This window comes from Macaca mulatta, chromosome 2, assembly GCF_049350105.2.
Source record: "Macaca mulatta isolate MMU2019108-1 chromosome 2, T2T-MMU8v2.0, whole genome shotgun sequence".
NCBI classification, from domain to species: domain Eukaryota; kingdom Metazoa; phylum Chordata; class Mammalia; order Primates; family Cercopithecidae; genus Macaca; species Macaca mulatta.
The window spans coordinates 77,978,762-78,267,119 of NC_133407.1; the positions used below are offsets into that span (position 1 = coordinate 77,978,762).

General features: G+C 35.4%; 1 pseudogene; it reads left to right on the forward strand.

Annotated features, from left to right (window-relative positions):
- The first annotated feature begins 85,561 nt into the window (after positions 1-85,561).
- Positions 85,562-237,186, forward strand: LOC699539 (phosphoserine aminotransferase pseudogene; annotated as a pseudogene).
- The last annotated feature ends 51,172 nt before the right edge of the window (positions 237,187-288,358 follow it).

The window sequence follows — 288,358 nt, forward strand, 5'->3', positions numbered from 1 at the left end:
AAAGGTGACTCTGTCTAGTCCCTTAAGTACCAGCTTAGCCACAGTGAGGTAAAGCACCAAGCAGGCTCTTAGGGGTCCCAATTCCAGCATTTTATGACCTGCCCTAGCACAAAGGTGAGCTCACTTTCCTGAAGGATGAGTCCCAACCCAGGCAGTATTCACTAAAAGCTTGATCCTTAAGGAAACATCTACAGTAGTCTGGCAATCCTTTCTGTGGGCCTGTGGTAGTGTTGGCTCACAGGTTGAGGATAGTCTCCTTTGGTAAAAGGAGAGAAGACTGGGAAAAACTGCATCTTGTGGTTTCAGTGTCACCTAAGCCACACTACAACAGAACATGAGGTATAGGTCTAAGGTTTTTACTCTAGTTCCTGACTCCGAGATAAAACCTCTGGACCCTCTGAGAGCCTGGTGAAACTCACCACCCTAAAGGAGGGACAGATATCTGACTAGCTTTAAAACACCTGCTGATTTTAGAGGCCCTGGGACTTGAGTGAACATAGGTAGTAGCTAGGGAGTGGTTAAAACAAGACTTGGGCAAGTGCTGTGCTGGCTTCAGGTATAACCTAGCATAGCCATAGTGGTGGTGACCATGACAGTGCTTGTGTCACTCCACCCCAAGCTTTAGGTGACTCAAATCAGAGAGAGGCTCCGTTTGTTTCAGAGAAAGTAAGGGAAGAGAATAAGAATCTCTGCCCGGTAATTCAGCAAATTCTTCCAGATCTTGTTCAAGAGCATCAAAGCAGCTTCACTAGTTTGCAAGAACCACAGTGTTACTGGGTTCATGGTACTGCCTAATGCATATACAGTTGAGATCATAACATCCAAGTCTTTCGAATATCTGTAAAGCTTTCCCAAGAAGGACAAGCACAAACAAGCTCAGACTGTGAAGACTACAATTAATATCTGACTCTTCAATGCAAAGACATAGAAAAATGTCCTTAATATCAAGACCATCCAGAAAAATATGGCCTTAACAAATGAAATAAATAAGGCCAGAGGGATGAATCCTACAGAAACAGAGATATGTAACCTTTCTGACAAAGAATTTCCAAGAGCTGTATTGAGGAAACTCAAATAAATACAAGATAATCAAGAAAAAGAATTCAGAATTCCACCTGATAAAATTAATAAAGAGATTAGAATAATTAAAAAGGATCAAGCAGCAATTCTGGAGTTGGAAAATTCAATTGACATCCTGAAGAATGCAGCAGAGTCCTTAAATAGCAGAATTAATATAGCGGAAGAATTAGTGAGTTTGAAGACAGACTGTTTCAAAATATACAGTTAGAGAACACAAAAGAAAAAGAATAAAAATCAATGAAGCATGCCTACAGGATCTAGAAAATAGCTTCAGAAGGACAAATCTAAGAGTTATTGGCTTATAGATGACAAATAGAAAGAGATAGGTGTAGAAAGCTTATTCAAAGGGATAATAACAGAGAACTTTTCAAATCTGGAGAAAGATGTTAATATTAAAGTACAAGAAGGCTATAGAACAATAAGTAGATTTTGCCTAAATAAGACTACCTGAAGACATTTAATAATCAAACTCCCAAAGGTCAAAGATAAAGAAGGGATCCTAACAGCAGCAAAAGAAAAAGCACAAAAACATATTATGGAGCTCCAATATGTCTGGCGGCAGAGTTTTTCAGTGAAACATTACAGGCTGGAAGAGAGTGGCATGACATGTTTAAAGTGCTAAAGGAAAAAAAAAAAAAAAGACAACAACAACAACAAAAAACTTTTACCCTAGAATTAGAATACCTTTTCTGGCAAAACTATCCTTTTTACATGAAGGATACATAAAGACTTTCCCAGACAAAAACAAAACAAAACAAACAAAGAACAAAAACAAACAAAACACAACAACTAAACAACAACAACAACAACAACCTGAGTGTACAATAAATGCTAAAGGTATGACTTCAATCAGAAATTCTAGAGGTGAAAATGGACTAAAAAGAAAGACAAGACTAAAAAAAGACAAGAAGAAAAGAAAGAAGGAACACAAGAAAATTAATAATGAAATAGTGCAAGTAAGTGCATACTTATCAATAATAATATTGACTATAAATGATTTAACTCTCCAACCAAAAGACATAGAGTAACTGAGTGGATTAAAATGAAACTAAACAGCAACAACAACAAAAAGGATCCAATGATCTGTTGCCAACAAGAATCACAGTTCACCTATAAAGACATACATGGACTAAAAATAAAGGGATAGAAAAAAATGTTCTATGCCAATGGAAACGATAAAGGATCTTATGTAGCTATACTTATACAAAACAAAAGAAATTTCAAGGCAACAGCTTTAAGAAGAGCCAAGCATGGTCACTATATAATGATAAAGCAGTCAATTTAGCAAGAGGACATAACAATTGTAAGTATATATGCACCCAACAGTGGAGCACTCAGATATAACAAGCAAATATTATTAGAGCTAATTAGAAAGACAGACACTAATACAATAAAAGCTGAAGACTTCAACACTCCACTTTCAGGATTGAACAGGTCTTTCAGAAAGGAATAACAAAAAAATAGACTTTATCTGTACCACAGATAAAATGAACCTAATAGATATTTACACAACACTTCAACCAATGGCCACAGAATGGCTACAAAATACACATTTTTCTCATCAGCACATGGATCATTCTCAAGGACAGACCATATGTTACTTAACAAAACAAATCTTAAAAACATTCAAAAAATTAAAGTAATATTAAAAATCATCTCTGACCACAATGGAATACAACTAGAAATACATTATAGGAGGAATTTTGGAGCCTATACAAACACATAGAAATTAAACAACATGTTTTTGAAGGACAAAAGAGTAAATGAAGAAATTAAGAAAAACATTGAAAAAATTCTTGAAACAAGTAATAATTGAAACACAAAATATTAAAAACTATGAGACCCAGCAAAAACAATACTCAGAGGAATGTTTACAGCCATAAGCGACTACATCAACAAAGAAAAGAAACTTCAGTAAACAAATTAATGATTCAAGAGCAGACCAAAGACCAAGTAATAAAATCAGAGATGAAAAAGAAGACATTGCAACTGATACCACAGAAATTCAAGGGATCATGAGTGGCTGCTATGAGCAATGCTGTGTCAATAAATTGGAAAATTTAGAAGAAATGGACAAATTCTTAGACACATACAACCATTCAGATTGACCACTGAGAAAATCCAAAATGTGAACATATCAGTAACAAGTAACAAGATCTGAGCCAAAATAAAACATCTTCCAGCCAAAAAAAAAAAAAAAAAAAAAAACCAAACAGAATGTGATGGCTTCACTGCTAGATTCTACCAAACATTTAAAGAAGGATTAACACCAGTTCTACCCAATCTATTGTGAAAAATAGTGGAGGGGGGACTGTTTCCAAGTTCACTATATGAGGCCAGTATTATCCTGATACCCAAATTAGACAGACACTTCAAGAAAAGAAAAACTGCAGACCAAAATCTTTTATAAATATTGATGCAAAACTCCTCAAGAAAATATGAGCAAACCAAATTCAACAACATATTAGAAAGATCTTGTAATATATTGAGTGGTATTTATTCCAGGGATGCAATGTAGTTGCACAGTTAAATATAGTTGAACATGCACAAATCACTTATTGTGATACATCATATCAACAGAATGAAGGACAGCAACCATATGATAATTTGAACTGTTGCTTAAAAAGTCTTTAATAAAATTCAACATCTTTGTAGAATACCCTCAAAAAGCTGGATGTAGAAGGAACATACCTCAACACAATAGAAGTTGTATGTGACAGACACACAATTAATATCATGCTGAATGGGAAAAACTGAAAGCTGTTGCTCTAAAATCAGGAACATGACAAGAAAGTCCACTGTTATTCATCACAGTACTGGAAATACTAGCTAGAGCAATCAGATAAGTGACACTAATAAAGGGCATCCAAATTGGAATAGAATAAGTCAAATTATCTTTGTTTGCAGATGAGGTATCTTATATTAGGAAAGTCCTTAAAAATACAGCAAAAAGGTAATAGAACTGATCATCAAATTAACTAAATTAGCAGGATACAAAATTCACATACAAAAAAGCAGTAACATTTGTATATAACAACAGCAAACAATCTGAAATATAATTTGATAGTAATCCTATGTACAGTAGCTAAAACTAAAATAAAATACAAAGGATTTTAATAGATTTAATAAATAAAATAGATTAATCTAACCCAAGAAATGAAATATTTTGATGATGAAAACTATAAAAATGTTGCAAGAAATTGAAGAGGACACCAAAAAAATGGAAAATATTTCATGTGCATGGATTAGAATAATCAGTATCCTTAAAATGTTCCTACTAGGTGATATGGTTTGGCTTTATCTCTTCTTGAATTGTAGTTCCCATAATCCCCAAGTGTTGTGAGAAGGACCACGTAGGGTGGCAATTGAATCGTGGAAGTGGTTAACTCCATGCTGTTCTCTTGATAGTGAGTTATCGTGAGATTTGATGACTTTAAGGCGCTTTTCCCTTTTTGCTTGGCACTTCTCTCTCCTGCCTCTCTGTGAAGAAGCTTGGCACTTCTCTCTCCTGCCTCCCTGTGAAGAAGGATGTGTTAGCTTCCCCTTCTACCATGATTGTAAGTTTCCTGAGGCCTCCCCAGCCTTTTGGAACTATGAATCAATTAAACCTCTTTCCTTTATAAATTACCCAGTATTGGGTATTTCTTCGTAGCAGTGTGAAAACAGACTAATACACCACCCAAAGTAATTTGCAGACTTTGTGCACTCCCTATGAAAAATTCCAATAACACTCATCACAGAAATTTTTTAAAATCCTAAAATTTATGTTGCTCTACAAAGGAGCCAGAATTGCCAAAGTTCTCCTGAGCAACAAGAACAAAACTGGAGGAACCATGCAACATGACTTCAAATTATACTACATTGCTATAGTAACCAAAATGCATGTACTGCCATAAAAATAAGATACATAGATCACTCAAACAGAATAAAGAACCCAAAAATAAATTCATATATCTACAATTAACTCTTTGTCAACAAAGCTTTCAAGAACGTTAATTGGTGAAAGGATGGCCCCTTCAATAAGTGGTTCTAGGAAATCTAGATATCTACATACAGAAAAATGAAATGAGACCCCCATCTCTTCCTATATAAAAAAATCAAGACCAGGTACGGTGGCTCATGCCTGTAATCTCAGCACTTTGGGAGGCTGAGGCAGGTAGATCACCTGAGATCAGGAGTTTGAGCCCAGCCTGACCAACATATTGAAACCCTGTCTCTACTAAAAATACAAAATTAGCTGGACCTGGTGGCATGAGCCTGTAATCCCAGCTACTTAGGAGACTGAAGCAGGAGAATCACTTCAACCCAGAAGGCAGAGGTTATGGTGAGCCCAGATCGGACCATCGCACTCCAGCCTGGGCAACAAGAGCAAAACTCCGTGGAGGAAAAAAAAAAAAAAAAAAAAAAAAAAAATCAAAGGGATTAAAGACCTAAGTCACATGCCTCAAACTATAAAACTACTACAAGAAAATGTTTTGGAAACCCTCCAGGACATTATACTTCTTGAGAAATACCCCACAGGTAGAGGCAACAAAAGCTAAAATGAACAAATGAGATCACATCAAGTTAAAAAACCTCTGCACAGCAAAGGACACAATCAAAAAAGTGAACTGACAGCCCACAGGATTGGAGAAAATATTTGCAAACTACCCATTTGACAAGGGATTATTAACCCAAATATACATGAAACTCGAAAAACTCTATAGGAGAAAATTTAATAATCTGATATTTTTTTTTCAAATGTGCAAAAGATCTGAATAGATGTTTCTTGAAAGAGGATATACAATTGGTAAAGAGGCATATGAAAAGTTGCTTGATATCATTGATTATCAGATAAATGCAAATCAAAACTACAATGAGATATCATCTCACCCCAGTTAAAATGATTTTTATCTGAAAGTCGAGTAATAGCAAATGTTGGGAAGAATGTGAAGAAAAGGAAATCCTTGTACAACATTGGTGGAATGCAAATTCATAAAACCGCTATAAAGAACAGCGTGGAGGTTCTTCAAAATACAGAAAGTAGGGCTACCATATGACCCAGCAATGTCACTGCTGGATATATACCCCCCAAAAAGCAAATCAATATATCAGAGAGATATCTGCACTTTCATGTTTGTTGCAGCTCTGTTCACAATAGCTAAGATTCGGAAGCAACCTAAGTGTCCATCAGCAGATGAATGGATTTTAAAAATCTGGCACATATATAGAATGGAGCTCTATTCATCCATAAAAAAAAGAGTGAGTTTCAGTAATTTTCAACAATGTTCATTGAACTAGAAACCATTGTATTAAGTGAAATAAGCCAGGCAGAGAAGGACAAACATTGAATGTTCTCAATTATTTATGAGCTCTAAAAATAAATCAATTAAACTCAGGGAGATACAGAGTAGATGGGTGGTTATCAAAGGAGGATAAGTATAGTGGGGAGGGTGGAGGAAGTTGGGGAAGGTTAATGGGTACAAAACAATAGTTGGAAAGAATGAATAAGACTAGTATTTAATTGCAAAACAGGGTGAATGTAGTAAAAAACAATTGAATTGTACATTTAAAAACAACTAAAAGAGTATAGTTTGATTGTTCATAACACAAAGGATTCATGCCTGAAGGGATGGATACTCTATTATTTACACTGATGTGATCATTATGCGTTCCATACCTGTATCAAAACATATTATGTAATCCATAAATATATGCACCTACTATATACAGAAAAAAATAAAAAATTTTAAAAATGCACAATTTTTAGACGTTGCAACATTAATGAATTTCAAAGGCATTCTGCTGGGTGACAGAAGTCAGCCTCAAATGATTACATACTGTATAATTACATTTATATAATGTTCTGGAAAGCAAACATACAGTAATAAATTTTCAGCATTGCTGAAAGTGAGAGGTAGGGAGGGGATGGGATTTCAAAGGAACATCATAAGGAGGAGTTTTTGATTGATGCAATTAATCAGTGTCATGATTTTCAGGGTGGTTACGCAAATCTACATATGTTAAAACTGTGACAGAAAGCTATTAAAAATTTTGCATTTGTTAATTTTAAAAAATTAATAAAATAATTGGTTGGTCTTTTAAGTTGGACAAATACACAAGCCAGAGTTTATTCATAATTGAAATTAGAACACTGATATTATTATTACAAGCCTGTTTCTTTTAAAATATAAAATGTATTTTTCCCTTATCCTCTATCTTCTTTGTTTATTTTTATTTATTCAATAAGTAAAGAGCTATATATTATTTATGTTTCTCAGGAGAAATTCCCATTATCTATTAATTTCTGTTAACACAGTCTATGCATCTACTTTGATGTTGTCAGGAAACTAATTTTGTTGGCATCCTCATGATTTTTACATAGTAGGGTGGATGCCTTGTGAATAATTTATACAAATTAGAAGTTAACATATGTGCTATTTCTAATAAAAATATAATGGCATACTAAAATATCCTAGTTGAATTTTTCAATGTAAAGATAATAATGCTTGAATAAGCAATTACAAAGTAAGTCAAGAAGCCTCCTAAAATTTAGAGGCTATATTGAATCGTATTTTCCTCATTCGAGTTAATAAAATGTACTGATTTTTAAAATATTGACAGTGTGGATATAAAAACCTCTTTCCAAACAATGATCCATAGTTGTCTCATATCTGAATTTAGATAGCTATCTGACATTTTTATTCAGCCTTCCTGTAATTACAAGGAATCATGTGCCTTTTACCTATTTAATTTGAAGGCTGTAGAATATCACTGCAGTGAAGGGTGATTATTATATTTCTTTCATGAGTAAGAAATTCTCATAACTCACAGACATCACAAAGTGCCTATGGAGTTTGTGAGTTATTAAGGTCAGTCATAGGAAAAAAGAAGATAATCACTTTTTACCGGTGAAATATTCAACTTATTTTAGGAGAAAACTTTTTTATTGATTACCAGTTCAAGAATAAAAGAGAACTAATAAAGCACCTGGTAGACTTTTCTTTCCATCTGTCTATCACTCCAGGATCTATTGACCTGTACCCTTGGTTGTTTAGTGATAGTAATACATTCAAACTATAGTAGATATAAATAAAGATTTTTTTTTCATTTAAATGTGTGTAAGCTTTTTAACATTTAAAAAACAAGTGCTCTCTGCTTTACTCATTAATTTATCTTAAGGAAGGAAAAAAATATATTGGTTATTATCACCCTAGTCAGTGTGAAACAGGGATGTAATTTCTGGGCTTTCTGAAATAAACTTTCTTTGAAAACAAAGGCAATATAACAACAACGACAACAACAAAACTACAAAAATCAAGCACTGCAGAGGAATTCTAGACTCAAATATACAAATGGCATATATAACATAATTGCATTATTTTTATATTTGGTATGTATAAAAATTTATGAGGAGAATTGAAGAGTTTCTCTACAAATGAAAAACCATAAAATATAAAGTGTGAAATAGTGATAACTTTAGTTTTTAAAAAATCAGTCTTGGTTAAGAAAGCTGTTTTAATTAAAGTTTCAGTTGTTTCAACACTTAGAATTCCCTGCTTCTTTTTCAAATAGCCAGAGAAATTCAGAGCACATTTTAATGTTTTAATGTAAAATTCATTTTGATAAGATTATGTTTATATATTCACCAAACAATATTTCAAGGCTCTGAATTCAGTCATAAAGTTGAGCAGGAAAAACCAATCTTGTTTCCGGAACAGTGAAAGATGTAGCATACGTGAGAAAGTGAGAGAGAGTGTGTGTGTGTGTGTGTGCATGTATCCTCTACCCAGTTATAGTGTAGAATATAAAAAATACTATACGTCATACAGGAAAGTATGATACAGGAAAATGTTTAGGTAATTCAGAAATCAATGCCTTTCATATTTCTCTAATCAGTAAGCACTTATTGCTTATGATAACTATTTTGTTATTTGATTTACTCATTTATTTTTGATATATTCAACATTTGTTTTTCGTTTCTGAGAAAGATGTTCATTTCACTAAGAAAAAAACCTTCCAGAAATGTTTGCTTTCTGAAAATAGTTTTACACCTTATCAATATTTTAGTAACTCATTGTTATTTCCTCAAATATTTAGAGATAAATATCATTTGCCCAAATTTATCTTTTTTATAGTAAAAAGACACAAGATCGTGCTTGCCTTATTTTACTTAGTTTGAAGTACCCTCACCATCATGCTTATTTTTCTTCTCATTCATTTCAGTTTTTCTTCCAATTGTATTTTAAAATTTAAGTTTATGCATGGCATGGTCATACGATAAATATAAAGTTCAAAAGCAAAATATCAAATTGTAATAATCAGATTGTAAAAGGAAATTGAATAGAGTTTCTTCCAGGACTCTTGAAGTCTCTTAAATTCCTTCACTTTCAGAATAATAAAAACTCAGAAGAGTGGAGTAGGGGAAGTTTGTGAAGACATTACGTTATTGAGAGTATATGAGATTATTTTAGATTTTATATACTTAAGCCTACTAGAGCAAAAATGGGAGGTTAGCAGAATGAGGCTTGGTATGAACCAAGGGAAGTCCTAGAACTGAGGAAATAAATGTACACAACTGTGTGAAGAAAGGAACCAAACTCTCAGGTAGAGGAACTGTTGGAGAGAGAGATTCAGTGTAAGCAATTTCTTCAGAAGTTCTGAAAACACCTTGAAGTAAAAGCTAGCATTAGGCATCTTAATGTGGAACACCCTATCAGATTTTCAGTGTACTAGTGCAAACAAAACTTTTTCTGCCCTTTTCATTTTACCCTTCCTATATTTCTGCTCCAAAGTGGTAAGGACACATACTGAGATGTGACAACGTGCTAGCAGCCCTGGCTCGCTCTGGGCACCTCCTCGAGCTGGGCGTCCACTCTGACCATGCTGGAGGAGCCCTTCAGCTCTGGCTGCACTGTGGGGGCCCTTCTCTGGGGCTGGCCGAGGCTGGAGCCTGCTCCCTCTGCTCACCATGAGGTGTGGAGGGAGAGGAGGGGCTGCACCCTGCCTTCTGGGGTTCTAGGTGGGCACTGGCTCAGCGGCCTCACACTGGGTGAGGCTGGCCAGCGCCTGCTGCACTTGATCAGGGAAGGTGCGGCAAAGTCCCGCAGGGACTGCCAATGAGAGGTGAATCTGGCTGGGCTTCTTGTCTGGTGGAGACCTGGAGAACTTTTCTGTCTAGCTAAAGGATTGTAAATGCACCAATCAGCGCTCTGTGTCTAACTAAAGCTTTGTACATGAACCAATCAGTGCCCTGTCAAAACGGACCAATCAGCTCTCTGTAAAACGGACCAATCAGCTCTCTGTAAAATGGACCAATCAGCTCTCTGTGGGTGGGGCCAGATAAGGGAATAAAAGCAGGCCAACCAAGCCAGCAGCGCAACCGAGTCTGTCAGATCTGCACTGTGGAAGTTTTGTTCTTTCACTCTTCACGATAAATATTGCTGATGCCCACTTTTTGGGTCTGTGCTGCTTTTGTGAGCTGTGACACTCACTGTGAAGGTCTGCAGCTTCACTCCTGAAGTTAGCAAGACCACGGATACACCAGAAGTAAGAAATTCTGGACACATCTGAAGAAACAAACTCCACACACACCGTCTTTAAGAACTGTAACACTCACCGCAAGTGTTCACGGCTTCATTCTTGAAGTTAGGGGGACCAAAAATCCACCAATTCCGGACACATTTTTGCAACCACGAAGAGATTCTCACCTATTGCCAAGTGGTGAGAGTATCACCTACCACCAGGTGGTGAGACTATCGCCTATGGCCAAGCAGTGAGTACCATTGGACCCCTTTCACTTGCTATACTGTCCTATTTTCCCTTATAATTCGGGGGCAAAGTAATGGGCACCTGTTGGCCAGTTAAAAGTGACTAGCGTGGCCACCGGACTAAAGAGACAGGTGTCAGGCTTTCAGGGAAAGGGCTCTCTAACACCCCCTGACTCTTTGGAGTTGGGAACATTGGTTTGCCTGGAACCAGCTTCTGCCTTTTCTGTACTTCTGAGCTGAGGGTCAACAGAGAGGAAAGCCATTCAGCTCCAGGGTCCCAATGACAAGTTGGTTGACCCTACAGCCATAAGCGGAACTCTCAAAGGCATGTCACTCAAGCCAGACTCACCTATCCTATCTATCCTGACTTTTGCCCCCTGGGTCCTAATGCCTGCCAGACAAACTTCCTCTCGCCTCTCTTCTCCAAGGTTAGTCCCACTTCTAAAAACCACTCCCTGTCTCTGGTGCTTTTCTAGTTTTGCCTATAAGAATGATTTCTAGTATAAACTACAGGACTCTGTTACCTTCTTTAGGCACCTGGGCTCACCAATCAGAAAGACATAATTTTTGCCCAAAGCCCCATTATAGGGGGACTATCTGCAACCTTGGGATCCCTCCTATGACTAGCAGGCCTAACAAAAGCTATTCTTGAAGCTAGGATATGGGGAGCCTCAGAAGTTGTATCCTTCCTATTCATGTAAGTGAGGAAAAAAGGGGTCCCTCTTCCAACCCTGGAGATCCCTTCCCTTCCTCAGGGTATGGCCCTCCACTTCATTTTTGGGGCATAACATCTTTATAGGAGATGGGTAAAGTCCCAATATTAACAGGAGAATGCTTAGGACTCTAACAGGTTTTCAAGACTGTGTCAGTAAGGGCCACTAAATCCGATTTTTCTCGGTCCTCATTGTGGTCTAAGAGGACAGGCAATAGTGCAGGTTTTCGAGAATGCATCAGTAAGGGACACTAAATCCAACCTTCCTTGGTCCTCCATGTGATCTGAGAGGAAAACTACTGTTTCTGCTGCTGCATCAGTGATGCAACTGTTCTGATCAGCAGGGTCCAGGGACTGTTGCGTATTCTTGGGCAGGGAGAGAAACAAACCAAAACTGTGGGCAATTTTGTCTTTCAGATGGGACACACTCAGGCATCAATAGGCTCACCCTTGAAATGCATCCTAAGCCACTGGGAATAATTTGACCCACAAACCCTGAAAAAGAGGTGGCTCGTTTTTTTTTTCTGCACTATGGCCTGGCCCCAATATTCTCTCTCTGATGGGGAAAAATGACCACCTGAGGGAAGTACAAATTACAATACTATCCTGCAGCTTGACCTTTTCTGTAAGAAGGAAGGCAAATGGAGTGAAATACCTTATGTTTAAACTTTCTTTTCATTGAAGGAGAATACACAACTATGCAAACTTGCAATTTACATACCACAGGAGGACCTCTCAGCTTACCCCCATATCCTAGACTCCCTATAGCTCCCCTTCTTTTAAATGATAATCCTCCTGTAGTCTCCCCTGGCCAGAAGAAAATAAGCAAAGAAATCTCCAAAGGACCACAAAAACCCCCAGGCTATCGGTTATGACCCCTTCAAGCTGTAGGTGGAGGGGAATTTGGTCCAACCAGGATGCACGTCCCCTTCTCCCTCTCTGATTTAAAGCAGATCAGGGCAGACCTGGGGAAGTTTTCAGATGATCCTGATAGGTACATAGATGTCCTACAGGCTCTAGGGCAAACCTTTGACCTCGCTTGGAGAGATGTCATGCTACTGTTAGATCAAACCCTGGCCTTTAACGAAAAGAATGCGGCTTTAACTGCAGCCTGAGAGTTTGTAGATACCTGGTATCATAGTCAAGTAAATAATAGAATGACAGACAAAGAAAATGACAAATTTCCTACTGGTTAGCAAGCTGTCCCCAGTATGGAACCCCACTGGGACCTTGACTTAGATCATGGGGACTGGAGTCGTAAACATCTGTTGACCTGTGTTCTAGAAGGACTGAAGAGAATTAGGTAAAAGCCCATGAATTATTCAGTGATGTCCACCATAACTCAGGGAAAGGAAGAACATCCTTCTGCCTTCTTTAAGTGGCTATGGGAGGCCTTAAGAAAATATGCTCCCCTGCCACCCAAATCACTTGAGGGTCAATTGATTCTAAAAGATATGTTTATTACCCAATGAGCTGCAGATATCAGGAGAAAGCTCCAAAAGCAAGCCCTGGGCCCTGAATGAAGTTTGGAGGCATTATTAAACCTGGAAACCTTGGTGTTCTATAATAGGGGCCAAGAGGAACAGTCCCAAAAGGAAAAGCAAGATCAGAGAAAGGCCGCAGCCTTAGTCATGGTCCTCAGACAAACAAACTTTGGTGGTTCAGAGAGGACAGAAAATGGAGCAGGCCAATCACCCGATAGGACTTGTTATCAATGTGGTTTACAAGGAACTTTAGAAAGGATTGTCCAATGAGAAACATGCTACCCCCTTGTCAATGTCCGCTATGCCAGGGCAATCACTGGAAGGTGCACTGCCCCAGAGGACGAAGCTTCTCTGGGTCAGAAGCCCCCAACCAGATGATCCAACAACATGACTGGGGGTGCCCGGGCAAGTGTCAGCTCATGTCATCACCCTCATTGAGCCCCGGGTATGTTTAACCATTGAGGACCAGGAAATTGCCTTCCTCCTAGACACTGGCACAGCCTTCTCAGTATTAATCTCCTGTCCTGGATGACTGTCCTCAAGGTCCATTACCATCTGAGGAATACTGGATCAGCCTGTAACCAGGTATTTCTCCAACTGCTTCAGTTGTAATTGGGAGACTTCGCTCTTTTCACATGCCTTTCTTGTTATGCCTGAAAGTCCCACACCCTTATTAGGGAGGGATACATTAGCCAAAGCTGGAGTTATTATCTACATGAACATGGGGAACAAGTTACCCATTTGTTGTCCCTTACTTGAAGAGGGAATCAACCCTGAAGTCTGGGCATTGGAAGGACAATTTGGAAGGGCAAAAATGCCCACCCAGTCCAAATCTGACTAAAAGACCCCACCACTTTTCCTTATCAAAGGCAATATCCCTTAAGTCCTGAAGCTCATAAAGGATTACAGGATATTGTTAAACATTTAAAAACTCAAGTCTTAGTAAGGAAATGCAACAGTCCCTGCAACACCCCAATTCTAGGAGTACAAAAACCGAATGGTCAGTGGAGACTAGTGCAAGATGTTAGACTCATTAATAAGGCAGTAATTCCTCTATATCCAGTTGTATGCAACCCTTACCAGAGGAAGCAGAATGGTTCACTGTTCTGGACCTCAAGAATGTCTTCTTCTGTATTCCTCTGCACTCTGACTCCCAGTTTCTCTTTGCCTTTGAGGATCTCACAGACCACATGTCCCAACTTACATGGACGGTCTTGTCCCAAGGGTTTAGGGATCACCCTCATCTGTTTGTTCAGGTACTGGCCCAAGACCTAGGCTTCTTCTCAAATTCAGTCACTCTGGTCCTTCAGTATGTGGATGATTTACTTTTGGCTATCAGTTTGGAAGCCCTGTGCCAGCAGGCTACTCTAGATCTCTTGAACTTTCTAGCCAATCAAGGGTGCAAGGTGTCTAGCTCGAAGGCCCGGCTTTGCCTACAGTAGGTCAAATATCTAGAGCTAATCTTAGCCAGAGGAACCAGGGCCCTCAGCAAGGAATGAATACAACCTATACTGGCTTATCCTCACCCTATGATATTAAAATAGTTGTGGGTGTTCGTTGGAATCACCGGATTTTGCCGACTATGGATCTCCAGATATAGCAAGATAGCCAGGCCCCTCTATATTCTAATCAAGGAGACCCAGAGAGCAAATACTCATCTAATAGAATGGGAACCAGAGGCAGAAATGGCCTTCAAAACCTTAAAACAGGTGCTCATACAAGCTCCGGCTTTAAGCCTTCCCACAGGACGAAATTTCTCTTTATACGTCACAGAGAGAGCAGGGATAGCTCTTAGAGTACTTACTCAGATTTGTGGGACAACCCCACAACCAGTGGCATACCTAAGTAGGGAAATTGATGTAGTAGGGAAAGGCTGGCCTCACCATTTACAGGTAGTTGCAGTGGTGGCCAACTTAGTGTCAGAGGCTACCAAAATAATACAAGGAAAAGATATCACTGTCTGGACTACTTATGATGTAAATGGCATACTAAGTGCCAAAGGAAGTTTATGGTTATCAGACAACCACCTGCTTAGTTACCAGGTGCTACTCCTTGAGGGACTGGTGCTTCAAATATGTACATGCATGGCCCTAAACCCTGCCACTTTTCTCCCAGAGGATGGGGAACCAATTGAGCATGACTGTCAACAAATTATAGTCCAGACTTAGGCCACCCGAGATGATCTTTTAGAAGTCCCCTTAGCTAATCCTGACCTTAACCTCTATACTGAAGGAAGTTCATTTGTGGAGAATGGGATACGAAGGGCAGATTATGCCATAGTTAGTGATGTAACTGCACTTGAAAGTAAGCCTCTTCTCCCAGGGACCAGCACCCACTTAGCAGAATTAATGGCACTTACCTGAGCCTTAGAACTGGGAAAAGGAAAAAGAATAAATGTGTATACAGATAATGAGTATGCTTATCTAATCCCACATGCCCATACTGCAATATGGAAAGAAAGGGAGTTCCTAACCTGTGGGGGAACCCCCATTAAATACCACAAGGAAACTATGGAGTTACTGCATGCAGTGCAAAAACCCAAGGAAGTGGCAGTCTTACACTGCCAAAGCCATCAAAAGTAGAAGGAGAGAGGAGAACAGCAGCATAAGCAACTAGCAGAGGCAGGGAAAGACCAGCAGAAAGGAAAGAGAAAGATACAGAAAGTCATAGAGAGAGAGAGAGAGAGAGAGAGAGAGAGGAAGAGACAGAGACAAAGAGAAAGTCAAAGAGAAAGAGGAAGAGAGACAAAGAGGGAGTCAGAAAGAGAGAGACAAAAATACCAGAGAGAAGGGAAAGAGAAATGGAAGTAGTAAAGAAAAAACAGTGTACCCTATTACTCTAAAAGCCAGGGTAAATTTCTAAATGTCTACCCAGCCAAGACATATTCTTCTGATGTGGAACATGAACCTATATCTGCCTCCACACTAACTGGACAGGCACCTGCACCTTAGTCTTTCTAAGTCCCAACACTAACATTGCCCCAGGAAATCAGGTCCTATCAGTGCCCCTCAAAGCTCAAGTCTGTCAGCACAGAGCCATACAACTAGTACCCCTACTTATAGGGATAGGAATGGCAACTGCTACAGCAACTGGAATAACCAGTTTATCTACCTCATTATCCTACTACCACACACTCTCAAAGGATTTATCAGACAGTTTGCAAGAGATAACGAAATCTACCCTTACTGTACAATACCAAATAGACTCTTTGACAGCAGTGACTCTCCAAAACCGCCAAGGCCTAGACCTCCTCACTGCTGAGAAAAGAGGACTCGGCACATTCCTAGGAGAAGAGTGTTGTTTTTACACTAACCAATCAGGGATAGTATGAGGTGCCATCTGATGTTTACAGGAAAAGACTTCTGAAATCAGACAACACCTTTCAAACTCTTATAACAACCTCTGGAGTTAGGCAACATGGCTTCTCCCCTTTCTAGGTCTCGTGGCAGCCATCTTGCTGTTACTTGCCTTTGGACCCTGTATTTTTAACCTTCTCGTCAAATTTGTTTCCTCTAGAATCGAGGCCTTGAAGCTATAGATGCTCTTAAAAATGGAACCCCAAATGAGCTCAGATAACAACTTCTACTGAGGACAACTAGACCAACCCACTGGCCCTTCCACTGGTGTAAAGAGTTCCCCTCTGGAGGACACTACAACTACAGGGCCCCTTCTTCACCCCTATCCAGCAGGAAGTAGCTAGAGCAGTCATCGGCCAAATTCCCAACAGCAGTTGGTGTGTCCTGTTTAGAGGGGGGATTGAGAGGTGACAACATGCTAGCAGCTGTCGCTCACTCTTGGCACCTCCTTGGCTTCGGCATCCACTCTGGCCATGCTTATGGAATCCTTCAGCCCACCGCTGCACTGTGGGGGCAGCTCTCTGGGGCTGGCCAAGGCTGGAGCCAGCTCTCTCTGCTAGCGAGGAGGTGTGGAGGCAGAGGCATGGGTGGAAGCCAGGGCTGTGTGAAGCACTTGTGGGCCAGTGTGGGTTCTGGGTGAGTGCAGGTTTGGCAGGCTCCACACTCGGCATGGCTGGCCAGTGCCTGCTGAGATTGATTGGGAGACCAGCTCCCTCTGGGCTGCAGGAGTGCCTGGGCTATGTGCCTCAAAGTCCCACAGTGACTGCCATTGAGAAGTGAAGCTGGCTGGGCTTCTGGGTTGGGTGGGGACCTGGAGAACTTTTCTGTCTAGCTAAAGGTTTGTAAACACACCAATCAGCACTCTGTGTATAACTAAAGGTATGTAAATGCACCAATCAGCACTCTGTGTCTAGCTAAAGGTTTGTAAATGCACCAATCAGCACTCTGTCAAAATGGACCAGTCAGTTCTCTGTAAAACAGACCAATCAGCTCTCTGTAAAATGGACCAATCTGCTCTCTGTGGGTGGGGCCAGATAAGAGAATAAAAGCAGGCCATCCCAGCCAGCAGTGGCAACCCTCTCAGGGCCCCTTCCAGGCTCTGGAAGGTTTGTTCTTTCTCTCTTCCCAATTAATCTTGCTGCTGCTCATTCTTTGAGTCTGCACTGCCTTTATGAGCTGTAACACTCACGACAAAGGTCTGCAACTTCACTCTTGAAGTCAGCAAGGCCACAAACCCACCAGAAGTTAGAAACTCCAGGCATATCTGGACATCTGAAGGAAGAAACTCCGGATACACGATCTTTAAGAACTGTGACACTCACCGCGAGTGTCTGCAGCTTCATTCTTGAAGTCAGCAAGGCCAAGAACCCACCAATTCCAGACACAATACTTCATATGTTCTCCACTTGTGACACATTTTGGAAACATTTCTTAGATAGCTAAGTTATAATTTTAAGTTACTTTTTTCATTTATTAAGGGATAAGATACTTTCAGAATCCTTGAATATCTATAAATTTGTTTTATTGTTTATTTTATTGATTTGCCGTTATAACTATTTCTTAAAATTTCTGAGTCCTGACGACTTTTTTTTTTTTTTTTTTTTTTTTTGAGATGGAGTCTGCTCTGTTGCCGAGGCTGGAGTGCAGTGTTTCAGCTCACTGCAAGCTCCACTTCCTGGGTTCACGCCATTCTCCTGCCTCAGCCTCCTGAGTAGCTGGGACTACAGGTGCCTGCCACCATGCCCGGCTAATTTTTTCTGCTTTTAGTAGAGATGGGGTTTCACCATGTTAGCCAGGATGGTCTCGATCTCCTGACCTTGTGATCCACCCACCTCAGCTTCCCAAAGTGCTGGGACTACAGGCGTGAGCCACCACCACTGGCCGATATCCTGGATTTTTATAGTGCTATTTCTGTTCTTTCAGTGTTTATAATTGATAGTTAAATTATATGAAATCACTTTTTATTTTTTCCTTGTCTATCTTAGGCATTATCTGATATATTTTTATTTCTGTTTTAATATCGCATCTTTCATCTTTTAAATTATGAATTCCTCTTATAATGTGATGCAATATATAGTTTTTCTAACGTTGTATGTGTCTTTCTTATATTTTGTCCATTTTTTATCTGTTCTCATCTACATATATTTTTTAAAATTCTAGTTTTCTAAATTTTTTGTTTTGCTTCATTGCTTCTGCATTAATATCATTAAATGATAGCAATATTACCCTGTATTCTTATTAGTATGGGTGAATGCAGGTGGTTTCTTTCAAAGATTTGATTACACTAACTTGAAGAAAAATAAATAAAAAACTATATCAACTATATTTACTTGTTAACTGTACAATTCTGAGAAAAAAGCATTTTTAAATTATCAGAATTTTTGACTCTAATACTATGCTATTATCTAGTGTAGTTATTAATTTAAAATATGGAAGAAAAAGAATAAAAACTAAAGCGCTTATTTTAAATCTAAATACTCTGGGAAATGTTTTTATTTTTGAAAAATCTCTGTTTTTGAAAAAATAGTAAGATCTTACTCTGGAAGGCAGTAGTCAAAGTGTACTATTGCTTCTGGAAGTGTCTTAATAATTAGATAAACCCATGATTTTTCCAGAACAATCAGTTAAAGTGAAGATTCCATATTAGTAAATGCACATTTCAAGGGGAATTCAATCTACAATATTCAACACTAGCCACACTTATTTCTACTGGATATGGCTATATATGAATGTTGAGGATACAGAAAATAAAGAATATAGCTTTTAAGAAGTGTTTTTCTTTGATACCATGGCCCCAATATAAAGGTTTCTGCTTTAAATACTTATGTATTTGGGCTTACATTGGTTGCCCTCCAAAGTTTCAAATTTGACATACAATATTTGATTAAATGGAAGAGTTTGATCATGTGTTCTGTACTAGACCCAATGATGGAAGAGGTGGTCCATCTGGAGTGGCACTGCCATCACCCTGCCTTCAATGGAGAGGCACAGCTGGGGCTGCGTTCTTCACAGAGCCTATGGGAGCTTCCAGGGTGCAGCCCCAGCTGCCCAAGTTGTCACTGTGGACCCAGGCCTCCCACTGCATGGAGCAGGAAGGAGTCCTGTACCCCCAGGCACAGCTGTAGTCACCCAAACCATGGCTGAGATCCCAGGCATCCCTGCATTCTTGGGGGTCCAGGAAGGACTTCTTGCCCTTGTAGTTTGGGAAGTGTCTCCTCCTGCTGCCTGGTTTCTCCCTGCTGTCAGTGTCTGCTCCAATCTTGGGGCAAAATTGGCCAAGCCTGAGTGCTGTCACAGCTCTGCCAGGTGTGCATACACTGGGATCAGTGCTGAGACATCAGGCCCCTGCCACCTCAGCCCACTCCAGGCTTTGGATACCAAAGAGCATAGGAGGAAAGACTATGGGGGGCTTAGGGAAGCTCAGCCACTGGTCTTCAGGAGCTCCTTGGCACCTACAGCCAGGGCACCATGAATGGTAGAAGGAGGCATACAGGTTCCTGAGTGAAAGGGAATGGGTCCCCGGTGAGGCCCACCATAAGGCCAGGGAGGGCCTGAAAGCTGTAGGCCTGAATGCCAGTCCCACGCACCAGAGTGAAAATTTGTAGTGCCTTTTTTGGGCCTGCCCATGGCCAAATATGGACCAAATATGGATCAATCAAAATGTGCTTTCTCCCCTTGAGGCTCATAAAATCCCTGGACTCAGCCAGAGCCTGGCATACATAGGGACAACCAGCTGCAGAGAGGAGCTACCCACTCGAGGGCCTCCTTTTTGCTGAGAGCTGCCCATGTCGGAACAACCAGTGGCATAGAGGAACTACCCACTTGAAGTCCTCCTCTGAGGTATACTGTCACTCAATAAAGCTTTTCTTTTCCTTGCTCACCCTCTGCTTGTCCATGTGCCTCATTTTTCCAGGGCACATGACAAGACCTCAGGATCTGATGAATAGTACGGATGAATGAGCTGTCACACAAACAGGGCTGAAACAAGCCCCTTGCTTGCCATGTTACGGGTGAAGAGAAGAAGAGAAGAGCAGCAGCCCTTTGGGGAGCCAGATCTGGGAGCTCCTTGAGTCAGGGTTGTGACTCTCTTTTTGATCCTTCAATTCCTGGAGTCTCCAAAATTCTGGGCACCACTGCATCCCTGATGGCAGCTGTGGAATCTGCTTGCAGTGCACCTGGTCTAGTCACAGCCTTGTAGAGAGCCAGTGCCCATGCTGGCATTTGGAGCTGCCTCCCCAGCTACGGCAGTTGATGTGCCTGACTGTGCTCAGTGGCCAGATCCCACATCTGCTAGCTCACACCTCCCTTACCACTCCAGGCCTTGGCAGGCATGGGATTCATGCCAGTAGCATGAGCTGTGTGCAGCCTGCTAGGCTGAGTGGGTGGAATGAGCCCAGCAGGTCCAAGCAAAATATTACTTGATTTTACACGTCTTAATATTTTTAATTATATTCCAATTATAGTATTACTGCATTGTTTCCAATTCAACCTTAATATAAACAGTGGAAATGAACAGTATTTTAAAAAAATTTTTTCTTAGGATTAAGAAAATGATATAAATATTTAAATTATCATCATACATTTCCCAAATTGTTGTCCAGAATTTATGAACAGTATTAAAGCAAAAATATTTATATAACATTATAATTATAATCCTATTTTATTTTAAATATGTATCATCTCACAGAGATTATTGTATCTCTGAAAAATAGCTTATGAAGAGTAAGAATAACATATGAGCTACCAGTATTAGTATTATTATTACTATTTCATGTATTTATTTTTTGAGATGGAGTTTCACTCTTGTAGCCTAGGCTGGAGTGTAATGGTGCGATCTCAGCTCACTGCAACCTCTGCCTCCCAGGATCAAGTGATTCTCCTGCCTCAGCCTCCTGAGTAGCTGGGATTACAGGCATGGGCCACCAGGCCCACCTAATTTTTGTATTTTTAGTAGAGGCAGCGTTTCACCATATTGGTCAAACTGGTCTCAAATTCCTGACCTCAGGTGATCCACTTCCCTCAGCCTCCCAAAGTGTGGGAGCCACCGCACCCGGCCGTGAGCTACCAGTATTATATCATAATTTTAGTAATTTTAAGGGAAAATAACAGCAACCTGGTCAAAATGAGTGGAAATTGTAAGACAGAAGAGTTGAGGAAAAGGTCAATGGCCTTCCACTTAATCATTTATTTTTATTAGAAAGCCAAAAACACTTTAGTCACAGAGGCTTTTTTCCAATATTGTGAAAGTCGTGGTATATTTCTGTTTAAAAACAGTCCTATTTAGATGAAATGCTAAATATCCTGTTTTGCTTTGTTTTTTGACAGAGTCTTACTCTGTCTCCCAGGCTGCATGCAGTGGCACAATCTGGGCTGCTGCAACCTCTACCTCTTGAGTTCAAGTAATTCTCCCACCTCAGCCTCTTGAGTAGCTGGGACTAGAGGCATGCATCTCCACCGTGACTGGCTAATTTTTGTGTATTTTCTTTTTTGTAGCGATGAGGTTTCACCATGTTTCCCAGGCCATTCTCAAATCCCTGGCCTCAAGTGATCTGCCCAGCTCAGCTTCCCAAAGTGCTAGGATTATAGAGGTGAGTCGCCACTACTGGCCTTTTTTTGTTTGTTTGTTTGTTTGTTTGTTTTTTAGTTAATTTTTTTTTTTAAGAAAATATGTCTGTAAGAGTAGCATTCTTTCTAACTGCTCTATTAATGAGATAAGAGGCAAGATGCCCAAAACACAGGGTTCGCACAATGAATACCATTGCTTGCCAGTGGCTCAAGCAGTGAAGAGAAATAAAGAATGAGAAAATTGCTGATGAATCCTTTCACTAGAGAAGAAAATCCAGGCAGAGGATAAAAGGGATCTTATAATCTTTGTTTCTTCTGGCCACAAGGGCCACAGAATTATTTTCCTTGTATAAAAGCTACTTAACCAATAGAAAAGATGTAGTTTGAGCAGAAAATTCCCAAAGAGAAAATAATGTCCCAACAAGGCACTTAAATTCTTCCAGATATCTACACAGAAAATTAAAGACTTCTCCTAATAGGGAACAGGGGATGGTGTAAGTACTTGTAAAAGTCTTTTATTGCCCAATTCTAAAACAATTGGAAACTCAAGCTCAGAGAAGGCACAATATAGTTCCTTTAAAGCTACAATTGCAGAGAAATACTTCAAAGTAAATTCTGCTTTAGACTTACTTTAGACCAGAGTTACATTTAACAATGATTCATAAGACAAAATTAATATTAGAAAGCTAATCAGGCATTTGATTTTATCAAATTATAATTTCTAATGCATCAGTTCTTGAAAAATGCATGCAAAACCAATATTCGGTAATTATAAATTCTACTAATTTTATAATAATATGTTTCTTGGAAAAAAAGAATGTTTTGTGTTAAACATTCTTCTTTTATTATTTCCCACTAGCAGAAAATCAAATGTTTGACCCATGCAACCAAAATATTAGTTACTTTATTTTACTTTGTATTAAATATCCAAAAATAATCAGAGTGTCTAGAATATAATTAGAAATAAACAAGTTATGAATAAATAATCTTGAAGAAAAAATGTGAAATGATGGCAAATTTTATGAAGTGAAGATGAGAATGGGAAAAGAAAAACTAATAGAATCATAGAATAGCCAACATTTTAGGTTTTCTAATGATTTCAGGTCAGTAATACCCAAAAATATCCTCTTACATATTTAAATCTCAGTCTTGAGAAAGCATCTGGATTTTCATACAGGTATGGCCAAGGTAGATTACTTAATCTACCTTGACTAATTTTTCTCATCTTTAAACATTGGTAGAATGATCATACGTACCTCATAAGACTGTCTTATGCAAAAGGTAAGTTAGTGCATATAAAAAACTTACAATAGTATTTTCCACAAAGTAAATAATCAAATAATTTGAAATGTTAAGGAAAATATAAGATACTGACTGCCATATTTGATGCTGAATGTTTTTATTTCTGCAAAAGTGCATATACAGTAGTGGAATACATTTTAATAAATTGTATATTTCCTGGAAACTAATAAAATTAATGAAACTAGTAATACTAATATTAATAAAACTAATAAGTAAAGCAAAAGCATGGTTAAGCAAAGGAACCCAGAAAGAGGCAAACAAAAACAAGAATTAGCAAAAATCTATATGTGAAGAAAATCTGCATATGAAAGAGCAGAAATTTTTAATGTACAGACATTTTACATATACGTAGTGGTAATGATTGCTCACATTTCAGAAACCCAAAATAAAAGCTATCTCTATGTTATGAGTTTTCTGATGTGATATATGGTTTCAAAATACTCAAATTAATTATGACAAGATCAGGCAATATGTTAGAGTTGACCAGATAAGGTTCTTTTTGCCAACCATGATATTGAATATTCAATCTCACCATCACAAGCCATTCACATTTAATTTACATGTATTATGTGGTATGCAGGGCTTGAGTTAGAAGAGTAAGGCATGTCTGCTAATTAAAATGTCAACATCTACTTTTGATAAAATGACCTTCCTTCCTTTTTTCCTTCTATCCTTCCTTCTTTTCTTCCTTCCCTTTTTTCTTCTGTTCTTTCTTTCATTTTATTTCTTATGCAATTTTTGTTTTTCAATGTTAAAAGAATGTGTTTGCCTAAAAAAAAGTGACACTTCAAAGGTACTTCACATTAACATTTCATTAGCTCTTATGTAGACAACATTTCATAGGTAATTTAGCTTCATGTTTCCCTGATCCATGTTGACTTCTCTTGAATCCTAACAGTGGTTATTCTCCACATCTTAGCTCTTGGAATGTTGTCTTATCCCTTCATGGGTTACCTATTCTTACAATGTAAGCTTTTATTTTTACAGATTCCTTCATAGTCTAAATCTCTACCATTCCAGTTAATTTATCATTTGCATCATTTAGCTTTCTACTTCGTGAGAAACTCACCATCACTTATAACTCAGTGTGCCACAAACAAAAAGTATTGCTTTCCTCAAAAAACACTTCTCCTCTTTTTCTATTTCAGTTGGTTATGTCCTCATTCTTCCAATAATTTCAGTGTGAAAAAATAAAGTTGTATTTACTCATTACTTTTGTTTGGGCATCATATCTATTTGACTTCTGAAATATATATCTTACAGTCTTTCTTTTATCTCCATTTTAGTTCTCAAATTCTACCCTGGAATTTTATCTATGCACAATCAAATTTTGGAAAAAAAAAAAACCTCTTCGCTGATACTTTAACCTACTTGCACTTTTTAATTCTTGACTCCGTGTCCACAATCATATTGTCTGCCACATTCTGGAATTAGTTCAATTTTGTTCCATCCAAATCCTACTAATTCCTCAACATCTTCCTCCTAACAACTTGCCTTAAAATCTGACGCTTGCTGATGCTTGTATTGAATAGCTTGTCTCTAACCTATATTCTTGAGTTGTTTGTTATTGTATGGCATGTAGTATATAGAATATTAAGTTAGAAAGACATTTTGACAAAAAAAAGTCCAGATCTTTTATTTTACACTTATGAATTCTGGACCCGCTACATTTAAGACTTGAAAGCTTCTTGAATGAAGAACAAATATATCATTTCTCTGTATTGTGCTTTCCCCATAACCTGTACATTTAATCCAGTGCAGGAAATCCACTAGGTACTAACCATTTCTGACATGCAAACTGATTAAGTGGCTTGCTGAATTCTATACTAACAACAAAATCCTAAGCTTCTTGATGGTAGAACTGGTCATGCCCTAAAATTCCTCTATAATCTTGAATAGACCTAGTTGAGTAAAAACAATACAGGAGGTAGTAGCTTGTTTTATTTCATGTAATTCTTCTTTTATATATGTAAATAAATGTGTATATATATAATATGTATTATATCTGTGATAACATGAAGATTATTCTATGTTACTGACATGGAAACAAGTCATTTACATGGCTGGTGAGTGATGAAGCCACATTTTAACATAAGTCATATTCCAGAGGCCCCCAACTAATTTTCATATTATACTTATTCTTCCCCATTTAGTAACAATGACTAAATAATTAAATGTAATTCAACTAGGTTGATGTGGGGCATGCATTTAAGTTATTTGTGATACCAAACTAATATCATTGAATAGGTTATAAGATAAAATATTTTCTTGTGTAAATAGTTCCTTATATGAGTCAGACACTAAGCCTTTACTAAGAAATAACATGATAGTGGGTGTATAGGCATGTGGTGTTTTCCTTCTTCTGACACAAAGCACAGGGGAGGTATTTGGCAGCTTGGTGTTGGTTCTTTGAAAACAGGTAAGATTCTGAGACAAAAGTGTCCCACATATGTACAACTATATCAGCATTTTGTTGCTACTAGGTAAGTTCCCGAGCTGCAAAAACTTCAGGATACTTCTTTATTAAAAAAAAAAAAAAAAAAAAAAAAAGGGCGGAGCAAGATGGCCAAATAGGAACAGCTCCAGTCTCCAACTCCCAGGGCGAGCGACACAGAAGACCGGTGATTTCTGCATTTTCAACTGAGGTACTGGGTTCATCTCACTAGGGAGTGCCAGAAAATCAGTGCTGGTCAGCTGTTGCAGCCCGACCAGCCAGAGCTGAAGCAGAGCGAGGCATCGCCTCACCTGGGAAGCGCAAGGGGGAAGGGAATCCCTTTTCCTAGCCAGGGGAACTGAGACACACAACACCCGGAATATCAGGTAACTCCCACCCCAATACTGTGCTTTAAGCAAACGGGCACACCAGGAGATTAAATCCCACACCTGGCCGGGAGGGTCCCACACCCACAGAGCCTCCCTCATTGCTAGCACAGCAGTCTGCCATCTAACCCCAAGGCAGCAGCGAGGATGGGGGAGGGGCGCAGGCCATTGCTGAGGCTTAAGTAGGTAAAAAAGCCGCTGGGAAGCTCGAACTGGGTGGAGCTCACAGCAGCCCAAGGAAACCTGCCTGTCTCTGTAGACTCCACCTCTGGGGACAGGGCACAGCTAAACAACAACAACAACAACAACAAAAGCAGCAGAAACCTCTGCAGAGGCAAATGACTCTGTCTGACAGCTTTGAAGAGAGCAATGGATCTCCCAACAATGAGGTTGAGATCTGAGAAGGGACAGACTGCCTGCTCAAGTGGGTCCCTGACCCCTGAGTAGCCTAACTGGGAGACATCCCCTACTAGGGGCAGTCTGACACTCCACACCTCACAGGGTGGGGTACAACCCTGATAGGAAGCTTCCAAAGTAAGAATCAGACAGGGACACTTGCTGTTCAGCAATATTCTATCTTCTGCAGTCTCTGCTGCTGACACCCAGGCAAACAGGGTCTGGAGTGGACCTCAAGCAATCTCCAACAGACCTACAGCTGAGGGTCCTGACTGTTAGAAGGAAAACTATCAAACAGGAAGGACACCTACACCAAAACCCCATCAGTACGTCACCATCATCAAAGACCAGAGGCAGATAAAACCACAAAGATGGGGAAAAAGCAGGGCAGAAAAGCTGGAAATTCAAAAAATAAGAGCACAATTCCCCCGGCAAAGGAGCGCAGCTAATCGCCAGCAGCAGATCAAAGCTGGACGGAGAATGACTTTGACGAGATGAGAGAAGAAGGCTTCAGTCCATCAAACATCTCAGAGCTAAAGGAGGAATTATGTACCCAGTGCAAAGAAACTAAAAGTCTTGAAGAAAGAGTGGAAGAATTGATAGCTAGAGTAATTAATGCAGAGAAGGTCATAAATGAAATGACAGAGATGAAAACCATGACACGAGAAATACATGACAAATGCACAAGCTTCAGTAACCGACTCGATCAACTGGAAGAAAGAGTATCAGTTACTGAGGATCAAATGAATGAAATGAAGCAAGAAGAGAAAGCAAAAGAAGAAAAATAAATGAACAAAGCCTGCAAGAAGTATGGGATTATGTAAAAAGACCAAATCTATGTCTGATTGGGGTACCTGAAAGTGAGGGGGAAAATGGAACCAAGTTGGAAAACACTCTGCAGGATATCATCCAGGAGAACTTCCCCAACCTAGTAGGTCAGGCCAACATTCAAATCCAGGAAATACAGAGAACGCCACAAAGATACTCCTTGAGAAGAGCAACTCCAAGACACATAATTGCCAGATTCACCAAAGTTGAAATGAAGGAAAAAATCTTAAGGGCAGCCAGAGAGAAAGGTCGGGTTACCCACAAAGGGAAGCCCATCAGACTAACAGCAGATCTCTCGGCAGAAACTCTACAAGCCAGAAGAGAGTGGGGGCCACTATTCAACATTCTTAAAGAAAAGAATTTTCAACCCAGAATTTCATATCCAGCCAAACTAAGTTTCATAAGTGAAGGAGAAATAAAATCCTTTACAGATAAACAAATGCTTAGAGATTTTGTTGCTACCAGGCCTGCCTTACAAGAGACCCTGAAGGAAGCACTAAACATGGAAAGGAACAACCGGCACCAGCCATTGCAAAAACATGCCAAAATGTAAAGACCATCGAGGCTACGAAGAAACTGCATCAACTAACGAGCAAAATAACCAGTTAATATCATAATGGCAGGATCAAATTCACACATAACAATATTAACCTTAAATGTAAATGGACTAAATGCTCCAATTAAAAGACACAGACTGGCAAACTGGATAAAGAGTCAAGACCCATCAGTTTGCTGTATTCAGGAGACCCATCTCATATGCAGAGACATACATAGGCTCAAAATAAAGGGATGGAGGAAGATCTACCAAGCAAATGGAGAACAAAAAAAAGCAGGGATTGCAATCCTAGTGTCTGATAAAACAGACTTTAAACCATCAAAGATCAAAAGAGACAAAGAAGGCCATTACATAATGGTAAAGGGATCAATTCAACAGGAAGAGCTAACTATCCTAAATATATATGCACCCAATACAGGAGCACCCAGATTCATCAAGCAAGTCCTTAGAGACTTACAAAGAGACTTAGACTCCCATACACTAATAATGGGAGACTTCAACACTCCACTGTCAACATTAGACAGATCAACGAGACAGAAAGTTAACAAGGATAACCAGGAATTGAACTCATCTCTGCAGCAAGCAGATCTAATAGACATCTATAGAACTCTCCACCCCAAATCAACATAATATACATTCTTCTCAGCACCACATCAAACTTATTCCAAAATTGACCACATAATTGGAAGTAAAGCACTCCTCAGCAAATGTGCAAGAACAGAACTTGTAACCAACTGTCTCTCAGACCACAATGCAATCAAAGTAGAACGCAGGACTAAGAAACTCAATCAAAACCACTCAACTACATGAAAATTGAACAACCTGCTCCTGAATGACTACTGGGTACATAACGAAATGAAGACAGAAATAAAGATGTTCTTTGAAACCAATGAGAACAAAGATACAACATACCAGAATCTCTGGGACACATTTAAAGCAGTGTGTAGAGGGAAATTTATAGCACTAAATGCCCACAAGAGAAAGCAGGAAAGATCTAAAATTGACACTCTAACATCACAATTAAAAGAACTAGAGAAGCAAGAGCAAACACATTCAAAAGCTAGCAGAAGGCAAGAAATAACTAAGATCAGAGCAGAACTGAAGGAGATAGAGACACAAAAAACCCTCCAAAAAATCAATGAACCCAGAAGTTGCTTTTTTGAAAAGATCAACAAAATTGACAGAGTGCTAGCAGACTAATAAAGAAGAAAAGAGAGAAGAATCAAATAGACACAATAAAAAATGATAAAGGGGATATCACCACCAACCCCACAGAAATACAAACTACCATCAGAGAATACTATAAACACCTCTACGCAAATAAACTAGAAAATCTAGACGAAATGGTAATTTCCTGGACACTTACACTCTTCCAAGACTAAACCAGGAAGAAGTTGAATCCCTGAACAGACCAATAGCAGGCTCTGAAATTGAGGCAATAATTAATAGCCTACCAACCAAAAAAAGTCCAGGACCAGATGGATTCACAGTCGAATTCTACCAGAGGTACAAGGAGGAGCTGGTACCATTCCTTCTGAAACTATTCCAATCAATAGAAAAAGAGGGAATCCTCCCTAACTCATTTTATGAGACCAACATCATCCTGATACCAAAGCCTAGCAGAGATACAACAAAAAAAGAGAATTTTAGACCAATATCCCTGATGAACATCGATGCAAAAATCCTCAATAAAATACTGGCAAACCAGATTCAGCAGCACATCAAAAAGCTTATCCACCATGATCAAGTGGGCTTCATCCCTGGGATGCAAGGCTGGTTCAACATTCGTAAATCAATAAATGTAATCCAGCATATAAACAGAACCAAAGACAAGAACCACATGATTCTCTCAATAGATGCAGAAAAGGCTTTTGACAAAATTCAACAGCCCTTCATGCTAAACACGCTCAATAAATTTGGTATTGATGGAACGTACCTCAAAATAATAAGAGCTATTTATGACAAACCCACAGCCAATATCATACTGAATGGGCAAAAACTGGAAAAATTCCCTTTGAAAACTGGCACAAGACAGGGATGCCCTCTCTCACCACTCCTATTCAACAGAGTGTTGGAAGTTCTGGCTAGGGCAATCAGGCAAGAGAAAGAAATAAAGGGTCTTCAGTTAGGAAAAGAAGAAGTCAAATTGTCCCTCTTTGCAGATGACATGATTGTATATTTAGAAAACCCCATTGTCTCAGCCCAAAATCTCCTTAAGCTGATAAGCAACTTCAGCAAGTCTCAGGATACAAAATTAATGTGCAAAAATCACAAGCATTCTTATACACCAGTAAACAGACAAACAGAGAGCCAAATCATGAATGAACTTCCATTCACAATGGCTTCAAAGAGAATAAAATACCTAGGAATCCAACTTACAAGGGATGTAAAGGACCTCTTCAAGGAGAACTACAAACCACTGCTCAGTGAAATAAAAGAGGACACAAACAAATGGAAGAACATACCATGCTCATGGATAGGAAGAATCAATATCGTGAAAATGGCCATACTGCCCAAAGTTATTTATAGATTGAATGCCATCCCCATCAAGCTTCCAATGTGTTTCTTCACAGAATTGGAAAAAACTGCTTTAAAGTTCATATGGAACCAAAAAAGAGCCTGCATTGCCAAGACAATCCTAAGTCAAATGAACAAAGCTGGAGGCATCACGCTACCTGACTTCAAACTATACTACAAGGCTACAGTAACCAAAACAGCATAGTACTGGTAACAAAACAGAGATATAGACCAATGGAACAGAACAGAGTCCTCAGAAATAATACCACACATCTACAGCCATCTGATCTTTGACAAACCTGAGAGAAACAAGAAATGGGGAAAGGATTCCCTATTTAATAAATGGTGCTGGGAAAATTGGCTAGCCATAAGTAGAAAGCTGAAACTGGATCCTTTCCTTACTCCTTATACAAAAATTAATTCAAGATGGATTAGAGACTTAAATGTTAGTCCTAATACCATAAAAACCCTAGAAGAAAACCTAGCTAGTACCATTCAGGACATAGGCATGAGGAAGGACTTCATGTCTAAAACACTAAAAGCAACGGCAGCAAAAGCCAAAATTGACAAATGGGATCTAATTAAACTAAAGAGCTTCTGCACAGCAAAAGAAACTACCATCAGAGTCAACAGGCAACCTACAGAATAGGAGAAAATTTTTGCAATCTCCTCATCTGACAAAAGGCTACAATCCAGAACCTACAAAGAACTCAAACACATTTACAAGAAAAAAACAAACAACCCCATCACAAAGTGGGCAAAGGATATGAACAGACATTTCTCAAAAGAAGACATTCATACAGCCAACAGACACATGAAAAAATGCTCATCATCATTGGCCATCAGAGAAATGCAAATCAAAACCACAATGAGATATCATCTCACACCAGTTAGAATGGCGATCATTAAAAAGTCAGGAAACAACAGGTGCTGGAGAGGATGTGGAGAAATAGGAACACTTTTACACTGTTGGTGGGATTGTAGACTAGTTCAACCATTATGGAAAACAGTATGGCGATTCCTCAAGGATCTAGAACTAGATGTACCATATGACCCAGCCATCCCATTACTGGGTATATACCCAAAGGATTATAAATCATGCTGCTATAGACACATGCACACATATGTTTATTGCGGCACTATTCACAATAGCAAAGACTTGGAATCAACCCAAATGTCCATCAGTGACAGATTGGATTAAGAAAATGTGGCACATATACACCATGGAATACTATGCAGCCATCAAAAAGGATGAGTTTGTGTCCTTTGTAGGGACATGGATGCAGCTGGAAACCATCATTCTTAGCAAACTATCACAAGAACAGAAAACCAAACACCGCATGTTCTCACTCATAGGTGGGAACTGAAAAATGAGATCACTTGGACTCGGGAAGGGGAACATCACACACTGGGGCCTATCATAGGGAGGGGGGAGGGATTGCATTGGGAGTTATACCTGATGTAAATGACGAGTTGATGGGTGCTGATGAGTTGATTGGTGCAGCACACCAACATGGCACAAGTATACATATGTAACAAACCTGCATGTTATGTACATGTACCCTAGAACTTAAAGTATAATAATAATTTAAAAAAAGAAAAAAAAAAGAGGAAAATAAATTTGTCTGCATCCCTGATACCCTAAATCCTAGTGAGAGACTCATTCATTGTTTTTATGGCTTAGCTCTTAATGTTGAAAACTCCTGATATAATTTGTACATTAATTTGTATGAGTCCTCACTTCTGCTGACAGTTTATTTCTGAAATTTTCATGAATGCCAATCCAGTGTTTTATTTGATATATATTGGATAGTTGACTAGATTAGACTGAGTAAGATATTAGAATATCTTACTTTTGAGTCAGCTTTGTACTTTTGCTCTTTCACACAAATCTTGTAACAAATGGCAAGGTGCAAAAATAATTTATTATAATAACAGTCACTTATGTGATGTTTACTTTGTGCTAGTCACTGTTTTACAAAATTGACATCTATAACTTTTAAATACCATCAAACTCAATGTTATATGTGCTAGTATTATTTCTCTTTTACAGATGATATTAAGTAGCTGATTTAAGATCATACTGTTTGGAAACAGCAGTACCAATATTTGAACAGATTCAGTCTAGCTTTGGCATCTGTTTTTATAATCACCATATAATACTTCATCTCAAGAGTTTGCAAAAGTGAAACTACATGTTTTTGACTATTCATGTTATTCTCAACTGCATGACATTTGAACTTGATGCTAAGTAAACACTGAGGACTACAGCTCACTGTTTTTGTTTTCAAGGTGGAAAAAAACAAATGATGTAAATGCTTTGTGATGGGCTAGCACACATAAGGGGCTAAAAATTTAGCAATAAATGTCATAATTCACATGTAATATTAGTACATTTCTGAAAAATATGTTTTATAATTTGTTTTTTCTCATGAGACTAGACAGGGAGAATGAAAGAAATCTGAGTGTATGTAAGGCAGATTTATCCTCTTTACATTTTTTCTTTTTTTTTTTTTTTTGAGACGGAGTCTCACGCTGTTGCCCAGGCTGGAGTGCAGTGGCGCAATCTCGGCTCACTGCAAGCTCCGCCTCCCGGGTTCCCGCCATTCTCCTGCCTCAGCCTCCCGAGTAGCTGGGACTACAGGCGCCCGCCACTGCGCCCGGCTAATTTTTTGTATTTTTAGTAGAGACGGGGTTTCACTGTGGTCTCGATCTCCTGACCTTGTGATCCGCCCGCCTCGGCCTCCCAAAGTGCTGGGATTACAGGCTTGAGCCACCGCGCCCGGCCCTCTTTACATTTTTTCTATGGTCGGTTTAGTTTCTCAATGAAATCCATTGTTAAATTTCTTATTCATTTCTGTACATTTCCTTATGTAAGGATTCTTTTTTTTTTTTTTTTTTTTTTTTTTTTTTTTTTTTTTTTTTTTTTTTTGAGATGGAGTCTTGCTCTGTCACCCAGGTTGGAGTGCAGTGGCATGATCGTGGCTCACTGCAAGCTCTGCCTCCTGGGTTCACGCCATTCTCCCGCCTCAGCCTCCCCGAGTAGCTGGGAATACAGGTGCCCGCCACCACATACAGTAATTTTTTGTATTTTTAGTAGAGACAGGGTTTCACCATGTTAGCCAGGATGGTCTTGATCTCCTGACCTCATGATCCACCCGCCTCGGCCTCCCAAAGTGCTGGGATTACAGGCGTGAGCCACTGCGCCTGGCTCTAATGACTGTTTTATGTTTTCTCTCTGTTAACTCTAGAAGATATATTATTTATTTGATTATTTTTAACCACCATACAAAAACAAGAATAAACATTATGCTCAGTGTCAGAATTCAGGTATTTGGTGAGCAAATGTTTAAGCTAAAGCATGAAATATAATAGAATTTCCTACGTAAAATATGATGAATAAGTAGCAAGTATTTAACCTTCAGAAAAAAATGTATAAATATTCCCTAGATTGGATATAAGCCATTATATTTGGAGGGTGAAGTCAGAAGAGGAAGTGAAAATAGATGAGGCTGAAGACATGCGCCTGAATATAGGATCCTGAAAGTGTCTTTAATGGGGTGATACTTAACCCTTAATTCAATGTGAACCTCTTCAAGGGACTTGAGAATTATGTGATCCAGTACACATATGATGATTACTTTAGATTCATCACAGAAAATTATTTCAAATGAGATAAATGTGAATTTAGTAAGATTGATAAAGGGGGGTCTTATAGAAAGCTAGGTTAAGTTATGACAATCTGGACAATGCCTTGACATTTAGAATGAAAAGCAAAAAGATAATTTAGAGAATGGCAGGCTGGGGAAGACAAGAAGATTTGTTGACAAATTGGAAGTATGAATAAGAGAGAGGAAGGTATCATGTGTGGCACTCTGAGTTGGTAGCTGGGAATGGTGGCATCCTTCATTAGAACAGAGATTGCAGAATGGAAAGTAGATTTAGGAATTTTTAATTTGAGACACTTGTGAAGATGTTTGGCATATGATGTGGTGAGCAGAGATGAAAACTGGTTATCATATCTGTGTCAGATACATAGATTGCTGAATACTAAATGTACGGTGATGCTAGGAAATACGGTACCAAAGAAGGATGTTTGAGTAAATGACAAGGTAATGATACTGAGTAAATCAGTTTTATGAGAAGAGAAGGCAATGAACAGGTGGCTAAAAAGGAACAGCCATAGATGAAGAATTAAAACCAGCAGTCTGGGAAAACAAAAAACAAGAAAAATGTTTCAGAGATCAAATGTATTTACCCTAGAGAAAAAAAAAAAAAAAAATTAAAACTCTGGTTGATCGATCTGGTGATGTTAAGAAGTTGCCTTCGGCCGGGCGCGGTGGCTCAAGCCTGTAATCCCAGCACTTTGGGAGGCTGAGACGGGCGGATCACGAGGTCAGGAGATCGAGACCATCCTGGCTAACATGGTGAAACCCGGTCTCTACTAAAAAAAAAAAAAAAAAAAAAAAAAATAGCTGGGCGAGGTGGCGGGCGCCTGTAGTCCCAGCTACTCGGGAGGCTGAGGCAGGAGAATGGCGTAAACCCGGGAGGCGGAGCTTGCAGTGAGCTGAGATCCGGCCACTACGCTCCAGCCTGGGCGACAGAGCGAGACTCTGTCTCAAAAAAAAAAAAAAAAAAAAAAAGAAGTTGCCTTCAGCAGTTCGTATTATATAGGAGAAATCCAAATATATTTTGGTGCTACAAAAAATGTATTTTTGGTTTTTATTTTTGTTTCAGTTTGGTTATTGTTTTTGTTTTTTTGCTGTATTTTGAAACAAAGCAAACTCCTGCCACTTATTTTCAAAGCTAATGTCTTTACAGCTTGAACTTTGAAACATCCGGCAACATTCTAGCAAATTAAATGAAGAAATACTTAATAAAAACTATAATTTTTCCCTTTTCCCTTACGGGTTCAATATACATATTTTTTCCATGTATGGGCTCAAATAATGCACTTTGTTAGCTGAACATTACCACCTAAAGGACATTTTTCCTGGAACTCTCAAGATAGGATATGCTTGCATACTCACGTCTCCCATAGCAACCTTTGCTTCAATCTCTTAAAATTATCTTTGTTTTTTTCTTTCTACTAAATATTCAGTTATTAAGTATGGAGCTTCGATAAACATAGAAATAAATTTTTATTTATATGCATTCTAAAACTGAGATTGACTCTTCTGAACTATAAGAAAAAAATGATTTTTGCTGAACAAGAATTCTACTATGAACAAACAAGTTGAGGGATATAAAATGAGAACTTTCTTCATCCTTCGCATGGAGGATAATAGGGCAAGGAAGCCAGGCTATAGGCACTATCTAGTGATTCTCTTTTGTTCTTTGGGGTAATATTAGGCTTCTATGGGGGATTGCTTCTCTTGGTGCTTATAAAATTATTTCCTTAACGCAACTCTTGATTTTTCTCTGTTTGATTTAAGAGTACAGAATTCTTGTGAATGTCTCCTTAGAGGTTTCTGACAGCTGTAAGACTTATTTATTATCTCTTCCTCTCCTGTGTAAGAAATTTTCTCAGCAGTTGAAAGTTGTGAAATCTCCAAAATAAAGAAGGCGTCCCCCTTTCTAAATTCCTGTCATCACTCTTTCTTCCCTATAAACTGTTTATTCATTTATTTTTTTTCTAAAATTGGTCTGTGAGTCTTCAGTTTTAATAAGAAGAAAATAGAATTATGTCAAAATTTAGATGATTACTAAGAGCTTTTATTAATGGAAACTAATATAATAGAGCAATGTATATTGCAAATTCTGCAAATTGTTTATTTGAGTTAAATTTAAAGACCATTTCTAGTCTGGACCAGGTATACTGTGTTCATTATATTTTTAACTATTTTAGCATAGTGGGGGAAAATTACTTAGACCCTCACTTGAAAAGTTTGTAATTATAAAATTGTATGCTATTATACTTATTTTATTATATTGGCTTCAAAATAATGAATATACACCAATTCACTGTTATGAAAGATAACATTTGTTTTTTATTACAACTTTACTAATATTTACCCATGGAGACTTGAAATCAGGGACCCTATTGATAGGACTTAGAAAAATAGACTTCAAACCCCTTTATATGTTTTATAAGACAATTAGGGGCCCATTTTTTTTAAACTTCTCTGCCTTGAGATACTTATAGTTTCACATGCAGTAAAAAATAGTACACAGAGACCCCAAATCTGGTATACTCTTCTCCTAGTTCCCCAGAATGACAACATCTTAGGTAACTAGAGTATAGTACCACAATCAGGAAATTGACCTTAAGTGAGTCCTAATAGACTTATTGAGATTTCACATTTTACATGCACGTCTGAGTGTGTTTATGGAATTTCTCTGTAATTTTATTTCATGTATAGATTTATGAGATCAGTACCACAGTTAAGACAGAGAATTCTTCCATCAAAAGGATTTTGCTGTTCTTTTGTAGCCACAGCCAATTATCGTCCCTCTCCAGTTTCCTAGGCCCAGGGTGAACCAGTTTCAACACTGATTTGATTCTAAATGCCCCTGCTTACTGGCTTTGTCTCACCTTTGTTCCTTTATTTCTTTCTTCCTTCTTTCCTTACTTCCTGTCTTTTCCTTTCTTTGTTTAATTTAAAGCGTCCTGCTCATTTTGGTTCTAAAGGGGGGAAATCTATATTGTTTCCCTTGTTTGTACAGTTTTGGTCCTTCGTTCTAATCCACAACTGTCTTGATGAGTGCTTGGCATTTGCAATTTATACTTCATTTAATTAGTTTGAAGTTATAGAGACATAGTTATTAATAAGTGCATATTTTATATTGGGAAGGAATGGGGGAAGTAGTGAAAATACATAATGAAATAATGAATTATACTTTAAAACTTGCGTGGAGAAATCTGCATTTTTTATATCAAACCTTAAAATGAGAGAAGGGAGAAAGAGAATTGCTGACTTCCAGTTTACAAACAATCCTAGGAATGTCAAGCAACAAATTAGGCCACAATAAAATAAGTACTCATACACATTACACTAACCACTTTGAAGAATACTTTTGTAGTACGCACAATCAAGCATTAAAATTTGATTTATTCATTTTTAACTTTTATTTTTGGTTCAGGGAAACATGTACAGGTAAACTGTGTGTTGTAGGGGTTTAGCGTACAGATTATTTCATCACCTAGGTAATAAGCATAGTACCTCATAGGCAGTTTTTCGACTTTCACCTTCCTCCCTTCTTGCACCCTCAATTAGCCCCAGTGTGTGCTGTTCCCTTTGTGTCCATCTGTAACCTGTGTTTAGATACCACTTATAAGAAAGAATCTGTGGTATTTGTTTTTCTGTTCCTGTGTTCATTCACTTAGAATAATTGGTCTCCACCTCCATCCACATTGCTGTAAAGAACACAATATACTTCTTTTATGAAAGCATAGCATTCCATAGTGTATATGCATCACATTTTCTTTATCCAGTCTACCATACATGGGTATTTAGGTTGACTCATGTCTTTGCTATTGTGGATAATGCTGTGATCAACATACAGGTCCATGTGTCTTTATGGTAGGATGATTTATATTCATTTGGGTATATACGGGCACTGCTAGGTTGAATGGTAATTCTGCTTTGAGTTATCTGAGAAATTGCCAAACTGCTTTCCACAGTGACTGAACTAATTTACATTCACCAGCAGTGTATGAGTGTTCCCTTGTCCCTGCAACTTTACCAGCGACTGTTATTTTATGACTTTTTAATAAAAGCCATTCTGACTCATATGAGATGGTATTTCATTGTGGTTTTGATTTGATTTCTCTAATGATTAGTGATTTTGAGCATTTTTAATTTGTTTGTAGGCCATGTGTATGTCTTCTTTGGAAAAAAGAGAATTTTCATATCCTTTGCCCACTTTTTAATGGGATTGTTTCTTTTCTGCTTATAAATTTGTTTAAGTTCCTCATTGTTCTCCTTACAATATTGTTTGCAGAAGAACTTGGTATTTTTGTTTTCAGTCAACCTTCATTGTGGAAATCAGAGAACATTGTGTTTAATCATGCTTATCAACCAATGTACAATAGATTTATTTAATAAAAAGGAACATATAAAACAAAGTTATTTCTAGTAAAATTCTTTTAGACTTTTTTCTATTTTTTGGCAGACAAACCATACGGCTCATGTTGTGGAATAATTTGGTGAGTTGATTCCCATGTTCAAGCTCATGTTTCTTAAGAATTATGGTGATGTTTTTGCTAACTTCTAAATATACATTGAAAGTATTTGAAAATTTTGGAAAATTATAATATTGAAATAAACAAGTTTTCCAAAATTTTTTTAATCTCTTTTCTTCTGTTACCTTTCTCCTTCTACTTATTTCTGTTCTTCTGATAAATTAATAGTATTAACTTTTAGATGAGTAACCTTTTTGTAGTAACAGATTTTTTAAAATAATGCAACTGTAATTTTCTTACAACATTAGTGATGTAATTTTAGCCAGGTCCTGCTGGTTAAATTTTACATATAGAATTCTTCAAATTTGTAGAGAAGGAGTAAAAGTCACTGTCTATGCAAAATGAGCATCAAGATAAGAGTCATTTGATTCATGACAAGTTGTCACTCAATAATAATAATATGGAAAATTAATGTTTATAAATCTATATTGATGTTTAATCCATATTCATATATATATCCCTTGTATCTATCTACTTACTCTAGAAGTAGACTATCTGCATTTACATATCAAATTAGTAACTGTGTAGCTTTTCAAAACTTCAATTTCTACACACTAATAATATTCTTTGCAATAATAATATGACAATGTCTATATATGTATATTGCTATCTAATCTATATTCATATACATACCTCTTTTATCTATTTACTTACTCTGGAGGTAGACTATCTGTGTTTATATATCAAATTAGTAACTGTGTAGCTTTCCAAAACTTTGGTTTCTTTATTTGCAAAAATGAAAAAAAAAAAAAAAAAAGATGAATAAAACGAAGAGGAAGAAGAGAAAAAAGAGAAAAAGGGGAAATTATAGGGTATATCTTTAAGTAGTAGTCATCAAACGGGATTAATCTTGTTCCCCAGAAAATATTTGGCCATGACTGGAGATATTTTGGTTATCATAATGATTGGGGGTTTGAGATGGGGGATGCTACTGCCAAATAATGGGTAGAGGTTAGAGATTCTGCTGATAAACATTCTACCACTTATACAAGAGCCCCACAAATAATTATCTGATTCAAAGCGTAAATGATGTCTCATTCAAGCATAAAAAAAGCCCACTTAGCTTCTGAGATTAGAGGAGATTGAGCACATTGAACAATAACAAAACAATGATATGAGCTGATGGATATGTTAATTAGCTTAGGTGTGGTAATCGTTATCTTATCTATACATATATCAAAACACAAAGTTGTACACCTTAAATATATACAATTTTTGTCAATCATCCACTAATAAGCTGCCAAAAAGGCCTAGCATCAAGGTTAAGAAACCCTAGCTTAGAAAGTTACATTTTTGATGATATGAAAGTAACACTTCTAAAAAGGCTTCTAGTGGTATACTAGAGCCACCTCATACCAGCTTGTGAAATAACGTTGTTCACATCGCTGCTCAACTTTCATTGAGTGGAAATTCATTAGTAGGTTTAAATTGACCACACTGAGTGTATTTCCACTACAAAATTTGACAAACTATAAATCAGGTATTCTACTCCACATACACTGTGTGTCCCCGGAGAGCTGGTTGTTAAACATGTACTATCCTCCATTGCTTAGCACATTGATTGGTATATTGAAACTACTGTATAAATATTAGTTATTATTATTTCTATGAAGCCCTCTCAAGTAATCTGGAAAAATCACTCTGCATTTTATTTTTTTCTTTCCTTATTGCGTATTTATTATTAAGCTTCCATTTCTCCTGATGATTTTATGATAGACTTCTAACTATCCCTAGTCTTAACCAAGTCCTCCTCTATTTTTCATGCTTCAGTAATATTCATTATTATAAAATGCAAATTTAAACCTGCTGCTACCATATTTAATATTTTCCAATGACTCGTCATTTTTAATGATATTAATCTGACCTCTTAGTGTGGAGTTGCGGGTCCTTTAACCTCACTCCAGAGGGCCCTGCAATTCACAAGCCCTTTATTCAGATATATGTACAATTGTGAGTTCTCTATTGATCTTGTTATATTATATTTTCCTTTCTCTCAGTCAAACTAATTTGAGCAATTATTCAAAGGTAAGGAAAACGAACTCTGTCACAACTTATTGATTCAATATTTTTTTCTTATATATGCCTAGACCTTAGCTTACAAACTGTTAAGGCCAACCATCTTACTCTTTTTCTTTTGGGGAGTGATGCTATATGGGAGAGAAGTGAGCATAGGATATTACAAATATTTCCTAAGTAAAAACAGGTCACAATACTTAATATATCAAACTTTGGCTGCCTCATATATCACAACTTGAGTATCTTTACATTTTAAATTCCACAGTCTGAATATCTCTACCACACGTTATATATAATTACATTATTTCAATTCGCCAGTACATTCCGGAAGCCCAGTAAATGTTATGTATAATAGTTGTCATAGAAGATGTCTGACTAGAAGCAGCGGCACTCGGAGGCTTCCTTCCACAAAAACCATAATAAGCATGTGAATCTTTCACCAGCAAGCAAGGTATCCAGGTTCTCTCATCAAAACTGACGTGAAAGCTGGCATGACCCACAGAGAGAAGGAAGAGCAGTGGGGTGTGACCCACCTGAGAACCACATGGGGAAGGAGAACCCCTACCCTTCAGCCAAGGGAGGTGGTAAGTGAGTGTGCTACCCAACTGGGGAAACTGTGCAACCCACGGATGGGAAGATCCCACTCATGAAACCATGCCGCCAGGGCCTAGAGTCCCAACCCCAGAACATGCAGATTCTTACAGCCTTTCAGCTGGAATCTGCTAAGCCTACCAAACTCCTGGGGGGAGGAGCAACCAGCAACTGCTGCAGCTGCCTGCTGTCTAAGCCATTTGAGCTCCTTATAGGAGGGACTGTAGCCAACACTGGGACTCCCAACAGCCTAACATGCTAAGGGGTAGGGGGAAGGGCAGTACCCATTTTGTATAGCTCCAGGCTGTGCTTTTCCCCTGCTGGAGTCAGGGAGGCTTGATGGCTTGGTCCCAAGACTTGTTCCCACAGCCCAACACACCCGCTGTGGCAGTCTGCAGCCAGAGTGCCTCTTCAGGTCTAACCTTGACTCAACCTTCCTCAGTAGGTAGGGCTTCCCCCTGCAGGATCTCCAATAGCTCCAGAGGTTCAGGGACAGATTTCAGATCTCCCTGGGTCTGAGTCCCTAGGGGGAGGGGTGACCATAGTCTCTGTGGACCAGCAGACTTAGCCTCTCCTCCTGGTAGTTCTGAGGAATCTGGGCAGCCCAGATGAGTGGGTTTCCTCGCAGTGAATCACACCTTCTCCACCAAGGGACAAAGTGCTTCATTAAATGAGTTGTTCTCTCTGTGCCACCCAACTGGGCGAGACCCTCCAGTAGGGATTGTCAGATGCCCTATACAGGAGTGATCCTACTGGCATCAGGTTGGTGACCCTTGAGGTCAGAGGTCTCATAAGAAGGAGGAGGCACTCATTTTTGTTGCTCTCCAGCATCCTTGAGTGACACCTTCAGGCACAAGAGCAAATCAGAGAATAGGACTTGAAGTGAACCCCCAGAAAACTGTAGCAGCCCTACAGAAGAGGAATCTGATTATTGAAAGAAAAACAAACAAGCAGAAAGTAACAACAACAGCATCAACAACACAACAACAACAATAAAGGCCTCCACAAAAGCCCCATCCAAGGGTCAGCAGCCTCAAAGACCAAAACCAGACAAACCCACGAAGATGACAAAGAATCAACAAAAATATTGCTGAAAACCCAAAAGGCCAGAGTACCTCTTCTCCTCCAAATGATTACAATGTCTGTCCAGCAAGGATGCAGAACTGGACAGAGGATCAGATGTACAACTTGACAGAAATAGGCTTCAGAAGATGGTCAATAGAAAACTCTGCTGAGCTAAAGGAGCACACATTAACCCATTGCAAAGAAGCTAGGAGCCTTGATAAAATGTTAGAGTAATTCCTAACTAGAGTAACCAATGAAGAGAGAAACCTAAATGACTGGATGGAGCAGAAAAACACAGCACGAGAACTTCATGAAGCATATGCAAGCATCAATAGCCAAATCAACCAAGTGGAAGAAAGAACATCAGAGTTTGAAGACCACCTTACTGAAATAAGACTTGCAGACAAGAATAGAGAAAAAAGAATAAAAAGGAATGAACAAAGCTTCCAGGAAACATGAGACTTCATAAAAAGGACCAAACCTATAATTGATTGGAATACCAAAAGGAGACAGGGACAACAGAAACAAGTTGGAAAACACAGGTCAGAATATTATCCAGGAAAACTTCCACAACCTAGCAAGACAGGTCAACATGCAAATTCAGGAAATACAGAGAACACCATTAAGATACTCCATGAGAAGATCAACCCCAAGACACATAATCATCAGATTCTCCAAGGTTGAAATGAAGGAAAGACTGTTAAGGGCAGACAGAGGAAAAGGCCAGGTGACCTATAAAGGGAAGCCCATAAGACTAACAGTGGACCTCCCAGCAGAAACTCTATAAGTCAGAAGAGATTGGGAACAATATTCAATATTTTTAAAGAAAAGAATTTTTGACTCAGAATTTCATTTCCAGGCAAACTAAACTTCACAAGTGAAGGAGAAATAAAATCCTTTCCAGATAAGTAAATGCTGAAGAATTTTGTGACCACCAGGCCTGCCCTGCAAGAGCTCCTGAAAGAATAACTAAATAGGGAAAGGAAAACTGGTACTAGCCACTTCAATAACACACCAAAATATAAAGACCAATGACACTACAAAAAACTGCATCAGCTAGGGTGCAAAATGACCAAATAACATCATGATGACAGAATCAAATACACATAATAATATTAACCTTAAATATAAATGGGCTAAATGCCCCAATTAAAAGACACAGACTGGCAAATTGGATAAAGAGTCAAGATCCATTGGTGTGCTGCATTCAGGAGACTCATCTTACATGCAAATACACACACAGGCTAAAATAAAAAAAATGGAGGAAAAGCAAATGGAAAGCAAAAAAAGAGGAGGGGTTGCAATTGTAGTCTCTAACAAAACAGACTTTAAACCAACAATGATCAAAAAAGACAAAGAAGGGCATAATATAATTGTAATGGTAACAATTCAACAAGAGGAGCTAACTATTCTGAACATATATGAACCCAATAGAGGAGCACCCAGATTCACAAAACAAGTTCACACAATAGTTGTGGGAGAATTTAACACCCCATTATCAGTATTAGACAGATCAGCGAGATAGAAAATTAACAAGGATATTCAGTACTTGAACTCAGCTCTGGATCAAGTGGACTTGGTAGGCTTCTACTGAGCTCTCTATGCTAAATAAACAGAGGATACATTCTTCTCAGGACCACATGGCACTTGCTCTAAAATTGACCACATAATTGGAAGTAAAACACTCCTCAGCAAATGCAAAGGAACTGAAATAATAACAAACAACTTCCCAGAATACAGTGCAATCAAATTAGAACTCAGGGTTACAAAACTCACTCAAAACCACACAATTTCATGGAAATTGAACAACCTGATCCTGAATGACTCCTGGGTAAATAATGAAACTAAGGCAGACATCAAGAAGTTATTTGAAACCAATGGGAACAAGGAGACAACATACCAGAATCTCTGAGACACAGATAAAGCAGTGTTAAGAGGGAAATTTATAGCACTAAATGCCCACATCAGAAAGCTGGAAAAAATCTTAAATTGACATACTAACATGACAATAAAAAGAGCTAGAGTGGAAAGTGCAAACCAATCCAAAAGTTAGTAGATAAGAAATAAGTAAGATCAGAAAAGAATAGAAAGAGGTAGAGACATGAAAAACACTCCAAAAAATTAACATATCCAGAAGTTGTTTTTTTAAAAATTTAACAAAATACATAGATTACTAGCTAGACTAATAGAGAGGAAGAAAGAGAAAAATCAAATAACACAATAAAAAATGGAAAAGGAGATATCACCACAGATCCCACAGAAATACAAACTACCATCAGAGAATATTATAAATACCTCTATGCAAATAAACTAGAAAATCTAGAAGAAATGGATAAATTCTTGGATGCATGCACCCTATCAAGACTAAACCAGGAAGAAGTCGAACCCTTGAATAAATCAATAACAAGCTGTGAAATTGATGCAGTGATGAATAGCTTACCAATCCAAAAAAGCCCAGGACCAGATGGATTTACAGGTGAATTCTACCAGAAATGCAAAGATGAGCTGGTAGCATTCCTTCTGAAACTATTTAAAACAATTAAAAAGGAGGGACTCGGCCGGGCGCGGTGGCTCAAGCCTGTAATCTCAGCACTTTGGGAGGCCGAGATGGGCGGATCACGAGGTCAGGAGATCGAGACCATCCTGGCTAACACGGTGAAACCCCGTTTCTACTAAGAAATACAAAAAATAGCCGGGCGAGGTGGCAGCGCCTGTAGTCCCAGCTACTCGGGAGGCTGAGGCAGGAGAATGGCGTGAACCCGGGAGGCGGAGCTTGCAGTGAGCTGAGATCCGGCCACTGCACTCCAGCCTGGGCTACAGAGCGAGACTCCGTCTCAAAAAATAAATAAATAAATAAATAAATAAATAAATAAATAAATAAAAAGGAGGGACTCTTCCCTAACCCATTTTATGAAGCCAACATCACACTGATACCAAAACCAGGAAGAGACACAACATAAAAAGAAAACTTTAGACCAATATCTGTGATGAACATTGATGCACACATTCTCAGTAACATACTGGCAAACCAAATCCATCACGACATCAAAAAACTTATCCACCATGATCAAGTCAACTTCATCCCAGGGATGCAAGGTTCAACACTTGCAAATCAATAAACATAATCCATCACATAAAAAAAAATCAAAGACAAAAACCACATTATTATCTCAAGAAATGGATAAAACATATCTGATAAAATTTAATATCCCTTTATGTTAAAAACTCTCAATAAACTAGGTATTGATGGAACATATCTCAAAATAATAAGAGCTATTTATGACAAACACACAGCCAATATCATATTGAATGGGCAAAATCTGGCAGCATTCACTCTGAAAACTGGTACAAGACAAGGATGACCTCTCTCACCACTCTTACTCAACATGATTTTGGAAGTTCTCGCAAGAACAATCAGTCAAAAGAAAGAAAGAAATAATATTCAAATAGGAAGATAAGAAGGCAAGTTGTCTCTGTTTGGAAGATATGATTTTATATTGAGAAAACTCCATCATCTCAGCCCAAGAACTTTTGAACCAATAAGCAATTTCAGCAGTCTCAGGATAAAAAATCAATACACAAAAATCACATGCATTCCTTTACACCAACAATAGACAAGCAGAGAGCCAAATCATGAATGAACTCCCATTCATGATCTCTACAATGAGAATAAAATACGTAGGAATACAGCTAACAAGGGATGTGAAGTACCTCTTCAAGGAGAACTACAAACCACTGCTCAAGGAAATAAGAGAGAACACAAACAAATGGTAAAACATTACATCCTCATGGATAGGAAGAATCAATATCGTGAAAATAGCCACACTGTCCCAAGTAATTTATAGATTCAATGCTATTTCCATCAAATTCCATTGACATTTTTCAAAGAATTAGAAAATCTATTTTAAATTTCATGGAATCTAGGAAGACTCTGAATAGCCAAGACAAACCTAAGCAAAAAGAACAAAGCTGGAGGCATCAAGCTACCTTAATTCAAACTACGCTACAAAGTTACAGTAACCAAAATAACATGGTACTGGTACTAAAACAGATATATGGTCCAATAGAGCAGAACAGAGACCTCAGAAATAACACCACACATCTACAACCATCTGATCATTAACAAACCTGACAAAAAGAAGCAAAAGGGAAAGGATCTCCTATTCAGTAAATTGTGCTGGGAAAACTGGCTAGCCATATGCAGAAAACTGAAACTGGACCCCTTCCTTACATCTCACACAAAAATTAACTCAAGATAGATTAAAGACTTAATTGTAAAACCTGAAACCATAAACACCTAGGAAAAAACCTAGGCAATACCATTCAGGACATAGGCAGGGGTAAAGACTTCATGACAAAAATGCCAAAAGCAATTCCAAAAAAAGTCAAAATTGAAAAATAAGATCTAATTTAACTAAAGACCTTTTTCACAGCAAGTGAAACTATCATCAGTGTGAACAGGCAACCTACAGAATGAGAGAAAATTTTTGCAATTTACCCATCTGACAAAGGTCTAATATCCGAAATTTACAAGTAACTTAAACATACAACAAGAAAAAACAACCCTATCAAAAAGTGGGCAAAGGATATGAACAGAGACTTCTCAAAAGAAGACATTTTTGTGGCCAACAAAAGTGAAAAGAAGTTAAACATCACTGATCATCAAAGAAATGCCAATCAAAACCACAGTGAGATACCATCTCATGCCAGTCAGAATGGCTATTATTAAAAAGTCAGAAAAAATAGATGTCAATAAGGCTGGGGAAAATACGAATGCTTTTCCACTGTTGGTGAGAGTATAATTTAGTTCAACCATTGTGGAAGACAGTATGGTGATTCCTCAAGGATCTAGAAGCAGAAATACTATTTGATCCAGCAATTCTATTACTGTACTGGGTATATACCCAAAAGACTATGAATCATTCTTTTATAAAGACACACGCACACGTATGTTTATTGCAGCACTATTTACAATAGCAAAGACATGGAACCAGCCAAAATGCCCACCAATGGTAGACTGCATAAAGGAAATGTGGTATATATACACCATGGAATACTATGTGGCCTTGAAAATGAATGAGATCATGTCCTTTGCAGGGACATGGATGAAGCTGGAAGCCACTATCCTTAGCAAACTAACACAGGAACAGAAAACCAAACACCGCATGTGGGAGCTGAACATTGAGAACACATGCACACAGAGAGGGAAACAACACACACCAGGGCCTGTTGTGGGGTGAGGAGTTAGGGGAGGGAACTTAGAGAATAGATCAATAGGTTCAGCAAATCACCATGGCACACGTATACCTACGTAATAAACCTGCACGTTCTGCATCCCTTTCTTGTTTTTTTTTTTTTAGAAGAAATAAAGGGAAAAACAAACAAACAAAAAAAAAACAGTTGTCATAGAAAAATACTGGAAAACTTGTTCACATAAATCTTAAGATTATTTGGAACAAATTTTATTTACACTACAGCATTATTATAAAATCTTTATATAAGTATCAGCTAATATACAAATTATTTTGAGCAACATTGACCACAAAACAAGGTAAACATATCCACCTACACTTTTTAAAATAGTATACCTTATGAATTTCCAGCCATAAACACAAAAATACAAAAATAATCATATATTTAATGGAAAATGTTTCTTCCACAGCAGGAGTCCACTACTTAGAATTGTTAAAAATGGCTACATGGAGAAGAAAGCCATAAAAACGGTGGAAAATAACATAAAAGTAAAGATGCAATATATGAAATTAAATGTCATGATTGAGGGCATTAAAATGTATTTAAGAATACCAGGAATATCTCCTAATTCAGCTCAGCACATGTAGATGGGTATGCACGATTCCTAGTAAATATTCTATGATTCTCCTCTGCAGAATATCTTTCAATTTAACTTTTTAATACAAGTATACCAAAAATCAGAGACACATAGTAATCTGTCTTTGTTGGTAACCTAATCATAAGAATGTTGTGCACTGGTTATCACATAAGAAACAAACTAAAAGCCTGCACTACCATCTCCAAGAAGTTTATGACTCTCAGTCTTCAGCAATTTATTGAGCATCATAAAATGTCAGCATAGATAGGTGGAGAAAGATGGCTGAATAGAAACCTCCTCTGATCATTGTCCCCTCAAGAACACCAAACTGAACAACTCTCCACATTCAAAAGCACCTTCCTGAGGTTGGGCGCGGTGACTCACTCCTGTAATCCCAGCACTTTGGGAGGTTGAAGAGGGCGGATCACGAGGTCAGGAGATCAAAACCATCCTGGCTAACGCGGTGAAACACCGTCTCTACTAAAAAAAAGAAAAAAAAAAAAAATTAGCCAGGCGTGGTGGCAGACACATGCAGTCCCAGCTACTCGGGAGACTGAGGCAGGAGAGTGGCAAGAACCCAGGAGGCGGAGCTTTGCAGTGAGACAAGACCGCGCCACTGCACTCCAGCCTGGGCGACTGAGCGAGACTCTCTCTCAAAAAAAAAAAGCACCTTCATAAGAACTGAAAGCCAGGTAAACAATCAATGTACCTGGTATTCACTTCATATTACTGAAAAAGGCACTGAAGAGAATAGGAAATAAAGCTTTGAATTGTTGAATTGGGGCCACCCCTCCCCTAGCCCCAAACAGCGACCTCCTGAAATGGAAAGATAATATGCATTCTTGGGGGAGGGAAAGTACAGTTACTGTGGGACATTGTATTGGAACTCAGTACTGTTCAGTCCCAGTGGAAAGCCACATGTGCCCATGGAGGGAGTATTTAGACCCACCCTAGCCACTGGGAATTGCTCATCCCAGTTGTCAGAACCTGAGTTATGGTAAGCCTCTCCACCATGGACTAAATTGGTCTGGGGACTCAAACAAACATGAAAGGCACTCTAGGCCACAAGGACTGCAATTCCTGGGCAAGTTATGTTGTTTGGCTGGGCACAGAGCCAGTGGATTTGGGAAGCACACGATCCAGTGGGAGACCAGCAGGGGCAGAGAAGGGTGTTTTTGCACCACTTCTCTGCCAAACCAAGGCAATGTAGATTGCAGCTCTGGGACAGAATCTTGTGCTTTGCTTGAGGAGAGAAAAGAGAAAAGTAAAGAGGATTTTGTCTTGCAACTTGGATACCAGCTCAGCCACAGTTGAACAGTGCACCAAGCAGAGTCCTGAGGCCCCATTCCAGGACCTAGATCCCAGATGGCATTTCTAGACACACCCTGGACAAGAAGGGAACCTGTTGCCTTAAAGAGAAAGGCCAAGTTCTGGCAGAATTCATCGCCAGATGACTAAAGTGCCCTTGAGACCAAAAAAATCAGGAGTAAAACTCAGGTAGCACTTGTCTTGGGCTTTGGGTGAGAATCCAAGGTACATTGGCTTCAAATATAACTTCGCAAATTCTCAACTGTCATGGCTATGGGGAGAGACTCCTTCTGCTGGAGAAAAGCAGATGGTAGAGTAAGGAGACATTGCCTTGCAGCTTAGGTATCAGCTTGGCCACAGTGGATAGAGCACCAAGTGGACCCTAGACCTTGATACCAGGCCTTACCTTTTAGACAGCATATTTGGGACTGCCCTTGACTAAAAAGGGGACCACCTCCCTGAAGGAATAGTACCAAGCCTAGCAATATTCATTGCAAGCTGACTTAAGAGTCCTTGAACTTTGAACCAACGTAGGTGGTAACCAGGCAATACTCTCCATAGGCCTGGGAAAGTGGTGATCACAGAGAGACACTCCTTTGCTTATGGAAAGGAAAGGGAAGATTGGGAAGGACTGTCTTGTGTCTTAGGTAGCAGCTAGCTATAGTAGAATAGAGCACCAGGTAGATTACTAAGGTTCCTGACTCTAGGTGCTGTATCCCAGATGGCATCTCTGGACTTACCCAGAATCTGGAGAAAATTGCCACCCTGAAGTGAAAGATACAAGCCTGGATGGCTTTGCCACCTGCTAATTGTGGAACCATAGGGCCTTGAGAAAAAATAGGCGATAGCCAAGCAGTGGTTATTTCAGGCCTTGGGCAATACCCAGTGTTATGCTGACTTCAGGTCTAATGCAGCACAATCACAGTGATGATAGCCACAGGGGTGCTTCTGTCACCCCTCCTCCAGCTCCAGGCAGCTCAGCATATATAAATAGATGTCTTTTGTAATGGAAAAAGTAAGGGGAGAATATAAGAGTCTATGCCTTATAATTCAGATAATTCTTCTGGATCTTATCTAAGACCACCAAGGCAGCACTTCTACTATTTCTACAAGTCTGTCTGCAATAGCCACAACATTCCTAATCTTGGGGTGTCCCCTAGTATAGACATGGCTGCAGTAGACAAAACTTAGATCACTACACCCAAGTTACTTTGAATATCTGGAAAGTTTTCTCAGGAAGGATGAGTACAAAAAAGCCTAGTCTGCAAAGCCTACAATAAACACCTAATTCTTTAATGCCTAGACGTTGACAAACATCCACAAGCATCAAGACCAACCAGGAATACATGCACTGGCCAAGTGAACTAAATAAGGGACCAATGATCAATCATTAAGAGATAAGGACATGTGAAGAACTTTTAGCCAGACTATCTAAAAAAAAAAAAAAAAAAAAAAAAAAGGTGGTAAGACTAACATAAATACAATCAAAGTTTAAAAATGAGGCATTAAAAATGATACTATAGAAATACAAATGATCACTAGTGGTTGCTATGAGCATCTATATGCCAATAGATTGGAAAACTGAGAAGAAATGGATAAATTCCCAGACACATACAACTTACCAAGATTGAGACATGAATACATGAAAAACCTGAGTAAACCAATAATAAGTAAAGAGATTAAGGCCATAAAACTTCCCCCATAAAAGAAAACCAAGATAATGATAGCCTCACTGCTGTATTTTCCCAAACATAAAAAAAAAAAAAAAATATTACCAATACTACTCAAACTATTCCAGAAAATAGAAGACCAGTGAATACTTCCAGACTACTACTACAAGGCAAGTGGTACCTTAGTACAAACACCAGATGAAGACACATTAAGAAAGGAAAATTACAGGTCAATCTCCATGATTACCACAGATGCAAAATTATTATCAAAATACTAGTAAAGTGAACCCAAGAAAACATTTAAAAGATCATTCATTATTATCAAGTGGGATTAATCCCAGGGGTGCAAGGATAATTCATCCTATGCAAATCAATCATTGTGATACATCATATCAATTGTATGAAAGACCAAAAAAAAAAAAAATTCCGATCATTTAAATTGATGCTGAAAAGCGTTTGATACAAGTCAACATCCCTCCACACAAAAACTGTAAAAAATACTGGGTATAGAAAGAACATATGTCGACACAATTAAAGCCATATGTGACAGACACGCAACTAGTATCATACTGAATAGGAAAAAATGCAAGCCTTTTCTCTAAGACCTGAAACAAGTAAGAATGTGCACCTTCACCACTTTCATGCAACATAGAACTGGAAGTCCTAGCTAGAGCAATCAGACAAGAGAAAGAAACAAAGGGCATCCAAATGGGAAAGGAATATGTAAAATTATCCTTGTTTGAAGATTATTTTATATTTTTTAAAAAACCTAAAGACTCAACCAAAAAAAGCTATTAGAACTGATAGACAAATTCAATGAAGTTGTAGGATAGGAAATCAATGTACAAAAATCAGTAGCATTTTTATATGACATCAGTGAAAAATCAAAAAAACAAATCAAGAACATAATCCAATGTACTGTAGGTACAAATAAAATAAAATGCATAAGAATAAAGTTAATTAAATAAGTGAAAGACTCCACAATGAAAACTATAAAACATTAATGAAAGAAGTGGAAAGAACACAAAAATTAGAAACATTGTCCATGTTCATGAATTGGAAGAATCAATATTTTTAAAATTTCCATAAAATTAAATGTAATCTACAGGTTCACTGTAACCCCTGTCAAAGTTTCAATGCCATTCTTAAAAGAAATAGAAAAAAAAAAAAGTCCTAAAATATATGTGGAACCACAAAACATGCAGAAGCCAAATGTGTTCTGAACAAAAAAACAACACTAGAGGACTCAAAGGACCTGATTTCAAGTTATAGAACAGAGCTATAGTACCTCAAACAGCATGGTATGGACATAAAATCAGACAAATAGATCAATGGAACAGAATAGAAAACCTAGAAATAAATCCAAACATATACATTGAACTAATTTTTGACAAACGAGATAAGAACACACATTGGTGGAAAGGCCAGTTTCTTCAATAAATGGTGCTGGGAAAACTGGATATCCTTAAGCAGAAGAATACAAGAAGACCCATATGTCTTGCCATAGAAAAATTAAATAAAATGGATTAAGGCCCTAAATATTAAGACCCGAAACTATGAAATTACTAAAATAAAACGTTGAGGAAACTCTCCAGAACATCAGACTGGGTCAAGAATTTTTTAGTAATATCACCAAAATACAGATAATCAAAGCAAAAATAGACAAAAGGGATCATATCAAGTTAAAAGTCTTCTGCATAGCAAAGAAAACAATCAATAAAGTGAAGAGAAAACCCACAGAATGGGAGAAAATATTTGCAAAGTATCCACCGGACAATGGATAAATAACTCTAATATAAAAGGAAATCAAAAAATTTTAGTAATCCAATTTTTAAAAATGGCAAAGGACTGAGTAGACATTTCTTGAAAGAACACATGAAAATGCTGAACAGTTATATGAAAATGTGTTCAACATTATTGATCATCAGAAAAATGAAAATAAAATCTACAATAAGATATCATCTCCCATTTATGAATGAAAACAAATGGTGTTTGATTTTCTGTTCCTGTGTTAATTTGCTCTGAATCATGGTTTCCAGCTTAATCCGTGCTCCTACAAAGGACATGAACTCATCCTTTTTTATGGGTGCATAGTATTCCATGGAGTATGTGTGTCACATTTTCTTTATCCAATCTATCATTGATGGGCATTTGGGTTGGTTCCAAGTTATGCTATTGTGAACAGTGCCACAATAAACATACATGTGCATGTGTCTTTATAGTAGAATGATTTATTATCCTTTGGATATATACCCAGTAATGGGATTGCTGGGTCAAATGGTATTTCTGGTTCTAGATCCTTGAAGAATTGCCATACTGTCTTCCACAATGGTCAAACTAATTTACACTCCCACCAACAGTGTAAAGTGTTCCTATTTCTCCACATCCTCCCCAGCATCTGTTGTTTTCTGACTTTTTAATAATCGTCATTCTAACTGGTGTGAGATGGTATGTCACTGTGGTTTTGATTTGCATTTCTCTAGTGACCAGTGATGATGAGCTTTTTTTCATATTTGTTGGCGGCAAAAATATCTTCTTTTGAAAAATATCTGTTCATATCCTTTGCCCACTTTTTGATTTTTTTTTTTTCTTATAAATATGACTTTGTTAAGTTCTTTGTAGATTCTGGATATTAGCCCTTTGTTAGATGGATAGACTGCCAAAATTTTCTCCAATTCTGTAAGTTTCCTGTTCACTTTGATGATAGTTTCTTTTGCTGTGCAGAAGCTGTTTAGTATAATTAGATCTCATTTGTCAATTTTGGCTTTTGTTGCCATTGCCTTTGATGTTTTAGTCATGAAATCTTTGCCCATGCCTATGTCCTGAATGGTATTGCCTGGGTTTTCTTCTGGCGGTTTTATGGTTTTAGGTATTACCTTTAAGTCTTTAATCCATCTTGAGTTAATTTTTGTATATGGTATAAGGTAGGGGTCCCGTTTCAGTTTTCTGCATGTAGCCAGTTTTCCCAACACCATTTATTAAATAGAGAATCATTTCCCCATTGCTTGTTTTTGTGAGGTTTGTCAAAGATAACATGACTGTAGATGTGTGGCATTATTTCTGAGGCCTCTGTTCTGTTCCATTGTTCTATATATCTGTTGGGTACCAGTACCATGCTGTTTTGGTGACTGTAGTCTTTACTGTAGTTTGAAGTCAGGTAATGTAATGCCTCCATCTTTTTTCCTTTTGCCTAGTATTGTCTTGGCTATACAGGCTCTTTTTTGGTTCTATATACAATTTAAATTAGTTTTTTTTTTTTTTTTTTTTTTCTAACTCTGTGAAGAAAGTCAGTGGTAGCTTGGTGGAGATAGCATTGAATCTAAAAATTACTTTGGGTAGTATGGCCGTTTTCACAACATTGATTCTTCCTATCCAAGACCATAGAATGTTTTTTCATTCTTTTGTGTTTTCTCTTATTTCCTTGAGCACTGGTTTGTAGTCTTCCTTAAAGGGGCCCCTCACATCCCTTGTAAGTTGTATTCCTAGGTATTTTATTCTCTTCTTGGCAATCGTGAATTCACTCACAATTTGGCTTTCTATTATTGGTGTGTGGGAATGCTTGCTATTTTTGCACATTGATTTTGTGTCCTGAGACTTTGCTGAAGTTGCCTATCAGCTTAAGGAGATTTTGGGCTAGGACGATGGGGTTTTCTAAATATACAATCATGTCATCTGAAAACAGAGACAATTTAACTTCCTCTCTTCCTATTTGAATACCCTTTATTTCTTTCTCTTACCTGATTTCCTTGGCCAGAACTTTCATTACTATGTTGAATAGGAGTGGTGAGAGAGGGCATCCTTGTCTTGTGCCGGTTTTCAAAGGACTATTTGCAGCTATTGCCTATTCAGTATGATATTGGCTGTGGGTTTGTCATAAATAGCTCTTATTATTTTGAGATACATTTCATTAATACCTAGTTTATTGAGAGTTTTTAGTATAAAGGGGTGTTGAATTTTATTGAAGGTCTTTTATTGAAATAATCATGTAGTTTTTGTCATTGGTTCTGCTTATGTGATGGATTACATTTATTGATTTGCATATGTTGAACCAGCCTTGCATCCCAGGGATGAAGCCAATTTGATCGTGGTGGATAGTCTTTTTGATGTGCTGCTGGATTCAGTTTGCCAGTATTTTACTGAGAATTTTTGCATCTATGTTCATCAGAGATACTGGGCTGAAATTTTCTTTTTTTGTTGTGTCTCTGCCAGGTTTTGGTGTCAGGATGATGCTGGCTTCATAAAATGGGTTAGGGAGGAGTCCCTGTTGTTGAACAGTGAGAGTACATGGACACAGGGAGGGGAACATCACACACCGGGGCCTATCAGAGTACTATTCAGTCATAAAAAATAATGAGATCCTGTCATTTGCAACAACATGGATTGTCTGAACTGAAGGTCATTATATTTAGAGTAATATGCCAGGCACAGAAAGATGAACTTTGCATGCCATCACTTATTTGAGGGAGCTAAAATTTAAATCAACTGAAGTCATGAAAATAGAGCATAAATGAATGGCTACCAGATTTTGGGAAGGGTATTACCGTGAAGAAAGGGTGGATGATTAATGAGTATAAAAACATAATTAAATAGAATAAGATCTATTATTTGATAGCAGAGCAGGTGACCAGTGAAAAATAATTTAGTGTACATTTAAAAATAAGTAAAATACTATAATTGGATTGTTTTAGCACAAAGAAGGGATACATTTTTGAGGTAATAGGTCACCTATTTACTCTGATGTGACTATTATGCCTATATTAAAATACCTCATGTAACCCATCAATATATATACTTGCTATGTATGCATAAACATTAAAAGTATAAACATAAATCATCCTAAGGTAAAATAAATGAATAATACATGGCCTTTGCCCTTGAGGATCTCACAGGCTACAGAAAATATGGTAATATAAACTAATCACAGCAACCAAAATAACATATTTTGCACCTTAGGACTTTAAAAACATATCTTAAATACAAAAGCCTTAAATGTAAGATAGGTGACTGATGACAGATTGATAAAGTTGATATTACTTTGAAACCATATGTATATTAACAGGAAAACTTTAACAAAAAATGATAGCCAATAACTTGGAGAAAATACTTGCAAAGCATGGAAAATATTAACATTGAAACATATTTAAAAATATTTCATAAACACTGACATAGAAAAATATCACAGTAAAATAATAAAAACTAAACAGGCAATTTACAGAAGAAAAGAACAGAGAATGGCTACGAACATATAAAAACGTGTTTAGTCATACACTGATGAGATGAAAATAAAAGCACAATAAAATATCATGTTACCTTCATTGCACTTGATAAATAAAACTTTTAGTAATAGAAAGTGATTATGAACATGAGAAGCCATGAAACTTTTATGCATCACTAGTTGGGTAAAATTGGTACAACACTTTGAAAAACCGTTCGGTAATATCTATCAACTAATGTAAAGATATACATGTTCTAAATCCTAGCAATTTCATTCCATGGCATATAACCTACAGAAAAATCTCAAAATAATAGGCAAGCAGAATTTCATGTAAAAGCAAAAAAAAAGTACAAATATACAAAATGTCTATTATCAGGATAATAAACTGTCTACTATATTAGATAATTAAAATGATTAAAGGAGTTAATGCACATAAAATGCTTAATTTTTCTACTACAAATATTACAATAAAGACAGGCACTCAAATAAAATTAGCTGTAAAGTAGGTGCCTGTCTTTACTGTAATATCTGTAGTAGACCCAGTTCCATTGGTACTCTGTTAAGACTTCAGAAAAATTATTATTTTATTGTTTTCAGCTGGGGAGATGAAGAGCAACTGTTCTTGACTGCAGGACCTGTAGAATGAGCTTTCCCTAAACTTAAATAGAGAACCTTTACAGGCTAGTTATTATGTAACGAGTCCCTCGGTATGATTGTTTCTGCATTTATTAAACATTTTTTTCAAGTTTGGGTCCAACATTTAATTTATCTTTTCCCATGTGTTATTATCAAACTTTTTATTTTAGAATACTTTTATTGTTTAGAATGTGTTTAATAACACTTTAAACATATAAAATTGGAGTTTTACAAAAATAATATAAAGACGGTACAGAGTTTCCATATACCTCTTACCCAGTTTCTTCTAATGTTGACATCGTACATTACCATAACACAACTGTTAAAACTAAGAAATTATTAACTCTACTTTATTGGGATTTCATTAGTTTTTCTATTAATGGCTTATTTCTCTTCAGCATTTCATCCAAGATACCATACTACATTATGTTTCTATGTCTCCTCTGGTCTGTGACAATTTCTCAGCTTTTCCTTATTTTTCACGAGCTTGGCAGTTTTGAAGAAGCATGCAATAGCTGTCCTGTTATGTCTCACTGTTTCACTTAGCATAATATTTTCAAGGTTCATCAACGGTGTAGATATATCAAAACTTCATTCCTTTTTATAGCAGAATCATAGTCTACTGTATTTGCCAAATTAAAGAAAAGATTAGATTAAATTAAAATTCCTGCCAATTTTAATAAACCCATATTTATATGTATATAAATATAATTAGATAAATTGAAGTAATTATTACCAAAGTAGGAAATGTTACTTTAATGTATTAACTAATATGTTTCATGCTTGTGGTAATTTCCTTCTGCTCTATAGCCCTTCCCTCATCTAATTTATCGTTGTCTCAAGGATGGAATGTCAGCCAAGGAAAGCAGAAAAAATGATTCTGAGTTTATAATTCATATGCTGCCTTAATGTTGTATGTTCTGCAGTTTTGAATTACACTCTGTATAGGAGTCAGCATAAATTATATTCCGTAATAAAAAGTACAACGGATTTTTAAGAATGTGTGATAGGGAAAGCCCACATTTTTTACCTTTTCCTAAAGCTATAGTGGATATTCCCCTTTACCTGTCCAGGCATTCTTCACTTTCTCTGCTCAAAAGACAGAACAGTATGTAGACTTTATCAGTGATCTCATCTGTCCTCTGATAGAATATCAAAGTGAGAGAGGCTAGTAGGTCAGTGTATTAGTCAGTTCTCATACTGCTAATAAAGATATACCTAAAACTGTGTAATTTATAAAGGAAAGAGGTTTAATTGACTCATGGTTCGGCATGCTTGCTTTCCTCACATTCTCAACTCATTGGTAGGTTCTTAACAATCTAGTCTTATTCTGGAAAACCTATTTTCTCTTACCAATAAGTGACTTACAGAAAGGCAGGCTTAAGAAAATTTAATTAATTAAACCTGAGGACAAATTTGACAGAGCCTCCGTGGAAAGGGGGCTTCTTGCTATGAAAATATTTCTTACTATGAATACACAGCCTGAGGATGACAGCCTTTCTTGTTCACATGTACCAGTGGGGAAACATAGTCCAAACTGTTGTTGCAGCTCTAAGGGAATCCAGTCTCAAGATGTAGCAACATGTGGTGCAGAGCAAAACAAGGGAGACCACTGGGTTATTTTGGCAAAATTCTGTCCTTGGATCTATTATCTATCTGCTTTTTCTTTAAGACTCTGATTCTGTATACTGGTGTGTGTGTGTGTGTGTGTGTGTGTGTGTGTGTGTGTGTATTTTAAGTTAATTTAAAACTTAATTTGCTTCACTTTTTAGTTCATTAATGATAAAATCAACCTCAAATAAAGAAGTAGTGTTTGTAGGTGAGTTCTCCAAACAAACGGAAAAGGATGAAGGATTTGGGGAAGAGAAAAACAGTGGAAAGGAAAGAAAAATATGACAACTGATATGGGACGAAAGGAATGTATGACTGAAGCTGAAGTTAAAGTTAGGGGCAGTAGTTTAAAATGTCAGGAAAAAATAATGTTCTACTCCAATTGTTTGCTCAGTTAGGAAAGCCTGAGAAATAATATTACATTTATAAATGTAAATATACATAAGTTTTATTAACCACATAGGTTTTTCTGACATAGAGTTCAGTGAGAAAAGTGAGAAACAGAATATCTAAAGAGTAATAACAGTTATGAAAATTTTAAGTAAAATGCATAAACATGTATAGACAAAAACATCTATAAAATGTTATAAGGCAGCAAAATTCACATTAGGGTATGTGCATTTAGCAAGAGAAAAAATGGGACTGGAGATGAATAATTTGGGACAGATGAAAATGAGATGTGCTTATATTAATTGATATTGATGATATACTTAATTAAGGAACATGATTATCTAAATTCTATGTACCTAGTCTAAAAAATGTATGTGTGTTTCTGTGTGTGCTACCTGTATGTATAACTATTATACATACCAAGACATATTAAACATAATAGTAAGAAAAAATCACAACCTATATTGTCAGATAAAGTGAGCCACCAGCCCGGCCTCTTAGTGATACTTTTAAACTTACTAGGTTCCTTGACATTTTCCATTGTGTTAATCTTACTATACTTCTTTTAACAGTGGTCAATGATATATGTCTTTTTCTTCAAAACAGAATGCTCTCATATATTTCTGTAGACATTTATGCAAAGGAGGTGTGCATATTTATTTACAATAATATACCCCTATAAAACATAATTTTGAAATATTTTTTGTATATTTAAAAGCTGCAAATAAAATATTTCATAAAACAGATGTATTTGGTTCAGAGTCATATATGTGTGGATTATATTTCTGTAGGAAATATGGCAATACTTCTGCTTTCAGAGAAAATATTATTCTTTCTTAGTGTAAGAAGACATTGTCAAACATCCATCAATCTTATGTCTTTTAAAGAGATAAAACTATGATGGACGTTACATTTGGACCTAGTAATCTAAAGAAAGCAAACATGTGGAATGGTGGTTAGAAAGGTGACTATATTTTGGGGGAGCAACAAAAATGTGAATTAAGTAATTACAATTGGAGTTGCATACATTATATATTAAGGGCAGGTACAAAATGCTAAGAGAACATACAGCAGGTAGCAGTTAATAGTTAATAAATAATCTATGTGTTTATACATTCTTTCATAAGTTTAATTTCTTGCCAAGTTTAATTCTTTCTTAAAGTTTCTAATAATCAAATAAAATTATTTTCAGAGTTCAGGCAGTTTCAATCATAACAACAGTCCATTAAAGTAATTTTTATATATTAAGGTATTATGCAGTTGTAAACATAACCTAAAGAATGTATGAAAGCAGGTTTTTTATTACAGAATATATAATTGTAGTAATATATGTAGTCATCACCTTTAGTATTTTCAGAAGAAAGGGGAAAGAAGAAAAGATGGGTTTAGAGTTTTATCACGGTATTACTATTACAACTTACAATAAAAACCTCTGCAAAACAAAACTGTGTTTCAACAAGTTTTGCCATTTTCAGTGTGTTTCTGAACTTTAGTGTCCTTGCTTAAAATCTTTACTTTTTCCTCTCTTGTAACCACAGCATGTGTTGATGTTTCACTCATTTGTAAACTAGCCCTTATAAGACTTGTCAGAATACGTAAGTCAAAATTAATTTCTCCTTCATAGCATTTATGAATCTATTTCTATATATAAATATACATCACTATTATTCATTATAATTTTCAATGTGTTTATTTGTGCATGGATCTTTTCACATTCACCTTTGTAATACTCATTGGCTAACATGGGTCACAAATGCTCACTATATATGGTTGTGGCTAGTTTTGAACATGTATTTTGTCCATGGTAAGAGATAATGATGACTGATTATGATCAGGTTTCAGATGGATTATAAAATTATTTGAAAGTAAAAGTCAAATTAAATCAATCTTTGGTAGCAGGATAATTTTTAAAATAGCTTGGTTTTAGGGCCATAAAGACTTGCATTACAATCCTGGCTTATCAACTTGGTAGTTCTGTGAATATAGATCAAGATTATTGCTCTTGAACTACATTGTCCTCCACATTTGTATAACAAGGATACAATCACATACATTTTACAGTTGGTCTGACAATGAGAAATTATTTTGCGAACAGTTATATTAGCATCTCTCACATAGCAGACGTTAAAAAACGGTAGCTAGTCACAGGAAAAGTGGCACTAATCAACATCATCTATCAATCATCTAAGGAATGGCTAGAATAAAGTACCAATAAGTCTATCATATTGGAATTAAGAAAATCGTTAATTCTGTTAGAGTATATATAGGTACATAGCCTTTGCATTTTTATACTTATGAATTTCAATTAGGTGTCTCAATGATCTTATGTTGATATTATCAAATCCTAAATGTTCCAAGCCCAGAAAATAATACAAATAGATAAGTATAGTTTCATCTTTACTTTCTTTACTTCTTAAGTTAAGAAAACTTTACTAAAATATTTAATTATAGATGATATAAAATATGTGCTGTTATTTGACAAAATAAACTTGTTTCTTTTTACTCAATGAACAGAGCTAAAATACTTAATTGGTTTGGAAGCATGCCAATGCTGCTTTGCAGAATGTGAAATACAATTGTACAAAAGTCAAAAATGGTAAATATAAGAGTATATATGTATATCTATTTGACTTCTACATTATTTGTCAAAAATATTGAATATACTTATGGGCAGTTCGTGTTTGTGTGTGTGAGAGAGAGGGGAGAGAAAACAAAGAGAGAAGAAGAGAGAGGAAATGACAATATCTTCTAAATCCTAGCAATTTCATTCCATTTAAAAGTGGAATGAAAATTTTTAAAAATCATGAAATAAAAATGTTTAAAGTGGTAGAGAATGCATCAAAAGTACAGCACTAGTAAACAGCATGTAATATTAATGCAAAACTAGTGTTGACTTGCCACTGAGATTTAGATTTTCAGGGAATTTTATTAAATGTTCCCATAGTGATATTTAAACAAAATGTAGAGTACACTTACATTAAAAAAAGAACTACTTTGATCTTGAAAACTCGTTTCTAAAACAATCATTTCCTAAGAATGGCTTTTGTGTTGTCAGATTGGAGTTAGCACTCATGCTCTTACATTCAATTCCTCAGGAGCATAAATCTTTTCAAATGCAAAAGGATCCTAAAAATAGTAACTGGCCGGTAAAACCAGACTTCGCTCATGTTGTCAGTTATTTATATACCATTTTCCCAACTGAGCATCCCTACTGCCATAATGACCTGAATGCATGCAGTGCTCAGCTGCTGAGGCAAAGCTTACAAGCTGATTTTATTGATTTAGACACATTGAACAACAGAAGAGCCCATCAGCACAGGAACATTAGGATACCAGAAGTGTTTTCAAATCATTTGCAATAGGAAATCACTCTAGAGCATGAATATATATTAAACTTGTGTCATTGTTTTCTTCAAAGAAGTCTATAGCACATAGTATACTGCACTTTAGCAGCAGTGATAAATTTATTCTTCTAACCAAATTGCAAAGGATTTGATTTGATATTTAAGTTAAATGATCACCATTCCCCACTAACGGTTTTACGTTTAACCTCTTTGTGTACCAAAATTCTGGGCATATTGAATTATCTTCTCTTGACTGAGAATAATAACCTTCATATCCATGGATACAGAATAATACTTTTATTTTTTGGATTGGGTCCCAGACCTCGCATAGAGTCTTCCTATTCTTATACCACAGTAATTGAATTTGTGTTGCCTCTGAGTCATTGAGTTAGACAGTTATTTATGTATAACTTACCTGCCCTTGAAAAACAAGATGGCTTTTACACACACACCACCCCCTACACACACCTATAATACATCGATTCCCGAAGCCAAAGTAATTATAGAATAATTATCTCTAGCTCATAGATTTTAGTCCAGAACTTTTCTCTCCTTAGAAATTTCACATATGGTAATTTATATTCACTGTGTTTGACTTTATATTGTGATATCCTTATCCAATGCAGAATACAAAATATGTCCAATGCCATGCCATAATGGTTGACAGAATTGTCATAAAATGTGTAATTACAAATACTTATTTTCATATATTGTTTTCCTAAATATAAAATCTCAGTTTGATTTTTAAAAAAATTCTAAAACATTTACTTATTGTCATAATCTATTGTAGAGAATGATGCTTTAATGAAATTTTAGAGTTGCTTTAAATCAAAAACCTATTGTGCTTAATTCTATGTTTATGGGTTCAAAAACAATGAAAAGCTTTCGAATATTTGATAAAACAATTGCAAAGTAAGCAAATCAGCAAACAAATTTTAAGTGTCATTATTTTCTTTACACTGTGATGATACTAAGCACATTCTTATAATCCATGAAACATCATTGTTCATAGATATTTCTTAAGTTAATAATGTCAATGTTGTCACTCTGAGTCTATCACCATCTTTCAACCAATTTGCCAATACAGAATCAAATCTTGCTTTTATATTAATTATTTAACAATGCATTGCAAGAAATTGTTGATAGAAATAAAGGCTAAACTGTATGTTGTGTGTAAATATTCATTTTCTCAATATGGAGTGCAGTTTAAACACATTAAACATAAATCTTAGAGTTCTGATAAATATAAACTGTGAAATCTCCAACTTCATGAAATGATCTGCTATGGTATCCAGTAGCATTCACAACTGTTTGGTCTTGAAATGTCTTCAATCATTTTAGGATAGGCTCTGAATTAGTTTCTGAGTCTGCTTCTTAATATTTACCTAATATGCAAACCAAAATCTGGTATAATTTGGATCACCATAAATTATTCCTCATGTGCCCTTCAGCAGGCAAGCTAAAAAAATACGTACTGCTTCTTTAAATTACTGAAGCAGTTTTTGTTTTTTTGTTTATTTTTTGAAATGTATTAGTTTCTGAGGTATTTTTAATATTGATATTTATGCTTTTTCTCTCATTCAAGAGAAAGAACTCCTAAAAGGAAAGAATTGTTTCTCTCTGAATTTATAGTGTGTGTCAGTGGCTGGCAAACAAGTTGTAACAGTCTGTTGAGTCAATTAAAAATGTTAATTTTCAGACAATATTTAAACCAATGGAAAAATGTCACTTGATAAAAATATTTATATTTATTCTTACCTCAAATATACATGAAATACATAATGTAAAAGGTAATAATCATAAATAGAGTTTTAAAATAACATGGAAAAATTTCAAAAGAGAGCATATTTCTGCTTTTTAGTATGTGCTCACTTAACATTGTTCATCGATTTTTGGAAACTGTGACTTTAAGCAAAAGAATGTACAGCAGGTTCTCAAATAATATTTTTTCCTGTGTATTAGTTCATTCTCATACTGTTGTGAAGAACTGTCAGAGACTGGGTATTTTATAAATAAAAGAGCATTAACTGACTCACAGTTCCACAGGGGTGGGGAGGCCTCAGGGAACTTACAAACATGGCAGAAGGGGAAGAAACACATCCTTCTTTACATGGCAGGAGAGAGAAGTGCAGCGTGAAGAGGGAGAAAGCCCCTTATAAAACCATTAGATCTCGTAAGAACTCAACCATAATCTAATATTCTCCCACGAGGCTCCTCCCACGACACATAGGGATTAGGAGTACTACAGTTTAAGATGAGATTTGAGTAGGGGCACAGCAAACCATGTCATCATGTAATGTTATTTTTATAACATTGATTAAAAAGTGGTTTTATTATACTTTGTTTTGCTTAAAGCTTCAGTTTCCAAGAACCTATCTAGGTTGTGAAGACTTATTATTTTATCAACTGCTGGGTATCCAATAAATATGACTGTTGCTTGTATATAGCATATGATTTTTGTTGTATTTTGTAACCAATTCTCCAAAGAAATGCATTCCAAAGCTATGTATAGAAAGAGGAAAAAAATGCCACTTTGAAAAGTTGCTTTAGTTTTTTTTGTTTGTGTGTTTAATTTATTTCATTAATTAGATCTAGTAATCTAAAAACCCAATAAATATAACAATATTTCAAATTTTAATTTTCCTAAATCTGTACATGGCATCTCTGGAGAGATAGTAAGTATTCTCAGAGCTCATTCCTGTTACCCCTCATATAAACTTATGTGGAATTAGTGAAAACTTCTTTTAAGAATCAGTAAGCATGATGCATAGTGTGTTTTAGAATTATTCTGAATTTTTTATCTATTTTCTATATAAGTAAGCAATAGTAAATGTATACCTTGCAGAAAGATAGAAGAGAGAGTGTGTGTTAACATAATATAAAATTTGAAAAACAATTTGTTTCAGTATGCATGAAGTAAAATGTTTACTTTGTAATTTCCATCTATTATTTCTGATCATGAAACCTATCTTTAAATTCTTTCCTTTATATTCAAATATTTTGCTATTCAACATTTACTTTACAAGAGAATTGAAGTTTACTTAATTCATTAATATCATACCAAGGATATTTCATTTTAAGATGTTTCCACTGCTAAAGATGCCTAATGAATTGGAAAACTGTATATTAAATATTCTCTGTTTATACATAATCTATAAATACAGCCTATGATATTGGGGTTCTAGATATTGAATAAACGTTTAAGTATAGCAGTATGCTTATTTCTTGGAAATTTAATAGAATTACACTGACAAAAATAATTTAAAATAATGTATAATTAAATAATATTTAGAGACATTATTTTAGGTAATAAAATTGTATCACGTGGAGAGATGGAATTGTTATCCTTAGGGCATGAGTGAGGCATGGTAGGCAAGGTGAAGTATGGGTGGAAAGTAAAGAAATCTGTCATACTGAAGGGTTAAAGATTAAAATTGATTATAAACTCCAATGTGATATTCATTTTAACATTCAGTAGAGAAGATGATGTGACCACATGTGGATGACAATTAAATACATTCTCTACCTATAATTTCACATTATGTTGACCAAAATTTTTGGATATTTCTACTTAAGAGTTCTGGGTTGATCAAAAAGAAAAGATCTCGAATGGTTTATCAATGCAGAAAATATCAACTATTAGTTGGTGTATTAGTCTGTTCTCACACTACTAATAAAAACACACTGGAGACTGGGTAATTTATAAAGGAAAGAGGCTTCATTTACTCACAGTTCTGCAGGGTTTGGGAGGCCTCAGGAAACTTACAATCATGGTGGAAGGGAAAACAGACATGTCCTTCTTTTTGTGTCAGCAGGAAGGAGAATGAGAGTGCAAAGGGGCAAAGTCCCTTATAAAACCATCAGATCTTGTGAGAACTTACTATCATGAGAAAAGCATGGAGGTAACCACCCCCATGATTGAATTACCTCCTACTTTGTCCTTCTCATGACACATGGGGATTATGGGAACTACAATTCAAGATGAAATATGGCTGGTGACTCAGTCAAACCATATCATTTAACCCCTGGCCCCTCCAAAATCTCATGTCCTCACAATTCAAAACATACTCATGCCCTTCCAACTGTCCCCCAAAGTCTTAACTCACTTCATCATTAACTCAAAAGTCCAAGTCTAAAGTATCATCTGAGACAAGGCAGGTCCCTAATGCCTATGGGCCTGTAAAATCAGAAGCAAGTTGATTACTTCCTGTATGCTATGGGGACACAGGAATTTGGTAAATACACCCATTCTAAATGGGATAAATTGGCCAAAACAAAGGGGCTACAGGCCTCATTCAAGTCTGAAATTCAACAGGACAGTTGTTAAATGTTAAAGTTCCAAAATAATATCCTTTGACTCCACGTCTCACATCCAGGTCACATTGATGCAAGAGGTGGCCTCCCACAGCCTTGGGCAGCTCCATCCCTGTGACTTTGCAGGGTAAACCCCCCCTCCTGGCTGCCTTCATGGACTGGCATTGAGTGTCTGTGACTTTTCCAGGTGCATGGTGCAAACTGTTGGTGGACCTTATAATTTTGGAGTCTGGAGGATGTTGTCCCTCTTCTCACAGCTCCACTAGGCAGTGCCCCAGTGGAGACTCTGTATGGGGGCTCCGATCCTACATTTTCTTTCTGCACTGCTCTAGCAAAGCTCTCCACAAGGGCTGCATTACTGCACAAACTTCTGCCAGGACATCCATGCATTTCCATACATCCTCAGAAATCTAGGCAGAGGTTCCCAAACCTCAGTTCTTGTCTTCTGTGCACCCACAGTCCCAACACCACCTGTAAGCCAACAAGACTTAGGCCTGGTACCCTCTGAAGCAGTGGCCTGAGCTGTACATTAGCCACTATTAGCCACAGCTGGAGCTGAAGCAGCTGCAATGCAGAGGACCATGTCCCAAGGCTGCATAGAGTAGGGGGGCCCGGGCCCTGGCCCTGGCCCAGGAAACAATTTTTCCCTCCTAAGCCTCCAAGCCTGTGACAGGAGTGTCTTCCAGGAAGGTCTCTGACATGCCCTTAAAACATTTTCTCCACTGTCTTGGTGAATAACATTTGGTTTCTCATTACATGCAAATTTCTGAAGCTGGCTTGTATTTCTCCCCAGAAAATGGTATTTTCTTTTATTATTGTATCAGCAGGCTGTGAATTTTCCAAACTTTTATGCTCTGCTTCCTCTTGACACTTTGCTGCTTAGAAATTTATTCCCCCAGATACCTTAAATTATCTATCTCAAGTTCAAAGGTCCACATATCTCTAGGTCAGTGCCAAAATGCTACCAGTCTCTTTCCACAGCAAGAATGATCTTTACTCCAGTTCCTAACAAGTTTCTCATCCCCATCTGAGACCACCTCAGTCTGGACCTTAGTGTCCATATCACTATCAGCATTTTGGTCAAAGCCATTCAACATGTCTCTAGGAAGTTGCAAACTTTCCCACAATTTCCCTTCTTGTTCTGAGCCCTCTAAACTGTTTCAACCTCTGTCTATTACCCAGTTCCAAAGTTGTGTCCACAATGTTGGGTACCTTTACAGCATCACCCCACCCCCAGTACCAATTTACTGTATTAGTCTGTTCTCATGCTGCTAATAAAGATATATCTGAGACTGAGTAATTTATAAAGGAAAAAGGTATAATTTACTCACAGCTCCACAAGGATGGGGAGGCCTCAGGAAACCATCAATCATGATGGAAGAGAAGCAAACACATCCTTCTTTCATGGTGGCAAGAAGGAGAAGAATGAATGTGAAAGGGTCAGGGGAGAAACCTCTTTTTAAAACTACCAGATCTCATAAGAACTCACTTGCTATCATGAGAACAGTATGGGGGTAACTTCCTCCATAATTCAATTACCTCCCATTAGGTCCCTCCATTACACATGGGAATTATGGGAACTACAATTCATGATGAGATTTGACTGGAGACACAGCCAAACCATATCAGTTCAGGAAGTAGCTAAATAGCTATCATTTAAAATAGTTTATTTTGACTATTTTTCCTAAATAAGTGAATTTCTGTATGCAATGCCCTTAATGGAAAAACTCATTAAACAACTATGTAATGTGTAGAAAATAAGAAAATTGAAATATTCCCTATGGAAACATTACTGTACATTATTTTGCCATCAGTAATTTGTGAGTGACAGGCAAAATATATAGAATGTATTTGTGCAAAATATTCAAATAATCCAAAATAAGTTAGAGAAGCCAGAAAAATAGTACACAAGTGGATGATACAAATAAAAAACAAATATAAAAAATAGTAGATCTAAATTAAAAAATAAAATTAAGACACAAATAATAAAGTTAAATATATAAGCTCTCTAAACAGCCCCAAAAATTGCAGATTGTCAGATTGGACCAGAAAATAAAACACAACTCTATGCTGCCTACCCACAAACAACTTGAATTATAAATATACAGACAGATTAAAAGTTAAATAATATAAAATAATATGTCATGCTCATATTAACTAAAAAAGAAAAAAATTCATAGTGACTTTATTAGTATTAAACAAAGACTTCAGATAAAATAATTATAACAGCAAAAAGGTTACATCATATTGATAAAGTATTCAATTTACCAAAAACCCCTAATAATTTGAATCATTCACACATCTAATTATGGAGCTTTAGGACATCTTATCTTATATTGTTTAGTTCATGTATTGTATTAACATGAAATTTTTGATAATTACACAATGGCTATAGAAGATGTTAACATTAGGTGGAGCAAGATGAAGGGTGTATAGGAACTCTACATTTGTAAGTTTTTTGATGTCCTTAAATTATTTTGAAATAAGTTTAAAAATGCCTTCTTGATTTCTATAATACACTACACTTGGTAGCCTATTTCAAAAAGAAACAAATAAATCCACCTGGTATAGTTTCAATAATTTGTAATGTTTTTTAGTTATTGGTAGAACAAAAAGACAAAAATTGGTAAGAATGTAAAAAGCTTGAACAACGCTATCAAACCTATTCCTAATTGACATTATAGAACACTGTATCTAACAACACTAGCCTACATAGTATTTTCAAAGAACATGAATATTTATCAAGAGAGAGTGTATTCTAGATCACAGAAGTCTTAATACATATAAAATACTCAACACACAAAGTTTATGTTCTTTGACAAGCATATAATTCAATTAGAACTCAACAATAGAAATGTATGTGGAAAGTGCCCAAATATTTGGAAACAAAAATAAAACACTTGTAATTAACGTTCTAAATAATGCTAGGGCCAAAAGAAAATAAAACGAAAAATTAGAGACAAGAAGTGCCTGAAATCAATATTTTGTTTTCCATTTAAGAAAATAAAAAAAGAAGAAATGGAGGTCAATGTTTAGAAAGAGAGAAAATTTTTAAAAAAAAATCACAGCAGAAACTAGTAAAGCATAAGACAGAAGAAGAGTAGAAAAAATGAAGGAAGCTAAAAGGTGTATTTGAAGATCTGATAAAGCCATAGACTGACTGATTAGGTAGAAAGAGAAAAATGCCATGTTACCAATATCAGAAGTGAGAGGGCAATATCACTACAGTCTGCAGATATTAAAGGATACTATGGAAAAGTTATGAACAACTATAGTTTAGCACATTCTAAAAATTTGAAACGTCTCAAATCAATATTTTTAAGTTGTCATTTAAGAAAAACAAAACAAGAAGGAAAGAAGGTCAATGTTTAGAAAAAGAGAAAAAAACTTTAAAAATATCAGAGTAGGAACTAGTAAATATAAGACAGAAAAAAATGGGAAAAATGAAGGAAGCCAAAAGGCGGATCTGAAGATCAAAAATGGATAAAGCCCTACGCTGACTGATTAGGTATAAAGAGAAAAATCTCCTATTACCAATATCAGAAGTAAGAGAGTCAATAAAACCATACAGTCTACAGATATTAAATGATACTGTGTAAAAGCTATGAACAACTATAGTTTAATACATTATAAAATCTTGATGAAATGAACTATTTTTTTGAAAGACAAAATGATCAAAGTTGTTTCCAATAGAAATAAACTGTGTAACTCCCTATCAAATAGTTTGAGTATGTACTTAAAAATCTTTTCATGGAGACAACTTCAGGTCCAGATGTCATCAATGGTAAGTCCTACCAAATGCTTAATTATAAATGAAGACATACATGCTTTTACAAAAATGTCAAGAGGCGGGAACATCTCCCAACACATTTTATGAGGCTCTAATTTCTCTGACAACAAAACCAGTTCATGATACCATAACAAAAGATCATTACAACTCAAATCAGTCCTGAAAGCCAAGGCAGCAGTTATTCCTAATGAGGTAACAATTAATTACTACAATATAATTTTAAAAATTAGGAATTCCAATTTCTAAAATTATCTTAGTGTTCATCATTACCATCCTCACAATAAAATAAAATTGAACAAACCGAAGAGCAGCAACTCATTTTATATCCACCAGATAACTGAAGTGATAGGGAAAATCACTGCTCTGAAAAGTGAAATTACATATGGATCCTGACAATTACAGATCACTAGAAGCAGAATCCCAGGAGTAGAGCCTCAGGGGCAGAAGACAACTCCTGGAAATAATACTGGTAGAAATATTCAAGTTGCAATTGATCCATTTCTAGCAACCTATTGTGGACTAATCTGAGAGTTAAAAATACTGGAGGCCCAATTTTTAGGGACAGTGGGGCAGGAGAGGGGAGAGCACATTTCTCTGAGTTTCACCTCCAGCAGCTTCATCAAGTTCTCGGGGTGAAGAACAACAACAACAACAAAACAATCCTCTCTTGCTTCTGGCAGCAGAAGGGAAAACATAACCATTTCACTATATGTCTCCAACATTCTCTTCTCCTTTAAAAAGAACCGATCTTAAAATGAAGTATTTTTACTACATTTTAACCTACTAGGGTTTTACCGGTGCCTAACTAGTCTGGGGTGAGGAAAATATCCAACTTCAGTCCTGCCTTTTATGTGGGGAAAGAAAACAGCCAATTCTAGCTCCATCTAGCTTTTGATGTAAATGAAGGTATATAGATAACTTAAGCCCCCTCTATCCTCCTTGTCTCACCTAAGGAAGAAAAAAACAAAGCTGAGAAGCACTTGTGAAGGTTACAACACCATGATGCTGGCTCACTAAACGACTGAGACTCAATGGAAACATTATAGAATGCTTCCTTTCCCCGGCAAGGTGCGGTGACTCAGGCCTGTAATCCCAGCACTTTGGGAGGCCAAGGCGGGCGGATCATAAGGTCAGGAGATCAAGACAATCCTGGCTAACACGGTGAAACCCCGTCTCTACTAAAAATGCAAAAAAAATTAGCCAGGCACAGTGGTGGGCGCCTGTAGTCTCAACTACTGGGGAGGCTGAGGCAGGAGAATAGCACGAACACAGAAGGCGGAGCTTTCAGTGAGCAGAGATCACGCCACTGCACTTCAGCCTGGGCGACAGAGCAAGAAACCGTCTCCAAAAAATAAAAATAAATAATAAATAATAAATAAAAGAATGATTCATTGCTTCCTTTCCCCTCATACCTTGCTACCACATTAAATCATAAAACCTGTATTATAACAGTGGATAAAGGACTGTAAAACTAAGATCCTATTTAAGAAGGAGTTTCCAGGGAAACTCAAATACAATGAGGAAGACCAAAGAGGGCACTAGTGGAAACTGAAGCATCTGAGACATGCAGGTATAGCAAACATATAGCCTAACTCATAGGCAGATAAACACAAAAGCTCATATTAAAGGATTATTTACCTCAGTTTCTTTTATCCAATACCTGATGTCTGATTTTCAGCAAAAAAAAATACTGAATTTTCGTACAAGATTTTTACTGAATTTTTGTACAAAAATCACTGAATTTTTGGACAAAAGTATCTTTGTCCTTTTGGACTGCTGAAACAAAATGTGATAGACTGGGTTGCTTATGAATAACAGAAATGTGTTTCTCACAGTTCTGGAGGCTGGGAATCCCAAGATCAAGGTGTTGGCCGACTTGGCGCCTGATGAGGACCTGCTTTCTGGTTTATAAAACAGTGCCTTCTAGCTGTGTCTTCCATTGTAGAAGGCATGAATATGCTCTGTTGGGCCGATTTTATGAAGACATTAATCCCGTTTATAATTTAATCACTTCCTAAAGGCCCTCTCTTCCTTATACTATTGGGTACTAAGTTTCAACGTATGAATTGTGAGGTGACACAAACATTCAGACCTTGGCACATGCTAAAAGGTAAAAAATAGTTTGAAGAGACAGACACGATCCAAATATGTCAGAAGTTTTAGTATAATGACACAGGAAATTTAAAATAACTATGATTAATATACGGAGGGCTCCAGTGGAAAAAAGTAAACAACACACAGGAACAGATGGGTAATGTGAGCAGGAGAAAGAAACTACAGTAGACTCAAAAGGAAATGCTAGAAGTTAAAAATATAACAGAAAGAAAGTGTTTGATGGGCTTTTCAGTAGACAGGATACTTTTGAGAAAAGCAGTGATCTAGAAGTTATGTCAATAGAAATGTCTCTAACTGAAAAGCAAAGACAGTAAAAAGAAAACAGAAAATAAAAAGTAACAGAATATGTAAAAACTGTGGGATCACAGTTTTTATAATCCCACAAGGATTACGGAGTCATAATGGGAATACTAAAAGAAGAAAGAAAGGAACAGAAGAAATATTTGACATAATAATGACTTGGGACTTTTCAAAACTAAAGACAGACACTGAGCCACAGATTCAGGAAGCCCACAGAACACCCAGCAAGATAAATACTAAGTAATCTACACCAACCCTTTGGTATCTTATCTGTAGAGAAACAAGGATAACAAACTGGATTTCTCTTAAAAACCAATATGACTAAAAAAGAGTTAAGTGAAATATTTAAAGTGTTGAAATAAAAAGAAATTAAAATTATGTATTTAAGGAAAAATTATATTTCAAAAACTATGCCTGCTTTTAAAACTACCATTGACTAAATTTATTTAGACCACCCTGTGAAGCATGTATGCCCCAGAGCATTATTTAAAATAATATGGCAATCAGCCTGTAAATAGTTGAGCCGATGTGGCAAATGTAATACCAAAGAGGTCCATGGCTCAAAACAGGAAAGAGAAAAAGAGACAATCAGAGGTAAGCTTTCTGGCCAAAAAACATTGTTATCTCAGAGTGACTGTGTCCAATCCCAAGGCTGAGTAGCTACACCAAAGGCTTCACACCACAAGCTTCATACTCTAAGTGTAATAGACATCAGTAATATATTTCATTCATGTTTCTAAGAAAACAAACAAGCAAATAACAACAAAAAGTGGCAGCTAAGTTTGAAGATGCAAAGGCATAAGAGTGGTACAATGGACTTTGGGGACTCGGGAGAAAGAGTGGGAAGAGAGTGAGAAATAAATACAAATTTGTACAAATTTGGTACAGTATATACTGCTTGGGTGATGGGAGCACCAAAATCTCACAAATAACCACTAAAGAACTTAGTTATGTAGGCCTGGCGTGGTGGCTCATGCCTGTAATCCCAGCACTTTGGGAGGCTGAGGCGGGCAGATCACGAGGTCGGGAGATTGAGACCATCCTGGCTAACATGGCGAAACCCCGTCTCTACAAAAATACGAAAATTAGTCGGGTGTTGTGGCAGGCGCCTGTAGTCCCAGTTACTAGGGAGGCTGAGACAGGAGACTGGCGTGAACCCGGATTTCATCAATACTATGTACAAACTAGGCCTGTCACACATCTATAGAACTCTCTGCCCAACAATAGGAGAATGCATAGTTTTCCTAAATGCACATGAGCCATTTTCCAGGATGGATTATATGGAAGTCCATAAAAGAAGTCTCAATAAATCTAAATTAATTGAAATAATGAAATGTACGCTGTTTGTTCACAATTGAGTGAAATAAGAAATTGATGACAGGATATCAATTTTAAAAAGTCACACATATAAAAAAATTAAAAAACCCTTTTAGATAACCATTTGGCCAAAGTAAAAAGATCACAGAAAAGTAAACAAACAAGCCAAAAATCTTTTAGATGAATGAAAGTAAAAACAGCAATATAGCTAAAGTAAAATATAGGTGGTAGTGTATACCTAACATTGTCTATATTTTTAAAAATAAAATATTTCAAATCAATACTCCTTATTTCCACCTTAAAGACCCTGGAAAAAAAAGACAAAAAGTAAGCAGAAAGTCATAATAAGGACTGGAACAGAAATTAATAAAACAGAGTTTAGTAAAACAATAAAGAAAATCAGGAAACCCCAAATCTGGTTATTTGAATTATCAGCAAAATTGTCAAACCTAGATTAATCCCACTGGAATGACAAAAATTAAGAGAGAATGCCCAGGCTTGATGGCTTTACTCGTAAATTCTACCAAATGGTAAAAACAAAACAAAACAAACACATAAAAAACAGAAATTCTACCAAAACCCTTCCAAAAAATTGAAGACAAAAACGTTTTTCTGATCATTCTTTGAGGTCAGTATTATATTGGTACTGACACCAAAGATATCATGAGAAGAGAAAGAAAAATAAATAAATAAACAAATAAAAAATAACACAGACCAGTATTCTTTAGAAATGTAAACAAAGTAAATCCTCCACAAGATACTAGATGCAAGCAAACTGAATAAACTTACAGAGAGATTGATCAATAAATAGAGAGATAGAGACAGAGGTTTATGTATATATGTAATGCCCAGGTTGGTTTAACATCTGAAAATCAATTAATATAAATAGAGTATACCATGTAAATAGAATAACATGCCCTACTAGGTTGGGGAAGTTCTCCTAGATGATATCCTGAAGAGTGTTTTCCAACTTGGTTCCATTTTCCCCCTCACTTTCAGGCACCCCAATCAGACGTAGATTTGGTCTTTTTACATAATCCCATACTTCTTGCAGGCTTTGTTCATTTCTTTTTCTTCTTTTTTCTTTTGGTTTCTCTTCTCGCTTCATTTCGTTCATTTGATCCTCAATCGCTGATACTCTTTCTTCCAGTTGATCGAGTCGGTTACTGAAGCTTGTGCATTTGTCACGTATTTCTCATGTCATGGTTTTCATCTCTTTCATTTCGTTTATGACCTTCTTTGCATTAATTACTCTAGCCATCAAATCTTCCACTTTTTTTTCAAGATTTTTAGTTTCTTTGCGCTGGGTACGTAATTCCTCCTTTAGCTCTGAGAAGTTTGATGGACTGAAACCTTCTTCTCTCATCCCATCAAAGTCATTCTCCTTCAAGCTTTGATCCGTTGCTGGCGATGAGCTGCGCTCCTTTGCCGGGGAAGATGCGCTCTTATTTTTTGAATTTCCAGCTTTTCTGCCCTGCTTTTTCCCCATCTTTGTGGTTTTATCTGCTTCTGGTCTTTGATGATGATGGTGACGTACTGATGGGGTTTTGGTGTAGGCGTCCTTCCTGTTTGATAGTTTTCCTTCTAACAGTCAGGACCCTCAGCTGTAGGTCTGTTGGAGAGTGCTTGAGGTCCACTCCAGACCCTGTTTGCCTGGGTGTCAGCAGCAGAGGCTGCAGAAGATAGAATATTGCTGAACAGCGAGTGTACCTGTCTGATTCTTGCTTTGGAGGCTTCCTCTCAGGGGTGTACTCCACCGTGTGAGGTGTGGGGTGTCAGACTGCCCCTAGTGGGGGATGTCTCCCAGTTAGGCTACTCAGGGGTCAGGGACCCACTTGAGCAGGCAGTCTGTCCCTTCTCAGATCTCAACCTCCATGTTGGGAGATCCACTGCACTCTTCAAAGCTGTCAGACAGAGTCGTTTGCGTCTGCAGAGGTTTCTGCTGCTTTTGTTGTTTACTGTGCCCTATCCCCAGAGGTGGAGTCTACAGAGACAGGCAGGTTTCCTTGAGCTGCTGTGAACTCCACCCAGTTCGAGCTTCCCAGCGGCTTTGTTTACCTACTTAAGCCTCAGCAATGGCGGGCGCCCCTCCCCCAGCCTCGCTGCTGCCTTGCTGGTAGATCGCAGACTGCTGTGCTAGCAATGAGGGAGGCTCAGTGGGCGTGGGACCCTCCCGGCCAGGTGTGGGATATAATCTCCTGGTGTGCCTGTTTGCTTAAAGCTCAGTATTGGGGTGGGAGTTACCCGATTTTCCAGGTGTTGTGTGTCTCAGTTCCCCTGGCTAGGAAAAGGGATTCCCTTTCCCGTTGCACTTCCCAGGTGAGGCAATGCCTCGTCCTGCTTCAGCTCTTGCTGGTCAGGCTGCCGCAGCTGAACAGCACCGATTGTCTGGCACTCCCTAGTGAGATGAACCCAGTACCTCAGTTGAAAATGCAGAAATCACCTGTCAGGACATAGGCATGGGCATAGACTTCATGTCTAAAACACCAAAAGCAATGGCAGCAAAAGCCAAAATTGACAAATGGGATCTCATTAAACTAAAAAGCTTCTGCACAGCAAAAGAAACTACCATCAGAGTGAACAGGCAACCTACAGAATGGGAGAAAATTTTTGCAATCTACTCATCTGAAAAAGGGTTAATATCCAGAACCTACAAAGAACTCAAACAAATTTACAAGAAAAAAACAAACAACCCCATGTAAAAGTGGGCAAAGGATATGAACAGACATTTCTCAAAAGAAGACATTCATACAGCCAACAGACACATGAAAAAATGCTCATCATCACTGGCCATCAGAGAAATGCAAATCAAAACCACAATGAGATACCATCTCACACCAGTTAGAATGGCGATCATTAAAAAGTCAGGGAACAACAGGTGCTGGAGAGGATGTGGAGAAATAGGAACACTTTTACACTGTTGGTGGGATTGTAAACTAGTTCAGCCATTATGGAAAATGGTATGGCGATTCCTCAAGGATCTAGAACTAGATGTACCATATGACCCAGCCATCCCATTACTGGGTATATACCCAAAGGATTATAAATTATGCTGCTATAAAGACACATGCACACATATGTTTATTGCGGCACTATTCACAATAGCAAAGACTTGGAATCAACCCAAATGTCCATCAGTGACAGACTGGATTAAGAAAATGTGGCACATATACACCATGGAATACTATGCAGCCATAAAAAAAGGATGAGTTTGTGTCCTTTGTAGGGACATGGATGCAGCTGGAAACCATCATTCTCAGCAAACTATCACAAGAACAGAAAACGAAACACCGCATGTTCTCACTCATAGGTGGGAACTGAACAATGAGATCACTTGGACTCGGGAAGGGGAACATCACACACCGGGGCCTATCATGGGGAGGGGGGAGGGGGGAGAGGGGAGGGATTGCATTGGGAGTTATACCTGATGTAAATGACGAGTTGATGGGTGCTGACGAGTTGATGGGTGCAGTACAGCAACATGGCACAAGTATACGTATGTAACAAACCTGCACGTTATGCACATGTACCCTAGAACTTAAAGTATAATAATAATAAAAAAAAACCCTAAAAAAAAAAGAATAACATGCAAAATCCACATTATCATTTCAATAGATGCAGAAAAACACTTGACACAATTCAACACACTTTCATGAGAAAATGCTCAACAAATTAAAATTAAAATTAAAAATGCAATGCTCAATCTGATAAAGGACATGTATGAAAACCTAATGCTAACATCTTGTTTAATTGTGAAAGACTGTGTACTTCCCCACTAAAATCAGAAACAATGCCATGAAGCCCAGTCTCTGTACCTCCATGCAACATTATACCGGAGGTGGTAGGGCAATTAAACAATGAAATAATAGAACATGCATCTGCATTCAAAGCAAGAAGTGAAAATATTTCTATTTTTAGGTCTATATAGAAAGCTTCAAGGATTTTACTAAGATGCTATAAGAACTAATAAATTCAGCTGCTTTGCAGAATACAAAATCAGTGTACAAATACCAACTGCATTTCTATACAACAGCAATGAACAAACTGAAAATGAAATTAAGAAATCAATTCCATTGATAATAATATCAAAACAGAATAATTTTTAATGGAATACATTTAACAAAAGAAATCCAAAAATATACTTGGAAAACTACAAAGAATTGTTGAAATGCATTTTAAATATCCAAATAAAAAGAAAAAAAAATTAGGTTTCTGGATTAAAAGAATAAATATTGTTAAGGCAGCCATTGACCTAATAATTTCACACAATCTTTCTCATAATTTCAGCTAACCTCTTTTTAGAAATTAATAAGCTGATCTTAAAGTTTATATGGGAATTCAAGGGACCCAAAATAGCCAAAATAACATTGAAAAGAAAGCACAAAGTTGAAGGACTCACATTTTCTTACTCTCAGACTCGCTACAAAGTTACAATAATCCTGACAGAGTGGTATTGGCATAAGAGTAGATATAGAGATCATTGTAATAATATTGAGAGTCCAGAAATAAACCCTCACATTTATAGTCAATTACCTTTTATCAAGAGTACCAAGAGAACTCTATGGCAGGTAGTCTCAGCAAATGGTATTGGGACAATTGGATATCCATATCAAAAGGGATGGATTTACATCTCACATCATATTAGAAAAATAACTTAAAATTAGATAAAAGATCTAAGAGGTAAGAATCAAAGTAGAAAACTCTTAGAAGACAACAAAAGCATAACTTTTGTGTATCAAACAATTTTTTAAAGATATGACATCAAAAGAACAAGCAGCAAAAGGTAAAAATAAATAGGACATCATCAAATTAAAAACTTTTGTGATTTAAAGAACACCATCAGAAAATTAGAAACTCACCCACTGAATGAGTGAAAAATTTTTGTAAATCATAACTTAGAAAAGACTTTTATCTACAATATATATGGAATTCTTTCAACTCAATAATAAAAAAGGCAAATAATCCAGTTACAAAATGGGGAATTGATCTGAATAAACATTTTCCAAAGAAGAAATACAAATGGCCAATAAGTACAGTAAGATGCTCAACATCATCAGGCATCAAGGGAAATGCAAATTAAAATCTTAATGAGGTACCACTTCACACCCACTAAAATGGTGGTAATGAAAAAGGGAGATAATTTCGATTGTTGTTAAGGATATGAACAAATTAAAACCCACTACACTACTGATACAAATGTGAAATGTTATAGACACTTTGGAAAGCAGTTTGGCAATACTTGAAAAGGCTAAAAAACATAGAGTTATTAACTGACCCATAATTCAATTCCGAGGTATGTACTCAGAAAAAATAAAAATTTGTGTACACACAACTTTTCATGAATGTTCATAGCAGCATTAGTCATAATAGCCAATATGTGGAAAAACTCAAATGTCCATCACCTGATGAATGAATAAACAAAGGGAGGCATATCTGAATTATGGAATACTATTTGGCAATAAAAGGAAAAAAGTACCGATGCATGCTACAACATGAATGAACTGAGAAAACATTATGCAAGGTGACTGCAAGAAGCCAGTCACAAAGGACCACATATTGTATGATAAAAGTATACCCTTAACTAAATAAAAATGAAGAACTATTCATCAAGAAAGAAAAAGGTGAAAATTAAAAAGCCAACCACAAAATAGAAAAAAAAAATACGTAATAAATGGCTTAAAAGGATCCTTCAGTGAATTATGTTTGTCTATCGTTTTTGATAGAGCTCACCCAGTATCCAGATCTAGGGATGATGGGATGAATGTAACTCATTCCCAAGGCCATACATATCAATTTATAGGTAAACCTACATCTCCAGCCAAGTCACCGAATTACTGTTAAGAAATATGCTGAAACTATTTTTAAGGAAATGGTGTGAATTTTCTGGGATAACTGACTATGGAATGCAGAGTAATTTAGGGCCATCAGCAGAACCAAATAAAGAAAGTCTAAATGAAAAGGGAGGAAATAAAAATACTGGAATTTGTAAGATGGAATGAAAAACAGACCCCTAAAATCTTAAAATATTGTTTGAACATTTGAATCTAACTGTGTCTTGAGCTTTTAAACCCCTGGTCCTCCCTGCTTTATGAACTGGGAAATTCCATTTTAGATTCAGTTTGAAGGAGTTTTTCTTATTCAAAAATAAAAGTCCTGATTAACATTAATGTTATGTTTTAAAAGTGAAGTCATACAAATTAATGATGATTATCTCCTTAATGAACTGATGATACACAGATAATATATGCACATTTACATTTGAAAACCTCTATTAATAATCAAAAAACTGTTGACGTTCATGTGTAATTGGAGCTACTCGAGATTGCAAGAAGTATCTCTGCTATATTTTTAATGCGTGAATTGATAAGATCTGATTATTATTATGATAGTCTTCAGGTGATATAAAAGTCAAATATGCATGATGACTGACAATGAGTAAAAGATTTATCATGATATTATCCATGTTTATTCAGAAAACAAAGTAAAATCAAGGCTAGACTAATTTAGTCAAATGTAAAAGAATTAAAGTAAGCTCTGGTAGCAAAATTGCTAAAACATAGATTATCATAATATGTATAAGCATGATTAGAAACAATATACAATGACAAAAATGGTGGCCACTCTCTGCAATAGAAAACCAAGCATATGTAGAATTATGTGAAACATGGAATATCAGCTCTGTGAAATGAAATCTCAGGTGAATGGACATAAATGGCCCTTAGTGCCCACACACTTATAACAGTCTGAGGAAAAAAAGTGTATCTGTATTTTAAAAGACACTGAAACTAAGAGAGAGCTTTTAGACTGGGCTCAGTGACTCACGCCTATAATCCCAGCACTTTAGGAGGCTCAGGCAGGCAATTAACCTGAGATCAGGAGTTTGAGACCAACCTAGCCAACATAGAGAAAGCCTGTCTCTACTAAAAATACAAAAATTATCTGGGTGTGGTGGCAGGTGCCTGTAATCCCAGCTACTCGGGAGACTGAAGCTGGAGAACCTCTTGAACCCACAAGGCGGAGGTTTCAGTGAGCTGAGATCGTGCCACTGTACTCCAGCCTGGGTGATAAGAGTGAAACTCATTGGGAAAAAAAAAAGAGAGACAGAGAGAGAGAGATTGCTTTTAAAGGCAAGAGATTGTTTGAATTTCCTTTTAAAATTAAGTGCCATTATACTATTCTACATTTACTTTAATTTGTATTAACACACTTTGAAATATTGTGAATTCCTTAAGAGCAGAAGCCATATTGTGTCAATTTATTAATCTTCAACACATTGAACAATGATTTGCACATAGTAGGTGATCTTCAAGTGCGGAATTAAACGGAAATATATGCTCTCAAACATTGTAAGTAATAATACCTGTAGATAATGTGCATTTGTTTACTCAAAAAGAAAACTGTGTTTTTTGTTAATCTTTTGTCTCTCAGCTCTTAGTCCACCCTCCATAATCTCGTATGTGAGCTGGGATGAAAGATGCAAACCGCTCCTTGGTCTGCTAGATCACAGTGCAGCTATGCCAAAGTGGGTCACTTGACCTGGAGAATGTAGAAAGGACTTGCTTCTACCTGCCACCTTTACCACAGCACTATTTCTCCATTCTAACAGGGACCCTTGATTCTAATAGTAGCATAGGGTTCCATTTTGCAGTTTTTTTTTCAACCTGACTTCCCTCATGATGGTCCATCAAAGTTGCCTCTGCTAGTCACCTAGTGCCCCACTGCCTTGAGTCTGAGATTTCCAGGTATTTTCCTATGAGTCACAAAGTTTTAGTAATCCTAACTTCTGTTCATCCTTCCAATACCAGGCGTAGAAACTGCTTCTACAGTTATTGTCTCTATGATACCTCAATGTCCTTTTTTGTTTATCTTGCTTTTTTCCCTTATAGTTTCTTTTATTATTATTATTATTATACTTTGTATTCTAGGGTACATGTGCACAATGTGCAGGTTTGTTACATATGTATACATGTGCCATGTTGGTGTGCTGCACCCATTAACTCTTCGTTTACATTAGGTATATCTCCTAATGCTATCCCTCCCCCACTCCCATCCCAAAACAGGCCCTGGTGTGTGATGTTCCCCTTCCTGTGCCCAGTGTTCTCATTGTTCAATTCCCACCTATAAGTGAGAACACGCAGTGTTTGGTTTTCTGTTCTTGTGATAGTTTGCTGAGAATGATGGTTTCCAACTGCAACCATGTGCCTACAAAGGACATGAACTCATTCTTTTTTATGGCTGCATAGTACTCCATGGTGCATATGTTCCACATTTTTTTAATCTAGTCTGTCATTGATGGACATTTGGGTAGATTCCAAGTCTTTGCTGTTGTGAATAGTGCCACAATAAACATATGCGTGCATGCGTCTTTATGGCAGCATGATTTTTAATCTTTTGCGTATATGCCCAGTAGTGGGATGGCTGGGTCAAATGGTATTTCCAGTTCTAGATCCTTGAGGAATTGCCACACTGTCTTCCACAATGGTTGAACTAGTTTACAGTCCCACCAACAGTGTAAAAGTGTTCCTATTTCTCCACATCTTACAGTTTCTAATGCCCTGGTAAGCAATATATTTTATAAAATTTTCTCTATTAAAATAATCCTGACTGGTTTTGCAGATAACTTTGTCACTTGCAAAATTATCCCAAAATGGTTGCCAACATAGGTAGTTAACCCAAATTACGCATTATCAACCAGAAACCATTGGATTAACTTGGAGACGCCTTAGAGTTTATTTAAGGGACTCTATCTTGCTTTGATCTTACAGATTTTGGTGAGAGGTAGGCTGATAGTAGGGGGTGAAACAATGCTCACTAAGTAATTGGAAAGATAAAGGTGCCCCAAATGCCGGGCACAGTGGCTTACACCTGTAATCTCGGCACTTTGGGAAGCCGAGGAGGGCAGATCACTTGGGGTCAGGAGTTCCAGACTAGCCTAGCCAACATGGTGAAACCCCGTCTCTACTAAAAACACAAAAATTAGCAGGACATGGTAGCACATGCCTGTAATCCCAGCTCCTAGGGAGATTGAGGCGGGAGAATTGCTTGAACCCAGGGGGCGGAGGTTGCAGTGAGCTGAGATCACACCACTGCACCCCAGGGCGAAAGAGCAAGACTCTGTCTCAAAAATAAATAAAATAAAATAAAATAAATAAGATAAAATAAATAAAATAAAATAAATAAAATAAAAGGTGCCCCATGTGAATTCAAAGAAGTATTACTTGATTTCTAAACGGACCTGCTTCATGAACTTGCAGAGAGGATTAATATTTTTCTATTTACTTTTTGTTGTTGCTGTTGAAATTTTGTATTTTGGACCAATATCATCTTTTAGTGTGTAATGAGGAAATTGTGTTAGTGGACCACAATTTTTTACTCCAGCCATATATTTCCAGGACTCTGTGAAAAAATATATATATATTTATATATATATATACACACACACACACATATATACACACACACAAACACACACACACATACATTTTCTAGTGTTAAAACCACATTTTTGTGGTCTCCACTAGTTTTTTCTAGTTTTATCTTTCTTCTTACTAGGCAAAAGGAAAAGCTATTTTATAGATTCCTGGACCTGAATACATGATATGGATTTAAGGTAAGAAGCATTCAGTGAAGTCCAACAAAATTTATAGATACAAATGTATAAAAAATTATTAAATAACATATTACATTTCAATCATGTATCTTTTCTCATACTTGTAAATCTAAGATGACAACCTAATATATAGAAATAATAAGATTAAGCAATTATTTTAATATTAGATGAACTCTTTTTATATTTTTGTGTCTGTGATTATATATATTAAACATACATAATTTATTTTCCTATGTATTTTTGTCTATATATGTTGTCTTAAAGCATATTCATATTTTGAGTATAATGTGTTATTTCTATATGTATAATCCTAGAAACATTGCATCTGCAAGAAATCGAATATTATAAAATACTGATCGTTAAGCTATAGCCTTTTCTAACATTTATGTGATAGTAAAGTATAATATTATTTTTCTGAGGATCCTATTACTTAATTCATTTAAAAATATTTATGGACATTGTGTAATATGAAAATATTCCCAAAAAACACTGATTATGATGGTTTAAAGAAAATCTTTAACTTGTTGCCCATGATAAAAATTGCATAATGCTAAAAGATGTCATATATAAACCACACTGATCAGAATAACAGATGCTGTATGTATAGATGGAGAGAGAGAAATGCAGGGATGCACTTTTAACAGACATATCTTTAACATTTAATGTTTGTTTATTGATTTATATTTTTTTAAATTCTGGCACTTAAATAATCATAATTTAAATCACTGATAATTCAGTGCTTTGCCAAACACTTTGTCTAATTGTCTTTTTCAGTTATTTGTTGTTGCATAATGAACTACATCAAATTATAGTGGATTAAAATGACAGTAGTTTTAGTCATGACTCTGCAATTTGGAAAAGTCTTGAAAGGGAAAGCTGGTCTCTGCTACCCCAGTGCAGTTAGAAGGCTGTTTGCTAGAATTATCTGATGTCTTGCTCACATACATGTTGAGGCTTGGAGTAGGACACCTAAAACAGCCAGGCCTTCTTGGACATTTCTTTTTATCTCCATGGAATCTTCCTGTGTCTCTCCAACATTTATTCTTTAAGGAAGCATGGGTTTTTGTTTTGTTTTGTTTTGGTTTGGTTTTTATATTGGTTCACATGTCCTGAGAGGAAAATCGTATCAACTTTTTTTTTTTTTTTAACCCAGAACTTAGAAGTAATGCAGTATCAACTCTGCTGCATTCTACTCTATTAAAAGTGCCAATTTCAAAGACCATCAGAGGTTCAAGGGGGGGAAATGGACTCCACCTCTAGAAGAGACTGCTAAGCTTCTGGAACATCATATGAGAGTAAAAATGGTCTTATGGTCATTTTCGGAAAGCAAAATGTGCCACAAATGGGTCAAGTGCTAGAAGCATTCACTATAAAATTATCCCAGAGACCCCTAGTCTTAAGTGTTTTTAGCTTCTCATCCCAAAGCAATTCAATGCACTCCCATTAAAACATGGGATTATAGTATTTTAAATCTGTTTGTCTCTCCAGATAAACTCTGTATTTCTTAAAGATAGGAATCATGCCTAATTTTTTAATATGTGTGAGTGGCTGTGTATATATACATAAACATATGTCCATATTATCTGTCACACATTAGGTACTCAGTAAATGCATCTTGAAATGAATTGACTATAATTGAACTATAGTGTTACAAACAGTGTTGGTCTTATTTTGTCTCATATTAAGGCAAGAATTAGTAGATTGGTAAAGTTAGTGTGCCATGTTGGGTCCTCTAGGAAGAAGAAGAATAAAGTGAATTGAATGTGAATGGGATTTGGTGTGAGTAATGCCTTGTAAAGTTAAAGGAAAGAAGGAGCAGAAGTTGGCAGGGAGAACTTTTACTTCAATGTAGATATGATAGTTGTGAAAAGAGAAGAGAAAGGGGAGACATGGTAGTAGAGAGCACCTTGGACTACAGCCTTTGTACCTCTAGTATTCCTGCTGAACTCAGACATTGTTTGGGAGCAGCCCAAAGAGAATATAACTTCAGTGCTGCAGTAGATCCTGAAGGCATGGAAGCTGGAAGTTTGTAAGTCTCAGAGTAGTTTCTCACTTGAAGGAGGTCCAGTGGCACACCTTAAAGGCCTTTTTTTTTTTTTTTTAGACAGAGTCTTTCTCTCTGTCACTTAGGATAGAGTGCAGTGGCATGATGTTGGCTCACTGCAACTTCTCCTCCCGGGTTCAAGCCATTTTCCTGCCTCAGCCTCCCAAGTAGCTGGGACTACAGGCGTGTGCCACCATGCATAAATAATCTTTGTATTTTTATTAGAGACAGGTTTTCACCATGTTGTCCAGGCTGGTCTCGAACTCCTGACCTCAAGTGATCTGCTCACCTTGGCCTCCTAAAGTGCTGTGATTGCAGGCATGCGCCACCACTCCCAGCCATAGCTAACTTCTAATACCCCTTGCACAGTACCAATCGACTCCACATATTTTTGGCAAACAGCTCCTGCAGGTTTACTGAGGCCCTCTCTTCAGAAAAGAAATCTAAAACAGAGAAGTTAATTGGACAAATTATAGTCACTTCCTCTAATACAGGCCTCAGAACTGAATCAGCTAATCATTCTTCTCCTTTCTCCATTATTCATTCTAAATACTCTCTTATTCTCAGAATTATCATCTCTTCAGATTTTTGTTGTGGTGGTGGTTTGTTTTTTTTTGTTTGTTTGTTTGGTTTTTCAGTAGTGTGACCCAAACTTGTATTCATGAGTGCCAAAGCCTTAGATATTCTTATGATTCTCAACGTGAGGGTGACTGCATTTACCTGTTCACTGCAACAATTAGGCAAGAGAGAATCAAGTGGTACACAGGCAAATCACTGGGGTTCTATCCTGACCTCCATTATGTGAAAATATCCAGATCCTCCTACAAATTCGGTTGTAAAAAGCAGGCTTCTCCTGTGAAGCTTGTCAAGATAGTGACTTCTTACCCAGTGGTTCCCGGATCCAAAGAGCTCAAAGTGCTCAGATATTTCAGGGTTTTCTATTCTGTGCCATTCATCTATGTGTCTATTTTTATATCAGTACCATGCTGTTTTAGTTACTATAGCCTTGTATAATTTGAAGTTAGGTCATGTGATGCTGCTGTCTTCGTTCTTTTTGCTTAAGATTGTTTTGGCTCTCCAGGCTCTTTTTTTGGTGTCATATCAACTTTAGGATTTTTTTTTCCCTAATTCTGTGAAGAATGGCATTGATAGTTTTGTCAGAATTGTGTTGTATTTGCAGATAGTTTTGGGCAATTGGGTAATTTTGCCAATATTGATTTATCTAATCCATGAGAATGGGATGTTTTTCCTTTTGTTTGTGTCACCTATTAATTCTTTTATTATTATTTTGTTGTTATCCTTGTAGACATCTTTCACTTTCTTGGATAAATGAATTCTTAGGTATATATTTAGTGTGTGGCTATTGTAAATGAGATTAAGTTCTTGAAATTGTTCCCAATTTGACTGTTACTGGTGTATACAAATGCTATTGATTTTTGTGAAAAGGCCTTGCATACTTAAATTTGACCGAAGTCATTTTTCATGTCTAGGAGTCTTCTGGAGGAATCATTTTGGTTTTCTAAAGTCATTTCGTCAGTGAACAGAGATAATTCAACTTCCTCTTTTACAACGTGGAAGCCACATACCTACAACCAACAGATCTTTGACAAAGTTAAAAAAGATAAACAAGTGGGAAAGGACACTGTATTCAATAAGTGGTGCTGGTAAAATTGGCTAGCTATCTGCAGAAGAATAAAACTGGACCTTTACCTCTCACTATATACAAAAATTAACTCAAGATGGATAAAGAATTTAAATGTAAGATGGGAAAGTATAAAAGTCCTAGAAGGAAACCTAGACAAAACTCTTCTGGACATTGCCCTAAGGAAATAATTTCAGCTTAACATAAAAGCAAATGCAACAGAAACAAAATTAGATAAATTGAATTTAATTAAGCTAAAAAGCTTTTGTACATCAACAGAAATAATCAGTAGAGTAAACAGACACCCTAAAGAATGGGAGAAACATTTTTAATTTATGCCTCCAGCACAGGACCAATATCCAGAATCTACAAGGAATTCAAACACGTCAACAAGGGAAAAGCAAATGACCCCATTAAAAAATGAGCAGAGGACTTGAACAGATATTTCTCAAAAGAAGATATACAAGCAGCCAACAAACATATGAAAAAAATGCTAACTATTACTGTAACTTATCAACAGGGAAATGCAAATGGAAACTACAATAAGACATAATCCTACACCAGTCATCATGGTTATTGTTAAAAAGTCAAAAGCACCAGATTTTGTCAAGGCTGTGGAGAAAAGTATAGACCTATACACTGTTAGAGGGAATGTAAATTAGTTCTGCCCCTCTGGAAAACAGTATAAAATTTTTCAAAGAATCAAAAATAGTAGGACCATTCAACTCAGCACTCCCACTACTGGGTAACTAAAGAGAAAAAAAATCATTTTATTAAAAAGAAAAAAACACTCATGTCTATGTTTATCACAGGACTATTCATAATAGCAAAGTCATGGAATCAACCTAAGTGTCCATCAAGAGTTGATTGGAAACAGTAAATATGGTATATATACACCATGGAATTCTATTTTATCATAAAACACAATAAAATTATGTCCTTTGGAGCAACACTGATGGAGCTGAAGGCCGTTATCTTTAGTGAAATAACTCTGAAAAAGAAAATCAAATACCACATGTTCTCACTTGTAAGTAGGAACTAAACAATAGGTACACATGAGTATAAAGATGACAGCAATAGACACTGGAGACTCCAAAGTGGGAAGATTAGGATGTGATGAGGTTCAAACATTATCTACTCGGTACAGTGGTCACTATAGGTACACTAGAAGCCCCAAATCCACCATTACACCACATATCCATATAACAAACTTGCACACATACCCTCAAATCTACAATAAAATAAATTTAAAATAATAAAAAAATCACAAAGTGCTAAAATAATAGCTGTAATTTGAACTTCAGTGGAACTCTTGTTATGTTACCAGGCAAGAATATGGCCTTTGTGGAAACCAGGACTCAACCAGAGTTTCATGGACAGGGAAACAAAGTTCTCTAGTAGGTCATCGGTAGGGATGATAAGTAGGATGATTATTCTTCGCATTTTGGTTACCAGAATCATGTATCCTTTCTATTGTGGATTCACACTGAGTCTGTGTTTTAGTGTATGTATCCTAAGGTACAGTAATTTCTCCTTTTTTGATATTTCCTCTGAGTTAGCACTTCATCTGCATTGTCAGTAAGACATTCCAATGAGTTATCAGGCTGGTTGCTTCTTTATAGTATGTCATGTGATGCAATCAGTAGTTCACAGGTCATGGTCTCACTCTGTGAAGTGTGTTTCTTGGTTGGATGCTATGGTCTTTGAGATTTTATAGCTATTAGTAAGACATTTGGTAAGTGTGATGGTTAATATTGAGTGTTAACTTGATTGGATTAGAGGATGCAAAGTATTGTTCCTGGGCGTCTGTTGAGGATGTTGCCAAAGGATATTAAACATTTGAGTCAGTGGACTGGGAAAGGCAGACCCACTCTTAATCTGGGTGGGCACCATCTAATCAGCTGCCAGTGTGCCTAGGATAAAAGCAGAGAGGGCAACATGGAAGTACTAGACTGGCTGAGTCTACTAGTTTCCATCTTTCTCCCATGTTGGATGCTTCCTGCCCTTGAACATCAGACTCCAAGTTCTTTAGTTTTTGGACCCTTGGGCTTACACCAGTTGTTTGCCAGGAACTCTCTGGCTTTGGGGTACAGACTGAAGGCTGTACTGTTGACTTCCCTAATTTTGAGGTGTTAGAACTCAGACTTGCTTCCTTGCTCCTCAGCTTGCAAATGGCCTGTTGTGGGACTTCACTTTGTGATTATGTGAACCAATACTAATACTCCTTAATAAATTCCCTTTCATATACACATCTATCCTATTAGTCCTGTCTCTCTAGAGAACTCTGACTAATACAGTAAGCTCCCATTTAGAGATGCTAGATGAGACTTTACAGATAAGGAAAGAAAACCCAACCTCAGAAAATATATTTATCCCTGTGACCATGAACTCATAGCCCTTCCAGTTCAGAAAAGGACCAAAGTAATCAACTTACAACCAAATGGCTGTTTTCTTTCCATGAATGATAGTGACAAACCAGGGGCTCAGTGTGGGTCTCTGCTACTGACAAAATAGACATTCATAGGAGAAAATAGCTACATTGGGATCTGTAGGTGGGAATTTATGCTTTGGGGCCCAAGTGTAGCCCCTATATCTGTCACTGTGACTAGATCATTCATGTGCTCATCATTCTAGTCTCGCTAATGATGAAGGCCGGTTAGTAACGAGGAGGCAATTCATTTTATATACTTGGTATCTCATTGCATCTATAATAAACATACATTAACATGTAATTAAAATGTTCATAATTCTTAATGAAATGTTTTATGCTCATTTAAATGATTCTACTCTAGACTTATTTTTCTTAGATCTTTTTCTCATTTCAGAACCTGAAAGAAGACTAAGCCATCAAACACAGTCCAGAGATCCATATATATTCTTACCTCAGAGCACTTTTTTTGGCAGTATGGTGAGTTTTATAGAGGACTGAGATACATGCATTCTGGTCCTGTTTGGGCTCAATACTATATACACCATTTTGATCTTATGATGGACTAATGCTCTGCCGATCTATCTTTATTTCTTCATAGGTCCAATAAAACTCGCCTTCTAAAGGAGCAGCCCCAAATTCCCAGGCATTTAGTAAGAATAAAGAGAAGCATTTGTCTCTGTGAGAGACCTAGACCTGTAATGTACCAGAGGCTGTTTCTTAAAAAACATACAATATAACAGTAAAGTGGAATTTTCAGTCCTACTTAAATCTGGCAGGCACCTATTTCACAGAGAATATGGGCAATAGCAGTATTCCTAGTTGTAGAATGCATTCACTCCAAAATGTAGAGAAGTTCATGAGGCATTATGGTCTTTTTGCAGTAGGTAATGCAAGATACAGCAATGTATTTTTTTTTACATTGGAGGAAATGTCTTGGCATGTTCTGCTTAATGGATCGGTAAACATTTGTAGAAGTTGAGGATCCTTTCATCTTAAAAGGTTTATCGGCTACCTTCTGGAGTACATGTAGCTTGCCCAAAGTGTCTGGCAAGCTAGACAACTCATGTTTATTGGGCTTAATCAGCATGATGTCATTGATGTAACGGATTAATATGATGTTCGATGGATATTTCAGATAGTCTAAAGCACTTTGAATTATATTATGACAGAAGACAGGAGTGTTCACCTAGGCCTGGGTAAAACTGTATATGAATATTACTGTAGTATCCAGGTGGATATAAAATGGTTTGGATCTTCTTTCCTGATTGCAATGAAAATAAGTGTATTTGCCAAACAAATGACTGCATACTATGCATCTGAGCTTGTATTAATCTCTAGAAACAATATAGATGACTAGTATGACTGCTGCAACTGGGGCTACTTGTATGAGTTACAGTGATCTCCAAGAACCATCTGATTTCAGCTGAGGGCATACTAGTTAATTAAAGGGAGCTACAATTAGGACCACCATGCCTGAATCCTTTGGAACTTCAAGAATTGCACCATTGTTTGAGTTTATTCTCTCTCTCTCTGCCACTGCTTCCTCAAGGAATGTTGTTCTGATTTATTGTCTTGGCTTGTAAGGGACAATTTTGGAGGCTTTCACTTGAGCTTTCCTCAATTATAGCTCTACTTTTCAGGCCAAGGACCCTATTTAGCAGTTACTGATTTTGTCTTAATTGTAACACTCAGGGAATGAAAAATGCTGTGGAAATTTAAGTGTTTACTATCTTCCTTCTACATATCTCCACTCAAATATGGGGTTTTAATGGCACTTTGTCCTTCCAGATGTAAATCCCAATTTATGACCCTATGTCCAAAAGTCCTCATATACCTGAGTGCTTACATTCACACAGTGTACAGTCACTTGGGTAAATGTTCATAGACCCTTATGGAGAAGAACTGAAGGAATGATTAAATACTTGCTTAAGTCAATGGATTCTGGATCTGAACATTGGCTCATGTCTAGTAACTGATGAAGAGATCACAAGATTTTATTGGGAAAGCCACCCAAATACTCTTGTTTCTTCTGCTTGTAAATATTGAACAACATCTTCATTCACTATCTATTTTTCTCTTAGGAAACAATAACAGTAACATATTCTTCTATTAACTAACTCATCAACTCATTAATAAAGTCCCCTGTACTACCCTTCTGATCTGGCTGAACTTTACAGCAATTTGTGACTCCCTGGCTTTAAGAAACAACACCTGGCCTCTATTCCTCTAGCAATCCATAATTTCCTTCACTATTGACAGACAAGCTCTGTGGCGAAATTGTCTACCATTATCAGCAACAGTCTGTAGAAGAGAGTCGCTTTTTAGCAAGACCAGTGTTCCTTTCATCAGTACAACTATTAAGTCTGGCTAAAGGCGAAGGACTCTGGGTCTTTCCATGGAACAATGTCCTTTAGCAGTTCTTCTGACCTTACATTATGTAATCATTTTATGAACACTCCCCTGAATCCTTTTATTTCTTTTATCTACCATCTGCCACAGTAACTGAGGTACTTCAGCTTTACTTAATACAAGCCATCAGCTTCTCCAAGGTTTCATTTACAGCTTTTTTGAAATATTTTTACTTAATTTACAAATAAAAATTTCATATATTTAAGGTATACAACTTGATATTTTTATATGCATATACACTGTGAAATGATTAACATAATCTAGCTCTTTACTACATCCATCATCTCACCTTTTCTTTCTTTTTTGTGAGAAGAAGACTAAAAGACTTTAGCAAATTTCAAGTTTACAATACAGTATTAACTATAGTCACATTGTTGTACATTAAATCATCATAAATTATTCATCTTGCATAACTGAAACTTTGTACCCTTTGACCAGTCTATTTTCATTTCTCTGACCCCCAATCCATGATAACGAGCATTCTACTCTTTCTATGAGTTTTACTATTTTAGATTTCACATGGAAGTGAAATCATGCAGTATTTTTCCACCCTAACAAAAGAAAATTCTGCCATTTATGAAAACATGGAAGAGCCTGGAGGACATTAAACTAAGTGAAATAAACCAGGCACAAAAAGACAAATACGATCTCCAGGTTTTAAAAAGTCACCCTAGCAACTAGTTTGCATATTCCCCTGGGATCCCTGCCAGGGTATTAAATCTTGTGTTCCATAAAAGTGACCCTAAGTCAATGAATTCTTACCTATTTAGCTTACATTCCAGATCCCTTGAAATAGAGCAGTAATGTCCAGGTGGTATTTCTGAACCATTGCAAAAACCAGCAAGGTCAGAGCAGCAACCAAGGGGGCTTTTACGGACAGAAGATTGCAGAGTTATTTAACAAACCATGGTGTTGCTAGGAATAAAATCCAGTATCAGGGCTACTCCGTTGGATCCTGTTACATACTAGCTCATTTTGCAGCTCCCAGGGTTGTAATTTTCTTCCTCTTATATCAGACTTTGCATATTGCCAGACTGGTTATGATGGGATTTAACTATGATTAGCAGCCCAGATTAGCTCCTGAGGGTTCACCTATTAGCTTTGGGGGTGAATATCTCTGCAGGTTTTTCTCAAACAAATATACTAGCTCTTTATAAGGTAAGATAGGATACCTCTGTAGGTTTTGAGGGTTTAGAGGAGTCTGAGAAGGTTTAATGATCTTCTCAGGAAATCCACCCTGATGACTGTTAGTCATTCCTTCCCTGTATTAGGTAAAAAGATTTTCCTTGGCTGAGAATTATGTTCTCAGTGGGACAACTTTATGGCCTCCATATTAGGTTGCATTGTAATAAAAGGTTGCTCTCTTCGTCAAGATGCATTAATATTAAAGATTCAATATTATTTACCTTAAAAGTTTACATGTACACATAAAAAATACACAGACACATATTTCGAGGTTCATGAAAAGGATAACTAAGGATTGATGGGCACTGGTGAATTTAATGCGTAAGGAGTTTTCTTTTTTCTCTTCTCACCACAGAAAACCATGATTTTCCCAGGCCTAATTTTAATCTATTTATTGTCTGATAGGAGAAAAAGTAGAATTAATGCTACAAGTTTAATGCATCAAAAAAGTGTCTATGACCAGATTAAATAAAATAATGTTTTCATTTTTGTAGTTTTTTAAAAAATATATTTATCTTTACTTTACATTCATGGGGTACATGCACGGGTTTGTTACAAGGGTATGTTGTGTGATGCTGATGTTTGGGCTTCTATTTACCCTGTCACCCAAACAGTGAACTTAGGACCCAACACTATATCCAACTTCTTTAGTCATTGTATTCCTCCATCCCTCCCCACATATGGAGTCCTCAGTGTCTACTGTTCCCATCTGGATGTCATGTGAACCTAATATTTAGAACTTGTGAGAACTTGTGAGAATATGCAATATTTTGTCTTCTGTTTAGATGTTAATTCATTTAGGATAATGTTCTCCAGATGTATCCATGTTGCTGCAAAGAACATGATTTCATTATCTTCTATGGGTGCATATTATTCCATGATATATAGTACCACATTTTAAAAAATTCAAATCCACCATTAACAGGCAATTAAGCTGATTTCATGTCTACACTCTTGTGAATAGTGCTGTGAAAAAAAATATACAAATGGAGGGTTTTTTTTTAATATAGTGGCTTATTATCTTTTGAGTATGTATCCAGTAGTGGGATTTTTGGGTTGAAAAGTAGTTCACTTTAAGTTCTTTGAGAAATCACCAAACTGCTTTCCACTGGGGCTGAACCAAATTACGTTATCACCAGCAGTGTATAAGTGTTCCTTTCTCTATGCAACCTCACCAGCATGTTTTAGTTTTTGATTTTTTAATAGCCGTTCTGACTGGTATGAGATGGTGTCTCCTTGTAGTTTTGATTTTCTTTTCTCTGATGATCGGGGACGATGAGCAGCTTTTCATGTTTGTTGGCCACATATATGTTTCCTTTTAAGAAATGTCTGTTCATATTCTTTACCCATTTTTTATTGGGGTTATTTGTTTTATTGTTGTTGATTTGTTTACATTCCTTATGGATTGTGAATATTAGACCATCGTTGGATTAGTTTTTTGCAAATAAATTCTTACATCCTGTAAGTTGATTATTTACTCCATTGATAGTCTCTTTTGCCATACAGCTCTTTAATTTAATTAGGCTTCACTTGTTAATTTTTTGTTATTGCTGCAATTGCTGTTTTAAAGACTTAGACATAAATTATTTGCCAAGACTGATATTAAGAAGGGTATTTACAAGTATTTTTTTTCTAGCATTCTCATAGTTTGAGGTCTTACATTTAGATAATTAATTCACCTTGAGTTAATTTTTGTATATTGTCAGAGGTAGGAGTCCAGTTTCTTCCTTCTGGATATCATTAGCCAGTTTTTCCAATAGAATTTATTGAATAGAGGATTCTTTCGCAATCACTGATTTTTGTCAACTTTGTCAAAGGTCAGTTGATTGTAGGTGTATGGCTTTATTTCTGGGTTCTCTATTCCATTCCATCTATGTGTCTATTTTTGTACTAGTACCATGGTGTTTTGGTTATACTACACCTTGAGTTCAGGTAATGTGATTCCTTCATCTTCGCTCTTTTTGCTTAAGATTGTTTCGGATATTTGGGCTCTTTCTGGTTTCATATAAATTTTAGACTACTTTTTTCTAATTCTATAAAAAATGCTGTTGGTAATTTAATAGAAATACTTTTGAATGAATCGATTGCTCTGGGCAGTATGGACATTTTAGCAATATTGATTTTTTTTAATCCATGAGCATGGAATGGTTTTCCGTTTTTTTGTGTCATCTATCATTTATTTCAGCAGTATTCTGCAGTTCTCTTTGTAGAGATCTTTCACCTTCTTGATCTTGGTTAGATGTATTTCTAGGAGTTTTTTTGTTTGTTTGTTTTTTCTATTGTAATGCAATCATGTTCTTGATTTGTCTCTCATCTTGAATGTTACAGATGTTTAGAAATGCTATTGATTTTGTATCCTGAAACTTTGCTGAAGTTATTTATCAGGTCTAGGAGTCTTTTGACAAAGTTTTTAGGCTTCTCTAGGCATAGAATCATATTATCAGTGAAGACAGATAATTTGACTTCCTCTTTTTCTTTTTGGATGTCTATTTCTTTCCCTTGCCTGATTTTGCTCTAAGATTTCTGGTATTATGTTGAACAGGGGTGCTGAGAGTGTAAATCCTTTTCTTAATCCAGTTCTCGGGGGGAATGCTGTAACTTTTCCCCATTTGGTATAATGTTGGCTGTGGGTTTGTCAGATGGCTCTTATTATTTGAGGTATATCCCTCTGATGCTTAGTCAGTTGAGGGTTTTTATCATGAAGCGATTTTGGATTTTATCAAGTGCTTTTTCTGCATCTACTGAGACGCTTGTATTTTTTTTTATTTTAATTCTGTTTATGTGGTGACTCACATTTATTGATTTGCATATGTTCAACTAATCTTGCAGGCCAGAAATAAAGTCCACTTGATTATGGTGAATTAACATTCTGATGTGCTGCTGGATTTAGTTTGCTAGTATTTTCTTGAAGTTTTTTGCATCTGTGTTTACCAAGGATATTGGCCTATAGTTTCCTTTTTTTGTTGTGGCTTTGCCAGATTTGGGTGTCAGGAAGATAGTGGTTCCAAAGAATGACTTAGAGAGGAATTCTTCCTCCTCATTTTTTGGAATATTTTCAGTAGGGTTTGTACCAGCTCTTCTTTGTCATTTTTGATTGTGCTTATTTGGATTTTGGTCTCAGTTTCATTTAGTCCTTCTCTGACTTAATTACTCATTTCCTTCTGCTATCTTTGGAATTAGCTTTCTCTTGTTTATCTAGTTCCTTTAGTTATGATGGTATAATGTTACTGCTCTATCTTCTTGACATAGGTGCTTAGTGTTGTAGATGTTCTTAACACTGCTTTAGCTGTATACAAGAGTTTGAATATGTAGTGCCTCTATTTTCATTCATTTCATGGATTTTTAAAGTTTCCTCTTTTATTTTGTTGCTTATCCAAAAGTCATTCAGGAGCAAGTGGTTTAGTTTCCATGTACTTGTGTGGTTTTGAAAGTGCCTCTGGGTATTAATTTATATTTTTATTCCACTGCAGTCCAAAGAGATGTTTGGCATAATTTTGATTTTTTGAATGTATTGGAACTTGATTTATGACTGAGCATGTGATAAGTCTTAGAGTGTGCTCTGTATGCAGATGAGAAGAATGTACATTATGTGTTTGTTAGATGGAATAGTCTGTAGATGTCTATTAGGTCCAATTGATCTAGCATCAAATTTGAGTCCAGAATTTATTTGTTGATTTTCTGCCATCAGAATCTTTCTAATACTGTCAATGATGTGTTTAAGTTTTCCACTATTATTGTGTGTCTGTATAAGTCTTTCCCTGGTCTTAAAGTAATTGTTTTATGAATCTGGTTGTTCCAATATTGAATGAGTATATTTAGGATAGTTAAATCTACTGGGTGAATTGAATCCTTTATCTTTATTTAATACTCTTTTTGGCTTCCAAAAAACTATTGTTGGTTTAAAATATGTTTTATCTGATGCAAGAATAGTGATCCTGCTCCCTTCTTTTCCCATTCAAGTTATACATACTTTTTATGTTTTTATCTTGAGCCTATGAGAGTCATTACATATGAGATGTGTCTCTCAAAGAAGGCAGAAGGATCAGTCTTTTTTTCTTAATCCCATTTGCCACTCTATGTTATTTCAGTGGAGAATTTAGACAATTTACTTTAAAAATTAATATTGATATGCGAGGTTTTAGTCCTGTCTTAGTGTTGTTTGCTAATTGCTTTCTAGTCTTGATTGTGCAGTAGTGCGATCAAGAGTCTGTGGACTGTGTGCTATACATGTGCTCTGCGACAAGTTTCATTCTTTCATTTCATGTTTAGAATGCCCTAAGCAACTCTTTTATGGGCTGTTTACTGGTGACAAATTCCCTTAATGATAGTTTGCCTGGGAAAGACTTTATTTCTTCTTTGCTTATGAAGGTTAGTTTGGTGGGATAGGACATTCTTGGCTTTTATTTCTTGCCTTCAATAATGCTAAAAATGGGCCTCCAATCTATTCTGGCTTGTAAAGTTTCGGCTGAGAAGCCCGTTGTTAGTCTGATGGATTTTCCTTTATAGGTAATATAGTCCTCCTCTCTAGCTGCCTTTAAGATATTTTTTCTTTCATACTGACCTTGGATAGTCTGATGACGATGTGTCTTGAGGATGGTTGTCTTGCATATTATCCCACAGTAGTTCTCTGTATTTCTGTATCTTTCTGTCAACCTCTCTACCAAGATGGGGGAAATTTTCCTGAATTTTATCCTCATGTATGTTTTTCAATTTGATTTCTTTCTCTTCTCTCTCAGGAATTCCAATAAATCATAGATTTGTTTGCCCCATCTAATCCCATATTTCTTTAAGGTTTTGTTTTTCTTAATTGTGATTTTTTAAAAAAATTTTTGTCTAACTGTGTTGATTTTAAGGACCATTCTTGGAACTCTTAAATTCTTTCATCTGTTTGGTCTAGTCTGTTGTTAAGGTTTCCAATTATATTTTGAAATTCCTGTAATGAATTTTTCAGTTCCAGAATTTCTGTTCAGTTCTGTCTTCATATAGTTGTGTCATCTTCCAAATCCTGGATTTTTTTTTTTTCCCATTTCCTTGATGTTGGATTACAACTTTCTCTTGGATTTCATTTATTATTCTTGCCATCCACATTCTAAGTTTTATATATGTCATTTAGATATTTTATTCTGGTTAATATTCATTGTTAGGGAGCTACTGGGGTCCTTTGGAGGTGACAAAACTCTGACTTTTTGTATTGTTGGAGTTCTTGCACTGATTCTCAAACGAGGGAGCTGGTGCTTCCTTTTTTGAATTTGCTATTGCTTTGATTTTTTATTGTTTATTCTTTCTTCCCTCAGGGGCATGACTGCGGTGTATTTTGTGAATGTTCAATTGGCATCATTTCTGAGTGCTTTCACAGGTACAAGGCTCTGTGCAGGGTCCTCGGTTTCAGATGGCTTTCTCAAGATTGCTTGGTGTAGCGGTGGTATAATTCAGTCTGATTTCCAGTAGATGGCGCTTCAGAGTAAGAGCCGGCAGGTAGGCTCTTACTCGGTTTGTCTTCTGCAGCAATAGAGTAAAGGGAGAAGCACGAAAAATATTCGTCCCCAGCTACGTTGGTCTTCGGCAGGGGTGGAACGCTGGAGAAGCCTGCGAAGCACCTCTTTCAGCCCATGCTCTCTGGGCCCCAGTGGAAGAGCTGCTACCGTCTTCAGCAGTTACTGGGGACAGCGGGGAGTGGGCAAGAGATGACCCCGACTACAAGTCCTTACTGTGGCCTTATTTTCTCTGTCAGTGACTGGCACCACATTCACATTTCCTTTGACCCAAGGGTGGCTTTGTCAGTCTGTGCTACCCTCTTGTTAGTGGCAGTCCACACCAAAGGTTAGATATCTAAGAGAGTAGATTTCACCTCCTACCCCCTTCTTAGAGCTGATGGGACACCATCCCCAAACTGACCAAGGGGGCTGACTGGGGCACTCCACAACGAAACACACAGACTGGATCCAGGTTGCTAAGTTGTCACTAGTTATAAGCCATACCACTCAGAAGAAGCCTAGGTTTCAGCAACTTTACTTCTGCTCAAGTTCTGCAATGGGAGAGAGCTTAATCCCAGCACCTGTTTCTGTTGTGCTCTCCACATTAACTGCTGAATTCGGACTGTGGGGCTCTTACCCTACCCAGAGCAAGCACTCCAATCTCCGGCCTTAGACTGGCCGGGCCAATGTCTGCAGTGGCCATGGTTGTCAGGTTGTCAAACAATGACTGACTTTTTTGAGCTCTGATTGAAGATTGCCTCCTCCTCTCAGTTCTGGGTCTGAGAAAATGCCTGAACTTTTGCCAGTGTCTTTTCTTCTCTGTGTCTCTTTGTGTCTCCCCGATCTATCCCCTGGGCTTGGGAGAAACAGATACTCTCCCTTGGCCTGGGTTACAAAGATCACTACTGAAAAGATGATACACAGAGGGAGAATAGCTACCCCTCTCAGATATTGAGGCTTCACCCATTTTATCAGCCAAACATCATCGTGAGAACTACTTGCACACCTTCTTCTCCCCCGTGTCTGGCGTGTCCTTCACTCTTCCAGTGAATTCCCACTTTCCTTTTTGATTTAAAGCTCACTGAGTTGAATTGTTTTGCCATTTCTACGTGGCTGAGGTATGTTGACGGCCTCTAATCTGTCATCTTGGAAACAAACAAACGAAATAACCTAAAGTTCTGTAGTGAGTTTTAATAATGATTTGTTTGCAGCATCCAGTGATAAAAGTTTAACTTATTGGAAATAATTTACGTGAAATAATCACTGATATGCAGAAATTAGGAGTATTTAAGGAGTTGAAACATAATGTCTACTGATATTTTGCATGCCAAAGTTTCTGAGAAATATGTGTCTGCAATGTTCTCCATTCTTTGGCAAAACGTAAGTTCCCATTAGTTAGGAAGTACCTATTTGTTATTTCTTTAATCATATGTAATACTAATTGGTAAAAATATGATTTACTAATATAATAGAATGACGTGTTTAAAATCATATAAACAGATTTGAAATATTATGATTAACAGAAAATCATATTGTTATATGAGTTATTTCATTCACTTTTTTGTAAATTTGTTTACTACATCATAAATATAAGCCAATTAAAATTGGACACTAAAAAACGGGAGCATAAAACATCATTAGAGATATAACCATAATCCAATTATATTAATATCATTATAATGTAAATATCTCCTATTATAGCATTATACTATAATTATATAAATTTCAGAGCTGAATGTTTCTTAAGTGAGCTGATAGAAAGTGAAAAACAAAGAAACCAAAGAGAAAAAACAAATGAATCAACAAATTTGGATGAATTAGACTCAAATGAGCCATCAGTTGATCCATTTCTCTGACAGACTTGCATTTCCTTCTTTTATTTTGTAGCACTATTGATGGCCTATTAGATGTTAGCAGAAAGACATTATGCCTTATTTATTATAAAATAAATATATATTTTTCAACCATATAAAATATTTGTTTTTAAATTACATATTTTATAGCTAGCACTATATTTGATAGGCTACGGAAAACCAGACATGCAAAAATTAAACAATAGTGATTTCTTCGAATAAAACAACATTTAAAACTATTTTTCTTTATTCAATAGTACATAAAATCAAAACTCCCTACCTCATCCCCATATAGTTAACAATATTTTTATGTATGAGATTATTTTCCGTAAGGTCAATCACATTATGACTAAAATAAAAATGACAGAATTAAGATGGATAGAAAACAGGACCTTCATATAAATTTATCTCTTGGATTGTTTAATGTTCATGATTTTTAGTGTCCATTTTTAATTATAATCAAAATAATTCTATAATTTTAGGTGAGACCAATAATAGGATATGACAGAAATAATAGATTGTAATGTTATTGAAATGTTAATATCTATTTTCATGGTATGAGTAAGCAGAGAATTTAATTTATAGTTAGGTTGTCCAGCTTATTTCTGGTCAGAAAAAAAAGACCATGAAGAGCAATAATTTTTGTCATGAAAACATAAAATGTATGTGGGATGGTTTTAAGCTTTAGAACCTGATAACTTATTTGCAAAGACCCATTTCCAAGCTGATTTGTATTTATATGTACGCTCCTTTTCTGCAAAAGTTTTAAGGCTGCTGGCTTATCATAAAAGTTATAGAAAATGAGATAGTAAAACAAAAATAGAAAATCATAGTCAAAGGAGAAAATAGCACACTCACACAACATACATCTCAATGCCTTTTTAATGCATGAGCTTCAAATGTGTCTCTAAGTTTCACAGAAAAAAGACACAAAAGGATAACTTAAGCAGTTATCCAGTTTTCATTTTTTGTAGAGATGATGAATACCAGCTCATTAGGAGAAAAACTATCATTGAAATTTTGAATCGTATTTTTCATCTGCAGCATTATGTAAAGGAAGAGTGATGTAAGGATAGGGTATATCCTTAATACTTTCAGAAAATGTAAATCATCTTCACCTAGTATTTTTTATTTTCTTCTAACAATATTAGGTAAATGTTGAGAAAATGGCATTAATATGTAAATACATAAAGAGCATGACTTCTGTTACTCCTTACTGATCTGTTGTAGGAGCATAGAAAACCTTAAGATCTGGAAAACCTTTATTTTCATAAATACTGGTTAAGTAATTTGTGTGTGTGTGTGAAGGATCCAGAATGCTGAGCTACTTATTTTAAGATAGGGGGAAAGTCAGTGTTAGACTAGACTGACTGTTAGAAAGAAAAGTCAAATTTATTTATTTGGTTCCTCTGAGACATGTACCCTTTTAACAATTACAGACCTGCAGGTAATTTACTCAATTTCCTGGGAACATTTTGTAACTTGTTTTTAAATTACAGATACAGATATAAGAAAGAAGGTAACGGTTCAGATGAAGAGACAGGCAAATTGTGAGAATGGAAGGAGCAAGTTGTAAGAAAAGAAAGGAGAAGAAAAATAAACTAATGCAAAGAGTAAAATGAGCAAGGACTGAAGAAAAATAAATAGATTTTGATAGCAAGTGAGGAGAAAAATAGTAAAAAAACAAATAAATGAATAATATGATTCACTTACTACTGTATTTCCAATGTACTGAGCAAATTCAGAGTAAATTTTATACCTAAACTTTCTAAGATAACGATTTCCCTGAAACAGTAGAAATAGGTCCAATAGACTTATTGCAATCATCAGACATAAATATAAAACAAACATGTTTAGTACAGCTGAAGTATTAGTATATAAGGTTAAAATTCTGAGAATAGAGCATGAATATTTTTTTAAATGGAATAAAAAAATAATGGTACAAAGTTTAAAAATCAATAATAGATTAGCTAGCAGATTAGACACAGTTAAAGAAAAAAATTAACACATTTATGAAAGATAAAATAAATTGTATAGAATACAGTTCACAAAAACAGAAAATATGGAAGAAGTTTACTGGAAGGATAGTGTGATATATTTTAACATGTTCTCAAATCAGCTTTAAACAGAGATATAGAAAGGGAAAGAAGAAATGCTCAAAAAGATAATGGTTGATTTTTTTTTTTCATTTTTGTTAAAAAAGGTATTAATCTTAAAATCCAGAGGCATTCAAAAGATCCAAGTCATCCAAAGCTGGTATCTAGGGACAAAGGAAAACATATATATCCTCACCAGTCATATGCACCATCCTATATTTCCCATTTACTCTTTTGTGAGGTCACTCCACTTTCCTGGTCTCTAGGCAATGCTTTCTATCATTGCTGCTTCCAATAAAACTGTATACAGCTATTGTAATTTGTGGCCTTTTATCTGGATGTAGTCTGGGCCCATTAGTCTTCCAATCTATCCCCTCTGTTTCTCCCTCATTCTGTAAATACCATTTTCCTTAGGTAAGTCTTCTATTAATGTATACTTCCTAGTTAAGTTGTATATTCCACAGATTCTGACTCCAGGTCTTCTCATTTCTAACTTCACTATCATTTGAAGATCAACTCTCTCTCTCTCCCATATGCGAGCTATGTTTTACCTCTCTTCTGAGAAACCGGATTCCTTGGGAAAAAATGAGGAGCCAGAATCTCTTAATCAGTCTCTGCCTAAATATGCCCTTCTTGATTTTTATAATGCCAAAGTTACCCTGTGTTGGTGTAGGTTCCCAGGATTTCTCTGGGAAATAATCTTAAATTTCTCCATATTGTTTTTTTTCTCATTTTCTTTGGTGTAGAATGTCTCATACCCCTTGTTTCTAGGAAGCACAAACAAGATCTAGAAAGAGAGAGCCTACATATGTGAGGTAATTAAGTAAAGCTCCATGATTCAGTCTTATTGTTAAAGAGGTTTCAAAGAGAAAAATAAGCGGATTCCCAAGAGAAAAACATAAGAAGAAATGTGACAAATATTTTCCATATGGGAGAAACGTTGGTGAGTTCATTGATCTCTCTTTGTTTCTTATTTAAGTGTATATTTAACATAGACTTCTTCTATTTGGAAGCTAACACAAATGAATTTCAAATTATCAGAAGTTTCATAAGAGATATGTGTAATAATTGTACCCTATGAATTGAAGTCAGTCACTAATATGATATAAATTAAGGCAAATATTTTAGGGAAAATATATTTTTATTAATTCATACATTTTATTATGTAATTCTTATACTTGATTAGGTTCTTAATATGTTACTAAGTGCTCTTCATAAATGTTTGATGTTTTCAAGAATTCATGAAATGGCATCTTGTTTACTTGATTTATTTATAATTTATTACTGATCTGAAAAAACATAGACATAATATTTTATGCTATCTCAAACCTACAATATTCTAAGTTTACAAAATATTAGCATAGATAGCAATTTACATATTATTACATAAAATGAGGTTTTTCATCATAATAAATCAAATTATATGAAATTTATGAATTATTTTATAAAAAACTAAGATATAATTAACGGAAAAAACTTGGTAAAGTAACAATTCAAATATATGAGAAACTAACCTTTTAGAAAATCTATGAAATTTAAAATTATTTAAAGTACTATTTATTAACACTCATAACCAGCAACTATTTTATGTATACCAAAATATTTTTATTTTTCAAGCATCTTAAGCTAATTATTGGGATATGACATTCTAATCTCAGAGACATTTTAAAAATTTCATAAAAATCACATTTTTGTTACTAAAACTGAAATCCCTGAATCCTGATCTGGCTTTAAGGTAATATTCATCATTTTCCTGTTTAACATTTTTTCTTTATAAAAAATGTATGTGATGTCTGAAATATTACTTACTAAATTCTAAGCAGTGTTATTTTATTACAAAGAATAACTATTTAGAGCCTAAAATAACTAATACATTCTTATCAGCTTCAAGAAACCTTATAACAAAACTGAAGTCCTATAATTTCAGATATAACTCCCCTTTCCAGCAACAAGAAAAATATCATTAAATGTTTACCACTGGTTTATTCTCTATATAATGAATGGATATTTTACAAGAAACACTTTGCCACCTACAAATTATGACTTCTTTTCATTGGGAGTAGGGCATTATAAGGGAGAAGGATGTGAAAAGGTAATGGGAGTATTGGAAAAGAGAATGAGTACGATGAGTAAGGAAGACAATAAAATACAATTTTGTAAGTGACATTTTATTATGCACATTACCACAATTCAATGGTTCTTGACATATTTTTCTTTATGGTAATAAAGTCACAGACTTTTATTTTTACAGAACTTTGTAATTCGTTTGATTCTCCATCTGAGAAGATTCCTGCTTGTATGGGAAAATGGATGTTTATACTCTGAATAACTACCTAGGGTGACTGTATTGAGACTAATATCTACTTACCACAGCCTCTGTTCTCAGGAATGCCAAAAAATATTCTACTTTAAAATAACAAAAAGGCATTTTTTTTAGGGTACAACACTAGAGATCCATATCAACTATCTAATATACTTGAAAGTTTAAAAATGCAAAAAGTAATTATTATTGTCATCAGTTCTCATGAGTATCGTTATGATGACACTGGGGATGAGATACTTATTTTCTCCAATAGTAGTATTCTCTCTCTCTCTCTCTGTGTGTGTCTGTGTGTGTGTGTGTGTGTGTGTGTGTGTGTACCTCTCCCTCTCTTCCCAAAGCTATGATTTTCATTCAGGTATAAAGTTCTGTGTTTCCAATTTCAATGGAAGTGTGTTCCAAATGAAAGGCCTGTAGGTTTAGAGACTGACTCTAAATACATCTAGTTTAATCTTTAACTTTAAATTTAAAACTTTATGAATTAATTGTGTGTACAACCTCAAAATGAATCATATTTAGCAAAGAAATTTCTTGTGTTCATCTGCATTTGATTTTCAGATTATCTGACTGATAGATAATACATCGTTTTTAAAAATTGAGCATATATGAAATATCATCTAAACTCAAAGAATCTAAAACACCGAATAAAATAATGCAATATTTTCTCTATTTTAAGCAATTCTATTATAAAGAATTGTCTTTATTAATTCTTTATAAGCTGTACATCATATTTTGTCTCTTTATTAGATTTCTTATAGTTTCTTAAATCTTAAATTGTGGGAATTATAATGTTAACTAATGTAAGATCTCAATTGCTTAATCCCAAATTTAGTGGAGAATATTGGCACATAGAAAACATAAATTTTATTTTCTATGTTCAAACACATTTTTTGATCTCAAATATTTTATCTGAAAAAAAATTGTAATACCTTTTGCACAACAAATTATAAGTGGATAAGTAAAATACTTAAACATATCAGATAATGTGAATGAAGGTAAGTTTCATTTTTTGATATTCAACTTTTGTTCTTAATTAACTTAAAAGTATTCCTTTTGTTTCTTAGATAAATATCTCAAACCTAAGAATCTTTTAAAATGTGCTTATAGTTTGATTAAGGCCTGTCAAAATTACTATTTTGTGTCTAAGGTTTTTATTTCCCCTCACTCACACTAGAAACTATCATTAATAATGGGAAGTACTGCATTTATATAACACAGATTATAAAGGTTATTAATTAGATTCCCAGCTTTTTATAAACATATGCCACAATCCAGAATATTCATCTCTTTAAACAAAATATTATTTTAAGATTCAATACTGCATATTCACTGTGATAATGTATATGCACTGACAAAAGCTCCTCATTTTGTAACAAGTATATGAATATAAAATATTTTAATAGTGTATTATACACATAACCGTATAAAAAGACGATATGTTTGCTATCTATATATTCAATTCTGACATTTTTTAGGAACAGATAAACTAGGAGGTCCAGTAACAAGTTTCCCTTTGGTTTTAGTCTCCCTTGCAATTAGTTGTGGCCAAAAGAGTAAGCCTTGGCCACTGACATACGGAGATAAGTGATGTAAGCCTTTTTCAGGACTATTCTAACACAACTTGACACATCTCATACTCTATATTGTCTTTGCAGTTCCCCCTACCTGCTGAATTGAGGATCACTCTCAGGGAGATATTGGAACACGAACTTAAAGAAGAAGCATAGTCTTCATTCATCAGTCAATGAATCCACAAAGGGCAATACATCAAGCAGCACAAACCTCTTCCCACCAGCAATTATAATTTAGTGAAAAATAAAATTATATTAAGCTCTTGATATTTTGGTGTTATCTGTTATGTAAGCTAGTTTTAACCTAACACGAATACAAATTATAAATTGTTTACCTTATTTGTATCTATGTTCCTTTCATGTTTTATGGTTTCAATGGACATTCCTTATTTGATCAATTATTCTAGAGGAAAGGGTAGCTATTTTGTGTTACGACTTATCTAAGAATATAGACAGTAGGGACATAGTTTACTATGAATATAATCATTTTTGGAGTGGTGGATGTAGTTGTGATTTTTTATTTTTCTCTTATGTTGACTAAATGGGTTACAATAGAGGAACATAAAAAAGCAGCATTTACTTCTGCGTGTCATTTGGTTTGCCTGATATTAAACACTTATTATTGTGTTCATTCTCATAGAAATCCACTTACATGTGAATAACCTGAGGTTTCCAGAAACTTTAAATAAATTGTAAATGGAGTGCCAGAGTGGAGTTACATAGAAGACTCAATTATATGGTCATTATAATCTATTCTGAAAATATAAAAGTTAAAGATACATAATACTATTTTACCATTTGTAGATTTTTAAAATGTGTTGTAATGATTTTGCTTGTAAAAATTTCCTTTCTTCTTTAGTTTTCTATTTTAACATATATAAAAGAGTTCTAGAAATTTTCTTTTTCTTATAATATTTGTAAAATATCTGCTCTTTAAATATCTTGCTGCTTTCTGCAAAACTTATCTGTTTTTAATTGCTGGCTGCCATTATTCAGCTGATAAACAGTTTCAGCATCATTTAGCTTGGTAAGCATTTGAGTTTTATTTATTTATTTATTTATTTTTGGTATTGGATAAAATGTGGAATTTGTAGAGCTCATTATGCAGAATGATTCATTTCATGGAAATTTCAATTTGCATTACTCATCTTTAATTTGCATCTAGCACAAGGACTTGAGAACATACACTGGATATATTCTGCAGGTCAGAGGCTACATTTTCAGTGATTATTTTAAAAGTTTTAATTAATATTCACATGAATAATAGATTCTCTTCACAAAATAGTATCCTAAGGGAAACTGACTAAAAATAATATTGGTACTCAGTTTCAATATCTAATTCCAGCTTAACACTTCATTTTTAGACAGCTATCTGTATATATACTTATTGTCTACATACAAGAGAAAGGACACTAATAAATATTTATTCTGAAATTCAGATAGAAGCCCTAACGACCTTGGTTTCAGAGTCTATCCTAATCTTCCTACTCCACCCTCTTCCCATTACCATTTTGAATTATTAGGTTGTTCAATAAATAAGGCCAAATGCTTGAAAGTCTGACACCAATCCATACGAATGACTGCAGTTGCACATTGGAATCCACCCGAATTGATAGTTCCTTTGTGTTGACACTACTCTACACAGCTTACAGGCTTGGCTGGTAAATTTTCAAGTAGGTCATTCTTCATCTGCATCTGTTTCAGATTCTCTGTCATAATTAGAAAACAAAGAGAGAACAGCAGACTCAGCAAAATGAACACACTAATTAAAAAGCAAACATAGAGATTATTTTCCCCATTCATGTGAAATTACCAAATTTCTCTAAAAACGCAACCAGTTTAATAAGAACATGAAACTACAAGAAAACAGATTTTTCAAAATTATCAAATGATTTCCGATTTTAATTTTCTTTGCTTATTATGAAGAAAGCTTTAAAGCAATTTCATTCTCATGAAGAATTGAATTCTTATACATTTAAACATAACCAAGTTATTATAGTTCCCAGAGAGATGCCAACTACTTACAAATTGAGAAATATTCTCATATAGGTATACACCTTGATGAAATGCTAGGCTTCAAAATAAATCAATTAACATGAATGTGAGATCAGTCTGTGTTTAAAGAGACAAAAAGCTGAATTAGAAAGTTTAATTTAGTCAAATAATAAATGTTTATTGAACATTTATTTTTGTTATATACCATGCATTGTGTATATACAATTTCCTTTTATTTCTATTAACTAAATATCTGCCCTGATCTATTTAGTTGGTTTTACTTTGCAAGGATCTCAAATATGTATGCTGCATTTTCAATTATGCTCTGCATATATAATTCACTTCAAATCGTGTTTGTCATTTTAAAATTTTATTATTTTCCCTTTTCATTCTCTATTTACTGCACTTGTTGTGGTGTGCATTTTGTTCTTATGTTTTTCTTAAGTTAGGCTTTATTTCTGAAGTTGGTTTTTATTTGTAAAGTGGCTTTTTTCCTAGTATTTTCTGATTTTTGTCAGTTCTTATTTTTTCTGCCTCTTATTATCTAGCTGTCTAATTTCCAAGCAATCTTATTTTTTTCTGTTTTATTATTTTGATATTATATTGCTTTGTTAATTTACTTTATTGTACTTTTAAAGATAGATGATCATTTTTATATGATTTGTAGCCCCTATTCTTCTAATGTTTTTAGTTTTTCTTGTAAAAAGTTTGATTAAATTGTATTCTTTCTCAGGATAACTTTGAATAAATCAAATTTCTTCCTCATGTTTGGATAATACCAGCTTCATGTGAAGAGAGTGGTAAAGTCAGGCTACTTTCCAAATTTTACAGCTTCAGTGTTTGCTTACCTGTTAGCACCATGAACAACTCAAAATGTGAACTTTCTGGGTAGCTACTTCAGGATCTATTAGTTTTACCCTCACTCCGAAGATTTTTGTGGTAGTTTTTATTGTCTTTTGTTTTTATTTCTACCTAAGGATTTATAGTTATTACCTTTTTGGAGGGTCCTTTTAAATTTATAGGTGGTATTTCACTGTCACTATATATTCTAGTATGTGCTTTCTTTTCACCCAGTCCAACTTTTACCTTGGCCTCCTCCTTCTTTTATCCCAGGTTTTTCACATGCTAAGTTTGAATGTTGTATGCAGGGTAGATTTTCAGCCTTTTAAAATGAGAATTTGATGGCTGTTTCTGAGCTTCTTAAGAACTCTGACCATTACAGTCTTATTTGATCACTTACTGACTCTATATGCATTTTGGGCCCTTTTTGGCCAAAACTCAAAGGCTGTGAGTTCTCCCAGTACTTAAAATCATTTTCAATTCCATTTTCCTGTGTTCTTATAGGAATTATTCTCATAGCTCTCAACATTTAGTAGCATTTTTCCATGAGCCCATGCACATAATCCCTGATGCTGCCCAGATTTTTCTTGCTGTGATGGCCTGGACAACATGCCACTAGATATAGGTAGGACTTTGTACTGGGTAACTGTAAAAAAAATATGTTTTCATTTGATAACTGCATTTTCCCTGAAAATTGGAAAACAAAATAATCTTCTGAGAATGATGGGAAAAGTTAGAAGTAGAATGAAAGAAAATATTTTATTTAGCCATTGAAGAGAGTTGTAGAATAATTAGGTGAAAATATTGCCTGGTGTTTCTATCCCTTGATTTTTGTTTTTGTCCTTTATGAATTTGTGGTAAGAAACAATATATGTTTTTATATGACTTTGTTTAGCAACACAAGTTTGCTTGGGTGCCAGTGTAGAGAATATCCAAAATTAGATTCTTTCAATATTGGAATATTTCCAGAAAGATTCATAAAATTAAAGCTAGAAAAAGTAGCTTAGTAAATTAGCAACCTAAACCAGACTATGAAGACATTAAAAATAAGGGGATAATTAAAAATAACATCAACAAAGTGGAAAAAAGTAGAAAGATGAATTGCGTATCTTGATGACATTGAAATGGCAGAAGAATGAGCAAACAGAAAGGAACCAGGGTTGGTTCAGAGTGGAATGCTTTAATTAATACTTGATATGGTTTAGCTGTGTCCCCACCCAATCTCATCTTGAATTCCCATGTGTTGTGGAAGGGACCCAGTGGGAGGTAATTGAATCATGGGGGACAGGTCTTTCTCATACTGTTCTCATGATAGTGAATAAGTCTTAGGAGATCTGATGGTCTTATAAGGGGGAGTTTCCCTGCACAAGCTCTCTCTTTGCCTGCTGCCATCCATGTAAGATGTGACTTGCTCCTCCTTGCCTTCCACCATAATTGTGAGGCCTCTCCAGCCACATGCGACTGTAAGTGAATTAAACTGCTGTCTTTTGTAAATTGCCCAGGCCTGAGTATGTCTTTATCAGCAACATGAAAACAGAGTAATAAGATGATTGTGGAATTGGATTGCTTTTATGTGTTGACAGAGTTCAAGGTCTGAGTATGGAAGTGGCTGAATTGAAGTGGAGTAGAGAAGATGTTGATAAACATACCAGGAACATGATTAGACAGATGAATTGATGGAATGTTTGGCTGCTCATACAAGTTGCTCAAGGAACATAGCAAAGTTTGGAATTTAAATAAATAGTACAAGTCGCATGCCAATATTTGATAAATTGTGGGCAGTGGAGGTTCAATGAAGGGCAACCAAAAGGATCAGAGGAGAGCATGGAAGGGTTTGATTTAAATGTTGACATTAGCAATAATCTCTGAATACTATCTGCAGAGATAATGGAAAACATTGACCACAGAAATAAAAAAAAAAAAATCTGCAAAAGTCAATACACAGAACATGATGAAAGTGCCACCACTAAGTGGTGTTCTTAATAGTGAGTCATTCAGAGAAAGCATGGAGGTGGAGAGAATGTTTACATTAAATATATGGGGGAATTTCTTTGTTATAGTGCTTAATTCTTATAACACAATGGACAGTTTAGGAATTCAGGTAGCAAGAAATTTCAGAACTTTAAGGGTGACAGATGGTAGATGGTCAGGGACACACATACTTTAGCATGAACTGGTGAAGACAGGAACAAATAGAGTGGAGAATTCAGTCTCTTTAAGGAGAGTGAATCCTGAGCCAAGTATCTGGAGGTCCTACTCCAATCTAAACTGATGATTAATAATGTATCTTGAAATAAATACAACACTTTACTAATGTAGAACCTATGTAAGCTTAGACAGTTACTCAAATGGTATGAACTTCAAGTTCTTCATTTAAAAATATGATAATAATGTCTACCACATAGAATCATATTATGTCTTAATAATAAGTAGTTATATTATTATTACCTGGCACATAGAATGTGCTTATTAACATGTGCGCTTAAGTAGACCATTAGTCATTTTTTTATTCCATACATATTAAAACCTCATTCAAGTTATATGGAAATAGTGGGCTGTTTATGTGAAAAGACATGGCATTTCATTTTTATGCAAGTCTTTATTTTTCAGATTATAGGTACTAGGGAATATAGTTTTTGATGATATTGTATTAAAAAGGAATTCTTCATTATGGCCTAAAAGACAGATTGAGGTGAATCTCATATATCATTACTGTAAGCTGTCCATTAAAGTTTATAATCAGAAGCTTGATTATTTAATTGCTAGGACATTCAACATATGTATTGTCAAAATATTTGTGAGTATCTTTTTAGGATATGATCATCAAAAGGATCTTTATGGATATGATCCAATGCAAGCAATTTTAGAAAATTTTACCGATTTTACTAATCAGTATCAAACAGTGTAATCATGGGGATACATATGAAAAAAAATTTTGTTTTCTAACTCAAATTTATTAACTCCCTTGTCAGCCTAGTTAGAAATTTTCCAAGCAGAAATGCTAATATTAAACGTACTAGCTTTCCTACTGAAAGCCACTCAGGGCCCTCTTGCAACACTAGCATCATTTTTTAACAAGCATTGGCAGAATTTTTCATTATTGTGAGATGGGTAGCAGATGATCTACAAATGTTTTTCCAAATTTGCATACCTAGAGAAGTTTCAGTGCAGTAATTTATAAACAATGTTGATACATATAGTAATTCACAATACTTTGCATGATAACATCATTTATTCAGTTAAACTAATTGCATGGCTTTGGAACAAAGGTACTATGAATGGGAGGAAACTGGGAAAACAGAGTATGAGAAATTGCTCTCAGTTGCAGAATAACTCATTTATCAGGTTGAAGGTCCAGTGCAAATAATGCGGGGACTTAGCAGACGATATTCTATATTCCCCAGCACAAATTCCTTCCTTAATTACTAATTTTTCTCTCATGTTCATTGAAGCATTCCTCATTCCAGAAAATTATTTTTTTATGGATCAGTCACATAAGCCTCAATTCTCATCAGATGTTTAAAATACAATTAATACATAATTGATTGAAATAAAGCTGTTGACTTCCAATTTATTTTGCATTTTGGACACATTTTATTTTTTAAAAATCTCCATTGCCTTATTTTTAAGTGGACAATTTTGTATTTATTTACATTAGATTACAGGAAACCTATATTTGCATTAAGCCCTTATACACTCACACACATACACACTCACACACACACACTTTTGAAATCTAAGTTCATACCTATGCAGAATCACTAGTAAATGTTGTGCCTGGCTAGATGAAAATTCTTATTGACATTCATTTTCTAATTTCAGATATGCTAAATTGCCAACATTACATAGTACCTAAAGTGACTAAGACTATGCATCTAAAGCACATAGTGTACCACAAATTCTTTTTTTTTTTTATTTATTTTTTTTTTTTTTTGAGACGGAGTGTTGCTCTGTGCCCCAGGCTGGAGTGCAGTGGCGCGATCTCGGCTCACTGCAAGCTCCGCCCCGCCGGGTTCACGCCATTCTCCTGCCTCAACCTCCCGAGTAGCTGGGACTACAGGCGCCCGCCACCTCGCCCGGCTAATTTTCTTGTATTTTTAGTAGAGACGGGGTTTCACCGTGTTAGCCAGGATGGTCTCGATCTCCTGACCTCGTGATCCGCCCGTCTCGGCCTCCCAAAGTGCTGGGATTACAGGCTTGAGCCACCGCGCCCGGCCGTGTTCCACAAATTCTAAATGAGGAATCAAGAGACTAAGGATCTTGATCTCATTTTACCAATAACTATGCCATTCTGAACAGATTTTGTTTGGGAACTCAGTTTTCAAATTGGCAAAATAAGACGGTTGGAATAAACGATCTCTAAGTTTGACCCAAACTTTGGAATATGTTTATGTTTAGTGGGAATTTGGTTTGGTACATGGCATGATCTCATCACTTTGTATGCTGCGTCTAGTTATTAAAGATTTAGGGCTAAAAATTGCTTGTAAAAATGTGTAAATATAAGCATCTGTTATTACCCCCTCTACCAAGGGAAAAAACTCAAGTGTACAGAAATAAGTTGTTTAAAATGCTGTTTGTTTTCATCTAGATAAATAATAAAGTATTGAAAATTTTATTCCCAAGTTATCTTGAAAGAGTTCACGTATACTTAACCAGGTAAAATTATGTTCTAAGTCTAGTTTCAATTTTTTTCTATTAGAAATTTAAAATACAATTGATACTAAAATACTTTGGTGGATGAAATAAGAAAGACCAATCTATACTCTTTTCCAGTTGCTAATTCATAGAGGACTTATTTTTTAAACATATTTGCCTTACTATAAAAGATGAAGAGTCTTATTCCATGTTTTCCCTTTTATCATTAATCCATAAATGAATTAAAATGGTTTTGAAGCCTAAAGCTGGAAGTTTCAACAAATTTTTAACTTCATCTATTTTATTTATTTATTTATTTATTTTTTAATTTATTTATTTATTTATTTTTTTTTTGAGACGGAGTCTCGCTCTGTCGCCCAGGCTGGAGTGCAGTGGCCGGATCTCAGCTCACTGCAAGCTCCACCTCCCGGGTTCACGCCATTCTCCTGCCTCAGCCTCCCGAGTAGCTGGGACTACAGGCGCCCGCCACCATGCCCGGCTAGTTTTTTGTATTTTTTTAGTAGAGACGGGGTTTCACCGTGTTAGCCAGGATGGTCTCGATCTCCTGACCTCGTGATCCGCCCATCTCGGCCTCCCAAAGTGCTGGGATTACAGGCGTGAGCCACCGCGCCCGGTCCATCTATTATTTATTTATTGTTTTATTTTCTTTTTCTTGTGTATTCCAATGGTTCATTTTGCCAGAGGGATAGTGCAAACATAAAGTTAGGCATTACTTAAAACTAAAATATGAATTTGAATGTTGCTTTATTTCTTTCAATATCTGGATGAACAAAGAACTGACTTGATTCTAAGTAATACAGATTAACCCAGCCAGTGGAAATCGTGGCAAAGTTACTCATTAGTTGTTCCACCTACATGATTCAGTTGCCTTAAGTATTACATAATGATCTTTAAAAAAAAACAACGAAATCATTGTTGATTAAAAGAACTTTATATTTGTGTAAAGTGAACAGCGAAAAAATGTCTCTGGCTATTTGTTTTATTTAACCCTAGTTAAGAAATTAATAATTAGGCAAAAGTACAAAAGAACTACAGTAGGTAGTCTCTGAAAGACAATCTAATCTACAAAACGACATTAAAAACTGTTACTTATTGAAGTTTAGTATTCTTTACTGGCCTTTCTTGATTGTTGACTTTGAAGAACTTACACAGAACATAAAAGAATCAAAGTTAAAAACAAATTTGGAAACAATACTTTTGACAAATGTATTTTATATTTTTAATATTTATATACATAGTTTTTTTTTGTTGTTGTTGAGACAGAGTTTCGCTCTTGTAGCCCAGGCTGGAGTGCAATGGTATGATCTCAGCTCACTGCAACCTCCACCTCCCGGGTTCAAACGATTCTGCTGCCTCAGCCTCCTGAGTAGCTGGGATTACAGGTGCATGCCACGACGCCCGGCTAATTTTGTATTTTTTTAGTAGATATAAGATTTCACCATATTGGCCAGGCTGGTCTTGAACTCTCGACCTCAGGTGATCCACCCACCTTGGCTTCCCAAAGTGCTGGGATTACCGGCATTAGCCACCACACCCTGCCTAATTTTGATGATATTTTACATGAAAAAATTATATTCAGTGTAAAATATACCATATCTTTTCTTTTTGTGGATAAATTTCTCACAAGTAAAAAATTGTAAATCTAAGCCGCAAAAATCTCAGATCTGTATCATTCTGTAACTTGTTACCCAACCCAATCTCTATGTCATAAGTTAGTTTTAAGATATAATTAGGCTATTTCTTGTGAACCCTGTTAAAGATGCCTTTCTTTATCAGTACATTGATTAGTTCTTTTAATTAAAATATTTATAAAAATATAAGATCTCAGTTAAGAAAGATAGAACTTACAATATAGAATAAACAAATATAGCTTTATAAGTAGTTTATATAAGCATTTAGGTATACCTTTATGTCTTTCTAATAGAGTAGAAATAGCCCTGTTTTTAACTTTGAATGCATACCTAAAGCCACATACGCGCGCGCGCGCACACACACACACACACCCCTAAACAGTGGCACTAAGAAGCTTATGGCCTGGCACTCTTTGCTAGTTCCTACAGAATTGCCTCACATGTGAGATCAATAATGATATAAAGGCTGTTCTCTGTAGACTGGGGCTCAAGACCCCAGAGATTTGATACAACTCAATATGTCTCCTGATGTAGTTAAGGTTTCAAGTTTTAAATATATCAGTTATTGTAGTTTACTAAGTTAGAAAGCTAACTCCAATTTCTCAAAATTTCTCAAAATTATACAATGCTATTCTACACAGCAAATGACTTTGAGGGATGTAGCAATGTCCCAAAAGATTGACCAAAAATAAACTGCCTATTATTTTAAATTATAACTACTGTTATATCTTTGTATTACTATAATTTGGGGTAGGAGTATGCACTCACAATGAGGAACTAAATTTTTGTAGAATGGAATTCTCCAGCTCCACTTTTTGCTAATTCTAGCCTTGTTCAAAATTATGAATCTGATAATTTATTGATTACATTTTTATGTGTACATCTCAACTCATATTCTTCTGTAGAGAATTCTTTGTATTTTTGTTTGTTATTGTCTAGAATTTTTTTTCTTAAAATATGGGAATATTCTACCTAAAATAGCTTGGATTTCTTCTTCAGTGATTTTATTATTACAGCCATTACATAAGTCATGACAGAACATAAAATGCTAAAAGAGTTTGAGCGTTAACATTGTGTGATTGTGGACATGTTAAATATTCTGTCTCTTCAAAATGCTCTATGAAGTGTTCTGAAAATTGTCTTTTCAGTGTCAGCGAGATTGTTTTACTGAAATCCTTTGATATAGATAGGGAAAAGATGTCTCCTGGGATTTAAGATTTAATATTCACGTTTAAACATTTCTCTGCACACATTAAAAGACTTGCATGGCTGCGTTAAAACACTTGCATGGTTACTGAATTCAAGTCAGTAATTTTGATTCTTAGGATAGTTCTTATGAAAACTACTTTGAAAGTTTTGAACACTTAAACTGAAAGGATGCTCATTATGCTATTGATTATAAGAATGAGGAATGATAGAGACAATTAGAATGTGAAACAGTAGTAACAAAGATTAGTTCATAAATATACATTAATGAAATACCATAGATTCATTAAATGTTAAATGTTTGGAAAATATTTTCTCTGTTTTAAGTAACCTAGTTCTTAGGCTATTTTATTGACATGAAATATATATGCAGAAAAATGGTGGATAGTCTATGAAATACACATTTTAATTGGCTGTGGCAGATTAAAGATGGCCCCAAACTCTTTGACATTTCTCCCATTGAGTGATGGTATCTATTTCCCTCTCCTCCTGAATCTGGGAACACTTTGGGCCTACTTTAATTATAGAATATTAGATGATTATACATCTGTTTTCCATTCCAGACTTTAAGATACTGACAGCTTTTCCATTTCTTTTTTTGGAATGCTTGCCTTGAGGGAGATCACCTGTATCACCTGTCACCTGCTATGTATATAGTCCAACTACCCTGACCACCCTGTTGTAAAGAAGCCTAACTAGCCATGGGGATACACTACATGAAAAGACAACATGCACACACACACACACACACACACACACACACAGAGAGAGAGAGAGAGAGAGAGAGAGAGAGAGAGAGAGAGAGAGAGAGAAAGAGAGAGAGAGATGCTCAATTAGCCCTCAATACTTCCAGATATCCCAACAGGTGCAAGACATGTGAGTGAAGCAGGCTTTAGGTGATTCCAGACCCAACTACCATATAACTGCATTGCATGAAGAACTCCAAGATATAATTAACCTGCTGATTTGGATGTGTCTTTTTATGAAAAGAAAGATAGATAAATAAGTGTATGGATATTTACCTTTTAAAAAATCAGTTCTTTCTAAATTCTCACAAATAAAGTATTTGTTAATAGTAAACATATTATTTAAAACATCTCTTTAGTTATCAGAGAAGTTGACAGTTACAATATATTATTGCCTCACTTTGAGTTTTAAGTGTAACTCTGTCAGGCTTACTTCATGTCAGTTTTATGTATTGAAAACTGGACTCATTATAGACATAACTCAGAGTTCGACATGATATTTCCTCTATGGCCACAAGCTATTATAAGGGACTAGTTAAGGTTAGTGTTGACATATCTTTGATTTTTTAAGAAAAGTTCATATATAATTTTACTGTTTACTGTTACTGGATATATGAGAGATACTGATTAAAAAGATCTATTAAAATAGATCTTTATTAAAACAACTAATTCTCTTCCAGGTACTTTTCTAAGCACATTAAACATATTTAATTATTATAGACATCTGTTAACTTAAGTACTATTACTTCGTTCATTTTACAAATCAAAAATTGGGGCTCAGAGTAATAAAGTAACTTGGAAAAGATCACACAGCTCATAGATAGTGATTTCAACTCATATGAGTATGGATATTCTGCAGTTCATTAGCCTAATTTTGAATGCTGATTAAATCTCTATGTCTTACTGATCTCTAAATTGGGAAAGTGACAATAATCTACCTCACAGGATTGATGCGAGGTATGAGAGCTTTGTAGGAATCTACCTTTAAGTAGCATTTTTCATTTGTGTACTATTGCAGGAAGGATTAAATTAGTTAGAAATAATGCATGTAGAACAGATTCCAGGAGTAGATCCACAGCTGATAATGTTAATAATAATGAGAAAAAAATGCTTTAAACAAGATATCAGAAAGGTTCAGAAGAAGAAAATAGCACTTCAATGTTCACAATAATTGTTTCTTAAGTAATTGCAAGCTAATACCATGGGAAAAATCTATTGAACTAGCTACAGTGATAACTGAGCCCTAGGTCAACCAGTTTCTAGCCATGTAAACTTGGAAAAGCCACTTCCCTTTTATATTTTTTATTCTCTTATAAACAAGACACAAAACTTACGTTCGCTACCACACAGGTTGGCAATACGGAATATGTACATGTATACACATACGTGTACACACACACACAATCTACATAATGTATATTATATACAGTTATATAATACATAATAGAGCAAATTAGAATATAAACATTTATAATAAATACATAATATACTATTTTAAATATAACTTAAATAGAATATATTTCTATAATATATAAATACAATAAAATATAAAGTAATCATATGTTATATTAGACTTCATTTTATATATGGAATATTCTGAAGGTAGATATTTTATATAATTATTTATTTTTGTTATATTCATATATTGAATGTTCTTAGAGGATAAACCACTATATAAATATAAATAATTATTCTAAGTTTTTACTGTAAATTTGAAGAAGTTAATCATATTAGGAATAGATGACATATTTCCAAAAAATAAGTAAAACCTGGAATAGAAATTTTGAGAAAGACTAAATTTAAATATACCTGTCTTTCAAATCACTCACTATTAGATTCCTCTATGCTTAAAATTAGCAGTGTAGAAAACTGTCCAGGTATATAAACCAGCTTTATTTTCGTAGATAACTATTAGTATTTCTTTAGAGAGAGTGCAATGTCAAGAACATTATGCAAGAGTGAATGGAATGTTCTCAGAATGAAATCAAGACACCTAGATTAGCCAAACTGTAGAATAATTATACTTTCCTGGTCCGTTTCAAAATGCCAACTATATACTTATTCTGTACAATTTTTCCTGATCGATTTTTTCTGCTGAGACTTGTTAATTTATCACCTAGATTTTTTTGTAATCCTGAAAATAAGACTCAGTAGTCATTTGATGAGAGTTGCAGCACACGTCAACAATATCCAAAATATAAAATGCAACTTTTTACACATATTCTTGACAAACTCGTCTACTTAGTTTTATTGGAAGTAAGAATTGTTATAAAGGGTTTTATAAGAAAAGTAATCTAAATAAACACAGGGTGTGAGAAAAATAGATACAAGATAAAGATGATATAAGATGGTTTAAAGAGCCAATTGCCAGGCAAATTGAATTTTATACCTACCAATTTATCATTAGAAAAGTTATTTTACATTGTTTACTTAAAGCTCCTACCTCCAATTTTTACATTTATATGAAAATGGAATTTACATATTTTTTCCAAAAGTATTTATTGAATGCCAATCTTTGCAAGTTTTAAAATTGAATTTGTAGAGATTGCAGCAGTGTAGTGAAATCAAACATGTACACACTGCCTACCATAGAAGGCAGGATGTGGTATATTGGATATATGCACAATGCTGCAAAAGAAGAGTAGAGGAAGACCTTCATTCCCACAGGAGAAAGCTGCATGTGGATGTGTCCTTAGCTGGCCTGCAGGGTGAAGCTGTGATTTATTTTTAGGTTGAGATGATGTCCTGTTATTCTAGGTATAGTCCAGAACATGTGCTGAAGCCCAGTGGAGAGAAAATTATTGTCTTTTCAGGAAACAAAAGAATAGAGCAGAGAGTAAGAATACTCTGAATAGTTTGTGGGAGTGGGTGGAAATAGGGCGCAGAGAATAATCCGGGTTGATGACTGCCAAAATGACACAGAATCTCAAACTAATCAATGTGTTAAATCTCCTGTTCTAGATGTGAAACTTTCACTAAGCATTAGCTAATTAAAGCTGCCAAACAGTTCATTAAGCCTGATACAGAGTCCTGGGTGGAATCCTCCCTCCAAGTGGGAAAGAAAAACAGTCACACTAAGTAATTTTGTTCAGAACTCAAAGCAATTGAGCATTCTAATAGCTATCAATAAATACATTATTTTTTAAACAACAAACTTCCTTTGTAACGTTATCATTAAAAGAAGAAAACTTCATGTGTTTATTTTGGAGGAGATATAAAAATAATTATTTGAAGTAGAAAGTATAAGTCCTGCAAATATAAAAATTAATGTTACATATTGGTTTTTTGTTGCTTTATGAGAAGTGATACAGAAAATAATACTTTTATCTCTAATTTAGAACACTTTATTAACTAATATTTATCAGAGAAGATTGCTTTTCAGAAATAGCATAATACTTTAAAATGTATATTTAATACTCATATATATCTAAATTCATCATAAATGCATTGGGAATGTAAATGACAGAACACTGCAAAATACAAAACAGTTGCATGTGTTTATAATTAAGTGGGTGTATAACATAATGATTGTAAAGTGAAATCTATAAATGCATACATATGTATATGATTCCTATTTCTTCCTTGTCATACATGAATTTCTTTACTTTGTAAAATTCAATTTTCAGATATTTGGGGTATATGTACACGTTTGTTCATGGGTATATTGTATGATGCTGAGGTTTGGGATACAGATGATCCCATTACCCAGGTAGTGAGCATAGTAACATATAGGTAGTTTTTCAGCACACATCCCCCTTCTCGCCCCTTCTAGTAGTCCCCAGTGTCTATCATTCCTATCTTCATGCCTATGTGTATTTGGTGTTTAACTGTCGTTTATAAGAGAGAAGATGTGGTATTTTATTTTCTGTTCCTGCATTAATTTGCTTACAATGATGGCCTCCAGCTTTATCCATGTTACTGCAAAGGACATGATATCATTGTTTCTTATGGCTGCATAATATTTCATGGCATATATGTACCACATTTTCTTTATCAATTCCACCATTGACAGGCACCTAGGCTGATTCCATGTATTTCCTATGATTGTGAATAGCGCTGTGATGAACATACAAGTCAGTGCGTCTTTCGTTACAATGATCTGTTTTCCTTTGGGTATAGACAGAGTAATGGACTTTCTGGGTCAAATGGAAGCCCTGTTTTAGGTTCTTTAAGAAATCTCCAAAATGCTTTCCACAGTGGTTGAATTAATTTACATTCCCACCAACAGTGTATATGTGTTCCCTTTTCTCCACAGCTTTGTCAGCATATGTTACTTTTTGACTTTTTAATAATAGTCATCCTGACTGGCATGAATGGTATCTCATTGTGGTTTAGATTTGCATTTCTCTGATGATTAGTGATGATGAGCATTTTTTTGTGTTTTTGGCCACTGATATGTCTTCTCTTAAGATGTGTCTGTTCATATCCTTTGTCCATTTTTTGATGGAGTTTTTTTGGTTTGTTTATTTTTTTCTTTTGCTTGTTGATTTAAATTCCTTACAGATTCGGGGTCTCAGACCTTTATCAGATGCATAATTTGCTAGTATTTTCTCCCATGGTTTAGGTTATCTGTTTACTTTGTTGATAGATGTCTTTCACTGTGTAGAAGTTCTTTAATTAAGTACCACTTGTTAATTTTTGTTTTTATTTTGATTGCTTTGAGGGAGTTTGCCAAGAGTTCTTTGCAAAGGCCAATGTCAAGAAGAGTATTTCCCCAGGTTTTCTTCTAGGACTTACATAGTTAGAGATCTTACATTGAAATATTTCATCCATCTTGTGTTAATTATTGTATATGGTAAATGGTGAGTAACCAGTTTCTTTATCCGCCTATGGCTAGCCAATTATCTCAGCCAATTATCTATGTATCATTTATTACATAGGGAGTTCTTTCTTCATTGCTTTGATCAGGTGGTTGTAGGTAGATAGCTTTATTTCTGGGTACTCTATTTTGTCCCTTTGGTCTACATATTTGTTTTTATGCCACCACCATGCTGTTTGGGTATAGTTGTAGCATACTTTGAAGTGGGGTAGTGTGATGCCTCCAGCTTTGTTCTTTTTGCTTAGGATTGTTTTGGCTACTCTGGCTCTTTTCTGGTTCCATATGAGTTTTAGAATACTGTTTTTATAATTCTGTGACACATGATCTTGGTAGTTTAATAAGAAATAACATTGAATCTATAGATTGCATTGTAGTTTTCCTCGTAGAGCTCTTTCACCTCCTTGTTTAGTCGCATTCCTAGGTATTTCATTTTCTTTGTGGCTGCTGTATATGGGACTGTATTTTTGATTTGACTCTCAGCTTGCACATTATTGGTGTATAGAAAATGCTAATTTCTGTGCATTGGTTTTGTATCCTGAAATATTGTTAAAATCATTTTTCAGTTCCAGGAAACTTTTGGTAGAGTCTTTAGGATTTTATCGATATAGAATCATATTGCCAGTGAAGACAGATATTTTGACTTCTGTTCTTCTTCTATGGATGCCTTTTATTTATTTATCTTGCCTGATTGCTCAGGCTAGGACTTCCAGTACTATGTTGAATAGGACTGGTAAGAATGAGGCACTCTTGTGTTGTTCCAGGCCTCAAGGGGAAGGACCCATTGTTTGTCTTTTCAGTATGATGTTGCCTCTGGGTTTGTCATAGATGGGCCTTATTGTTTTGAAGTATGGCCATTTGATAACTAGTCTGTTAAGGATTTTATCATGAAGGAATGTTGAATTTTATCAAAAGTTTTGCTGTGTCTATGGAGATTGTCATATGGTTTTGCTTTGAATTCTGTTTATGTGGTGAATGACATTTATTGATTTGCAAATGTCAACCCAGCCTTACATTCCAGGAATAAAGCCCATTTGATCATGATGAATTAGCTTTTGGATGTGTTGCTGGCTTTAGTTTGCTCATATTTCCTTGAGGATTTTTCCCTCTATGTTCGCCAGGCATATTGGTCTGAAGATTTCCTTTTTTATTTTATTTCCACCAGATTTTGGTATCAAGCTGATGGCGGCTTCTTAGAATAAGTTAGTGAGGAGTCCCTGTTTATCAATTTTTTGAATAGTTTCAATATGATTGATACCAGCTATTCTTGGAACATCTGGTAGAATTCAGCTGTGAATCCAGCTAGTCCAGGGCTTTTTAAGTTGGTAGTTTTTCTATTGCTGATTCAATTTCAAAACTTGTTAATATTTTTTCAAATTTTTTCTTTCAAATTTTTCTTTTTTTTTTTAGCTTTTTAATCTATTTAATGTTTCATTTATTATTATTATTATTATTATACTTTAAGTTCTAGGGTACATGTGCATAACGTGCAGGTTTGTTACATACGTATACTTGTGCCATGTTGCTGTGCTGCACCCATCAACTCGTCAGCACCCATCAACTCGTCATTTACATCAGGTATAACTCCCAAAGCAATCCCTCCCCCCTCCCCCCTCCCCCCTCCCCATAATAGGCCCCTGTGTGTGATGTTCCCCTTCCCGAGTCCAAGTGATCTCATTGTTCAGTTCCCACCTATGAGTGAGAACATGCGGTGTTTGGTTTTCTGTTCTTGTGATAGTTTGCTAAGAATGATGGTTTTCAGCTGCATCCATGTCCCTACAAAGGACACAAACTCATCCTTTTTTATAGCTGCATAGTATTCCATGGTGTATATGTGCCACATTTTCTTAATCCAGTCTGTCACTGATGGACATTTGGGTTGATTCCAGTCTTTGCTATTGTGAATAGTGCCGCAATAAACATACATGTGCATATGTCTTTATAGCAGCATGATTTATAATCCTTTGGGTATATACCCAGTAATAGGATGGCTGGGTCATATGGTACATCTAGTTCTAGATCCTTGAGGAATCGCCATACTGTTTTCCATAATGGTTGAACTAGTTTACAATCCCAACAACACTGTAAAAGTGTTCCTATTTCTCCACATCCTCTCCAGCACCTGTTGTTTCCTGACTTTTTAATGATCGCCATTCTAACTGGTGTGAGATGATATCTCATTGTGGGTTTGATTTGCATTTCTCTGATGGCCAGTGATGATGAGCATTTTTTCATGTGTCTGTTGGCTGTATGCATGTCTTCTTTTGAGAAATGTCTGTTCATATCCTTTGCCCACTTTTTGATGGGGTTGTTTGTTTTTTTCTTGTAAATTTGTTTGAGTTCTTTGTAGGTTCTGGATATTAGCCCTTTGTCAGATGAGTAGATTGCAAAAATTTTCTCCCATTCTGTAGGTTGCCTGTTCACTCTGATGGTAGTTTCTTTTGCTGTGCAGAAGCTCTTTAGTTTAATGAGATCCCATTTGTCAATTTTGGCTTTTGCTGCCGTTGCTTTTGGTGTTTTAGACATGAAGTCTTTGCCCATGCCTATGTCCTGAATGGTACTACCTAGGTTTTCCTCACAAAATTAATGTGCAAAAATCACAAGCATTCTTATACACCAGTAACATACAGAGAGCCAAATCATGAATGAACTTCCATTCACAATTGCTTCAAAGAGAATAAAATACCTAGGAATCCAACTGACAAGGGATATAAAGGACCTCTTCAAGGAGAACGACAAACCACTGCTCAGTGAAATAAAAGAGGACACAAACAAATGGAAGAACATACCATGCTCATGGATAGGAAGAATCAATATTGTGAAAATGGCCATACTGCCCAAGGTTATTTATAGATTCAATGCCATCCCCATCAAGCTACCAATGAGTTTCTTCACAGAGTTGGAAAAAACTGCTTTAAAGTTCATATGGAACCAAAAAAGAGCCCGCATCTCCAAGACAATCCTAAGTCAAAAGAACAAAGCTGGAGGCATCACGCTACCTGACTTCAAACTATACTACAAGGCTACAGTAACCAAAACAGCATGCTACTGGTACCAAAACAGAGATATAGACCAATGGAACAGAACAGAGTCCTCAGAAATAATACCACACATCTACAGCCATCTGATCTTTGACAAACCTGAGAGAAACAAGAAATGGGGAAAGGATTCCCTATTTAATAAATGGTGCTGGGAAAATTGGCTAGCCATAAGTAGAAAGCTGAAACTGGATCCTTTCCTTACTCCTTATATGAAAATTAATTCAAGATGGATTAGAGACTTAAATGTTAGACCTAATATCAAATTTTTCTTTCAAATTTTCACTTTCTTCATGGTTCAATGTTGGGATGTTGTGTGTTTCCAGGAATTTATGCCATTTCCTCTAGATTTTCTAATTTGTGTGCATAGTGGTGTTTATAATAGTCCCCGAAGATCTTTTTTATTTCTATGAAATCTGTTGTAGTGTCATCATTATCATTTCTCATTGTCCTTATTTAGTTTTTCTCTCACTCTTTTTTTTTCTAATCCAGTTAAAGCTGCCTTGTTCTTTAAAAAAAAAAGAAAAAAAAAAAACTAATCTAGTTAAAGCTACCTTTTCCTGATGTGTTGTTACAATTGCAAGAAAGAAAATACTGTACATTAACTTCTAAGTTGATTAGCTTATTAGAGAATGTAGGGATTTATAACATTATGTTATTATTATTATTATATCCAATTGTGTTCCATCCTGAGAGTTGTGGTAAGAAGCCTTTACAGTAATAATATTTTGGCTTTTTCTGGTGTTCTGTTTTGTCTTCTTATTTCTTGCATTGTTTTGTGCTGGCAGACAGAGAGAGAACGCCAATGAAACTCCAGGGGTTGATGCCATTTCATAACTACAAGGCATGGTTCATTACAGATAGGTTATTATAAAAGCAGAAAACAAGTGCCTTCCAAGAAGCTAAGTATAGATAATTACATTTTAAAATTGCTTACAGTATGTCACTGCAATGGAAATGAAAAGCCAAATGGTAGTTAGAAATGGTTGCTTGGACCCCAGGCAAAGACACATTTTAAAACTTCCACAATATACAAAGTATTCTCAAAGCATGATAAATACACCTTTGTTCACTTGTAACTTTAGTGCTTGGTGTGAAAACTTTGTTTAAACATTTAGAGTGTTCTGTAGACTAAAGGGGAAAAGGTTAAGGGCATAGATCAAATTAGTGAAGATGTAAATGTGTGAAGCTGGGAGCTGTTAATAATAGAAGACTGCTGAATCTGGGCACATCGCCAATTGTTAGTATTTGTTCCAAAAATTTTTTAATATATAAATAGCAATCTAAACTCAACGTTACTTATAAGGGAGTCATCCATAAAAATTCTGTTAGTTAGAAAACAGAGGTTTCTGCCTGAACAACTTAATTTAAGAAAATAATTCATCATTATTTTCCTATATCTTTATAACTCCTACTTCATAGTGGTTACTTAATAAATAATTAATGATAATGATAAAGAAAATCATTAATGATAAAATTCATCACAACAGCTACTTTTTATTGTTCACATACTGAGTGCCAGGAACTCCAAAGACATTATCTTATTTAATTCTAAAAACACATCTCCTGCCAGGCGCGGTAGCTCCCACCTGTAATCCCAGCACTTTGGGAGGCCGAGACGGGTAGATCATGAGGTCAGGAGATCGAGACCATCCTGGCTAACCTGGTGAAACCCCGTCTCTACTAAAAAAATACAAAAAAAAAAAAAAAAAAAAAAAAAAAAACTAGCCAGGCGAGGTGGCGGGCGCCTGTAGTCCCAGCTACACGGGAGGCTGAGGCAGGAGAATGGCGTAAACCCGGGAGGCGGAGCTTGCAGTGAGCTGAGATCCGGCCACTGCACTCCAGTCTGGGCGACAGAGCGAGACTCCGTCTCAAAAAAAAAAAAAAAAAAAAAAAAAAAAAGAGAGAAAAGTAAGGTATAAGGAAGTTGAGTACCATACCAAAAGTCAAACAATTATCATGCTAAAATTGCAAGATTTAAAAAGAAACGTGTCTCTACACCCGTTTCTTCCCCTGCCAAAAAAAAATGTAAACTCATTCTTTGGAGTGACAGAGTAGATGGAGGGATGGATGTATGAGTTCTGAACGTTTATTTAGGCTAATGCGTGAGTTCTGTTGTTTACAGATACACCACACACACACACACACACACACACACACACACACACACAGTGTTACAATATAATACTTGAGAAGTATCCAGGCTGGGCGTGGTGGTTCACGCCTGTAATGCCAGCAATTTGCGAGACTGAGGCGGGTGGATCATTTGAGATCAGGAATTCGAGACTAGCCTGACCAACATGGTGAAACCCTAGCTCTACTAAAAATACAAAAAAAAAAAAAAAAAAAGCTGGACGTAGTGGTGCATTTCTGTAGCCCCTGATACTCATGAGGCAGAGGCAGGAGAACCACTTGAACCTGGGAGGCAGAGGTTGCAGGGAGTCCAGATCGCACCACTGCACTCTAGGATGTGCAACAGAGCAAGACTCCACCACAAAAACAAACAAACAAACAAACAAACAAACAAACAAAAAACCGTGTCCATAAGAAGCACCACAATATGAGAGAGAAATATTAGTCATTTCCATATCTTTTCACACGGCAATATTTTTGTGTGTTATTTGTGAACTTCTCTGTTCAACCTCTACCAACACAATAGTTCACTCCACACAGGTTCTTTTTGTCTGAGTAGCAGTGCCCCTCCAGGTGGCTTTCAGGGAAAAGCTTCTTTTAAGAAGTCACTACACAAACACTTGTCCATGTTGTCTCTTGTGGTCTGCGACTGGTCAATTAGAAATAGGCATGCACTTCTACCTCATCTCAAAAATACAGTAATTCATATTTGTGTTCGCTTATAATTTATTGTAAAACTTTGAAAACACTGCTTGTTTCAGTTTCAATAAAATTTTGTCTTAATTTTCATTTTACCTAAAAAAGAATATCACAATGAAACTTTTGTTAGCCCCAACTAGTCCGCACGTTTATCCCTGCCATCACCCAAATCATTTTAGAAATCATTCCTTGCATTACTTCTACCCCAGGTCATGGTTAAAGAGAGATTAGTGCCGCTTAAATTAAAGGTCCTCAGGTTTTGAGACAGTCGATTGCTTTATGATCAAAATTTTACCCAAACTGGACTAAGTGAAATTCCTTTTAGAGATTCTGGAATGGGGTTAAAGGATTACAGTTTCTCTGTGGCTAGTTTTACATACAGAAGTGTGAGGCTTAGTCATGTTAATTGATCTGTTTTATCATGAGATTTGGAGGAATGAAAATATCTTACAAATAGTACATATGATTTATGAGAAGAACAGAGAAAAGTGGGACCAGGAGGATGAAAGGAAGAGAGAAGAGCCCAGTACTCAAGTTACTAGTTCCAGTTCAATCCTGAGGTCTTTCTATCCCAAGGTACTTGTTTTTTTTTTTTTTTTTCTATTTTTTCCTTGTAACTAGGCTTTTAACTAAGTTAATCCAAATGTGTTCCTGTATTTTCAACCAAAGAAGCCATACTGAATATGAGAGAAAATATTTAGAACATGAAACAGAGACCTAGTTTTAAAGAGATACATGTTAAATAATACAAAATATAAATACATTGTATCGAAGCTTTAAAAATAATGTAAATGCTTCAACTCACACCTTGGAAGATAATTTACAAAATTCTATATTTAAATATGTATCTAATATTTTCTCTAAGCATCAATTTTTACCTATGCAAATTAAAAGAAATACAAACTAACATTATGGCAATATAATTAGCATTTGGGGGATAGAAAAAGAAACATGAAATTTCCAAGTAGTATTTCACACAACCAGGGTGTAGTAAGAAGATTTTTTTTTTTAAATTACAACTTTAGAAGAACCTAAGGAGAGAATATGCCTTAATTGATAATTTGCTGAATTAAAGACTATTGAGAAGATGACTTTAGTTTCTTAATCATTTCTCCACTCATATTTAATTATTTTACATTTCTTCAGCCATAGAATGATATTATAATGAAATTTATCCTGTCAGTAGAAGAATTTTTAATTCTTAAACTGAATTCTAATAATTTCTATTTTCAAATCTAGATCTTATTATTCCTGGTAATCCCCTTTATTTTTGGCATTTCCTTGAGAGAAGATTCCACTTTAATAATCAATTTCTGTTTGTCTTGCCTGTTTCTGGCCTCATATTGCCTTTCTCTTTCTGCCAAGCTTAGTTCCTTTTACCTTTCCCTAATGAAAAATTGTTGCTCCATGGTTTTGCTGCTCAGATTAAAAACTTTGGTGTCATCTTTGACCAGTATCTATCAATCATTTTTTCTCTCTCTCATCTTTTTCTCTCTTACTCAAACACTAACCTTTTGAGTTTTCTTTCAAATATAGCTGGAATATATTCTGGCTGCTTCGCACACTTTCTTCACTATCACTTTGGCCAAAACACCATTATCTGTGACTCGTGCAGATGATCGGTGCAGCATCATCTTCTCACCCTTGCTTTCATAGCTGTCTTCTTATAATCTGTTTTCTACACAGCAGTCTTTAAAATAAAATTCAAGTTTGTTTTGAGCTCAAAATGTAACAAACTTGGAAGTCGTCATTTCTTTAAGTTGGACACTTAGAAATAATTTATATCGGACCCATCAGAAAACAGGTCTTGAAAAAACCACCACTGCAAAATCTCGAAAGACACGTGAATCAGAGAGTCAAGCTAAAATTTATGTAACTGGAGCAAAAGTCAATTAAATAGTAATATGAATGAGTTTTTGGACAAACTTGAACATGGGAAACTCCTAAAATCTACAGTCTAAAGAGAGGGCCCCCACATATCTGTGGGCTCTATTTCCAGGAACTTCATTAGGTTCTGACAATGAAGAGTTGAAAAGATCCCATTCTGTGTGACTCTGGCAGGAGTGGAATACTCCCAGAGTATTCCCAAAACAAAGGCTTGCTCTATAGGAGAAAGGCATTACCAAAGCCCTGTCTCACTGGGGACAAGGGTATTTCTAGTACGCCAGTCTAATAAAGCATTCCCGTCTCATGTACGGGGGAAAATAAAGCTAAGAAATGTAAGTAAACATAAGCAAACACAACAACTCAGGCACTTAAGCACATCTAATTATAAGATTATGTAAACCATTACCACATGGAATATTTTTCTTTCTCTCTTTTCTTAGCACATGTCCGGAAGGTTACTGATAAGCAAAGAGAGAAGGCCAAATGTTCCAGGTGGTAACGGTTTAGATTCGAAAACACCAGCATGACCTCATGTTGTTTTAATACAGTTATATATGAATCCATATGGAAACATTTACACCTATACACATATATTACCTATGTTAGTTAACAGGGCCTAGAAGAAATGGCACTCCAGTAACAAGGAACATACCTAGTTTCTAGATATTGGCTTCTAATACTACACTTCACATAAAGGAACTAGGGCTTTTTGGAGAAATGGCTGATGCTAGGCTTGGATGAGGAATTATAAAATGTGAGCTTGGAGCATATTCCTTCTTATAGTGACAGAAAGTTGGGACACATTAAAACCAAACAAATGACAACAAAAGTACCATCAAAAACAAGCACACATTCACACATACATATCTGGGGATATGTCAAAGGAATGCAGAGGCCTACTGAAAGAGCTTCCAGTAGCCAATGCTGGAAAATTTTAAGTAAAATAAAATAATATTAGATTTTTATTTAAATTATAAAATAGATATTTGTGAACCCATACAGATATAAATGGCTGAATAAATAAACAGGGGAGAATAAACAAATTATTCCTGCAGAAAAAAATCCAAACAATTCTTGCAGATGATTTGTGTGCAAGAAGATTTACATCTCAAGCATGGACATCTCGTTGCAACTTCTCTCTAAAAGTTCAAAAGACAAAGCAGGGAAAACGGCTACCTTTACATGGAGAAATCTGACAAACACCACTTCAGCCAAGTGATCAAGGTTAATATATACCGGGATTAGTCATGTTGATAGTATGTACCCTTTATATGAAAACATCAGTTGACCTCTGAACTTTCCTCAAAAACCATAATCTGGTCTAATCATGAGAAAAACATCAGACAATCTTAATTAAGGAGCATTCTATAAAATATCTGACCAAGACCTCTCTGAACTATCAAGGTCATCGAAGTAAGGAATATCTTACAATCAAACCAAGAGAAACCTGAGGAAACAGGATGATTAAATGTAACGTGGTGTCCTGGATGAGATCTTAGGACAGAAAAGGGACATCACGTTATGATTAAGAAATCGTAAAAAAAGTATTAAACTTAGCGATGTTATTAATGTGATTATTGTATGTATCAACATTAGTTCATTAATTATAACAAATGTATCATACTAAAGTAAGATGTTAATAATAGGAGGAATTTGCATGTCAGGTACATGGTAATTCTCTGTACCCACAGCACCATTTTTCATAAAATGTAAAGCTATTCTAAATAAAAAGTATGTATGTGTGTCTATATATAAAATATATATTATATATATGTATACATAACCATACTGTTTGTCCATTCAAAACCTTCCATAAGTCTTACCTCTACTGATAAAACCCCCATGTGATCAGACCCTACACTATCTGAGAAATCAGTAGATTAACTCCACATTGGTCTGGTTTCTGTTTTATGGACATGCTCAGAATAGTCCTACCTCTAGATCTTTCTACGTGCTTTTCCTTCTTATTTAAAAACTACTCAGAAACTTCTAAATAGCACCCTATCAGAGAGATACTCTATGATCATCTGATGTAAAATAGAACTTGGCACCATTCCCCATCATTTTTTGCAGAAAACAAAGCATTTCCCTGCTTTGTTTTTTGTCATAATACGTATTCCCACATGGTATATATGTGTATGCATATGTACATGTGAGTGTGTGTGTTTGTGTATTCATATCTGTCTCTCCCAAAAATTACTATGTAAGTTTTATAAAAGAATTTTTCCCAAGTCTTTGCTATTGTGAATAGTGTCGCAACAAACATAGGTGTGCATGTGTCTTTAGAGTAGAATAATTTATAATCCTTTCGGTATATACCCAGTAATGGGATTGCTGGGTCAAAAGGTATTTGTAGTTCTAGATCCTTGAGGAATCACCACACTGTCTTCCACAATGGTTGAACTAATGTACACTCCCACCAGCAATGTAAAAACATTCCTATTTCTCCACATCCTCTCCAGCATCTGTTATTTCCTGACTTTTTAATCATCGCCATTTTAACTGGCATGAGATGCTATCTCATTGTGCTTTTGATTTGCATTTCTCTAATGACCATTGATGATGAGCATTTTTTCATGTCTGTTGCTGCATAAATGTCTTCTTTTGAGAAGTGTCTGTTTATATCCTTTGCCCACTTTTTGATGGTTTTTTTTTTCTTGTAAATTTGTTTAAGTTATTTATAGATTCTCGATATTAGCCCTTTGTCAGATGGATAGATTGCAAAAAATTTCCCCCACCCTGCAGGTTGCCTGTTCACTATGATGGTAGTTCTTTTTGTTGTGCAGAAGCTGTTTAATTTAATTAGATCCCACTTGTCAATTTTGGTTTTTGTTGCCATTGCTTTTGGTGTTTTAGACATGAAGTCTTTGTCCATGCCTATGTCCTGAATGGTATTTCCCAAATTTTCTTCTAGGAAAACCTATGGTTCCTAGGTCTTAGGTTTAAGCCTTTGATCCATCTTGAGTTGATTTTTGTTTAAGGTATAAGGAAGGGACCCTGTCCATCAACAATAAACTGCATAAAGAAAATGTGGCACATATACACTATGGAATACTATGCAGCCATAAAAAGGGATGAGTTCATGTCCTTTGCAGGGACAACGATGAAGCTGGAAACCATTATTCTCAGCAAACTATCACAAGAACAGAAAACCAAACACCACATGTTCTTGCTTGTAAGTGGGAGTTGAACAATGAGAACATGGACATAGGGAGGGGAACATCACACACTAGGACTTGTCGAGGGTGGGGGCTAGGGGAGCGATAACATTAGGAGAAATACCTAATGTAGATGGCAGGTTGATGGGTGCAGCAAACCACCATGGCACATGTATTCCTATGTAACAAAACCACACATTCTGTACTTGTACCCTAGAACTTAAAGTATAATTTTAAAAAAAGAATTTTTTGACTATTGTAAGAACTGCTTTGATTCTAGTTTGTGGACCAGTGCTTGCATATCATAATGCTTAAAAATATTTGTTGAATAATAAATGAATAGTCAATTGAATTGAATTATTTCTGTGAAATAGCACAACGTTCCCTAGGAACTGTGATGAAAAAGCTAGTATCTATAGCTTGAAATATATTGATCAACATGGGTGTTAAAAGTAAAATAAATAAATATCTAAACCAAATATTGGTACTTTTAAGTAACAAATTATATATATTCACACAAAATTATGGAGGATTAATGATCTCAATCAACACTATGTACTTTAAAAGTTATAAATAACTAATCTTAATTTCATCTCTTGTCCCATACTAGTCTATTACTAAGTTTTTTTCAACTTTGTCATGCCAGGTAGCTTATTGATACATAAAGCATCCAGCATTCAATAAAAAAATTATAAATTTTCTTCTGCAATATACACAGCATTCCCAAAATAGATTTTTCTGATACTTAAAGAGATTTCTGACAGAAATGCTAGCACTGGCATACATAGTATATATTATTTCAGACTCTGCTGTGATTTATATTGACTTTAATCCAACTTTATTTTGATCTATGTTTAAAGTGTTAGAAATGAAATTCAATGATTTTCTCAGATATAAAATTTATTAACTACCTTCAAACTCAGGACAAGTTATTTGTTGGACTTAAATGCTGCTAGCCACAATCTTTTTGAATTGTTATGATATGTGACTAGGAACTACTTCAGGGCATAATGCACCCAAAGAAGTAGAAACTTACATTGAATTAGAAGTAGAAGTAGGAGAAGCAAAAGTAACTTTAATGCTATGTATTTACATTTTATATTGAATAAGGATCTATAATACTCCGATCTATAATACTCCAGCTAAAAGATTTAATTATTGTCAAGAGTTACACATATGGTTCACTTTATGATGTAACTTAAACCCCACTGGTAGAGTGTTGCTAAAATGTAAGACCTATTCAAGAGGTACTTGTATTGAAAAGACTCTTTAATTTTCTGCATATTGCAATGCTTTGACATCTTAAAATACCTTTATGTCTGGGAAAAGACTGCCTTCCTGGGACTAGACAATCCTTAAAAGTAGCAAAAGGCCTAACTGGGAGTGTATCTCTGATATGCAAACTAACCAATCTAGAGCCATATCTCCTCTCTCTGGACCATATTCATTAGCCTCTATCATCCCCAGCACATTTGTTATAATTAATAAATGACATTGACACATGATTATCACCCTAAATCCATGGTTTACATTAGGGTTCACTCTTGGGATTGTAGATTCAATGGGTTTTGACAAAGACATGACATGTATCCACCATTATAATATTATACAGAAGAGTTTCACTGTCCTAAATATTCCCTGTGCTCCTCCTATTTTCCACCCCTTTCAACAAATGCTTGACAACTACTGATCTTTTTACTGTCTCCATAGTTATACCTGTTCCAGAATGTCATAGATATGTAATCACACAGTATGTAGCATATTCAGATTGATTTCTCTCATTTAGTATAATGCATTTAAGGTTCCTCCATATATTTTCATGGCTTGCAAGACCATTGTAACTTAACGCTTAATAAACATTTCATTGTAAGGATATATTATAGTTTATCCAGTTATCTGTTGAAAGACCTCTTGGTTACTTCCAAATTTTGGCAATTATGGATAAAGCTGCTATAAACATCTGTTGTAGGTTCTTGTGTGGGCATAAATTTTTACCTTATGTAGGTAAATACCAAGGGGTGTGACTGCTGGATCTTTCGGTATGTGCATGTTTAGCTTTGCAATAAATTGCCAAATTGTCTTTTAAGGTGTGGCATAACCCATCACCAATAAATGAAAATTGCAGTTTTACATTTTTTTGTATGCATTTGGTGTTCAGTGTTTGGTGTATAAAGTATCTTGTTTTAATTTGCAATTTCATAATGATGTATTACATTGAATATTTTCATACACTTATTTGACATTTGTGTGTCTTAAATTGTAAGGTATTCAGATCCTTTGCCCATTTTTTAATAGTTTTACATTAATTTGTCCATAATTTAATTTCATTTTTGAATTTTAAAGGCTTTTTGGATATTTTGGATAGCAGTCGTTTCCCGATGCATTTTGCAAATATTTCTCCCAGTTTGTTGTCAGCTCATTGTCTTAATGATGTTTTTACAGAGCAAAAGTTTTTAATTTTAAAGTAGTTCATGTTATCAATTATTTATTTTCTGGGTAATTATTTTGGAATTGTATCAAACCATAGTCACCTACTGTTTCTCCTATGTTATCTTCTAGAAGTTTCACAGTTTTGCTTATTACTTTTAGGTCTATAATCCATTTTAAGGTTTTTTTTTTTTGGCAAAAGTTAAAGGTCTCTATCTGGATTCATTTCTTTTTTCAGTTTTTTTTGTTGTTGTTGTTTTGTTTTGTTTTGTTTTGTTTGCATGTAGATATCCAGTTGTTCCACCACCATTTGTTGAAGAATCTACCCTTTCACCATTGAATTGCCTTTTCACCATTGTCAGTGATCAGTTGGCCATATTTATGTGGGTCTATTTCCGAGCTATCTATTCTATTCCATTGATTTATTTGTTTATTCATTCACCAATACCTCACTGATTTGATTGCTGTAGATTTATAGTAAATCCTGAATTTGCATAGTGCCAGTCCTTTGACTTTGTTTTTCTCCTTCGGTATTGTAATACTGACTATTCTTGGTCTTTGGCATCTCCACATAAACTTAATTTTAGTTTGTTGATATCCACACAATAACTTGCTAGGATTTTACTGGGATTGCGTTGAATCTCTACATTATGTTTAGCAAACTGACACCTTTTTTTTTTTTTTTTTTTTTTTTTTTTTTTTTTTTTGAGGTGGAGTCTTACTCTGTCACCCAGGCTGGAGAGCAGAGGCGCGATCTCGGCTCACTGCAACCTCCACCTCCTGGGTTCAAGCAATTCTCCCGCCTCAGCCTCCCGAGTAGCTGAGACTACAGGTGCGTGCCACCATGCCCAGCTAATTTTTTGTATTTTTAGTACAGACGGGATTTCACTGCATTAGCCACGATGGTCTCCATCTCCTGACCTCATGATCCACCCACCTCGGCCTCCCAAAGTGCTGGGATTACAGGCGTGAACCACCTCACCCGGCCTCTGACATCTTGACAATATTGAGTCTTCCTATTTATAAATATGGAAATCTCTCAATTTATTTTATTTTTTGTTCATTTCTGTTGTATAAGACAGTAATTGACTTTTTTAATATTAACTTTGTATACTGGAATCTTGCTATCATCATTTATTAGTTCAACAAGTTCTACTGTAGATTAGATATTCTACTAAAATAATCCTATAACTTGTGAACAAAGACAGTTTTATGTTTTCCTTCTGAGTCTGTATATCTTATATTTCCTTCTCTTGTCTTATCACATTAGCTAAGACTTCCAGTATAATGTCGAAAAGGGATGGTGAGCAGTGACATTCTTGCCTTGCTCCTGATCTTAGTAGAAAAATTTCTAGCTTCTCATTACTAAGTATGCTGTTATCTGTAGGGTTTTTGTATATGTTCATCAATTTGATGAAGTTTCCCTTTATTCCTATTTTGCTGATAGATTTTATCATGAGCGAGTGTTAAATACTGTCAAAGGCATTTTTCTGTATTTATTACCTAATTTTTCTTCTTTAGCTTATTGATGTGATGAATTACATTAATTGATTTTTGACTGTTTCCCCAGTCCTGCATACCTAGAGAATCCCACTTGGTCATGATGTATAATTGTTTTTATGAGTTTTTGAATTTGACTTGTTAATATTATATTGAGGATTAAAACATCTATATTGATGAGAAATTGTAGTCTCTAGCAGATTCTGTTTTGAAGCAATAATATGAGCAGTTATAGGCCATGTTATATAATTGGTCTAAATTAATTATAACAATCATATGTCTTATTTTATATCTTATTTTGTGAATAGACATTGTCAAGTCACTTATTATTGGTTATTAAGACAAAAAATTACTGAGGAAATTTCTTCTAGAGACTTTAGTTATCAAAAGAAAATATGTGACCCCCCTCAGACCTTGGTCCTGCCTGCTTTCACAGTCTTCTCACTGAACGTAGGTATGGTGCTTTCAAGTAAGGTAGCTATTTGGGGTCATGAGGAAAAGGCCAACAAATGACACATTAGTTCTGTCATTTTTAATACACTGATAAAATATATTTTTTAAAAATGGATTAACTCCAGATTTCATTATTCCAACAAAATAAAAGTGCATTGCTAAGCTACTGTTAGTTAATTTACCTGTTTACTTTTGGATAAATGCATTTCTAATAAAATGTGCTTTATTAGAAATCTAAGCTTCCTAAAAACATCAGTTCCTTTATTTTGAGGGAACTAATGATTTTGAGTTATATCTGAGAGTGTGTGTCTGTGTGTTTTACAAAAGAATACCGGTAAATAATAACTTCCTAGCATGCATTATTTTTAACAATACATTATATTATTCAGCAAGTATTTATGTAGTACTTACTCTATACAGTATTAGCACATTATCTTGAACCTGGAGTGAGAAATCAGATTGTTTTTAATATTAGTATGCCTATTTTTAGTATTTTTAGAGCGGCACTTTCAGATTTTCTTTTTAATTTGCTAATATTTTAAGCCAACTTACAGTCATGCTTTAGAATCAAAGTAATTTCTATTTAAGTAATTACATTAGAATAAGCCTAGAAGAGGACCCATTAAACCACCAAAGCTATTCATTTGTAGAAAGATATATATTACGTGCTAATCATATTCACTATTTTAAGTTACGGGTTTACTGCAACAAGCAGAGCAGGCAAGTCACATGCATTTTACAAAACTTACAATATACTAAGTGGAAAGAGGACATAAAAATAAAAAAAGATTAATAGATAATTTCAAATAATATTGAGTGATCAGAAAAACGTTAAGAAAAAATTTTAGAACTGACAAATTAGAGTGACTTTAGTTAGTATGAAGAAATATGAAACTATATTGTAGGAGTAAATTAGAACTGTTTTTGATGTCACAAAAAGGTACTCAAATTTCAAAAAGATGAAGATATTCTCAGCTAGTTGCATGTTAATGAGCCTCGTCAAACTGGTTGCTCACAGATGAAATATCTTGCATTCTTACATTAAATCATCATTTGGAGTGGAAATCTTATGAAATATTTTTGGAAAACTTATTAAGATACAGGATTATTTATAGTTCAGGACTAGGGAATCAGGTGGTATGAGCTCAACTCACAGCCTTGCAATAATGAGGTGTCTCTCCTTAGGAAATCTTCTGCTCAGTTTTACAAAGTTTTGGAACATGTGCAAAACTAAAGAATTGGGCCAACGATCTTTAATATCCTTTGTGTTCAAATTTTGAAGCTTCCTTTAGCTCATGATTTAAAAATAATGATTCTGCTGAGAAATTCAGCATATGAATATCAAAATATCCCCTATAAAATTTCTGATATAAAGCTTGAATAATTTCCCATCTGTAATACTTGAAGGATGTGTTTATATCTGTATAAACTCTATTACATCTCATCTATTTCTTTAAAAATATTTAGCCATTTAATTGTCATTTTTATGTCCCTTTCTATCAAAAAATATTTTTAGAACAGTTATCTTTATTGTATCACCTGAAAATAATTCAGCAATGTAATGAATACTACTGAGAAATCAATCTTCCATGGAAAATGAAAGGCTTGCTTTTGTATTTTACTTAATTATTTTGCTAGTCAGCACTCATATATAAACCTGGCCAGTTGTAGCAGAAAAATCTGGATTCTTATAGAAATAACTAAATTGGCTCCCATATTTGCAATTATAAAAATGAAAATGTCTGTTTTTCTGTTCCTGTGTTAGTTTGCTGAGATTGATGATTTCCAGCTTCATCCATGTCCCTGAAAAGGACATGAACTCATTATTTTTTCATGGCTGCATAGTATTCCATGGTGTATATGTGCCACATTTTCTTTATCTAGCATATCATTGATGGACATTTGGGTTGGTTCCAAGTATTTGCTATTGTGAATAGTGCTGCAGTAAATATACATGTGCATGTGTCTTTATAGTAGAATGACTTATAATCCTTTGAGTATATACCCAGTAATGGGATTGCTGGGTCAAACAGTATTTCTGGTTCTAGATCCTTGAAGAATCGCCACACTGTCTTCCACAATAGTTGAACTAATTTACACTCCCATTGGCAGTGTAAAAGCATTCATTCTTCTCCACACCCTCTCCAGCATCTGTTGTTTCCTGACTTTTTAATGATCGCCATTCTAACTGGCATGAGACGGTATCTCATTGTGGTTTTGATTTGCATTTCTCTAATGACCAGTGATAATGAGTTTTTTTTCATATGTTTCTTGGCCACATAAATGTTTTCTTTTGAGAAGTGTCTGTTCATATCCTTTGCCCACTTTTTGATGGGGTTGTTTGTTTTGTGTGCTCACCCATAAGTGGGAATTGATCAATGAGAACACATGGACATAGGGAGGAGAACATCACACACTGGGGCCTGTTGGGGGGTGGAGGACTAGGGGAGGGATAGCATTAGGAGAAATACCTAATGTAGATGACAGGTTGCTGGGTGCAGCAAACCACCATGGCACGTGTATATACCTATGTAACAAACCTGCACATTCTGCACATGTATCCCAGAACTTAAAGTATAATAAAAAAAAATGAAGATGTCATTTTAAATTTGGATCAAAGTGTATAAGAATTGTCACTGGTTTTTGCAAACCTATAAAAGAATGCCTTAACAATTGTATAAAGTTAACTTTAAACAGTAGTCAAAGATTTTAGTCTGCACACATAAAGTGACCCCAAGGTAGAAACCTCAATTATTCCAAATTACCTCGGCTGTCTTCTTTTTCATAGCTAAAAGATCAAAATCTTCTGTTAATTATACCTCAGCAGAGTATGTCAAATATAGCTTGTCCTTAAAATGCTTTTTGTCTTTAACTTGGTTCAGTCCTTCAATTTCCCTTACAAGAGTGATCCTTGTAGCCTCCAGTTCTACTCTTACACCCTTTTTACAAAGTCCTCCTCATTGACGTGGTTTATGCTCCTTTATGTCTCTAGATTAAACTTATTACAACATAGGAAGTTGTATCAGAACAGAGAGAATTCATTTCTATCATCAGCACATTATGAGAAAATATATCACATAGTAGACAGTCTACTCATAGCGGATTACCAAAAAGAAACTGTTGAATGAATAAAAATGAACGGATAGAGAATAATTCTAATTTCGAAACTACAATATTTAAAACTTATAGTAACTTCTCTATTATTTTTCAGAATACAATTGATATTATTTAGCATACTTCCACCATCCATGTCCATGAAATCTACATTTTCATTTTGCCTACCATGAGATTAAGTCACAATGAAATTATCATGATATCCCAAACATAGAAACCTTTTTTTTGTTTTTATCACTAAGTTCTTAAGTTCTTTGGTATACTCTTTTGTATCTTCTGATTAGAATCCCCTTCTCCTCTCCCCTAATAGATATATTACTACATACATTCATCTTCCCAGCTATATGCTACCTCTTCTATTAAGACTTTCTGACTAGCACTAGGACAACACACAGTTGTACACACATGCAGAGAGATGCATATACATTTTATAAGTGTATGTACATATACATTTATAAATAACATATCATGAAACACATGCAAATAAATTCTGATTATAATGCTCAAAATGGTATTTGGAAAATCATCTATGATTAAGGATTATTTATACCTAAAATAAAAAATATATTAAGAAACTAAATCAATTTTGTTGAAACAAAATGAAAGAGGTTTTAAAGTGCCATTAGCATGGAGTTTAACGCTTTTTAAAATAATCTCTACAAGTAGTAAAAACAAAATATTTAGGAAAAGGAAAGCATGAGGTTTACTATAAATCAAATGATTACAGGCAGTTATCAAGAATACTGACCCTTCTGAAACAGTACTTTATCAGCTAATAAGAAGTGCTAAATGTTTACCTACTAATAGTAAGTAGTTTACCTACTACAAATATTGAGCTGATTATTGGTATGTTGACAATACATGCTTATTTATTTTTCTTCTCTTGAAATCGCACTAAGATAAAGGTCATATATTATTGTAGTAGGTATAGTCAAAGGAAAAGTATTTGAAGTATACATCACTATAGATGACAGATTTTTAAAAACTTTGGAAAGACCGTACATGAACTGACAAGAAGTATCAGATTTAGAGATATGTGAAACCGAAAAAGAAAGATGACAAGAGTTCCAATGAAGAGTAGCAGTGAGGTAAAGAACAGAAAATAGGAAATCACATGATTCCATATACTGAGTTGTTGGAAACCAAATCCATTTCCTCAATTTCTTCAGCCCAGCGTATTTCCTTAAGCAGAAATTTGGAGCATTCTTCATTTAAAAATCTGCACTACCCCAGATACAAGATCTTCATGTATCTATCTATACTTTGGATGTCACCCAACAAAAATGTCAGGTCACTCTTTGACCACCTTAGAATAAAGACCAAAAGTAGACAAGTCTTTTAGTTGAAACAAATACATTTCAGCAGTTCTCTTAACAGTTAATTTTTACACTGAAAAGGACAACCATATTACACTTGTGGAAAATTCTAGTGGCATTATCAGAAAGCAAAGTAGGCAGATAAAGATATCCAAGGGAACACTGGTAAATAAAGTACACAAGAACATTTAAATCAGTAAAACCAAAGACTACATTTACTATCTTTAGTTAGAAATATTGCGTGAATAACATCCACTAACAGAAGAGAAGTATTTTCCAAATAACGTATAGTCAAAGAACAAAACGCTTTAGGAAAAACGACCAGAAACCAGATTGAAAGACAATGAGAGAAAAATGTTCAAATACAGGCATACCTTAGAAAAATTGCAGGTTCATTTTCAGATCACTGGAATAAAGCAAATTTCATAACAAAGCAAATCATACGAATTTTTGGCTCCCCACAGCATATAAGTTATGTTTACACTCTAGTCTATTAAATGTAAAGCAGAACGATGTCTATAAAACAACATAAATACCTTTATATAAATTATTTTATTGCTAAAAATGCTAATGATCATTCGAGCCTTCAGCAAGTCGTAATATTTTGTTGGTGGAGAGTCCTGTCTCAGCTAATGACCACTGAATGATCAGGGTGGTGGTTGCTGAAGGTTGGAGTGACTGGCAATTTCTTAAAATAAGACAACAATAAAGTTTGTCACATGTATTTATTCTTCCTTTCGCAAATGGTTTCTCTGTAGCATGTAATGCTATTTGATAGCATTTTATCCACAGTCGAACTTCTTTCAAAATTGGAGTCAATCCTTTCAAACCCTGCTGCTGTTTTGTCAACTAAGTTGATGTAATAGTCTAAAGTCTTTGTTGTCATTTCATTAATGTTCATATCATCTTCACCAGGAGTACATTTCATCCCAAGAAGCCCCTCCTCATCCACTAGAATTTTATAATAAGATTGCAGCAAATGTATTCATATCTTCAGGCTTCTCTTCTAAGTCTAGTTATCTTGCTATTTCTACAACATCATCAATTACTTTTTTCATTGAAATTCTGAACCTCTCAAAGTCATCTCTAAGGGTTGGAATCAACTTCTTACAAACTCATTTTAATGTTTCTATTTTGACCTCCTTCATCCTTGAATCAGGAGTGTTCTTTACGGCATCTATTCATAATGGTGAATCTGAAGGTTTTCAATTTACTTTATATAGATTTATGAGAGGAATCAGTACTTACGGCATTTATAGCCTTAAAAATTGTGTGCACTATATGTGGAACACAATAAAGTAAGCACAATAAAATGAGGTCTGCCTATAGATAAAAACTCTGTATGAAGAATAGTGATCATTGACAATCAAGAGGAGGGAATTATCAAAAAGTCACTGTGTTAGAGTTCTCTAGAGGGACAGAATTGGTGGGATATATGTATGTACTAAAGGGAGTTTATTACGGAGAGTTGACTCATATCATCACAAGGTAAAGTACCATCTGCAAGGAGCAAGGAAGCCAGTGGTGGATCTGTCCAAGTCCTAAAACCTTTAAAAGTAGGAAAGCTGACAGTGCAGCCTTCAGTCTGTGGCCAAAGACCCAAGAGCCCCTGGTAAACCACTGGTGTATGTTCAAGAGTTCAAAATCTAAAGAACCTGGAGACCAATATTTAAGGGCAGGAAGCATGCAGCATAGCAGAAAGATGGAAGCCAGAAGATTTAGCCAATCTAGTCCTTCCACGTTCCTCTGCCTGCTTTTATCCTAGCAGAGCTGGGAGCTGACTAGATTTTGCCCACCTAGATTGAGGGTCTGCACCCCCAGTCCACTAACTCAAATGTTAATCTCCTTTGGCAACACCCTCACAGACACACCCAGGAACAATATTTTGCCTCCTTCAATGCAGTCAAGTTGACACGCAATATTAAGCATCACAGTCACACCAGAAATAAAGGATAGAAATTTTCCATTTGAAAGCATAAACCATGTACCTAGAATAATGAATAAAAAACATCTAGAGAACATCCTAAAAACTTCAAGAGAAAAGATATATTCAAAGGAATACAAAGAAATAAAAATAAAATGTAATACAAATCACAGTGACACTTGTCTTCTAAATAACAATACTAGATGCTAGAATGTACGGTTGTAAGGAAACACTTTTTTTCATATACATTCCAACATATTCATTGCATATGAGAACACAATCAAATTATTTTCTCATATGTAAAAGATAAATATTCAATATTCCCAGTACCTTTGATTCATAAGCACCTGGAAGACATTTCCATTTGCACAAGAATGTAGAAATAAAAGAAAAGATGGCTTGGATGCCAGGGAAAAGTGCAATGAATTCTGACTGATGGACACATTCGTGCAGTTAACACTCCAGTGAAAACTCGGAATATTTGTGTCATAACTGGACCACTGCATCTAAAGCAAAAGTGGAAAAAAAGTGAAAAATAATCTCAGGCAGTCTCGGGGGTGACCAGAGGAAAGTGAAACAGAGAAACTGGAATTTAGTGAGGGAAAAGGCTCCAGACATTAAATAATCGTAGAAAATCAGACTTTGAGGGAAAGCAAGCAAACAGAAATATATTTACTTACTGACAGCTCTAATGGAACAAGCATTTGTGTTTGGGAAATACTAAAGATGAAAATTAGGTAATTTTAACAACAAAAAACCCCCAAATATTAAACACAAGGTAAAAATGGTGGTAAGGAAAACGAATCATATTATAGTGCTTGGATAGTACACTGCAAAAGTTATTGCTGACTTGATCAGAAAGTGTGTTACAGCCGGGCACAGTGGCTTATGCCTGAAATACCAGCAGTCTTGGAGGCCAAGGCAGGCAGATTGCTTGAGCCCTGGAGTTCGAGACCAGCCTGGCCAACATGGTGAAAGTCTTTTTCTACTAAAAATACAAAAATTAGCTGGGCATAGTGGCCAATCCCTGTAATCCCAGCTACTCAGGAGGCTGAGGCAGGAGAATCCCTTGAGCTGGAGAAGTGGAGGTTGCAATGAGCTGAGATTGAGCCACTGTACTCCAGCCTGGCGACAGAGTTAAACTCTGCCCACTCCCGCAAAAAAATAAATAACTAAATAAAAATTAACCAGTTGTAGTGGAGCTCCTGTAGTCACAGCTGCTCCGGAGGTGAGTCAGAGGAGGTTGCAGCGATTCCTGATTGCATCACTGAAAAACCAAAATGTGTTATAACTAACTGGTATATTAGAAGAGAGAAGTGTGCTGTTTCGGGTAAGGAAGCTAATATTCATCTCAAATTGATCAATCACATAATTACTATACAAAAATATTACCAAGAAATATCAAGAAAACTATCAAAATAAATCATTAGAAGTTGGCCCTTGTCATAGTAGGACTGCAAATGCAAGTAGTAAAGTGATACATTGTTTTCTTTTAAGTCTTTTAGTATTCGTTGTTTTTGTTTGGTTTTGTTTTGTTTTTTTTGTTTTGTTTTGACACAGTTTTGCTCTGTTGCCCAGACTGGAGTGCAGTGACGTGACCTTGGCTCACTGCAACCTCTGCTTTCTGGGTTCAAGCAATTCTCCTGCCTCTGCCTCAAAAGTAACCGGGATTACAGGCTCCCGCCACCATGTCCAGCTAATTTTTGTATTTTTAGTAGATACGGTGTTTCACCATGTTGGCCAGGCTGATCTCAAACTCCTGACCTCAGGTGGTCCACCCACCTTGGCCTTCCAAAGTGCTGTGATTATAGGCATGAGCCACCACCCCCAGCTATATTAATCGTGTTTAAATGTCTATAACATGGATGAACCTGGAAGATATTATGGAAAACAATCACAGAAAGACAATTACCGCATAATGCCATTTACATGAAGTACTGAAATAATCTCATAATATTAGATAATATAATAGTGATTACCAAGGGCTTTCTGTTCAAGGGGTATAAAGTGTCAGTTACAAAGACGAATGAACTCTAGAGATTTGCTGCATAACACTGTGCCTATTGTCAACATTACTGTATTGTTAAGAAGGTAGATTTCATGTCAAGTGGTCTGATAACTATTTTTTAAAACATAATAAATTTGTGTTTTTGATAAATACAGATAGATAAAAAGAGATATATAGACCTGTAGAAGATTAGTATAGGTTTACCCAGTCATTTTTCAGCACATTGGCTACAATCAGAAAATAGTTCAGTTTGATGTTAGCAGCATTTTTTTTTTTTTTTTTTTTTTTGGATTCAGTGACTTTTGCTAATGGCTTCTAGGTCCAACTGTGATTTGCTTTCCTAGCACCGGCTGTCAATCTTAATATTATGACTTTTGGCAATATTTTCCTTTCCATTGTGTTTCAATCATAGATGTCAATGAATGATAAATAGCTGTTAAATAGGAAAATATAACCCGTCTCTTAAGTGCAGTGGAAAACACTTTGTAAAAATAATCCTTCAATAAAATACTATTTATACAAAACAAACCTGGAAAATATAGATTATTTATTAAGTGAAACCACGTTATTTAAATTACCTAGGATAAAATTTGTGAAAATTGCTATTTTAAAAAAGTTATAGTAACAATAAAAACCTGTTTGAATTGACATTGTTAAAATACTGTGAATTAGATTTGATCTTATAATTAATCACATTGAAAAAATCAATAGTGGTTACAGTCTCAAATCAGAAATATTCCAGTTTTACTAGAAGCCGCAAATATAAATCAATCTATTTAATGAAACACAGATGTAAATCAGTCTACATTAAAGTTTGAGATTATACTACAGAAGCTTCTTTTTCTTTAAATCTGATTTGGTGTCTAAATTCTTTCAGCAAATACCAAGAATCCTTGCTGGGTGCAGTGGCTCTCGCCTGTTATCCCAGCACTTTGAGGCAGGAGAATCACTTGAACCCAGGAGGCAGAGGTTCCAGTGAGCTGATATGGTGCCATTACACTCTAGCCTGGGGGACAAGAGTGAAATTCTATCTCAAAAAAAAAAAAAAAAAAAAAGAAAAAAGAAAAAACCTTGACATTGTACTATAACCAGAATTGGTATACACAATATAAAGGCAAAAACAACTTAATAATTACTACAAAATAAACAAAACCCAAAGCCTGAAATTATTTTATTGCAAATCATTATCAAAATATCTGTAAAGCAAAGAGTAGATAAATACTCATTTGTATTACTTGAATAAAAAAGGAGATTGATCCCTTGTGTCTAAGAACAACAATAAAAAATAATTTCTCAGAAGAAATACAAACAATATATTTGTATTTTGCTTGTGCTTGTAAAATTTATCAGACTGAATAAACTTATACAGTGAAGCAATACATATGGTATGATAAATTTTAATAATATGCTTCTTTGTTTCAGCCCCGAGATTTCTATATAATTGACATTTTTAAAGAATTAGGAATTGATTATTTTCCCTGTAAACCAAAATGCCAAATTCTAAGGTATTAAAAATATATATATAACATTGAACTCTGTCAAAACTCTAAAAGAAATGAAAACATATACAGAGGATTTTTTGGTCTTCTCTAAGGTAATGATTATTATAACAATTATTTTTCTTTTCTTTTTTTTTATTATACTTTATGTTCTAGGGTACATGTGCACAACATGCAGGTTTGTTACATGTGCACAACATGCAGGTTTGTTACATGTGCCATATTGGTGTGCTGCACCCGTTAACTCGTCATTTACATTAGGTATATCTCCTAATGCTATCCCTCCCCACTCCCCCTACCCCATGACAGGCCCCAGTGTGTGATGTTCCCCTTCCTGTGTCCAAGTGTTCTCATTGTTCAGTTCCCACCTATGAGTGAGAACATGCCGTTTGGTTTTCTGTTCTTGTGATAGTTTGCTGAGAATGATGGTTTCCAGCTGCATCCATGTCCCTACAAAGGACACAAACTCATCCTCTTTTTATGGCTGCAAAGTATTCCATGGTGTATATGTGCTACATTTTCTTAATCCAGTCTATCATCGATGGACATTTGGGTTGGTTCCAAGTCTTTGCTATTAAGAATAGTGCCACAATAAACATACGTGTGCATGTGTCTTTATAGCAGCATGATTATTTCCTGACTTTTTAATGATCACCATTCTAACTGGTGTGAGACGGTATCTCATTGTGGTTTTGATTATAACAATTTTAATATTCAACAAGCTTTTCATAGAATATGTTCTCAGATATTCAATCCATTATTACATAAATATTTTGATTAACAAATAATTTGTACTTTTTCATGTTTAAACACAAAGACCCCATATTTATAGTTTGTCTTCAAAAATATGAATAGATGTATGTTCGCTTAATTTTTTCAGAAAGAAAATAATGATATATTCTCAAAACCAAATATTTTCTAAAGTTTTAAACTAATTTAAAGAAAGGGAAATTTTTGTGATAGTTGGATGCTCAAAATTTTGGCATTAAATATCAGTATTAATCTACATTAGCATTTAAAATAAAGCTTTTTTCCAGCCACTTCAGGCAATGAACGCCCCTGGAATATCTTACAAATGTCAATATTGATTGAGAGTATATTGGCTGCAGAACTTTGCACATTAGCCACCATGTGCACAGGTATGAAAGTAGAATCCCTTGGTCAAAGAGAAGATTTGTCAAGGACATCTTTGCCCTGAAGATAATAAGTATGGCTAAAACATGTATTTCTATGTAAAAAACGTTATTAAGAAGCTACTTGTTTTTGATAGAACAAGATGACTAAGAAATACGAAGAACAGGGTAGATGATGTTGAAAACAACATTGATAGTTATGACCTGCATTCTATGCTCGTTAGAAAACATTGAAACTACCCCTACTGTTAAAAGTTCTCAATGGTGATACGTCTAACTTTAAACATCTCTAAAATGACTGGAACAAGTCCTTTCCTGAACTTCCAGAAGTTTCAGAAATTGCCAAAAATTTCTAAGAGCAGAAATTCACATTTGCAAGGAAGCAGGAAGAATTGAGCATGACTGGGAAAGCAAGCTGGATATATGTGAACTTGACAAGATATGGATGTGGATAAGGATATTTCAACATTTATATATATACCAATATGTAGATTAAAAGATTAGAGAGCAGTGACAATTCATAAGAGTGCCGCTGTTTAACCAATTAAGGATAATTGGGAATCAACTACACAGTAGGAAATTCTGAATATCTTGTTTAGTTGTAGATCTCGTGTAGATTTTACTGTTATTTCCTTTGTGTAGCTAAGTTTGCAAGACTTAACTTCCAAAGTTTAAACTAAACATGTTCTATATAACCACCATTATGTGTATGTGCATGTAAAGAAAACAATATGACTGATACATTAAAAATTTGGAGTGATGTAAATGTGCTTTTCAGAAGCTGTGATGTTAATTTTCAGTTAATTCTGAAGAACTCTGCTCTAAGAGACAAAATACAAAGTATGATATCTGCCTGTTTTTTTTGTTTTTACATTTCATGACGTTTTGTAAGTAAAATATTACGTGGTTTATATCTAATATCCTCAACTTCATGCATGTAAACTTTAGTCTTTGAAAGCAGAAGGAAATAAAATATGGACTGTAGTCCAAAAACAAACCAACCACCATATAATATGTTCAAAATATCCAAGTATTCAAAAAGTTTTGTATATTGAAATGTATCATAATATTGCATAGTGGAGTAAATTCTCATTTAAAATTAAAATTCAAATCTATATTGAAATGTATCATAAATATTGCATAGTGGAGTAACTTCTCATTTAAAATTAAAATTCAAATCTAAAAATGCATCTCACAAAAATAACAACACATTTTTAATATTCACTGCTGCATGGGCTTTATAGGAAGTAAAATATTCCTTTACTTTTGTATTCGAAAAACCGTAAGAAACAAATTATCTAAAAAATGTAAGCATTCATCATTGGCAAAATTAACCTAACAATGTTTTAAAAAGAAAACTGACATAATTCATCAGTAGCAAAATTTCACCCACTGAAATGCTAAATAAACTCAAACTCTTCAGGCTCAGGAATGAATAAAAAATATTAAAAACAGCAAATATCTGTATATATGTAAACACTATTTTTTCTGAACTTATTTAAAAATACTAAATATTATTGTGTTGGAGACTTCATACTGTATATAGGTATATTAGATATAAAAACTGCAGCAAAAAGTGTGGTAAACTTGGGGGGTTTATACACTTATATCCATATAGTTTTAATATTGTCCTTGAAATGGCAGAACCCTAATTCTATCTAAGTGGTAAAAAATTAAGAATGTGTATTATATTTAATAGATTAAATATAAAAGTGATGCAAAGAGGCACTTATCTAAAAAGCCAATATAGGGACATCAGGACTTCCTGAGGCTGTGTCACAGGTGCACAATTAAATTTTTAAAAAGTCATTATATAAATTCAGTACAGTTTAGAAACAGTCAAATAATCTAAAAGAAGGCAAAAAAGGGAGAGGAAAAGAATTGAGAAGAGATACAGAAATAGAGAGGAGAACCAAAAATAAATATTAATAAATATATAGTTTTTAGAAAAAAATAGTTATATTAACATATTGGAAGAGTCATTTGTATTTAAATGTTTATTATATATGTTTAATATATAAATTCAATACTATCCCAATTCAAAATCCCACCATTAATCAGTAGAAATTGAATACTAATTCTGTTATTTTTATGGGATTCTAAATGGAGAATTCTCCATCAGTCTGTGTTTTCAGTGACAGTCATGATTTCCTTGGAAAGGACAGAATGAAGGTGCCACATTCCCAGGGAAACATTATAAGTCACAACAAACAAACACCAACCTGAAAGACTGACTGCATAAAACTTATTTAATTTTGATTTCTGTTGTAGGGTTTTTTAAAAAAATATTTGGTTATGTATATTTAAGGTATGCAAAATGATGTCATAGAAAACATATAGATAGTAAAATGGTTACAAATTGCTTTATTCATCATCTCACATAGTTACCTTTGTGTGTGTGACAAGAGCAGTTATAACCCACTCATTAGCAAAAAAAAGATGATCTTTGGACCTACTCAACATCTATGAACAAGGATTGGGCCATTAAAGATGCCCATCCAATAGAGTATAAGATTTATAAAGAATATGTTGGATTTATATAAAGAGTTTATTAAAAAGGAAGGATTTCAAAGAAGGAGCCAGGTGCAATGGAGGTTATTAAATAAGGGACAAACACTGAGAGATAAGAATCAGGTCTTAATTTTTAAAAAAAAATTTCTTCCAGCTCCAGGTTGAAGTCTTTAAAGACTTCTGTACAATGGAATTGCAAGATTTTGATGATCAGTAACTGCTCCAGTACCCCTCCCTCTTTCAAAAAGAAGTTTATTGCCATTGTCTTGTGCTTTCTGTATAATTATATATTGGCTATACAGTAAGTAGATAGCATGATTGTTTTTGTTTTGTAAACCTTTGCCTTAAAATAATAAAAACCATCAAGTTTATTTTGTACAGAGACTCTAACATCCTCCTTAGAAATATACAACTTTCAACTGAATGCCATGTCTAAATTAAACTTTCAGATTTTCTCACTTTGAAGATGCTTAGCATATTTGTTATTCAGAAAGGAGAATGAGACATTTAATTATAAGAGATTTGAAGAGTGATCTGGACACAGATACTCCAATTTTCTTCTTCAGGGCATGTGGGTAAGATTGCACTCTCTTCTGCTAGTCATTGAATTTAGGCATGGTCTTATGACTTGGTTTGGGCAATGAAATGTCAAGAAAGGCTTTAAAAGCTAATTTTCTACTTGCCATTTTCTATCTTACTAATGAGATAATACTTCCATCATTCTAGTATTTCTAAGTAATTACAATGGACAGAGTCGCCTCTCTAACCTATGTTGTACATGTAGCATAAACAAGAAATGTGTTTGTTACTGTATGTTGTGTCATCCAGATTTTCAGGGTTTTTTTACTGTAAAATAACTTATTCATCTTGGTACTGAATTTGTTAAAGATAAAATTGATATTAAATATTAAAAATGTTAAGTAATATATGTTAAAGATCAAATAAACAATAATTATATAAAATAAGCCTTGTTTTAGGAAAAATAATTTCTTTTACTAAGCCACAAACACATAAACCATAAAGAAAATAAAATATTTAACTACACTGTAATTTGAAAACTTAACTGCAGACAAATAGACAGGTAACAGGCAACTTACAGTCTAAGGGGGTATATTTACAACTAAAATCAATCAGGAACTAATATCTAGAATGTAAAGATAGGAAACTCAATAGAAAATTTGTCAAATCATACAGACTGGCAATTGACAGAACAGGAAACCCAAAGAATAACTCATTACATGAGTTATTACATGTTCTCTAAACTCATCAGTAACTAGAAAAATGAAAATCACAGCAACAAGAAAATGTAATTTTTTACTCACTTGATTAGTTGCTTAAGAATGAAAAATAATTATTTTGTTCATGTTTAGTTATGGAAATGTTGCTTAGAATCTAGGTCTAGATAAATAAACGTGGCATGTCAAATTTCACAAGTGATGCAGATTGTTGCAGTCAGTCTGAAGACAAATCTGTGAATACTGAATCAAATTAAATATAGTACAATCCCTCCAAATTCTTACATCAAAGAAAGTCACACATGTGTCCATAAGGGAATATATTTGAGGCTGTTTATCATAGCACTGCTGTGCTATAAGGAATAAGAGGCAATATAGAAGCACATTAGATATCTGTCTTGAAAGATCAATGCATTTTTATTTTTCTTGCTGTCGTTTCACTGTGACAAAAAAAAAAAAAAAAAAAAAAAAAAAAAAAATCTTTAGCCTGTAAACATTCTTGGTAGCCTGCCCTAGTAATTTGTCATTTCCCTCCCCCAAATTATTTGTGTTTAATTTAATATTTGTTTCTGTAATTAAAAGCATTTTATCTTGTGTTAACCTATGTTAGTCTAAGAGGCAGGAATCAGATAAATAGACTAAAATAGTGTTTTGAGAATTTAAATAAATTAAGAAAACAATGACTTTTCTTTGTTTCTCTGTGCATATTTAATTTTTACTATTTATTATTACATACTATTTGTGGTCTTGTATTTGCAAATCTTTTTAAAATTTTTTCTTAACTATTCTCCACAGAGAACATACATTTATTTTCTTTCTTCTTTATTCACAATTCTTTTGCTTCATCTCCTCGTTTTCATCTCCCCGACCTACTTTCTCATTGTATTCTTGAAAGTTGCTACTTGCTTAGTGTAATTAAAATCTCTCACAATTCAGACAAAGATATTCAAGTTACTAAAAAGTGAAAAGCACACCAGGTAGACAATAGGAGCTTTTTGAATACTAGTTAAGAGGACCTTCTTGCCAAGATAGAAGAAATATAAACAATTCATTTATAAAATCTTTCCAATACATCACATTCACTGATTCTTAAGTAAATAGATATGTCACAATAACCCAATAACGAACTTGAATTAGATTGCTAAGCTCTAGTTATAGAAATGTACACATCAAAAAGAAGTTGTGCAATTCAAAGGATAACATGAGAAATAGAGAAGAGAAATAGAGAAGAAAGATCTTACAAACATCTAGTTTGTGTGTGTGTATATCTATCATCTATATATCTTTCTATCTATCTATCTATCTATCTATCTATCTATCTATCTATCTATCTATCTATCTATCTAAACTAAACTATACAAAGCACCTAACACCTGTTGAAATGTAACATAATATTAATGTAGCTGGGAAGGAGTGTAAATTATTTGTCAAAAATTTCATAACACTAACTAATCAAGTTAGCTTTTTAAAACTATGTATACAGTGAACGATCCCCTCTGGAAGTGATACTTTAATTGAACCTTAAGGTGTATAGATTACATAAGGGAAGGGCGCATTTCAGGAAGATGGAAAATGTGTGTCTGAAAGTAGAGGTCATCAAATACTGCTGTAATTTTAGATGTGAGAGAAAACAACTAGGTAAAGATTGGGAAGGTAAGAGAACCAAATCATAAGGATTTTTTTATTCCACTTCTAGCAGTTTAAGATTTATTTTGTAGTGAAACTGCTGAATGATTTTAAGCATGTAAATAAAATAACTCAATTTACAGTTTAGCGAGATGCCAAGTTTGCAGTTAGAAAGATCATTTGGTAAAGCACCCCTGGCCATATGTACTTACTTAATAATGCTAGATACTATTATATTAGATACTAATATCCAAGATTTTATGAGATCAAAAACTGCAGAGGTGGAATAGTAATTATATTAAGTTGAATACATCAAAATTAATGACAGATCTGAAAAAAGAGATAAGAAGTACAAGAGTGTCTAAGTTGTTATTTAATTTCTAGATTGGGCAAGTGGACAGTTTATGGCATCATAAATTAACATAAGAAATAATGAAAATAGGCCGGGTGCTGTGGCTCACGCCTGTAATTCCAGCACTTTGGGAGGTCGAGACGAGCGGATCACAAGGTCAGGAGATCGAGACCACGGTGAAACCCCCTCTTTACTAAAAATACAAAAAATTAGCCGGGAGCGATGGCGGGTGCCTGTAGTCCCAGCTACTCAGGAGGCTGAGGCAGGAGAATGGCGCGAACCCGGGGGGCGGAGCTTGTGGTGAGCCGAGATGGTGCCACCGCACTACAGCCTGGGCAACAGAGCGAGACTCCGTCTAAAAAAATAATAAAACACACACACACACACAAACCTAACTATGTTTCATTTTTGGTATATTTATGTTCACATATTTATGGGAAAGCTAAGAGAAAATGTACAGTATTTAGTTATCTGTTTGTCTGGAACTCAAGAAAGTACCCAGTCTGGAGCTACAAATTTAGGACCCTTCAGAGTAAAACTAGTAAACCAGCGACTAAATGAAATAATAAAGAGAGTCAATTTAGAATGAGCAGAGAGAGAGAAACAGACAAACACACGGAAACAAATACAGACACAGAGAGAGTCAGGGACAGAGAAAAGGAGATAAAGAGAAAGAAAGGGAAAGAAGGGAAAAATCAGATGTGAAGATTGAGGAGAAATTTTCATATGCAAATGAGAAAAACTACACAAAACGTATTTTGTATAAGCCAAATACGAGAAAGTATCAAGAAGCTTGTGAAAATAAGTTTCAAATGTGCAGAGAGCAAGTGAAACATAAAGATTAAAATAATTCACTATATTAGGTCAAATTTCAATTGTGAAAGATGTCAGACTATAGTAGCTTGGAGCAGAAATTATATAGCAACATTATTGTTCATAAGACATCAGATATTTATTTGGTAAGGGCAATTTACCTTCACTAGATACCTAAATCAATCTAACTGTATTTTTCATTCTGTTTAGCAGGAATTGCCTAAATGGCATCTCAGTTAGTTTATACAGTTTCAGGATCAGAAGGTCAGAAGGTCTCTGATCATGGAGGTGATGAACAATAAACAATCAAGAAGAACTAAATTAGAAATAAGTAAGTTGGTTCAAAATAAATCACATAAAACAGATTTCATACTACTGTTTTTATGGAAAAGATAACAAATAACACTCAAACCTATTGTAACATTCTAGCCTTTCTTCTTTATCTACTCTTTAATTCCAGATACACAAAAATAGATCCTAAAAAAGGGAAAGATAACCACATATGAAGCCCCTAACATTTACAAACTTGTTGTATGACTCACGATAATTTATTGTTTTATATGTCAACAATTTTACATCTTCTAGAGATGTTTCATATACATGACCTCATTTGCTGCTAATGACAACTAAATAATTAAAGCACCACATTTTCTTAAGTTTTAGGTGAAGCACTTTCGGTTTCTTCTATGGGTCCCAGGGAATTGATTAAGATAATTATTCTAGTGTTCAAGCCTGAAGATTACAAAAGAACAATAAAGCAACAAACATGACTAATATTGTCTCCCAATTTACTCAAGTTTAAGAGAAAAAGGAAAGTAAGCAAAAGTTGTCTTAGATTTTAGCTTAGTATGAGTTTTCCCAGCACACACTTCTATTAGTTTAATGACTTTTAAAATGGGCATTTAAAGCAAGACAAAAATGAATATGCAGCAAAGTAGACTATGTGGGAGTTATTTATGGGAGTGGGCATGGATGATGAATCAAGCTCACGACATTCAAAATTGCTGCTGAGCCTTTGCAATACTCTGTGCAATTAGTTTATTGGTGGCTTTTGCAAAAGCTGTGTGCATTTCTGCTCATACTCTCCAAGATATGATTTAATATTAAAATATATTTTCTTAAATATTTTTACCTTATAACAAAGGAAATGGTCATAAGAGTTTGAGTAAGTCTTGACTTATGCCTCAGACATCTTCAAATACATTCTATTCTGTTAACTTTATAATGATGTAGTTGAAAGAAACCTGGAATTACACTTCAGGTTTTCCACTCTGGATGCCATTTATACCTCTTCCTTATTACATCACCTTAAGGAAAACACTTGACTGTCTCTGAGCTAGGTCACTTTTATCCTTAATCTATAGAGTATAATTGCTGTCCTGACTACTTCACTGGCGATAGCAACAAGAGACAGCCAAATGCGTAGGAAGATAGGTGCGGGTCCCCAGTGAAACCCCACTTCCAAGCCAAACACAGTTTAAAGCCTGAAAAGCTTTAAGCTACAAGTTACAAGTTACAAGCTGCAAGTTAAATCCTTGGACTGGATTGAGAACTTATCTTTCCGTTTGGCATGTTTTCTTCTGATTGACCCTCTCCACTCCAGTATTAGTCTGTTCTCATGCTGCTAATAAAGACATACCCAAGACTGGGTAATTTATAAAGAAAAAGAGATTTAATGAACTCATGGTTCCACACGGCTGAGGAGACCTCACAATCATGGTGGAAGGTGGAAGAGGATCAAAGGCATGTCTTACACTTTGGCAGGCATGACAACATGTGTAGGGGAACTGCCCTTTATAAAACTATCAGATCTTGTGATATTTATTCACTACTACAAGAACCATATGGGAAAAACCCACCCCCATGATTCAATTACCTCCCACCAGGTCTCTCATGATGCATGGAGTTTATGAAATTTACAATTCAAGTTGAGATTTGGGTGGGGACACAGCCAAACCATATCATTCCACCCTTGCCCCCTCCCAAATCTCATGTCCTCACATTGCAAAATACAATCATGCCTTCCCAACAGTTCCCCAAAGTCTTAACTCATTCTGGCATTAAACCAAAAGTACAAGTTTAGAGTCTCATCCAAGACAAGGCAAGTCCCTTGCACCTACGAGCCTGTAAAACCAAAAGCAAGTTAGTCACTTCCTAGATACAATGGAGATACAGGCATTAGGTAAATACATACCTTCCAAATGGAAGAAATTGGCTGAAACAAAGGGGCTACAGGCGCCATGCAATTCTGAAATCCAATAAGGTAATGTCTTTGATAAAGCATAACCATAGTCACCTTTGCTCCAGTTCCAAAAAATTTCTCATCTCCATCTGAGACCACCTCATCTTGGTACACGGTTTGTATGATCATAATAGTTCTGACCTTGTATGACTATGAGAATTAAACGAAAAATATAGATAATATTTCTAGAAGAGTGACTAGAAAATAGTAAATATTATTAAATTGTATTATTATTGTGATGATGAGAAAGAGGAGGAGAATGATGACGGAGCACAAACAAGCACACAATACTGAAGAATTTACAATCATTTCTTTCCACAGATTTACAACTTGTAGAGGCATATCAGTTCAAAATTATAATACTGAATTTTATTTATGAAACATGGTAATTCTGAAATTTAACACATATAACTTACAGATAAAGTTAATCTTCCTCAAATTATTTGCATGCTAAATTAAAATATAGTCATGTTGAGCCTCCTTCAGTTGTTTTGTTTTGACAGCATGGTCTTTCTCTCCAAGACTTTAACTCCTTATGAGAAATGGGATTCCTGTACAAAGGTCTTGGATCGACCTCAAACAAAACTGGTGCAGAAATCTCACTATAAAACAAACACAGTGAATGAAATGTTTTCTATCATCTATTACAGAAGTGAATGGTAATGCTCTAGTGATTCTTCAATCTATAACTCTACAATTAGGAACATAACATTTATTTATTTATTTTTAATTTATTTTTTATTATTATTATACTTTAAGTTCTAGGGTACATGTGCATAACGTGCAGGTTTGTTACATATGTATACTTGTGCTATGTTGCTGTGCTGCACCCATCAACTCGTCAGCACCCATCAACTCGTCATTGCATTGGGAGTTATACCTGATGTCAATGATAAATAAAGGAACATAACATTTTTGACTAAAGATGTTCAAATGAGGCAACAAGAGGCTATTAATTAAAATTTTAACACTTGACCTACTGAACAATGAATATATTTTTTAAACTACTCATACATCAAAACAAAAAAAGAGAAGCTCAGTTAGACTGATTATATGGGACTGTAGAGAACTCTAGTTTATTCATTATGAGTGGGTTGACCTGATATACTGGTTTGGTGGGATATTCTTACATTATTTCTGCTGTTCTCGGCATATTTATTATTAGTGACTCTTTCACCCTCAAAAGAGTTTTAGTTTGCATATAAAATATACAGACATCTAATTCATCATTTGAGTGTAACTGTTACATAAATACAAATTAAGTCAAACCAAGTATATTTTTCTTGATGTGATACATTTTTGGAGTAAACATGGATTTTAATAAAATCGTATCTAGCAATGGGCGATTTATTTTATAAAATGAACATGAGTAACATTTTGAGGATAATGAAGCTATAAGATAAAAACTGAATACAGAAAGTCCTTGCTAACTGTTGTAATTAGATATTGGCAGGGAAATCATAATTCAGCAGAACTCTGTATCTTAAAGTAGTAATATGGATCTTTAAGTATTAGTTTAATCTTGGCTCCTGTTTGAGACTTTAGTTTGCGTTTCTTACTCTCATAGCTTGGCAAAATTAACTAACCCCTTGACCTCAATTTTGTAATCTATAAAGCATATAATAGCAAAAGCCATCTCAAGGGATTGCTGTGAAGATGAAATGACATAATGCGAGTATTTAGCAGACTGACTGATATAAGCGTTCAGAAATTATGAGCCATTGTTGCTACTAATTCTGATGATAACTATTACCTTGCAAAATACTAATTTCACTACAACCATTATTATTTATTATAAGTATAGGATAGCCAAAGGAGCTACCACATAAAAACATTATTTAAAATCAAAGTGAACATCCATTTCTTTTTAAATAATTTTTCTGGAAGAAGTTAGTAACAGGTTTTTTAAAAAATAAATTCAAAAATTAAAATGTAGGAATTATCTCTACATATAAATTCCAAGAGACAAGCCATTTCTCAAGAACCATTCATTGAATGTTTATATATATCAAAACAAGAAAAATAAGCTATGAAAATATTTATCACACAGCATTCCAGAAGAGAGAAATACTGTGTGAGTTATGGTGTTATAAAGTTGTACAAGGGCTGGGTTCCATGGCTCATGCCTGTAATTTCAACATTTTGGGAGGCACAGGTGGTAGGATTGCTTCTGTCGAGAAGTTTGAGACCAGCCTGGGCAAAAACGTGATACCCTGTCTCTTGTCTCTACAAAAGTGTTTTATAAAAAACTAGGTGCATGCTAGGTGGGGTGGCATGCACCTGTAGTCCCAACTACTCAGGAGGCTGAGACAAGAGGAGTGCTTGAGCCCAGGAGCTGGAGGCTACAGTTAGTAGTGATGCTTCCATTCCACTCCAGCCTGCACAATAGAGTAAGATCCTGCCTCATTAAAAATAAATAAATAAATAAACAAACAAATAAATAAATAAATAAAATTTAAAAGTTAACCATTTCTGCCTGTGTGTATGTAGGACTTTCAAAGTGATTTATTGAAAATTTTTTAGATATTATATTTTGTTAAAAAAAATTGCCACCACCATAACAACTTCAAAGCTGTATAGTGTCCCAGTGGAATGTGTTTCCACAGTTCGCAAAACCTTTCCACAAACATTTTCTTGGAGCCTCACAAAAATCCTGTGGTTTAGGCAAGTCAGCTGTTCAATCTCTAGCCTAACATTCTTTCCCATATTCCTATCCCTTCTTCAAAAAGATAATGTGACAATGTTGCATTATTCCAACATCATAAAAATAATCACATAGAGACTACCTTTTTAAGTCTAAGGAGTGACTTAATTATAGTGTTTTAGGCAAATGACTGAAGATTTCCTTTGTCTGCAGAAAGCAGTACTGGCTCTACTGAATATTTATAGAGTAAAACTCAGTTTCACCATTTGTGGAATCTGAATAAAAAAATTACGTCTCAGGACTGTCATAAAAATTCAATAATATGCTTACAATTTTTCACATAACCTGCACAAATTAAATGCTTCTATATACTTATGTTGTTTTCTCTTCTATAAAACACCAAAAGATTTCAGGTGTTCACTAAGAATCACTTCATGATCAATAATTTTAAATTAATATTCTGCAAAGAATTGTTAGGAGAGGTTATTGAGTTTTCATTGCTGTTAAAATTCTGATGATACTACCTTCTGTATTGCTAATACTAGTTAGTAATAGTAGATGTAGTATTTTCATAAGAAATAATAATAATGACAAATAAAACAAAATTTGTATGTAGAGATAATTCCTAGATTTTTAATTTTAGATTTTATAAAATGTTTTTTTTTTTTTTTCTGATGTAATCATTTTTATTTTCCCAATAATCTGATGAGGTAAGCTCTACTATTATCTTATTTTAATGTTGAATAAGCTAAGGGACAAGATTTGCCCAAGATTAAACTTCTGCTTAGTAGGGGGTTTAAATTTGAACCCAATAATTTCACCTCCAAGATGTGTGCTCTTCGCAATTATTCTATTGATAATTTATGAAGGATCTATAATAGAGTTACACTGGTGTGTTTAGAAAAATTGACAATTATTTTATTGTTTATACAGATTATATAAATTACCTGTTTAATCATTTTTCAGTAAAGCATAATGTGAAGTAAATAATTAACTGACATAAATCTGAGCTCCTTTTTTGTTAATGTGTTTCCTATTTTCACTGTAAAAAGTAAAGATCTTATTTCTTAAAGGACAAACGTGTTAACATTGATAAATAATTTGCAATTATTAATAAAGTGCCATTTGAGTGCCTTAATTGTATACAGAGAATTTGTTGTTTGTGAACATTGTACTTTATTTTATCATTTAATATGATTCAGAATATATGAATACATTAAAAATTGTGACACATTTTGCAATTTTGTAGAGGACATTAAAATTGAAATTATCAACAAAATAATTCAAAATTTGTGAAGTATTATGTTTTCCAAATTCTTCATTTTCTATAACAGAACTGTTTTCTATGTGTTTCAGGATACACAGACTCAATATTTCTTTAGATCGATTTTTCTTTGATTAGATCACTGTAAAGAGAAATTCAACTGACCTTAAGGCATTGCTCTCCCTAGTCATTCTTGGATAGTTTGTAGCTGGCAGCAGAAGGTAATAATATATTTTGAATTATTAAACTAAAGATTCATTTTTAACAATAATGAAAAATTCAAAGACAGATTTTACTCCAAGAACCATTGTGAGAAAAAATGTGATGTTATTTTGGGCTGCACTATATTTTCATATTAAAATAAATATAACATTAACACTAACAAATATGGCATTATAGACACTGAAAAATTTATTTATTTGTAACCTTGACAATTTTGCACTTTTTTCTTACAAAAATATACTTTTGGGGGAAAGTAGAACAAAGAAGCAAACAAATATTTTAAAATATTCTAACCAAAGTAGTTATTATCTCAGAACACATACCAAAATAATAAAATTTAGTGATTTTTTCTTCTTTCCATTTGCATTATCTAATACATTCCAAAATATTATATTTTTATATTTAGGAATGCCAACATTTGTGTCTTGATTTCTAGACATATGTTTGTTATAAAATTAGTTTGCTTCAACTTGAATTTTTTACTCAACTAATATTGTAATTTATTTTATATCAGTAAATATTCTTAAAAAGTTAAATTTATAGATCATCTTAATCATTTTTTTTCTAAAATTTGAGTGTCAGTTTCATAAATTTCCCTCTGGATGTCTCAACTGATTTTCACTCCCAGTCATAGTTTGTAAGGACTACTTTCTTCACGCTAACTAATAATTTCCTCTATTATTAAGATTATCAATTATGATGAAAAATAATGACTCTGCCCCACTTCTTCATAATCTTTTTTGAATTATCATATGAAGTACAAATCACACTATAATTGGAGATTAACAGAAAGCAATATTTAAATTAATATTTATAAAATACTAATTTGGTGGTACATGTTCCATTCATTAATATTGTTAGTAAATACTTTAACTATTATTTTAATATCAAGGATAAAATAAAACAAAATGCATGTATGTATTTACATGTAACTGTACATATCTTTGGAATAAATATAGTCTGTAATGTTAACCTTATTTGCATTTGATATGAATCCTCTTTTAATTTCATTAAAGTTACAGATTTTTTGTGAGTAGCTCTTTGATTGGGATTAAACTTTGATAAACTATTAGAGAAAATAACTATCAAGGTAGAAATTTTGCTTTTTGTGATAGAAATGGCCCTTTATTATATATAATTTGATCATCAAGGCAATTCTGTTAGATCAATTATGGGTTTCTCTTTTGCTATGGTGTACTTAAGAACAGAAAAAAAAAAAAAAAAAAAAAAGAAGTGTTTTGTCTTAAATTCACAGCTAATATGCTCCAAAACTTTGGCTGGATTATAAAACATTCAACCTAACTTGCCACTGGCCCTCTTCTGCTAGAATGAGAAACACAGATTTGTTCATATTTCTATCCCTAGCACCTAAAAGAGTAAGCTCTCAATTCATACCTATTAAATGTTTAATGTTGAAATCCACAGGGAAAACACACAATTTCTAAAAAACGTAGTATTTAATTGTTTTGATATTTAACTTTTTAAATAATTAAGCTGTGGTGAAGCTCTAGATGGAGCCTAGAAGTGAATTTTAAAGCTGTGAATATTTCTTTGGTGACAGCTGACATGGGGTAAGTGCCTGTGCTATGGAACTTGGAATGTAGGATGAAGGAACCACAGGAAATGGGACTTGAGGATTCTAGAGGCTGACTCCAAGAACCTTAGGACCACATAAGATGTCTTGACCTGCAGAGTCTAGACAGGGGCTGTTTCCTTCACCTTGGAGGACCAGATAATTTTTTTTTTTTTTTTTTTTTTTTTTTTTTTTTTTTTGAGACGGAGTCTCGCTGTGTCACCCAGGCTGGAGTGCAGTGGCGCGATCTCGGCTCACTGCAAGCTCCGCCTCCCGGGTTTACGCCATTCTCCTGCCTCAGCCTCTGAGTAGCTGGGACTACAGGCGCCCGCCACCACGCCCGGCTAGTTTTTTGTATTTTTAGTAGAGACGGGGTTTCACCATGTTAGCCAGGATGGTCTCGATCTCCTGACTTCGTGATCCACCCGCCTCGGCCTCCCAAAGTACTGGGATTACAGGCTTGAGCCACCGCGCCCAGCCGGACCAGATAATTTTGTTTGAACTTTGTGAACTAGAAAGGATAGCACAGGTATGCAATTCAATCTCTGTGAGAAAAAGACAGTTTTATGTTTAATAGCATTAGAATATGATCCAAGCTAAATAAAATTAACTGTTAGTATGTAATACCCCTAAATATCCTCTCTCTTTAAAGTTTCAGTTGTCTGATAATGTGTTAAAAATCATAATGAAAATAAGATCCTCATATTAGCCCCTATGTCTTAGAGTCATTTTTATCTATAACCACCTCCATGCCTCCTCACCTTCATCTCTCTCTCTCTTTTTCCTCTGTTTTAAAATTCACTTATGGAAGACAACGTTTGCCTGTCCAGAGAGTTTTCCACCATCTGGATACTGCTGATTGCATCCCCGTGGTACAATGTAGCATGCCCCTCTGTCCTCTTTAGGTCCTGTAAAATTCTGATAGATCTAAAGTTTTATTTATTTATTTATTTATTTATTTATTTATTTATTTATGTAGTTCTATTATGTACTAAGCACTGTTGTGTTCTTCCATAGAGAAGTTCAAAATGTGCTGTTGTCTTTTGTTTTATGTTAAACGCCATTGCTGATCAATTAATTTATTGCATGTTTGATTTGTGATGTTATTCTAATTCTGAAAATCAATTTTGCAAATGCTTGTTTAATTACATTTTATTCATATCAGAATGGTGTGTTACAGTTTTACTTTGTTTCTTAGCTTTTTTTGAGAATGTTTCTGTTTAAAAATATATACTTCTCATGCTTTCTTTTATTCTTGTAGTAACTTTAATGAGTTCAGTATTCACAATTGTTTTTATTTTCATGTTGAACTTTCTTGGACAAACAGTAGAAAAAGAATCTAGGGTGGTAAAATTTGATGAATTTATTTCTAAATTCAAGCATTCTTTCCTGTCGCTACAGGGGTTTCTTCAACAGATAGAAATAAATGGACACTTCTCTGGTTTAACATCCCTTAAAGATTTCTTTTTCTTCACCATTTTTTTTTTTTTTTTTTTTTTTTTTTTTTTTTTTTTTTTGAGACGGAGTCTTGCTCTGTCGCCCAGGCTGGAGTGCAGTGGCCAGATCTCAGCTCACTGCAAGCTCCGCCTCCCGGGTTCCCGCCATTCTCCTGCCTCAGCCTCCCAAGTAGCTGGGACCACAGGCGCCGCCACCTCGCCCGGCTAATTTTTTGTGTTTTTAGTAGAGACGGGGTTTCGCCGTGTTAGCCAGGATGGTCTCGATCTCCTGACCTTGTGATCCGCCCGTCTCGGCCTCCCAAAGTGCTGGGATTACAGGCTTGAGCCACCGCGCCCGGCCTTCTTCACCATTTTTAAATTTCAGTAAGCCTTTGTTTCTTTGCTATTTCTGCATTCCTATTGCTACCAAGCCTCCAAGAAGCCTCTATCCAAGGACCCTCCATTGCCTCCAGAACTCATATTTGCATGATGCTGCCATACTTTGCACTACACGTTTTAAATTTATTTTCATTTGACTCCCTATTCAGTGTTCTATGTGCTTTTTTACCCTGTTTAGGACATTTTACTTCTGAATATAAATCACTAGATACATATATATATATATATATATATATATATATATATAGTCTCATTTAGAGAATGTATACATTCTCAAAAAAAGCTTCCCTGATTAGTATCCTATGGCATTCTTTTAGGTTCATCGTAATTGCCTTTGATACCTCTATGTCACAACTTCTGTGCAAATTACAAGACCTCACATTATGCCAGGCAATGTAATATAAAATATATCCAAAAAAATATTGTTAAAATATTTGAGTTATAAGGAACATGATAAGATTTAAAAAGCATTTTAAATTTGAAGGAAGGAAAAATGATGCGCATTAGCCATAAACATACAGCAAGCAGACTGACCTCTTTATTTCCTTTTCCTTCATAAGAGAATCCTTACTTTGTGCAAGCATCCATCTACAAGTTGGTTTGTCAATAAATGACAACACTCCCTAAAATTGCTATTGTCATAACTACGTGCACATGCCCCGGGTAGTATATTTAAATCAAAAAGGGTAATTACAATTCCCGATTAGGAAAGAGATTTCTCAATCTCCTGTTGCAGATGAACAAAGAAACATTCATCCAAAAATGCTATTGGAAGACACGTGGACATCACAGGGAATATGTTTAGAGATTAAGTTTAAAGCTAAGAATTGTAGAATTAAGAGGCAGAAAAAAATATAGCAATCCTTAAGTAAAATATTTATAACAATTATGCCCTTAATCTTTTATGTCTAAATTTCCATTTATATGAGGCATTATGTTAACTTACTAAGTGAAAATGTTTGCAGCTTTTTTCAGTGAAAAGTATTTCAACTCAAACAATTTGTGATTGTATTTATTTTTAATTGTAAAGTTTTTGGTGAAGAAATATTGCCCAATCAAAGAATAATAAGTAACCGTGATAGAGTCCAAGATACATAATGACTTAGAAAATATCAGAGTGAACAGGCAACCTACAGAATGGGAGAAAATTTTTGCAATCTACTCATCTGACAAAGGGCTAATATCCAAAACCTACAAAGGACTCAAACAAATTTATGAGAAAAGAACAAACAACCCCATCAAAAAGTGGGCAAAGGATATGAACAGACATTTCTCAAAAGAAGGCATTCATACAGCCAACAGACACATGAAAAAATGCTCATCATCACTGGCCATCAGAGAAATGCAAATCAAAACCACAATGAGATACCATCTCACACCAGTTAGAATGGCGATCATTAAAAAGTCAGGAAACAACAGGTGCTGGAGAGGATGTGGAGAAATAGGAACACTTTTACACTGTTGGTGGGATTGTAAACTGGTTCAACCATTGTGGAAAACACTATGGTGATTCCTCAGGGATCTAGAACTAGAAATACCATATGACCCAGCTATCCCATTACTGGGTATATACCCAAAGGATTATAAATCATGGTGCTATAAAGACACATGCACACGTATGTTTACTGCAGCACTATTCACAATAGCAAAGACTTGGAATCAACCCAAATGTCCATCAGTGACAGACTGGATTAAGAAAATGTGGCACATATACACCATGGAATACTATGCAGCAATAAAAAAGGATGAGTTCGTGTCCTTTGTAGGGACAGCTGGAAACCATCATTCTCAGCAAACTATCACAAGAACAGAAAAACAAACACGGCATGTTCTCACTCATAGGTGGGAATTAGATCAATTAGATCAATTAGATCTCTCAGACTCTGGAAGGGGAACATCACACACGGGGGCCTATTATGGGGAGGGAGTGAGGGGGAAGGATGGCATTGGGAGTTATACCTGATGTTAATGATGAGTTGATGGGTGCTGACGAGTTGATGGGTGCAGCATACCAACATGGCACAAGTATACATATGTAACAAACCTGCACGTTGTGTACATGTACCCTAGAACTTAAAGTATAACAAAAACAAAAATAAAAATAAATAAAAAAAGAAAATATATCACTCTTTGGGAAAACAAAATGAAGATAGACCTTAATATATGGGGTATAAAGTGCAAAAGTAGGAGCTCAAAAATGAGATATAGGTGCTCTTGATGGGCATAGAATTAACTTTCTTTAGTCAAATAGATAGATTCAGGATTTTTATTTATTCTAGAATTAATTGTGGTAATTTACATCCTTCAGGAAATTTATACCTCTAAGTGGTTCAGGATATTGTTGTAATATATTTCATAATCATTCTTTATTCTCATTTTAGGATTTGTAAGAGGAATATTGATGATGCCTCGTTTCATGTCTAGCCTTACTACTTTATATTAACCATTTAAACATTTGCTTTTATAAATCTAGGTAAAATAATTTTATTCTATTATAACGTTATAAAGAAGCAGTTCTTGCTTTCATTGATACTTTAATGTTGTTTTCTGTTATCTCTTTCATTGATTTCTGTTCTTATCTCTATTTAATTTCATCTTTTTACTTGGGCTTATTTTACAATTCATTTTCCAGACTTTTTTCCCTCCTGACTTAAACAAAGCAAACAAAAATACCTAGATACCTTAATTTGGGGGAGAATGTTGCTCATGTATTCATATGTGTATATACATCTCACACACACACACACACACACACACTCCCCCCGACTTTCTTGAGTAATAGTTTTTTCTTACCCAATGTTTCTCTTCCCAAAGAACGTATGGATTGTTGTATTTTTCTATTTATACCTGATGTTTTAAATTAAAATTTGATTTTAAAATGAAAGCTTTTGTCCTGGTTAATGTGTAAAGCATATAATTAAAACAATTATGTCTTATTAAATGTGAATATTTGCATCTTCTAATCATGAGAAGGATAATTCGCTACTTTATTCTATTAAGCTGTCTACATTATTGTAGTGTCAGAAACAATGAATAATGATAATAAGTAAAATTATTATTATCATTATTATAAACCAAAATCTCTATAATGCCACTCAGGAACTTTATTAATATAGTTGTTTCTTCAGTTTTCTACAAACTGATGAGTATAATTTTCATCTTCTCCATACTGTTTCATTTCCAGTTAAGCCATATTGCTGAGAATTGTATAACTAGAATTAGCTACTGACTTGATAAAAATTATGTGCAAAAAGTTTCTGAAATCAGGTTGATGGGACTACCTGTGAAATAATTTTTCAAATTAATTTTTACATTGTGTTTCCATGTGTTTGTGTAATAAATAAATTAGAAAAAAGAAAATTTTATATTGTACTTCAAGAGGAAGAAATGAGGAAAGGTAAAAGCCAAAAAATTAATGTACTGCATTCTATGTCACATTCTTCTGTAATTCCAATGATATATAGACAAACAATCTAGACAACTACTCAGCTCCTAAGATTAACAAGTCTATATTTTTTTGAAGAATTAATTATTTTGGATACATAAAAGTTTTACACATTTATGGGATATATGTGAAGTTTTCATACAAGGACACAATGTGTAATGATCAAATCAGGGTAACTGAGGTATCCATCACTTCAAGAATTTATTAATCATTTATTTTAGAAATATTCAAATTTCACTCTTTTAGTTATTTGTAAATTTACAATAAATTATTGTTTACTATAGTTGCACTATTGCACTATCCTTTTTGTCTCAGTCTGGTATGGAATAGAATGTCCAAAGCTCCCTCTGCTCGCTTGTATCTATTATGATTCACCATATTCTATAATGATCTTTATTCCTATTAATGTATTTGCTAGCTTTATAGCTTTATAGTCCTTTACTGGATTAACAAAGTGTTTACCATCTATTTCAAAAAAGATATGTAATCTAATGTGGACAGAGTGGTCCACTGGTAGTAACTAAAATATGAAATATTTTATATTAAAATACTTTTATTTAATCCCATTTTGCTTAACGTTTGTCTTGATGTTACAGAAAAGTAAAATAATTATACGAAAATAATAATGGATCTTGACACCTCTAAGTTTTTTAAATGACCATCAGTGATTAAACTTGAAAAGATATTTAGGATATTTAATCTTTTATTAGATGGAATTATAGAAAATTATGAACATCCACTTAACTAAGCAAAAATATTTTTTGCCTTAAAATTATAATTTTAGGACCATGTATTAGGGATTTGTATAAAAGATTAGAGAAGAAGAACTCTGAATTTTCTATTCTAAGTTGGTTATAAACTGAAACTTATTTAATTGCCTTTTAAGTACTGTGTTAGCTTGTGCAACCACATGATTTATTGTTCCTGACACAGCCATTTGAGAACAAAAGTAATATTAACTCAACAGGATGTTGATACAATAAAAATAAGCTTCAATTATCACGGGCAAAGTCACATTTATGAATATGTTACTGCTATGGACTGTAAGTTTGCGTCTCATCCCCAAAATTCTTATGTTGAAATCCAAAACACCAATGTGACTGTATTAGGAAGGAGGTAATTGGCTCATGAAGGTAGAGCTTTCATTAACGGGATTAGTTCTCTTACAATAGACAGGAGACAGCTTGCTTCCTTTCTCTGCTTTCTCTCCACCATGTGAGGATACAAGGAGACATCCAACCAGAAGGTTCCTCGCCAGACACCAGCTTTATCCACCAGAGCCTGATTTTGGATATCTCAGGCTCCAGAACTCAGAGATATAAAGTGTTGTTGTTTAAGCTACCATCTACGGCATTCTTCTAGAGTAACACAAACTTAGAGAGACAGTTATTTTCAACTCAACAGTACTCATCTACTAATTTCCAGCCCCGTTTTCTTTCTTAGGTTTCGTCATTAGAATTCAAAATGAGTTATCTTTCTATTAATATGTATTTCCTTTCCTCCCCGTTTCTCTTCTTGTCTTCCTAGCTTCCTTTCCCTCTTCTTTCTGTCCCCTCTTCTCTCTTTTTCTTCTCTCCTTCTCTCTTTCTCTTTCTGATATTTGTTCCATTTAACTTAATTCAATATTTAGCAATGTCAGACTTCTATAAAGGTTTAGAATATATTGAATAAGTATTCTAACTTCTTTAGGAATGCAAACAATGCTTCAAATTGCCTATTAATATTAATATGTTTATTATGTATACTAATATTTATTATTTACATCTTGAAAGTAAGCATATTTTAGATGAGTAGATTATATCACTAAGCTTTTAATTTTTTTCCACTGGATGAATCCACAATAAAGACAGAAGAGTAGGAATATTAAAAGATTAATTCAGTGTACAGTGAAAGGCAAATGTACTGGCTTAAGTTTTTTGCTGAACCGATGTGCATTACTAATTTTCATATAGTTTCTATATCTGATTAATTTGCTCTTATATGAAAATTCAATAACTTAGTAAACAAAATTAACTAAAAGGAGCCAAAGTCAATTAGTGAAGTTATGAACTTCACTCATAGAGAATATTTTGATTTCTTAATCACATGTGACTTCCCACACCAACACCACCCTACTACACACAGTTTTTGTGAAATTTCCAGACTAGTTTCCATTTCCAAGATTTGAAACAAGATATTTATATGATAACACATCTACCAAAGTAAGAATTAATAAATTTTTCACCAAAGAGAATGGAAAAGGCTGCAATATTTGGAGCAGATGGATGGCATGGCTATTCATACCTCGAAAAGTTTTTGTAATTGTCATTGGAACATTAATAGAAATGGAGTGAGATGGATACAGGGAGCCAGATACATGACAGTTGTAATTACTCAGAAAAATAAAGATCAGGCTAATCCACATTAGAGCAATGTTGCTGGATGAAGAGGGGTATTTAATATGAACAGTGATAATATTGATAGAACTTGCTGATTTTTTTTTTCATGTGGAAATATGATTGAAACAGAAAAGTAAAATAAACTTGTTTCTAGATTCCTGGCTTGGGAAACTGAGTAACAACTGGATAAATTTCTAAAATAAATAATTCAGGAAGTGAATCCATTTCTAGAATATCTGCATTTACTTTCTTTTCCTGTAATCATTAATTCACAATTGTTTATTAAGCGCTTCTTGGAAGTAGGTTTAGGTCCATAAAGGCAAAATAAAATAAAATATGTTGTTCTTTGATTCAAGTTGTTTTCTATTTAATTGCAGTGATAAAGTAAATAATAAAATCACATGTTTTATGAAGTAAATTGTAAAAAATGTTATTTTGAAAGGTCAGATAAATCCTTTTAAGAGTTCTGAAGAGAAGTGGTACTTTAGGGAAACACTTTGTAATCTTACTCTGTTTCTGGCAAGGTACTAAGTGTTTTGACTTTGTAAGCCAAGAAGCAAAATTAAGTCTGTTATGTAGACCTGTATATGTCAATTGAAAAAAACAAATTTCCACAAATAACTTATTGTTAAAAATCCAAAAGCATCATTGTATTAGTCATTTTAGGCTGCCGTAACAAAATATCACAGACTGGGTGGCTTAAATAATAGAAATGTATTTTCTCACAGCCTGGAGTCTGGAAATCTAATGTAAAGGTACTGGCAGCTTTGGTTTCTCCTGAGACTTCTCTCCTAGGCTTGCAGATGACTGCCTTCTTGCTGTGACTCCACATGACCTTTCCACTGTATGCTCACCCTTCTTTTACTTAAAAGGACACAAATGCTTTGACGTTAGAGCTCTATCTTTATTACCTTATTTAATCATAATTACCTCTTTAAAGACCTTACCTTATCTCCAAATACAGTCACATTGGGAGTTACGATTTCAATATGTGAATTTTTGGGGAAACACAATTCAGTACGAAACAACAGCAATGACAGCAATAATGACTGAGCAAAAATTTTGTAATACAAGTCTGCCAATGAGAAGAATAGCAGTATTGGGGGATGGATAACATTTTTGCTCAATTACAGTTCAAAGTTAGTGTTTCCTATATTGAAAGTTGATTGCAGAAGTTAATATGTTAATGCTCATCTGTAATGAGATTCTGTTTTTCATCTTTAAAAATATCTTTTCACAAATAAGTTTCACATGTAATATTTGAAATGCCAAATTATTTTTGTCTCATTGAGATTTGTAATGTAGGAAGGAAGGAAGAAAGAAAGGCAAGCAAGCAGGAAGGCACAGAAACAGAACAGAAGAACATGGTAATTTTAACAAGCAATTTTTTTTTCCTGTCTCATTGCAAGCACCATTGAATCTGCATTGTTAGAACTACTAGCAGAATAATGAAAAGTGAATACATTATCTAATATAATTAAATTACTAAGTTAAATGGATGCCCTGACTCCAAATGTATTATAAGTATAAATTAAGAAAGGTAATATGTAATAAAATTGATTAGAGTTAGAATCTGAATTAATATAAAGATATAATTCTAGTCAGATCCCAAATGTATCTCTACACAATGTTTCTGCCAGGTGATGATCTAAATGAACAACAGCTGCTTAAATGAATTTTTAAGTGTCCTCTCCCCTTTTCTTTTTATTCTATTCCCTTTTATTCTCATGCTTACAAAAATGAACTTGTTTTTAATTCTTATTCCATTTTCATTTAGGTGAAGGTTTTTTTTTTTGTTTTTTTGTTTTTTTTTTTTACATTACACTAGTTACATTAGATAAAGTTTTTTTTTTAATTTATCAACAGTCAAGTTTTTATTTCTAACTCCACTTTGCAACCCCTAATGAAATTCAAAAGTTACTTAAACTATAATATTTATCATAAGCACAATTAAAGTTGGGGTAATGAGTAAATTATATAAATAATGTGGCTGAATACTCCATGAAGTGATTATTTAGCCTTGATTTTTATTGAAGGAAAATCCACCAAGAAGAAAATGCACAGAAGATGTGGTGCCACAGGGGCTATATCTAACATAGTTAATTTTTGCTTTTAGTCAAACAAACATACTCCAAATGTTTTACTGACTACTAATTCAAAACAGTATTTTTTTAAAAAGCAGAAGCATGATGTATGCCATTAAAATTTTTCAAAGTGCAATGCATTTTTCAATAATTTAGTCATATTTTTAACAACCCAATACATTTTATTGAAATTTGCAGTTGCCCACTATCATAGTCAATAAAACTTGTTAGTTTACTGTAAAATGTATTATACTGAAGGCAGCTCTCGGCCACCTGGAACAGCTGTTGCCATCATGCTTGCTGCAGCAGGGAGGCATGGCTGGGGCTGCATGCTCCATGGTGTTGGTGGGAGCCAGGGACAAGCGGAAGACCCGTCCCTTCTGAGTTGGGGCAAGAGCTCCCTGGGTGTCACTGCAGCTGCCCAAGTCATGGCTGTGGACCTGGGCATCCCTGTGCTCTTGGACCCCAGAAGCAGGTGGAAGCCCAGCCCTCCCGTGCGCAACTGCAACTGCTCAAGTCAGGGCTGACCACCTGGGCCTCCCACTCCATGTCCATGGAGCAGGCAGGAACCCTGCCCTCCCAAACACAGCTGCAGACACCCAAGTTGCAGCTGTGAACCTAGGCATCTCTGCACTCTTGGAGGCCCAGGAAAGTCTCCCCTTGGAGATTTAAAAGTCCCTGCTCAGGCTGCCTGGAGTCTCCCTGCTGTCAGAGCCCGCTCTAATATCAGAGCAAAGTTGGGGCTGAGCCCAGGTGCTGTAGCAGCCTGGCCTGGTGTGCACACCCCTAGGGCAGTGCTGATATGCCAGGTCCCTGCTGCCTTGGCTCCCTACAGCCTTTGGGTGCTGAGGAGCATAGGAGTGAAACCAAAGAGGTTTTGTGGGCAGCTCAGTGCCAGCCTGCAGGTGCTCCTTGACACCTACAGCCTCAGTGCCATGAATGGCAACAGGAGCCAGACAGATTTCTGGGTGGAAGGGAGCAGGTCCCCAGTGAGTCCCCACCTACAGGCCAGGGAGAACCATACCTGCCAGTCCCACTAAGCAGAGTATGAACTTGTGGTGTTTTTTTTGGGGGGGGGCCTGCCCATGGCCACTAACTGTGCCAACTGGCACAGACTTCCTCCCCTCTGAGACCCATAAAAGCCCCTGGCTCAGCCAGAGCTGAGCAGATATCAGGACTACCATTTCTAGAGAGGAGGTCCTCACTCCAGGGCCTCCTGTCTGCTGAGGGCTCCAGACGTTGGGACAATCAGCTTCAGAAAGGAGCTGCTCACTCCAGGGCCTCCTCTCTGCTGAGAGCTGGGAAGACAATGGTATGAACTCTCTGCAGAGAGGAGCAAGGTGCTCCAGGACCTACTCTCTGCTGAGAGCAACAGACAATGGGACAACCTGCCTGCAGAGAGGAGCTTCCCACTCCAGGCTCTCCTCTCTTGTAGGAGCTGAACCTTCACTGGGAGACCCTGGCTGCAGAAAAGAGCTACCCACTGCAAGTCTCCTCTGAGCTGTTGTATCGCTCAGTAAAGCTCCTCTTTGTTTTGCTCACCCTCCACGTATCTGTGTACCTCATTCTTCCTGGAGGCAGGACCTGTTGAATGGCAGGGCTATAAGAGCTGTAACACAAACAGGGCTGAAACATGTCCCTTGCTCACCATGTTGTGGGTGAAGAGAAGGACAGAAGAGCTACAGCCCTTTGAAGAGCTGAGACTTGGGAATTCCCTGAGTTAGGGCTATCACTTCCTCTTTGGGACCCTGTGGTTCCTGGTATCTCCAAGCTTCTAGGCACCACCATGTTCCCTGGTGCCAGTCATTGAAGCTGCTTGCATTGCAATTGGTCTAGCTGTAGCTTCACAGACAGCTGTCACCCATTCTGGCACCTGGAGCTGCCCACCATGGTGCAGCAGCTGGGGTGTCTGTGTAATGGCTAGACCCCACACTTGCTCACTTGCTCACACACCCCTCACTGCTCCATGCCTGACTCACCCTTAGCAGGTATGGAATATTTTACAGTTTATAATAAAATTGTGAATCTCTTTACTAATAGAGTTGGAAGAAACAACTATATGTCATACTATTTCATTTCAACAAGGGAAATGTAAAAGCTTTCCACCATTATCTACATTTATTATTTTATGACATATCGTGGAGACCTTCTAATCATTAGAGATGAAAATAAATAATCACTGAAAATTATATTGTTGAAATGTTTAAATGTAGACATAAGTTGCCTTATGAAAGTGTGATGCAAGTTATTACACAAGATCACAATCTTTTGAAACTTAACCATCCTGGCTAACACAGTGAAACCCCGTCTCTACTAAAAAAATACAAAAAACTAGCCGGGCGAGGTGGCGGGCGCCTATAGTCCCAGCTACTCGGGAGGCTGAGGCAGGAGAATGACGTAAACCCGGGAGGCGGAGCTTGCAGTGAGCTGAGATCCGGCCACTGTACTCCAGCCCGGGCGACAGAGTGAGACTCCGTCTCAACAACAACAACAAAAAAAACTTAAACATTTCAAATTCCATTTGCATTTATAATTTATAAATTTAAATTTATAATAAGAAAATAAGAAAGTTTAACAGAACTTTAGAATTCTGAAATATAAAACATATTAAGATGGAATAAATAACTATATTTAGAATGTCTGTATCTTATGAAGCACATTAAAAGTCATTTAATGCCAGATGTCACATGATTATTGTATCTTCTACACATAGCTTTTGTCAAATGATCATCCCAACAATTACACAGAGTAATTCAAAACTCAACATCTATCAAGACATAACATTCTACCTTTGAAAAAATATTATTTCAAGCTTATTGTCATTTGAAAAAATAAGAAATTAGTACACAGAAAATATCAGAAAGAATGCATGTTTTCTATAATGATTTGAAATCACAAATGCTTTTCTAATGTTATTCAATCTTTCTTTAGGAATCAGTAAGGGATATGTAAATGGAAATAACACTTTCTATTATAATGTTTTAGCATATTTATTTATTGCCTAATATTATTTCCATTTTCCATATTTAGTTGGATAAATTTGAAAAACTTATTTGTGACATTACGTCACATTATTAAATACCATCTTGATATTTTATACTCTAATGAAATGTTTCTATCTTTTAAAGCTTAATGCAGTATTCAATATTATTTTTCATGCTACAATAGTGTGTGATACAAATTAGGCCAGATACAAATAATTGTTCAGTAGATAAATGCCAAACTTACATGATTTCAATTATATTTACATTACCTTCATTTTTAATTTTTAATTAATTTTTAAAAGCCTAATATTGTAGAAATAATAAAACTTTCTCAATGGCATTAAGTATTGTCTTCTGATTATAGAGGTAACGTTATTTTTAGAAAATTATAGCTTATAAAAATTACACAAAAATTAATCTCCACCCAAGTATAACCTCTATTCGTATTTTTTACCTTTCAATTTTGTGTTAAATATTGTGGCTTTTGCCATTTTATATGTATTTATACCACTTTTCTTTTCTAATAATAAGTTACAAGAAAGAATATGACAGCTTCTATTTTTGTCTACATAATGCTCTATCGTGAATGCTACACAATGAACTCTCAGTTACATCTCAACTTTTATTTGCAATCTTATTCCCCAGTATTATTTTTATGCATATAATATTCTATGATAATTAGAACTTATTTTTCGACCAACTTTATATATTCTCTACCCTATATTTCTAAACCATGACCCATGGCACACTGTTTTGTTTCTAAGACATCTGTTGCAAAGAGTTACAATTATCATTATAATGTGAAATTTTACATAATCCCACAACATAAAATAAAGGGCGATTGTTCATTCAGGAGATTGCACATGCTGTGTGGTGTAGTGTAATGACAGCTGAGAATCACTGTTTCATAGTGTCACTCTTCTATTATCCTAAATAAACTTAATATTCAAAATAAAACACATTTATTCAAACTTTATTCAAGGTGGCATAATATGCTAAGCATTTTACAGACACTGTGTCATTTTGTCCTTATAAACCCTTCATTAAAGAAATATTATTATCCTTTCAGCTCAGAAAAGGAGTCTAAAGTTTAAAATAAATTAGCAATTTGTGTGTGTGTTTTTTTTTTTTTTTTTTTTTTTTTTTTTTTTTTTTTTTTTGAGATGGAGTCTAATTCTGTTGCCCAGGCTGGAGTGCAGTGGTGCAATCTCGCTCACTTCAACCTCTGTCTCCCAGGTTCAAGCAATTCTCCTGCCTCAGCCTCCCAAGTAGCTGGGACTACAGGAGCATGCCACCACACCTGGCTATTTTTTTTTTTTGTATTTTTCGTAGAGACGGGGTTTCACCGTGTTAGCCAGGATGGTCTCCATCTCCTGACCTCATGATCTGCTCGCCTCGGCCTCCCAAAGTGTTGTGATTAGAGGCATGAGCCCCCGTGCCCACTCTAGTCATTTTTTAGAGGTTACAGAGCTAGTAAAAACAGGGCCAGGATTTGTAAAAGATTCTGTTTTAATGAGAAGCACATTTCTTCCTGAATATTCTATAAAATTGAGCTTTCCATTCAAAGTGCTAAAGTCGTATTAGTCTAACTACATATTTCACATTGCTATAAAAATGTTTTTCTTCTTTTAAAACTTTAAAAAAATAACTGTGAAAATATTGGTATTATGTATAGAAAACAACAGGCAACATGATCAATGGTACAGAAAGTAGGTGCAATAAGCAAGGAGAAAGAAAGATCAATAGACAAGAGAACATGTGAACGAAGATATCTAAAAATTGAGTCTCCTGCCTAATGGCTGATTTGATTGCCTTTTTAAGTTTATGGGACTTGGATTTCCATAAGAATTGCTGACATTCACATCAGCATATTCAAGGAGAGTCAAATAAGATGAATTATTTTGTAGTAAAAGGGAAGTTATTGAGTGAGGCTCTTATAACTGTCGTGACATTTAGAGTAATAAATACTGAAACAGGTAGCAAACACTTTAGTGTTTCATCTATTTCTGGAAAAAAAAAAAAAAAAACTTCAGAAAAGGATTAAAACATACTTGTGATAGGCAGAATAACGACCGCCTCACAGATGCACACATCCTAATTTTCAAAACTTGTAGATATGTTAGGGTTCACTGAAGAAGGAAATTGAGGTTGCAGATGAAATTAAGGTAACTAACCAGCTGACTTTAAAATGGGTAGCTACCCATGAATTATCCAAGTGGGCACAAAGTAATTACAAGTGAGCTTAGAAGTAGAAAAGCGAGAAAAAAGGAGAGGTGAGTAGTGAGATATGAGAAGTACTTAACCTCTGTTTCAGACTTTGAAGATGGAGGAATAGGCCCATGAACCAAAGAATATGTATGTCCTTTTAAAGCATGAGAACAGATTCTTCCCTAGAGATTCCAGTAAGGAACATAGTTCTCCAGACATCTTGGTTTTAGCCTTATAAGATTTGTAATGGATTTCTGACTTACAGATTTGTTCTTTTAAGTCACGAAGTTTGAACGATTTTTTTTCTTATAGTAGCAGCATAAAACTAATACAACTTATTCTAAACAACTTATCCTACTATAATGAAGTACTTTTGGCATTTTCACAATAATAGATTTTCATTCTAAGATACTCTTCAATTATTTTGACCAAGAAGGAATTCTGAATCCAAAATATTCAATGTATTTTTACAGAAATAAGCCAATCAACTATAGATGCCATCTTATTTTAAGTTTATAGATTATCTGAGTTTTTCTAGTTATGCAAGGATGTATATGTTTATTAAAAATATTACAGAATGGGTAGGAGAATAAACTACATTTGAATTCAGATTACACACCTACTCAGTTGAGATTAAAATATAAAAGTAGATACATTTATACTCAGTTACATAGTTTTAAATATGATTTCATAATAGAAATTAGTGGAAAACAATGATCAAAAATGATCATCTTCCTTATATGAATGAGAAAACTGGGCCCAGTGGAGTTAAATAACTTCTTAGTTATTACTTAGTCAATGTCAAACTTTAAGCAATATTTCTTAGTTCTTATTTTAAAGGTTTTTTATTGTATCACTTGCAAAAACATACACAAAATGTTCAGCTACAAATAACACATAAATTCAGTTTTAAAATCCAATAAAATAGAAAGAGGAACAATATAAAAGTTATCCTACACACCCCTAACTTTATTATCTATGTTCTAAGTATATACACTGTCACTTCTTTCTTACACATACTTGTAAATATTTTTATCACATGCACCCATATACCTACGTAGATTTCTTTCCCCCAAACAAAGCATTCTGCACCTATTGTTGTGTATCCTCCTTTTTTTCACTTAACATTCCTCTTTTTATATGACCACACTGGCTGAATGTAATCTCATGACTACTGTAATTTATAAATCCCATAAAATAGGTAACTATTTGGAATTTCAGTATACTAAATCTTAGCCAAAACAACAATTAAAAAGTAGATTCAGCTATTATAGTTGTCAAGTGAAGACTCCCTGGAAGAAATCATCAAAATAACATAATCATGTTAAGTCAAGTTTATGCTCTCTGTATTCCACTTTGTAATACACTAGAAGACCAACATCCAAAGTAGAACATTGATAAGGTTTGAGTTGATTTAAGGCAGACCACTCAATGTGAAGTCTAATTGAGATTAGGCAAAATTTGTGATATAATTGTTTTGAATTGATGAACACACCAATCAAGTCAATAGTTAAGTGATAGCTGTTATTTTGAGACGTGCTCATTTACCTGTATGACAGAAAGTTGAGTAGGACGTTGCTAATATAAATAAATTTTCAGGAAATTGAAATAAATGAAGTTATTGCAACTTTATTCTTTGAGCAATACTTTTCTGAAATAGTATCCATGTTAAAGCAAAGTTTTGATTACAATAATCATACTAATATCAAGAATCAATTAGTAAATTCATGCTAATGTGGATACTAGGTTGTTTGAGTATAGATGGTTTTCATTTTCATGACCCAGTGGTTTAGATGTTGAATTACATTCCCAGTAATAATTCAGTAGGAGATATATGTCCCAGCCTTACCGTACTTCAGACTGTTTCAACTTTTTGTTAGTGACCTTGGTTTGCATGGTAGTCTCCATGCGGATGCTGTGTGCGGTTTATGTGGTCGGTATTCAGCATCTTCTACTTTCCTTTATAAAGGGGAAGAGAGGCACGACATTTCACATGAGACTCTACAATGACTATATCTTTCTCTCTCTCTTCACTTGTCTCTAAGGCCTGAGTCACAGTCAGCTCCTGTTCATTGGTTAAGGCCACTCGAAATTGAACTGTAGATGACCACTCTACATGTTTCACCAGATTTATGTCATAGAATGAGCTACTCTATTAGCATCTTACTTTCAGAATATTCAGATGATGACTGACGTTTCCAAATGCTCCCCTCCCTCTCCCACATGGATACAGAAATACAAATTCAGAAATCATATATTAAGAATTAACTCAGCACCTTGGGAGAAGGAGGCGGGCGGGTCACGAGGTCAGGAGATCCAGACCATCCTGGTTAACACATTGAAACCCCGTCTCTACTGAAAAAAAAAAAAAAAAAAAAATTAGCTAGGCGTGGTGGCTGGCGCCTGTAGTCCCAGCTACTCGGGTGGCTGAGGCAGGAGAATGGCGTGAACGCAGGAGGCGGAGCTTGCGGTGAGCCGAGATTGCGCTGCTGCACTCCAGACTGGGCGACAGAGAGAGATTCCGTCAAAAAAAATAAAAAATAATAAGTAAATAAATAAATAAATAAATAGAATTAACTCAGCACTTATTGTTCTTGTGGCAACACATGATACGTGTGCGGTCGGGTCCGTGGAGCTAGAGATTCAGTAATTCCATGTAACCAGGCTTCCTATCAAACATACAGAAATTCTACAACAGTTTCTCTTATAGAGCATTTCTTCATCTTGACTTTCCTCTTTGGAAAATGAAGAAAAATAAATCTCTTTCTTTTCTCCTCTCGAATAGAAAGAACTCTTAATTCATTCAGGAGCCTTTCTCTTAATTATTCAAAAGGCTCAAATGCACATTCTTTTACTTTACATTTCCTAGAATTTTTCCTACAATGGATTGGAAGTGGTGGGGTGCTATCTGTAGTGATTATAGTGAAGTACCAAGGTCAGTTATTTAGCTGCTGAGTCATTTTGGGTTACAGCATCTTGATCCAATTGGTTTTCCTCTTTAAATCATGGGTTTTTTTAGTGCCCTTCAGACTTCAACTTCACATATAGAATATGGAATGTATAGAATAATATCTTTATAAAGTTATAGTACACTACAGTTTAAGAACTTTAAAAATTTATTCAATAGTAATGATAAAATAATATGCATTCCTCGCTTGTTGATTCTGAATTAGTTTGTTCACTTTTATCCTATTTTTTTATATTCACATATGATTACCTTTCTAATTTTCTACTAAGATAATCTATTTTCCTTGCTTTTTAGAGTGTGTTTCTAACAGCAACTATTTTATATTATACAAAATAACTGTATTTAGTGCCAATGCTGCACTTATTCTAAAATAATAAGATGTGCCTGAAAAATTTGTAACAAGAAAGTGACATATCTTCTATCTCACATTGGCCCTATTTTCAAGATCCAGTTTAGGTTCTTCCCATAGTACAAATGAAAGAAAAATATATATACTTATAACTACATTTATAATACCTAGGAGAATCATATTGCATGAAATAGACTCATAAAATTCAAATAGCAACTATTCTTATGATTTTTTTTTAGCAACAGATAATTAACTTACAAACAGATAACATAAAATTGGTTTCCAAGCAAGAAAATAGGTGGACCTGGAAAGAATGTAGCTTTAGACTCAAGAATGAGCCAAATATTTCCCAAATATCAAAGCTAGATAGTATAAAATTAGGATTCTTTGGGCTCCATTTACTACTCAATAAAAACAAAAAAAATAGTATCCAAGGAGAATTTATTCTAAGAATATTGGTGACTTCCTAAAGCCAAAAATGAGACTGTTACTAAAAAAAAGTGAAACTCTGTAAAGTACTTGGAGATTTATTCTAAGCCAAATATGAGTTAGCAATGGCCTGTGACACAGTTGTCAGAGATCCTGAGAACATGTTTCCAAGGTGGTCGGGGTACATCTTAGTTTGATACATTTAAGGGACACATGAGACTTCAATCAAATACATGTAAAATGTACATTGGTTTGATCCAGAAATGCAAGACAAGTGAAAGCATCTGCTTCCAGGTCATAGGCAGACTCAAAAATTTTCTGATTTGTAATTTGTTGAAAGAGTTAAGTTACTGTCTAAAGACTTAAGACTGTCTAGGTTAAGATAAGGAGTTGTGGAGACCAAGGTTTTACTTTGCAGGTGAAACCTCCAGGTAGCAGGCTTTGGAGAGAATGTATTGTAAATGTATCGTTTAAGACATGAAGACTCTGTTCTATCCTTAATTACAAAAGGGTGGAGGGCGTAACGAGGCATATACAACTGCCTCCTTCCCATCATGGCCTGAATTAGTTTTTCGGGTTAGCTATGGAATTCCCTTGACAAGAGGAAAGGTGCACTCAGAAGATTGGTAAGAGGGACTTAGAATTTTATTTTTTGTTTACAGAACTATAGCTGGAAGAGGCTCAGAGAAATCTGAAATCAGGGAAGAGTACAGAAAGTTTCCGACTTTTCCTGAATTTAATGTTAGTATTTCTTCATGCTTTTCAGTGTCATTTTTTTTCTCAAAGAAGACTATCATTCTCCCCATTGCAAGATATGATATCTATAGAATTTAAATCTTATTATTATTTGAACTTTTAGAACTTTTCTACAAGGCAAAGTTGATAATCTTTAATGGAAGGTTTCATTTTCTATGTGGAAAAATCTCTGAGAAGGGACTCAATGGTCTAGTCTCACTTACATTTCACTTATTCCCAGGACAACCAAGTTGTTTAGGAGGGCAGAGCAAAATAAGAACTCGACAGTGCCATACTGAAATTACTGGATGGAGTAGGAAGAAATGCAATATAGAGATGAAAAGGAGAGCTACTCTGATTTAATAATAATAATATTAAAGGTAGATGTTAAATGTGCACTATCCTATTGCTCCTGCCACTAGTATATTTTGATTGAGAGAGCAGCAATAAAGGCAGGCAAACATTAGATACCAATAAAAAATAATAATAATTGAGACTGTTCTGGTACTGTGAAAGTTTTGAAAAAGGTAAATATAAAATCATATTGCCCCTGTCTGAAGAAGCCTACTTGGAGTTAAATGACTAAAACACTAATTGTGTAGTCAAATTATATGCAAATCATAGTAGGAATGCAAATAAATAAACAGTTAAATCTATTTCAGACATGAAAGATGAGGAAAGATGGCTTTAAATGTTATAGGTAAACCATCAGTTGTAGGATCTCAAAAAGATGTGTCTACTGATAAATAATTTGTGAGAGCATAAACAATGAGGAGAATGAACAATTGGATTGTAGATGTCAAAATATCAAGGATTCATTTCACCATAACCAGGAGCTTTACATGAAACTGGAGAGGGCTAAAATTCATAATTTTGTTACTTATCTATCCATTAGCTAGACCTAAGTCAGAGTTTTTATTATGCTTATTGGTAAGCAACATATCTACTATAATTATATAATCTCTTTTTGTCTATTTGCCATAGTTTAGGCAATGCTTTTTCCTCACCTTCAGCTCTCAAATATGAGCCAGGTAATAACTTGTGGTACAAGGAAAGTACTGTCCTTAATGTTTATTGGTTAAACACTCATGAAAATACAGCATTTCCTAAATACAGTAAAATTCTGTAAAGTTTGAGATGCCATTTACTTACTAAAAGTCTGCTAAGATTAATTTTCTTGCTACTTTATGGCTGCCTAATTTCACCATGCTATAATAGATGCCTCAGATGTTCTCTGTATTGCATGATATATACTATATATACTTTCTTCTGATTATCTTTTCTGCCTTAGCTCTTATTCTCATAACCTCCTGTTTATTGACCTTTTATTAACATATTGCCTTCCTCCATCCACAATCTTTCTAGGTTACTCTTGCAAACTTATTTCATAGTTAACACAGACTCCATATTTCATTATCTTCCCTGAAGTCTCCCTTTGTTCTCTGATATTCACTGAAATCTAGACAGTGTTTTATTTTGTTTCCAAGTTATGTGAAGTGTGGCAAGTTATCTCATTACTTCAAGCACTTTAGTGTATAATTTCTCTTAAAAAGGGTATTCTCTCACATAATCAGAATTAAACAAATAAAAAATAAAATTAACAGTGTTATAATACTACCGTCTGATTCATAGACCCTACTCATGTTTCAACTTTAGGAAAACATGAATCAATGAAAGATTATACATTGCATTTTGTTCACATACTTCTTTTGTCTACATCAATTGGGAAGAGTTATTGAGATCTTTTTGTCTTTCATGACTATAAAATATTTAAAGCATATAAGCCAATTATTTCCTAAGTGATTCTTAATTTATGTTTATCTAATGCTTTCTCATTATGGTGATGCATATTTGGCGGGAATTGCACTTTATCCGATGGCCCACAATTTCCATTTGTCCCACTATTTTGAATGTGTCTCATTACTTTAAACATTAATTTGATCACCTAATTAAATCATCCCGGTTTCTCTACCATACAGTTACTAATTTTTTCTTTGTAATTAATTAGTGTTATGTGGGAAGGTAAATTGAAACTATGTAAATATCCTACTCATCATCAAGTTTTCACTGAGTAGTTGGGGCATCTATTGTTACTTTGTTGAATTAGCATCAATACTATGGATGAATGTTTAATTCAGTTATTCCTTCTACATTTATTAGTAGGCATTGTAATGTGAGAAATAAATTATTCATTTATGTTAATATGAATTTATGATTTCCTATTTTATTTAATGGGATAACATACTTCAGTATGATTATTTAAGTTGATGTTTAAATTGCCCCAGATTTATACTCTGGGTTACCTGTTAAACTTTTTTCTGTACCCTTTCAACATGTCCTCATTATTCTTTGCTTACTTCTGCACTTTGTGGAATAAGAGACATTCCAGTATCATGTTTTAATATTTTTTCCTATTGGCATTTTCCATTTTTCTAAAGACTCTTATTTGTAGAAAAAATATCTGGTCCATAAGAGTGATAATCACTATTGGACTCTTGATGCTCCTAGGTCCTCTTGGTTGATAATAGAGCTGGTGAACACAAATACACACACACTCACAAACACATATGTATATACCAATATGTGTAATAAAAATCATGAGATCAATAGCATATTTCCAATCCAATCTAACACACAGTGTTAATTCAAGTTTTCTCTCTTTCCACATTTGTAACTCCTCTAAAAGTATTCGATAAATTATCTTAATACTTACTGAATCAATTATACCTTTATAAGGCAATATTCTACTGCCATTGTTGCATCCCTTCCTGACTTAGTTCAGGTTTTTATATCCTGCCCCAGCCAGCCCCGTTATCACCACTGTTCCCTGCACTATGCCCTCTTCACTCCTATATGGACATCACTAACCTACACCAAGTTATGTGGAACCTCTGTTTCTTCTCTCTGCTCTTTTCTCTATCTCATCCTACTGGCCATCTGTCCCAATCCTCCCAACAAACAAAATCAGAAACTCACTTTACTCGGCCCCACATAACAATCTTTAATGGAATTATTCAAGACAGAAGAGAGGAAGAAAAAAATGGTTGCTTTTTACTATTCTTGTTGTTGTTCCTTTGGTGTTTAGAAGTTGTAATCTCCTTGGCCGGACATGGTGGCTCGCACTTATAATCCTAGCACTTTGGGAGGCCAAGGCAGGTGGATCACAAAGTCAGGAGATTGAGACCAGCCTGGCCAACACGGTGAAACCCCGTATCTACTAAAAATGCAAAAATTAGCCCGGCGCAGTGGTGGGTGCCTGTAGTCCCAGCTACTTGGGAGGCTGAGGCACGAGAATCGCTTGAACCTGGGAGGCAGAGGTTGCAGTGAGCCGAGATCATTCCACTGCAGTCTAGCCTGGGGGACAGAGCAAGTCTCCATTAAAAAAAAAAAAAAAAGTAATATTCTCCTTTTCGTGAACACATAGAATTTACAAACTGCCTCCTTGATTTATCAAAATGTAATGTAAATTGATACATGTTTCATGATTTCTGGGTAATCTTAGAACACAATTCGTAATGTTAGAACACAGGATTTCTTAAAACACTTTGACTTCCTTTATTTATCTCTCAAATGGCATGCAATTATTAGTGTGTGTTTTAAGTTCCAGAAAACATTTTATATTATCTATATAGTCTATTCTTTTTTTTTTTTTTTTTTTTTTTTGAGACAGAGTCTTGCTCTGTCGCCCAGGCTGGAGTGCAGTGGCCAGATCTCAGCTCACTGCAAGCTCCGCCTCCCGGGTTTAGACCATTCTCCTGCCTCAGCCTCCCGAGTAGCTGGGACTACAGGCGCCCGCCACCTCGCCCGGCTAGTTTTTTGTATTTTTTAGTAGAGACGGGGTTTCACCGTGTTAGCCAGGATGGTCTCGATCTCCTGACCTCGTGATCCGCCCGTCTCGGCCTCCCAAAGTGCTGGGATTACAGGCTTGAGCCACCGCGCCCGGCCTATATAGTCTATTCTATTGAGATTGTCCCACATATTTAGTGCTCTTTATTCTTTCCTATACCCTTGACAATACATCTTTTGATCATTTTCCTTATCCTTGAAAACCATACGTTAGTAATTTTTGATGCAAATCTGTTGTTAATGCAGGCTCTCAATAATTTTTTGTCAAAAAATTTACTAGATCTAGATATCTAGTTGTGGCAACTACTTTTGTTCTGTACTTTGAAAAATCTATGTATTTTTATACTGATTAACATTTTTAAGAAAGCTGTCAATATTCACAATTGTTTTTTTAAAAATACTGTCTTTATTTTATAACATTATTTTAAATGTACTTTAATGTAAATGTTTAAGTATTAATCATGAGACTTTGTACTGTTATTGAATTAAACATGTTAAATTATGTCTTACAGTGTTCAGAACACTGTGGTGAGTGATAATGGAAACATATAGGTAAATAAGACCCAGTCCCTGACCTCAAGGTTTACAATGTTGTGGAAAAAATAAGGCATAAACACAAGCAGTACTGTAAAAATTTGTAGAGAGGTACAGAATATTACAAGTGCCATAATCAGAATGGATTGCAGAAATGAAATGTAGATATAGGAAATCTTAGTGAGTCATAACAGATAAAATTATTTTCAAATGTTTTACATGCATTTTTTAGGGGACCTTTCAAAGTGGTTTTCTCGTGACTAGAAATATCACACAATGAGTAATTTTTGTTGTTGTTTTTAATGTTGTTGTAGTTTCCAGCAAAATAATTTGTGTATAAATTTTCACTATGCCTTCTATTTTAGTATTTTTCAAGCTTTACTCTTTGAAGCTCAAAATTATATTAACATAGCTACAGTTTTTTTAATCTAAATCAACTCAAAATTTATATTCTAGGAACTTATAAGAATCTAATAATTCATTTAAAATGGGGCTAAAAAAAGAGTAAGAAGAGCATATTTTCAAAAGAGATAATAAACTATAAGTAAACCTATTGTAGGAATAAAAAATGCAATTCAACCTTTTCATTAAAGCTTGATATTTTTCTATGAAATGAAAAGAATCAATAAAAAGCAGGAGACTCAATATAATATAAAGTAATAAGAATATCTTTTGTGAAGCTAATTTACTTATTTGACAATGTCAGTATATCAAATGTTATTGAGCATATATATGACATATGTATATGTGTATATATATATACACACACACAGACAGACACCTATCTCCCAAGGTATGTGAATCCCATTTTTCTTAAGCTTTTTAAAATATTTTTCTTAAAGACAGAGAAGAAGAAAACAAAATTCAGACACTCAAATGTGGTAATTATGTCTAGAGTTCAAAATATTACTAGCACTACAAAAAAAAAAAAAAAAAAAGAAGAAGGAAAGAAGTAACCTATAACCAGAAGAAAATAAATCAATAGAAACAGATTCACATCTATCAAGTGATAAAATTAGTAGACAATGACATTAAAAAAGCTATTGTGTATATGCTTAATATGCCAAAACACTTAAAGGAAGTATGCATATAAATAAATATAAATAAATAAATAGATACATACAATAAAGAAAATATAAATTATAATGATAAAATAGAAATATTAGATAGAAGTGAAGCAGAGTATATATTGTAGAAGAAAAGAGAAGTGAACTTGAAGACAAAGTAATAAAAATATGCAAACTGAAATTCAGGGAGAAACAAACAAACCAGCATAAAATCTGAGACAATATCAATTCTTCTGACATATATTTGAAGCACCAGACGAGGAAAGACTAAAGGTGTCAGAAAAATGTAAAAAGAAATTATGACCAATTTATTTCTAAATTATAGAAAAACTATAGCCATATCCACTCAAGGCCTATTATATAGCAAATCATGACTGTCTATCAACAATAGAAAAATGTAAAAAAAAAAAAAAAAAAAATGCAAAAATTTACAGAAGAGGCTAAAAGGCAAAGCAAAACAAACAAACAAACAAAAATCCAGAGAGTGATTATAGCAGACATAGGGTAAGACCCAGTGCTGTGCTGGCTTCAGGTCTGACCCAGTGCATTCATACTGGTGGGGGTCAAAAGGATGCGTGTATTACTCTACCCAAAACTTTACATGGCTAATAACAGAGAGAGAGACTCTGTTCATTTTAGAGAAAGTAAGGGAAGAAAACAAGAATCTCTGACTGGTAATCCAGAGAATTCTCCTGGATCTTGTTCAAGACCATCAGGGTGGAACCTGTATGAGTCCTCAAGAACCAGAGCATTAATGGTCTTCTGGTGCTTCCTAAAGCAGATACAGTTTAGATCACAACACTCAAGTTCTTTCAATGTCTGGAAAGCCTTCCCAATAATGATAAGTACAAATAAGTCCAAATAATGAAGGCAACAATAAATAACCTACTTCAATGCTAAGGCATTGAAGAACATCTATTGCTATCAACACCATCCAAAAAAACCATGACTTTACCTAATTAGCTAAATAAGACACCAAGGACCAATCCTGGAGAAAGAGCAACCTTCCTGAAGGATAAGTCAAAATAACATTGTTGATGAAACTCAAAGACATTTAAGATAACACAAAATAGAAATTCAGAATGTTGTCAGATAAACTTAACTAAGAGATTGAAATAATTAAAAACAATTACAGTTAAGTTCTGGAGCTGAAAATGCAATTGGTATGCTGAATTAAGCAGTGGGGTTCTTTTATGGCACATTTGATCAAGCAGAAGAAAGAACTGGAGAGCTTGAAAAATTTGAAATTTCAAATTTAGCAATTTTCATTGCTATTTGAAAATATACAGTCAGAGGAGACAAAACAAACAAGAATAAAAACAATGAAGCACATATACAGGATCTAGAAAATAGGATGAACAGGAGAAATCTAAGACTTACTGGCCTTAAAGAGGTGGTAGAGAACGGGATAGGATTAAAAATTTTATTCAGAGGGATAATAACTTCACAAACCTAGTGAAATATACCAATATTCAAGTACAGGAAAGTTATAGAACACCGAGCATATTTAGCCCAAAGAAGAATATCTGAAGGCATTTAATAATCAAACTCCCAAAATTCAAGGATAAAGAATCCTAAAAGCAGTAACAGAAAAGAAACAAATAACATACAATGGAGTTCCAATGTGTCTGGCTGCAAACTTTTCAGTGGAAACCTTACAGACCAGGAGAGAGTTGCATTACATATTTAAAGTGCTGAAGGAAAGAATACCCTAGAATAGTATATCTTGAAAAATTATTTTTCATACATAAAGGAAAATAAGACTTTCCCAGGCAAACAAAATATGAGGGATTTCATCAACACCAGACTTTTCGTACAAGAAATGTTAAAGGGAATACTTCAATCAGAAAGAAAAAGATATTAATGAGCAATAAGAAATCATCTGAAGATACAAATCTCACTGGTAATAGAAAGGGCATGAAAATACACAGAATATTATAGCACTGTAACTGTCATGTATAAACTGCTCTTATTCTAAGTAGAAAGAATACATGATGAAGCAATAAAGAGTAATAAGTACAACAACTTTACAAGACAGGTTTAACACAATAAATAGAACCAAAAGTTAAAAAGCATGGGAACAAAGTTAAAGTATAGAGTTTATATTAGCTTACTTTTTGGTTGTTTGTTTGTTTATGCAAACAGTGTTAAGTTGTTATCAAGTTAAGATAATGGGTTATAAGATAGTATTTCCAAGCCTCATAGTAACATCAAACCAAAACACATAAATGGATACACAAAAAATATAAAGCAAGAAACTAAATAATATCAACAGAGAAATATACCTTCACTAAAGGAAGACAGGAGGGGAAGAAAGAAGGAAGAGAAGATAACAAAGTAAACATCATACAAATAACAAAATAGCAGGAGTAAGATTTTACTTATCAATAATAACATTAAATGTAAATGCACTAAACTCTCCAGTCAAAAGACATAGAGTGGCTGAATGAATAAAAACAGCACCCATTAATCTCTTGCTTACAAGAAACATTATTCACCTGTAAAGACACACATAGAATGAAAATAAACAGCTAGAAAAAAATATATGCCATGCCAAAGGAAATTTAAAAAGAGAAAGAACTCTATTTTATATCAAACAAAATAGAGTGCAAGACAAAAACTATAAGAAAAGACACAGTCCCACCAACAGTGTAAAAGTGTTCCTATTTCTCCACATCCTCTCCAGCACCTGTTGTTTCCTGACTTTTTAATGATCGCCATTCTAACTGGTGTGAGATGGTATCTCATTGTGGTTTTGATTTGCATTTCTCTGATGGCCAGTGATGATGAGCATTTTTTCATGTGTCTGTTGGCTGTATGAATGTCTTCTTTTGAGAAATGTCTGTTCATATCCTTTGCCCACTGTTTGATGGGGTTGTTTGTTTTTTTCTTGTAAATTTGTTTGAGTTCTTTGTAGGTTCTGGATATTAGCCCTTTGTCAGAGGAGTAGATTGCAAAAATTTTCTCCCATTCAGTAGGTTGTCTGTTCACTCTGATGGTAGTTTCTTTTGCTGTGCAGAAGCTCTTTAGTTTAATGAGATCCCATTTGTCAATTTTGGCTTTTGCTGCCGTTGCTTTTGGTGTTTTAGACATGAAGTCTTTGCCCATGCCTATGTCCTGAATGGTACTACCTAGGTTTTCCTCTAGGATTTTTATGGTATTAGGTCTAACATTTAAGTCTCTAATCTATCTTGAATTAATTTTCCTATAAGGAGTAAGGAAAGGATCCAGTTTCAGCTTTCTACTTATGGCTAGCCAATTTTCCCAGCACCATTTATTAAATAGGGAATCCTTTCCCCATTTCTTGTTTCTCTCAGGTTTGTCAAAGATCAGATGGCTGGAGATGTGTGGTATTATTTCTGAGGACTCTGTTCTGTTCCATTGGTCTATATCTTTGTTTTGGTACCAGTACCATGCTGTTTTGGTTACTGTAGCCTTGTAGTATAGTTTGAAGTCAGGTAGCGTGATGCCTCCAGCTTTGTTCTTTTGACTTAGGATTGTCTTGGAGATGCGGGCTCTTTAAACTAGTTCAACCATTATGGAAAACAGTATGGCGATTCCTCAAGGATCTAGAACTAGATGTACCATATGACCCAGCCATCCCATTACTGGGTATATACCCAAAGGATTATAAATTATGCTGCTATAAAGACACATGCACATGTATGTTTATTGTGGCACTATTCACAATAGCAAAGACTTGGAATCAACCCAAATGTCCATCAGTGACAGATTGGATTAAGAAAATGTGACACATATATACCATGGAATACTATGCAGCCATAAAAAAGGATGAGTTTGTGTCCTTTGTAGGGACATGGATGCAGCTGGAAACCATCATTCTTAGCAAAGTATCACAAGAACAGAAAACCAAACACCGCATGTTCTCACTCATAGGTGGGAACTGAACAATGAGATCACTTGGACTCAGGAAGGGGAACATCACACACCGGGGCCTATCATGGGGAGGGCGGAGGGAGGAGGGATTGCATTGTTAGTTATACCTGATGTAAATGACGAGTTGATGGGTGCAGCACACCAACATGGCACAAGTATACATATGTAACAAACCTGCACGTTATGCACATGTACCCTACAACTTAAAGTATAATAATAATAAATAAATTTAAAAAAAAAAGAAAAGAAAAGACACAGAAGGTTGTTATATAAGGATAAAGGGGTCAATACAGTAGGAGGGTATAACAATTATTTATATATATATGCATCCAAAACTGGTGCACACAGATATATAAAGCAAATATTACTAAAGCTAAAGAGAGATACAGGCTCTGATATAATAATAGCTGAAGAGTTCAGCACCCCACTTTGAGCATTGGGCAGATTGTCCAAATATTAGCCTTAATTGGCTCTATGGACCAAATAGATCTGTTAGATATTTACTAAACATTTTATTCAAGAGCTACAGAACACATATTATTTTACCCAGCACATGGATAATCCTCAAGGATAGACCATATGTTTGGTCACAAAACAAATCTAAAAACATTCAAAAACACTGAAATATCAAACAACTTCTCAAACACAATGGAATAAAACTCTAAATTAGTAAGGACTTTTGAAAAACTATACAAAAACTTGGATATTAAATAATATGTTCCTCAATGAATAGTGTTCAATGAAAAAATTACGAAGAAAATTGAAAAATGTATTGAACCAAATGATAATGGAAACACAACATACCCAAACTTATGGGATACAGCAACAACAGTATTCAGAGGAAAGTTTATAGCTATAAGTCCCTCCATCAAAACAAACATAACAACTTTAAATAAACAATCTAATGAGGCTTTCAAAAAAAAAAAAAAATGGAAAAGCAAGAGCAAACCAAACCCAAAATCACTGTAAGAAAAGAAACTAGGAAAAAAAAAAAAAAAAAAAAAAAACCAGAGAGAAAAACACAAATAAATAAAATCAGAAGTGAAAAAGGAGACATTACAATTGATACTGTAGAAATTCAAAGGATCATTAGTGGTCACTATGAGCAACTATATGTCAGTAAGTTGAAAAATCTAGAAAAATTGTACAACTTTCTACACAGATACAAACTACCAAGATTAAACCAGGACCAGGAAGAAGTCTAAAACTTGAACAGATCAATATCAAGTAATGTGATTGATGTCATAATAGAAGAATCTCTCCTAAAGAAAAGCCTAGGAACTCAATGACTTCACTGGTGAATTTTTTTTTACATCTAATGAAAAACTAATACTAATCCTACTCAAACTATTCCAAAAAGCATAAGTGGAGGATACACTTACAAACTTAATTTATGAGGCCAGTATTACCCTGATACCAAAACCAGACAGACACATCAAAAAAAGGAAAACACAGGTCAATATCTCTGAAGAATAGTGATTCAAAAATTCTCAAGAAAATTCAACAATATATTAGAAAGGTTATTTATCATGGCTAAGTGAGATTTATCCCTGAGATGCATGGATGATTCAACATGTGCAAATAAACAATGTGATAGATCATATCAACAGAATGAAGGATAACAACCATATGATTATTGCAATTGATGCTGAATAAGCATTTGATAAAATTCAACATGTGTTCGTAATAAAAACTCTCAAAAACATGGGGATAGAAGGAACACAGCTAAGCACAACAAAAGGCACATATGACATTCCCACATCGAGTATCATACTGAATTGGAAGAAACTGAAAAGCTGTCACCCACTGTCACCACTGTTATTTAAAATCATCCTGGAAGTCCTAACTAGAGCCATCAGAAAAGAGAAAGAAAGAAAGGACATCTAAATTGGAGTGAAGAAGTCAAATTTTACCTGTTCAAATATGATATTATACTTGGAAAAACCTAAAGACTCCACAAGAAAAACTATTAGCATGGATAAACAAATTCAGTAAAGTTGCAGGACACAAAAATCACATGCAAAAAGTAGTAAGATTTCTATATGCCAACACTGAACAAGGTAAAAAGAAAATTAAAATGTAATCCCATTTATAGCTGGGCATGGTGGCTCACACCTATAATCCCAAAACTTTGGGAGTCTGAGATGGGTGGATCACGTGAGGTCAGGAGTTTAAGACCAGTCTGGCCAACATGGAAAACTCGTCTCTACTAAAAGTACAAAAAAAAAAAAAAAAAAAAAAAAATTAGCCAGGTGTTGTGGCACACACCTTTAATCCTAGCTTTGGGGAGGCTGAGGCAGGAGAATAGCTTGAACCAAGGAAACAGAGGTTGCGGTGAGCTGAGATCATGGCACTGCACTTCAGCCTGGGTGACAGAGTGAGACTTCATCTCAAAAAAAAAAAAAAAAGAAAAAAAAAAAGTAATCCCATTTATAATAGCCACTCGTAAAATTAAATACCTAGAAATTAATTTCCTCAAGGAAGTAAAAGATCTGTATAATAAAAACTGTAAGACACTAATGAATGAAATTGAAGTGGGCACCCAAAAATAGAAAAATATTCCAAGTTCACGGACTGGAAGAGTCAATGTTGTTAAAACATACACATTACCCAAAGCAATTAACAAATTCAATGCAATACCTATCAGTATATCAGTGGCATCCTACACAGAAATAGAAAAGAATTCTAAAATTTATATGGATTTACAAAAGGCCCAGAGTAGCCAATAATATCCTAAGCAAACAAAACAAAACAACAACAACAACAAAAACAAAAAACAAATATTTGTAGTAATCACATGACCTGATTTCAAATTGTATTACAGAGCTATAATAACCAAAATAGCACGGTATTGGCATAAAAACAGATGCACAGACCAATGGAACAGAAAAAAGGAACCAGAAACAAACCTATGCACCTACAGTGAACTCATTTTCAAAGAAGGTGCAAAGAGCATACACTGAGAAAAAGTTTCTTCAGTATGTGGTGCCAGGAAAACTGAATATCCATATGCCCAAGAATGAAACTAGACCTGTATTTCTCACCATATATGAAAATCAAATCAAAATATCTGAAAGACATAAATCTAAGGCTTCAAATCATGAAACTTCTACAAGAAAATTTGGGAAACATCTCCAGGACATTGGTCTAGGCAAACCTTTTTCGAGCAATACTCCGCAAATTAGCCAACCAAAACAAAAATGGAGAATGGGGTCACATCAAGTTAAAAAGAGCTTCTGTGCAACAAAGGTAACAATCTACAAAGTGGAGAGGCCAGCCACAGAATGGAAGAAAATATGTGCAAACTACCTATCTGACGATGAATTAATAACCAGAATATATAAGGAGCTCAAAAAACTCTGAAGAAAAAAAATCAAATAATCTGATCAAAAATGGGCAAAAGATCTTAAAGGACATGTTTCATAAGAAGGCACAAATGGCAAACAGGCCTACAAAATGGTGGTCAAAATCACTGATCAGAGAAATGCAAATCAGAATCACAATGAGATATTATTTCACTTCAGTTAAGGTAACTTTTATTCAAAGACAGGCAATGACAAATGGTAGAGAGGATGTGGAGAAAAAAGAACCATCATACACTGCTGGTCATAATATGAATTAGTACAACCACTATGGAGAATAGTTTGGAGGTTCCTCAGAAAACTAAAAATTGTGCTACTATACGATTTAGCAAATCCACTGCTCAAAATATTTTTAAAAATCATTATAACAATTTATATATCCAAAAGAAAAGTAATCAGTGTATCAAAATGATATCCATATGCCTATATTTGTTTGCAGTACTGTTTACAACAGTTAAGATTTGTAAATCTAAGTGCCCATCCACTGATGAATGGATAAAGAAAATTTGTCACATTTACACATGGAGTTTAATTCAGCCGTTTAAAAAAATGCTAGTTATTTACAACAGCATGAATGAAACTGGGGGTCATTAGGATAAGTTAAATACGCCCGGCACAGAAAGAAAAACATTGCATGTTTCCACTTATTTGTGGGATATGGAAATCAAAAGAATTGAACTGATGGTCATAAAGAGTAGTAGGGTGGTTACAGAGGCTTGGAAGTGTATTCGGGGTCTGGGTGGGGGAGGTAGGGATGGATAATGGGTATAAAATATAGTTAGAAAGAATGAATTAGACCTACTATTTTTTTTTTCTTTTTTCTTTTTTCTTTTTTTTTTTTTTTGAGATGGAGTCTCGCTCTGTCGCCCAGGCTGGAGTACAGTGGCCGGATCTCAGCTCACTGCAAGCTCCGCCTCCCAGGTTTACGCCATTCTCCTGCCTCAGCCTCCCGAGTAGCTGGGACTACAGGCGCCCACCACCTTTCCTGTCTAGTTTTTTTGTATTTTTTAGTAGAGACGGGGTTTCACCGTGTCAGCCAGGATGGTCTCGATCTCCTGACCTCGTGATCCACCCATCTCGGCCTCCCAAAGTGCTGGGATTACAGGCTTGAGCCACTGCGCCCGGCCCCTACTATTTAATAGCACAACAGGGTGTCTATAATCAATAATAATTTAACTGTACATTTTAAAATAACTTAAAGAGTGTAATTGGATTGCTTGTAACTTAAAGGATAAATGCTTGAGGGAATGAATATCCAATTCCCCACGATGTACTTATTTCACATTGCAGGCTGTATCAAAACTTCTCATGTACTTCATAAATATATACACCTACCATGTACCCACAAAATTAAGAATAAAAAATGTATACTACCCAATGTGATCTGCAAATTCAATGCAATCCTTATCAAAATTCCAACTGTATTTTACACAGAAATAGAAAAAGGCCGGGCGCGGTGGCTCAAGCCTGTAATCCCAGCACTTTGGGAGGCCGAGACGGGTGGATCACGAGGTCAGGAGATCGAGACCATCCTGGTTAACACGGTGAAACCCCATCTCTACTAAAAAATACAAAAAACTAGCCGGGCGAGGTGGCGGGCGCCTGTAGTCCCAGCTACTCAGGAGGCTGAGGCAGGAGAATGGCGTGAACCCAGGAGGTGGAGCTTGCAGTGAGCTGAGATCCGGCCACTGCACCCCAGCCTGGGCGACAGAGCAAGACTCCGTCTCAAAAAAAAAAAAAAAAAAAAAAAATTGAAAATCCATGTGAAACTACAAAAGACCCTCAATAGCCAACATCACATTTCTGAGCAAAAAGAACAAAGCTGGAAGCATACTACTACCTGAGTTTAAAATATATTACAAAGTGACAATAATCAAGACAGTATGGCACTTGCATAAGAATAGACACATAGACCAATGGAACAGTATAGAGACACCAGAAATACACTAAGGCATACATGATCAACTGGTCTTTGACAAGGTAGCTAAGAATACACAATGGAGAAAAGATAGTCTTTTCAACAAATGGTCTTGGAAAAATTGGATATCCACATGCAAAAGAATAAAATTGGGCCCTTATTTTAAACCATAAATAAAAATGGCCACAACATGATTTAAAGACATAAATAAACAAGTGACATTTCATCCAACAACAAAGTTTCTTCACAAAAATATACAACTAAATTTTGATACAAAACTCTAGTTAGCATCGGACTCTACAGGTTTAAGGGCAAAGTCTTCTACAGTGTTAAGATGCCAGTCACACTTTACTGGTTCCCAGGCCACCTGCACGTTTGAACAGCTAGCTATAAATTCAGAGATTTCCCACTATGCTCATAAGTTCAATAATTTACTCAATTGACTCACAGAACTCAGGGAAAGTGCTATACTTATGATGACAGCTTTATTATGAAAGACACACAGAGAGAGAGGTCTGAAAGGGTCCTAGACACATATATTTTTATCTTCTCCCTATGGTATTAGAGTGTATCACCCTTTGGCATATCAATGTATTTATCAACCAGGAAGCTCAAATGAGCTTTGAGTCCAAGGTTTTTATTAGAATTTCCTTTATAAAAAATGTTTGTATTTTGTGTGGGGACATAGTAGATACATATATATTTATGAGGTACATGAGATATTTTGATACTGTCATGCAATGCATAATAATTACATCATAGAAAATTAAGCATCCATACACTTAATCATTTAACCTTTCTGTTACAAAAAATAATCCAATTATATTATTTTAGTTAATTTGAAATATACAATTAAATTATTAGTGAATATAGTCATCCTTTTGTGCTATCAAATAGTAGATTCATTATTTCTACTTTTTATTGTACCTATTGAACATCCTTATATCCTCCCCACCCCTAACTACACTTTCCAACCTCCAGTAGCCATGCTTCTACTCTCTATCTTCTTCAGTTCAATTGTTTTGATTTTTAGATCTCACAAATAAGTGACAACATAAGCTGTTTGTTTTTCTGGGCCTGTCTTGTTTTACCTAACATAGTGACCTCCATTTTCATCTATGTTGCTGCAAATAACTAGATCTCATTTTTTTATGGTAGAATACTACTCCATTGTGTATAAGTACAACACTTTTTTAAAATCTATTTATCTGTTGGTGGTCATTTAGGTTGCTTCCATATCTTAGCTATTGTGAAGAGTGCTGAAATAAACATGGAAGTATGGATATCTTTTGATGTACTAATTTCTTTTCTTTTGTGGCTCTATCCAGTAGTGGGATTGCTGTATCATATGGTAGTTCTATTTTTAGTTTTTGAGGAACTTCCAAACTATTCTTCATAGTGGTTGTACTAATATGTATTCCGACCAACAGTGTATGAGGGTTCTCCTTTCTCCACATCCTTTCCAGCATTTGGTATTGCTCGTCTTCTGAATAAAAGCCATCTTAAATGGAGAGAGATAATATCTATTGTGGTTTTGATTTGCATTTCCCACCAGGCGCCATGCAGCATGGAGAGTCTGCACCTACATTTCTCTAATGAGCAATGATTTTGAGAGCCTTTTTGTATGCCATTTGTGTCTTCTTTTGAGAAATATCATTTAAAATCTTTTGTCCATTTTTGATCAGATTACTAAATGTTTTCCTATAGAGTTGTTTGAGCTCTTTATATGTTCTGGTTATTAATCCAATGTCAGTTAGGTAGTTTGCAAATATTTTCATCTATTCTGTGGCTTGCCTCTCCGCTTTGTTGATAGTTTCCTTTGTTGTACAGAAGCTTTTTAACTTGAAGTGATTTCATTTGTTTATTATTATTTTGGTTGCCTGTGCTTTTGGGGTATTGCTCAATAAATTTTTGTCTATACCAATGTCCCTGAGAGTTTCTTCAATGTTTTCCTGTAGTGATTTTGTAGTTTGATATCTTAGATTTAAGACTCTAAGATATTTTGATTTGACTTTTGTATATGGAGAGAGAGAGAGGTCAAGTTTCATTATTCCACATATGAATATCCAGTTTTCCCAACACTATTTATTGAAGAGACTCTCCTTTATTTAGTATATGTTCTTGCCATCTTTTTTGAAAATGAACTCACTTTAGGTATATAGATTTGTTTCCATGTTTTCTATTCTATTCCATTTGTTTATGTGTCTGCTTTTATGCCAGGACCATGCTGTTTGGCTTATTATAGCTCTGTAGTATAATTTGAAGTCAAGCAATGTGATTCTTCCAGTTTTGCTTGTTTTGCTCCGGATAACTTTGACTATACTGGTTGTTCCAAATATCATTCTCATTTGTTTCCAGACATTTTTCAATTTCCTTTTTAATTTCTTCACTGATCCAGTGGTCATTCAAGAGCATACTTTTAAATTGCCATGTGTTTGTATAGTTTCCAAAATTCCTCTCAGTGTGGCTTGCCAAGAAATTCGAGTTCTGACCAGTAGGATGGGTGATTATTTTATGGCTAGCTCTGGTCTAAATGTTCCCTCCACGGACAGGCACTGTCTAAGTCCATCATTCCTTCTCTACTATTGACAGGGCAGCACTGACATCAATGCAATGTCTTCCAGTTACTGTAGTCTCTTTCCTTCATGTGCAGACTCTCCATTCTGCATGGTCCCTGGTGGGAAATGAGGGACTGGTAGCATTACAAATTCGAAACTCTCTTTCTGACCCTCCTCAATTCCTGTTTCAACAATATGAAATTAAAATCAGATACTGTGATTACTCACCTGGATTTTTTGTTCCCATGATGGTGCTTTACCATGTGTAGATAGTTATGTAGGATATAATAAACTCCTCTTCAAAGGTTTCAGCCTGCAAATTGTTAAATAGAGTAAGTTCAGAGATCCTCTCCAAGGAACCAGTGTATCAGTATGTTCACCTCCCCTGTTCTTTATTCTTCATTTTAAAGTGTAACATTCTCATTCTCTTCATCATCTTGCCCCTAGTTTCAGAAAAAAAGAAAAAAAAAAACCCTCCTATCCTCTATCACCTGCTACATACTGAGTCACCCCGGTCACTTGCTCTGACCTGAGTCATCCTGACTTACCTGTTCTGTAACTGCCGTTTCTGCTAAACTGCTCACCCCCAGCACTGTGATTCATACCCCTGCTCTATTAAAATAGCCAATTAGAATTAACTTAGACTGTGTGGTCCAACCCTCACCAATAGGAGAACAACACAGCAGTAAAGGAATAAAAACTCCATCCCCTCTCTTGTTCAGGTGTGCTCCCGCCATTTCTCCATCTGCGAGATGCACCCTTCTACAGAAGTAAGAATTACCTTGCTGAGAAAATTAAATTTATGCTCGAGTGCCATTTCTTTTTTTTTTATTATTATTATACTTTAAGTTATGGGGTACATGTGTATAACGTGCAGGTTTGTTACATATGTATACTTGTGCCATGTTGGTGTGCTGCACCCATCAACTCGTCAGCACCCATCAACTCGTCATTCACATCAGGTATAACTCCCATTGCAATCCCTCCCTCCTCCCCCCTCCCCATGATAGGCCCCGGTGTGTGATGTTCCCCTTCCTGAGTCCAAGTGATCTCATTGTTCAGTTCCCACCTATGAGTGAGAACATGCGGTGTTTGGTTTTCTGTTCTTGTGATAGTTTGCTGAGAATGATGGTTTCCAGCTGCATCCATGTCCCTACAAAGGACACAAACTCATCCTTTTTTATGGCTGCATAGTATTCCATGGTGTATATGTGCCACATTTTCTTAATCCAGTCTGTCACTGATGGACATTTGGGTTGATTCCAAGTCTTTGCTATTGTGAATAGTGCCGCAATGAACATACGTGTACATGTGTCTTTATAGCAGCATCATTTATAATCCTTTGGGTATATCCCCAGTAATGGGATGGCTGGGTCATATGGTACATCTAGTTCTAGATCCTTGAGGAATCGCCATACTGTTTTCCATAATGGTTGAACTAGTTTACAATCCCAACAACACTGTAAAAGTGTTCCTATTTCTCCACATCCTCTCCAGCACCTGTTGTTTCCTGACTTTTTAATGATCGCCATTCTAACTGGTGTGAGATGGTATCTCATTGTGGTTTTGATTTGCATTTCTCTGATGGCCAGTGATGATGAGCATTTTTTCATGTGTCTGTTGGCAGTATGAATGTCTTCTTTTGAGAAATGTCTGTTCACATCTTTTGCCCACTTTTTGATGGGGTTGTTTGTTTTTTTCTTGTAAATTTGTTTGAGTTCTTTGTAGGTTCTGGATATTAGCCCTTTGTCAGAGGAGTAGATTGCAAAAATTTTCTCCCATTCTGTAGGTTGCCTGTTCACTCTGATGGTAGTTTCTTTTGCTGTGCAGAAGCTTTTTAGTTTAATTAGATCCCATTTGTCAATTTTGGCTTTCACTGCCGTTGCTTTTGGTGTTTTAGACATGAAGTTTTTGCCCATGCCTATGTCCTGAATGGTACTACCTAGGTTTTCCTCTAGGGTTTTTATGGTATTAGGTCTAACATTTAAGTCTCTAATCTATCTTGAATTAATTTTCCTATAAGGAGTAAGGAAAGGATCCAGTTTCAGCTTTCTACTTATGGCTAGCCAATTTTCCCAGCACCATTTATTAAATAGGGAATCCTTTCCCCATATCTTGTTTCTCTCAGGTTTGTCAAAGATCAGATGGATGTAGATGTGTGGTATTATTTCTGGGGACTCTGTTCTGTTCCATTGGTCTATATCTCTGTTTTGGTACCAGTACCATGCTGTTTTGGTTACTGTAGCCTTGTAGTAGAGTTTGAAGTCAGGTAGCGTGATGCCTCCAGCTTTGTTCTTTTGACTTAGGATTGTCTTGGAGATGCGGGCTCTTTTTGGTTCCATAGGAACTTTAAAGCAGTTTTTTCCAATTCTGTGAAGAAACTCATTGGTAGCTTGATGGGGATGATATTGAATCTATAAACAACCTTGGGCAGTATGGCCATTTTCACGATATTGATTCTTCCTATCCATGAGCATGGTATGTTCTTCCATTTGTTTGTGTCCTCTTTTATTTCACTGAGCAGTGGTTTGTAGTTCTCCTTGAAGAGGTCCTTTACATCCCTTGTCAGTTGGATTCCTAGGTATTTTATTCTCTTTGAAGCAATTGTGAATGGAAGTTCATTCCTGATTTGGCTCTCTGTTTGTCTGTTACTGGTGTATAAGAATGCTTGTGATTTTTGCACATTAATTTTGTATCCTGAGACTTTGCTGAAGTTGCTTATCAGCTTAAGGAGATTTTGAGCTGAGACAATGAGGTTTTCTAAATATACAATCATGTCATCTGCAAACAGGGACAGTTTGACTTCTTCTTTTCCTAACTGAATACCCTTGATTTCTTTCTCTTGCCTGATTGCTGTAGCCAGAACTTCCAACACTATGTTGAATACGAGTGGTGAGAGAGGGCATCCTTGTCTTGTGCCAGTTTTCAAAGGGTATTTTTCCACTTTTTGCCCATTCAGTATGATATTGGCTGTGGGTTTGTCATAAATAGCTTTTATTATTTTGAGGTACATTCCATCAATACCAAATTTATTGAGCGTTTTTAGCATGAAGGGCTGTTGAATTTTGTCAAAAGCCTTTTCTGCATCTATTGAGATAATCATGTGGTTCTTGTATTTGGTTCTGTTTATATGCTGGATTATGTTTATTGATTCGTGAATGTTGAACCAGCCTTGCATCCCAGGGATGAAGCCCACTTGATCATGGTGGATAAGCTTTTTGATGTGCTGTTGAATCCGGTTTGCCAGAATTTTATTGAGGTTTTTTGCATCGATGTTCATTAGGGATATTGGTCTAAAATTTTCTTTTTTTGTTGTGTCTCTGCCAGGCTTTGGTATCAGGATGATGTTGGCCTCATAAAATGAGTTAGGGAGGATTCCCTCTTTTTCTATTGATTGGAATAGTTTCAGAACGAATGGTACCAGCTCCTTCTTGTACCTCTGGTAGAATTCAGCTTTGAATCCATCTGGTCCTGGACTTGTTTTGGTTGGTAGGCTATTAATTATCGCCTCAATTTCAGAGCCTGCTATTGGTCGGTTCAGGGATTCAACTTCTTCCTGGTTTAGTCTTGGGAGAGTGTAAGTGTCCAGGAAATTATCCATTTCTTCTAGATTTTCCAGTTTATTTGCGTAGAGGTGTTTATAGTATTCTCTGATGGCAGTTGTATTTCTGTGGGGTCGGTGGTGACATGCCCTTTATCATTTTTTTATTGCGTCTATTTGATTCTTCTCTCTTTTCTTCTTTATTAGTCTTGCTAGCGGTCTGTCAATTTTGTTGATCTTTTCAAAAAAACAACTCCTGGATTCATTGATTTTTTGGAGGGTTTTTTGTATCTCTATCTCCTTCAGTTCTGCTCTGATCTTAGTTATTTCTTGCCTTCTGCTAGCTTTCGAATGTGTTTGCTCTTGCTTCTCTTGTTCTTTTAATTGTGATGTTAGAGTGTCAATTTTAGATCTTTCCTGCTTTCTCTTGTGGGCATTTAGTGCTAAGAATTTCCCTCTACACACTGCTTTAAATGTGTCCCAGAGATTCTGGCATGTTGTATCTTTGTTCTCATTGGTTTCAAAGAACATCTTTATTTCTGCCTTCATTTCGTTATGTACCCAGTAGTCATTCAGGAGCAGGTTGTTCAGTTTCCATGTAGTTGAACCGTTTTGATTGAGTTTCATAGTCCTGAGTTCTAGTTTGATTGCACTGTGGTCTGAGAGACAGTTTGTTATAATTTCTGTTCTTGTACTTTTACTGAGGAGTGCTTTACTTCCAATTATGTGGTCAATTTTGGAATAAGTGTGATGTGGTGCTGAGAAGAATGTATATTCTGTTGATTTGGGGTGGAGAGTTCTATAGATGTCTATTAGGTCTGCTTGCTGCAGAGATGAGTTCAATTCCTGGATATCCTTGTTAACTTTCTGTCTCGTTGATCTGTCTAATGTTGACAGTGGAGTGTTGAGGTCTCCCATTATTATTGTATGGGAGTCTAAGTCTCTTTGTAAGTCTCTAAGGACTTGCTTTATGAATCTGGGTGCTCCTGTATTGGGTGCATATATATTTAGGATAGTTAGTTCTTCCTGTTGAATTGATCCCTTTACCATTATGTAATGGCCTTCTTTGTCTCTTTTGATCTTTGATGGTTTAAAGTCTGTTTTATCAGAGACTAGTATTTCAACCCCTGCTTTTTTTTGTTCTCCATTTGCTTGGTAAATCTTCCTCCATCCCTTTATTTTGAGCCCATGAATGTCTCTGCATGTGAGATGGGTCTCCTGAATACAGCAGACTGATGGGTCTTGACTCTTTATCCAGTTTGCCAGTCTGTGTCTTTTAATTGGAGCATTTAGTCCATTTACGTTTAAGGTTATTATTGTTATGTGTGAACTTGATCCTCCCATTATGATATTAACTGGTTATTTTGCTCGTTAGTTGATGCAGTTTCTTCCTAGCATCGATGGTCTTTACATTTTGGCATGTTTTTGCAATGGCTGGTACCGGTTGTTCCTTTCCATGTTTAGTACTTCCTTCAGGGTCTCTTGTAAGGCAGGCCTAGTGGTGACAAAATCTCTAAGCATTTGCTTATCTGTAAAGGATTTTATTTCTCCTTCACTTATGAAACTTAGTTTGGCTGGATATGAAATTCTGGGTTGAAAATTCTTTTCTTTAAGAATGTTGAATATTGACCCCCACTCTCTTCTGGCTTGTAGAGTTTCTGCCGAGAGATCTGCCGTTAGTCTGATGGGCTTCCCTTTGTGGGTAACCCGACCTTTCTCTCTGGCTGCCCTTAAGATTTTTTCCTTCATTTCAACTTTGGTGAATCTGACAATTATGTATCTGGAGTTACTCTTCTCGAGGAGTATCTTTGTGGCGTTCTCTGTATTTCCTGGATTTGAATGCTGGCCTGCCCTACTAGGTTGGGGAAGTTCTCCTGGATGATATCCTGAAGAGTGTTTTCCAACTTGGTTCCATTTTCCCCCTCACTTTCAGGCACCCCAATCAGACGTAGACTTGATCTTTTTACATAATCCCATACTTCTTGCAGGCTTTGTTCATTTCTTTTTCTTCTTTTTTCTTTTGGTTTCTCTTCTCACTTCATTTCGTTCATTTGATCCTCAATCACTGATACTCTTTCTTCCAGTTGATCAAGTTGTTTACTGAAGCTTGTGGATTTGTCACGTATTTCTCGTGTCATGGTTTTCATCTCTTTCATTTCGTTTATGACCTTCTCTGCATTAATTACTCTAGCCATCAATTCTTCCACCTTTTTTTTCAAGATTTTTAGTTTCTTTGCGTTGGGTACGTAATTCCCCCTTTAGCTCTGAGAAGTTTGATGGACTGAAGCCTTCTTCTCTCATCTCATCAAAGTCATTCTCCGTCCAGCTTTGATCTGTTGCTGGCGATGAGCTGCGCTCCTTTGCCAGGGGAGATGCGCTCTTATTTTTTGAATTTCCAGCTTTTCTGCCCTGCTTTTTCCCCATCTTTGTGGTTTTATCCGTCTCTGGTCTTTGATGATGATGACGTACTGATGAGGTTTTGGTAGGTGTCCCTCCTGTTTGATAGTTTTCCTTCTAACAGTCAGGACCCTCAGCTGTAGGTCTGTTGGAGATTGCTTGAGGTCCACTCCAGACCCTGTTTGCCTGGGTATCAGCAACAGAGGCTGCAGAAGATAGAATATTGCTGAAAAGCGAGTGTACCTGTCTGATTCTTGTTTTGGAAGCTTCCTCTCAGGGGTGTACTCCACCCTGTGAAGTGTGGGGTGTTGGTCTGCCCCTAGTGGGGGATGTCTCCCAGTTAGGCTACTCAGGGGTCAGGGACCCACTTGAGCATGCAGTCTGTCCCTTCTCAGATGTCAACCTCCGTGTTGGGAGATCCACTGCTCTCTTCAAAGCTGTCAGACAGAGTCGTTTGCGTCTGCAGAGGTTTCTGCTGCTTTTGTTGTTGTTTACTGTGCCCTGTCCCCCGAGGTGGAGTCTACAGAGACAGGCAGGTCTCCTTGAACTGCTGTGAGCTCCACCCACTTCGAGCTTCCCAGTGGCTTTGTTTACCTACTTAAGCCTCAGCAATGGCGGGCGCCCCTCCCGCAGCCTTGCTGCTGCCTTGCCGGTAGATTGCAGACTGCTGTGCTAGCAATGAGGGAGGCTCTGTGGGCGTGGGACCCTCCCGGCCAGGTATGGGATATAATCTCCTGGTGTGCCCATTTGCTTAAAGCGCAGTATTGGGGTGGGAGTTACCTGATTTTCTGGGTGTTGTGTGTCTCAGTTCCCTTGGCTAGGAAAAGGGATTCCCTTCCCCCTTGCGCTTCCCAGGTGAGGCGATGCCTCACCCTGCTTCAGCTCTCGCTGGTCGGGCTGCAGCAGCTGACCAGTACCGATTGTCCGGCACTCCCTAGTGAGATGAACCCAGTACCTCAGTTGAAAATGCAGAAATCACCGGTCTTCTGTGTGGCTCACACTGGGAATTGGAGACAGGAGCTGTTCCTATTCGGCCATCTGGCTCCGCCCCTCGAGTGCCATTTATTTTGAGGCACTGAAAATGTATTTATAACAGTTGCTAAAATTTGGTATTCCTAAGTGAAGTATGAATGTAGTAGGTTTTCATTCATCCATCTTGCTACACCCTCATTTACTAGGATATTATTACATAAGCATGTTTAGTTAAATCATTGGTCATGTAATTAAACTTAATCTGTAATCCCCTTTCCCTTTCCTTGGAGGGTGGCAAGTAAAATAGTCATCTCTCTAAACATGTGCTTGGTCTTGCTGGGGTGTCCTGCCATTATCCTGAGACATTTTGTTAGCATAAACTACCTGGGGACTGGATCACCTGGATCACCTCATTTGCATAAACTATCAGGACCCACCATGTATCACAAAGAACTTCTATCACTCAGCAAATTCTAAAGATTTAGGGTTTCCTTACTAAGAACCTGAAATATTTGCCAGTTATCTTCCTCGTTTATACAAGAAATGTATAGATGTTTCAGTATTAGAAAATCTACAGATAGGATTCACCAAAATAATAGCTCTAAATAGGCAAATTTATAAAATTGTGTTCATAGATTTTTAGATGCTGACAAAGACTTTTGTCAGATTCAACACATATTCACTCTAATAACTCTTGGGAAAATAGGTATGAATGGCATATATCCACATAAATATGCACTTATGTGTATGATCTCTAAACTTAACTTGTGATTTTAATCCAATCCAGTTAGCTTTCACATTGAGCTAAATAAATTGATCTCAAAATTTATATGGAAAAAAAGTGTTGGGATTCAGATTCAAGTATCTTTGTGCATACATTTGACTTTTGAAAGCATGTTTTTGTGCCATACATTTAAAAATAAAATTAAAGCAATAAGAATAAAAAGTGGAGAAAACTAGTAGTACAGAACGGAAACTGAAAATAGTGAACCTAATAGTATTTCCAATTCTATTAGTCCATTTTTATGCTGTTAATAAAGACATACTGGAGACTGGGCAATTTATAAAAGAGGTTTAATTGGACTTACAGCTCCACGTGGCTTGAGAAGCCTCACGATCAAGGTGGAAGGCAAGGAGGAGCAAGTCACATGTTACCTGAATGGCAGCAGACAAAGAGAGGGCTTGGGCAGAGAAATTTCCTTTTTTTAAAGCCACGAGATCTTGAGAGACTTATTTACTATTAGGAGAAGAGCATGGGCAAAGACCTGCCCCCATTATTCAATCTTCTGCCACTGGGTCCCTCCCACACATGTAGGAATTATGGGATCTACAAGATGAGATTTGGGTGGGGACAAAGAGCCAACCGATATCACCAATGGATATTATATTTACACTGAAGAGAGAGAGATAGTTAATAGGAAATAACACATGCATTCAATCAATGACTCTATAACATTGAGCTTGGGTAGGGGCAGAAGGGGAAATAATTGCAAGCAATGTATATTCTCTTAAGTGGTTTGCTTACCTCTCAAATTATATTATGTACAAAAATCCCTGAAGCAAAATACCAGATGAAAGGAATCACAGCAAAAATACTTTCTGATTTAGTATTTTTAGATGGGGATCAGAAATATGTAATTTTATAACCACCTGTGGGAGTCCCTGATTTTGGTCCACTGAATGTTCAGGAAAAACTTTTTTATCCCTACATTTCTTGAGACTATGAAAGGACATAATAAATATTTAATACAATTGTTTCCTAAATGCAATATTTTTAACAACAAAGTTTTCTGATTTACAAATATAAAAGCTACAAGATGAGTTATTTATTTATTTATAGGTGGGGCTACTTATTTTTGTCAGTGATAATCTGTTTTTGTCATATATGCACATATAATAATGAGTTGGGTAGTCTTGGACTAACAGGATCTATTAAATAAATGTATCACAAAATAGCACACACTCAATATGTTCACTCCCAATATGCCTTGTACCTCCAAGTACAAAGAAAGCCTTTGGGAACAATGTAAGCTCCATTTGTCTACAGGTTTCCTGGCTTTAGGTAGGGCACTTTTTAAGGCATTCATTTAAAAGACTTTCAATTGGTTTGAGAAGAGGGGCTTCTGTATGGAAGTGTGACAAATTATTATAACCATGATTACTTAAGACAACATGAATTTATTATCTTCTAACTCTGGAGGTCAGACTCTAACTTTGACTGTCTTGCCTCCCTTTTCTGTATTTAAGGATCCCTATGATTACATAATCCACGATAATCTACCTATCTTGAGATCTTTAATCACATTTTTAAAGTCACCTTTGTCTTATAAAGCAGCTATTCACAGGTTCTGGAAATTAAATTATGCACATATTTGGGAGGAATGAGGGCATTATTCTTCCTACCAAACCAAATTGAATTATGTAATTATTCATTAGACAATGCGGGACCCAGAAAATTACTGCAAAGCAAAGTTATCAGAATGTGGTTTGTGCATTATTTGCTTTAACAAAAAGAAAGAAAAAGAAAAAAAAATAGAACTTGGCTTCAAATTTAACTTAGAATACTTTATGAATAAATTCTAGGTAACACATTATCCTTGGTGAAAACTAACATAATACATTATTTGGAGATTTCTATTTGTCTTTGTATTTTGTGGGTCAGTTATATCAAATAACTGCACCCTTAAGTGAAGAGTCAAACTTAGATATGAGCTTTTTGTGAATTTTAGTATGTCATTTAGTGACAAATATGAGAGTTCTTTGATGAAATGGCATTAAAGTATAAGTAAGGGATTCTATTGCCCATATAAATTATGATTGGGGCCAGTTTAATTTTTTCTGGGGTTACATATGAATAAGAAAATAGGTTTTAGCATTTTTATGAGGTCACAAAGTGTCTGTTGTTGAGTAATGACTATGAATAAGTATTCTATCAACAGAATTTTAATCGTCCTCCTGTTCTACTTTGAAGGAATCGCTTTGGTAATGGATAGGTACTTACTACTTATCATGTCATTGCAGGACTCACTTCAAAACACAGTTGACCATTTAACAGCCAGCTTATATTTTAATTCATTTTATATTAAAAATTAGATTATCTCCTTGCTACCTTTTTGTCGTGAATTCCCTGGTATGATTGACACAACTGTGTAATGAGTAAAATACAATGTGATAAACACACATCAGACAGAACAGTAATTAATAAAGTAGAATTACTATATCATATGTTTTTGTATGTGAAATATCGTATTATATTACAAATACTGTATTATATTATGAACTGTAAATCCTACTTTATCTGTTGGTGTGCTGGAAGACGGTGTGAAAGCAGTCAGGTAAAGAAAAATAGGAAGTGAGTTCTATGACTATAGCACCTAGAGAGGATAGGTTTTCTCTACAAGAGCTGCCTCAGATGCAGAGTTAGGTACTAAGGAAGTTTTTTTAGAAAGACCTTCACTACCTAATACAATTCAGACTAAAATGACTGATAATTACATTTAAACTTGCAGATTGAGGATATAGAATATTAGCTACAGTAGGAGGCTGAAAACATACGAAATAACTATGGTAAGAAAAAGATTTCAACTAGTTACTGAAGGAAAGAACAGCATTTCACTTACCTGGAGACCTTGTACCTGTCTTCAAATATTCTTTGCCTATTGCTTTACAGAATCAATCTTGATGAATCAACATGGAGTAATAAAAAGAACATGGGTTCTGGATTCAGACAGCACTGATGTGATTCCTGGTTCTGTTACTCATACCACAAAGCCTTCTGAAACTTTCTAAGGCTCTGTTCCCTGTGATTTACTACAGGAATGATATTACCCACATTACAGATTACTGTGAGGATTGACTTACATGTATAAAACATGTAAGATTATCTGGCAAAGAGGGAGTAGAGGGCTGAAACAATTACAACTATTTGAATTATCTTTTCCTCACAACTAGCTTCTTCAGTTTGATTTTTAAGCATGTTTGTGCTTTTTTTCATTCTGAAGACATTTTCTCTAGTTTGTGATCTCCCTAGGAGTTATATTATTTCTTTTATACCTTTCATTACTAAGATCCTCATAAGATTATTCTTCCTCTTTATCATCGTCTCCTTATCCTTTGAAATCTGTAGCTTGCTCTCATCTTGCAAAATCTGCTGGAGGTCTGTTGCCATGCCTATTTATCCACTTTCTTTCTTATACTACTCCCTTCCTCATCAAAGTCTCTCTGTCTTTGGCTTCCCTAAGTCTATTTTCTTTTGATCATCTGCAGGTCTAACTGCATATTTTCAATCCCCATGCCAGACTCACTTTCTTCTAACCCTAAGGAACTCATTGCTTAACAATATGCGCAAGATCTTTTCCAAGTTTCTCTCCGAGCACTTTTCTTGGATTAATCTATTCCCACAGTTTTGGATAACGTGAGTATGCATCAGTTGTAAATGCTATCTCTGACTCAGTAGATTTCAAACTTATATATCAGGTTTGGCTGAATACGAGCCATGGGTCTTCAGACAACTTTATGTATCCAGTGTATTCAAAATCAAATTTTGTTGGCTCTCAAAAATTGATCCTTCTCTTGGGTCCTTCTTTGAATTTAATAGCTTCATCATCCTTTGAATTATTTTAAGTAGAGATCTTTAATAATTTTAATCATTTTTTTTTCCTCAATAGGGACTTCATAAGTTTCCCAAGTAGCTGGGACCACAGGCATGTGCCACCATGACTGGCTAATTTTTGTGTTTTTAGTGGTGATTGGACTTCATCTTATTGCCCAGGCTGGTCTCAAACTCCTGGCCTCAAGTGACTCACCCTCCTCAGCCTCCTAAAGGGCTGGAAGTACAGACATGGGCCACCATGCCAGGCCAAACTTCAAGAATTCTTGACATTTCTCATCTTTGAACTGGTCTCTCTGATTTCAGTTACTCTCCTCGAAATCCTTTAGAGTTGTTCAAGTAAAATTCTTTAGTGAAACATCCAGTGGCTTCTATGGTCTGATTTTGTCAGTCTCATGTCAAAATTTTTCCCAGGCATCCTACGTACCAGTAATATAGAAATTGTATCCATTCCTCAACCAATCCATCTACTCTTTTTGTTTTAACTTCCATTACCTACTCATATTTTTACCACTACCTGAGAGTCCTTCCTTCTTCCCTATTTCCAGCTATTACAATACAAATTGGCCTTAGAAGTCATTCAGGAAATTGTTATGCTTTTATGAAATACTCTGTTAAGATTAGTTGTTATTTTTTTTAAATAGTCACCAGGCATATTGTTGTTTTAACTCATTTTTGTATATTTTTTCAGCTTACATGATAGATCATTTAATTATTTGTGACTGTCCTCTACTAGACCACAAAGTCAGAGAGTTTTATTTCACCCCTTCCATCAATAAACTATGCAATGCTTGAATATAAACATTCAAAAACTGTTTAATGAAGGATATAAAATTTAAAAAGCCTTAGATCTAATTATATGATTTGGTTAGAGTAAATATAATCTTTGATAATTCAGGAAACAGTCACATGGAGTTAGGAGGGAGGACAAGAACATCTGCCTAGAAAGTCAGACAACTTAAATAATGTTTGATAATCAATGAAGTGACAGATGTTGTAACCTAACTGTTCCCTTATTTTGGAACAAGATATGGTCATAATACTTTTTTTAATATTAAAAATGTAAGTTAATGATACTCTCTATTAAAGCTATGCAAATGTTAAAATATAAACACAGAAGCTAATTAATTTCATATGTTATAATTGAAAAGAAATCTAACAGCAGTACTTAAATATCAATGGTTAATATATGCAAATAGTAGATACGTTTTGAAAGACGTGGCTATAGACATTAAACTTAGGATAGCTCAAAATTTTACCATGATTTAAAACAAGAAAGGTCAATGTATTAGACTGAAGTGACTTAGTTCCAAAGTATGCATTTTATGGAGCATAAGGTTCACAAAATCCCCTTTAGAATGTTATAGATTTAAAAATCATTCACCTTTATTTTACTACAAATTACTATAGAATATTATTGATAAGATATTCTATTTCATTTTAATAGACAAGCCTTCAATATATAAACATCTTTTAAGTAAAATGGGTTAAAATGAGTACTTTAAAAAATTGTATGACTTTTTATTCTTATCAACAATCATATCCTCTTTATTTTTCTTTCATTTTCAAAACAATAGGAAGAAAGGTTTGCCTCCATTGTGTTACAAGTATCTTATTCTTTAACCTCTTAATATATATTCCTTCCCTATTTGAGATTGACAAGAATATTGAGACTTAGCTTGTCCAGGAAAAAATAATAGTGTGCTAGCCTTTGGTTCTTGGGTATTACCATCATTGCTTTTGCTTCTTCTAATGCTCACTGACACTCCAGAGTCTTCCCTAGGTCTTTTGGTCACTTCAAGCTTCTGGCCTATCAAGCTCACAAGTGGGCTCACAGACTGGCATCTGGCTCATTGCTTATGTTTTCACCTATCAAGGATCTATTTACTTACTTTCTCTGCATCTCTTCAAAGGAATCCACAGTCTTAGAGTTTGGCAATGCTCCCATGTTAGGTGGCAGATTATAGTGGTTGTTTTATCATGGACCTAAATGCTCCTACTTACTTCCAATAATCATTAATTTGTTACCTTTTTTAGACTCCTTTTCTCCCTCTTCCTCTGTCCCACTTACATATTGCCAGGGCAAGTAGGTACAGGTAAGAATAATCAGTTGCAGCATTAGATTCTCTGATGTATGAACTCTTTCCAAAATTCAATTTGCAAGCCTAAGATTTTGAAAAATACTTTAGGGATTTTTCTTAAAAATATCTGCTAGAAATACTTATTTTAAAAATTATTCCATCTAATGGGAGGGGATGGTAACTTGGTTTTATCTCAGTTATGTCATATGAATTGTTCCATCCTCTCCAGCAGAGCAATGTTCAACAAATTTTTATTATGGGTCTCAACTCCCTCCCCATCTTCACGTATTTTCAGTAGACACTTTATCATTCTAACAACATATTAAGATGGGATATTGGATTATTCTTGCCTCAGCAGTTTCCTTGTAGGTGTCCTGAGGATGAGTATGCTATCAAACATCCTGGAAGTCTGTAAATAGAAACCAGTGAATTAAATACCTTTATATGTCTCATTTTGCCCTATATTGCAAGGATATTAGCCCTTCAACATTATGTTTTCCTTATTTTTGGAAGTGAGTAGCTGTTTCATCTTGTTCTATTTTTCCAATTTAATAACTGGAAGACTATGGCAATGGGGTAAGGAGAGTATTTAGTTCTTCTAGGGCAAGATTGGAGTCAATGTTACCCTTAAATCAGTCACTGCCCATCCCTAATCTGAATGATACAGCAAGTGAAATTAGGGACGCCCCTTTTGTGTCTTCATAATCATTCTTTATATCTTAAATATACTTTAATACACTTTCATTTGTTCTTGGGTGACTGTTCAGAATGCTAACTCTCCTGAGTAGCTGGAATTACAGGAAAGAGTCACCATACCTGGCCAAGTTTTGTATTTTTAATGGAGACAGGGTTTAACCATGTTGGCCAGGCTAGTCTCAAACTCCTGATCTCAGGTGGTCTGCCCGCCTCAGCCTCCCAAAGTACTGGGATTACAGGTGTGAGCCACCATGGAGGCAGAGGCAGGAGAATCATGTGAACCCGGGAGGCAGAGGTTACAGTGAGCTGAGATCGTGCCACTGCACTCCAGCCTGGGCAACAGTGCGAGACTCCATCTCAGAAAAAAAAAAAAAAAAAAAAAAAAAATTGCTGACTCTCACATTGCTTGTGCTCTTCCTTTGCCAAACTCCTGGTCTAAAGTGCTTAGGTATTCATACAAACCTACTAGTCATCAAATAAATATGGAAAACATCCCACATATAATATCCCTTTTATGGAGTTTTATTACATACATTAGAATAAGAAATCCTCTAAACAAACCTGGTAAAGAAATCTGCTTAACTTTGTTTTGCACTCTCTCTCTTTCTGAAAGTTACTTTATCCTAGCATTTTTTGTTTTCTAAATAATATCTCATCAAACTATGATTCTATAGAACAAATTCTAAGAAATACTGCATCAATAGTAAATTGAGAGGATTAATTTAGGGGAAAGAAAAATTTGGGACAGACAATGGAAAAATGAAGACTATAGCAGAGTAGTCTGATCAGCTAAAAAAACTCACACATTCAACTCTTCCATCCTTTTCTTTATTTTATTTATTTATTTATTTATTTATTATTATTATTATACTTTAAGTTCTAGGGTACATGTGCATAACGTACAGGTTTTTTACATATGTATACTTGTGCCATGTTGCTGTGCTGCACCCATCAACTCGTCAGCACCCATCAACTCGTCATTTACATCAGGTATAACTCCCAGTGCAATCCCTCCCTCCTCCCCCCTCCCCATGATAGGCCCCGGTGTGTGATGTTCCCCTTCCCGAGTCCAAGTGATCTCATTGTTCAGTTCCCACCTATGAGTGAGAACATGCGGTGTTTGGTTTTCTGTTCTTGTGATATTTTGCTAAGAATGATGGTTTCCAGCTGCATCCATGTCCCTACAAAGGACACAAACTCATCCTTTTTTATGGCTTCGTAGTATTCCATGGTGTATATGTGCCACATTTTCTTAATCCAGTCTGTCACTGATGGACATTTGGGAATTTCTTTGCAGGTCTCGCCCTGCTGCTGCCCAGCAGATGTCAAAATGAGCAGGAAAACCACATTGATATACAGAGGTTCCTTAATGGCAAGCTCTTGCTTCCCTGAGACTAGATCAGGGACAATATAATCAAAATAGAAGTTTAAAATACTGTGTGTGTGTGTGTGTGTGTGTGTGTTTTGACTTTTCAATGCAAAGCATCAGTTTATTTAAGATTTGTAGCTATTCATGCGCTGACCATACAGTATAAAAACTTACACTGAAAATCTGTATTAATTCATGGATTACTTTCATTTTTAACAGCAACTTAAAGCAAGAAAAAATTTACTTGATTGTATCTGTTTATCCCATACTGTACTGTCATAGTTGCTCATATATAAAAGCATGATATGTTATTAATCAAACTGCTTTGGGAAATAAAAAACGTGTGAAATAGAAATAAAAATTTTGAAGACAAAAACATGTAATTTATTATTTTAATAGAATTATTTAAATGCTTTCTAAACTTTCTTGTTTCAAATTGTAAAGTTACTCTTACTGAGCTTCTGAGCAATTGATCTGTGGCCTTCAAATTTTAACCTATTATGTCATCTTAAACATGCACATTACAAGGTCATCCTTTTTGGTGATGCCTATTAGTTCCATCTCTTTGCGGAACAATCCATTATAATGAACTCATGCTATCATTTCACCTTCAACCCCCAAGGACTGTCTGCTTTATGAACTCTGCTTTGAAGCTAACACCTTCATTTCCTTCTGTTTTTTTTTCCCCTGATCAAATTCTAAACTTAATTTAAAGTAGCAAAGAAAGATTAAGCTACTTGCATTTTAATTTTAATTCTCATTAATATTTTCATTTTTTAAATAGTTGCTTGTTCAAAGTAACTGAAATTTGGACAATGGCAATCTTCCAGGGGAAAGCAGAGTGATTCTTTTCCAATTAATTTTTATTTTTCATTACTGTCTCTTCAGGATTATGTCTCATCTTTGTGTAGTCTAGGGAACAATGCTGTAGTTAACATGTGATTTAAGGTGTTTATGCTGACTGCTTAATGAAAAAGTAACTTTTGAGTTAAGTATTAAAATATGTACTTTATATAAATGTAAAAGGCTCCACAAGTATAGTTTGCAAGTTATTCCTCAATACACCACCATGAACTTTGCAATCTGTGATAACTTCCTTTCTTTCCATACGTTTTAATTCAATTTAATCCATCAGACACAAAATAAATTTACTCTGGCTACTGTCATGCTTTTCTTTCGGTGCAGCGATATCAGAAGTACTTAAATCTACTGCTGCCTCTAAGGCTCTCCAGGTTATAAAAAATAGATTGATGTGTAAATAAATAATTGCAATTTTATATAATGAGTTCTAAAACAGATACATAAATTTAATATGGGATCACAGAATTGGAAAATCCAATACCACTTTCCCTCAGGAATATTTATCAAGAAGAGGTCACCATAGACCTAAGACTTGAAGAAAATTCCATGTTATTTACAATCTTCTGACTCACTTCAAATATTCTGCAGAATCTAGACCCACCATAACATGTGTTAGTGGACGTGGATGACATTCAGTAGAGAACTTATGTTTCAGAACAGTTACAGATAATGAAAGATTATTCATTAGAACTCTAAGAGCAAACAACTTATAAAACTAGTAATGAAAAAATACTTTTTCCCTATACATGTCTAAAATAAAATCTGTTTTATATTTCACATTTTAAAATGACAACTGTATATCTTCATCATTTTCAAACATTATGCCAAAGTCTTAGAGCACTTCTAACTTAGACAAGAAAGTTTGATTTTCTGAATCATCACTGTGATTACCAATATAATATCAAATTAAGGAATTCTATCATTTAGTTATATTTGATTCGATGATAATATAATTTTTATATTATGACAGCTTTAGAAATTCATATAAATCTGTTAAATCTTTTTCATTCTAAAAGACTATGACTGTTTTCATATAAAATACAAGATATATATTATAAAATTTAAATGAATTAAACAAAATATTTCTCTCATAATACTGGTCTTAAGAAACAATATCTTTGAGGCAAATTCACAGAAAAATGTTCTGTACTCAATTATGTATTGTTCCTGAACATATCATGTGGACTTATTTATCCTTAGTATCTTTAGGTATATTCTTTCTTCTTCTGGAAATTTCTCACCATCAAGTATCTTTAGATATATTTTTTCTTGTTGTGTAAAGTTCTCACCATCAATCCATCAGCTAAAGTCTTGCCTATTTTTCAAGTTTTCATTAAATATAGCTCTGTTTGGAAAGCCAAGAGCTTGAGCATCTCCTCCTTCCATTGTTAATCACTATCTATATGATACTTCCTCTGAAACTTGCTCTTATTTCTCTTTGTACTTTCTCACTTTTTACTGTGATTTGCTTACAAATTTACCTCATCTTGTTTTGTTTGTGTTTCTATTACTATCAACTAGCACAATACTGATACATTATAGGTACTAATATTTCAACAGAAGAGTGGAGGGCACAGTACAGAGAGTATAAATTAAATGTAAATTAGGCCGGGTGCGGTGGCTCAAGCCTGTAATCCCTACACTTTGGGAGGCCGAGATGGGCGGATCATGAGGTCAGGAGATCGAGACCATCCTGGCTAACACAGTGAAACCCCGTCTCTACTAAAAAATACAAAAAAGCTAGCCAGGCGAGGTGGCGGGTGCCTGTAGTCCCAGCTACCCAGGAGGCTGAGGCAGGAGAATGGCGTGAACTTGGGAGGCGGAGCTTGCAGTGAGCTGAGATCCGGCCACTGCACTCCAGCCTGGGCGACAGAGCAAGACTCCGTCTCAAAAAAACAACAACAAAAAACAAATAAATTAAATGTAAATTATTAGAAGTAACACTGTAAGGGCCGTTAAGATTAGAGACTTCAATAATTCAAGGTAGACTTTACAAATGCCAGTCACTGGTGTATATCTGTATGGTTATGTATCATTTTATCCTAGCTTTATGTTCTCCATTCATTGAATTATGAAATTTATATTTCTTGTTCCAATGTTATGCTTAAAAAGAATTTTATAGTTCCAATTTGGCTTCTTGTGTCTTTTTCATAAAATGAAAAATATATGCTAGTAGGAGAAGTTAAGTTCAGTTCCATTAACAGGGATTTTATAGTAAATTAAATCTATCTATATTTTGTTTTATTACAAGTGAAACTCAAAAACAATTCTTGCTTGCATGACATGTGTATATTAGAAACATGCAGTTTCTCTCTTACATTTTAAGGTAGTGATGCTTGTTTGTAGATTCTATAGTAAAAAGCAATATAATTGAATGTATCAAGGGTTTCAGTTCTCCATTGTTTAGGGACATTTCATCTTGTGTTTCCTTCATTTTTACTTCTACCCCATATCAATACCAAATTGCTAGCAAAGCAGGATCCAAAAGCAAAACTTTTCAAGGGTAATCCCATTGAGCTATTCCCCAGTGTTGACAAATTAGTATTGTTCACTCACTCATGTATTTCTTCATTCAGAAAATTAATATACCATTACAATATCAATGTGGTTACAATCTAGTAGAATAAGGAAATAAAATATGTTGGATGCCGTGTTAGAAATATGTGTGATACACTCTATTAGTTTGTTGTTCCACTGCTAATAAAGACATACCTGAGACTGGATAATTTATAAAGGAAAAGAAGTTTAATAAACTTGCATTTGCACATGGCTGAGGAGGCCTCAAAATCATGGCAGAAGATAAAGGAGGAACAAAGGCAAACCTTACATGGCTGCACACAAGACAGCATGTGCAGGGAAACTGCTTTATAAAACCATCAGATCTCATGAGATTATTAACTATGAGAATAGCGTGGGAAAAATCCACCCCCATGATTGAATTACCTCCCCCTGGGTCCCTCCCATGACATGTGGGCATTATGGACAATACAATTCAAGATGAGATTTGGGTGAGGATACAGCCAAAACATATCGTTCCACCCCTGGACCCTCCCAAATCTCATGTTCTCACAGATCAAAACCAATCTTTTCTTCCCAACAGTCCCCCAAAGTCTTAACTAATTTAAGCATTATCCCAAAAGTCCACAGTCCAAAGTCTCATCTGAGACAAGGCAAGTCTCTCCACCAATGAGCCTGTAAAATCAAAAGCAAGTTAGTTACTTCCTAGAAACAATGAGGGGCACAGGCATTGGGTAAATACACCCATTCCAAATGATAGAAATTGGCCACAATGAAGGGGCTACAGGCTTCTTGCAAGTCCAAAATACAGTATGCAGTCTTTAAACCTTAAAGTTCAAAAACGATCTCCTTTGACTTCATGTCTCACATCCAGGTCACACTGATGCAAGAGGTGGGCTTCCACAGCCTTAGGCAGCTCTGCCCCTGTGGATTTGCAGGGTACAGCCCTCCTCCTGACTACTTTCACAGGCTGACATTGAGTGTCCAGGTTTTCCAGGCATACAATGCAAGTTGTTGGCGAATCTACTATTGTGGGGTCTAGAGGATGGTGGCCGTCTTCTTATAGCTCCACTAGGCAGTACTCCACTGGTGACTCTGTGTAGGAGCTTCAACTGACCTAGCAGAGGTTCTCCATGAGGGCTCCACCCCTGCCACAAATTTCTGCCTGGACATCCAGGCACTTCCATACATCCACTGAAATCTAGGTGGAGGTTTCCAAACCTCAGTACTTTACTTTTGTGCACCTGCAAGCCTAATACCACAAGTAAGCCACCAAAGCTTGGGGCTTACACTTTCTGAAGCAAGAGTCTAAGCTGTTCATTGACCCCTTTTAGCCACGTTGGAGCTGAAGCAGCTGGAGTGCAGGGCACCATGTCCTAAGGCTGAACAGATAGGAGTGCCCTGGGCTCAGCCCAAGAGACCATATGTCCCTCCTAGGCCTCTGAGACTGTGATGGGAAGGGCTGCTGTGAAAGTCTGACATGACCTGGAGACATTTTCCCCCATTGTCTTGTTGATTAACATTCAGCTTCTTATTACTTATGTAAATTTCTGCAGCAGGCTTGAATTTCTCCCCATAAAGTTGTTTTATCTATTGCATTAACAGGCTGCAAATTTTCCAAACTTTTATGCTCTGCTTCCTCTTGAACACTTTGTCATTTAGAAATTTTTTTCTGTCAGATACCCTGAATCATCTCTCTCAAGTTCAAAGTTCCTCAGATCTCTAGGGCAGGAGCAAAATACCAGCAGTCTCTTTGCTAAAACATAACAAAAGTCACTTTGCTTCAATTCCCAACAAGTTCCTCATATCAATCTGAGATCACCTCAACCTGGACTTTATCATCCATATCACTGTCAGCATTTTGGTCAAAGACATTCAACAAATCTCTAAGAAGTTCCAATTTTCCTACATCTCCCTGTCTTCTGAGCCCTCCAAGTCTCCAGGAAGTTCCACACTTTTCCACAATTTTCTATCTTTTTATGAGCCCTCCAAACTGTTCCAACTTCTGCCTGCTAACTAGTTCCAAAGTCGCTTCCACATTGCCAGGTATCTTTACAGCAGCACTCCACTCTTTCAGAACCAATTTGCTGTATTAGTTGTTCACACTGCTAATAAAGACATACCTGAGGCTGGATATTTATAAAGGAAAGGAGGTTTAATGCAGTCACAGTTATATATGGCTGGGGAGGCCTCACAATCATGGAGGAAGATGAAGGAAGAGCAAAGGCACATCTTCCATGGTGGCTGACAAGAGTGTGTGAAGGGGAACTGCCCTTTATAAAACCACCAGATGTCATGAGACTTATTAACTATCACAAGAACAACTTGGGAAAGTTACCCCCCTCCATAATTACATTACTTCCCATTGGGTCCCTCCCATGACACATGGGGATTATGGGAGCTACAATTCGAGATGAAATTTTGGTGAGAACACAATCAAACTATCATACAGTGAGGGTACAAGAGAGATTTACTATTTCTATTTGTGAAAGATGGGGTAAATGTGAGTAAATATTAATACCAATGACAGTTTAATAATGGTTTACAAAAGAAGTAAATGAGGACATTCCAGATCCATAATAAGATACAGTCTGTAATCATGATTCAATAACTATATGACTTCAGGGAACTCATTGTAAATGATATCAGGTTTTCACCACCATATTTCAGGATAATGTTGCTTAAACTGTAATTACTGCTCTCCAGAGGTGTTCTAACATTCTTAGCTCTGCAAGTATAGGTGTGCAGAAAAAAATAACCTTTCTTTTAATTGTCTTTTTTTCATTCCATTCTGTTATTAAATGATGAGCTATAATTTTCAAAATAAACTTCACTTAGAAACTAAGGAAGAATAAAGCAAAAATAATACATATACACATGTAGGTAAATATTACTCCAGTGTTACTTCATATCAGTATGTGTAACTACTTAACAATTTCCCTAGGTTGTCTAATCATAACTTTAAACCAAAAACTTCCAAATGAGAAACTGTAATTTCCAAAACCAATCTACCATTTCTTAAGTCACAAATATGGGAATCATCCTTGATTCTCCCATTTCTGGAGCCCGTGTATAATTCATTAACAAGTTCACAAGCTCTTTCTCTGAAATCTCAAATTCCTTCCACTTCTCTCTACCTTCATGGCCCTACCCTTAACCAGATATCATCTGGATAACTGTATTATCCTCACAATTGGTTTCAATGGAATAATCTTCTTATCACCATTCCTTAAAATTAATTCACACAGAAGTTAGATAACTTATTTTTAAAATATAATATTAGATGATGTTCCTTTAAAAAATATTTAGAGGTTTCTCCATTGCTTGCCAAATTAAACTGATTACCAGGACCTATAAGATTCTCTTACATGCTGAAGGTTTCGGCTAAAGTTACACTCACTGACTATATTCCAACTACACTGTCTTTCTCCAGGATCCTGTAGTAGATTTTACATGTTGTGATTTTGCACTAGCTTTCACCTTATTTGAATGCTCTTTCTTAGTTTTGCCCTTGGTTGCTTTACACCCAGGGTCACTATTAACTCATCCTATTTACTCTGTTTACAAAACATAACATGTTTTGGAACCATCTTATTTATACACTTGTTCAACTTTGTCCCTCATTATAATATAAGCTATTAAAGGAAAGGGCAGGATATTTTTGTTTACCACCATGTTCCCAGCATTCTTCATGGAATCTGATAAGGGTATCAGTAAGAATATCCTTTAGTAAAGATAATATAAATATTTGCTTAGTGAAATTATGTATTAATGATGCTAAGATATTTTAGTTTGAGCTGTTTACTATTTGCCTTGTCTTACTAAATATCGTTCTATATTTCTTTCCTTCACAAATGCCTCTGTTTTATAAGGAAGATTAACTTACCTATGTAGCTAATATAGGACGGTTTCAGGTAGAAAATGTGGATTCTACTGGTAAGAGTCTCAATTTCTTGGAGACCTTTTTTTCATTTTGTTTCCTAGAATCAGACACCAGACTGTATCCTCTGGTGTCAAGCTTTGCTTCACTACTATTCTAACTTGATTTCTGAAGGCCTTGCCACTTCTGGGCCAATTCAGGAGAAGGAGCATCTACCACTTAGAGCCAGGATTCCTCTCCAAGCAGTTCAGCTAAATACTTGTGCACAGCTTCACCTCTTTCCATTTCAGGTCTCTTACTTACTGAGAATTTCTAGATATGTATTAGATCAGTGCAAAAGCAATTGTGGTTTTGCCATTACTTTTAATGCAATTACTGCACTTACCAATCTAATAACTTTTACCCCCAATTTCCTAAAGGTCAAAAAAAGAGTAAAACTTCTTTTTGTGTTCTGCCTTCCAAAACAAAGTCATTTACCTACATGATGATCAATATAATTTAAAATCTAATTTTCAACCCCACCTAATTCTCAAGCATTCTAAATAACTTTTCCTCAAATGAATAATTTGTTGATGCCAAAATAAAATGAGAGAATGCATCTCTAAACTTAACATTTTATTTGGGACTTAAAGAATTACAATTCAGGGCACACACACAGACTTGTTGGTCTTTCGTATGTCTGAAGAACAAAGAAAAGTTTGGAGTCAAAGGAATGTTACATATTGTTTTAAAAACAAAGCTTATTGTCACTAGAGAAGCTTTTGGGTGCTGGCAAGCTCTGTTGTCCAGTTGCAGTGGTAGGTAAAATTAATCTTAGAGTCACGGCAGGTCATGTTAGCAGTCACTAGGTCAAACCGGCCTTAGAGTTACAGCAGGTAGTTTCAGATGCTGGGCTTGCAGAGAATTCAATTTCTGAAGCTGTGCTTTGTGTCCTGAGTGCTTTATCCCTGGCCTCTCAACTCTGATTTAATTGAGTATGGCCAGAATGACCCAATTCGCATATTCAACTTTCACAAATTTAAAACTGAATTAAAAATAAAACATATTTATTCTCATTGTAGGTAAAGACATGCTAAAAAGTAATCTTTCATAATATCCTGGCTGCAGAGAATGACTAGCATTTAAGCAGAACATGCATTTGGAAAGAATTGGCTTGTTAGAAATGCTGTCAAGTAAAAGATTATCAGTAGAGGTTGGTTGCAGGAGAAACAAATTCTCAGACATGCTGACTCTTTTAAGAGTTGCCGAATCAACTGGAATGAAAATTATTTCTCCTTCTCCCTCCTTATAGGCTGCATTTTAAATGCACAGCAAAAATATTTTCTATAAAAATAAATGATTTACCAATTAGAAATTGCTGTATTAATGTATATTTTAGGAATTTGATGACTACTAACATTCATAATATTTTTGAGCTTGTATGTGTATTAATAATTTAATAAGAAATCTTAAATGACCTACACATTATTCTAAAACCTAGGAATGATTTGAAATCAGGAAATTGAAGTGTACACAATTAGAGTCCTTTTAAAAATAACGATGGTTGTAACATCTTCACACACTGGCTTTAGACAACTCATCATAAAATGAACATATATACATTCCTATTTCTTTAATTTATGAAATTTTTTAATAAGGAAAAGGTTGGAGAACTGAACGAAGAGAATAAGTCTTTGTCTTAGTCAAGTAAAGAAGTAGATAAATTATTCTTCAAAAATGTCAAATTACTCAGATCAATATGAATTGATTCTTTTGTATTTTAAACAAAAACTTCACTGTTTCCTTTCTTATATTAACTGTTGAAATGCTTTTAAAAACTGTGGCATATAGTAATTTGTATATTTAAATATGTATATAGTTAACAGTGAATATAAAAATGTAGAGAAATGCAGAAAAGTATTTCAAAATGAAGATTTTTTTTAAAGTACGTCATTTACTAGTCTTTTTCTAAAATTAAAAAAAAGATATTTTATCTACATCTGCAACAACAGATGTAAATATTAATAAAGATCCTCGCAGCCTCACTTCAGCTAATGCATTTGGCATTTATGTGAGTAAAAGCATACATCAGCACGAGGAGAATTTGGTTTTTCACTCACTTTGTTTAAATCTCTGTCATTTGTCTTTTAGCTCTTGAATCAGTGTGTAAATATAATGAACAGATTTACATGCTCAAGTGTACCAGAAGCAATAAGCAATAAGCATATATTAAAGTGAAAAAATACAATCAACTGAGTATGAAATTAGCTCTTTACCCTCCCAGTTTTCACTTAATCTTTAAATAGAGACAGTCATTTGATGTATCTTTTTCCTGCTGAGTGAAAGCATACTGCTATGTATTGGCAAATACCAGAATAAACACTGAGACACTGATTTTTTTATGTATAAATTACAATTTATTTGCAACAATTTCATGAATAACTTTATGAAATGGTTAAATTTTCTTAAGCATTTACTAAATCAACACTAGTAGGCTTAGATGCATTTAGATGCAATCACATATTTATATAAAAAAATGAGGTGAATATAATCCATAATTACATTTTACAAAATAAATTAAATAAATAGAATCTTGGTGACATTAAGTAACTTAACTTCTTTAAGTTGACTCAATTACAAACTGCCAGTAACCCATCATTTTAATCATCAATTGAACATTATTACATTTTTTTTGAAATTTTACATAATTTTATTCCATATACTTCCCTCTTGGTGATATATTTTGCATGTTTATATTATTCAACAAGTATTTTAACAAGTATTTACCAAGTACCTGTTGTATACCAGACATATTCTACATGCTGATGACACAGCTGATACAGCTACAAAAAAGAATGCTGACTTCACAACCTTCAGTCTTTTCCCCCAAAAAACTATTCTTCTTCTAAATAAGAAGTAAATACTCCCTCCTGTTGATAAATTACCTCCATTAAAATGTATATATATATATTTCCCATTATGGTATTATATTCCACTACCCATCCCTCTTAAATTCTGAGTTATTGCAAACAAGAAATATAAGTCCATCCATATATCTCTACTAGAGATCACCTTCCTTCAGTCTTACAAGCTCTCCTTCCAGGACTTGACCAACCAGCCAAAACATTCGCCACTGCTCCTGATTCGGTGCATAGTCTTTTTCTTTTTTCACTTTTATTTTAAGTTCAGGGGTACAAGTACAGGTTTGTTACATAGGTTAACTTGTGTCATGGGGGTTTGCTCTACTGATTATTTCATCACTCAGGTATTAAGCCTAGCACCCATTAGTTATTTTTCTTGATCCTCTCCCTCCTCCCACCGTCCATCTTCTTAAAGGCTCCAGTGTGTGTTGTTCCCCTCTATGTGTCCATGTGTTCTCATCATTTAGCTCCCACTTATAGGTGATAACATGTGGTATCTGGTTTTTATTTCTACATTAGTTTGCTAAGGATAGTGGCTTCCAGGTCCACCCATATTTCATCAAAGGACATGATCTCATTCTTTTTTATGACTGCATAGTATTTCATGGTGTATATGTACCGCATTTTTTTTTTAATCCATCCTATCATTGATGGGCATTTAGGTTGATTCCTTGTCTTTGTTATTGTGAATAGTTCAGCAATGAACATGTATGTGCATGTGTCTTTATAACAGAATGAGTTATACTCCTTTGGTTGTATACCCAGTAATGGGATTGCTGGGTCAAATGGTATTTCTGTTTTAGGTCTTTGAGAAATTGGCATACTGTCTTCCACAATGGCTAAACTAGTTTACCGTGCAACCAACAGTGTAAAACGGTTCCGTTTTCTCCAAAACCTCACCAGCATTTGATTCGTTGTCTCTCGACTTTTCAATAACAGCCATTCTGACTGGTGTGAGATGATACCTCATTTTTCTTTTTTTCTTTTCTTTTTTTTTTTTTTTTTGAGATGGAGTCTTGCTCTGTTGCCCAGGTTGGAGTGCTGTGGCACGATCTTAGCTCAAGGCAATCTCCACTTCCCAGGTTCAAGTGATTCTCCTGCCTCAGCCTCCTGAATAACTGGAACTACAAGCATGTACCAACATGCCTGGATAATTTTTGTATTTTTAGCAGAGATGGGCTTTCACTATGTTGGCCAGGCTGGTCTCAAACTCCTGACCTCAGGTAATCCACCCACCTCGGCCTCTCAAACTGCTGGGATTACGGCATGAGCCACAGCACCCAGCCTCATTGTGGTTTTGATTTGCATTTCTCTAATGATCAATGATGTTGAGCTTTTTTCATATGTTTGTTGGCCGCATATATGTCTTCTTTTGAAAAGTGTCTCTTCATGTCCTTTGTCCACTTTTTAATGGGGTTATTTGTTTATTCTTTAAATTTATTTAAGTTCCTTATAGACCTTTGTCAGAAGAATGGATTGCAAAAAAAAAAAAATTATCTCATTTTCTAGCTTTTCTGTTTACTTTGTTATTTTGTGTGTGTGTGTGTAGAAGCTCTTTTATTTAATTGGATCCCATTTGTCAACTTTTGCTTTTGTTGCAATTGCTTTTGGCAACTTTTTCATGATATCTTGGCCCATGCCTATACCCTGAATGATATTGCCTAGGTTGCCTACCAGAGTTTTTATACTTTTTGGTTTTACATTTAACTCTTCAATTCATCTTGAGTTAATTTTTGCATATACTAAAAATAAGGGGTCTAGTTTTAATCTTACACATATGGTGAACCAGTTATACCAGCACCATTTATTGAATAGGAAATCCTTTCCCCACTGTTTGTTTTCATCAAGTTTGTCGAAGATCAGATAGTTGTAGGTGTGCGGTCTTATTTCTGGGTTCTCTATTCTTCCATTGGTCCATGTGTCTGTTTTTGTACCAGTTCCATGCTGTTTTGGTTACTATAACCTTGTAGTATAGTTTGAAGGCTGGTTGCATGATGCCTCCAGCTTTGTACTTTTTGCTCAGGATTGCCTTGGGTATTTGGGCTCTCTTTTGTCCTGTAATACCAGCTACTCGGGAGCCTGAGACAGGAGAATTGCTTGAACCTGGGGGGCAGAGGTTGCAGTGAACCGAGATTGCACCACTGCACTGCAGGCTGGGTGACAGAGTGAGACCCCATCTCAAAAAATAAATAAATAAACAAATTTCAAAACAGAGTGTTTTTTTTTTTTTCTAGTTATGTAAAGAATGTCTATGGTAGTTTAATAGGAATAACATTGTGATTCAATGACTATTCTAAATTCAAGTTTTGTTTCTATTCGAAGTGAATGACTAGTCAAAATATCCAAGGTTTTCCCTTTTGGGAAAATTTATTCTTGCCATAGTATTTCAAAGCCACCCCATGCACTAAACCAACACATTTATGAACCAAGCTATGAATTCTTCCTCTTCTATTAGCTGGTCATAGGGAGCCTCCCTGTGGCATAAATGTGAGCACCCTCAGAGATTAACTACAGAGGTGATTGATGTGATTGTCCTGGACCACCTGAACATATAGCTTTCTTATGCCCTCTGGTACTTCTCAGGTGATATCCAGGATATACCACTGCAATCTTACAATGGGTTATTCAACTGTTACCAGTCTACATGACCTGTGACTTGGTGGATCTGACATTAATCAGCTCATTATTGGCAGCTCTGGCCACATGGTCATTTGTTATACCATAGTTAGACTCTCTGTATTTATCAAGGTCCAGGAGAATGCCAATAGTTTTCTGAAAGTTTTGTAATTCTCTGATACACATAATGTAGTTTCATTCCAGAACTCTAGTGGGAGTCATTGGAATTCCTTTATTGATGCTCTAATACCATAGGGTCATATTGCATCATATTGCTCTAAGTAGCTGGGTATTTTGTACCATAACCTGCTCATGCTATGCAACCTCTAGACTTCATTTAAAGCTGGTATTCATCCTGTCTGATCGAAACAGTATTCCTAGTATAGAGTATGCTGCCTTCAGAACCCAGATAGGCCTACTAGGCATTGTGCAGCTTTCTTATGCTCTCTAGTATAAGGCATGCACATGCCTTGAAGGGCATGTTTCCACAAAGGACATTAATGTACTAGCATTTCTTTCTCATCTGGGATTATTATTTTAATGCAATTGATATAGTGACGCTTCTGCAAAACATCCAGTGGTTCTAGGTCTCTAGATTATAACAAAGGAAAGAAGAGTTATCATGGCCCTGAGTGAAGGCTATAATTGTATACCATTGACCTTTTCACGTGAATGCAAACTGCTTTTAATCTAAGTCAAAGCAAACTGTTTTTGGACAAAGGTGATAACAAACATATTTACCAGGTCAATGGTTCACATCCTGTATGTTAGCCTATGTTAATCTGTTCTACAGATTATCTATCATCTGGCAGAACAGCTACAGCTGAATTGAGTTTATTACTTGCTTGAGATTAAAGGAGTCTGCTGTCATCCTTGAATTCAGCTGGTCTTTGCACAGGCCAGGCTGGTGAATTAACAGGTGATAAAATGAGGACACTTCACTTGTATTCTTTAGTTTAGGTATTTAAAAATAACACTTATTTCTGCCACACATTTCAGTTTGTGATATTTTTATATTTACTATCTTATATAATAGAAGAACAGTTTAAAAAACTTTCTGTTGTCCTTTCACATTAAGACAGCTCTCACCCCACACAGGCCAAAGAGCAAATGTAGGAATTGTGGAAGTATCAAGTATGTTAGTTCCAACTATACATTTAGCAACCAGGGAAATGACTATTGGATTGTGGCCTTAGAAGCTTTGGATCCACCATGAGGACCTAGGCCAGACTCTACTCATCGCCTCACCCACAGTTGTCTCCACTCTGACCGAGAAGTCACAATGACAGCTTGAATGCTGACTATCAATATTAGCTCAAGCCCTTGTCTAATGGTTTTGAAAACATTTTATGTTGTCCGTTTTCTCAGTATATAACCATGCAAGTAAAATGACTACTGGTCCCTTCCAGGAAGGACCGAGGAACCATCACTGTGCACAATGGCTGTGGTATTGTCAGTCCTTCCTCCTGGGGTTCTGACTGATCCTTCAGTTAATGTGTTTTGAATCCCAAAACTGTCTGAGTTCTGGAGTCTGTATGATGAAATTGTGGCTATCTTTTGAAAATGTCTACCTTTTTCAGTCATAGGTTCTTCTTTCTTTCTTGATTATAGAGTGTGAATACTCATAATCTCACTGGTTGCTCATCTATCTTGCCATTAGGAAAATTGTCTTTTATTAAAAAAAAAATTATAACTCTATGCAACTTAGGCTCCTATGGCTGCCACTGTGATGTTGCGTCCAATAACAAAAATTGAGTCAGCCTGACTTCTGATGTTTGAATATCACCGGATAACTTTTTTTTTTTTTTTTTTTTTTTGATCAAATGATGGCACTTAATCTTTGCACTCAGAGAGCCAAGTTATTTCCTGATGTTAAAACGAACAAAAAGAAAAAAAAAAAAAAAAAAAAAAAAACAAACTTTTTTTTTACATCAAGAAAACCCCTAAAAAAAGCAATCAGTGACCCTGTTAGTAAGGATATTACTTTCTCATTGACATATAAGTAGACCTTGTCTGTGTTTCACAAACACTGTATTTTTTATAAATTGAAGGTTTATGGCAATCTTGCATTAAGCATGTCTATCGGCACCATTTTTTCAACAGCCCTGGCTCACTTGTGTCTCTGTGTCACATTTTGGTAACTTTGCAATACATCAAAGTTTTTATTATTATTATCTGTTAAGATGACCTTTGGTCAGTGATATTTGATGCTATTGTTGTAATTGTTTTGATATGTAGTGAACTGTGAACCACACCTATGTAAGATAGAAAACTTAATCAATAAATATTGAATGTGTTCTGACTGCTCCGTAGACTAGCCATAGCCCAGTCTCTTTTCCTTTTCCTGGGCCTCCCTATTCCCTAAGACACAATAATATTGAAATCAGGCCAATTAGTGATTGCACAATAACCTCTAAGTGTTCAAGTGAAAGGAAGAGTTACATTTCTCTCCCAATAAATCAAAGGCTACAAATTATTAAGCCTAGTGAGGAAGGAAGTTGAAACCTGAGATAGGCCATAGGCCTTTTTTTGCCAGTAGCTAAGTTGTGAATACAATGAAACATTCTTGAAGAAAATTAAATGTGCTACTCCAGTGAACATATTAATAATTAGAAAGAAAAACAATCTTATTACTGTTATAGAAAAAGTGTAGTGGTATGAATGGAAGATCAAATCAGCTACAATATTCACTTAAGCCAAAACTTAATCCAGAGCAAGTCCCTCACTCTCTTAAATTTTTTTTTTTTTTTTTTGAGACGGAGTCTCGCTGTGTCGCCCAGGCTGGAGTGCAGTGGCCGGATCTCAGCTCACTGCAAGCTCCGCCTCCCGGGTTTTTACGCCATTCTCCTGCCTCAGCCTCCCGAGTAGCCGGGACTACAGGCGCCCGCCACCTGGCCCGGCTAGTTTTTCGTATGTTTTAGTAGAGACGGGGTTTCACCGTGTTAGCCAGGATGGTCTCGAACTCCTGACCTCGTGATCCGCCCGTCTCGGCCTCCCAAAGTGCTGGGATTACAGGCTTGAGCCACCGCGCCCGGCCCACTCTCTTAAATTTTATGATGGCAGAGAAATATAAGGAAGCTGCCAAAAGAAACCTTTGAAGCAAACACATGTTGGCTCACATGGTGGAAGGGAAGAAGCAATCTCCATCACATAAAATTCAAGGTTAAGCAGCAAGTCCTGATATGGAAGCTGCAACAAGTTATCTAGAAAATCTAGCTAAGTTAATTAATAAAGGTGGCTACACAAGGCAACAGGTTTTTAATGTAAATGAATTAGCCTTTTATTGGAAGAAGATGCCATCTTGGGCTTTCATAGCTAAGAAGAAGTCAATACCTATCTTCAAAGCATCAAAGAGAGAGGCTAACTCTTGCTTCAGGGTAATGCATTTGGTGACTTGAAGTTAAACCAATGGTCATTTACCTTTCTGAAAAGTCTAGGGCACTTGAGAATTTTGATAAATCTACTCTGCCTCTGCTCTTTAAATGGAACAACAAAGCCTGGATGATGTTTAATTTATTTACAGCATGGTTTACTGAATATTTTAAGCCCACTGTTGAGTCCTATTTCTCCTTTAGATTAGATTCCTTTTAAAAGAGAACTTATTTATTGACAATGTGGCTCTTCATCCAAGAGCTCTAATGGAGATGCACAAGGAGATTAATATTGTTTCATGCCTGCTAACACAATATCCATTCTTCAGCACTTGAATTGAGGAGTAATTTCAACTTTTATTTACTTATTTATTTATTTATTTTTCTTTTAATTTATTTATTATTATTATACTTTAAGTTGTAGGGTACATGTGCATAACGTGCAAGTTTGTTACATATGTATACTTGTGCCATGTTGGTGTGCTGCACCCATCAACTCACCATTTGCATCAGGTATAACTCCCAATGCAATCCCTCCCCCCTCCCCCCTCCCCATGATAGGCCCCGGTGTGTGATGTTCCCCTTCCTGAGTCCAAGTGTTCTCATTGTTCAGTTCCCTCCTATGAGTGAGAACATGCGGTGTTTGGTTTTCTGTTCTTGTGATAGTTTGCTAAGAATGATGGTTTCCAGCTGCATCCATGTCCCTACAAAGGACACAAACTCATCCTTTTTTATGGCTGCATAGTATTCCATGGTGTATATGTGCCACATTTTCTTAATCCAATCTGTCACTGATGGACATTTGGGTTGATTCCAAGTCTTTGCTATTGTGAATAGTGCCGCAATAAACATACGTGTGCATGTGTCTTTATAGCAGCATGATTTATAATCCTTTGGGTATATACCCAGTAATGGGATGGCTGGGTCATATGGTACATCTAGTTCTAGATCCTTGAGAAATCGCCATACTGTTTTCCATAATGGTTGAACTAGTTTACAATCCCACCAACAGTGTAAAAGTGTTCCTATTTCTCCACATCCTCTCCAGCACCTGTTGTTTCTGACTTTTTAATGATCACCATTCTAACTGGTGTGAGATGGTATCTCATTGTGGTTTTGATTTGCATTTCTCTGATGGCCAGTGATGATGAGCATTTTTTCATGTGTCTGTTGGCTGTATGAATGTCTTCTTTTGAGAAATGTCTGTTCATATCCTTTGCCCACTTTTTGATGGGGTTGTTTGTTTTTTTCTTGTAAATTTGTTTGAGTTCTTTGTAGGTTCTGGATATTACCCCTTTGTCAGATGAGTAGATTGCAAAAATTTTCTCCCATTCTGTAGGTTGCCTGTTCACTCTGATGGTAGTTTCTTTTGCAGTGCAGAAGCTCTTTAGTTTAATGAGATCCCATTTGTCAATTTTGGCTTTTGCTGCCGTTGCTTTTGGTGTTTTAGACATGAAGTCTTTGCCCATGCCTATGTCCTGAATGGTACTACCTAGGTTTTCCTCTAGGATTTTTATGGTATTAGGTCTAACATTTAAGTTTCTAATCCATCTTGAATTAATTTTCGTATAAGGAGTAAGGAAAGGATCCAGTTTCCGCTTTCTACTTATGGCTAGCCAATTTTCCCAGCACCATTTATTAAATAGGGAATCCTTTCCCCATTTCTTGTTTCTCTCAGGTTTGTCAAAGATCAGATGGCTGTAGATGTGTGGCATTATTTCTGAGGACTCTGTTCTGTTCCATTGGTCTATATCTCTGTTTTGGTACCAGTACCATGCTGTTTTGGTTACTGTAGCCTTGTAGTATAGTTTGAAGTCAGGTAGTGTGATGCCTCCAGCTTTGTTCTTTTGACTTAGGATTGTCTTGGAGATGCGGGCTCTTTTTTGGTTCCATATGAACTTTAAAGCAGTTTTTTCCAATTCTGTGAAGAAACTCATTGGTAGCTTGATGGGGATGGCATTGAATCTATAAATAACCTTGGGCAGTATGGCCATTTTCACGATATTGATTCTTCCTATCCATGAGCATGGTATGTTCTTCCATTTGTTTGTGTCCTCTTTTATTTCACTGAGCAGTGGTTTGTAGTTCTCCTTGAAGAGGTCCTTTACATCCCTTGTCAGTTGGATTCCTAGGTATTTTATTCTCCTTGAAGCAATTGTGAATGGAAGTTCATTCCTGATTTGGCTCTCTGTTTGTCTGTTACTGGTGTATAAGAATGCTTGTGATTTTTGCACATTAATTTTGTATCCTGAGACTTTGCTGAAGTTGCTTATCAGCTTAAGGAGATTTTGGGCTGAGATAATGGGGTTTTCTAAATATACAATCATGTCATCTGCAAAGAGGGACAATTTGACTTCTTCTTTTCCTAGCTGAATACCCTTGATTTCTTTCTCTTGCCTAATTGGCCTAGCCAGAACTTCCAACACTATGTTGAATTGGAGTGGTGAGAGAGGGCATCCCTGTCTTGTACCAGTTTTCAAAGGGAATTTTTCCAGTTTTTTCCCATTCAGTATGATATTGGCTGTGGGTTTGTCATAAATAGCTCTTATTATTTTGAGGTACGTTCCATCAATACCGAATTTATTGAGCGTTTTTAGCATGAAGGGCTGTTGAATTTTGTCAAAAGCCTTTTCTGCATCTATTGCAGAAAATAACTTTTAAATCTTATTATTTAATAAAGGATTCTTTCAATGAATGTGGACAAAGGAAACTGAAAACCTTCTGGAAGGATTCACTTTGTAGGAGTCATTAATAACTTTGGTGATTCATTCATAGGAGGAGATAAAAATATCCACATTTACATGAGTTTGGAAGAAGTTGATTCTAATACTCATGGATGACTTTGAGCAGTTCAAGTGGAGGAAATATCTGCAGATGTGGTGAAAATAGCAAGATAATTAGTACTAAAAGCAGAGCCTGATATGGCTAATTTTTTTTCTATTTCATGATAAAAGTTGAACTCATGAGAAGTTACTTCTCATAGATGAGCAAAGATTGTGGTTTATTGAGATGGAATATACTCCTGGTAAAAATGCTGTGAACATCATTGAAACCACAACAAAGAATTAAAAATATTATTAAGTCAAATGAGTTGATAAAGCAGATTGGAGAGGATTGACTTTAATTATGGAAAATTCCACTGTGGGTAAAGTGCTGTCAAATAGTATCATATGTTACAGAGAAAACTTTCATGAATGGAAGAGTAAACCAGTTTTGTAAATATCATTATTTTATTTTAAGAAATTGCCACAACTACTTCAACTTTTAGCACCATCACCCTCATCAGTCAGCATCGAAAATATTAGAATATGCTGAAGACTCAGATTATTGTTAGCATCTTTTAGCAATGAAATATGTTTAATTAAGATATGTACATAATTTCCACACAATGTCATTGCACAGTTAGACTACAGTGTGGTATAAACCTAACCTTTTTTTTTCTTTTTTTAAATTTTAGGGTCAGAGAATACATGTGCAGGTTCATTACATGAATATACTGGTATAGTGGTGAAGTTCATCCTTCTAGTACACCCATCACCCAGATAGTTATCATTGTACCCAGTAGGTAGTTTTTCAATGCCCAGTTTCCCATAACCTCCCAACTATAGGAGTCCCAGTGTTTGCTGTTTCTATCTTTGTGTCCATGTGTATCTACTCAACCTAAGTTTTATATACACTTAAAAATTAAAATGCTCTTTGTGACTTGCCTTATGTTGATATTCACCTTATTGCAATAGTCTCAAATCAAACTCCTGATATCTTACACAGAATATAATTGCAAGCAAATTGCTGCCTTTTAATTCCTTCTGCCACATCTGCCACAGCCACCTTGGCATCTCAGTGAGTGTATTAGTTTCCTACTGCTACTATAACAAGTTACCCATATTTTGAGGTCTTAAAACGATGCAGATTTATCTTACATTTCTAGGGGTCAGAAGTCTGAATAGGGTCTCACTGGGCTAAAATCAGATTGTTGGCAAGGTTACGTTCTTCTGCAGGCTCTAGTAAAATAAGTTTTCTTGCATTTTCCAACTTCAAGAGCAAGCTTGCATTTCTTGACCCATAACCTAGCAGCACCATTGCCCAAATTCCCATGCTACCATCTATGTGGTTCTTTCTTCTTTCACTTTTTTTTTTTCAGATGTTTTAGGACTTTAATGTTCTTTACATATTCAACATAAAATACTGACTATAGATAAACACTAGGGAAAAGACTTTTCAGCAAAGTATCTCTCTTGTCATCAAACATTACAAAGAAAGCAGTCAAGAGAACAAAGGATAAGGTAATTTAATAGAAATGTTTAATGTTTAGTTTAATGGCGTAACTGAAAAACAACCAACCAATCAACTTTCTCTTCTACCTTTGGAAAGAATGGTAAAAATGAATCAAGAACTTCTAGACCTTTTTCATAAAACAGCTTAAAAAGAGGAAGAGGAAGACTGGGGATGGGGTGTAACTGTTGCTAATGGAATAATGCACAAGGTCAAGGATTTAATAAATTCTAAAAGTGTCTACATGTATCAGTGATAACAGTATTATTATAAATAAAAACGTATAGAAGTATAAAGTATATAGTATTAAAAACAGACCTGGCTAATATAAACATATATAAAGTATGTCACTTCTCTTGTAATAACAGTATAAAGATCGATCTACAGTTTGCCCTTTGCTTTAACTCCTCTTAAACCACTCCTCCAATGGTCAATGTTGACCTTGAATCAACAGCCGCTGAACCCAGGAGACCCCACAGATGTCTAGATTCAGCACCTAGAGGGCCCAACCTACCCTCTATGCTGTGTGTTACCATGACTCCAGAAATAATAAATTGCAACTTGCATTATTAAGTCCACAGGCAAGTTTGAAATCTAACTAGAAGAAGTAGCAACAAAGGCAATTTGCTGGTGCTCAGAAGAATGTTGGCTCTGCTGGGGTCACCGTGGTGATTGTCCACGATGACCTGCTGGGATTTGCCCTCCGAGAGTGCCCCTCGGTCCTGGAATACAAAGCGCAAGCTGGAAACAGCTCCTTGTACAACACGCCTCCATGTTTCAGCATCTACGTCATGGTCCTGGAGTGGATTAAAAACAATGGAGCTACCGCGGCCATGGAGCAGCTTAGCTCCATCAAATCCCAAATGATTTATGAGATTACTGATAATTCTTAAGGATTCTACGTATGTCCAGTGGAGCCCGGAAATAGAAGCAAGATGAATATTCCATTACGCGTAGGCAATGCCAAAGGAAATGATGCTTTAGAAAAAACGATTTATTGATAAAGCTCTTGAACTCAATATGTTGTCCTTGGAAGGGCATAGGTGTGTGGGAGGTATCAGGGCCTCTCTGTATAATGCTGTCACTACTGAAGATGTTCAGAAGCTAGCTGCCTTCATGAAAAATTTTTTAGAGATACATCAGCTATGAACACATCCTAACCAGGATATACTCTGTTCTTGAACAACATACAAAGTTTAAAGTAACTTGGGAATGGCTATAAAAAGTTAACAAACACAATATTTTTCTCAAATGAACATGTTTATTGTAGATTCTTCTTTTTTGAAAGAACAACAGCAAAACATCTACAGCTCTGTAAAACTGGTGGGACCTAATATTCACCTTAATTCTGACTTGAACTGGAAGCATTTTAAGAAATCTTCTTGTTGCTTTTCTTTTTTCACTTTTAAAGTCTCTTGTGATTACATTATGCCTACCAAGGTAATTTAGGATAACCTCTTAGAGGTCAACTTATTAACAATCTTAATCTTGTCAGAAGCATTAATTCCCCTTTTCTATACAACCAAACATACCAAAGGTTTAGGAGCTTAGAATATCTTTTGTGGACATTATTCTGCTTACTGCAGTCTGTATGTGCTAGTACATTTTGATATTTCTAGAAGCCATTCCACCAGTGTTTCTGCCCCATTTCCCAGAGTTTCTGTGTGAATATTCAACCATGGGACTTTCTTTAGAGGTCAAGTATTCTTACAATTAAGTATGGACCTGGTCCTCATCTTTCTCTTCCTACCCAATGTAGAAGATGAGATCTTCTTTGCACAATAATAAGGAGACTTGGCTTTTACCTTTACGGTTAGCATTAGTTACCAATTAATTTCTCTGTTTTTTGTTATTTTTTCCCAAAGTAATTAAACAGAGCAATTCTACTGTACTCAGTATTATTATTTCCCCTATAGTTCTCCAAGGACTGATGCAATACCCAGTTTACATATCCCCACCAATTATATCATCCCAGTTTATCACAGGAGAGCATGTTAACAATTGCACTGCTACCTTGGGTCAGGAGCTCTCTGCTCCACACCGTGGTTATGGAATCCTCATTTCCAGATGGGAGAGATTTAATTCAGTTCAAAATCTCATCTAAGTGTTTTCTTTCTGACAAAAACGCTGTGTTAACATTTCCAAGTTGGTTTCCCCTGAAAGCAGAGTGTAAAATGAAGTTTTGCGTGCAGTAGTTATATTTTGAAGTGTGCTTGAATTAATTCCTCTAGAACGGAGAGGAAAACAAAATGAATGGACAAAGAGACAAATCAAGTGATCTTAAAGGAACCTCATAAAAACATGTGAAGAGTTCCAAAAATAGTATGGAGAGGCTACGACCCTGAGTCAGACGACTCTCTTCAACTGAAACAATTCCTAAAGAGTGCTGAGAGTAGAGGACTGAACAATAAATCTTATTTCTGGAGAGTATCTGTGAGTATCACAGCATCCATGAATTTATAGAACTTTCTCTTGCTAACTCTTTCTCTTAAAAACTAGTCTTCCCCAACCCAATTGCTCTTTACATTTAGAAATAAAAATCCTAAAAACACCAATCACCTCAAAGTAAGAAAATAGAGACATGACAAAATACCTGAATAAGAGAAAAGAATGAAAATAATAGTCTGCCTTGAACATGAGAAGAAAATGAAATAAATACAGGTAGAATACCGAAGTTAAGGTATACATATCTGCCCTATATGTTACAAATCCAGATTATATTAAAGGCAGGCAATTGAAATTCTCCTACACTAAAAACAAAGTTGCATTATTTTCCAAGAACATGTGCAAGGAACTTTACATAATTAATACAGTCATTAATTATTTCATTAGAATATTTGACTACCTATTCTCTGTCTGACCATGAATTAAGTGCCATTGATTCCAAACTGTATAAATAAAACAGAAATCTGCATGATGCAACTTATTTCCCATGTGGAGCCAGCAGTAAGATATAAAATAAAACCTCTAAAAAACAAAATAGCATTATTTCAGATTATAAAAAATGTTTTTATTATAATAAGTAGTAAACTAACCAGGTAATGTGGTAAATAATAACTTGGGAAGATATTTTAACTGGGAATTATTTAATATTAGGTTATCAATAATTATTGTTCAATTCTTAATAAATTAAAAGTTCCTTGAGATCCATTCTTCAGTTTGATCTTTATTTCTTAATTTTCTTCATTTCATTTTTAATTCCTTGGAACAACTCGACACCATAACTTCTCATCATATTTACTAAAAGAGTAATAATATAACATATGATTTACATTAACTGTTAGTATTTTAGAATATTTTAATCTAAATTAACAGCTCTATTTCTCTTTTCTTAGGACATAAATACCCAGTATAGGCACTATGTTATTGCCAAATTTCTAAACTTCATTTTGACTCCATTTTCAAGGTTAATGAAAATTACTGACATATTATCACTTAAAGAATTATAAACCATGGTAATTACTAACTAAAGGAAATAAAGATGAACAATTTTTAAATATATAAAGTTATTGTGTGCTTTGTGTGTTTAAAAAGATTATTTTTTAAACTATAGTACTGTAATACTGTAAGTTTAAACTATTATCACTTACTTTATTTGAAACTAATGGCTTAGAAGATGAATATCTGGGGGTGGAGCACAATGGCCGAATAGGAACACCTCCAGTCTCCAACTCCCAGCGCGAGCGACACAGAAGACGGGTGATTTTGGCATTTTCAACTGAGCCTCTGCTGCTGATAACCAGGCAAACAGGATCTGGAGTGGACCTCAAGCAATCTCCAACAGACCTAGAGCTGAGGGGCCTGACTGTTAGAAGGAAAACTTACAAACAGGAAGGGACCCACACCAAAACCCCATCAGTATGTCACCATCATCAAAGATCAAAGGCAGATAAAACCACAAAGATGGGGAAAAAGCAGGGTAGAAAAGTTGGAAATTCAAAAAATAAGAGTGCATCTCCCCCTCCAAAGGAATGCATCTCATCACCAGCAACGGATCAGCGTTGGAGGGAGAATGACTTTGACGAGTTGAGAGAAGAAGGCTTCAGTCCATCAAACTTCTCAGAGCTAAAGGAGGAATTATGTACCCAGCACAAAGAAACTAAAAATCTTGAAAAAAGAATGGAAGAATGGATAACTAGAATAATCAATGCAGAGAAGGCCATAAACGAAATGAAAGATAAAAACCATGACACGAGAAATACGTGACAAATGCACAAGATTCAATAACCAACTCGAACAACTGGAAGAAAGAGTATCAGTGATTGAGGATCAAATGAATGAAATGAAGCGAGAAGAGAAGTCTAAAGAAAAAAAGAGGAAAAAGAAATGAACAAAGCCTTCAAGAAGTATGGGATTATGTGAAGAGACCAAATCTACATCTGATTGGGGTGCCTGAAAATGAGGGAGGAAATGGGACCAAGTTGGAAAACACTCTGCAGGATATCATCCAGGAGAACTTCCCCAACCTAGTAAGGCAGGACAACATTCAAATTCAGGAAATACAGAGAATGCCATAAAGATACTCCTCGAGAAGAGCAACTCCAAGACACATAATTGTCAGAGTCACCAAGGTTGAAATGAAGCAACAACTGTTGAGGAGAGCCAGAGACAAAGGTCGGGTTACCCACAAAGGGAAGCCCATCAGACTAACAGCAGATCTCTCAGCAGAAACCATACAAGCCAGAAGAGAGTGGGGGCCAATATTCAACATTCTTAAAGAAAAGAATTTTCAACCCAGAATTTCATATCCAGCCAAACTAAGTTTCATAAGTGAAGGAGAAATAAAATGCTTTATAGATAGGCAAATGCTTAGAGATTTTGTCACCACCAGGCCTGCCTTACAAGAGACCCTGAAGGAAGCACTAAACATGGAAAGGAACAACCGGTACCAGCCATTGCAAAAATATGCCAAAATGTAAAGACCATCGACGCTAGGAAGAAACTGCATCAACTAACGAGCAAAATAACCAGTTAATATCATAATGACAGGATCAAGTTCACACATAATAATATTAACCTTAAATGTAAATGGACTAAATGGTCCAATAAAAAGACACAGACTGGCAAACTGGATAAAGAGACAAGACCCATCAGTTTGCTGTATTCAGGAGACCCATCTCACATGCAGAGACACACATAGGCTCAAAATAAAGGGATGGAGGATGATCTACCAAGCAAATGGAAAACAAAAAAAAAGCAGGGGTTGCAATCCTAGTCTCTGATAAAACAGACTTTAAACCATCAAAGATCAAAAGAGACAAAGAAGGCCATTACATAATGGTAAAGGGATCAATTCAACAGGAAGAGCTAACTCTCCTAAATATATATGCACCCAATACAGGAGCACCCAGATTCATCAAGCAAGTCCTTAGACACTTACAAAGAGACTCAGACTCCCATACAATAATAATGGGAGACTTCAACACCCCACTGTCAACATTAGACAGATCATCGAGATGGAAAGTTAACGAGGATATCCAGGAATTGAACTCAACTCTGCACCAAGCAGACATCTACAGAACTCTCCACCCCACATCAACAGAATATACATTCTTCTCAGCACCACATCACACTTATTCCAAATTTGACCAATTGACCACACAATTGGAAGTAAAGCACTCCTCAGCAAATGTACAAGAACAGATATAACAAACTGTCTCTCAGACTATAGTGCAATCAAACTAGAACTCAGGATTAAGAAAATCAATCAAAACTGCTCAACCACATGGAAACTGAATAATCTGCTCCTGAATGACTACTGGGTACATAACGAAATGAAGGCAGAAATAAAGATGTTCTTTGAAACCAAAGAGAACAAAGATACAACATACCAGAATCTCTGGGACACATTTAAAGCAGTGTGTAGAGGGAAATTTATAGCACTAAATACCCACAAGAGATAGCTGGAAAGATCTAAAATTGACACTCTAACATCACAATTAAAAGAACAAGAGAAGCAAGAGCAAACACATTCAAAAGCTAGCAGAAGGCAAGAAATAACTAAGATCAGAGCAGAACTGAAGGATATAGAGACACAAAAACCCTCCAAAAAATCAATGAATCCAGGAGTTGGTTTTTTGAAAAGATTGACAAAATTGATAGACCACTAGCAAGACTAATAAAGAAGAAAAGAGAGAAGAATCAAATAGATGCAATAAAAAGTGATAAAGGGGATATCACCACCGACCCCACAGAAATACAAACTACCATCAGAGAATACTATAAACACCTCTATGCAAATAAACTAGAAAATCTAGAAGAAATGGATAATTTCCTGGACACTTACACTCTCCCAAGGCTAAACCAGGAAGAAGTTGAATTCCTGAATAGACCAATAGCAGACTCTGAAATTGAGGGAATAATTAATAGCCTCCCAACCAAAAAAAGTCCAGGACCAGATGGATTCACAGCTGAACTCTACCAGAGGTACAAGGAGGAGCTGATACCATTCCTTCTGAAACTCTTTCAATCAATAGAAAAAGAGGAAATCCTCCCTAACTCATTTTATGAGGCCAACATCATCCTGATACCAAAGACGGGCAGAGACACAACAGAAAAAAAGAGAATTTGAGAGCAATATCCTTGATGAACATTGATGCAAAAATCCTCAATAAAATACTGGCAAACAGAATCCAGCAGCACATCCAAAAGCTTATCCACCATGATCAAGTGGGCTTCATCGCTGGGATGCAAGGCTGGTTCAACATACGCAAATCAATAAACGTAATCCAGCATATAAACAGAACCAAACATAAAAACCACATGATTATCTCAATAGATGCAGAAAAGGCCTTTGACAAAATTCAACAGCCCTTCAGGCTAAAAACTCTCAATAAACTAGGTATTGATGGAACTTATTTCAAAATAATAAGAGCTATTTACAACAAACCCACAGCAAATATCATACTGAATGGACAAACATTGGAAGCATTTCCTTTGAAAACTGGCACAAGACAGATTGCCCTCTCTCACTACTCCTATTCAACATAGTGTTGGAAGTTCTGGCTAGGGCAATCAGGCAAGAGAAAGAAATCAAGGGTATTCAGTTAGGAAAAGAAGAAGTCAAATTGTCACTGTTTGCAGATGACATGATTGTGTATTTAGAAAACCCCATCATCTCAGCCCAAAATCTCCTTAAGCTGATAAGCAACTTCAGCAAAGTCTCAGGATACAAAATTAATATGCAAAAATCACAAGCATTCGTATACACCAGTAACAGACAAACAGAGAGCCAAATCAGGAATGAACTTCTATTCACAATTGCTTCAAAGAGAATAAAATACCTAGGAATCCAACTGACAAGGGATGTAAAGGACCTCTTCAAGGAGAACTACAAACCACTGCTCAGTGAAATAAAAGAGAACACAAACAAATGGAAGAACATACCATGCTCATGTATAGGAAGAATCAATATCGTGAAAATGGCCATACTGCCCAATGTAATTTATAGATTCAATGTCATCCCCATCAAGCTACCAATGACTTTCTTCACAGAATTGGAAAAACCTGCTTTAAAGTTCATATGGAATCAAAAAAGAGCCCGCATCTCCAAGACAATCCTAACTCAAAAGAACAAAGCTGGAGGCATCACGCTACCTGACTTCAAACTATACTAAAAGGCTACAGTAACCAAAACAGTGTGGTACTGGTACCAAAACAGAGATATAGGCCAGTGGAACAGAACAGAGTCCTGAGAAGTAATATCACACATCTACATCCATCTGCTCTTTGACAAACCTGAGAAAAACAAGAAATGGGGAAAGGATTCCCTATTTAATAAATGGTGCTGGGAAAATTGGCTAGCCATAAGTAGAAAGCTGAAACTGGATCCTTTCCTTACTCCGTATATGAAAATCAACTCAAGATGGATTAGAGACTTAAATGTTAGACCTAATACCATAAAAACCATAGAAGAAAACCTAGGTAATACCATTCAGGACATAGGCATGGGCAAAGACTTCATGTTTAAAACACCAAAATCAATGGAAACAAAAGCCAAAATTGACAAATGGGATATAATTAAACTAAAGAGCTTCTGCACAGCAAAAGAAATTACCATCAGAGTGAACAGACAACCTACAGAATGGGAGAAAATTTTTGCAATATACTCCTCTGACAAAGGGTTAATATCCAGAACTTACGAAGAACTCAAACAAATTTACAAGAAAAACCAAACAACCCCATCAACAAGTGGGCAAGGGATATGAACAGACATTTCTCAAAAGAAGACATGCATACAGCTAACAGACACATGAAAAAATGCTCGTCATCATTGGCCATCAGAGAAATGCAAATCAAAACCACAATGAGATACCATCTCACATCAGTTAGAATGGCAATTGTTAAAAAGTCAGGAAACAACAGGTGCTGGAGAGAATGTGGAGAAATAGGAATACTTTTACACTGTTTGTGGGATTGTAAAGTAGTTCAACCATTATGGAAAACAGTATGGCGATTCCTCAAGGATCTAGAACTAGAAGTACCATATGACCCAGCCATCCCATTACTGGGTATATACCCAAAGGATTATAAATCATGCTGCTATAAGACATGCACATGTATGTTCATTGTGGCACTATTCACAATAGCAAAGACTTGGAATCAACCCAAATGTCCATCAGTGACAGACTGGATTAAAAAAATGTGGCACATATACACCATGGAATACTATGCAGCCATAAAAAGGGATGAGTTTGTGACCTTTGTAGGGACATGGATGCAGCTGGAAACCATCATTCTCAGGAAACTATCGCAAGAACAGAAAACTAAACACCGCCTGTTCTCACTCATAGGGGAACTGAACAATGAGTTCACCAGGACTCGGGAAGTGGAACATACACACCAGGGCGTATTATGGGGAGGGGAAAGTAGGGAAGGATTGCATTGGGAGTTATACCTGATGTAAATGACTAGTTGATGGGTGCTGACGAGTTGATGGGTGCAGCACAGCAACATGGCACAAGTATACATATGTAACAAACCTGCACTTTATACACATGTACACTAGAACTTAAAGTATAATAATAAAAAATAAAAAGAATAAAATGAAAAAAAATAAGATGAAGATCCTTGTACATTCAGGTGTGTAAGTATTCAGTCAACTTTTTATTATTTACTTACACATTATAATTTATTATTGAGCAACAGTATTTACCATGCATACCTGTGTTACAGTTAAGTATAATTTAAATCTAAAATAAAAAATCTCTTTAAGTTCAAGTTTATTTCTTTAAATCTGTGGATAAGAGTCAGAATTTCTTTAAATCAGAAATTTTTAACTGCCGAACACAAACTACAAATGAGAATTTCCTTGGCAATTTAGGGTACTATAGAAGCATGATAATAAAGTTATTTTTTAAATGATTCATATTGGTATGTCTGTTTATAATGCACATGAGAAACTCCAATTTCATTATATACTTGAAGAAATCCATAGAAAACCCTTCAGAATAAATAGACAATATCATAATCCTGCTTAGCACACTGCTGTATAATTTTATTTATTGATTGATTGATTGATTTGAGACTGGGTCTCTTTCACCCAAGTTGGAATGCAGTAGTGAGATTTTGGCTCACTACAACCTCCACTTCCCAGGCTCAGGAGATCCTCCCACCTCAACCCCCCAAGTAGCTCTGGAACTAGAGGCACACACCATCACATCCATCTAAGTTTTTGCATTTTTGGTAGAGATGGGGTTTTGGCTTGTTGCTTAGGCTTGTCTCGAAATCCTGAGCTGAGGCAATCTGTCTGCCTTGGTCTCCCTAAGTGCTGGGATTACAGGCCTGAGCCACAGTGCCCAGCCTTGTATAAATTTTACCACAGAATCCCTTGAATACGATTGATTTTATTTCAAAATAGAAGAGCACATACACATTCCTCAATATGTATATCCTCAACGAAGCCCATTTAAATAAATTTTTAAAAATCCCTCACCTAGTCTCCTCAGGAAAACATTATAGTTTAACCTGGTGCTCTATTTCAGCAATTATTTTATCTAATAAAATGGATGTACATGGGGCTTTGCTTTACACCTTTTTCAACAATTAAGCAGCTAGACTTGATAACATAGAAAGGTGGCAGCAAACTAACAGGTACATATGCTCTCAGAGGCAATCTGTAGAAAGGAAAAAGGTCACATCACATTTTTCATTGCCTTTGCTCTAAAAAAGAATGCAGGTTTTCTGGATGTCTGCACTCCAACATTCAGTTGAAGGTGAGGCAATTGTTTTAGGTAAATAAATTTCCAATGGAAGTGCTGAGTGTTTCAGCACAAACAGGAATCTTGCACTGTACCCTCAAAGCTTTCACATCAGCTGTGTCAGCTGAGCGGATTCTGATTCTGAGTATAAAAATCTGATTTACCACGAGTTTGACACATGCTGCTTCAAAAAACTGAAGGAGCCTCCAAGTCTGTTTCAGAGCTGCAGCCTGGCAACAATTTCATTTTTGTCTTCTAAGTTGTTTTCCTTTCACCCTTTTGCTGAGCAGAAACCAGAAAATGATTCTGAGAGGAGCTGCATACTGCAACAGATGTATTACACATAAATATACAGAAACATACAGAGAGTCCTGGAGAATATAAGCTAGTGTTATTCACAAAATCTGTCAATTTCCTAAAGCTCAATGGGTAAAACAGAAATAAATACTATACTGATCTTGCTAATTATTATGGGATAAAGAGTTACTTCCTGAGTAATGACTAATAAAATCTGTGAAACAAAGAGAAAATAAAATCCACGAGGAAACTGTGTGATACTAAAAGAATCAGCAGAAAATTTAAGTTGATAATTTTCTTTATTCCATCCTCTAACAGAGGCATATGATTTCTTTTTAACTTATAAGTTACTTAAATTCTTGATGTAATATGTATTGTTAGCTTAAACTCATTCTGGTTTTCTGTACGGTTCATTTCCCTTAGCTCCATTCACTCCTTCAGCACCACTGTGTCAGGTCTAGGGATAGGGCAAATATGTTCATTACACAGTCTTGTTTTACCCAAAGTCTTTTTTTTTTTTTTTTTTTAAGGGCCTTTCCAGCTCCTGGATTTATGACTTTAAAAGCTTACATCAATACCTTGTGATCACAAGAATAGATATGTCAATTGTTCATACTTTTTCATAAACACAAGTCAATATTTTTCTCAAGAATGTTTGCACTTTAAGGTTCAAACAATTTTACCTAGTAAGAATGCTGACTCAGTTAAAAAACTGTAAAGCTCTCACATGTAGAGCTAGGAAAAGATTTTTCATGATGTAGAAATTTCCTTTTATAAAATCATAACATCTATTCTGACTATAAATTTTATTCTGCCCCAGCTGTTTGTTAAACCATGGTTGCAATTAAAGTGATTAATCATACTTTCTTAATAAATAATAAAATCTGTCCTTCAATGAAGATTAGTTTCAGTAATCTAGAAAATAGATCAACCCCAAATTCTTTATTTCTTACTGAATACAGATAAATATGCGCGTGCGCGCATGTGTGTGTGTGTGCGTGTGTGTGTGTGTGTATACAATTGGGGCCTGTATAATTACCTTTAAAAACTGTCTTAATAGAAATGTGACCATATAAAATATTAATCAATTTAAAATTATTGAACCCTGTTACTTTGTCATAACAAGTGTGTCTATTATCATGCAAGGCAACAGAGACTATATTTAAATTAACCATGAATGAAATTTGTTTAAAAGTTCATCAACCTTCTGTTTCTTTGTGTACATTTGGAAAGAGTATTGCTATGAAAATTAAATGCACAATTATACATTTAATTTGATAGACTTTACTTCATTTTAATAAAATTCTAATTTTTATGAAATTCTAATATTGCTAACATTTAACATCAAGAAAAGCATTGCTAGGGTAAGCAAATACTACTTTAGAAATGATAATTTACCCATATCAACCCAAACTGAATAAGAATAGGAAAATAGCCCTTCTGAGTTTACCTTATTTTTTTATATAGGAAGTCAACACTATATGTTATTGATGAAATGCCTGAAACTCTCTATGCAATGCAGGAAGAATATTAATATAACAGAGTCCAAGTATAAAAAATATAGAGCTATGTATTAATCAGAGAGAATTATAGCTTTGACTTGCCTTGTGCTCTAAATAAGTGCAAGTGAGAAAGAAGGAGTTAAAATTAATAATTTATACTAAAACCAGTAAAACAATAGTGTTTAACTTAGTAATTACCTAATTCTGAGACCAGCACACCATTTACATTTTACATGTATTAGATGCAATTTTTAAAAAACTGTGTTGAATACACTTGAATATCTTACACAGTCATATACTGTGAAAAACTATGTTGAATACACTTGAATATCTTACACAGTCATATATTTTGCGCATGAGTGCATTTTAAAAATTTATATTTTATATTTCTCTGTATTTTACATATTTTGGTCTTATTTCTTCCTATTCTATTAATAAGGGATTATAGTCCATGCCATGATGTATAGATGGATTGTGTATTTTGTGAGGCAAAACTCTTATACAACTGGATTTTGGCACCCTACTCCCATTTTAAAAAAAAATCAACCAAAATAAAAGGATGTGATAAGATCTGTCAGCGCATTAGGAAAAAATGTTGTCCACTCAGCATTTTGGAGATAGGATGAAAGGAGGACAACTACAGGGCAGAGAGTATTTATTAATACTTGGTAATTAGTAGCTGAGAATTAAAATATGATTCTTTGCTCTTTGGCTTTCAGTGTTCAGAATGATTCTTGATGTTACAAGAATGCAGTTACTACAGAACTAATGTCGTGATTAAGGGGGGCTCTTCTCTATTCTTTCCTCTATGTTAGTTATAAGGAGGGATACCACAGATGAAAGGTATAGCCTCTATGTGAATTTAATGACACGTCACCATTATAATAGTAATGTTACCTAAAGAAAGGAGGTTCTCTTAGGGAAATATATGATAGAAATGTGAACAACTATGATCATTTAAATGTTGAAAGGGTTATTTTTTTTTTCTTTTTAGTTAGCCTTGTTTACTGCAAGAATAATGTAAAATACTCTGCATGTAAATCTTGGATGGTAAAAGTTTACTTTTAGAAAAAATGTTACTTTATGGATCATACTAATTACCATTAAGTTATGTGGATAGGAGTTAAAATATAACTGATATTTATCAGAATTAATGCTTTTATCTACCTAACAGATACTACAATTATCTCTTTTTTCTTTTAGCAGTTCCTTAATCCATCATTATTAAATATCCTCTGGCTGGCCAAGAGTGTGGCAGCATCTTTAACCTGGGTTTTTCAGCTGTATTGTGATAAAGGATGCAATAAAAAAATGTAGCTACTCTGAGACAAGACATTTTCTTCAGTAAAAATATCCATTAGTCTGAGAGCTGCCTTACCTCCCTCCTCCAGTCCAAATATGAAGTGAACAGAGCTTTCCGAGGCACATACTTGCAGCTCAGGGAGTGTTCAAAATGATCCATTGAGATAAATAGATAATGGAATTTATATTTCTATTTTTAAATCCAGAATTTAAAAATTAAAAAAAAATAAATAAACCTTTACTATACTTAATATACAGGTTGCCCTTGAGGCGTTCACTTGGTCTGTGCCTGATATCTCACATGTCATGTGGGTTGTGTGACGTATCAAGAAGTAGGGGTGGAAGTTCTGGACAACTGGAGGCTTGACAGCAGCAGCCTCTCTGTTTCTTGGCCTTGACTTGTATTACAAGGTATTGAGGGTTTCCTATGCCTGAGTAGATTTGGAAAGTATATTATCAAGTTTTAACTAAAGTAACTCTCACAAAATAGGCATATGGGTGAGAAAAAATTCCCTCAAAGAAACTACAAATTGAATGCATCTGAAAAACCAGGCAGAAGTGAGCAAAAAGAATAAGGTGATCTGACATCAGCTACAACACTTGTACAAGTGCTTCAGACACACAGTGAGGTATTATTATGTATTTATGTCTAAATACATAATAATAATGTATTTAGATTTGATAAGTCAGTCATTAATTTAGAAATCCTCATGGAAACTATTTTAAAAATATATTTATAACCGGTGTTGTTAACAACGAATTTCACATCACATGTGTGTTGTGCCTTGAAATTCTAGAAAAGATATTTTAAACTCTCATCTACAAGCTATTGAAAAAATGATGCATTTTAACCTAATGCTTTAAAAATATGTTTAGTCATTAAGTATATGGATTATAATAAATAAGTACATATATCCATATTTATATTTTTAAAGAAACAGATCTAATTAGAAGCGCATGATCTGAGAATTCAGTATACACAAGTTTTTTCATGGCTTACTACTACTACTTCTTTAGGTTTTAGTTCAGAGGTCAAAACAGGTAAAATCTAAGAGGTTTTCCTTGATCCCTTTATATTAAAGAACATCTTAATAAAGTTAGTCTGTCTCACAGTTTCAGTTTTTTCCTTGGAACATAATGGTTATCTGAAATTATCTTATTTATTTGTTTGTAAGAACGTATATTTCATGCTGACTTCTTTTGTGTTGTCAATGTGCTTTCTCAGTTTCTGGTACTCAGTGGACAATATTTTATTCATTTATTTAAAACATAGTTTCCTTTCTGGTCTATGGAAACTATGTTTTAGATAAGTGAATAAAATATTATTAAAAGCATGACAGTATAAACATTTTTTGTTATGCCTGGCAACTTTATAAACTGGGGAAGTTCTAAGAAGTATCCAGTTTTTGTGCCATGATTTACTACTCAACATTTATTTTTAAAAAAATTAAAAAAAAAAAAGTTGTCCTGAAATGTTTTGGGCGGGGAGGGGTTAGAATTTACAATAACAAAATATGATAGCTATTTTCAATCACAGAATTCCTTTCTTAACTTTCTATTTACTTCTTGCCCAGATTCCAGACACAGAAGATCCCATTAGCTAAGTGAATTTCAAAAGAGATCTCATATCTGTATAATACAAAAGTGTACATCTTGCACTTCCCACATCGTCAACACATTCATCTACATTTGTCTTCCTCTGTGTGATAAATTATTAGGTCCTTCATAAAGGAAAAGTGGTAATTCGTTATAACTTTGTGAAACAAAACTTGAATCAACGAAATGAACATCAGATAAACTCCTTGTCTGTATTCTTGCAGAACAATCACCTCTGGATTTCCCCCTTCACTCTTTCCTGTGAAATGGCTTTTCCCCACAATGACCAGTTCTAACAGTTCCCTGATGTTGCAGAGTATTCAGTCTGTTGAGCAGGAATTGAAGAATAAAACAAAATTATTTTACTAAGCTCAAACAAATTTACTAGCAAACTGTATTTTGATATTTTAAATCAACCTTTAGACTATGGAGGGTCAATATTATAAGGACCTACCAATTTCAATGATTGACTGTAAAAGTCAAAACGAGATGACAAATGACTGTAAAAGTCAAAACGAGATGAGAAATATCATAAGCATATTATTGCTCATCAGAATGATTTAAAAAATTCTGAGTATATACCCAGCAGTGGGATTGCTAGATCATATGGTAGTTCTTTTAGTTTTTTTTAGGAATCTCCATACTGTACTTCATAGTGAAGAGAAAATAAAAATGTGTGAATTTACATTCCCATGAACTGAGCATAAGGGTTATCTTTTTTTCTATCCTCAGCAACATTTCTTACTGTCTGTTTTGGGGACAGAAGCCATTTTAATGGGGATGAGATGATATCTTATTGTAGTTTTGATTAGCATTTCTCTAATGATTAGTGATGCTGAACATATTTTAATATACCTGTTGGTCATCTGTACATCTTTTAAGAAATTTCTATTTAGATCTTTTCCCTATTTTTTAATCATATTATTTATTTTTTTCTCTATGGAGTTGTATGAGCTCCTCATACATTCTGGCTATTAATCTCTTGTTGGTTGGATATATATCCAAAAGAAAACAAATAGGTATATCAAAAAACATCTGCACTCTCATGTTTATTGCAGCACTCACAGTAGCCTAGATATGGAATAAACCCAAGTGTTCATCAAAGGAAAATTGCATAAAGAAAATGTGGCATATATACGCAAAGAAATATTATGCAGCCAAAAAATATGAAACCTTGGCATTTGCTACAACATGAATAGAATTGGAGGTCATTAGTTTAAGTGAAATAAGGCAAGCACAAAAGAACAAATATTCCATGCTTTTACCCATACTTGAAAACTAAAAAGACAGCAAGTGAGAAAATTGAACTCATGGAGATAAAGAGTAGAGTAGAGGCCGGGCGCGGTGGCTCAAGCCTGTAATCCCAGCACTTTGGGAGGCCGAGACGGGCGGATCACGAGGTCAGGAGATCGAGACCATCCTGGTTAACACGGTGAAACCCCGTCTCTACTAAAAAATACAAAAAATTAGCCGGGCGCGGTGGTGGGCACCTGTAGTCCCAGCTACTCGGGAGGCTGAGGCAGGAGAATGGCGTGAACCCGGGAGGCGGAGCTTGCAGTGAGCTGAGATCCGGCCACTGCACTCCAGCCCGGGCGACAGAGCGAGACTCTGTCCCAAAAAAAAAAAAAAAAAAAAAAAAAAAATTGTAGAGTAGAATGAGGCTGGGAAGGGTAACAGGGAAGTGGGCAGTAAGGATAAAGTGAGGATGGTTAATGACTGCAAAAATACAGGTAGAATGAATAATACCTAGTATTCACTAGCACAATAGGGTGACTATAGTTAAAATAATTTGCTGCATGTTTTCAAATAGCTAAAAATGAATTGGAATGTTCTTTTTATTTTATTTAAATTTTATTTTATTTTAAGTTTTGGGGTACATGTGCAGAATGTGCAGGTTTGTTACATAAGTAAACATGTGCCATGGTGCTTTGTTGCATCTATCAACCCATCACCTAGGTATTAAGCCCAGGATGCAATAGCTATTTTTTCTGATGCTCTCTCTGCACCTGCCCTACCCAGACAGGTCCCAGTGAGTGTTGTTCCTCTTCCCATGTCCATGTGTCCTCATTGTTCAGCTCCCACCTATAAGTGAGAACATATGTGTTTGGTTTTCTGTTCCTGCATTAGTTTGCTAGGGACAACGGCTTCCAGTTTCATTCATATCCCTTCAAATAACATGATCCCATTTCTTTTCATGGCTGCATAGTATTCCATGGTGTATATGTATCACATTTTCTTTATTCAGTTTATCATTGAAGGCATTTGGGTTGATTCCATGTCTTTGTTATTATGAATAATGCTGCAATAAGCTTAATACAAAGAAATAATAAATGCTTGATGTGATGGATAACCCCAATTACCCTGATTTGATTATTATACATTGTATACCCATATCAAAACATCGCATGTATCCCAAAAATATGTACAATTCTTTTGTACCCATAATAATCAAAAATAAAAATACATTTTTAAATGATGAAAAACCCAAGTAAGTTTACTATTTGAATACAGCAACAACAGAACTAGAATATAAATTAGAATATCAGACTCATGTATTGGTGTCATTGGAATACATTTAAAGAGCTGATTTGTAACCATTCATCTCAGATGAAGTGGGCCTTTTCCTTACTAGGCTGGATAATCATTATTGCTGTTTAAATAGAAAGAATGTACAATTTGTCCAGTATTTTTTATACTAAAACAACATATTTTAGAGGCAAAAACTTTGTTTAGGCATTTTCATATATGCATCTATTAATTGAAAGGATACATAGAATGAAATTTAGTACAATCATAGTTCTGTCTGTTGTTTCAAAAACAAGCCCTGTGTCTCCATATGTTTCCCTAAGACTAAATAATTCCAATTTCTTCTCTATCATAAAGAAATGATAGAAATTATATCTTTTTTATAGGCATTCTCAAAAAATTTATTCTGGGTTTTCAGAAAGGTAGACTTTAACTTTTCATCATTACCTAATACAATCAGTGTCCTTTATTATACACACAGTTATAATCACAAATACTGAAAACTGTACATCCCCTGAGTTTTTCATGAGGTTGAAAAAACTAAGACAATGGACAAGGTCTCACTAGTCCTGGTAATCATTGTAAAAATTCTAAAATGGACCTTTGTCATTGACTGGAGTTTGAGAAATAGTGGAAATTATTTTCTGAGATTTTTTATAAGTATTAATTTCAGAACTATGTAAATATTTATAAAGGCATATAAAATATTAATCATTAAACACACATTCCAAGAACTGTGATCATGATAATCATATCAAAATTATCATCATCATCATAATAATCATCATTATATTACTGAACACATAAATGATTTTCAATCTCCAACTTGTAATTTTAGGGTCATTCTCTAATGTTATTAAAACACTCTTTTGAAACTTTCTGTACAATTTTAAACATTTAGTGACATTATGAAAACGTGAGTTCTCTAGGCGTATTTTTTATGTATACTACTTTTACATTAAGTTTGTAATATATGTTGAAAAACATGTATGCTATATAGTATTATAATGATAATTACTCTTGTTTTTTAAGATTTAGTTAATTTTTTAATTTTTAATTTCTGTGGATACACAGTAGGTATGTATATTCTTGGAGTACGTAAGATATTTTAATACCTGGCCAGGTACAGTGGTTCACGCCTGTAATCCCAGCACCTTGGGAGGCAGAAGCAGGCAGATTACCTGAGATCAGGAGTATGAGACCAGCCTGGTCAACATGGTGAAACCTCATCTCTACTAAGAATACAAAAATTAGCCTCTAGTCCCAGCTATTCTGGAGGCTGAGGCAGCAGGATCGCTTGAACACAGGAGGTGAAGGTTGCAGTGAACTGAGATTGTGCCACTGCACTCCAGCCCAGACAACAGAAACTCCATCTCAAAATAAATAAATAAATAAAAATAACAGATATCCTGATGCCAGGATACAATGTATGATAATCACATCAGGGTAAATGGGGTATTCATTACCTCAAGCATTTATAGTTTGTGTTACAAACATTCTAATTCTATTATTTCAGTTATTTTTAAATGTGCAATTAAATAATTATTCACTATAGGCACATTGTTGTGCTATCAAGTACTAGATCTTATTCATTCTTGCTATTTTTTTTTTTTTTGGTACCCAAAGACTAAGAAGGGTAGTGGGGTGGGGTGGTAGGGAAAAATTTGGATGGTTATTGGGTACTTCTATATTCATAAATTCAATTGTTTTAATTTTTAGCTACCACAAATAAGTGAGAACATGTGAAGTCTTTCTCTGCCTTGCTTATTTTACTTAAAATAATTATCTCCAGTACCATCCATGTTGTTGCAAGTGACAGCATCTTATTCTTCTTTATAGCCAAATAAGTACCAGGAGTTTCTTTACACATTTATGTATTGATGAACACTTAGCTTGTTTTCAAATATTGGCTATTGTGAACAATGCTGCAACAAACATGGGAGTGCAGATATCTCTTTGATATACTGATTTCCTTTCTTTGGGGTATATGTCTAACAGTGAGATTGCTAGATCAGGTGGTAGCTCAATTTCTAGTTTTTTGAGGAAGCTCCGAAATCTTCTCCATAGCAGGTGTATTATTTTACATTCCCACCAACAGTATACCATGATCCTTTTTTCATCACATCCTCACCAACATTTTTTATTGTCTGTATTTCAGATAAAAACCTTTTTAATTGGGGTGAGATGATTTTTTTTTGCTTTGATTTGTATTTATTTGATGATAAGTGATGTTAAGGACTTTTTCATACAACTGTTTGCCATTTGTATGTGTAGTTTTGATAAATGTCTATTCAGATCTTTTACCTATTTTTTAATCAAATTATTGGATTCTTTTTCCTACTGAGTTGTTTGAGCTACTTATATATTCTGGTTATTGTCAGCTGGATAGTTTGCTAACGTTGTCTCTCATTCTATGTGTTGTCTGTTCACTTCTTGATTGTTTCCTTTGCCGTGCAAAAGATTTTTAACTTGATGTGGACCCATTTGTTCATTTATGATTTGCAATACTACAATGCTTGTTGAGTATTGCTCAAGAAATCTTTGACCAGATCAATGTCCTGGAAAATTTCCCCCAATGTTTTCTTTCAGGGGTTTCATAGTTTGAGGTCTTAAATTTAAGGATTTAATCAATATTGATTTGAATTTTGTGCATGCCAACACATAGAGGTATAGATTCATTCTTCTGCGTATGAATATCTAATTTTCCCAGTAACATTTATTGAGGAAACTGTCTTTTCCTCAATGTTTATTCTTGACAGCTTTGTTGAAAATAGAATTACTATAGATATATAGATTTGTTTCTGGTTTCTCTTTACTGTTCCATTGATTTTATTTGTCTGTTTTTATGCCAATATCATGCTGTTTTGGTTGCTATGTGGTGTAACTTGAAGTCAGGTTATATGATTTCTCTCATGCTGTTCTTTTCGCTCAGGGTAGTTTTGGTTATTCTGAGTCTTGTGTGGTTCCATGTAAATGGTAGAATTTTTTTTTATTATTTTTGTGAAGAATACATCTTGTATTTTGAAAGGAGTTGCATTGAATCAGTAGATTGCTTTGGGTATTATGGACATTTTAATGATATTGATTCTTTTAATCACTCAACATGAAATATTTTTCCAATTTTGTGGTCTCTTCAATTTCTTCCATCAGGGTTTTATAGTTGTTATTGTAGAGATCTTTTACTTCTTTAGTTAAGGTAATTGCTAGGTATTTTATTTTTATTTTTGCTCTTATAAATGGGATTACTTTCTTGATTTCTTTTTCAGATTGCTTGCTGTTGGCATATAAAATTGCTTCTAATTTTTTGTGCATTTATTTTATATCCTGCATGTTTATTTAATTTTATAGTTCTAGTAGATTTTTGGTGGAGTCTTTAGGCTTTTCCATATATAAGATCATATTATCAGGCCAGGGGTGGTGGCTTATGCCTGTAATCCCAGCACTTTTGGAGGCTGACGTGGGCAGATCACTTGAGGTCAGGAGTTCAAGAACAGACTGGCCAACACAATGAAACCCTGTCTCTATTATACATACAAAAATCAGCCATGCATGGTGATGTGCGCTTGTAGTCCCAGCTACTTGGGAGGCTGAGGCAGGAGAATAGCTTGAACCTGTGAGGTGGAAGCTGCAATGAGCCAAGATCTTGCCATTGCACTCCAGCCTGGGCAACAGAGGGAGATTTTATCATACACACACACTCACACACACATACACACACGCACACACACACAGACACACACATCATATTATCTGCAACTAAGGTGATTTGACTTCTCCTTTTCCACTTTGGATACCCTTTATTTCTTTCCCTTGTCTATGTGCTTTAGCTAGGACTCTAGTATTATGTTAAAACAATGCTGCAAGTGGGAATTCTTGTCATATACTTGATCTTAGAGAAAAGGCTTCCAATGCTTTGCATATTTTGTGTAATAGTAGCTGTAGATCTGTCATACATAGCTTACATTGTTTTGAGGACTGTTCCTTCTATACCCAATATTTGAAGTTTTTTATAACGAAGGGATATTCAATATTATTAAATGTATTTTCTCCATCAATTGAAATGATTATATAGTTTTGTTTTTTATTCTGTTGATATAACATATCACATTGATTTGTGTATGTTGAACCATACTTGTATCCCTGGGATAAATCCCACTTGGTCATCATGAATGGTTTTCTGAATGTGTTGCTGAATTGGGTTTGCTAGTATTTTGTTGATGATTTTGCCACCAATGTTGATCAGGGATACTGGCCTGTAGCTATTTTTGATGTATCATTGTCTGGTTTTTGTATCAAGTTAATACTGGTCTTATATAATGAGTTTGGAACTATTGTCTCCTCCTCCATTTTTCAGAATAAGTTTAGTAAGAGTGGTCTTCTTCTTTTTTTTTTTTTTTTTTTTTTAAAGTTTGGTAAAATACAGCAGTGAAGCCATTGTGTCACAGTCTTCTTTAATGAGAGAGCTTTTTAGTATGGCTTTGATCTCATTATTTGTTACTCATCTGTTCAGGTTTTGAATTTCTTCATAATTGAATCTTCGTAGGTTTTGTGTGTCTAGATATGTATCCATTTCTTCTAGATTTTCCAACTTATTGGCATATAGTTTTTTACAGTAGAATCTAATGATCCTTTGAAGTTCGACAGTATCAGTGGTAATGTCTTCTTTTTCATCTCTGACTTTATTTACTTGGGACTTCTCTTTTTTTCTTAGTTACTCTAACTAAAGTTTTGTCAATTTTGTTTATCTTTTCAAAAAACCAGCTTTATATTTCAGCAATCTTTTGCATTGTTTTATTCATTTCAATTTTATCTATACTCTGATCTTTGTTGTTCAGATTTTTATTTAAACAATTTTGTGTTTGATTTGCTCTTGCTTTTCCACTTCTTTAAAATACATTGGTAGGTTGTTCATCTAAACTTTTTTTAACTTTTTGAGATAGATACTTACAGCTATAAACTTTCCTTTTAGTACTGCTTTCACTGTATCCAGTAGGTTTTTGTATGTTGTATTTCCTTTATCATCTGTTTCAAGAATATTTTTTAGTTTTCTCATAATGTCTTCATTGACTCACTTGTTACTGAGGAGCAAATTGTTTAATTCCTATGTGTTTGTAAGGTTTACAAAATTTATATTGTTAATAATTTCTAGTTTTATTCATTGTACACAGAAGAGATACTTAATAGAATTTTATTATATATGTATTTGTGAAGACTTATTTAGTAGCTAAGATATGGCCTATGCTTGAACATGATCCATGTGCCAAGGAGAAGAACATGTATTCTGAAACCGTTGGATGAAATGCTTTGTGAATATCTGTTAGGTCCATTTAGTACTCTTTAAGTCTGATGTTGCTTTGTTGGTTTGGAGTCTGGATGACCTTTCCAAAGCTGAGAGTGGAGTTTTGAAATCTGAGGCATTCATTGTATTGGGGTCTATCTCTATCTTTTATTTCAATAATATTTGCTTTATATATTGGTGCTTCAGTGTTGGGTGCATGTATGTTTACAATTGTTATGTGCTCTTGCTAAGTTCACCCTTTCTTAATTATATAATGATTTTATTTGTCTCTTTTTACAGTTTTTACTTGAAATATATTTTGTCTGTTATAAATATAGCTACTCCTACTATTTTTTAGTTTCCATTTATATGGAAAATCTTTTTCCAGTCATTTATTTTCAGTCTATGTGTTTTTATAAGTGAGATTTGTGTCTTGTAGGTCACAGATCTTTGGGTCTTAAGAAACTTAATTTTCTCATTCAGTGACTTTTTTATTTTGATTAATTATCTGGGTAAGTGTTGGTTATTTCTCTTCCCTTAATAAAATTTTTTTTGACATTCATTTATTTCAGAGAGTTTATATATATTTATATAACCTGCAAGTTATATAAATATTTATAATTTATTAATATATTTAGTATATATAATTTATAAATATTTAAATTATGTAATTACATATAAATTTTCTAAATTTATATGTAAAAGTATATTTTATACAATTTAATTTTATATAAATTATATATTTGTGTAATGTATAAAAATTATATATGTGTGTATATATGTCATATATACAGAGAGAAAGAAATAATTGAATCACTACTTACATTATTTAAAAATAAAAACTTTGCAGATATTATTTCACTATCTCTGAGAACTAAAATATTTCTGAAATTATAGAGAACTAAAATATTTCTGAAATTGTTTTAGGTTAGGGTCTTCAAGAAGCAGAAATCTAGGTACTATTATATATGCAAGTAGGCAGGGTGAAGGGAACCAGAGAATGCAGGGTAAACATGTGAATTTTGTGAAGGAGAAAGGGAAGGAAGAAAGCTAAGTAGGAAGAATCTCACACTGAAAGGGAGTTCAAAGAAAGTTATGGTCAGACCTATGTATGAGACTTTCTCAAGCCAATTTCACCCCTAGAATTCCACAACCTCACAGAAATGAGCCTGTTTTCCTATCCCTGCCATATCTAATCATTCTTTGGAAGCACTCCATGAAAAGCAAGGGTTCTGAGGTATTATAATGACAGATTCTGAGTGCAGAAACTGAGTCTATCTGTCCATTATGGTTCCTGAAGCATAAGATCAGAGACATACATTTTCATGATCACCCTTTCTACAATCCATGTTAAGGAGCAGCTTCCATATTGGACTTCTCTTCTTGAGGGTACCTAAGGCAAGAGAAGTTTGTGGGGTGAACTATAGTCTTAACTGCTGCGTTTGATTTTGGTGCTACACTAGCATTAATCATCTTCCTCCCAAAATTTGTTTTATAACTTTCCATATCCTCAACTACAACCGGGGCAGATCTTGGTGGTTTGTCTGGCAGTGTGAATCAAACCTTCATTCCTGAGGGGTCTGAATTTTTGATACTTATCCCTCAGGCTCAGATTGCTACACTTGTACATTCACACTTATTTAAGGTAACACACTAGCAGATCACTTTTGTTCCAAATTTATCACTCCCTGAGCTACTTTAGTAAAAGCAACTTTTCCTCCTTCTTTTTTATCAGCATGCATTACCTCTGTATGTGTGGTGACTCTTTTTTCTCTACCAGGTCCCTGGTCCCTGGTTACAAGGATTTCAAAGAAGGTAATTACCAGCCGCCTGCAATTAAATAAGACCCTGACAAGAAAGCATCTCCTACACTCACAGAACCTCCAACCCTGCAGAATCCAAAACAGTGAGAATAGAAGGCACAAAGTGCTTCCAAGGGTCATGGGCATGATAGAAATTTGGCCTACTTCTGCTTCTGTCATTTGACTCCTGGACCCACACATTTCTTTTCTGGGGGAAAAACCATATCTTCTTTTGTGTACACAACACCGCATCAGGGCTTCTTACTCAACACATATACTACATCCTGAAAGATTGCTTTTTCCACCCCCTCCCATCCTACTGGAGTGTTGCTTCCAAGCTTCTGCTTTAGATGTGTCTTTTGAAAGGTTTTCCAGGCTTTTGTGAAGCCAGCTGAATCTGGATGTTACAGTCAGTGAATTCCATAATCATGAGGCCATTGCCACACTTTCATCCTCTGGTCAGATACTATACTATCTAGACATTCAAAGGTAGCCCTAGCTAGTTATGAGTGATGCCCCCTACACATACAACACACACTTATCATTGGCAATTAAGTTTTCATATTTGAATGACTGAAAAGTATCTATTTTGAATTTATAAAACGTTACCAGAATATTTAACAACTTGATAACTAGGTATAAAATTTTCAAGGAATAAAAATTAACCTTCAACCTTACAAATTATTTTTTTCTTCACCCAAGGAAATGTATTCCACCCTAACCTTAAACATTTTCATCATCATTTTGTAGTGTTTTTTTTTTCCTTTTATATATATATTATGTCTATTTGCTTTAATGTATTTGGATTTTTCCTCTGAATTCTACAAAATGACATCCATTTATATAGATAATATGTCTAAACATATGGAGATACACAGAATAACATCTATCTCTCTCTATATATAGATACATAGATATAGATACATGTACACACACGTATATAAATTTTGTTAGCATTTTGATAGCCTATATCATTAGAATTTGGATTGTTTTCCTAACTCAGGTTATACTTTGGATCCTTTGTGCTTGAAAGAAAAACAAAATAAAAAACATTTATTCTCCACAATTTACCCAATCTTTACAACTTTTGCCACTAACTTTTCTTCTAGAAATAGGAAGTAAAAAATAGACATAACTTTCAAATGTTGAATGGTACAAGTTTTTAGCAAAAAATTAGAACTTAAATTTGAATTTCCAATGAATGGCTCTCCTCATTAGGTTATCAGTAATCGGCAGGCTCAGTGAAACACAGATCTAGCTTTTATTTTAATTGCCTTTTTTGCCTTTTTATTAAGATTTTGTTATTGTTGAAAGTGCCTCTTGGTATTCATAACAGAATATTTTTGGCACCTTAAGATTTCTGCTAATATGAATAGCAAAATACAAAACCCTGGCATATTGCCCCTTCCCTGGTAAATATAATCCAGATGATCCTGCAAGTTTTCTTGAGAGGGCATATATGGAGCTTTTAAAACATGTAAATATTAATTAGGTTTACATAATTGTTGCTTCTTTTTCTGTCTATATCTGGGTAAGAGCTACACATGGATTCCTAGAATCCTTAATTGTCTTTTTCTCTTGTGAATGCTTTTGAAATAATGTGGTTATGGTTTGAAAAGCATTACTTCTTTGAAGTAAGGATTGACATTATTTGCCTTTCTTGTTTAATTATTTCATTCATTTATCTTGGTTTGGGGTGAGAGGAGAACATTGTAGTATAGATTAATATTTCATTTTAAACTGGAAAATATTAAAGAGTCTTAAGTGTCATAAAATACAGATAACTCGATTTCATGTTGAGGAGTTTATTTGACATGCTAAGTAGTTTTCTAGAAGTAATTAGTTTTACTTAACAAAGCAATTATTTCACAAAAATCACTAAAAGTGCAATACCTTTAGAATCAAGTGGAATCAAATGAATAGATTATTGAATAAGAACAGATATATTTACTCTTACAAGTTTGAAAATAAAAGGTTTTGTAAAACTATTTTTTATTGAATTGTATTATTAGGCATATGTATTAAGAATAGTAATATAATGCCATCTACTTGCTACTTTGGAAAATGACTTGGTAAAACTTTACCTTGAAAGTCATACTAGATCAAATTATGTGCAATTAGCATAACTATTATTTAATAGTATGGTAACATAATAAATTAAAATATAGATTTTTATAGTGATTATTTCCCCTTGAAATTTGCATGAATCCAGCATTTCTAGTGCTGATATAAATACTTGAAAATCTATAATGTCAATTCTCATCTTCTGACAATGAAAAATCCTTACAGTTTATAATTTTCTTTACTATATTTGAGTGTTTTGTTTAAGGATATTGCCAGACTTCAGTCTTCAGATTTAGTAATATGCCCAAAAAGTTTATAGGCTCATTCCTATGTGCTTTATTGTCAAAAATACTCATATAAATATTTTTAAGAAATTGTTACAAACTAAGATACAGTTCAAGGTAAATACAAATGGATTTGACTTATATTACACTAATTTATTTTTATTCTCCTGTTTAGCCATCATAGAATTCAAAGGCAAAAATACCTTTCAAAAGTAAAAACAGGCGGGGCGCGGTGGCTCAAGCCTGTAATCCCAGCACTTTGGGAGGCCGAGACGGGCGGATCACGAGGTCAGGAGATCGAGACCATCCTGGTTAACACGGTGAAACCCCTGTCTCTGCTAAAAAATACAAAAAACTAGCCGGGCGCGGTGGCGGGCGCCTGTAGTCCCAACTACTCGGGAGGCTGAGGCAGGAGAATGGCGTGAACCCGGGAGGCGGAGCTTGCAGTGAGCTGAGATCCGGCCACTGCACTCCAGCCTGGGCGGCAGAGCCAGACTCTGTCTCAAAAAAAAAAAAAAAAAAAAAAAGTAAAAACAGCAGCTGGGTATGGTGGTTCATTCTTCTAATCCCAACTACTTGGGAGGTTGAAGTGAAAGGATCTCTTGAGCCCAGGAGGTCAAGGTTGCAGTGAGATGTGATCATGCCACTGCACCATAGCCTGGGCAACAGAGGGAGACCCTATCTCAAAAAATGAATAAATAAATAAAAAAGACTATATGTTCTTTGTTTATTCTCTTTAAGTAAATAAACATCATTCCATTTTGAGAAAAATCTATTGAGAACTTAGATAATGTAATTTCCACCACTTGTTCTGCAGTCTACATTTTTAACAGGCTTCCCTTTTTGGCCATTTATATATATATATGTGTAAAACTTCTAATTCTCAATATATTGTGTATTGCCTAAGCAATGAACATGGAAAAAGGTAATAAAATCCAAAAAAATAAGAATGAGAAGCTTTAAAATATTCAATTTTTATGTGTAAACAGGTTACCTAAAAATGAAAGCAGTGTAGTCTTCCTTAACCTTGCCTTCAGTTACAGATGGAGGATAGGACAGCAATACAACAGTATTTTGGAGGCACATGTGACGAAAACTTATTGCTATATAAACTCAGACTATTACCCAAATTCCATAAAAAGTTATTACTAAGTAGGCCGGGCGCGGTGGCTCAAGCCTGTAATCCCAGCACTTTGGGAGGCCGAGACGGGCGGATCACGAGGTCAGGAGATCGAGACCATCCTGGCTAACACGGTGAAACCCCGTCTCTATTAAGAAATACAAAAAAAAAAAAAAAAAAAAACTAGCCGGGCGAGGTGGCGGGCGCCTGTAATCCCAGCTACTTGGGAGGCTGAGGCCGGAGAATGGCGTGAACCCGGGAGGCGGAGCTTGCAGTGAGCTGAGATCCGGCCACTGCACTCCAGCCTGGGTGACAGAGCGAGACTCCGTCTCAAAAAAAAAAAAAAAAAAAAAAAGAAAAAAGAAAAAAGAAAAAAAGAAAAAGTTATTACTAAGTAATAATTTAAGTGGATTCTTTTGTATCTCGTTTAAGTTTTGCAACACATTTGTGAAGCAGAGAATATTAGCCTGAAGTTACATATAGAGGAGCTAAGCCACAGAGAGCTTCAAAAACTAAAAATTTAACACATTTGAATTTTAACCAGATAATTTTAAAAGCATTGGTATACAGCAGAAAAGAGGGACATGTGAAATCTTAGATAAAAAGATCGAATTACTTTATGTAAAATTTTAGGCCTAAGGACATTATACCAAGACATGTTGGTCTAAAAGTTCTAAAATAACAAGACAGCGCTCAAATTGTTGTTAAGACTGACTCTTCAAAAAATAAATCTTGAAGCAACATGGAAATTGGGAAAAAATAACCCAGTGTGTATGCCTGTTGATTCCAGGGTTCCCTAAAAAGCTGCTAAGCAAAGGTCTTCAAAATTATCTTAGTGTAACCTTCAAAACTATCAAAGAGTGAAATCCTATTTGATATCTAAGATAACAACTTAACCTAAATGTACTATTTAAGGCAATTAGAAAGAGTTTTGCTGGTCGAGCACAGTATCTCCAAATAGAGCAGTGTTAATTTTTTGTAGAATTTTTTAAAAACCTGGAATCCAATGACTGGTAGAACTTTACAGGTGAGTGACTTGACATGATTTGTATAGAGTGAGACTGCTGTTGAGTGGTTGACGTATATAAGATAGTCCATTTTTAATTGCTTGACTTTTAGAAGCGAGGAGCCCTCATTGATTGGCTGGAATGCAAAAGCGTGTTCATTGAGGTGAGTTATTATTACTTATTGATTAAACTGCATTAAAAATCGTTCCAGTGGCTACTCATCATAAAAATAAAACTCCTACTTACTGATTAAGCATGTTAAAACTACTCTGAAGGTTGTCATGATACAGAAAAATTCATCTTTTCCTAGGAACATGGTGAATATATTCCTAGGATTACGAAGATACATATTCATATTTACTGCTGTTACTAATTTAGGTGTTCTATGAGATAGATATACTATTACCCACATGTTTTGAAATGTAAAATATGTACTCTTCTGAGAAGGATGCCAATTGGTTTGACAGATTTTATTTAAAGCAAAACTTGTATTTATCTACTTCAGGTTGGCTGTTGAGAATACAATTGCATCTTTAACCTGTGTAATGAGTAAGTGCTTATTACATTGCTTTATTATTCTCAAGAACACTGTATAATTCTGATTAAGAAGATTTCTAAGCTGCTCTGGATACTATAAATTCATGTCATGGAATGTGATGGTTGCAAGAGCAAAATTTCCCTACATTGAACTATTTGTTCAACTTCCTAGTAGAAAAATGTTGTTTTTCCACTGTATCTAAAGAATAAAAACTCTCGGCCAGGCATCATGACTCAAGCCTGTAATCCCAGCACTTTGGGAGGCCGAGACGGGCGGATCACGAGGTCAGGAGGTGGAGACCATCCTGGCTAACACGGTGAAACCCCTGTCTCTACTAAAAAATACAAAAAACTAGCCGGGCGAGGTGGCGGGCGCCTATAGTCCCAGCTACTCGGGAGACTGAGGCAGGAGAATGGCGTGAACCCGCGAGGCGGAGCTTGCAGTAAGCTGAGATGCGGCCACTGCACTCCAGCCTAGGCGACAGAGCCAGACTCCGTCTCAAACAAACAAACAAAAAAAAAAGAATAAAAACTCTCTTTTTAGTATGGCTCATTACATTTGAAAATATTGATAATATGAGCTAAAGCCATGAAAACCTATTCAATGTATTAATACTTTTTTTAATTTAAATGAGCAAAAAAGCAAGATTAAGTAACATTTAGTTGACATCAAAGGCCTTTCAAAGATGTATTTTCAAGTAAGCCATTAATTTAACACTTACAATATTTACTTTGGCAATTAAATCTACACTGCAGGCTTCATTAATCTGGTTAGAGTTATTCTTCACGATAATAAATTACATCAACAATATAGTGCAGTCTTTTAAAAATGCAAATAAATCTTCATCTAGCTATTCTAAATTAGCAGTATTAATGAGCAAGCTCTAAAGAATAATACAGAAAAAGAAAACTAGAATTAGGTGTCAGAAGATCTCAGAACTAATCTCAGCACTAATACTAACTGTTCAGTTTTTCATAAGCCAATTGATCTTTCTGGACCCTCAAGGTTTGAACAGTACTGTGAGTAATTTTGACTACAGAAAGTTGATCTCATAACACACACACACACACACACACACACACACACATATACACATGTATGTATTTATGTGTGAGTATATATACGTATATAATAGCTATGTAAATATATATAATAGCTATGTAAACATATATAATAGTGTATTAGTCTTTTCTCCTGCTACTAATAAAGACATACCCGAGACTGGGCAATTTATAAAGGAAAGCAGTTTAACTGACTCACAGTTCCACATGGCTGGAGAGGCCTCACAATCATGATGGAAGGTGAATGGGGAGCCAAGTCACATCTTACATGGCGGCAGTGGGCAACAGAGCTTGTGCAGGGGAACCCCATTTACTAACAAGAATAAATCTCATGATATTTATTCACTATCATGAGAACAGTATGGGGAAAACTGTCCCATGATGGAATTATCTCCGTCTGGCCCTGCTCTTGATATGTGAGGATTATTACAATTCGAGGTGAGATTTGGGTGGGGACACAGAGCCAAACCATGTCAAATAGGTATATAAAACATATATGTATTTTACATATGTATAAAAATATCTATAACCATATCTCATATCATTTATATATAAAATACTTATTGAATAATTTTGATTATGCAATAAAATTAGAATGTTTCAATGATTCACAATGAGAAATAGATGTATAATTGTTTTCAAAAATATTCTTACTCTCTATTTACTCTGAAAGAAAAAAAAGGATTAATTCCAAAGTCCTGGATTAATAGGCAGATGACCTCTGATATTTCAGGGCCTTATTTCATACACAGAATGTGCTTTTCACAAAGGCAGATTCCATGGGTGCTCAATTAGTGGTAATGTTGATCTGAAGAGTCAAATACAAATTCCTTAGAAAGTTATTCTCAGACTTCTATCTATATTTCCTGTATAATTTCTCACTTTTTCTTTTGCCACTGTGTTTCAGATAAATAAATAACCAATGATTGCTCATTTGTAACTGTTCCCCTGTGCGCTTTCATCATACAGTTTGTTCATTTTTTTCTGTAAAACAACCTTTATCCCCTTCTGTACTTGTCAAGTCGAAACTGTGCTTTTCATGAGGCTCCCTTCTTTCCCTAAATCAAACTAATAGTGCTTTTCTTCTCCTGACTGCTAGTTAAATTATTTATAACTATCTCATATAAGTTTGACAAAGAGAGAAGATATTAATAAATAAATAGCAACATCTGTATATGACTTACTGCCTCTATTATATCTAAGCTTTCTGATTATATATATAGTTATAGTCATCAACTTATAATAAAGGCAGAAGTATTTTCACATAATAACTGAATTTCAGAGAATTAACTTAATCTGTAAATATATGTTAATTATCCACTTCTATTTCTAGGTAAAAAATATTCTTAATATAAAAAAATAGCTTAGGAGAATCCATTGGGCATAAGTAGCTATAAAAATAATTATATACCGGATTTGCTAATGGCAGAGTCAAATAACAAGCGATGCTGGAGAGGGAAATATGAGTTGCTAATTATTAATCAGAATGATATTTTGTAGAGAAAAGTCAAAAGATAATCATTAAATTTTAAATAACAGAGATTTATTGATCAAGTACAGGGGCAAGTTTCTACAGCTGAGATAATGAAAAAAGTTTAATGAATTCTTATGTGAATATCTCACATTTGCTAAAGGTGCATTTTTTCTCAGATAAAAGCCACCTTTAATCATTCCACACTATGCCTGCAAAAGTTCTAAAAGCTGATTAAATAGTAATGGTGTAATACATCTCAAAGTACTGTAACACCAAAAGAGCTGGAGTAGTGGCAAAAATTTTACAGTAGTGGCCTCCTTCACGAACTTCTGATAGTTTTTTTGTTTGTTTCAACCTTAAAATATTAGTTTCCGATAATGAATTCTGTAGTTGCAGAAATAACATTTTGGTAATTATTTTAAGAATAAGTAGGGTCTTCTTTGCAAAATATAAAAGCTTTGTAAATTTTAATTTCTCTCATCCATTTTTCATCTCAAATTCTCTGTTAAAGAACAATATGCAATGTTAAAAACTTACCCATAAATAATTCCCTGAGGTGTATACAATGAAGATCCACAGTCCTTTTGGCCACTTAATCTGATTCAATAGGCCTGATTTGGGACCCAGGAATCTGCTCTATGTTTGATTTTGATATTGTAAAAGGGAAACAAAGACAGATTCTCCCTGAGGAGAATGTGGATCAAGGTCAATCCCCAGCTACTTATGAAGTTACTCTGTAGTGCAAATAATGCCAAACATGATTATGAAAACATAGGTTTGAAATTAACTCTACTTCAAAGGCTAGCAAGACTAATGTTCCTAAGCTTAGCTTCTTCATTGGTAGAATAAGATAAAAGTACTTGCCTTTCATAGTAAGTGAAAAGTTTATAACAAGAACTTGTAAGAAATAACTCAATAAATGTTAATTTTTCATATTTTCTGTTCCTAATGTAATGATATGTGTTTAGACTACTGTCATTTATAATAACCCACAATATCTCTAAAGATCAAACACCAAGTCTGCTAACATGAATGTGCTTTCATGATGTTAAGTAGAATACCAGCACTAGGAAGTCACAGCACAGGAAGAATACATTATATTGTAAGAAAATACTGTTAGTTCAAAGTGATTTAATTGAGCAGCTTATGGCATTCTGTGATCAAGTGGAGCATATTTCCCTGCAGAGATGGCCCATCACATCAACTGAGTAGTTGGGATGAAAAGGATGAAGACATTATTTATTGGGGAGTATAGATAAGCAAAGGAGGCAATTCTAACCACAGACCAAGGTACATGACAATTCAATTTATTTAAATTTTCTATTACTAAATTTTATTTATCTCTTGAGCTTAATTAATGAAGACAGAATTCTATCATTACAAAAGTAAATTATAACAAATTTGTGATTTATCTATAAGTTCAGAGTTAAACTCTGTCATGTATAGGTTTTGCTCATTCTTTTCTTTTCCCTGGAATAGATTCAGTTGTATGGCATTGTGAAATAAAAAGAGGGGCATGACCCTTCATTATTCTCACTGCAGACCTCTAATTGAGGTGGAAAGTCCTTCGGGTTAACATTTGATCGTCTAATCTCCTAGTACTACTGATATCATTGGAGGTGGCTTCAAGTTCCTACTGTCATGTGCACTTAGACAAACTTGTCTCCATTTTCCCTCTGGTATGCAGGGTCTCCTCATCATAACTACAAGGCTGTCTGAAGGCATGTGACATCTCCCTGTCAGCCAATACCTATACTGGGAGACCAAGGAATCAAGGTGAACCTGAGCTTCGCTATAGTGATTGCTTCTATTCCAATTCAGGGGATTGTGCATAGTCTTACACAAAGCAACATGGATTGTCTCAGCCTCCTTTAGACACCGCCATCAGGATCTTCCCTGTGATTTAGGAGGAGGATATTCACCAGGTCTTTGAGACACTATTGATTTCTATTTATTTGTCTATTGTTTATTTCTACTTATTTGTCTCTCCTTTTCACTATCATTACACAATCAGAGAGTAAGCATTCACTTACTCTGAAGAATACCCCATGAGGATCAATATAGGAAAAATCTCAACTAAATAAACATTTTATGCTGACCTGTATTCTGCTATGCCTATTGATTATGTTAGGACTTTGCCTTAAGAATGCTAACATGCCTTTTCTGTAAGATTGTTTTCTTTCTATACCCTTGGTCTTAAACTTCTAGAGTTTATTTGAAAACTTTGTGAGTCTTATTCCTGAAATATTAATCATCTTCTTATCTAGTGGCATCCCTACATCAGTCAAAACTTCAAATAACACAGGTTCCAGTTACTTTTGCCTAGGTCAAAGTTCAGACTCTCGAAAATATCCAGATTAATTGCCCTCTTACTCTACATAATAATGAAGCTGTTTTGTAAGGAATTTTAAAATTGATTCATTTGTTTTACCACAAATTAGGAAGAGAGAAAAAATAATGATAAAACAACAATATGGTAGGATAACAATAATTGCAATGGTGCAAAAATATTAATACATTGAGTACACATGTATGGTTTATTTGTCCTTTCTCATGCTACTGTAAAGATACTACCTGAGACTGTGTAATTTATAAAGAAAAGAGGTTTAATTGACTCACAGTTCTGCGTGGCTGGGAAGGAATCAGGAAACTTAAAGTCATGGCAGAAGGCAAAGGGGAATCAAGGTATGTCTTACATGGCAGCAGGAGAGAGAAAATGTACAGAGGAAATGCCGGATACTTATCAAACAACCAGATCTCTTGAGAACTCCTTCAGTATTATGAGATCAGCATGGGGGAAAGCTCCACCGTGTTCCAATCACCTCCCACCAGACCCCTCCCTTGACACATGGGGATTACTATTTGAGATAAGATTTGAGTGTGGACACAGAGCCAAATAATACCATATGGTAAATATTTTTCCAAGTGATTTATATAAATTAGCCCTAGAGTTTTACACAACCTTATGAGTTAGGAATTGTTAATATTACCTTTTAAAGATGATGAAATTGAATCAAAACAGTTAAGTAACTTGCCCAAGATTAGTCAGCTAACAAGAAAAATTAGAAGAGCTGATCCTGGCAATCTGACTGTAGTGCCTGTGTTCATTAGGTTATACTTTATACATAACCTCATCATCCCGTTCCACAACATGCAATTAGATACACATAAGTTTCTATAATTTTATCACCTACTAACTGTATCACCTTTGGCAAATTGCTAATTATACTCTGCTTCAGTTTTCTCATCTGTAAAAAAGGAATAATAGCACCTTTTTCAAAGACTTTACTTATCTGAGTTAATTTACTCATTTATAAAATAGAAGAGAGAATACAATTGTCAAAGACAAATGAAACCAAACACTAAAGTGGTTAGAAGATATTTCATTCAGTAATACATCATTGCAAGAGAGAAGATGGTCCAATATGAACTGAACTCAACTTCAATGTTTACCAGTGGTGACTAGGCATTTCCAGGAGAGAATGAGGGGAGTAGGGAGAAGTGTGAGCAGAAGCTCAGTAGTCAAGTGAAAAATTACAAAGTATTGGTTCATATCTAAATGGAATTAGGCCAGTTGTGTCAGTCAGCAGGTAATTATCAAAGTTAGGATTCTGTTCTCCCACAGAGACCGGGAACCGGTAACCTCATCCTTCCTAAAGATTAAATATCAAATGAATGGTTTTTCAGGTCCTTGAGAAAGACATTCTTGAGTTTTAAGAGTTGTATATACATTTCAGAGGGAAAGAAGAAGGATTCACAATTATAAAACCTCTTTAGTAAATGCTCTGGAAAACGGGGTCAATGGCCTATTATCAGGTGTTCATAAGAACAAGCAATAGATTATGTTGGCATTCCTGAACTTTCCCAGGCAATAACTCAAAAAGGAGGCTGCATTGTCCTAAAAATGTGGCCTTAGGCTCCTGCAAACATTTGATAAAGTATTTTAATTTGTGTGTGATGAGTCACAAAGAAAGGTGGAGAAGTGTTATTTAACAAAAAACAAAAAGTTATAAGAAGAATACAGTGACTTGATATTCTAATTTATTTTTAATTTTTATTTTATAAACATCATTTTTTGATAGCTTAGCTTGTGTTAGGCACTGGGTTAAGCATTTTTTGTAGATCCAAATACAAGTCCATAAATGTGTAATCTAAGAACAAAACTCTAAGTCTCCATAGCCAAGTGAATGAACTCCTCCACTTGGCCACAGGCATTCTAAAGTAAACCTGAAACACTAGTTCAGGTCATGATAGGAATAAGTGGTCAGACATGCCTCATTATGCCTTCCTGTCATTGAAATTCTGGCACAGTTGACCAGTGATAACATTAAAACAGAGACCTAAGAGTTTAATTGAACAATGAACAATTCACAAATCCAACAGACCCCAGAATCATAGTGGATTAAGAGAGACTCTAGCGCTGCCGCATGTTGGAAGAAGATTTACAGAAAAAAAAAAAAAAAAAAAGAAGGAAATGATGTACAGAAATTGGAAGTGAGGTACAGAAACAACTGGATTGGTCACAGCTTGGCATTTGCCTTATTTGAATACAGTTCAAATAGTTGGCTACATTTAATTGGCCGAAATTCAGTGATTGACACAGGTGTGAGCTATCGTCAGCTTACACCTCCACTTGTTATAGTTCACAATGTATAAAAAAAAACCTTTAGACTGAACTTAAATATGCACATAGGCAGCTTTAGGCTAATATAGATTAACAATTTCTCCTTCTGAGCATTTTCTGATTTTTGAGAGATTGACCAAAACTGTAGTCATTGATGTTACTGCTACCATTGGTCTTGAAAGCCACTCAGAAACAGTAGACTGTGGGTTCTGTAAGGTGGAAGCAAGAACAGAGTACGGTGTACCTCCTTATGCTGGAGCATCTTGTTTGCAGAAGAAAAACAAAAACTGGTCTGTTATAAGAGCTACGTGTTTCCTTAAAGTCTTAGTTTGATTATGTGACATTCAAGGACGACTCCATTTCTGTTTGGTTTGGTCTGTTGAGGTCTAGTACATGAGCTCAGTCCAAAACAATGGCAACCCATAATTTTGATTTAGAAATTCCCCTTTTCATCAGGCTCTCACTCAGTTGAGAGTATGACCAAAACTTAGGGCCTTAGCGCCACTGTCGGTTACCATCATTTTGGGATTCCAATCTCAGCATGTTATTCATAGGTTATGGTGTCCTCATTAGCACACATTTCTTTTAACTCTTGTAATTTCAGTTGAAGACAGACCATTTGACATTCTAGAGATGACTTCATGCAAATATTTAAGACCCTTCAGAGAATACGACACACCAGGGATAATACTATAATGACTATGGGGAAGATAATACCAAGAATTTGGAGTATGTTTATTACCCAGGGTCCCCATAAGCCAAAACACATTAAATAAATCAAAGAATGAGCTAGATAACTAAGCAGTCTCTTCATTAATTCCCTACAACTCAATCTCTATAACCTACATTTGATGTATTTCTTCATAGGCCAAAAGTGTCAGTGGCTGCACAGATACCTTGCTGTTTACACAATTATATTCTTTAGAATAACTTTCACAAAGAATTTAAAGTCTGATGTGCAACCATAGTCTTTATAGTAGAATCTGCTAAAGAGGCTATCATGATGGATACATTTCTTTTATTATTATTATTATTTATTGATTTTTTAATGATACTTTAAATTCTGGGGTAGATGTGCACAACGTGCAGGTTTGTTACATAGGTATACATGTGCCATGTTGGTTTCTGCACCCATCAACTCATCATTTACATTAGGTATTTCTCCTAATGCTATCCCCCCCAAGACCTCCACCCCCCAACAGGCCCCAGTGTGTGATGTTCCCCTCCCTATGTCCATGTGCTCTCATTGTTCAACTCTCACTTATGAATGAGAACATGCAGTGTTTGGTTTTTCTGTCCTTATGATAGTTTGCTGAGAATGATGGTTTCCAGTTTCATCCATGTCCCTGCAAAAGACATGAACTCATCTTTTTTATGGCTGCATAGTATTCCATGGTGTACATGTGCCATATTTTCTTTATCCAGTCTATTATTGATGGACATTTGGGTTGGTTCTAAGACTTTGCTATTGTGAATAATGCCGCAATAAACATATATGTGCATGTGTCTTTATAGTAGCATGATTTAAAATCCTTTGGGTAGATATCTAGTAATCTGTGGTGATTCCTCAAGGATGAGGGATACATTTCTAATCATTGCCTTTTTTACTCCAAACCATGGAAAGAGGAGAACGTAACAAATGATGTGCTTCTAGAAGAATGAAGGCCTCCTGGCAAAGTTCTCTTTAACGCATGATGTGAGTTAAGAGGAGTAAACCAACATTCTGTTTCTGACTGATTATGAGGCAACATATATACCATTTAAGTTTCTTACCTACATTGGGCCTTCACTTTTCATTTATCAAGGTATAAAGTTACCCATGTATAAGACTGGCTGCAAATTCCCTCACAAACAAAAGTATACCCCATAAGTGTACACAGCATACCCCGTTTTCATTTCTATTGTTTATAGAGGCATAAGCAAGAAAAAGATATTCAGAATAAGAGCCTCATGATAGTAGAAAAGTCTTGATCCGTGATCCTGGGAAAGCTGTTTACATCAAGGATGCCATTTACTTCTGGGGAGAAACTTCCCTAGTTAGCTTTATCTTAAGGGTACCAATGGCTATACAGTTTCAAGAGTGTGAAGCGACCCTTCTCAGTTGTGAGAATATTAACCCAAAGGTCCTGAAGTTTTGTTGCAATACAGATGGCAAGGACAGTCTTCCTCTGATGTTCTCAGAAGTTCCAATATTTGGGTTTTAGATTGTGAAGGAGTGGATTGTCCTCAATGCACCATAAAAAACTTCCTTTACATGTTGAAAATACATGGTGGCATAGTAGTCTATTGTTATAACATCATCCTTCTTGTATGGGAAACCTTTTATACAAAAAAAATAATAAAAATAAAAATAAAACAGACATTGAAAATGACAATTGATTGAGATACTACTTAGCCCAGGATCTGGTATTAGTCACTGTACATATTGTGTCTGGTATTGATTAATCCAGATGTTAGTTGGGACAGAAAGAATAACCCAGAACCCTGGAACAAACTGCGTGTCAACAATCAACACAACTTCTATTCAGTGAATGTGGATTACAGCAAACTGAAGAAAGAAGGTCCAGATTTCTTTTTTTTTTTTTTTTTTTTCGAGACGGAGTCTCGCTCTGTCACCCAGGAGGGAGTGCAGTGGCACGATCTCTGCTCACTGCAAGCTCCACCACCTACCGGGTTCACGCCATTCTCCTGCCTCAGCTTCCCTAGAAGCTGCGACTACAGGCGCCCGCCACCATGCCCGGCTACTTTTTTTGTATTTTTAGTAGAGATGGGGTTTTTACCGTGTTCGCCAAGATGGTCTCGATCTCCTGACCTTGTGATCTGCCCGCCTTGGCATCCCAAAGTTGTGGGATTACAGGCGTGAGCCACTGCACCTGGCCCAGAAGGTCCAGATTTCTAATTAAAATATTTCACTGTGGCTTTAGAATGAAGGTCTTCCAGAAGCCATCTGCAAATTTTTCCACTTAACCATGAAATATTTCTCCAAAGAAGGCATAAAATCATGTTGATGTAATGTGTTGGGGAGTACACTGATGAATACATAATTGAAACTTGAAAATGAAAAAAGAAAATGGCAGTCGAATAAAATTCCTATATAAATGTTTAAAGGGTCCATCAGGTAGTGAAATTTACGTGAAGCTTTGATTGTCTTTCCAGGAATATGGGTGTGACAAACTAAACATTAGTTATAAACTAGTTTAGCAATTTGTAAGTAATCACACCAATATATATTTAATTTACATCATTTCATCTTTTCCATGATGAGGCGTGGAATGCAGAACTTTTAATAACAAAAGCCTTAAGGACTCAGGGAGGACAAGGTGGCAATCCTAGTTCTCCATCAGTCATTTTTTTAAAATTAAAATTAGACTTAAGTCCTCTTGAATATTAGATTCTCCAAATTAGGTGCACAGTGCTGATAACCAATGGGTTTTGAAAGGTAATTTGACTTAGACTATGGGGTTTGTTCTAATTGTATATGTAAACAATTTCAGGATTAGCTGATTTAGCATGAAAATCTGGCAAATTATTTTCAAAATATTCCATTAATGTTTGTTCTAGTTGAGTTAGAGTTTTATAACCCATTCAGTCTTTTCATTAAAGTTGCAAGAATTCTTATCCAGTTCAAATGATATGATTCTAAAATTATCAAAAGCCTGTATTCAAGAGTGCTTTTCAGGGTCCTTTCCATCCTTTCATAAACCTCCTAGAAGACACTATATTCTAGGATTTAGCATGCTTGTGAAGTTTTCAGAAACTGCATCGGTGTTAAGCAATTAACTGTGGAAATGCCTTTAGTAATAGTGAAAAACACAATTTACAAGGAAATTTCATGATTTCTATGGTCTACAATAACTTTAACTTAACATAATAACCATAATTATGATTGATAGCATATACTCAGACATATAACAATTTTAGTAATTCCACGAATTTTGGAACATATGTTAACATTATTCGCTAAAGTATAACCTGAAGATTAAACATTATTTTTATTTTGGTAATGCTTCCAATGTAAGTAAACATGTCAAATAATCCTGTTTACCTCTGTTTTGGGATGTTTCCATGTTTCTCTGTAGCATCTCAAAGTCAGAGTCAGAAAAGATAGTTTTGAAGCTGAAATTTAATTTGGGGCAGCCTATCAAATATGTTGAATTTTTAAAACACTCGATATTAGGAAATAGAATTCCAGGTTACCATTAGTTATTCAGTGAACCAAAAGTTGTTTATTCGTTTAACCAAACTGATGACTCAAAAATACTTAAAAGGCAAAAACCTTTACTTATTGATACAGGGAAGACTTCACTTTCCAAACAATCTGTCTCTTGTCTTTCCCTTTTTTGTGTGTAGTTTATTCAAAAAGCTAATAAAAATCTTTTATTGTCCTTTAATATTACATGAAAATCTTGTTCAAAAGAGAAAGCCAAATTTCACCCTTGAATTAGTGTATCATTAATATCTACCCCAATTCTTAATGAATCCTTACATACCAATCCATTCAATCATAATCAGTTTGATCATAATCTGAGATTCTTATAAAACCTTTATAACCCTTTACAAATTTTTCTTAAAGAGCATATCAGAGCGCTAAGAAAACCCTGTTGTGCTTTTATTCCAATGTTCAATTTACAGAAAAATCAAATAATTCCCTTTTAAATTTAGATAATACATTCAAACACAGCATTTCTTTTATAAGACCATTTTTTAACAAACTTTCCACAACTTGTTTAAACCTTTATATTTATCTTATCTAATGTAAAACTATTATTTAACCCTTTAAACTAGGCAAAAATTTACATTTCCATGCCTTTTTATAATCTTTTACTAAAAACACATTTTACTTTCTTTACACACCTTGCAGGTAAAACTGTTTTTTGTTTTTGTTTTTGTTTTTGTTTTTTTTTTAAATTTTATCCCAGTAGTCTCAAACACATATAATGGTAACTCTTGTGAACTTTTACTTTTGGTGCACAGATTTCCATTCACAAATCCTTTCACGACTTACACAGATCATCTATAACATGCTTGGACTTTCTGACTTGTCCTCAACATTCCTCTTTTTAAACAACCAGTTGTTTTACTTTAGGACAAGAATTTACCATACAAGATCCTTCCTTATATAAAACCTCTTTTCTTTTCAACATTCTTTGCATAGCTAGGGGGTGTAGCTAATTCCATATGTCCCCAGGCCTTATCTATAATCTAATGTCTCCAAAGTAGGTAAATTGAAATTTTTTTAAAAGTCAAAGCAGTTTATGACCTTGAAGCATTTAATAAACCTAATATCTGACCCACTTGATTTAGATCAAATGTCTTTATTTTAGCAATAATTCTAAAGCTGCTTTTATTTCCAAAAGATTACCAAAGTTACATGAACTAAAAGACATGGAAGTTTTATTTTTTCTTCAAAATATTTTATGTAAGCACTTATTTTCCTTTAAGTTAATTAACTATAGCTCTTTTATATAAACATCACATACCCGATACATATATAGCTACACAGACAGGCAGAAAAGATCCAGTAGTTGTAAGATTTTTTTTTTTTTCTAGTTTCTTAATTGGGTTACTGGCATCAGGATGGAGGCCTTCAATAAATAGGGCAAGTAAAACATGCAGCTTCTAGAGCTAATAAGCAGGTACAGCTGGAAGACAAAAACAGATCTTAGACTCCCGAAAAATAGGGAAATGCTATGGGAGAAGACAGTGCAATGCTTTTACTGTGCATTTTATTGCATGGCAACCCAAAGCCAATCAGCACATTTTGCAATCAGTCCATTTCTAAAACTGTGTTTCCTACCTAGTTATTATACACTAAAGCTCTCTTATAATGAAAAGCAATCTCTCATAACCCTGTGAAAGAAAAATAAATCTTGGAAATCTTGGGGCCCCAAAATCACTAAGCTAGCAAGGAAAAGTCAAGCTGGGAACTGCTTAGAGCAAACCTGCCTCCCATCTTATTGGAAGTCATCCTTCTGCTCACTGAGAGAAATAAATATCTGATTGCCTCATTTGGAAAGGCTAATCAGACAGTCAAAAAATTGAATCATTTGTCTCTCATCTACTTGAGACCTGGAAGCCCCCTCCCTGCTTATATTGGTTGGTGTGTCCTGTCTTGTTAAAATGTAGGAAACCAAATTGTGCCCCAACCACATTGAGCATATGTTGTCAGGACCTCCTGAGGCTGTGTCATGGGCACATGTCTTCAACCTTGGCAAAATAAACTTTTTAAATTAACTGAGACCTTTCTCAGATTATTAGGGGTCACACCCACCAAAGTAAAAAGTGTCAGATAACACAATACAAAACCGTACAGAGACTTAGACTTTGAGAGAGATCTATTTGCTTTTAATTCCTGGGTTTTTCTGAGGAACAAAGAGGGTTTTCCAAAATCAGAGTGTGTGGCAAGTCCTCTGTGTTTCTCAAGGAGTCCCAGGCCATCAGAAGTTATCTTAGGTCTTCTCATGTGTGCATTAACAGTGGCAAGACAAAATAATTTAGTTGATTAAGAAGAAAAACCCTTTTTCCAAAAAAAGAACAAGATTCAAGATGGAAAAAACAAAAGATACCTATAGCTTGGATATCCACTTTTAATTAAGCTGACTTCTAACCATAGCCCTCTTTTAAAAATCATTTTAAATTTCTTTTTTTTTTTTTTTTTTTGAGACAGAGTCTTGCTCTGTAGCCCGGGCTGGAGTGCAGTGGCCAGATCTCAGCTCACTGCAAGCTCCACCTCCCGGGTTTACGCCATTCTCCTGCCTCAGCCTCCGGAGTAGCTGGGACTACAGGCGCCCGCCACCTCGCCCGGCTAGTTTTTTGTATTTTTAGTAGAGACGGGGTTTCACCGTGTTAGCCAGGATGGTCTTGATCTCCTGACCTCGTGATCCGCCCGTCTCGGCCTCCCAGAGTGCTGGGATTTCTTATTACTCGCCTTTAGTCAAGCCAAGCAACCAATATTCTGGCTTTTAAACTTTACCAAAAGTAATTTCACAAGAGAAACCAACAAGCCTCAACTAAGGTTATGACTTAACCACAAGAGAGGTATTTTCAAAGAGGTAGTAATCAGTTTTTGCAAAATCTGGAATCTTTAGAGGTAGCCTAGAGAAAGGAAGATGTAAGAAAGGAAGCCAGAAGCTATTCATGGAAGGGAAGAGATTAAGCAATTGGTACAAGTCACAAAGATATTAACCAAAACTTACTCATTTTTCTTAAGCCAGTATTGAACCTGTGCCACCATTGTAAAATGGCAGAGACCAAAAGAAAGTACTGCCACATGGTTACAAAGTCAAGCTACCAAGGACATAAAACAAAATGGAGAGCTCATCCAATTTTTGTTTGTTTCTTTGGTTTTCAAAGTACTGTGACAAAGTTTGTAAATGACCAGTTTTCTGGGCTGGCTTGAACAATGGGCTAATGGGGTCCTAGGCCCTCATTCTATCCTAAGGAACCCCCTTCATGAGAGAACCATACAGAAAGACATATAGAGCACACCACATTCATTACAGCTTAAGACTAGCCTCACACATTCTCTTTCCCATTAATTAAAACATTACAGAAGAGATAACCAGTGATTTTTACTATTCATTCAACTGGTTTGCACAGAGAGAGAGAGAGTCTAGAAGTCTGGTAAGAAATTCTTACCTTTTTGCCTTCATGTCAGATTTCTGTGTTCCCCTTCCCTGAGCAGCCCTAGTGACCCTACTTACCACACCATGGCTCCAGGGACCAAGCCACATTACAAAGTAAAATCATGTAACCACAAAATCCTCTCTGTTTTGCAAGTTGCCACTCACCCAGCTGCATGGGGGACCTGAATTTTAATATTTTCCATTTTGGCCAGAGTAAAATAAGTGTGATTTAAATAAAAATGTTGAAATCTATTTAGAAGCTCACCAGTCAACATCCCTACAGGAGACTAAATTGGAAGTCCTCTTTTATTTTTTTATTTTATTTTTTTAAAATACACATCATTGCATTGTTGTTCATTTGGAATGTTCCCCTCCTAGTTATATTTATGAGATTTTACCATTTCTCTAGGACTTCTCTGCTTCCCAGACCTAACGTATAAGCTGGAAGAAACTCAGTTTTTCAGAAATTAAGGATCCCATTTCCATTCTTATCTAAAACATTGACTTTGTTCTCAGGTTCTCTTGATTAATTTAACCAATGATTTTTTTTCCTACCTAAGCACTCAAGAAAAATGAAACAAAGGGGTAGAACACAAAAATCCCTGTGAATTTTTAAAAGCCAAATTTTATGATCCCTGCCATATTACCATTTACTACCAGTTTCTTTCTCACCCAGTAAGATGTAACAGGCTTCTAATTCAATCCATGCCAGTTGATTACCAGATCAAATTCAATTCTGGACCCAGTCAATTTTCTGTTGCAACTTCCAAACCCAGTTTGGATCAGAAATGTGCTCAAAGAAACTCAGAGGGTTCAAAACACAAATCTGTGGAGCTCTAAAATCTGAGAACAGACTTACTCATGATCCGAAGACATTCAGAGATTAAGGGACACAACTGGATCCTTGAAGGTACCTTGCTTATTCACTCACCACTCCTGGGGGCTGCTAGAAGCTGTACTTTGGATCCCATTTCTAACACCAGTTGTTAAAAACATTAGCTGAATTAAATTTAAAGGAGTTTAATTAAGCAATGAATGCTTCATGAATCAAGAAGTTCCCAGAATCACAACAGATTCAGAGACTCCAGTGCAGCCATGTGTTGGAAAAATATTTATAGACAAAAAAAAAAAAGGGAAATGATGTACAGAAATTGAAAGTGAGATACAGAAACAACTGAATTGATTACAGCTTGGTGTCTGCCTTACTTAAACATGGTTCAAAAAGTTGACTACATTTGGTTGGCCAAAACTCAGTGATTGGGCTACAGTTGGTTTATACTTCCACTTGTTATAGTTCATGATGTACATAAAAACCTTTAGGCCAAACTCAAATATGTAAGGAAACAGCTTTGGCTAAACTTGATTAACAGTAGCAATAAGATACCAGCATAACACCAGGCCCTGAAAGAATTTGCGACATTTTACCCTAAATGTAGTTCTTTGACATATTTTGAAATGGCCTAGCAAAGCTGTCTTTTGTGGAGAAAATCTACATTCTATAGAGAATCATTTTCTTTTTCCAGGTCTTTCTCCTAATCCAGGAGAGAATTAGCTATGAGTCTGGCATCTTTTTAACTCCGATAAGAAAGATTTACAATTTATTTTCTCTGAAACTTGCTACCTGGAGGCTTCATTTGCATAATAAGAATCTTGGTCTCCACAACCCCTTTTCTTAACCCAGAGGCTCCGTTCTACTGATTCCAAGTCTTTAGAGACTCTTTCAGCCCATTGCCAATCAGAAAATCTTTGAATTCACCTATGCCATGGAAACCCTGCCTGCTATACATGCACACTTTGAGTTGTCCCACCTTTCTGAACTCAATGAATATATATTGTATTGATTGATGTCTTACATCTCCCTAATATATATAAAGCCAAGCTATAGCCCGACCACCTCAGGCACATGTTCTCAGGATCTCTTGGCACTATGTCATGGACCATGGTCACTCACATTTGGCTTAGAATAAAACTTTTTAAATAGTTTACAGAATTTTTTGTAAACTTTCTGTAAACTTTTCTTCCAACTAATGGTAATGAAGATTGATCAAATTCTAGTCAGGCTCCTCTGAGCCCTTTTCTCAATTAGGCCTTAACTCTGGACTATAAAACCTGCAAATGTTCAGCAGAAATTATTTTGTTTCATTCCCTCTTCTATGTATGGAATCTGATACCCTGAAGGTGTAGGCTAACCTTCCAGTTACTATCTGGCAGGTTAAGGCAGCCAGCCTAAGAAGTAAACAGTTGAATGTGGCAATAGCCGACTGGAAAAATGTACATGTCATAGACTTAGAAATCTTCTGAGAGGTTACTTTCAAAAGGAGCATTTTCAATAATCCTGATTAATTTTTCTTTTCTCATTTAATTTTGGTTCAACTTCTAGTGAGTTTCTCAGAATTTACTCATTTAATAAAATGTTTATTTTTAAAAACACCTGCTTGAAGATTAGCTCTTACTAACATAAACACAATACTGAGGATATATATCTACTGACAAATTAAAACAAAGGATCGATGCTAAAGTAAAGGTTTTGAATTTTTAGGAATTTCTCCAAAGGCAGGGTTTTTATAATAATTTATCTTGGCTTATCACTGAGAAGAAAATGCTTCTTTATTATAGCTATTGTTTGGAAAGTAGAGAGGACACAAAAAATACTTTAAGGATTCACTGAAGCACAGCTTCAAACAACATAACTACTTGGGACCTGCTGGGAAACAAAGTCTCAGACAAACCAGCCTGGCAGGTAGCATTGAGGTGCCAAATAGTTGTTTCCTAGTGTTACCTTCAGGAAGAACGCATGGGTAGGAGGTTGAATTTCAAACAACAGACTCTGGCAACAAACTAATGGACACTTTCATAAACATACAAAGGTTACAAAATTATTGCTTCCATGTTAAATATTTTTCAGCAATATTTTACCCCAATGTACACTGATAATTACATCTGTTTGTAAGTATCACAAACATGTAGTTATCATATACAGTATACATTCACCCAAATCGAAAAAAATAGTGGGAGAGTGGAAGACATTTCCTCAGGAATTAGACCAGAAAATATCATAGTCACACTGGTATGGCTAGAAATTTCACTCCTCATAAAGTTCCTAAGTATTTTCTTCAGAAATTTCTTTTTATTATTATTATTATTTTTTAATATTAGTTTTTGACACCCTGTTTTGCTCTGTCATCCAGGCTGGAGTGCAGTGGGTTGATCATGGCTCACTGGAGCCTCAACATATTGAACTAAAGCAATCCTCCAACCTCAGCTATCCTAGTAGCTGGGACTACAGGTGAGCCACCACGCCTGGCCAATTTTTATACAGATAGGATTTTGCCATGTTGCCAGACTTAGAACTCCTGGGTTCAAGCAATCTACCTGCCTTGACCTCCCAAAGTGCTGAGATTACAGGCATGCACCACCATGCTGGTCCCCTTCTTTAGAAATTTAATCTACTCATCTGACAAACGGCTAATATCCAGAACCTACAAAGAATTCAAACAAATTTACAAGAAAAAAACAAACAACCCCATCAAAAAGTGGGCAAAGGATATGAACAGACATTTCTCAAAAGAAGACATGCATACATCCAACAGGCACATGAAAAAGTGCTTGTCATCACTGGCCATCAGAGAAATGCAAATCAAAACCACAATGAGATACCATCTCACACCAGTTAGAATGGCAATCATTAAAAAGTCAGGAAACAACAGGTGCTGAAGAGGATGTGGAGAAATAGGAACACTTTTACACTGTTGGTGGAATTGTAAACTGGTTCAACCGTTGTGGAAAACAGTATGGCGATTCCTCAAGGATCTAGAAGTAGAAATACCATATGACCCAGCCATCCCATTACTGGGTATATAACCAAAGGATTATAAATCATGCTGCTATAAAGACACATGCACACATATGTTTATTGCAGCACTATTCACAACAGCAAAGACTTGGAATCAACCCAAATGTCCATGAGTGGCAGACTGGATTAAGAAAATGTGGCACATATGCACCATGGAATACTATGCAGCCATCAAAAAGGATGAGTTTGTGTCCTTTGTAGGGACATGGATGCAGCTGGAAACCATCATTCTCAGCAAACTATGGCAAGAACAGAAAACCAAACACCGCATGTTCTCACTCATAGTTGGGAATTGAACAATGAGATCACTTGGACTTGGGAAGGGGAACATCACACACCGGGGCCTATTATGGGAAGGGGGGAGCGGGGAGGGAAGGCATTGGGAGTTATACCTGATGTAAATTGTTGATGGGTGCTGACGAGTTGATGGGTGCAGCACACCAACATGGCACAAGTATACATATGTAACAAACCTGCACATTGTGCACATGCACCCTAGAACTTAAAGTATAATAATAATAAAAAAAAGAAATTTATCATGAGACAACTGAACTTTCTCTTACCATTATGATCTTGCAGAAGCCCAGTCCTTAATCGTTAATAGCTCATTACAGTCAGGCATCTTCTGTCTGTAACCTGAGTGTTGCAGAAGTCAAATAAAAATCAAACAACTGTGTTATATATTCCCAGAGCATCATTTTTTTTTTTTTTTTTTTTTTTTTTTTGAGACGGAGTCTTGCTCTGTCGCCCAGGCTGGAGTGCAGTGGCCAGATCTCAGCTCACTGCAAGCTCCGCCTCCCGGATTTACGCCATTCTCCTGCCTCAGCCTCCCGAGCAGCTGGGGCTACAGGCGCCCGCCACCTCTCCCGGCTAGTTTTTTGTATTTTTAGTAGAGACGGGGTTTCACCGTGTTAGCCAGGATGGTCTCGATCTGCTGACCTCGGGATCCGCCCGCCTCGGCCTCCCAAAGTGCTGGGATTACAGGCTTGAGCCACCGCGCCCGTCCTGCATCATTCATTCTTATTCTTTCTCTCTCCCCCATTTTTCTCTGACTTTGTTAATGCACAAACTTTGAGCCTTTGGTGAGATCTTAGGAATCAGTAAGGTCTTTTTAAATTAAAATTAAAAACTAATTTTTAGAATAAATTATGAAGTATCACTAGAAGCTGTCCTGGCTGTCAGTCATGATGGAAGCCATGTTGCAGTAATAGGAAAAACTCAAATCCTGCTATGGAATCATTTCCAAAGCTGACAAGCTGTGGTAGTTAGAAAATAAATTATTAAACACTCTCCAATACTTGAATAAAATTGTGACAAGTTTCCTAATATCCAGAATATCCGTGTTAGACATGTCTAGTCCTTTACCATGCAAATTGATTTCTCTTAAACATATTCTACTTTGTCTATATCTAGAATGACCCTATATTCATCATTTAAAGCAGAGCACTATTGAAAATGAAAAAGGCCACTGTTAATAATTGTTTCCTAAAACAGATATAAATATAAAGTAGGACTTTCCCAGGCAAATTAGTATCTATATCTCTCTCAAAATGATATGCCTAGAACTTAACATGGTATTCCATTGTGATCTATTAGAGAGTAAAATGTATCATCTTCACTCCAATATCACACAATATCAACTTAGATATTTGGCCTCCATGGTATATCATTCCCTTCATTCATTTATTCACATTATTCAGTGAGCTTTTTATCAACTAAAATTGCTGAATACTTTTTAATGAATTTCTACTTACCTCATCCTCTACTTCCAAGTGTGGTTTCTTAGACCCAAGTGACCTTTCAAAACATGTATTTGCTAGAAGTTTGAATTAGAACAAAATCAAAGATTTTGATCACTCCATTGTAAAATTTATTCCAAGAGGCCAATAACTAAACAAAGAATTTAATGCGTGAGGAGCTATATAAATTGTACAAAGTTACATGGACATAACTGATATAACACAAAGAACATCAAATTCTCATCATGTTTTTAATTCCCTGTTTTTTATTAGACATTGTACTTCGAAGTTCTGAAAGACAATTTGGGAATACCCTGAACAAAGACACATGATTGGATTGTCAAATGAGACTCACACAAATTAGAAAACTTATTTTATATTAAGCTTTACCAATAAACTCAAGTGCACATGCAATTGAATAAGATATATATGTGTGTGTGTATATATATATTATATGTATATATAATATATATATAATCATTTACCCAGAAGCTTTCTAGGTCCTTTCTTCTCACATTAGGCCAGATTCTGATCAAGATTTAACAGTCAATGACTGTAAGAGATGTATGCAGCTATTACTTGAACATAAGTAAGCTGTTTGGTCACAAAACTTCATTGTACACTCTTAACAGTTACAGGTTACATGATATTTCTTATAAAGTCATACCCCACGAATCGATGGATTTCAGGTTTCTTCACCATAAGCGATTCTCAAGAGACCAGGTTTATCTTGTTAAAGCATTCTATATACAGATACATTCACCATAACATACCAACAATGGATTTGGGAAGGAAATTTGATTGGGTCACTTCTCTTTGCAGAGAATCTCCCAGTAAATGAAGAGGGTAGTTTACAGGCAAGCTGCGAATCCCTTTCTATCAAATACTGGGTGAAGTCATAAAAAGTGATTTTTGCCTTAGTGGTTTAGCAGGGCATCTTCTCAAGAGCAGCCGTGAGTTTCTTGGTTAGATTCCTCTTTAGTATATAATCATGAAATTTAGCCATAGAAGCCTTTGATTAGTGACTCCTTCATTTACATTTAGAATCTGGGATGTAAGTAAAGATGGTCATTTGGTTTTCATGTTTTTTAATTAGACAGACACATTAAATCAGTAAAACTAGTTCTCTCATTAAATTTATTAATACTTTAAATTTTCTTAATTGCCTCTACCTTTGTTAATGATTATATCCTTATGTTCTATTTGAAGGAAAGTCATTTTCTCCCACCCAATGTATATTTATTTTACCTTGTTTTTTGAGGGTGACAATTGATGAATTAGCTTTGTCATTCAGAAGTGTATTTAAAGGTTTAGCAGACTGAGATTCAAATTGACATAATAGCTACTGTATAGCAGTTTAAAACCTACATTGCAAATATTGAATTAGTGATAACACCGACTTATCGAGAAATGGTTCATGTATTTTCTGTGCAATGTGTTCAAAAGGCAATATATATCTAGTTTATATAATATTATATACTAAATACATTACATTATAAACACATCTCATTCCAATGGATCACTGTATTAACACTAGAACAGAGTAATTAATACATAGTCTCTATCAGTCTGAGTTATAGTTCTAGCTCTAACACTTTAAGTCTCCTATATTAAGCATATTGCTTAATTTTGATATGCCTCATTTTCTCATATACCAAACACAGATTGAAAGTAACTCATTATACATTTGTTGTGAGCTGTAAAAGAGTCAATACACCTAAAGCTCGTAGGCTTATGTCTGGCACAAAGTAATTATAAGTAAATGTTTTTCTTTCATTATCATTTATGTAAATAACCTCATTTAATTATCACCGTAATCCCATGAAGTAAGTATAAATGTAATAGTTATACAAATAGTGAAACTAAACCCGTAAAAGATAAATTATATTTGCAAAGTTACATAGAGTTGAAGTGAAGATTTTAATCTGTACTCTGGTTGGTTGGCCTGATTCCATAACCTGTAAACTAACCTGGTAAAAAATATTGCTTTACAATTTATATGAGTTATTGAATGCATAAGCAAAAAACATTCATAAACACAAACATAAATAGATTTTAAAATATTAATTAATTGATGTTTGTATATGATAAAAACTATAAATGAATGAACTTTTTTTGTACATGAACATCCAATTGATTCAGCAACACTAATTTAAAAATATTTCTTCCTTTTTCTTGAATTTCCATTTCAACTTTGTCAAAAATAAAAGACCACATATGCATGGGTAAATTTCTGAACTCCCCTATACTCTTTCATGTATTTACATATCCATAATTTAAGAAATTTGGCACTGCCTAGATTACTTAACTTGATAGTGTTAAAATTAAGTAGTAGATTCCTCCAACTCTCCCTTGTCAAAATTATTTTGGCCATTCTAATTTATTTGCTCTTTTTCCATGAATATTTTAAAAATAGTTTATTTACTTCAA